Here is a 263,786-nt window from a genome sequence, read left to right as displayed (position 1 = left end):
TGAGGAGGAACAGTTCATTTCTATGGCAGGAGTTTATTACATTTATTACATTGTTTGTGGAACATCAGCCACAGTTGGGCCAGGCTCTGCATAGGTGCAAAAATAAAGATATCAGCATTCCTGGAACACAGAAGTGATGTCTGCAAATGTTTGGTGGGTTTGCTGATGATGTTTGGGCTTACAAAATATGGCTTGGCCACGAGGGAGAAGGGACATTGGTGTCCCCTCAGTCACTGTGGTAAAAGGTTCCAGTGCCATGGCTTGGGGCTGAATAATAGATTAAAAAATGGGTTCCCCTCATTAGCAACGAACTCAAACAGGTGGAGATAAATGAGGGTGTGAAAAACCTCAGCTGATGGTAGTCAAAGTAAGGCAAATAAAAGGTGCAGTGAGTCAACAGGCTCCTTTCCCAATGAGGAGCTTTAAGGAACGAGTTGCCTGGATTTTGAAGAGGATCGTCCTCGTTTTCCATGACTGACTGTGACTGATGCAGGTAGGCCTCATCATTCTCTGGTTTTATCTCATCTTTGACTGTGTTTCCCAGTAAAACTGGGGTTTTGGTGTGAATTTTTGCTGTTAGTTTGCTGCTGGAAGTGTCTTCATCCACCCTACTCTTCAAAGTTAAAATGAGAAAAGCTGATATGCACAGCCTTGCTGACTTGTTGCTATTCCCTGTTTGCTGAGTTACAGTGGTCTTGCTTTAATTAAGCTCAATGTTAAGGTCAAACAGTTCCAAGAGTGGCCTGATGATCTTGGAGGTCTCTCCTAACCTTTAGGATTCTAACAGTGACTATGTGGCTGCTCCAAGGCTTTTTGCAGGAGAAGGGATGCAGAAGGCCAGGCAGTGATGATGGGATGTGTCCTGTGTTTTCTGGATGTTTAGAGGAGTCAGCTGTGATGAGCCCTTGGGTAGAGCCTAAATTTTGCAGAATGCCTGTTGTAGAACTGTCACTCCCATTTTATTTTGTGGCACCAGCCACAATCACCTGGTGACTTGGGATCTGCTACTTTTCCCCTTTGGGTTTCCTCTTCCAGACAACAAAAGAAGCACCAGTTTTGTGCTAAATTTTACGCTGGCACCAGATGGGACCATGTGTGATGCTGAGCCCCTCACTGAGAAGGTGCTGAGCTGTTTAAGCCCTCCAGGTCCTCAGCACCCTGGAGAACTGATCCCTGTGATGCTCAGCTTTCCCCAGAGTGTGGACAGCAGCTCGCAGGGAGCAGGGACAGCCTCAAACTCGAGTCAAAAGCAACTCTTTGTTGTGCTGAATCGGGGCAGTGAATGTTTGTGCATCCCAGAGAGCCTGGCCAGGCCTGTTGACTCCTAAGGACCACTCATGTGCCTTAATTGGGGCTGTGCATGAATGCTCAGCTGGGTGGGAGCAGCACAAACATCCCTGAATGTCAAGCTCTCTTCTGTGCTATTTTGTAAAGCTAATGACCAGCAGGCATTAAAAACCCCTGTTCTGCTCTTTGGAGATGCTGAGGCATCTTGTTTCATATTTGTAAAGGTGAATGCCTTCACCTTAAGAGAAAATGTCTTTATTTTGGAGATGTTGGAGCATAGAAAAACGCAGCGCTGTAAACTTAATGCCCCTGGAAGCTTTAAGATGTTTTAATATGTCCATAACTTTAGAAAAAGGAAAATTAAAAGAGATAATGCTGCTTAGAAACATTTAAAAACAAAAAATCATGCTCAGCAGACAGTTCTTATGACAAGGCTCTGCCCAGAGTGAATTTTTATGCTTGAGTTATAAACCCTTGAAAAATGGGGATCCTAATACAAAAGCTGACACAGCTTTAACCAAAGCAGCTCTAGTAAGTGCTGCTGTAATTATTTGCTCATTAATTACAAATTTTGCAAGACATGAGAGTAACACAAATTGGAAAATAGGAATAATTATCAGTAATAATGCCACAGAAGCTGGACACACTGGAAGTATCTTCCTCTTTAAATTTAATAATAGCAAGAGAGCTAGAAAACTAATAAGAAATACATAATTGAAAATTAACCTTGCAAATCTGCTGCTAATAAACCACGGTCCTCTTGTGCTGCAATAATTTTACACAGCCCTTAATTTGCATTTCAAGTGTTATTCCAGGTAATACTTTGTGCCTTCACAACAATTAATATGTCTTTGAATTCCAACAAGAATGCAACGGTTGGATTTAGCCCAGCTGAGGAGTAGGGAGTGGGATAGACTGGAGTTTTTAGCAGCTCAGGGCTGGAATGGCTGGAACCCCAGTGTACAATGGTGATTTTTGTGCTGGCTGTGGTGCCTCAATGCTGTTTTGTTGCTGTTGAATTCGGGTATTGTAGTGTTTCATCCTTCCCTTGTGCACAGACACCACTTGGGCTGTTGGATCACTTGCACTTTCTCGTCCTCAGAGATGCAAGACTCGGTTACTTGGGGATGATTTAAACGTCCATGTGTTGGTAGCAGGGGGTGGGTGGTCCTTGAATACCCTGCTCCAGCTTTTCCTGTGGTGTTTGAGTGGTTTTCATGGATCTCATGGAGGCAGGGCTGGATACCCTGCCCAGCAGATCCCAGTGTAAGTCAGTCTAGCCTTAATGGAAAAGTGCTGCTTCACCTCATGCCTGAGGTTTTTCTCCATTCAAAAGCAAGTGGCACTTCCTTATGGGTGTTTTATATCTGTTGCCAATTGACAAAAGTCTTAAATCAACCAATTTGCAAGTAAGGATGAAGAGAATTGTTTACTCACAACGCAGATTGAGTCAACTGCTCTTGCTAAATATCTCCCACTCATAAAATAAACCTGATATATATCTCTGCCTGCACAGAAAAATCACAGCCAAGAAGTGTTTCATAATTTTGGAGCTCGTATCTAGTGAGCTCTGAGTGCTCAGCCGAGGAAAAAAAAAAGGATCCTAACAAAGAGAATCATCCCTGACTGCAGGCTTGTATTATATTGCAATAATAGTGGCAGTGAAGGTATATGCAGGGATTCAAAGTTGTGCATGACCAAGAAGCTTAAAAAAAAAAAACAAACAACAAAATAAAAATAGAAAATAACCCAGAAACCCACAGTGTTTGGCATCAGAGAGGAGGAACATCGTACGCAAACAACTGGGTTAAGAGTGTGCACTCCAAGCAGTGTTTCTGCACAATTCCAGACTCCATCGAGGGCTGCATGTAAAATGTTGGCTTCTTTGTGCAAACCCACAAATCCCAGGGAAAAGGCCATGTGGGGTCAGTGTTTCAGCTGTTTGTGTGCTCACTTTATGTAAGAGGTTAGCAGCAGTGTGCTTTTTGTCCAAAGCCAGCAATAGCAGGAACAGCTTGTTTCTGAAAGGGTTGTGGCTCCCCTAGTAATGTTAGAAGGGGTCCTGAAATAAACCTCGAATGGGGATAGTCTTTGATTTGACCTTTTCTGCATTTATTTGGCTGTAAGTGTGTGCTCAGTGCAGTGTTTGACTCCTGTCACTACCTTCAGCCTGTGCAGCTCCAGCACCGGCAGCACAGATATTTTCCCTCCATCTCAGTATGTTTCAGGGAATTTAAAAAGCATGGCACTGTGGGACAATAAGGCATTTTGGTTGCCCAAGGTCCTCCTGCAGAGGAGCTCAGGGGGTTGGATTGAAGAGCAAACCTGGGTGAAGTCCCAGCAGCATCACAGCTCTCCGTGGCTTCAGCCCGTGGAGGGAGAGGGTGGTGTTGTCTCCCTCCAAATGCCTTTGAAATCAGATAAATATTAAAAAAGAGAAAAATGAAAAATTATTTTCCAATCTCTTCTGCCTTTGGGGTAAATCATGGAAAACTGTTGGAGCAGTGGAGTAGAGCTTATTTTGGGGGTGGGGAGGCCCTGGTACAGGTTGGCCAGAGAAGTTGTGGCTGCTCTGTCCCTGGGAGTGTCCAAGGACAGCTTGGACAGGGCTTGGAGCAGCCTGGGCTAGTGGAAGGTGTTCCTGCCCAACTCAAACCTTTCCATGATTCTGTGATTTGTGTGAACTCAGTGTGACCATCCCTGACTTCAACCTTGTGGATGTGAGGAAAATTTCACTTGACCCGTGAAGATTTGGAAATGGAGGGGAGGAAGGCTGGGTGTTCCTCAGCTTAACCCTGGTCAGGATTTAACCACTGCATTTATAAATGTAAGAACTGATGAGACACAGAAAAGAGATGACCCAGTGAAGGGCTCTGGAAGACCCCTTGATGCAGCTTCCATTCCACACATGTCTGTAGGTCCTGTTGGAAGTTCCCTGCAAGACCAGAGTGAGTGCTGGGGCTGTGCTGGGTTTTCCATGAGAATTCAGAAGCTTGTCCAGCCTCCCAACCCAAGAGGCACCAAACAGAGACATATCTTGGGTAGAGAAAGCTTTGGGAGCCAAATGGATGAATACCAGCGGGGAATTTGCAGTCACAGCTCCAACCTTAAGAAAAAGGAGATGGAAAATACCCTCTCCTTCTGAAAACTGGGAGGCTGTGGGAGAAATGTGCCTCTTAATGATGCTCCTGAGGCAGCCCCTGTCAGTGAATCCCAATCAGTATTCTGTTCATCCCTGCTTTCTCAAGGAAAGACATGAAGGAGCAGTGTAGCCAAAAGGAAGCTATTTTTAGAAGATGGAGAGATGGTTTTTCCCCCCCCCCAACCCATTCTGCTGTTATTTATGTTGTGTGGTTCTTGAGTTATTTATTTCAGTGGGAGCTGATGCAAAGTGGGATGGGTTTTAATGTGTGGAGGGATGGTGAAATCCATCCTACAGCTGTCCTTGTTATTCAGGGCTGGCTTTGAAAGTCTTTCCAACCTGCAAATGGGATGGGGCTTTTTGGACACTCTCAAGGTGTTGCTGATGGCCAGGACAACATGTTTGTTGTCCCAGTCCCTCCAGTTTCCAACACACTGACCATTCTCCCGTGGTTGTCACTGCAGATGTATTCCAACCTGCCACTAAACTTGCCCATATGCATTTTTAAAACACTGAAAAGGAACCGATAATTCCAAGTGCGCTCCAAGGTAAAAATAAAAAACGTTAACACTTTGCATCAATCAAAGCTAATTTATGCAAACTGGGCTCTGCTGGCAACTGCAGCAAGGTAGAAATGGTGACATCATCGAGCTTGAGCTCTGCCAACCTGGGTTAGTGGTGCAGTGACAGTGGAGTGATTTAGATATTATGATCTCACTTAATATTTCATACTTAAAACGCAGCCTAACCTGTAATTCAGGGTTATATGAAGTGCACACTGTGGAGTTGTTCCAGAACAGATTTTGACACAAACTTTGCAGTGAAAGGAAATGTTTGAGTGACACACATATTGCATATGCTGTTACTCTGGAAGGCTGCTGAAAATCCTCTCAGAAGGGAAAACTTACTGTGGAATGTTTTCTATTTTATATATAAGTGTGCGTGTACATAGACACATGCACAGCAAAGGGTGGAAAATCTGGAATGCTGGCTTAAGCTTTCGGCTATGAAATCATCACAGGAGAAGAAAATCACTTGGATCAAGCAAATATAGCTGCAGGTTTTAAATCCCAAACCCTGCCCCTCTCACAACAACGACAACAAAACACTGGAGATGCGGTGGGTCAGGAGTTTGAACTTTTAACACCAATTTTAGAGTCCAGCCTCTCTTAGAGAAACAGTGCTGAAGTGACCTCCCATTCAGTGAGGGAGGGATTGCAGCTGGTCTGAGAAAACATCAAGTAAAGCACCAGGAAAAGAAAAGCTTCTTGTACTTGATGCTTTGGCTCCCCAGGTGTGCAGCTGATGGCAGAGGATGTGCTTCTCCCCAAGCCTCAGTGGCAGCCCCTGCACTGAGCTGGGAGCCTTACGTTGTTTTACTCATCTCACTCTTATTTATTTTACTATTAATTGTAAGAGAATTGGAAGAACAATGGGAATAACCAAGTTTTCCTAGTTTAGCTTGGCTGAGTGTGCTGGTGAGGAACAATATCCAAGATAATTGGTTCTAGGCTATAGGGCAGGCTCACAAAGGGCTTCCACTCAAAACCAAAGGCATGATACTTATAAATATTTAGGATAAAACACTGCGGATGTAGGAGGGATAGCCTTGGCCACTGCAGTAGGAATTTGGACAGATGAACCATGAAAATATTTTCCTATTTGTGTGGGTTTAGTCAGAGCTGAGACCCTTTAAAGGATAGGAAGGAATGGTTTGGGGCAAGTTTTTCTCCAGGACTATGGTGGTGTTGGCACTTGCAGTTTAGTTAAGTCTAAGATCTGCAATAATTCATTCTTGAACACCTTAAGGATCATTGTTGTAGCCCTTTTTTGGAGAGAACAAGGACAATGAGTATCCCAGAAAGAACATGGTCAAGCCTTGAACCTGTGAACTGCCTCATTGTCTGGGAAAATGGCCTTTTTCTTTCTCCAAGACTGTCATGTTCATGTCCTGAAGCCAGGTCTGATTGCTCATTGTTGGCCACCAGCAGCCTGTGTTTGAAAGCACATTTTGGGGGTTACTCAGCATGTCTGAGGCTGAGACATTTCATACTTAGGGAGGGTGGATTTCATTGGTAAAGTTGTTTGCAGCCACATTTGAGAACGTTTTGTGTTGACGTTTTCTAAACCGGGGGAATGACCTTGTCACTGCTATAAACACTTATCAAAACCAATCAATATTAGTTCAAATGCTTAAAATACAGTGACATAAGAATTATTCAACAATATACGATTCTTTAAGTTGAGTTAGGATGAGGGGAGTGCCAATCCAGAATTCTAGGATTTTTGGTTTACTTAAATGCTACTTTGGGAGTTTTTTCAGTCCACAATGAATTTCCACTGTTCCTTACAGCTAATAGGAAATTTTATGGGTTTTCGATCAGAATTAGTTTAAGCCACTAGAAAACATCCTTTGTTCCTATATTGATAGAAACCCAGTATTCTCCTTTCTTCCTGTTTGGCCTCCTCTGCCCTGGATGCAACGGGAGTAAACACAGTGGAAGGATTTGTATTACCAGCAAAGAAGAACAATTGCAGCAGTGTTTAAATTCACAAGGTTTGAGGATTGTAATTGGAGTTTATTTGAGGGTGGGGGGAGGAAATGTTTATCCCACTTCATTTTTAGAGGTTCTCTATTTGTGTTCCCCGTGCTTATCACACAGGGACAAACGTTTTCCCATCTAACGGAAATAATTCTGATTCTATTCCAAAAAAAACAGCCTGGAAGCCATGAGATCCCAGGAATAGGTTTCTCCCTCTAGTGGCAGCAGAAAGGGAGATACAGAGCTCTTGGACCAGGTAGACTCATTCTTTTTTTAATTTTTTTTTTTTTTGAGAAAATCACATGAGGTAAAAGCTGCTGGTTTTTTACAGCTTCAAAGAAATATTCATATGGCACAAAATATCTGCAGCTGCCTTGTGGTTCTCCTTAGTCATGGAAATACTTGTAAAACCAGATACTGAAACAAGGGTGTTTAATTTTTTAAAAGGCCTCCAGGCTTGAAGTGCAACAGAGAGAACCTGATAAACACCAGTTCTGATGAGTTTGGTGTCCTGCTCTGTCCTGTTGGCAGAACTATGGAGCAGACACTGTACTTGGGAATAACTGCTGGAACTAGCTCAGCACCCCTCCCTGCAAATAATGCCTGACACTGGGTAACCTGTGGAGGGGGAGGGATGGGGATATTCAGAGAATTGTCTTCGTGGGCATTTGAATCATATGTGAGGCCACTCTGCTCCTCTGACATATAAAATGCAACCCCACACGTGTTCTCAATGACTAAACCACCCTGGAAGTGTCCAAGGCCAGGTTGGACAGGGCTTGGAGCAACATGGGATAGTGGAGAGTGTCCCTGCCCATGGCAGGGGGTGGAACTGGGTGATCTTTAAGGTCCCTTCCAACCCAAACAATTCTGATCCTATGGAATCCACCTCTTCTCTTTCTGCTTCCCATGTTCTGGTTCTGCTTTAACTACCCGAGAAAAGCATAAAACCACTGATACTTGTTTCTGGTGGGCAGAAAGGTTGCTCTGTGGAGGGAGCCTGGCTGAAACACTTGGTTCCTGGTTGGCTTCTGAACCTCTGTTGTTGATGGTTTAGTCCTCATGACTCAGTCACTGCTTCTTGTGAGCCTATTTCAGTGTAAAGTCTTAGTTCAGTAGAAGAAATTACATGAAGGAGAGGTTGAAACAGCACCTTAAATTCAGGGATAATGTGTCCTTCAAACTCGAAAATACTGTTCAGCAAAGGATGTTCAGCTATTATCAACAGAAAATCCAGTAAGATACCCTCAACCCCCGTATAACTGGGGTGCAGCTCAGGTTTCCTTTGATGTGCAGTGATAACACAAGCCCATGTGTTTAAGTTTGTCCGTGTCCTTGGGTAGCTCCACCTGGGCTCTGGGAGTGAAGAGCTCTGCCTTGGGAAAGCCCAAAGAGTAAAATATGGCCAGAGTCTGTAGGGCACCTTATTCCATGCATGGAGTGCCCTGGGACACAGGAAACATCCCCTGACCTGTGAGGTCATGTGCATTAGTCCATGAATTGGAAAGTCTTCCACCAGGGAGGAACTTGGTGACTTCAGAGTGAAATGCAAACCCTGTTTCTTCCAGCTGGGGTTGAGAATTACCAAGGCAGCCTAATTCCAGCTTCTTTCTGTAAAAACTACCAATATTTCCTGTGCCCTTTCTGCAGGCTGTTCCTCTGGGACCTGTTTCGTGTTAGAAGTTGGAGGAGAGGACTTACCATGAGAAGTCTGGATTCTGGCAGGGCTGTGTGTGCCTGATGGATGGTGGTGGCTGTCTGAGCTCACTGAGGTTGGGAGACCTCCTGGCAAAGGGTTGTGTTTTCCTGTCAGCTGGTCCTCAGGACCAGCTCAGCTTATTTCAGAGTTTCCCCAGGAGCCACCATTGTGCTGGAAGGTTCCTAAGGGCACTGATCACCAGCAGTACAGAAAACTCATTAGGACTTGTTTCTTCCACGTCATCTTCTACGAGATGGCTTAAATATTAGTTACTTTCCAAATCATAAATCAATATTTTAGGCTTTTAACACTGTCTCTCCTTTGGATAACACCTCACCCTTACTGTGGCAGATACCTGGGCTGCTATTCCACCCTCTTCTTTCTGTACTGTACCTGAAAACAACTCTAATTTTATTTTACCTCCCAGTAAAGTTTCTTTTCATTCAGTGCCTTTGCTTTTCTTATCGCTTTTTATGCTCTCAACTTCATTATGCAATTGTTCCAACCCTGCTCTGTACTTGATGTTTTATAACTCGTGGCTGCCTTTTCTTCCACTGTTGATTATTTTACATTATGATGTTCCTTCACACTGGCTTTATGGAAAAAAGAAAATAGCAAAACCAACTTGAACATTCCCTGTGCAATTACTGGGAGGTGGCCCACGTAACCCTCGGGCATACATTCATTTATCTTTGAACACTTGCTGTTTCCTCTGGGTCCTTTCTCTCCCCAGCTTTATCATGCCAAATGTCACCCTGCACTTGGGCTCCCAACTTTGCTAAAATCTAATCTACTTGTTTACTAACTTCTGGTTGAACATTAATCCCAGTGAAATCCTTCAAGGCTGCAGCCCCGAGTCTCCCCCACGCTCCCATCCCACTTTAATTGCTGCTGGAGGAATTACTGCTTACAGAAACCCATCCTCTTCCCAGCCATACTTCAGATGATGGAAATAACATTTGCAGTTGGAACCCCCTGCACGTCAAAGAAAGAGTTTTTCCCGACATCCACAAGTGTTGCTCACATCTTCTCCCCCTCTCCAAATTTCAGCCTTTCCCTCTGACGTGGTTTAAGCTTCTGCCTAAAATTTTAAGCAACTGGGATGTGGGTCTCAACACAAGTACTGCAGTTCTGGCACTTCCTTAAAAAAGAACCAACTTGGGTTGATAAGCACAAACTCTTCATGTTAATAAATATGTTAAGCAACAAAAGTCTTGAAACAGACTCCAGATGTGCTCTGGACTTTTCTAGACCTGCAAAACTACCTTTTGGGAACTCTCAGTGGCCACTTCCAGTAAAAGTATTTCTTTATACCCACGTAAAATCAATTCCCAATGCACATAAAATGCTTTCAGCATTGAAACTTTCTAAATGTGTTTGTCTCGTTCTTCCAAATCTTTGTCTAATACTGAAGTTATATGCAATTAACACATTTAATACTGACTTTATTGACCTCATCAATGTCACGGCTTGTTAAGTTTTTTATCACGTAATCCTTCCTTTTCCTCTCTGTTGAATGATCACATACATTTGTTTATCATAAATTCTGAGTACATATATTTTGGAAAATAAAACTGAAATGCCAAGTGCTGTTGAAAAAAAACATTTTCAAGAGCAGTAAAAAGATGTGTCTGGGTGTAGTTAAATTTTTATAAAGTGCAACATGAAAACATGTCTTTACCTTCATTGCTTTTTCTATCTCCCACCTACTGCTTTTTCCCACTGAAAGGCAGCAGACAAAAATAAGAAGGAATATTTCTTGTGTTAAATGAAAACAACTTAAACATCTTTTTATTTATTTGGCATTTAATCTCAAGTGAAAACTTGCATTCAGAACACGTGCTTTCCATTCAAATTGGAAAAGTATCCTCACAAATAAGTATTTGTTTGGAGGGGGAGCAATGTAAATGTTGCATTTCACAATAAATATTTCTGTAGTGAATTTGAATTGATTCACCTGTCACTTTTTTTTTTTTTTTCAGTAAAATGCAAAATCAGATCAGCCCAGATCTTGCTTATTTACACGGTCAGCTTTCATTTATCATTAGTTCTATTGAGTACTAAGGCTTTTAGTGCAGGAGATACCTCTTCCACTTAATGGATAATCATTTAGTGGAATATAATTTAAAAGGATTTATCTGGTATCTCTGCCATGCTCTAACCTCACCCCAGCATGATGAACTAGCTCCAGGAAAAGGATTAGCACTTTCTGGGGGCTTTTGCCTGGGTATTTGTTCAGTCATTAGTTCAACATCCAGCTTGGCCAAAGCACTTTGTGATCCACAATCAGGGACTTGACACAGCATAAGTATTTCTGGGTTTGGCTGCACTTTCCATCAGGCCACTTTGTGTCAGGTAATTCAATAGGATTTCAATCCAAACCACTGCCTCTTTTTAATTAGAAGATAAGAGCAAGCAATTGAAGGCAGACCTGGAGAGGCAGCGTGTGAGACGAGGGGCTGGGAGCTGCACCTGGAGAAGAGACAAAAGAGTGAAGGAAAACAAGGTCTTGAGTAAGTTATGGGAAGAGACTGGACAGATCAGGAGAAGAATTTTATTTTGAAATACAGCCAAGGGCCAAGAGGGGAAGAGGTTATTTTTCTCAGGAGAAAAATCTTTTGCTTTTCTGGGCACCAGAGCTGTATCTCAGAGAAGAACTCTTAATTAGGACTGCAAGCTTGCTGTAGCTTCTTTTTGCACTCACAGAATCTCAAATGATGAAGAAATCTGACTTCAACCTGCTTTCCTTCTTCCCAGTGCCCTCCCAGCGCAGCCCTACAAGGTGTCAACAGTGGCACAGCAATGTTACAAACCATCTCCAATGCCTTTCCAGCACGGGGTGGGTGGTGTGACAGGCTGAGTTTGTATTAAAGGGGTGAAAGTTCCCGCAGAAAATTCTGCAGGAGGAACAGAGAGGACTGTTGTGCAGGTCCAAGTATGTATTTTTTTTTTCAAGGAATGTCTGAGGATATTTTCAGAGGTGTTTGGACTGAGGTGCTGGGACAGTGACAGCTGCTCAGTGAGCTGGAAGCTGGACCTGGACTCCCCAAACTAAAGTTTAAGGGCAAAAACTTTGAATTAATACATCTTTAATAACTGAACAAGTGCAAGACTCTGCAGCAGCATGGCTTGACTCTGCTTTTTGTGCTAAATACGGAAAACCCAGGCTTCCTATGGCTTTAATTGGGTTTTGCTTCAGCCAGCCCATGTCCACCTGGGCTTCTGAGCTGTCACTGCTGGGGAGGAGGATCTTGTCCCCAGCTCCTGCTGAAGCTCAGTGTCAGCAGGGCATGGCCAGGGTTGCAACTGGAGGTGACAAGAGGGCTTTGATTTTATTTTTTTTTTTTTTTTTAACCTGCTGCTTTCCTCTGATTTTTCTATTCCTGTTGTTGCTAAAAGAGAAGTCCTAAACCCCAAAATAACAAAAACCACCCACAACACCCCCTCCAAAACTACACGTGGCAATTTTTGTGATCTCTTATGTTCGTGTAATAATCCAAGGCAACATTTAGAAGCTTCATTTTTGGAAGGGATTAAGAAAGACTGTTTTAATCTTTCCTGTAGCATAGAAAGTGCTGCAGAGCCAGCCAGCAATCCAGAGGCTGTTATGTTTTCCCTGATGCCTGGAATTGAAATGCTGTTTGATTTTTATTTTATTTTTTTGGCAACTTTTCTTCTTGAGGAAAGAACTTGAGTGCAATCAATTAAAGAAAGGATCTGATTTGCTTTGTAATTGTTTTTCTGTCTGTATGAATGATGTAAGGGCATATTGGAAGAATTTACTTCACTACTCTGTCTTTTCCAAAATAACAGGTTTACTGGTTGATTTATGGGTTGTTTGTTTCGTTTTTGTTGTTCTGTCTGTAGGTGAGAAAAAGGTTAATTTGCTTGAGAAATCATGTCTATGCCAGAGAAGGTCAACTTGTTCCATCATCGTGTTCTGCCATTGGAGGCTGACCTGGACCTAAACACGAGGTTTAAGGGAAGGATTAGACATCCTGTTTTTCTGCATGCTTTTCCCACCATTTGTTTCCTCCTGATTTTTGGTAGTTTTTCAGAAAAGGTAGGAGAACATGACTCCCAGGAATGATTTCTGCTCCCCCTGAAGTCGTACTTTTGACACAAAACCTCCCAGCATTGCAGTGGCTGTGTCAGCTGTGACTGACCAAAAGTCAAAATACCGAGAAGTCAGTTTGTGAGTTGTGTTTAGAGCAGTGAAGGGCTGTGCAAGAATAATGATTGGGGAAGACAGGGAATATTAAATTAGTCCAAGAGCTGTCCATGAGCATAAGAACAGAGTGGCCATGTGGCTCCTGGGGATGTCCAACTCTTCTTCCTTGGCTCCTTCACTGCACTATTCCTATGACTCATAGGATGTTCATCACAAATGCTGAAGGACCAAGGCATTGTTGGAGCTTAAACCTTTTGCAGTGCCATAAAAGTACTACAAAATGAAGGATTTTCATATTTTATTGTTTGGGTTTTTTTCTAGTAAAAGTTTAATATTAATATACCAGACCTGAGTGTCTGATTCCCACTTTGTGCTTTTGTGGATGTGACATTGGTGTCGAGGTACAAGAGATGCTGCAGGGGGGACTAGAAAGAAAATAAGCATATTTTTCCCCCTTCCTTTTACTGGAGAAGTATGTAAAATGTGATTGGAGTCTGTCAGGGTGGAAACAAATGTCTTACTTTGCATGCAAGACTTCAGGATCTTTTCCAGGTGTAACATCCCCAGTACTAAAGGGGATAAAAACATTATTTTACATAATTTACAATTTTTGATGAAAAATAGCATCAAAGTGACACCTGAGGCACCACATCCATTTCCTTTGATAAGAGATGGAAGTTGGTCAGTCCTGGTTTTGTCATTTATTTGTGCTGATTCACAGGGTGGAGGAATGGCAGGAAGGGTTTGTTATCCAGTAACTTCTGAGCTGTAGGAGCAGAGCTGGTATTAAAGACTTCTGGATTTGCTTCTGGCTTCCTGTACATCAATATAAAGCTGTGGTGGGCTCCAAGTCAAAAACACATAATATTTCTTTATTTTTGGTAGTTTTATTTTTTAAAATTATTTTTCTTGAAGTAGCTGTTAAAGCATTTTCAGTGTAAGCGGTGAATTTAAATACTTGCATTTGTGCATTCACTTCATATTTTAGGAATACACAGCACAACACACAACAGTTCCTATCACAGCTTTTAAAAACCTGCAGAATTGCTCTTTGCTTTCCCCTCCTCTGGGCAGATCATATATCGAGCCCTGTTTAACTCCGAGAAACACATGCAGAAATCTCCCCTAAACAGAGGCAATCAGGCCTCCCCCTGCCCTTGAGCCTTCACAGAAAGGATGTATGAGTTGGATTTTTCAAGTGCATATTATGGAGTTTATTGCCAGCGGAGTCTGCATAGATCAATATTCAATATAGCTGCAAACACACGTCCTTCACACACGTGCTGGATGCCCTTTGCTGGGGCAGCCTGGCCAGCAGCTCCTGCAACACCATTTACAGCAGCCCAGGAATAATAAACCATCATCTCTCTGCTTGCCCCAGCTCAGGGTTTGTTCAAACAGATGCTCAGAGGTGAGATTTTTGCACTTCTGAGCCACCTCCTATTTGATTATTATTTTTTTTTTTTTAATGTGAAATATTTAGGGTAGGGGAGAGTTTTCTCCTCTATACTTTATAGAGTTTTTTCATTGCTGGCATTTATTGGGAATTGGTGTTTTCAGTTTGTTGGAGAAAAAAGCCAAATAAAGTGCTACTTGTAGATCATTTTGCTTTGTTGATTGAGACAGCCTATGGATAACTACAGTGCAAGGTCAGCTGGGGCCAGAGTATCAGTCTGTTAATTGGCATCTTCCAAGAAAGTTATCCAAAGTCTGAATATTCCCACTCAATAAACTGCAATGATGCCAAATCTTTGGGAGGAGAGTTCTCCCAACCCCAAAAAAGGTCTTTATTTTGCCTCTGTGTTGATTACAAATCCCTTTCATATATAACTTAAGGGGAAAATTTGTGTTTGGTTATTAAAATTAGGGTTAAAGTGCTGTGTATGGGAATTTTTGTCTATGTTGCTGTCTCTGGTTCAGTTCCTTGGACTGAACAGGGAGTTTGTAGGGATCTGAGGGCTGTCAGTGCTGAGAAACGGGGTTTTCATAGTGCAGAAGAGTCTTTATCCGATTGCTTATGATGTGTTGGAAGGGCTGTGCACGAGGAATAATTGTCAGGGAATAAAACTGCTGGCAGTTCCCTCTTAACCCGCTTCCACAGCACATACTTGAAGTGCCATGAAAGCCTAAACAACCCTCAGAATAAACCAGGGATTTGTTTCCTTCTGTGTGAATTTCCTGGTTTGAGATGTCAGGCAGGCAGGAATAATTATTACTGGGAGAAGATGGGAATTCTTCCCTCCAAGATCCTCGTTCGTTCATTCAGCAGGAGAACAATTAACGACAACTCACTAATGGCTGCAAGACTTGATTTTCTCTTTCCAGTGGCTTGTGCAGCCCCAGGTTTCCCATTGCCTGGGTACTCCCTGGCCCAAATTCCTTTGGCAGGGAGGCTTGGGATGCTGCAGGGACAGGAGCTTCCCCAGCAGCAGATTCCCAGCCAAGAATAGGTTGGAGCTCTTGGCACTGAAGTGATGCCTATGAGTAGCAGAAATCACAGCCTGACTCCAACAAAGGAAGAGCAGTTGTGTTTTTAATTGTGTAACTAATTACCACAGGTTTGGAGGGGGACAGAGGAGACTATTTGGGTTTCAGGGCTGAGGAGAAGGATGGGAGACTCCTAACTGAGCAAATATTTGCTGCAAGATGAAACCAAGATGAAAGAGGGAAACAGAAAGATCTTAAAAACAAATAAGCCCTAAAATGAAAATAAAACTGCAATTGCTCTGTCTAGTCTCCTTGTCAAGGTTTTTGCCCTGCCTGTGGGTAGAGCATTGATTATTAGAGGGTCAGTCTCTCAGAATTTAGCTTTTACCGTTTTTGGAGTGATTTACCCAGCTGTAAACGTGCACATGAGATGTTTGGTGGAGCAGAGGGGTGTTGTCTGAGGTGGGGTGAAACAGGTCTGTGCTGTGATAAACTTTAATACAGGTTCCATGAGTTAAGGTTGGCAGTGACCAACATTCCTTGCTCTGTTTTACTGACATGGTGGCCCAAAGATGCATCTTCCAACCCCATCACCAGGGTAGGGGGATTAAACAACATAAATCAGAGCCTCCTGTACTGCTGGTGTGGTGCAGTGGTGACAAGCACAGTGACTTGGTTGGGACAGCACTAAATGTGTCCCAAACCTGTTGGATAAATTCAGTATCTTAATATCAGGGATACCAATGAAGGCCAGGAGCTGAAGCCTTTCACATCCACTGAAAATGGTACTTTTAATGCATTACCCCCTCAGGCTTGAAAGGAGAAAAACCCAACACTAGCTAATAATTAAGTGATTAACTGTAATAATATGCTGCACATTTTGAAGGGAGCACTATAGGTGCAGATGAATCAGGAGTGAATTTATACATTAATACATACACAAAAGTATTTTGATTTCATTCTAAGAGAACCAACCCAGGGAAGGAACAGAATACCCCGATGTTTGCACTCCTCTTGCACAAGAAAACATCCAAAGTTTGCCTATAACCTACATTAATTAATGGAATATGTGTAATTTATTTGTGTATGCACTGCCTTTTCCACTGTGCTGCTATGGCTGATCTTGGGAAGTGGAGGAGAGACTGAGTTCAGGAAGGAATTGCTCCTCATCCCAAAAGTGCTGCCGTAGCAGAAAGAGCCTTTGATCCCAGAGAGCTGGTTGTGAGATTTAGGACTCACAGCGTTCCCATTGCTGAATATGTAATTTAGGTCACTGAACTATGTTTTGGTGGAAGATACTTATCTATTCCACTTCTTGCTGATGTCATGTGCTGGGAAATCAGATGTTAGAGTGCAAAAATACATGAGAGGCCAGGCTTAAAATGGTATAAAACATAAATGTCTCAGTGAGTGACTGCAGTTCATAAGGTGGTTTTAGGGTGAGGGTCACATCCTTTCTTTTGTACTTTGTTGTCCTTCTCTATCCAGATTCTGATAAATTGGATTTTTTTATTTTTATTTTTATCTGTGCCTTTGACTTTGGTGAGCAGAAGGTCCAGAGGAAATACAGTCTCCTCCTTGCTCATCCCTGTTGCAACACCCCTGTTCAATTTAGAGAAGCTGAGAGGGTGTGAAATTCAGGTGTTTCCTTATATCTCCAACAGAGGTATTCACTACCAGGGAGAAAGGCTAATTCAACCCAAAATATCCCTTCTGAAGGGAATGAGGGATTTAAAACATGTGTGGATACTTTATTTTGGAAAGAATTAATTAAATCATGTCGTTTAACGTGGTCATTAGCTCCTCTCCCAAGCTTTGCTGTGTCACTGGGCCGGCTACAAAAGAACTGTTAGACCTGTCACAAAAACTCTCCCTGCATTTCTGTATTTTTCTGAACAATTTTTTCCCCTTTTCCCTTTGGAATCTGTTAAGTTTTCACTTAAGGGAAATTGTTAACAGGGAGCAGACTTGTAGGAAGATATGGAGGGGCTTATCTCAGCTTTAAAAGTACTCAGAAATTCAACTGATAATAGCAATCCAAATTTAAATAAGGAATTAAAAAAAAAAACCACAACCAAACCTCACCCTTGGGTGACAAAAGGAAAATCTGCCCCTGAGATAATTCATCAGACAGTGCTCAGCAAACAGCAAGAGAAAAATACATTTTTTTCCCCCTAAATCTCTCATGATACAAGAAAAAAAAAAGCAATTTCTCTCCCCCCTACAAAATTTCAACAACCAGTGATTAGCAGTGCAGCTCTGAGAAACAGCAGCTACGTTTTCTAGTCAGTGTTTGAAAATCCCTAATTTACAGCAGCAGCCAAGCCAAGATAGGAATCTGGATTTTACAGATCAATCTCCTGTAGTTGGTGAGATCTGAAGTATCAGACCCACTAAATTCACATTTTCTGTATTTTTCTTTATCAGATTCCAGCCTGACTGGAATCTATAAAAGTAACCAGCTTTCTAACACTGTGCCTATTGAACAATATAATCCAGTGAACCTACAAATCATTAGTAGTTCACCTTTACAGTGAAACCTGGAGATTTGAACAAGTCAGGTGAAGGATTTTCCTCACTTATGACCTTCCCTCTGTTCCTCAAAGATGTGCACACAAGAATATTTCTACAAATAATGTCTATATAATCACTATATACAAATATATACTTATTTATATTTATTATTACTTGAATGTACTTATTTGTGCTTCCTAATGGTAAATTAATTTGGGAAAACTCACAAAGGTAATGATGAATATTGCATTAAACTCCACACTAAATCAAAGATATCACCCTAGAATTTGCTGAGAGGTGGTAATTGCTGAGATTACCAAGTAGAAGGTATCTGCAGCTTGGCATAATTTGTCATTTATAAGAACTCTACTCTTACTAAAAGTTCCAGGATTTACAGATGAGTTGATCCAGATCACCTTTGTACAGCAGTTAATTATTAGCTCCTGCACTCCCAGCTTTCACTTGGAAATTACCTCCTTGCTGCTTCAGTCTTGCTTTTAAAAACAGCTTAAGGTTATGGAATATATTTGCCATGAGGCTGCTGAATTTATCTCGGGCACTGTTGACTCAAACTCCACGTTCAACTCTTTTAAGACACCTCAGACTGAAGCTGTGGCTCTGATTAAAGTGATAATTCTTTAGCAGTTTGGGGCATAAACACTGCTGGTGATTTCCCTTACGGACAAAAAGACACAAATAATCACTGATTTCAAATAAACTTGCAGACTTCCACCCTTTTTCATTAGCTTGCCCTTCTGAAATAAAAAGTCCTGCCCAAAATAATCAGTGACTCTCAGGGAGATTTCCCGGGTCGGTGCAAAACGCTGTGGAATCCAAACAGCAATTCCAAATATTCCTGAGCCTCTTCAAACACCCTCTGACTGCACAAACACCAGTACAGTGAGGTGGAAAACAAGCACTTGAGATTATTCACCAAACAGAAATTTAAGCTCATATTTAAGGAGGTGAGGGTGTCATTTTGCTGCCGGGGAGGGAGATCCGGTGCATCCAGAGACTTTCTGTTGAGCACTGCCACTCTATTTCTAAGGTGAATATCCACAAATTTTCTGTTCAGCACTGCAACCCTATTTCTAAAGTGAATATCCACAAATTTTCTGTTCAGCACTGCAACCCTATTTCTAAGGTGAATATCCACAAATTTTCTGTTCAGCACTGCAACCCGATTTCTCTATTGGATATATGTTATCTTGCAAAGAAAACGTATTTTGCAATGCCTTATCTCTCCATCATTTTTTGTTACTTTTCCTGGATTATAGTAACTTTTTGTTTGCTGGTAGTTAGTTGCTTTAGCAAGTGAGATAAATTGAGACATAATTCAAAATGACAGGACAGGAGTAACCAATCCACGGGGCACAAATGAGTGCCTGTTAACATGTCACGTATTACATCCTTTATTAAAACCAGCCCCTGCTCCGTGTTGGCAAACAACATTTCCAGCCTTCCCCCAGCTCAGCTTTGTGATGGATTGTCTTGAAGCTTAGTAGTACGTGGAGTAAAATATTCTTAAATTCAAATTTTTATTTTTTGTCTTTGTAGGGATTTCCATTCAAACAACCTTGTTAATCACAGCTAGTTTTAAATAGGCTTCCCAAGGCAGCCCAGATTCCAAACCTTGGAGGTATCTCAGCATCTGTCTCCTGCACAATCAATTAATTTGAGGGCATACCTGACCAACTGCTCTCTGTCTGCCTCGGGTCTGCAGCTCCCTTTCATCCCTCCCAGTATCCTGAATTTTTGTACAGCTTTCCTCGTACCTGAGGTGGTAACTTTTCAAAGAATATCTTTCCTTTTTTAGTGTTTGTTTCTTTTGCATAATTTATCACTTGAATTTTCATTTAAAATAAAAATAGAGCTGTGCATGAACCCCAAACTAATCTATAAAGGATTCAGAACTCCCACGTGCCCTGCTCAGCTTTACCCTCTGTGCCCAACTCAGTTTTCTTTTGTGCTGGAGCTGGAAAATCCCGACTCTTTATTCCAGTGTCAGAGCAACAGATGTTTGAGCCCATCCTCGGCAGACTTTCCTGAAGCAGCCAGTGAGCAGAGACGCTGTTGCTGCTGGATAAGGCAGGACTAAGTAATACAGGGCTTTCCAAAGCCCGAGTGTGGATTTGAGGTGTTGTGTTTACACTCAGCATTGTTCAAAAGCTGTTCCTAAAACTAAGTGGATGTCCTCTCATTTATTGAGAATGCCCCTGATGCATCACAAAAGCTTTTATCAGGAAAAAAAAAAATTGTAGGGCATAATCTTTACAAATATATATATAAAAACAAGCCCTGAGGGGTCTGTGAGTGTGGGGAAGAGGGTGGGAGGACAAGCAGAGGCAGCAGGTCTGGATTCCACGGGAATCCCACCCTCGGGTCTGTCCCTGGCAATTCTCCATCCCATGGCACTGGAAAAATGCCCCGTTCCCTTGGTGAGAAAGGTGCTGGTATGTTTATCACGCAGCCAAGAAACAAATGGGAGCCATTACAAAGGTGTATAATTCAGCAATTACAGTTATTTGTTTTTTTCTGACACCCCCTGCAAACAGTTATCGCTTCAGTCAAACATAATCAAATTATCTTTTTTTTTTTTTTCCCCTCTTTCCTGGTACTGGATATTAACAGGGCAAATAAAAGGGAAAATAGTGCAGTCCCTTGTAATAAAGAAAACAGCAGCAAACTATTAATGCTCTTTGAAAAGAGTAGTTTTAACAAAGTAAGCAAGAATCATTTTCTTTGGTTGAGTGTTGATTCCCCAGTGTGCTCTCAGTAAGTAATTAGAATGGCCCAGTGAATGTCAGCATCAGCTTGTTTATTCTCATTATTTTATCATTTTAAAAACCCTCTAGGTGATGAGACATGCAGTATAGAACATAATTACCATTATTAGCATACTAATTGGACACAAAAATAGGCCAACTACAAGGTAGCCAACTGAATAATTTCACATTAATCAAACACCATAGTGAATAAGCCCATTGTTAAATTGACAGCTACAATAATTGGCAATATTTCGCTGTGCAATATAAGAAATTCCTTGTAATGTCTCTGCCACGTTATATAATTTAGTAATTTCCCATATTTCCAGCCTTAACTTTGTACACCTAGTTCAAGTTCAAGAAAACATCATGATAAGATTATTAGTCTATTATCAAGTGGACAAAGTATATAAAGACCTGCTTGTCAGCATTCAGGAGTAGATTTGCTCGATAAGGAAATAAAAAGGCTCCCAATTTAGTTACTTGTTGCTTCAGCATTGAATATGTATAAAGGTTCTTGATAAGATTTTTTTTAACTGCATATTGAAGTCCAACCTGCCTCTTCAAGAAGCAGAGAAAATGGTAAAGAAATTAAAAAAGGCAAGTGCTAAAATAAAATAAAATAAAATAGAACCCAGTGGGAACTGTGGCTTTGATCCTCCGGGATAATTTTCTGGTTGGGAATTTTCTGGTGCCGTCCCCGTCTTGTTGAAGGGCGAGCTGGGAAGTTGCAAAAGCCACCACCAGAAGTGAGGATTCCTGAAATGCTCAATTAAGGAGCAGGCAGGAAGGGAAAGCTGGCCCTGGCTGTGCTTCCCTTTGAAAACCTTGGGGGAAATAAGGCAGGAAAGGCGAGGAGAAACAGAGATGGGGAAGGTGCGAGAGGGGGGAAAATGAGGGTTGTGTCCGAGGGAAGGGGAGCGATAAGGAGAACAGAACCAGATGGTGAAACAGGAGCAGCAGAGCTCGGAGAAGACGAGGGGAAAGAAAAACAGTGAGGAAGAAAGAAAATAGTCATCAAGAAGAGGGAGGAAGAGAAGGTAAGGTGAGAGTCGGGGAAGGGAGAGCAGAGTTGGAAGAGTATGAAACAATATTCTTCTTTTAAGAATTCAAAGGCGCGAGGGGGGAACAGGCATCGCGCTGAAAGAAACGTTTCCTTCCCACTCCCCAGGCTTCGGGAGCTGTGGAGGCTGGGAAGGAAGGCAGAAAAGAGGCACTGAAGTTTCTGTTTATTTCAATAAGGAAAACATTTTGGAGAAAGCTCTCACAGAAATGGTATTTCTCAGCCGCTCCCGCGGGCGTTGGGCGGCCGTCAAGGATGGGGCACGCGGCGATGGGGCAGCTTTGGAACCCCCAAATCCCCCTGGGTGGATTCCTGGTTACAAGTGCCTTGATGAAAGTCAAAGCCAAGTGGTTAAGCTCGATGGCATGTAATTTTAAAGGAATTAATAGGAGGGTCAGAAAAAGAAATAAAATATTGGCGTGGTTGGTACAAAGCGCCGGTTCTCCTCACAGATCCGGGTCTGGACACTCTGGCAGCACTTGGAGAAGGGAGTTTGCATTGAACAGGGGCCAGCAACTGCCTGAGATACTGTTATTTCAATGAAATAATTGAATTATTTTAATTTCAGTTGCCAAAGAGGCAACTTTTGCCAATGACTGGTTCTGGTAGGGGTGGCTCTTGAGAATCTGCTGATTTAATTAAAGGCAGAAGAAGCTTTCTGGAAGAAGTGACCTCTAAGTTTGTGTTGAAATTTGGCTGCTTGTTTTGAATTGAGCTGTAAGGGGGAAAAAGCACTGCTTTACAAGCAACAGCAACGTATTTTTTCCAGCTGGTCTTTGCTTATTAATCTGATAATGGGTAATTCTCTGCTAATGGTTGGGGATGCCTGTTAATATATCACAATCTCAGTGTATTGATTATCTGTTTTATTCCCCTTTGTACGGCCAGCCTGTTGAGTGGCAAAGTCATGGTAAAAGAGAATAGGTAAGACTTTGCTTCAAGTATCTTCTGGTACAGAAAGGAGCCACCATGGGACATATCAGGGGGGAGTAAAATCAACTAAAATATGCAGTATGGGCTCAGACTTTTCTTTAAGCACAAGCTACAGCTTTGATTTACTCACTGAACTCCAGAAATACATCTCTGGGCACTCATTGCTGGGAAGTCTCTCCTTTACCTATAAATGACCATAATACCTGAGTCAGGGGGTCCTGAAAGTTCTCTCCAATATAAGTGATATCATCCACTTTTTAGAGAGGAAACCTTGGAGCAGGAAGAGGGAAGTGTCCCGTGCCAGGTTTACAGCAGAGTTAAGGATAACAGCCAAGGCCATATTTTTTGCTAATACATTAGGATGGCTCCGAAATGTGCCAACTCCAGGGCCTGGGATAAAGAAAACGACAAAACTGAAAATATCCTTGACAAGATGTCTCTCTTAACACATTAGGAGGCTGTCCAAACTGCGAAAAAAATCCTCAGCAGTTCCTCTCCTTCTGTCACAGAGTCTGTGCCTCGGTGGTGGTGGAAGTTGCAGGGCTCCACTGGGATGCTGCACAGCAGGTGATCCAGGAGGAACAGCTCAGGGGCAGCTCTTTGAATGTGCAGTGTCTCACCTGCTCCTTGAGATGCCAGACACAGGGCACTGCAAAATCCCCAAAACACTCCCAACACCCCAGCGAGATCTGGGCAGGGGGGTTTGCCATGGGCACTCACATCCACTGTACTTCAGAACTGAGCCTATGATCAAGACACCACAAATCTGCTGTTTTCCCATCCCTTAAATACACCTGGGTGATTAATGAAAACAATCCCCCACCTCCTACCCCCTAAAACTCCCAGACCCAACCCCACAGCTGAAAGCAAAAGGAAAGAAGGGCATTAAGCACATTCAGGCACAATAAACACGGTAGAAAAACACTGCAAAGAATAGTTGTTGAATACATTTGAATAACAAATACATTTGAGGAAATCCCAATCTGCTTGGGGACAGAGGAAAGGAAAATAAATTCATCACATTACTCATTGGAAATTATTTGTTCAGCTCTGCTCCTTAAAGTGTCAGCTAAAGATGATTTCTACGAGCGAAGATTTTCTTTTCTTGCTTCAAATGACTCCAAAAGAAATGAATATTCCAGCCACCAAGTGAGGTTAATATATGAGTTTCAGAGCCATTTACTCACCACTGCTGTTCCCTGCAGAGTAATGGCACTGAGGTGCATTCTGGGACTGCCAGGGGTGAAACCACAGTAGCTGCTCCTGAATAATTTAGAGATGTATGAAAGCTTATTTCATCATCATCAACACAGTAATACCTTGCACCAATGGAGTGCTTTCCATCTCTGGGCTCCAAAGCTGTGCAAGTAGTCACATTCCCATTTTCAGTTGGGGAACCTTGGGATTAGAAAGAAAAGAAATCATTTTCCAAAGGGAGCAAAGGCTGGGATAAAGATTCAGGTCTCTGCAAAGAAGTACCTGTAGTGTCTGAGTTGTGTGGGTGAAGATGCTGCAGTTGAGACCTGTTTATACTTAGTGAAAGATCTAAAGAAAAATATTTTTCTCTTTTCCTTTTGTGCTAAAATAAGAATTAAATGAAGCATTAAATTTCCAGGATCAATTAAATTTAAATATATTGCTATTTTCTGTGCCCTGCTTACTCTAAAGTGGCAGAGCAGGTTCACATGCAATTCTTGGGATGGCAGAGCAGGTTCACGTGCAATTTTTGGAATGGTAGGAGGCTCCACTCCCATCACACAGTGATTATTTCCATTAGTCTGAAGGGGTAGAGAGACCCTTGTCCTCTCTTTGGGCTATTTACACATGTGTGTAGCTGGGAACTTTTTTTGTGTTTAAAGAGTCTAGCAGCTCATCAATCTTATTCTTCCCTGAATGTAGATTGGCCTTTAATGAGATCAATGAATAGTGCTGGTACTTTGCTGGCCAAAATTGTAAATGTGCTGTTCCATTTCCTATTTCCCCTGTAGCACAGGGATCTCGGCGTGTTACTGCTAATGTGCTTTGCATTCTATTGCTCTCCTACAAAATTTATGGCCAGAGAGAGACTGCAAGAACAGTGTGGGCAGCCAGTTGTATTCTCTGTACTGCACTCAGATTTTTTAAAAATATAGGGGTTGGGAACAGTTGAAGGGCAAGGAAATACAGAGCAAAGAGGCAACTGGGGAAGGATGTCAGATTAGTTGCATTAAAACAAAGCTTTGGGGTTTGAGATGTGTCAGAGACAGAGAAAAAGTGGCTTAGAAGAGCTTTAATAAAGTAATTTTAACAGTGGGATGCAATGGAAGTGCCTTTGGTCAGCCTGGAAAAAGGCAGGAGGAGAGAAGAGGGTGTTGGGCAGGGCCATGAGCAGTGGGACAGTGCACGGTGTCAATTAGAGCCCTGGAGTGCTCTTAGTGCCCTTCCAGCCCAGTCCCTTCTCCTCACTGTCCTTGTTAGCACCATGTTGGGTCCTGTTCCAGCTGGGCATTAACCTCCACAACCACCCCCCCAAATACTGCAGGTTTTGTTTCTCTGAGGTGGCTCCTACAGCGAGAGCTGCACAAACAGCCCAGAGGTCTGACCCGGGGAGTTCTCTCTTTGTGCAGAGGGGGCAGGTTGGTGCTGAAGAACATGTGGATCTGATTCTATGCCTGTAAAGTGGTGATTCTTGTGGTTTATTTTCTGCTTTGGAGCTTTTACCCATGACCTCTCATCCTCCAGCAGCTCCCAAGGAAGTTGTGTCCCACAGGGATACACCTAGAAAGTCTCACTGAGCCAGGGAAAGGGCTTACTGGGCAGCCTTTATATATTGATCTTTTTTCTGGTGCATGGTGGTCCAAAGCCAGATAAAAGCTGTAGTTCAAGGCTCTGACTTGAGACTGTGTTATATGGAAGTGCAGAGAGTTGAGGCAAGCTTTGACAGGCTTCTCTTGGTGCATTTGGGACAAGCTGTATGCTGAAGGACATTTCCCACTGACCAACAGCTTCACCCCTGTGTCTGTGCAGGAGTGATAATCAGAGGGGAAAACATAAAGGATTGAATTCAAGCAGAGGAGTTGGACTCTTTAGAGGGAATCTAAATGGTGTGCAACCTAAAGTGAGTTGTGAGTAAGATCCCAAAACCCTGAAGGAAACAGATCTGTGGCAAAACCTTAGAAAGGTGAGAGATGTGCAACAAATGAGGACTTGAATGTGTCAAAGACTAGCTGGAGATCCTGCTTGCACACTGTTGTTTCTGCCACCATGGGATGTTCTCCTGAGCTTGCCCTTGGGGTGAGTAGTTCATCCCCCTGGATCTCTGGCATTTTCCAGCTCTTTGCCATTTCTAAACATCATTCCCCTCCCTATTATTGTACCATTCTCAGTGCTGCTGCCTGTGAAATAGTATCCAAGAGATGGTGGTAAGGCTGGAAAGGCTGGTTGATTAACTCAGGGAAATGATTTCTGGAGCTCCTGCCTCCCAGCTGAAACGCAGTGTGGCCCTTCAGGGACTCTGCAAATACACAGGTAGCAAACGTGGTATTGCTCTCCCACGGCATATTGTGCATGTTAAAGCTGAAAGATGGGGAGAACCCTCTCTTTGGAAGGCAGGGAAATGCTCAGCCACATAAAAACTGGCGTGGGAAACTTGAGAGAACGTTCTTGTGCGTGGTATCTGTCAGAAAAAAGTGATATTGCTCTGAAAAGGGCAAAACTGCCGAGGAGAAATGACTCTGCACATCCCAGAGCCTGGGTTGGTTACAGACAAAAGTAGCCCTAAAAATGAAGAGCCTCTTAAAATCCTTCCACGGGGCTTGAAGGTGCCAAGCCTCTGTAAAGCCAGTAGAGGTGATTTTCTGAGATATCCCTCAGAAGCAAAGAGCAGCCTGGTTTTCTCTTGGCTTTTCCAAGGGTGGGTAGCTTGGATGTAAAGGATAAAGCACAAAGCTGGGGCATAAAAGGAGGTTCTGCATCTTCCTGCTGACTGGAAGGGGTTCAGTGGCAAGAAGAGGTTCCTCCATTTATGGGAACTTCAACACCTTCCCTGATACTGGGGTTAAACTGTGGCCTGAGCTCAGGATTTCCTTTCCCAAGCCAGCAAAGTCGGGCTCCAGACCATGTCATTTCAGGAGGTGAGTGGAACAACGTGGGTGGTGACAGCAGAGAGAAGAAAGATAAAAATATAAATAGATTTTTGGGGAGGTGGCCCAAATTCTGCTCCTTTTTACTGTGACATAAATAGGGAATAACTCCATTTGGTTCAAAGGTTTCCTCAGATTTCATATTAATCTTAACTGATTCTAATATTTAACCTTTATGCTCTGGACAATATGGTTTTCCATAACTTCTTCCATGTTAGACATCTGTTATATCTTCTGCTCTTACCCAGATTTCCTCTGCAAAGAACAATTTTTCTCTCTGCTGCTTTATGCAGGATTTAAGTGCCCATCCTCCTTCAATTCTGCACACTTCTTTTTTTAAGTCTGTCTTTCCATCCTTAAGTACCAGTGAGTTGCCAGATAACACAGTTATTGTTCATATTACTAGGAGATTGTAATGGATTTATATAAAACTCAGACAGTGCCATTGTTCTTGAAGTCCATTTTATTGTAATGAAGTTTCACTCTTAATATTCCATGATCTTCAATGTCCTTTACAAGTAACTTTTTATAAATTAATCTATAATAATCTAATTCAAGTCAGTTAAAGTGGATAACTATACTCCAATTATGATATTGGGAAGAGTTTTTACATAATGAGGGCTTTTATATAGATGGTTAACGCTAATACTGTAGTTTACAACATACTGTATGAATCACTAATTAAATGCCTAAGTAGCAATAATGGAAGTGGAACTATCAATACAGAGACGATATCAATGATGTAAGGCATTAATAAAACTTTATGGTCCCATTTAATCTTTTTTTATAGGTACTCCATTATGTCAGGGAAAAGAAAAGGCAGAAAAACAAGAAAGTGAGAAAGTGGAACTTAAAGGGACCAGGAAACGGAAACTGGAATGTCCTTTCTCTTGAATCTTGCCCAAATATGGGCTGGATTGAAGGGTGAGGAGAAAACTGCCCAGTAGAAATAAATTTATCACGTTTCTATAAAAATATGGCTGTTCACTGCAGTGGGGTGGTTTAAATGTTACTGAAATAACCCCTATTCTATGACTTAAATGAAGGGCAGCCTAAATAATGTCCTCAAAGAGGGACACGAGCTTAGCAGAGCGCTGGCCCAAAAGGAACAGCTCAACACTTGTGCTCCTGCTATTGGCCAGCAGAGATGACTAGAAGGGTAAATACACAAACATTTACATTGGAAGGAGAAACTATTAACAAAGGTATTTTATTTTTAAGCCAAAGCCCAGGCCTGGCTCTCGGGGCTGCCCAAGGAGCATTCCCTGCTCTCCTGACAGGACATCTCCTCTGTGTTCCTTGGCCCCCAGCCAGTGTCCCCTGCAGGAAAGCAAGCTGCCCATTTGCATATCAAAGCAGAGGAATAAGCCAACCCCAGTAGACCTCGAAAGGGAAGTGAGAGTATATGGGAATTTTTAGTTTTAACAACTCTCAATAAGAAGAAAAAAAAAAAAAGACCACCTCCATTCCTTTCAGCAGCCCCTTCAAATGCCTTTGCAACACATTTGAGCAGAAATAACTGTTTAACCCCTCAAATCCCCTTATGGGTTGTTTCAGCCCTGGCTGGGTTTTAGCAGAGAAAGGGAAGAGATTGTTTTTTTCCTGAATATCAGCCCCTGGAAAATCGTTGCACTGAGACCTCCTACACACCTTGACATGTATTAGAAGTGTGCAGTGGTCAGGCTGGTGTCTCATGCTCGCTGCTGTTGGGATCACGGGTTTATTTAGCACAAGATTTCCAGCCTGGTGCCTTATTGTGCCTCACAGGAGGTATTTGGCAGCACCTGCTTGGGGTATCACTGCTGAGGCTCAGCTCTGAACTCCACCTTTCCTGGATGTCCATCGCCGGGCAAACCGGAGCTGACAACCTGCCTGCTCCCAACTTCTCCTAAAAATAAATCTTCCTGCATTATTTTAAGACCAGGACTTCAGCTGAGTAGATGAAGAGGCTGTGAAAATTCCTTGCCAATATCAGGGAAGATTAGATCCGAGAAATAACGTTTCTGTGTGATAAGAAATTCATTACTCCCCTTGCCCATCAAATGCAGCTGTTGGCAACTCTCTGCCTCGAGTGCAGGGAGTGAGGACATCAATAATCCTGCAAATTTGCAAGTGAGACCAAACCTTTGTGCAGCCCCCCCTTCCTCCCGTGTGTTGCTCCATTTCACAGCCACTCCTCTCTTCAAATACCTCTGAAGAACTGCCCGAGTTTAACTTAACTATTACATTTCTGGTGTTTTCAGATAGCCCTACTGCCACTGAATGGGGATGGATGTGTTTTGTTGAGTGCAGATTTAGCTGAAATGCAGGAGAAAATGCACCTCTGACTCTTTGTATAGCCTACCAAATCCTAGGCTTGTCATTAGTAATACAATCAAACCTAAACTGTAATTAAAAAGTACCTAAAACAGGATGTGGGGCTTTGTGGAAGTACAACCTTGCCCTGCATCGTGGTGATTAAATGAGCAGAACTCTTCCATGGTCACTGGCTTTTCTTCGTGGGGTGGTTTGGGTTGGAAGGGACCTTAAAAATCATCTAGTTCTGGTTTATCAGCAGTTACTTCAGAGCAGTCATTCCCTACTGGCTGCCACTGACAATCAACCATGGAATAAACTCCTTATTGGAGAAAAAACCACCATTCAGATGCTTTGGAGTTGATCACACCTTTTCCTAGACTTACACAGGAGGCTGTGATTGTCCTTCTTGGTTTGGAGTTCAATGAAAGAACTTCTGCCATGAAGCTTCAAGTCCTTCAACATTTTTTAGTCTCTTGATAGCTCTTATTTTTTTTCCAGAGAACTCTTGGCAGATCATAACAAATATAAGATAAAAAGATCAGTGGAGCTTTCCTCAGTTTAATGATTTTAGCCGTGCAGTGCTCTCCCTTTCCCTGCTCTTGTCCCTCGGGACAGCTGAGCTCTGGAAGGTGCCATAAACCTGGGGCCTCTCGTGGCTTGTGTCAGAAATCTAGAAATGGCACTAATGGGCTATAAAAAATAATCAATGAGAGGCATCAGATCTCAGCTGTGTCAGCAGGAAGGGCTGGAGACCCTGAGCTGAGCAGAGGGAGCATGGCAGGACCCAACCCCACGTCCCTCTGCAGGAATTGCTGTAAATAAAACCAGGGTGTGCAGCCACATCGGGGACAACAGGCTGATACCTGAGCAAAATGAGGCTGGGACCTCGCTTTTACCTACAATTCTCACATTAACTTATTTTTTTGGTGTTTCATGGGGACTATCACGCTTCTGTCTGCATGGGAAGATCTGCAGGCTCCACACAGGGTGAAAAGTTACTGCAGGAACTGGGTTCAACAGCGTCAGAAACTTTTGTGCTTCCTTTAAAGGGTGTTTGGAGATATATTGAGACTTTAATGCTGCTTGTTCTGCTGCATCCCTGCTCCCTTTGAACACACCTACACATTCAGTGTCACCTCCAGCTGGTTTATCATGCAATAAGATGTCATGTTTAATTTTATTTATGGGCTTAATATTCAAGTTTTTCACAAGTTATTTTTCCCATATGGGCCTTTAGAAATATGTTAGAAAAACCATCATGTACTGCTGTTAGGAGCAATGCATTAATAAGTAGATGAGCCTCCTGCTGATGGGCAAAAATCTGCTCTTAGCATCACGTGAAGGCACTTGGTCCAAAATGAGCCATGAACCAAAGAGTTTAGGGGTTATGGATGACTGGAGCATTGTAATAGTTTGTGCACTAGCAAGTGCAGAGCTCCCTCCTGTTTTAAAATGAAAATATCCTCTTAATGTGCATTTTTGAGTCTCCCTGCCTCTGCTAATGGGTGTCTCAGCCTGATTTCTCCCTCTGGAGTGATCCTGTGCTCTTTGGGAGCCCTGTTTGGCTTGGGCAGTGCCAGGGAGGTGCCTCTGTGGTCGAAGGACTCATTGAGTTCAGCCTGTGGGTCGAAGCAGGAGCCTTCTGGGCTCTGAGCATTTGTGCAAGAATGAATGAATGAAGTTTGCCTGATACTGTATTTTTTTTTTATATATATATATATAATTCATCAAGAAGCCAATCTGGCACAAGCACCTCAAGTGATGACACAGATCAGTGCTCTGTTCTGGTCCCTTCCCTGGCAGGCTGTGATATCTCTGCTGGAGCTGGTTGTGTCCCTGAAGGGTGGCTCTTCAGCTTCTCACCTCGTGGCTGCACGTGCAGAAAACACCACTTTTGGGGCACTTTTGGCCTTTCCTAAATGAAACCTGTTGCGAGTTTGAGCCTGGGATTGACAGGGGAAGGGGAACAGCTGTGATGTTCCTCTAGAGCTAAATGTTGCCGCTTTTGCATAATCTGCAAAAATATGTTGTCAGGAGGAGCGATCCAGCTGGCTCCCTGCCACCTCCCCTCCGCAGCACGAGCGGGTGGAGCAGCTGGAGAGTGGAAGGTTTATCCCTGACACCGAGATGTCAACCTAATATAGTAAAAAAAAAAAAAAAAGAGAGAGATATAGATGTATATTTTAGGAACTCGCATTTCTTTTTGTTGCTTGGTATGGCTGCTAAAATGGAATCGGAGATGCAGTTCCCAGCTCTGGAGGGTTGGATGGAGATGGGATGGGAGTGGGGGGCTGTCTGCTCACTGTGTGCCACTGGGTTGGCATATGCACACCACAGCATCCCTAATACCCATGGTAAATCCTGCTGTCTGCTACAAGCTCTGTTTGGAACGTTGGGCTTGTTTGCTGTTTGTTTTTTAAGCTCATAAACACTTCGGGGCTGAAATTCCCCCAGAAGGTAACAAGAGCTACATTAACCCTCTGCAATGAGCTGTTTAAAGGAGATTATCTGGGACAAGTGGGGCAAAAGGATGGAGAGAGCAGGCTGGTGGCTGAGGAAAGGGTCAGATTTGGGACTGTGGTTACTCCAGATTCACATTTCCAGCACAGCTGCACTGGACTCACTGGGGATTTATGGAAAACACAGGAGTAAAAGCTGACAACAATTTTGAGTGATTGAGAGATTGATGCTGCTCATCTACTTAGACCCAATGGTCAAGAACTGTTGTTTAAACCTGAGTTCTTACTTTAAGCATCTTGCTGCTATTGCTCGTGGGGACTGACAGGGGGGTTCAGTGAGTTTTCCAGGGTTTGGGGATGTTATAAAACATTCCTGTGCAAAGGTCTGATGGAGATGGCAACCAAGCAGATGATCTGGTGTTCTTTGGTCCTGGCTCCCTGTGCCAGAAATCTTCTGACTGTGATGGAATTAATAAGAAATAAAAAAACTCCACTTTGAAGCCTTGCCACAGCTTTTAAAGTCTGTGTGAAGGCAACATTGGTTATTTTTTAAATTAGCATAAAAAGACAGATATTCACATTTAATTTACATCTTAGACCAAAATACTGTTGGCTTCAAAAGATGGTAAACTTGAATAAAAACTGAGAAAAGGATGAGAGAGCAGGTGAGCTGATCCAGGTAGGGCGTGAAGGAGGCAGGTCTGGCTTTTGTGGTGAGAATCATAGAGAATAATGAGTGTTAGTCCTATAGGAAGGACTCAGAAGGGGTTAAGATCAATAAAAGATTGGTCTAGAATTTGCTTTACTGCTGCTAGTCTCTCTCAATAAAATTCCTGAGATTGGGTAAGTTTGGGGAGGGGTGGGTAGAAGCTGTGGTTTTCTCCTTGACGTGTGTGTGTGTGTGTGTGTGTGTGCAAATACAGGCTTGAAAAAGAGGATGAGTGCAGGGAACAGGCTGTTTCCTGACTTTTGGCCAGAAAATCCCTTTCCCTGGTCTGTGAGACCCCCAAGTGAGGTGTTCCCAGCTTTTGTCTTCCCAGTTCACCCCCTTGGATACATCCCTGGGCTTCACAGCCCTGCACACCTGCAAGAGCAGCAGTGCTGAGAAAAGTTGTTGAGTGATAAAATTCTACGAGACAATATAAACACCAAAGGTGGGCTCTGCTTTATCTCATCTGAAATAACAGCAAACCCCTTCTTTTCTTTTATTTATAGCCCTTTATATATAAAATGTGCACATATATATCCTGATGTCTAGTGAGGAGGCTGCTGAGATGCTGCTTTCCCTGCGTTGTGAGCAGACTAATAGACAAATCTCCCCCAAATTTGTGCATTTGTCTTCTGGCAATTCTTACAATCTGTTATATTTGTTACCAAAATATATCCTTAGTCTGATGGAAACCTGCATGGCCTTTTTTTTTTTTTCATCTGACTGATTTCCCTCCTTTGGGTTGTTTATCCTTCAAATGTGTGTTAAAGGGATGAGGAAAATATTTACTGAGCTCTTAAAGAATGGGCCATAATCAGGAAAAAGTAAATTCCCCATCCTCCCTTGGCAAGTGCATTTCAGTAGATCTTTTAATAAATCACCTCTATGAATTGAAGGTGTGAATAACACCTGCTTCTCTACTACAGGATGATAAAAAGTAATGCTGCCAGAAGTGGGAATTTTGGGATAACTGGGCTTTTAGCTGTGCAGGGAGGGTTTGCAGTGTGATGCTTTGACAAGGTTTTTTCAGTGCAGGCATTTTAGTTTGGAGTTATTGTATTATTACACAGGTATATAATCTTAATATATTTTTATCATTATATAGTATTATTATAGCATTGTTATAATGCTATAACACTGTTATAATTATCTTGTAATAATTATATTGTTACACCCAACAATGCACCAATGCTTGATTTAGAGATTTCTTTTAAATCCAAGTGCAAATGAATCTACCTGAGTTAGAGAGGGAAGAAGGTGCCTGAGTTGTGTTGGAGGGCAGCCACCACCTCATGGAAGAGAAAAAAATAAGGTTCAGTTTGGACATCAGGAAGAGTTTCTTCCTGGAAAGGGTGGTCAGGGACTGGAAGGAGCTTCCCAGAGAGGTGGTGGAGTCCCCATCCCTGGAGGTGTCCAAGGAAGGACTGACTATGGTACTCAGTGCTCTGGGCTGGGGGACAAGGTGGGGATTGGGCACAGATTGAACTCGATGATCTTGGGAGGCTTTTCCACCCTCAGTGATTCCATAATTCAGAACCACTGCAGGTCTGGATCCACACTAAAAAATCAGACCTGACTTTATGTACCTTTTGGCCAAAATTTTAAGCTCAGCTATCTTATGTTTCAGATAGTTTTTGGTGGTTTTCTTTTTATTTTCAGCAAGAAATTTAATTGCATACCTCTGCTGGGCAATTCCTGTTCAGATTGGCAATTTCTGCTCTGCCTGCTCTACAGTCTCTGGAAGATGATTCTCATTTGCAAATGATTCCAGCATTTCTTCCTCTCTGTGAGGCTGCAAAGGGTGGATCAAAACAAAATGTGCTTTCAAACAGATGTGTCTGAAACAATCGGCTCGTAAACAAAATGACTCAGAAAATGGTGCTTTAAAAACCTCTTGTTATTGGTACTCCTTGCTAAATGTTTATTAGAAACTGATAAGGTAACACCTTAAATGTGAAATCCAGCAGAATCTCAGAACACTTGTGGGATACCCCCCAGTGCTTTAGTATGATCTGAAACAAAAGATTTTGAAAACATCCTGTGTCATGTCTCAGCAAAATGGTACTTTTTCATTTAGTTTTTTACCTTTTGTTGCCTAAGAACTGCATTGCCCACAAAGTTGCTATTAAATTAAATAATGAGGGATTGAAATGTTAGAGGAAGAAAAGGCTACAGCCACTATTGTTCCTTCCAGTGTTCTGAGCTTAAGTAACTTCAGCTTTCTTATTTCTTTAAGATATCTCAGATTGGCATCTGCTTAAGTCAGAGCAGCTTCCCCCTGCCACCAGGAAAAGGCAGGAATGCTTCATACAGCCTTCATTTTTTCTGGGATCCCATCTTTTGTCCCTGGGAACCTGCTCTCTCAGCAGGGTGAGCCCATAAATGGGTTGGGACCGTGCTGTGGGTCCCGCAGTGCCCAGTCCTGTCCTCCCTCCAATGCTCCCCCGAAATGGGGCAAGAAAGGGTTAAACCAGCCTTTAGGTCCCACATCATTATTCCTGCCCGACTGTCTCCAACTGGAAACTCCCAATTTGTTCCCACTTAGTTGGTTTTGGTGAATGAAGAGGATTCATTGCTTTTTGCCGCTGTTCGGATCTTTTGTTCCCAGTTTGGAGAAAATTGCAATCTTTTCTTGCTACTGTTCCAGCTTTAGCCATGCTTGGTTAAGCCAATGCTCAGGTTTCTCTGGATTCATTCACATCCACTAATCTGGGAGCATGCAGGGTTGGTTTTTTTTTTCCTTTTACTGCTTTTCCTGGAGTATTTTGTTTCCAAACTGACACCAGTAGAACATTTATTTTTACAATCTTAATATTGTTATGGTGAGTCCACTTTCTAAAATTTCCTTCTCTATGGGGTGGACATTTATCTGAATCATATGTTAATGTTTTCTGAGCTTCACGAGAGACTAGAGAAATAAAAAAGGAACCACTGGTACAGATAGAAGTAATAAAAATGATGTAGCAACATTATATAAACCAGCATCCTTGTGCTTGTTCATAGGTGAGGTAACTTCTGTGAGTGCTGTCAGGAGCTCCCATGGGATAAGCATGACTTGCATCTTCATGGAAAAGATCCCAGAAAGTTTAGGAACTGAGGGGTTATTTTTTAATAAAAAGTGAACGAGTTGTAGCACACGGATCCTGATTAACCAACTGTGACAGATGGTAATTCTTCCCTTTAAACGTGGCTTAGAGAAATTAAATTCAAGGTGATTTAAGAACTCTTTAAGAACTGCTGAACCCAACTTATAGAAAAAAACCAAAAAGTAGAGCAGAACACCTTGAGATTTGCTTTGTTTGCTCTTGTATGGGTGTCTCCCAAGATGCAGAGTCATTCCCAGGGAATCACAGGGACCTTTCCACTCCAGTGTAGTTTCCAGGGTCTGTGGTCTTGGCCCAGGAAATGTGCCCAGTCTTGCAACCCTCTTTCAACCTAAAGAATAGCAATTTATAACTATCTCAGGAAATCCTGCTGCTCAAGATAAATGTTTTGAGGTCAGAAGAGTGAATTATTATACATTTTCTAGGAGGCTGTTTAGCTGAGTTCTGCAAAACTTGTGCCATGTGTCTTTTGAAGGATACTTGTGGGGCTTGGATCGATGGAGGAGGGCTGAGACCTCCCCACTGTATTCTCAAAGCATTGATTGGTACTGAGATTTCAAGGGATCTCAATTTGCCAAGGCCAAACCTGTTGTATTAATGTGGTTTCATACCAAGAGTCCATGAACAGAAATAGATTCTCCTTCATTGAATTGCATCATCATAAAGTGCAAATACAGTCTCTCAGACTGGACTGTTTCACCCTAAAGAGTTGGAATGTGACTGTACAGCCTGATCAAGTGGCTCAAAGCAGGGTAGGAAACCCCAGACTGAGCAAAGCTTGCAGTTCTTTTTCTGCCTGCAAGATTTGCACACAGAATCAAATCCCAAACCCTCAGGGCATTTTTGCTAATCATGTTTCTAGAAACAGCACACAAAGACAAATAACAGGCCTTATAACTCCCATTTTTAAAATTGTGAGGAAGCAAACTTGTAAGAGGTGTGGGAGTTCTCTGGGGGTAGCTGGGGAACAGCATTCCCTTGGCTGTTCCTAAGAGATCAAACACGGGATTATACCTGGGCAGGGACAAGACTGAGCCTTGATATCAAGTCTTGTACGAGGGGATGCATCCAGTGGGAGCAGAGCAACACATCCCTGTGCTGGATTAGAGTCTGAATTCCTGCCTGTCCTCCTGTCCCAGTGCTTTAGTTGATATGCAGGTGAAGAAGAAAGTGAACCAGCTGCAAGTGTGATGTTCAAATCCTTAAGGGTTTCCCAGCTTTCCAGGATGGCTCCCTTCAGCTCTTACTCCTTATGTAGCTGAGTTATTGTAGTGCAAACATAAATCTCTTTATTTACAAAACACGGCGTTTCAGCTGTTTTGTGTTATCTTGGTGTCAGTGGTTTCAATGTGATCTCTTGAAATTGCTCCTGTCAGCTGTGGAGTAACTGTGAGTCTGAACTATATTTATGTGTATACCTTTTTATTTCATTCTATACATGTGTATGTGCACATCTCCATATCAGATACTATTTTCAATTAAGTTATAGTTAAAATCTTGCACTGATTTTATTAATTAATTCAAAATTATGCAGACTTTTTCATGGCACAGTTTTCAAGGAGGATTTTTGGCCTCAGTGTGAGCTATGGAGTTTGAAATGCAGGTTGCTTTGCTTGGACACAAATGATATATTCATTTTTACTTGTCTGGTTGGATGAGTTCAGCCCTCTGGAGGACTTTCTAAGGTGCATGTTCAAGAGGAATTAGTTGAAAATATTAATTTCTGTAGGTATTCCCTACTATGAACATACACTGCTGGTTGTCCAGCTCATCTCTACAAGTCCAAGGCCAGGTTGGACAGGGCTTGGACCAATCTGGTCTAGTGGACGGTGTCCCTGCCCATGGAGGGGGGTGGAACTGGATGATTTTTAAGGTCCCTTCCAACCCTAACAATTCCATGATTGTTTAAATAATCCTGTCATTAAGGTAGAGCCTTATGGGAAAAGAAGGAATTCTCTTTGTTTTCTGATAATTATTTTATTTCCTGTAACACTTGTGTCAGTGCAGTCTCAGACTAACCCCAAACTGCCTTTTTTTGGACATACTCATCTAGGATACTTCACTTGAGAGATGTGACCCCTCTGATTCTGCATAAATAAAACAGATTTAAAGTCTGAACAACTGAAGCAATGCCATTAAAAATGTAAAGAAGCATTCCCAGGTTGTTGGCAGGTGTTATTTAATGCTGCTGCCTGTTAGCTCTGCTTCATGTTTTGGGTTGTACCTCATGTTCAGGAATGGAATCCCTGGCAGGTATTGATTCAACCTCATTGTTTCTCGGGGTAAATGGTGAAAATTATCACCCAAAGAAGAGTGTTACAACTGTTATCAGGTGGATCAAACTTAAAGTAGAACAGCACAAAGGAATGGTTGGATTAAGGGCAAGTGATGGTATTTGTAGTCTGAGATTTAAATACGTGGAGACTTCCATGAAATCATCATGTTCTGCATCTTGAGGGTTTTAGGAAGAAATGACAGACTTCAATTAATGCTTGGGCATTATTCTTCTATCATGTGCTCTCATTGCTTCCTGAGGATTAGTGAGCTGGTCATCATACATCTGTATTTCTGGGTGCCAAAACATCATCATCAGTATTTACTCTGGTTCCCCTGGTGGAGAAAATACTTCACATCATCACAAAATGATCTTAAGTGGGAAGATTTTGCAACAAAGCCCAGTAGTGCCAATCTGATGAGATGATGTGAAGTGTTCATATGTTAAGTAATCAATATTTAATAAGAATTATGGAAATAGCTCTTCCTCGTGAAGGGTATTTAGTGATTGTATTTGATTTTGATGATTGTTTGTGAAGCGTGGCGGGTTATTTGTTTTCTTTTCTGCCCGGAGTTCAGTTTCCAGGGGAAAACCTCAAATCTTGATGAGCAATCCTTCAAATGAAAATTAACAGCTTTCATTCTGCGCTACGACAGCTCCGATAGGCTTCTTCTACACTTCAAAAACATTTTTTATTCTTGTACTTTTCCCAGTTTTTAATTTGCTGCAGAGAAAAGATGTTTGAAGTCATGTTTCCCCCCTTATGAGTGGCACTCATTGGCGGTGAGAGACTGAAGGAGGTGGCTGCATAACAAAGTTCAGCTTTATTTGTCTTCTACCTGCAAAGCGAGTGAGAAGTGCTACCAAAAGACAGAAAAGTTCATTTTCTCTAGCAAGGTTACTCTTCTTGATGAGCATTAAAAGATAGCTTTGAGCCATTCACAATTATGACCTTGACTAGGAAAATGTAAGTTAATAAGGCTTCAACAAATTATGGTCTTTTTGGTCGATTTGCCTAGTGAACTGTTAATTGTAAAACTGAAAGACATTATGTTCAGCTTTCTCTCTCACATCTTTTGTGTTTTAACAGTGACACTTCATTGAGTGCAATTAACAAAGCCTAGGAGATTTATTAACACACTTCTTCATGGCCAATGATCCATTCCACTTAAGACATAACACTGTAAAATGCACATTATCTCCTTTTGGCACTTACAATAATGCTTCATGAACTAGGAAGGCATATGTTAAAGCAGATAAAATAGCATTATTAGCTGACAAATCTTACAATTTATTAGACAGTTAATTTATCAGCTTAAAAGACACTTAAAACAGCTGTGCATTTAATGTCTTTTTAATGTATCCAGTAAAACTTGCATAATTGCCTGTAGTGCAATTTATTTTTAGCTATGTTGCAAAATGTCTGCATTTACTGTTTACATCTTCTTTAATTTTTCCTGCAAGGCTCATCACATCTCTCGGCACAAGCTCTAAGGATGAGGGCAGATAATCAGATAAAAGGGCTTTCTTGTCCAAATGGCTGCCCATGAATGAACCATTCAGAAGTCCACGCTGAGCTGGACCAAAGAGTTCTTGCATTTTGTCTCCACCCCAAGGGCAGGAGGGAGGGGAGAGGAGCCGGGGAGGGTCACGGGCTGCCGAGCGCGGCACCTCCGAGCCCTCGGAGCCTTGGTGGAATTAGCATTTGGAGCCACATGGCTGGGGTGGAAACTACCGAGGCTCCAGGACTGCATTAGCAGAGGTGTTTCATTTTATAATTAAGGTAACTGCTCCCTGCAGATCAATCCCACCAGCCCTAAGTACTGTCTGTGAGGGAAGTGTTGGAGAGGATACACGTTTAATGACTCCGCTGCATAAATTGGCTGTGTTTGTTTATTGCTCTCTAATTTAATGGAACCTTTTGTTAAATCTTTCTGCCTTTTTATTTTATTTTCTTTTTAACATCCTGCTAGTAATGATTTCTGTGGGAACAAAGGGTGTTGCTTATTAAAATAAAAAGTCAAACATCGCCGTTTCCATTAATTAAATGTCAGATTAGCTTAATCTTTTTATAAATATTGGATATCATCTATTTACAGAGCGAAATCAGATCTGCAGATGCTGGTGTGGGGAGTAGGAGAGTGGAGGTGGAATTCTGCTTGTTTGGCAGGAATCAGGTGGGGTGGGAGCTGGGGTGGGTCAGACCTGTGTCTGCAGCTGGGCTCTCAAAACAAGGCAGGTGGGAGACTTACAGAATACAAGGAGCACAGGGATGGAGGAAACTCTTCTGCAGGAATAGGTGAGCCCTGTGAAAGGGGAAAAAAAGCCCTTCTGGGGAGTTTCCACACTGAGGAATCTGAGAGTAGTCAGATCTCCAAGTGCCCAGAGACTGGAAATGCGTGGAACCCGTCAGCACGGGTTGTGCACCAAAAATAAGTGAATAAAAGGAACAAAGCACAGTCTTATGAAATCACAGAATTGTTTAGGAAAAGCCCTCTAAGTCAGTGAGTTTAACCCTTCTCCCTGCGCTGCCAAGGCCACCTCTAACCCATGTCCCCAAGTGCCACATCCACACATCTTTTAAATCTTGGTGAGGTTGTTGAATTTGCAGCTTCCTGTGCTGCAGATCCCAACTTTTAGTTCAGGTGTGAGCTACTCTTTGTCCCAGGCCAGGAAAAGTTGTGTTTTGGGAAGAAGCAAAAGAAAAGAAACAGGGTTTTCATCATGCACAGCAATTTTGATGTGAGAATTGGAGAATTCAAGCTTAAATCCTTCTAAAATACTTTCATTGTGACAGGATTGTCTCGTTTTTCCGTATCAATTTAATTATCCATCAGAATTACTGTGTTCAGTGCAAGTTTACAGGAGTGTTGAACATCTCCAGTGACTGTGATATTCCTACTTAGCCTGTAAATTACTGTAAAAACTTCTCATAATTGACTTACATTAGTTGTCTGACAATACGATAAATTGTCCAAATGAGGGGATGTGAGGAAAATGGATGAATTCTTGAAGCCAAGTATGATAGAGATGTATGGACATCTATAGCTATTACAAGAAAATGTTCTCTATTACATTTAATTAAACCTAAACAGGTAATAGTGCATTATTCCTGCAGAGATAGTCATCTAATGAGAACTGCTGTTCACTTTGGTTAGTGCAGCATTGTTGACTGTTTCCTTGGTGCACAGGGAATTGTTGGGGAATTGTCTCTGTCCCAGTTACAGCTGAATTTTGACATCATGTGAGGAGTAACCCAGTTGGCATCTGGTGTTTCTTAAGTCACAAATCCTTTACAAGAGATTTTAAAGGCTGCCCACTGCAGAAGTGAGGAGCTCTCAAAGTTCTCCCTCAGGACATCATCCTCCATTTCATGTTCTCCCAAGTTCTCATTGTGAATTTAATTTCAGGTAATTCAGAGGTAAAACATTTTGGGCAGGAAATTGTTAGAATTATCTGTTCTTGTTTAGGCCAGCACCAAAGTTTGGGCAATGCTGCAGCTGAAGAACAGCTTCAGATTTAAAGCAGTATTTCCTGAGGAGGAGTCAAATCTAACCTTTGAAATCTTTCTTAACCATAATCCACCTCATTGCAGCAATAATTATTTTACAGGCTAGTGGAGTTCTCTCATTTTGTGAGCAGCTTAAAAATAAGCTCATCTGTAACCACAAACACTCAAGAACCTTTTCATATTCCATGTTTGGAACCTTTCAGATGTGGAAAGAGCAAAATCCATCATTGCAAAATGATGGGTTGAAAGTACAATTTTTTTCATCTGGATTTTTTTCTTGTTGTTTAATGAACAGCAGTTTCATTAAAAATTATGAAAAAGTTACAAAAGCAGGGATCTAAAGAAGTGATTCTTTTTTTTTTTTTTGGTCAAACTTTGAGAGCCCTTCTCTCTAAACCTGGTGGGTCCTCAGGAAGGTGGTTTATAAATAAGTTTGTGGGGTCCCTGACACAGAGTGTGTGGCTGGAGATGTCACCTCTCTTCAAAGGCTTATTTCTACCTCACAAACTAGGAACGTGTGTGGAAAAAGCACACATTGACTCTGAAATTAAAAATTTTTTTGTGCAACTCCTGTCATTTGAGAGGAAAAAAGTAAAAAAAGTAAGGTTTAGCAAGCTCATCTTGATATGAGAGAGCAGAAAAACTCGATAACGAGCTTCTGGCCAGTTGGGCAAGGGAAGGAGATGAGGAGCAGGAGACAATAGGCCTGTTCTCTTTAATTCCACTGGATTACTCTTTCCTGTCTTTCCTACTTGAGACCATGGAACTTGGAGAGTCTAAGAAATGATAAAAATCTGGAAACAGGTTAATAGTTCCTCCCTGGGGTTGTTGGTATATTAAACAACCAAACCTTAGTTCTGTTTCCGTGGGGCAGTTCATTGCCTCGTGGAGGAGCCTGAAAATAGTTGGGTTTGCTGTGTTTTAATAACATTCCATTTGAGACTATTTGTAGGAAAATCCTGCTTAATTTCAAGGCTATTGTGCCACTAGGTGGGATTTGCCTTCCCTGATGTGTGAAATATCTCTGCCTAAGACAGTAATCTTGACAAAAGTCTGGTTTTAAAAACCTACATCGGTGCAGGCTTCGCTGGTTTTATAAGAAACACATTTGGTGTCGTGGGGAAAGGGTCCAAGGGAAGCAGGAATGTGTGGGAGTCCCTATCAGGGCTGGAGTCTTTCACTGGGGAGCAGGGATGCTCTGAGCCCCCAGCCTGGGATTCTCCACAGCGTTAGTTACTTGTACAGCTCTGCCTGTGCTAAACACCCGAGGAAAGGAAAAGAAGCAGCTCTTCCCGTGGGTTTTGCAGGCAGCAATTAAAAAATCATATCCAGTGAGCTCCCCTTACACAAAAATCCCCTTAAAATTTATACCTTGTTCCGTCCTCTCCAACGGCGAATAAACTTCTGGCTTTTTTTTCCTCCTTGGTTGTGAATTTACCCTGCCCTGGTAGAAGATGAACCTGTAGTTAAAACTAGTTTTGGATCATGTTGTTTTTCCCCCCTGAGCATCAGAAGCCAGATGTTTTCGGTGCAAAGGAAATTAATGGCCTAAATAATGAATATATTGAAGCGCTGCAGCCACAGTCCATCTGCTGCTTTAGGCACTGCTATTAATGAAGCAGGATCAGCCCCTCTTGGAATTTTGGAGAATATTTATTATGTATTTTTTAAATGTGAGTGAAGGAAAGAATAATCTGGTCTGTGAGTAGCTTTTAGCTTCCATCTTGAGCAGGAGTAGAAGGGGCTGTGCCAGCTGGGAATAGCTGGAGGAGTCACATGGATCCCATCCCTCCAGGGCAGCTCCTTGGAGCCCTGACCCACCCCTCCAGCTGAGGGAGGACCCTCATGAGCCCATGTTCCAATAATGTCCACCCAGGGGATGCTGTGAGCCTCAGCCTTTATTTCTAGGAATGTTTTTGTTACAACCCAACAGGAAGCTGTAATGACCATCTCAGAGTGTCCCCACAGCCATATTTTATATAAAAAGCTGTGTGGGCAGAGCCCGAGGGAGGGAGAGGCACTAGAATAGAAAATGACCACAAAGTTCGAATTTGTTTTCCTGGCAGCTCTTTCTTAAAGTTGGTGGTTTTTTTTTTCTTCATTATTATACATGGAAATTCCCACAGAAGGGAAGGACATTTCCAAGTTGAAAGGTGGTGATGCCTTGACAAGTGCTGGTCTTTGCAGCTGGTTTTTGTATTCCACAGCTCGGATGCTTGACTGAAGTCTGGTTCTTTGGGATGTGCCACATCCATGACTTGATTCGACCACTTGGATTTCAAGTCCAGTGAAAATTTGCTCTTTAAACTTTGGAATTCACCCCTTCACAGTTCCTCTTCTGTCCTGAATTTTATGGAATTCCCAAATCCTTGCCACCAAAACAGCCAGTCTAGTAGAGCTCTAGTTCTCCACCAGCCTTTTATCATAACCAGACTTACCTGGACCACCCAGCTCTATGTTAAACTACAGTCCTAAATATATATAATGATGTAAAAGCTATCCCTAAGTCCAGGTCAGAGCAGTTGGAAATTCCAACTTCCTGCTATTCTGTGACAAATCTAGAAATGAACCTTTATTTGCTAAAAGTGTGTGGGAACTTCACACAGATCCAATATTAAAGGAACAGCAGAAGGATAAAAATATTTTTGGCCATTTTAATCCTGTGAATTAAGAGATTGTTGCTTATAAAGGTTGGCAAAAATAAATGGTTTTAGTGGGCTGGGAGAGAAATCTGTAAAGCACACACAGGTATAAATGCAAATGGAGAATTTGAATGCATATAGTGTTTATTTATGTTTGGAAAACATCAGGAGGTCTGCCTGGGTAAGGAACTGGGTGCTCTAGAGAGTGGGAAGAGATGTACAGTAAATTCTTCAAAGTTCTGGTGGTTTGAAAGTCACAGGAAGGGAAGAGGTCTGCCTCCTACGGAGGGAAAATATTTTCTTGCACCAGGTCAGTGATCTTCAAATGAAGAAAAAAAAAAATTTGGAAGTAGGTTTAGAGATATTGGAGAGCAACATCTCCTAAGAAATCGTTTCAGAGGATTGGCCCAGTGGGCTGAGTCAACAACACACTTTTATAGCCCTGTGGTGATGTGCTGCTGAATAATCCTGTCGTTGTGGAAATACTCAACTGCAGGCCTGTAACTGGGAATTTTTGCCCGATCTGCACAAGACAGACATGAACTCAAGGTGCTCCACTGCCATCAGCCAGTGGTGTGTTGTAAAAGGTGGGAATTTCAGCTGGATAATTTAAGCTCTTGTTCGTGCTCTTGTCCCTTCCCCCTACCCCAGTTTTGTTCCATCGGTCCCGGGGTGTCAGCCTGGATTTTCAGCCCATTTAATCATCTGCCTCCATCTCTGCCCGTGTTTGCTTCTATCCCCACACTAAAGAGGCTGCTCCTAACGGGTTATTGGCTGAGGCAGCTCTCTGGGTGCAGCACAGCACTTTCCCTTAGTGCTGATAAAATGGTGATCAAAACCAAAAGTGACACTTCAAACGCCAGCCCTGCTTTGGAGCCTCAGTGTGTGCTGCTTTTTCTCCCCCAAACACAACTCTGGATTTTTATCTCTCGACAACTGATGGTTTTGAAAGAGAATAAGGATGCACATATGGCACAGTAAAGCTTCCCAATATCTGTGGGGTGAGCTGCAAAAGTGAGGTGACCCAGCAACATATTTGAGCCTTCGCTATTGCAGAAGCTGCTGATGTTTAGGGGGAGTATTTTCTCTGCTTAGAAAGGCTTCCATCTCTGTTGTTTCTCTGGGTTGGACTCCCCCATGTCCTGCAGCTGCCTGTGGGGATGCAGAGCAATATTAGAATTGTTTGGAGTTACTTCTTCATTGGGTTTGCAGCAGTTTTGTATCACCAGAAAGCTCCATTTCAGGTGCATGTGCCCCCTGCTTCCCCTCCCACCCTCCCTCTGATGGCCTAAACCAGAATAAGAGTTGCTGCATTAATTATGCTCTCCTTTTAATTAATTAGAGAGGCTCAGAACGTGGCTGTGCTGAAGTGTGGCTGCAGGGACAATTGGGAGAAAAAAAACCCAGGCTGAGAGAATCTCCCTTGGGAGATTCCCTGGAGCTGCCCTGACCCCACTGGTGGGACCCCAGTCTTCACACCCACTTGGTTGAATTTTCTGCACAGAGCTTCTCCAAACTCCAATTCTTACCTCTCTCATTTTTTCTTTCCTTCCCTCTTCATATTAAGCTTTTTGATAATCTAATGGTTTGTGTCTAAAAGGAGAAAACCACTTTTTTGCTGCCCTTTCTCTGCCCTCTGCTCCTAAAACTGGGGGTCTTCACAAAGCAGTGCTGGGAGGGGATGGAAAAAACACTGTCCCCTGTAATTTATCTTGAAACTTTTCTTCATATTCGTTTCTGTTTGTGCTTCAAACGTTTTTTCCAAGCTGCCTGTGCTGTTTTTCTGAAGCCTGGGGGCAGGGTAGGCTCTGGGTGCTGCAGCATCCTTGCTTAAACAGGGATCTTTAAGGATGCTGTGCAGGAATCAGAGCCCTGAAAAGGACCAAAACTGATGAAAGATTCAGAAATGGTGGTTTGGAGACAGGGCTGAACGAGCTGGATTTGCTGGCAGAAAAGTCAATATCTCTTTCTCTCTGTTGGGTTTAGGAAAAGAAGGAATTAGCTTCCTTAGCAGCAAAGATTTTGGATAAAAAGGGTGGTTAAACATGAAGGCAGCCCTGTTAGAAAAGAGGGCTTCTCTCCTCAGTGAGTTTTTGTCAACAGGTTTGTCAAAGTGCTGCTGGAAATAATGTAGGTAAACTGCTTCCCCTTGGTTAGCAGGGAAATAAACTCAAATTTCCTACCACCTTTCTCTGTTTCTAATGCCTGTGTAAATATGGGAGCAGAAAAATCTTGCCTTTTTCCACACAGGGCTGTGGAAAAATAAAGTCTGATATGGTTAATATTTTATAACTGCTCTGAGCTATAAAAAAATTGGCACTGCTTTCCAAGTTGCTGCAGAAAGGATGGATAATTTATAAGAAAAATGTGGGGAGCATCTCATCTCCTGTTTTCAAAACCCATCAGGTTGAGATTATGATCCAGGGGGTAAAAAAGTGCCTATTTTTATTTAGGGGGGTGAAGTTGATAAGTCCATGTACAATTGTCACAACAACCTTGCAGAAAACTTCATTAATGTGTAAATCCCAGAGAAATGGCCAAAGATTTCCTTTTTGTGTATGGGGCACCTAATGCAACAGCAGCCCATGGCAGGTAAAAATGTAAATAATTCTTTAGAGTGCTGAGTGAGGGGCTTTAGGGGTGGTTGACATCTGATGATGTGGAGGTCTTAAAAGAGCATCTGTGCATTAATTGTAAAATTAAACCTTTAGACTGCTGTGTTTGCCATGGTTTATTGTGCTTGGCCAGGCTGGATGGGGATTGGAGAAACCTGGGCTAGTGGAAGGTGTCCCTGCCCGTGGCAAGGGTTGGAATGAGATGAGCTTCAAGGTTCCTTCCAACCCAAACCATTCCATGGTCCTACAATTCTGCCACCTCCGTGCACATCCCTTCCTCAGCCCTTTTAATACCCACAGCTCACCCCTCTGAACATCCCAGCAGCTCCAAGGGAGGAAAGAAAGAGCAATTTATTAATTTTTTTCTTTAGTTCTGTCACAACCTTAACGCAGATTTCAAACTGGAGTTTGCATTTCATGATTTGCTCTTCCCACACACACGCACATATTCCCACTCCCCCTCAATGAGGTAATTGCATGACAACTAGATTAATATCTTTTACATACTTATTAAACTCAATAAGTGGTCCTGAGCAAACAATTGATATTTAATTAGCGTATTATCATCCTACTAAATTTTAATTACTATTCATTTAAAATACCTCGTATGTTATCATTCATGTTAATGCAGATTTGTTTCTCTGTAAATGTTTCTCTGGAAATCCGAACTTAAAAGTTGAACTAACCTGCAAAATAATCTGGATTTCTCGAGGGTCAAAGTGTTGCAATACAATATAGAGAGGGAAATTCAACCATTAGTCCCATTAAAGAGCATGTTTTTAACCAGAATTCAGAAAAGGTTGAATGACTTTACTTTTCAAACCACCTTTCAATGTCATTTCAGCTTAGAAGATGTGAAACCAAGAGAAATTAATAATTAGCAGCTGACAATAGCTGATTGTTACGAACCAGAACAGTTCCAAACTAGGTAAGGAACATGAGAAAAGACTAAAATCCCAATTCTATGGTAAACTTACCTTTTGCACTGATCATTGTTTTTACCTCTGACAACTATCAATTTTCTAGAGCTCATCCATGAGTCACTTAATCACTTCTCAGAGAAAGGAAAATACGTGAGAATTTTTGTAGTGGAAAAAACAACCCCCTCGGATGAGGCAAAATCCTCACACCCGCAGCGGGAGGCAGAGCTGGGGTCTCGGGGTTGGATTTGCTTAAATCTCTTTGGGTTTGGAATCGATTGATCAAGGTTTTAAACTGAGAGGGGGTTTCTTTTCTATGTTTCTGTGTATAAGACCTGGAGCAGTCATTGATGACTCTCCTGAGAGGGGTCAGAGGCTCTGAATCAGAGCCCTCTGCTCAGCTCCTTCTCACTCTTACGTTCATTGAATTGAAATCTCTTTGGAGAGCTCTTTGAACCCATTGAGCATTTCACAACCAGGCACGTGAAACTATTAATATCTGTACTCTGGCAGCAAGATTGCCCAAATTTCTGCAGAAACTTGCTTTTTTTCCTCATTTTTGCAGTTTCTACAGGGGGTTCTCGATCCCACCTATTTCTTTTCATTGTGAAAACCAGATTCAGCTTGGTCCTTATAGAATTCATAAATTCATAAGGTCTTTTTTTTTCCCACCTAAAATATATATCGTGAGAAGGAAGTTTCAGTAACAGCTTGGAAAAAGCTTCTTCCACATGGTTTGGTAATTTGAGGGGATTCAGTTTTGCGGGATTATTTTTGTTGTTGCTTAGTTATCTTCCAGGAAAAGTTCATCGAAAGTACCAGCCTTGTATCAATATGTTCAAAATATACTTTTTTTACTGCAACCTTGAGATTTTTCTTCAGCAATTAATTGTGTGACTCAGTCCCATAAGCTCCTGTAATGACTTTATAGCCTGCCAGTGATATATAACCTATTGACTTTCCTTTGGTTATAGGATTATTACTTTCCTGATTGATTTAATCATTCCATGCTGCCTTTATCTATCTCCCTGCTCTTATGAAACTCGATTGACTACCTGATCCTTAAAGGACTGATCCAAGGGCAAGAGAAACCAAGGGGAAGACATGGGAGCCCTCAGAAGTCTCTTGGTTTTGCTGCTGCCTGAGGTGGACTTTACTCCTGGATAAATTCCAGAACAGACCTCTCAGTATGATAAAATAATAATTACGTGTTTCTTATTGGTGTATTTGTCACAATGGAGAACAGGCAATTTTCCCTCTTCACACAACACCAGGATTGAGTCCCTGGGGGAATTATTGCTTTGCTAATTACACCAGGTTTTATTCATTTTTTATTGAGACAAACAATCCCATTCCCTTCAGGTGAGTTGATTTGCATGAATTGTGAAATCTCTGGATTGGCATTTCTATAAATCAGGGAGAAAACCAGAATTGTTCCTGCCCTGTGCATAACAGGCATAATAGAGCCTTAATTTTCCTGGAAACATTTAGAATGCAAACACTTCCCCGAGACCAATTTACTTATTGGAAAGAAATTTGTCCAATGTATTAGTGGTGGGAACCATCGAACTTAAAACACTTAAAGCAGTGCTGGACTTTGGAGGCAATTTAATTATGTGGCAATGAAGATTTTTTGCTGGGCACGTGGAGGGAGGGGGACACAGGAGAACCCAAAATGTGGCCCCATGGTGGTTTTTTTGGGCCGAGTGACAGAAAACACAAATTTACTGACACGGGCTCTGCTCCAGACCTCACCTATTGTAATTTTTATAACACATATCCACTGTAACACTTTAACTAAGAGAGTTTGTGTATTAAATGATGTTAGATTAGGATATTTAATGGCTTATAGGATAGAGTGAGTACCCGGGAGGCTAATTTGTTTGCATTAGTTGGACGGGTCAACTGCTTCAAACATGCAGATTATAGAACTACTGGTAGATTGCATTACACAATTTAAATAAATAGTAGCAATTTGTCAATGTCATCTTAGCTTCAACATTTTCCTTTTAAACCCCAGGAAATAGTAGTTCCAATTAAATTGACCTTTTCTTTTCTGCATCTTCATGTTATTAGTAGATAATGCTTAGTCTTTTAGCAAGTTAAAAAAAAAAAAAAACAAAACAAAACAAAAAACCCAAGGAATAAAAATGCTTCTAAAGCAATGATGCTCTTGTAGGGAACTTTCCAGATAAAATGATGTTCTTTATAAACAAATAAATCACATTTAGTAAATTTTACAAGTCATATATATATATATATTTATTTATATACACACACACTCCAGGAATAAATGAAGACACATGAACTGCTGTAGCTGAATGATCAGGTCTTTAGTTTCAGGGCACAACTGCAGGTTCTTGTCACTGCAAACTTTAAGTTGTATTATTCATTTTGGAGGCAAAGCAGAAAAAATATGCATATAATGGCTGAATCACCCGTATGTGAACCTCTCTCAGCAAATCCAGGATGTCTGGAGTGGGACTTTGGGGAGTCAAGCAGGATCTACTTCCTTGGGCTTGGAGCACTAAATGAGCTGGATTTGAAAACCTGGATGTCTTACAGTAAAATGAAATGGTGAAATGCTTAATTTGTCAGGTTTGGCTACAGCATCTCCCACACTGGAATATTGTGCAGGGCACGTTTCCCAATGTCTGTGTGCATTAAAAGTGCTTTACTGCTTTGTTGTCCTCCTGACAAACAGCAGTGAAATCAGAATTTGCTCTGATTTTGGTAATGCAGGTTATTTGGAAGGTGTGGCAGCCTGAGGTTTATGGACAAAATTTGGCCAGAGGAAGATCCCTAAACTGCCTCAGTGCCCAGGTAAAATCCTGGGACAGGAACTCTGCTATAGCTGTGACCTGGTGCTCTTTGGCTGTGCAAGGGAATAGTTCCCTAAATTACAGCATCTTAGAACTTCAGGATTTGCTGAATAAGGTTGGATTATTTTCAGTTGTTCAAACTGAAAACTGTTTCTGAGTTACTTTTTTTTGCGTGAGTAGTTTGGGACTAAAGGAAGAACAACTGAAATGTGAAATCATGCAAAAAATACTATTTTTTTAAGGAAGATGTCAATCATCTCTGCTGGAATCCTAGGCAAAAAAAAAAAACCTAAAAAACCAGAAACCAACCAACCAACAAACATACAAACAGAACCCAACCAGCCACAAAAAGCCCTTAGTGCTGTTCACCCATCTTCAGTGCCATGGGCTGAGTGGGAATTCTCATGAGGAAATCCAGATTCAGATTGATTTCAATTACCAATTTTTTTAGTCATCTTCTTTATTGGAAAATCTGTTTTCCAGAACTTTCCTTTTGGCCATTGTACATTTTACTTCCAGGTGCATCAGTCAGCTTTGCACAGTCTCAGTGTTTGAGTTGACAGGTTTCCATCCATTTCTTGTGCCACATAACAGTAAATCCTAGAAACAAAAAAAGGCCCAATTTCTTGTGCTCCCCTTCATCACACCTTCTGTTTATGTGATTCTTTCAATGTTTGGAGAACCCAGAAAAGCTTCTTCTTGCATATCAGCAGCTTTTTAAAGTTTACAATAGCATTGTTGATTCATCTATTAATTAAAAGGAGTTTTTCGTCTTCTGAGAATGTAGAATTAGCACATTCCAAGGCTCAATGTTACCAGAACAGAGCACAGGATATTTAAAGTTTTACTTTATTTAGCATTCAGATCAGATCATTCAGCAGCCACCATTTGAAAAGAGGCCAGAAAGCAATTTTTAACAATATCACATGTGAGAAGATGATTCAAAGTTTTGGAGAGGGATAATCCTGTAATCTCTGTGATCTAAAACCAACCTGAGGACGTGGCATAACATATCAAACACAAAACCACATTCCTGTTGCTTTCATTTCTGACTGCCTGGAAAGACGTGGATCTATCTCATCGGATTTTTAACTCTACTAAACTGAATAACTGAAACTCAGCAATCCCAAAAAGCCCAGGAAGGGGGTTCAAGGAAAGGTACTGAATTCCCCTTTCCCACTTTTGGCTCCAGGGATGCCCCTTTGGCTGCTCCCTAATTACAAGACAGCGAGAGGGCTCTTCAGGCTTCTGGCACGTTCCTGCAGCTCCAAGATGTCCAAAGGGCATTTGGCTTCTGCTGGGAATAAAAATAAAAGGGAGAGGTGAAGGACAATCACTTCTGGATTATGTTTGCTCCATCAAGGCAATTAAAGCCAATTAGAAAAACACAAGTTTGTAATTTGGGAAGATAATTGCTAAGAAATATTTTAAGGTTATTTGGAGAATTTTTGCTTGCATTTATTTAATATGCTATTTAATATTGAATATGCTACTGTATCTCTTCTTAGCATCCTTACATGTGCTGTGGCATCAAGTGCACTCTTTTTATTTGAATCCAGATACTAAAATGCAGCAGTAACTTTTATGGGTTTGTTTGCTTTTGCATATTTTCGTGGATTTCACACGTTTCTCCTTTAAAATCAATCAATGCTTTTTTAATTCCTTTCAAAGTAGTAGCCCCATGTTCTTTCCAAAGGAAAAAAGAGGGTAATAAGTTTTAGGAGGCCGATCCTGACTGTGTCTGGGTATTGTCAGCCTTTGGCTGGCGAGTGTTTCGTAGGAAGACTCAAGGACTCCACAAACACAAGGTGGCAAAAATGGGCTTCATTGAAGGGTCATTATCCTTTCTCTTTTCTATTTTGTATTTTTTTTAACACGTTGGCTGCTTCAGAGGAAGAGTTTGCTCATTTCTGATGCATCAGGGCAAACTCTGTGGGTCCAGCAGAGCCAGATGTGAGTGGAATTAGCAGAGAACCAGGTCCTGCCTCTCCAACGAGGGTTTCCCACTGTTCCAGTGCTGCCACTACTCACTGCCAAGGAATTATATTCTCTTATTATGGTCTGGCAACAGCACAAGAGGGATGCATTCTGTGGAGTAAAGTAAGGCAGAACCAATTAACATTTGCAGCGTGTGCTGTTCTCCAAGAATCGCTTAAGGATCATTCTGGAAAGCCCAGGATTGCAGGATATCTCTGGTGTTTTCTCCCTTGTCAACCATAGGTAGCTGAGAGCGGAGCAGAGCTGTAGCCACAGCGAAGCAGCAAATGCACAATCATTAGTCAGCAGATTAAATAAATATGCAATAATTACTCGTTTTCCTTAAGTGACTCCATATTGGAACACTTGGATAAAGAAATTCTCTTCCCCATTTCTGTATTTTCTGCATGTTCAGATAAAACAACATCATGTTTGTTGGTTACAGAGGCTGAATCCACATAAACCAGAGTTTTTGATCTCTCTGAATCTGTTTGAAAAGGAATTATTTTGGTGCCTTTCTGAGCTTGCATGAATGTAACTATTATCATTTCCTTTGAAAGTTCAACCCTGTTGCCGAAGGGAAAGTTTCTCAGTGGAGGGAATGAGTAAACAGCAGCTTTTGGTTGCTACATCATTCCACATAAATGAACTGCTTTAATTGATTCTAAATGCAATTAAAGAAAATTATCTATAAATTGGTAAACATATCCATGGCTGCAAATGAAAATGAAGCTGCTTAAACAGGCTTTTTTCCCCTCTGATAAACATCATGATGCCACAGATTTTGGGACTGGTGTAGGAAGCAGCTCCTTCAGATCAAGACAGATCTTCACTCAGGAGCTTTTCCACCTTCTGTTTCAGTGGACAGGGATCATGGACAGGAATATGTGTAAGGATCTTTATGAAACACTCCTGAGAAAATGTATGTGTCCATGGGCACATATGGAAACACAGGACATATTTTATGTGTTTGGGTAAAGGATGGATCAAATTGTGCAGGCAATTGGGGGGTGGGGGGAAAGCAGAATTTGATGGTTTTTGATGAGTAAAATCAAGCAAAAATGATGCCAGCACTCTGTGCCTGCTGGGTCGAGCTCTCCATCCCAACACCCCCCGTGCTGCCAGGGAAGAGAGTTGGAGAAAGCGTGTTGGAAAACCTAGGAAAGAGGCTCCTGTTAATCAGATGAGAGACTCTAGGCATGTTTATACAAAGAAAAAGGTCCCTCTTTGAAGTTTTGCTCTGTAGAATTTTTAAATGCTGTACTAAGGAGTGACTCCTGGGGGTGGTGTGTGTTTCCATATCCTGGATGAGCATGGGGATGTCTCTGGGTGAGAAGGACCTGGAGGAAGAAAGCAGAGGAGGGAAGAGCTGAGCTCAGGGAGGCTGATGCTGACATGGGTTTAGACTTGAACTCAGGGGACAAGAAGGCTGAATATAAATTTGCTCTGCTCACAGAGCTCACTGGGCACTGCAGTTGTACAACTCACGCTTTTCCTCAGCCCAATAGTCGTTGCCAAGGCTTGAGTTTGGATCTCCTGTTTATGTAGGGTTTTGTTACTGTCCTGTCTCTGAATTAAGATGCCCTGTAGGGAATTTTTGTTGTTATTATTTAAAGTTTATATTGATTTTTTTTGAAGAATGTCTTTAAAAGAATTGCTCCTCATCAGCCATGCTGATATAAAAGCACAGTTACCATAATAATGGCCTTTGAATACTGTCCATTAAACTTTGACATTTAAAGTGTTTACTGTGAATACATATTAAGTTTCTCATTAAAGATGAGGTCTGGCTTTCTTGATGTGACTCTTAGATTAAATCAGGCTAATCCAAAATAAATACAAAGATGGAGAATTCATAACAAGCCTCCTTGTAGATTCCCTGTGTGTAAAACAGCAACTGCTTTTGTGGCAGAGAGATTTCATTTTAGTGTCTCCTCTTTGGCCCTCAAGAAAAAAAAAAAATCTGTTCATTGTGTACAAAACCTTTTGCACTTTGACATAAGTCCTTCCAGCAGAATCCTTTTTTTTTTTATTGAAACAAACTTAAACCATATTCCATTTCACAAAAGTGAAATGTGCTGAACATGTGCTTTTTAAAATAGAAGCATGTGCATCAACCCTTCTACAAGAAGATACTTTCTGAGAGGAGTCTCCTGGGAAGGTCCATTACCCAAAATCCAGCGAGCACAGGAAAAGGGTGAAATGGTATTAGATCAAGCTTTACTAGGCTGGATGGCCCAGGCTGTGGAATAAGTGATATTTAATCCAGGCACTTTGAGGCTCCTGTTGAGTGCCCTGTTTGGTAACCCGGATCAGGATGCTTGTTTAGTGGATAAAAGTGTAACTTTAGAAATTGGCAGGAACTTTCTGTGCTTGGCCACCTGTACTCTCAGCCAGATACGGTGGAAGGAGACTCAGACAAGCACACTTTTCAAAGTTTGCTCTGTTTCACTTCCTTACAACTGCCAGGTTCAAAGAACCATTTATTTAAAAAAAAAAAAAAAGCCTCTCTCAGTTCAAAGATGCATTTATAAAGCTCACTAGTCTTTATGATCAAGCTCATACTTTGTCTTCCCGTTACTAAAATAATACTTTTATCCTGCCCTCTTTTTTCCCCTCTCATATGTTTTGTTAGGAAAACAGAGCCATAATGAAGGTCCTGGGCATTGTATATTCCAGACGGTACCATAAGTAATATAAAATGGGATTTTTCTTTTTTTTTGGGGGGGGGGGGGGCAGTTTTTGCTGCCAATAATAATTGTATCAAAAATAATGTGAACTCCCACGGCTGCCTGCATAGTCAATCAGCATAAAGTATTAGCACTTCAGGGACACAAAGGCTCTGAGCCTGATAAAAGAGATTGGACTGAGAATTTTGACCTAAGAATATAATAATGTCTTCCAAGATCTCATTATGCCCGTGCCCATTGGAAACCATCTGGGGCCCGGAATAATAAAAGGAGTGGTGTGAATTTATGAACCCACAGATCTGGCCATGCCCCCTTGGATATTGTGTTGGATTAGTAGATTTACTGCTAATCCAAACACTGTGGGCAAAGTGATGTCTTTACATCTGCACTGCGGCTCTCGGGGAGCTGCAGTGAGTTCCAGGCAGGGAGGGGTGACAGCGGCTCCCCTGCTCCAGGCACAATCTGCTGGCTCCCTGCCACCTTCCCAAAAGTGCAGCTCCTCGGATGCACGTCCTCCACGTCCTGCCGTGGCGCTGCTCCAAGGGGAGCTGCTGCCTCGGGAATGAAAGGGGCTGGTGAGCGAAAAACTCCTCTAACAGGTGGGAGCAGCCTCAGCTCGGTGCAAACGAGGCACAGTTGGCAGAGGGAAGATTGATCCGTCCTCCTCGAGCTGCCTCAGGTGCAGAGCCCGAAGAGAAGAGTCTACATTTAATTGGGGGTGTCTTCAGCTAAATAAAATAGTCATATGCAAATCCTGTTCCTAAGGGGCAGCCATGTGGACTCGTGACCTTTCTTTGAATGGTTTGGAGCCCAGAAATCAATGATTACACTAAATCCATAATTATATTCTTTTCATGTGTGGCAGGGTACTGATAGTGTGGCAGATGTGAGACCTTGAAAGCATGGGAACTTCAAAGACCACTGAGATGTGTGAGACACCATGGATGTGTGGAGCAGTGAAAAATGAAATTAAAAATAGAAAGAGGCTGCTCTACCAGTGCTTTGGGTGATCTTGCTCCTTCACACGTGTGTGCACACACATGTACACATGCACGTGACCTGAGTGCCCAGGGAAGAGAAATAAATCAGTAAGGTTTGGCCAACTAGAAGAATTAAATATTTTCATGGCTCTCTCATTTTGGCTCAAGAGGCTTCCCAGGGAAAGAAGGGGATGGGCTGCACCAGGGGACACTGCCTAGAGTTAAGGGACATGAATGTGTACCAGCACCTCTTAGGCTGCTGTTGGGTGACATGGCCAAGCTGATTTGGTCTTTTAGATGCTGCTCAAAATTATATTTTTGCCTTTAAAGAGGCAGAACTGCACATCAGGGTTATTTTTGTGCCTAAAAAATAACACGTATTAGGCACAACATGCACAACAACATATTACAGATGTTGCAAGAAGAAATAGTGGGTCAGCATGAGCAGGGTTTGCAGAGGGGTGTAAGGGAAGCTCAGCCCTCACACTGTGGTCCACAGGGGAAATGATGCAGGTCCCCACCTGGGACAGATGATGTTTGGTGCTCCACAACTCCAGAGATGCTCCCAAGGCTGATGTGAAAGGTGGGGTGAACCACAGAGCTGTGACAGGTAGTAACTTTTCATTTTATTTCACTTAAAACATGAGGAAACAGGAAAGGTTCTGGTCTGCTTGGGTAGCACAGGAGAGGGAAAGAGAGTGGGGAGAAGCAGAAAAGAGACAACAACTTGTCTCCAACTGCAATAGAAAACCAGGTGCTTGGGCACGTGTAGGTTCTTCACGTCTTCATAACATGTTCCTATAGTTGGTGTGTTTTTGGCTGCCAGAATATGATGTGGGATTTGTTGGCTGGGGAGGATGGTGTTATTTGCAGAGGAAAGCAACAAAGAATGAACACAGTTCACTTCAAAAAAGCCTTAAACCTTTTTTTATGTTGTTTCTTAAGTTTAAATACATCTGAGGGGAAGAACTGCGCGTGAAGGGGTTGGGGAATTTGGGAGTGAATGGATCAGTGACACATTCCCTATCTGCCAGGGGTGAATCTGGTCTGTGGGTCCAGGTAACTAAGAGGGAGTAAAAGTCATCATGGGTAGAAATTTGTAAAATAGAAACAGAGTTTCCCATCTGCCCCAAATTTTTAATGTTTTCGTGTTCAGTCAGTGCCTCACTCAGTCTTTGGAGTGGAGAACAAATGCATTATCAGGGAAAGGGAAATGATGTTCCCAACAATTCTTTGGCTTTTGCAGTGAAAGTAAACAAGTATTCTTACCACTCATGACACTGGAAGAGTTTAAGGGCACGATATGGGTAGTTGTTATTGATGGTAACATCAATAAATAACAAAACTATTTAATATTAATCCATATTATTTATTAATAATGTTTACTTCTTGAAAAATTCTGTGTGAATTAAAATATCGAGGTGTAACATCAGAAATTAATTTGCCTAAACCTGCATGGTAATGTGTCAAAGTCACACAGTAAATGCAGTTATTTATATGTTCCTGGCATTATATATTCCACGGGTACTGTAAGTCTAAATGGATCAGGAAATGATTGTATGAAGTACATAGAGAAGATAAACTGAAGATTTTTGGTGGCTACCATCAATACAAGAAACTTTATAACTGTATAATTCAATCTTATCTGCAATTTCTTAACATTAATAATGTGGAAATGTAAGTTGAAAATTACTGGGGAGTTGGTTTTTTCTGTAAAATTTGGAACTTAATATTAAGACACTTTTTGAGGCCCAGTACTGACATCTCAGAAACAAAAATAGCACATAAAAATTCAAAATCTTCCCAATATTACAAGAATTATTTAGTTTATCAGGCAAGATCAGGAGATTTATCTCTTTAGCTTGATCCTGAGATCACAAAATACTGGTCTGTCACTGATCTGAGAGCCTGAAATGCCTGAATGATAAGTTGAGCTGGTGCTTTCTTGGATAAAAAGCCAGGTTTGGAGGGAACCTCCCTTAAGAGGATGATTTTTTTAAATAAATATTTGTTGTTTGAAGCTGGTGGGGCATCTCTGAGATTGGAATTGTCTCACCAGGGACACATTAACAGGCAGAGAGTTGCACAAGTAGCCAAGTGCAAGTGGAGTTTCCCTCATACCTGTGCAATTAATTTATGGATAACCAGTGAGGCTTTGAAAAACAGCCAAATTCCCCCACACCAGTGAGCCCAGCAGTTTCTCTCTGTTCTCCCTGTGCAATCCCCATCCTGAGGGAAGCCCTTCCCATCATCTTTCTCCTTTGCCATTTCATTTTCCAAAGTATCTGCATTGCTTTCTCCCCTCATTTCTTTCTTTTGGTTCTCCTTTTCCTCCTGCTCCTCCAGTGGCACTGCTTGGCAGGCACACCCAGTGTTCCTTCTCCTGGAGCATCTTCTGGAAGGCCACTCATGTGAAGTCACCCAAATGCTTGCAGAGGATTCTGAGATCCCTGGGCAGAGCCAGTCCCTTGTATCTCTTAGGTCTGTTCTTCAAGGCAGATTAATTGTTGAAGTGATGCACCAGTTGCATGTATATTATACAGTCATTTTATCACTTATGTAGACTCCTGTGAAAGGAGCATCATCCCCATTCCTCAAAATAGTCAAATCCTACCTTTTCTGACTAACACAGGGGGGCACCAAGCTGAACAAACTAGTTATACATGCATGGGAAGTAGCAAGCTGAAAGTAATTGTGTATTCAGTTTTAATGGAGCTGAATCTCCTGCTGAGATTTCAATATCTGACAGCATTGCTTTCATTGCCCCAAATGCCCAACCTTTCTCTAATGTTTGACCTTGGGTATGATTATATTTCTGGATGTATCTCAAATGATGCAAAATCATTTGCCTATATCAGTCATCTCTCGCTGACAGTCCTGTTCCAGCTCATGGCAGAAGAGAACAAGTCTGGTGGCATTAACAATAGCTGAAATGAGCTTTGATAGATGTTTCTACCCTTTCAATAAATACATAAAGCATCTCTATAATGTCATTTTGTTAACTGATAAACAACAAAAGGATGAAGGCATTCACTTTTAACTACATTGCATGTCATTATTTTCTCATTGTCTCACTTAGGGTACAGAAGGAACGTGACCTGCAGAGCAGAGGGACAGGCCTGCTGCTTTCAGGGCTGGTTATTTATATGCTTTGATATCCTGAGGCCCACCTGCTAAATGAGGGCTGTGCAGGTGTGTGACAGGCTCTACCACAGTGTTTTTGCCCCAAGATGTTGACCCACAAACCTGGGTCTGTTCTTGATGAGTGCTCAACATGATTTCACATAACCCACAGCACCAGCTTTGCACCTCTCTGTGCCTGAAGTGCAGCGACAGCTCCTCACAAAAAATCCAGTTCTTGGTTCTTATCTCTTGGGTTTTTCCTCTCTCTGGTCTAACCCTGTCCCATTATTGGTCTTGTAGTTCTTGCTCTAAGAAGCTCTTGCTCTGTGCTGGGCTGGCAGAGGTGGGTACAGGAGCAGCCCAGTGAAGGCAGTTACAGATGTGCACAGTGGTTTGGAGATGATGCAGCACTAAATTACTGCAGCCAGGAGAGAAGGAAAAGCTGCATTCCCATTCCCTGCATCCCCACAGTGAAACATGAACTGGGAAGGAACTGGGAGGTGGCAGAGCTGGAAGTTGGTGGCTGTGAGGAAGAGGAGCTTCCAGACAAACGGGGACAAAGGGCCTGTTTTTCAAGAGTGACTCCACCAGGGCTCCGTGTGATTAATGTTCCTGTGCTGGTAACAAGAACGTTTCCCTAAGGAGGGAAAACTTGATAGGAGCCTCTTTTTTCAGGTCTGTGTAAGCTGGGCACATTATTTTAATAGTACACCATTAAGGTATTTATCTTAATTTAAAAAAATAATATTTCCCTTGTTGTTTGCAATTGCCCACTAGAAATGAAATCCCTTTCCTGGCCGGGTATCCCTTGCAATCCTGAGCTGGTTGTTATTGCAGGTTGCCTCGGGAATACCGAGTTACTGACATCCAGACTTTCTTCAGAAATACTGAGGGGAGTTTAACAGCATTTGAAAACATAGATAAAGAAATACATGGACCATGCAAACAAAAGTAAGTGGGATAAAAAGGGATGTGTTTACTAGAGTGGTGCATGGAAAAGAAAGGTCCACAAAGAAGCCCCTTGGTCTGACTACGAGACTTGTTAGGGATGCAGAGCACTGCCCAAGCTCACTGGAGTTTGAAATCCCCAGGGCAGGTTTGGGTTTCTTGCTGTGGACTGTAGAAGGTGATTTAATAATTCATTTGAAACTTTGCAAAACTTTCTGTTGACTTAATCTGCTCCCTCTTTGAGCAGATTTTTGGTCTTGCTCAGAGATTTTAACCCAGCGTTAAGGAACTACAAATAGATGGAGATCTAAAACCCTGGACTAAAGAGCTTCACACGTGCCTGAGTTGAACACGGACAATCTGACAATTGGTTTGTCTGAATTTGCAAAGAAAAGAGGGCCCAGGAAGGCTTACAGGTGATAAATTTGCACAGGCCTGGCTTAAAGCAGCCTGTCTGCTTCCCAAGAACAAGGGCAAAGAAAAAATAAGGTAAAGAGAGGTACTGATGTGTGGAAGAGGGTAGAGATTTTGTTTGGGTTTTAATGGTGAAATAGGATTTAAAATAAAAAAGGCTTCCATGAAGAATTCATTAATTTATGCATTTTACACAAATGCAAGACACTGCCTTCAACACCTTTCTGCTTCTACTGCTAATAAGCCTTCCTGGTAAATTTATATTTACTTCTCACCAATGTTTCAATGCTTCATTAGTGATTGTTGCCTTGGTTTTTTATGTCAACAGTCTCTCCTCCTGAGTGGCTTTTATTGTGGCACGTATTCCAAATAATTTGTGGAAAATATGCCATTTCCAAAGAGATCAAAATGCTTATTGGCCACTTTATTCTGGTGCCTTCCTCTGAGGTGGCACCTTGTCTTTTAAGATAACATATTAAAACCATGCAACTATTAATCATTAAGGTACTATGAACACCCACATTCTGCTTTAAACACATTTTTATGTGATTTTTCTCAATTTTATTCTCCCCAGGATGTGAACTTGGTTTGCAGTAGGCAACCAAGGTTCCTCAAATTTCTGCAAAACAGGTCAAGGAATGAATCCATTCATAGCTCCATCTTGGAAATAGACTTTAAAGCAGAAAGAAGTCTTTCCCAAAGATAAGAGGCTTTTGTTTTAGGGAGGGAAGATCTGTCTATAGGTCATAAAAACATTAACACAGTCTGAGTAGGCATCCCAAAATGAAACACATGGTGATTTTTTCATTGCAGGCACGCGGGGTTGTTGTGAAAAATGGATGTTCCAACTCAGAAAGTCAGAACAACGCGTACAAGTGGCCCAAATTGGTTTTGATTAACAAGGTTTTCTGCCTGGAAGTCACTTTATCTTCATCCCATTAGCTCCACTCCACAAAACAAATGAATCCAATGCATTAGGCTGAAACACATTCTTGCAGGGGGAACGCAAAGAAAAATCCTCTCTCAAGAGCCACACGACCATTTTGTGTTTATAATGTGGATTTTCAGCTCAGTATTCCCCTTGGAGTTTATGCAGAGGGAATGCAGAGTTTTCTGCCTCCTTCCATTGTCAGCCCTTGTGTTGCTCGTGCCTGTCATTCCCAGCTGTGGATCGTGGAATCTTGGGATGGATTGGCCGGTGTGATGTAATGTTGGCCACGGACATACCCATTCCATAGAGGTTTTGTAGCTCTCATCCTTTTAAAAATACGTTTCCTGGGTTCTGTTTTTCGGTAGAGCTCACATAAAGGTGATGTTTTTGTCCCGGGACCAACAGGTGAAAAACTGTTGTGTAAAAAACTTTGTGCCACCAGAGCCCCGTTCCACCTCGTGTGCCAACCAAAGCACAGAATTCACTTCCACCTCTCAGTCTGCTTTTCCTCCTCTTCATTTCTCCATGAGGAAGTTTAGTTTTCCTCAATCATTTCAAACTGTGTGCTTAGAAAGTCAGGTAAAATGTAGTTTTCATTGTTCACACAAAAACATGAATTTTGGTGCTTGTTCCATGACTGTTCAGAGGTTATTCTAAATATTCAATTTCCACATTGATAATTGTTTTGTCTTCACAACTGTTCCAAATAATCTCTTTTCCAGACTATTAATGGATAGCTGAAATGTGTTTTTGCTTCAAGGCATCTCTTCCTCTCATTCCACTCTATCCTCAGTATCTCTACCACAGAAAATATATTTAGTTTCAAAGTTATCTTGGGAACTATTAGTAGGTGCAGTCAAATTCATTTGGTGTCTGCATAAGTAAATATGAATATCTAGACAGAGGCTATGATTGTGTACCCTAAATAAGATCTATTTTTCATTATTTAAGCCCCAAAGATGACTGAATTTTCATATTTTATTTTTTGTTTCTCTAAGCAATGTAATACATGACTTTGTTTTATTCTCAGGAACAATTATCACTAAAAAGTAGCAGTTAGAGAGGACTCTTCCAAATTCTGCTGAGCAAGAGGGTGATATCAGCAATTATAATTATTATCAGCAATAGGAAAAAATACGTGTTTTACCAAAGTCCAGTGTCTTCACTGGAAAACCAATGGCAGTGCCAGTGCTGCTTCTGATTATACCCCCGTATAATATCCAAGCCCAAGAGCCAAGAAAATAAATTTCCACGTAATATCTTATTTTATTATGTTATATTATTATATATTTCCACACAATTCATTATCTTATTACTTAAAAATTGCCTGTGAAAACATTCATGGGAACATGACTAAAATATTCACAATAGAAAATACATAAAAACAAAATGTTATTCAAATAAAATAATATATACAATCACAACAGACTGTTCAGCTCCAGCAGACACACTGGATTGTCTGCTTTTTTTTCCAAATGGATAGTTTATTTAATTAACCAAGATGCAGGGAATTTGAAATTGTTTATGAGAACGGCAAAATTAGATGGTTAGGAAAAAAAAGGATGTGGTTTAAGTTCTTATTCACTGCTAGGAAAATTTTATTGCAGAATTAAAAATTGCAGTTGGCACTTTTTTAACATTAATTTTGTCCACAAAAAGTGTTTTCCCTGACTGCAGAATAATTGACTGTGGAATTCCTTGACCTGCTGTAATAATTTTTTTGAATCTTTTTAAAATTCAAATGAACACACTTGAAAAAAAATTATTTTTGCTCCCGTGTAACTGAAGATTTTTTTTTGTGTGTCATTTTTTGTCGTCCGGAAACACACCGAGTGCTTAACAACAAGAAATCTAAACGTGCTTTTTGTGCATTCAGTCTTTTACAGTTTAAACAGAACAGGCGTGTACAAAGTCCCTTTTTTTATAGATAATTTGATGCAAACTTTATTTTTCAGCTTCTATCAGGAATTGTACTTTGCTGCATTACACCTCTTGATCCCACTTATCTGCATAATTCAAATGCAACCCTGAAAGATATAAACAGAGTGACAGTTCTTAAACATATTTTCTGATAATCAGCACAAACTATTACTTGAACCTATTCAATAACATCACCCTGACAGACGGGATTCAATGACCCTCAATAACAAACAGATACAATCTCATTGTGAGAAACTCTCTGCTGACATGATTGTTGCTGAGTTCTGCCTGGGCTTGACTGCAATATGGCACACGTTGGCTCCAGGAGAAGATGATGCTCGGGGACATCGAGATAATGCAGCACCCAAATGGGGCAGCCCAAGTTTCTGTCATGAAAAAAAAAAAAGTCCAAATCCCCAAATAGTAAAAAAGACGCGCGAGTACAACCAGGAGACAAATAAATCGTCGGGTCTGGTGGTTTATTAGCAAGGATGTAACTGTTAGTTTGTGGAAATTTCTTTGCTGGGGCAGATTCTTTGGTGGCTCTTGGGAGGCTCAGTTTAATGTCCAGTTCTGGCAGGAGAGTGGACCATGGTCGAGGTGACTGGCACCCAAAATCTCTGCGAGTGGCTCTCAGGGAGAGTTCTGCTTCCAAAGGATCTGGCAAACCAAGCTGATTCCTAAACTAAGACAGTGGCATGTTGTCCATATGGATATTTAGTGGCCAAAAATCCAAAGTGACTTAAGAATATTGGATTCCCTGAGCTGTTGGGGCAACGTGTGTTGATCACAAGATGATAACAGTTCCTGGCCAGGAAGGTTGATGTTCCCACCTTCTGTCCTTCCTCTCTTGGTCTGAGCTCTGAATTCCAGAGAATGTGGAACATTGTGAAATTATTGGGTGTCTGGTGGGGCAAAACTACTGGAAGGTAGAATAACACAAATGATGTTTAACACTCCTGTTGCATCATCGTCAGCCTTTGGTGATGCTGATGATTATTGGCCAGATTTGACCCAGACTGTGCTCTTGGTGTCCTGGAGATTTGGGGGTAGACATGTGATCCTTTTATGTGTGTTTCTCCTCCAAAGAAAAACACACCAAAACAATGAAAATAGAATAAAATGCAATTTTTTTGTATCTTTTGGAAAGGTGTTTCTATTTACAGCGAGAAACTTCCCAATGTCTTCAATCAGATTGAATGAGGTAAATTAACCATTTAAAAAGTGCCCAGAAGGACAATGCTCTTGTACTTGGAAAGCAATAAAGATTTTTGTCCAAGATCCAATGCTTCTTAACATTGATATTCCCAGTGCATTCAGATGTCGAGGGGTTTGGGTTTGTTTGCCCACATCATGCAGCAGAGCCCAGGATTGTATAAAACTTCATTATTACAAGCAGGTTAGAAACACAGAGCTTGTTTATGAATAAATAATTCTGAATCTATTCTGCAAGGTAGGAAGGACACCCAGGACATTCAACGTCTCTGAGGATGCCGTGAGCAGGAAGTGGATGTGGCAGGAAAACAGATTTATGGTCAGGTAAATATAGGAAGAAAATGACATGCACAATAAATGGCATTACTGGGGTTTACATCCAAGGCAAAGCCAGAGCCATTGAGGGCATCCACAGGTTAAAATTCAGCATGGATAGAGAAGTGCAATATCTTGAGTTATTTCCATTACTGGTGAGATAAAAATCAATATCCAAATACTTCCTTACTGGCAAAAAGCCACTGAAAATACTAATCTGCTGTATAATATAAAATCCAGTGTCATTAATTTGAGAGAGGATACAAAACTACATTCTGCCTTCAAAGAGCTGCTTCTGTTGTTTCCTGAAACGCGGTTTCCACAAAAATATTTCATGGAGAGATGAATCCATTGGCTGTTTGCTTTGCTGGCCTGGAAGGGGCCACTCTGTCTGTCGTGGTCCCCCATCAATTCAGGGGCCCCAGGGGGATGTTTGGATCTCATTATCAGGGAGGGATTGCTGGGAAAAGGATGTTAAATCCATAAATGCCGCAGTCTAGAACCACCTGCCCTGGGTGATGTGTGAATAACCCAATTAATACAAGTTTTCTGGAGTTGGTGCAGGCACGTGGGATGGTGGGAAAGCCCTGCCCACCCTCTCTGCTCTCACAGAAATAGTCTCTCTTACCTCTGAAGTTTCCCCCTCTCCTGCAGCAGAGCCAGGGGTCAGGCACACAAAGGTGCTGTCCCCTGATTGCAGCAAACACCGCCATGTGTTGTATGTTTGATGAATTAAAAGGATGCTGCCAACTTAATTACACTGTAACCCTTCAATAAAGGAAGGGCAGAGCTGATTAACTAGTGAATAATTGGGGGCTGATTGATGGCTTTCTCCCTCACTGCTAAAGGCTGTATATATAATTATTTTGCCTGTGGGCCTAATTTTGCCACTGTTAGCTTCCACTTTTGTCATCAGCTGTAATTTATGGATGGGGCCTGAAGCCTTAAAAAAGGCTGGAAAATGAAATAGCCCCAAATCCCCAGATATGTCACCTGGAAATGGCCAGCAGGCAGCCTTTAACGTCAACATTTGCAGCCATTTAGCAGCATTAACACCTCGTGCTTAGCTGGAAAATAATATTATCATTTGTCAACAACTATCATAATATAGATTTTTTTCCTGACACGTAATAAAGTTGCATCACTCACACCAATGATTTAATATATGTTTTAAATGCAAGATCAATTTGTTGCAACTGAATAGCAAATTCTTCTAGTAATGCACCAAAAGATAATATGAGAGAGCTGGAGGAGGAAGACCCACATCCTCTCATTGCGTTGGAGGGTTGGTTACAGAATTTGTATCTAAGTCTCTAACAAACTCCCAAAATCACAGAAACTCAGATGATTTGTGAAACTTGTTTTTAAAAAATGTCAAAAGATATTTTTTCTTTGAACTTTGAAAGATGCAGTAGCAGCTGCAAAGAAAGTATAGTTAATAAAGCACTAAACTTCTCTCCACTGTAGTTAAAAAACGTTGTGGGACAATTTTCTGTCCCAGGCAGACAGTTTTCTGTGACTGTCAGTCAGCAGAGCTGCACATGAGCCTGTGGAGCACTGCTGGTTTGCATGGGATGGAGATCTGGCCGTTTGTATTTTAAATTGAAATAAGATTTCTTACGTTTTTTTTTTTCAGCGAGACAAACCCTAATCATTAATGCCACAAAGTAACAGCAGAAGCCAACGTGTTCTGAAGGATTGAATTGCTTCAGTGGCAAAGAGGAGAGACACCCCCCCCCTCCCAAAATTCAGCCTGGTTGGGGAAAACACAAGATGCTGATTAGAGCTGCTCCAGTGACTGCCTGGTTTATATTCCACAAAGATTTATTTCAATAAAGTAATAACAACTTAGATTCACTTTTCTTTTTTTTTTTTCTTAATTCCGTTTTTTTTCCTAACCCATATTTAAACGTCGTGGAGAGGAGGCTTCTAATTTCTGAAGCCAAGATATACAAATCCTCTGTCTCAAATTTCCTTTGTTGTTTTGTCCTCGTGGAGCCCTCCCTTGCCTGTGAATCACAGAAAGATTTGAAGAACCTTTCAGTCAAAGCTCAGTTTTGTGCCAGTGGGCACTGGCCAGGAAAAAAAAAAAAAGGAAAAAAAAAAAAAAAGATTGATATTTGCCCTCTCTTCTTATCTGCACTTGATTTATAAGTCAGTGCGAGTATGCAAGAGAAATAAAGGCAAAGACCTTGATGCCTCCCTGTGGAGAATATGCACCATTTGGATTGAAGGCATGAAAGAGGAGAAATTAATGGTAAGCTGTTCATCTGTCACTACTGCCAGGCTGATGGTTTTGCAGAGAAGGAGAGGACTGGATGACATGCCCTCCAGTCAAGGGCATGACTGCCCGCTGTTCTCATATTATAAACACAGTGCTTTGGGTTTCCGAGGGATTTAAATTTAAATTATACTGTACTTTGGATGGGCAAATCTTTACACAAGTTTATTTTCTTGAAGTATTAACATGCAGGATTTCGCTGGCTTTATGTGGAAGAAAAATAAAAATTAAGTCCCTCTATTTGATAAAAATGTGTAGCAGACTCTTAAAATGTCTCCGTGTTTTTAAAGCAGTGTGTTAGAGTGTAATGAGATTTAAATTTATATATGCATTGAAGATTTAGGCACGGGCATAAATAGATAAGCTTTAGTTATTCTACTTTCTGGCACACAGGGAAAGATTAAAAAGTTCAAAATAGGAGTTGGATATTTTTTTTCCTATTAAAATGATATAATACCAAGGGCTGCTATCGATGACAACATTAGGGACACATCTGGAGGATAAAAACTGACACAAAACTTTCATGTTGTGCTAAAAGACACAAAAAAATGTACTTATTGCTAAATGGCTCCTTGTCAGGGCTGAGCATTTGTGCGTTTCTTGCTGCTTTTGGAATGTTTTGGTTTGCTCAGCTCCTCAAGATGCTCCTGCAACTCTGACGTGTGTCACAAACGAGATTGGGGTTAATTGGAGCGGTTTTGGGGGGCTGGCACGGTTTGGGTGAGTGCACATTCCCTGAGAACTGGTTGGCACTGCATCCAGGTTCAGAGTTCAGATTTGGTGATGTTACTCCCACCCACACCAGCTATTTAAAACCCTCTTTGCTGAGCTCCAGCAGTGGGCTGGGAATTCCTGTTTGCCTTTAAGAAAAAAGGAAAAGTTGAGTTGCTTGTCCACTGGTTTCAAGTTACCTTGGGTTTTATAAACCAGAAGCCAAAATAAGAGACTCTCCCACTTACTTCTGTTAAAATCTCTGAATTTGGAGCTAAGTTTATTACTTTCTGGGGCTTGAATCATGATTCCTGAAATCCTGGTTTAGGCAGCAGATTCCAGTGATAACTGTGCTCAAGTAAAGGGATGTTTGCTCTTCCTACAGAAAAATCAATGACTTGCATGTCAATTCTGAAAGATCCGTGAATCCTCCACAAACCTGATGAAGATAAACCAGTCAGAGAAGAGGAGATGGAGTTTGCTCAGGTATGAGATGGTCCTCCGGGATCTTCAGGAAGGATGGGACATCCTTCCCTCCAGCATGACTGGAATCTCTCAGAGCCATGCAAACCTCAAGGGGCTCAACAAGGCCAAGTGCAAAGTGCTGCACCTGGGTCAGGGCAATCCCAAACACAGACCCAGGCTGGGTGGAGAAGGGATTGGAGGTGTCCGTGGGTGAGAGGCTGGAGATGCCTCAGCCCAACCCCCCCCCATGCTCTGGGCTCATCCCCAGTGTGGGCAGCAGGGCAGGGGGGAATTCTGCCCCTCTGCCCCCTCGGGTGAGAGCCCCCTGCAGAGCTGCCTCCAGCCCCAGGGAACAACATCAGAAGGACATGGAGATGCTGGAGCGAGTCCAGAGGAGGCCCCAGAGATGCTCCAAGGGCTGGAGCCCCTCTGCTCTGGAGCCAGGTTGGGAGAGCTGGGGGGTCACCTGGAGAAGAGAAGGCTTCAAGGAGAGCTGAGAGCCCATTCCAGGGCCTAAAGGGGCTCCAGGAGTGCTGGAGAGGGACTTGGGACAAGAGATGGAGGGATACGACAAAGGGAATGGCTTCCCACTGCCAGAGGGCAGGGATAGATGGGATATTGTGAAAAAAATCCTTCCCTGTGAGGGTGGTGAGGCCCTGGCACAGGTTGCCCAGAGAAGCTGTGGCTGCCTCATCCCTGGAAGTGTTCTAGGCCAGGCTGGACAAGGCTTGGAGCAGCCTGGGATAGTGGATGGGGCTTTAATGTCCCTTCCAAGCCAAATCATTCCAGGATTCTATGCTTTTTTTAACCTTTTCTCTCTCCCCACACTGTAGCCAGAGGTCTAACCCTGCCTCTCACTGCAGGGTTGTGGCACAGAGGCTTTGCTTTCCTGGGCTCCTTGTCCTCTGAGCTGATTCACCTCCTGCCTGAAGGCTTTGCTTCCTTGGGCACCTTAATCAACCTTCTCCATCACCAGGATAACCCTCAGCAGGGTGATTTCCAACCCTGAGTGAGGAGGAGCCAGGTGTTCACAGTCCTGTGAAAATTAGTTGACCAAAGATATCCTGCAGTCACCAGGGCTGAGAACAATCCACCCTCATGAATTTACAGCTGCTCTTATCTCCCTGCTGCTGAAGCATCTCCTCTGCAGCAGTGACAGGCTCTGTGCTTTCACTCCCTGCTTGAATCTGCCTGGAGTTTTGGCAGACTTCAAATGTTGCAGGGTATATTTTCTGTGCCAGCTGTGAGTTAAGCTAAGCAATTTTTTAGAAGCTTTTGCTAAAATGAGTCAGATTTTTTTTCTTTTTTTTTTCTTTTTTTTTTTTCCCCTTTAAGAGATTGTAAAAAAACGTGTTCTTTCACAGTCTTCCTCCAGGCTCCAGAGCAGGTAGTTCGTTACTTTGACGGGTTGTGGGGATTTTTTTTTTTTTTCCTTTTTTTTTTTTTTTTTTGTTCTTGTCAAAAAATCCTCCTGTGCCCCAGTTTATCTGCATGTTAAAAATCTGTTTGCACTTGCTGAGTCCATCTGCACTGAGGCTGAGCCGTCTCCTGGCAGCTCCACACCACCAGAGTGTGGCAGTTCCACACCCACACGGAGCAGATCCCGGGTGTCCAGGTCCCTCCGAGGGGGTGAGGAAGGGGCACCACCCCCTCTGCTCTCAGGTCACCCCTTGCTGCTTCAGGGACAGCTCAAAACCCACTGAACTGAGCATGATTTTCCTCTGCACTGAATATTTGTGCGAATTCCGTGTTTTCCGTGGCGATGGGGGATGTACAAAAAGCTGTTCACTGTCACAAAGCACGTGGTGGGCTCGGGCACAGGAGGTAGCAGAACAGGTCTGGAGGTCCCAGTTTTGCTGATGAAGTGAAAGGGAGGCCCTGTGGTCCTGCAGGCTGAACGTTTTTCAGCCTTGACTTGTTGGTTGGTTGGGAAATTGAACGTGATAGAGAGTAAAAGAATACAAAGGGTGTGAAGTTAAGGACTGAAAAGCGGGAAAATGCTAATACAGTCATACATAGGTATATTTATATGACTTTTGCTATTTGCTGTGCACTAAAATGTGTTCTGGGGTTGTTCAGTCTGGACAAAAGGAGGCTCAGGGGGGACCTTATCGCTCTCTACAAATATCTGACAGGAGGGGGGAGCCAGGGGGAGGTCAGGCTCTGCTCCCAGGGAACAAGGAACAGAATGAGAGGAAACGGCCTCAAGTTGTACCAGAGGAGGTTCAGTTTGGATATTAGGAAAAATTTCTTCATGCAAAGGGTTGTAAAGCCTTGGAAGAGGCTGCCCAGGGCAGTGGTAGAGTCCCCATCCCTGGAAGTGTTCAAAAAGCTGGTGGATGTGGCACTTGAGGACATGGTGTAGTGGTGACCATGGGGATGGTGCTGGTTGGTGGTTGGATTGGTGATCTTAAAGGTCTTTTCCAACCTTAGTGATTCCAGCTGTGGCTGCCCCATCCCCAGGAGTGTCCAAGGCCGGGTTGGATGGGGCTTGGAGCAACCTGGTCCAGCAGAAGGTGTCCCTCCCCATGGCAGGGGGGTAGAATGGGATGGGCTTTAAGGTCCCTTCCAACCCAAACCATCCTGTGATCCCATAATTTACGGTGTGTTCACCAACTGCAGACAGCAACAAAACAAAAGTCCTGCTTTATTTCCATGCACAGTCATTCCCAGGCTCTTACAAGCCTGAGTTTCTCTGGGAAAAAAAAAAAAAAAAAAACAAAAGAAAAGCTGTCTGTGAGCAAGTAATTAACAACCCCATCATGGTAAAGACAGGCAAGGGCCAAATTAAAGTTGCAGAGGGACCTTTAGTTCCAGCATTTCCCAGCTATTGAGCACTGCAGAGTGTGGTATTAGGAGCCTTTTAGCCCAGTTTTGGAGATAAGGAGGTACCAATATGAGCTGAGACACTGAATGCAAAGGCACCAGGGCAGGGAAAGCACAGGAAAAGAGGGAAACTGTGGAGGTGTTGATGTACCACAGTGGGAAACTGGTTCTGCTCCACATTAATTGGGAGATGGGTCCAAAATGGAGCAGCACAGCCAGCATGTGGACCAAACCCAGGCTGGTTCAAGGGTGGCTTACCAGCATCCTTAAAAACAGGTGGGTTTGGATTTTTCCACTATGTTTTAACTTCTTATTTTCCGTTCTCTCTTTACCACCAAATTCTCGATGTTATCTTTAAAAAACACCCCGACCCTATCAACATTAATGGAATATCAATACCAAAAAAAAGTAAAAAGTGAATTCATTTCCTGTTCAGCTTCAGAGCAAAATCTTGAAGTTTCTGTGCCTGGGGTGGCCTAGTTATGAAAATATTTTGGAATTTTTGGGGAAAAGTTTTTGTTCTTCTGGAATGAAAAATACATTTCATTGGAAATAACTTTTCTTTCTGTGAGGAGGAATGAGTTTAGTAAGAAAGCTTTAAACCAAGTTGAATATTTTGTTGAAGATTGTCAGAAAATTCCTCTAAAAAAACCCACCAAAGTTCTCTCTCAGTTTCTTAAAGAGGGGAATATTCTCATATATAACTAATAATGAAAAGACACTTCTTATCCTTGCAGGAGACCCTCTGTCACCATCATTGCCTCGTTATGTAGCAGAACTCAGGGATTTGCTGTTATTTTTTGTGGCCACAAAACCACCCAAAACTCACCGTGAGATGTAACTATAAGTCTAAATTACAGCAAAATTATACCCAAAAATTCAGTTCTGGATTTGAAAATACATGAGGCCGCTAATACTTTCTGTAAATATTTTAATGTGTCTGGACTACATTTGTTCAGCTGCTCATTTTAGTTTTTTGGGTTTGGTTTTTTCGGGTTTTTTTTTCCTGGGCACTTGATTAAAACTTCGGAAATAAATGCAATTTTTATTTTTATTTCATCTCTGAAATATGATTATAAATGACCTTTGATAAAGAGTTAACAGAGAATACGTCAGGAAACAGCTCAGAAGGGAAAGATTAAAAGCAGGCAGTCTGGAGAGGTGTTTAATTTCAATTTTCTTTGTGGTCTAAGAAATCTGGAGATTTTAAAGCCATCGTGCCATAGTTACTTTTATCAGTGGGGCTCTTTTGTTTTGTTCTGCCACCTAATTCTTTTGATGACAATGAGTCGCCAGTTTTCCAATGACTGATTTCGATTTGCATGTTATTGTCAGCCTTTTCTATTTTATCATATCTCCACTTTGGTTTTTATGCAGATCCTCACATCAGAAGGCAAGGGCAGCCCGAGCTAAACAGCTGGCTGGATTTGCATGAAAATGGGCTGCCCTTTTTCATTTGTTTGTTCTTGGGAAATTACAGTAGGTGAGTATCTGCCTCAAATTTCCCAAACAAATAAAGATAAAACTTCACAGATATTAAACTGTGGAGCATTAAACTGTATCATTTTACATATAAAAAGAAAAGGATTAAATAGAATTAGGCTGTTGAGCTGACTGAGGAGAAACAATGTGAGTGACGGCCTGAAAACTAAAGATACAAAAGAACTGGGGTGTCTTCAAGAGATTTTTCTCTCCAAATATTTTCCTTTCCCGTGTTTAAAGGATAAACACCAATAGAAATATTTCCCTTATGAATTCAAGATATTTTTGCTAGGGAAGAGAAAACCATAATCTGTCCTAAGCCATTATATATTTGATAGCATTCATGGATTTTATGTATATATTTTCTCTACAGAGCACTTGCAGAAGCCCCTTAGCAGTGGATGTTCTTCACAACCTGGGCTGTAAACCAGCCAAGGTCTAAATGTGAGCAGGGACAGGTGACATTTAGGAGCCCACATTGTTCCCAAGAGGCCAAAGGTGTAGGGTGGGCTAAGATCCTTTATTAGAGTGACCGACAGAGCTGGAAAAATGGAACCAACTTTGGAGCACAGAGAACTTGAGAGCTGACAGATCCAAGCTTTATGGGTTCCAACAGGAAGGTATCAGAAGAACACCTGGCACGACTCAGAGTTGTCAACAGCCCCATAAATTATTTAGTGTGTGAGCCCCTGGGTGCTGTGAGCACGTCCAGCTCCTTCCACCAGGCTGCTCCAGCTTGGAGAAGTCAGAACCACTCCCTGCAAACCTCAGACCATCACAGAAAGAAGAGTGTGACTATAACTCACTTTAAATAAAGGTTTGGAAAGAGAGGGCATCCAGCTGTAATCTGGGATTTAATTATTTTATGGGTAAGACTCTCCCATGTTCATCTTATGTGGGAGCTTGGATTCAAAGTGATGCTCTGCACTTCCTAGAGTTAAACATCTGGGGCAAGGAGCTGTCAGCTCTGATTTTCCCAGAAAAGTGGTAACTGTTAGTATTGCATGAGATAATATAAGTTGATCCTTTCCTATGATAAAGTGGGAACTGGGTATGTAGAGTCAAAGCCATGCAGTGCTGGGAGAGGATTGTTTAGGGAGTAGCACAGACCAGGCAGCAGCCAGGAGCCCAGGCAAAAAACTGCAGGGTAAAATATATTCTCACCTCCATTTATTGATCTATTTATTTTATTATTTCTTTCCTAAGTACACACAGGAAAGTCTGGAGAACACTTTAAATCCATTTTCTTCTAAATGCAGAAAATCACACTGAACTTTCATTATGATTATACATTAAAACTTACTAGTGGAAAGTGTTCCAAATAATTCCTAAAGCTTGGTGACTTGTCCAGGCTTTGCTTTGGTGGTGGTGGTGTGGAGCCTCACCAGCAGGAGACAACCAGTCCCAGGTGAGTGCAGAAGGTCCTAATCCACCTCCTGGGAAGCTGAAATGATTGTTTTGGGAATGCTGGGGCTCAGCAGGTGATAAAATTGTAAATAGTTAAAAGGAGACCTAGTTTTGCAAGACTAGAGATATTCAGCAGGGTGTTCCCTCAGATGGGCAGGAGCCTTCCTGGAAGGCAACAGGCTGCTGGGAACCTGGAATCTGGGAGAACTGAGGGCATGGCCAGTTTTGGGAAACTTTGTGATGGACATTGTGCCTGGAACACTGGGCATGGCTTACATGTCCTTCTGTTGTTTTCAGCTATTTAAAAAACTAACAAATATAATTTTTTTTTTAGGAATTCCACATAGAGAATTGCTCCTGCTTTCCTCATCTCCCAGCAGTGATATAAGGTTGGGTTTCCCATGGGCTCAGCAGGAATATCTCTAATCTACAATTCAAGCCTCTGTTTGAAGGTAAGAAAATAGTGTGGGTTTGTTCTGAGGATCAGGGTCCAGCAGTGGAGAAGGGATGTTCTTGGATAAAATGGATAATTTTGCTGGAGTGTGTCAAGGGAAGGGAAGGGTCTGGAGCACCAGGAGAGGCTGAGGGAGCTGGGGAGGCTCAGCCTGGAGAAAAGGAGGCTCAGGGGGGACCTTCTGGCTCTGCAACTCCCTGACAGGAGGGGGGAGCCAAGGGGGGGTCAGGCTCTGCTGCCAGGGAACAAGGGACAGGAGGAGAGGAAACGGCCTCAAGCTGTGCCAGAGGAGGGTCAGGTTGGACATCAGGAGGAATTCCTTCCTGGAAAGGGTTGTCCAGCCCTGGCAAAGACTGCCCAGGGCAGTGGTGTTGTGCTCAGGGCTGTAGTTTAGTGGTGTATCTGCAGTGTTGGGTTCATGGTTGCATTCAATGATCCAAGAGGGCTTTTCCAACCTTTATGATTCTGTGGATTAACACTCGACACGTCTTTTGAGCAAAGAATATCAGGGGCAAGTGTTTGCTGTCACTGCACTTCCCAAGAGCTCTAAGGAGTGTCACACACTATGTGCATCTACGGTTCCATGTCTAGAGCTCCTCAAAATTCCTGCAAAACTCCTTCAGAAAGCACCATTATAAATCCCTGCCTGTCACAGTCACTGAACCTGCAGAAATTTGCTGTACAAAACCCAGAGGCTCTGCACAAACTTCTTCCCCTTCAGTATTTACAGAGTTGTCATGGCAGTAAAAATAATTTCTGGCTTATTATTTATCTCCCATGGATTTGATTTTTTTATATTTAATTTCTGGACTTTTTCTCTAAATATTTTGCTTTTCCACATATCACAAATAGATATGAAAAAGCAGGCATTTTTGAGAGCTTTCCAAGGTTTTGCTGTTATAACAGTTGCAGAAAGCACAGCCCTGGTGTTGCTGTGAATGACTGGAATCACAGGCACCCAGCCTGGCAACTCATTTAAATTACTTTGATGTTACAATACCTAAAAATAATGCAGGAAACAAGACATTTTGGCTTTGGGAGCTAACCTGGAAATGGATTGGTGAAGGAAGTGGAGTATTTGACTTGCTTTTCTTTTAATGGAAAGGAACAAACTGTCTCAGATTTGGCTGAGTTGAGCACTTGGATTTTTATGTTGTTGTTGGGTTTTAATCTGGGCTCGTATGAGATTTCCTTCGGTGCTTGGATCTGATTGAATGAACTCTTCCTGCTATTGCTGTTTTAATCAAACTGGGCTGGCCTGGCCACACAAAAATCAGCAGCACTGGGAGAAAGAGCCAGTGCTTCGAGGGCCAGCTCTTGTTATCAAGCTGTGATTTTCCTTTGGACCTCTTGAGTTTGGCAAAGCCTTGGTGGATTTCTGTTCTGGCTCCAGTGTGATAAAAAGAAATTAGAGAAATGGGGGGGGGGGGTGTGTTAAGAGTTAAATCTTCATGTGATATCAAACAGCTGCTTGAACCACATGAATTTACTCCTGGGGAGGATCGAGTGCAATATGTGGGTCTACATTTTGCAGAAAATATTCTCATTCTGTTTGAAAAACACATTTTTACATTGGATTTGCAATGTAACTTCTTGCATAAATGCATGGCTATAATAACAGTGGGGTACCACTGCCATACTTATGAAAATCTGGTGTAATTTGGGAGATCAGCACTTTTTTCAGTGCAAAACAAGCTAAACCTCCTTGTCCTGCCACCAAAACACCTGTGGCAAAGCCTGTGCACCCCCAGCAGTGGCTGCTTTTGTTGCAGGAGGCAGGTGGAGCTCAGCTCAAGTCCCTGTTCCTGTAGGACAACCTCAATTCAAAGATATTTTGTCCTTTTTCTGATGTTTTATTGGTGCAACTAATTGTGTCCCGTGGCTCTGTTGACCTAAGGGTAGTGCCAGGACTTCTCTGAGCTCGACACCTTCAGATTATCCATCTTTTCCCCAAAAATCCAGTGGCTGTTTGGGCTGCTGGTGCAGGTGAACAACGTGGGTGGGGGGTTGCACTGCAGGTGAGAAAGGGAATATGTAAAATGCAGATGAATTTGGATTATTCTGGGGGGGAAAAAAGGCTATATTGGAGTTTGTTATGGTCTGATCACTTCCAATTTCCACCTGAATTATGGGCACACAAACAGAGCCTGCACAAGCCAGTTTTTCTCAGTTTTCCCCAAAATAATAGGAAAACAAGGATCTCCATAACCCTGGGCCTCTAAGAAGCTGGATTATTTTGTTTGTGAAAGAGTGTTTTGTTTTCCAAGCCTTTCACAATCCTGAAAGGACACTGGAAATGTTTCTTAAATTTCAATCAGGAAAAAACAAATGTGGCTCTTTCATGTCAATATTTTGTGTCTCCGTGGGTTTTGTGTTAAACTCCTGTACAGAGTGACTGTGTGTTATTGATAACGTGGGACTGGACTTGGTGGATTTTAATGTCTTTTTTCATGTTTATATGGAACATTTTTGAAGCAGCAATTAAAATAATTAAGGAGGGTGAAGAAATCTTTAGCATGCAACAAAGATTTCTGCAAAATGTTAATTTCTGTCAAATAAGTGAATATATGCACAGATGCCTCCTGACAGAGGCTGTGATTTCTGAGTGCTTTGCATGCCAAATAACTTGTTTACCCCCTCAATGTTTGCCAAGTTTACTGTCAATTTACAAATAATTTCCATTTTGCTGTTTATTCTGCTGCCTTTTGATGGATATGTCTTCCAGACTTTTATCTTGCATGTAGACAAACTAATTAATATTTTCCCTTCAGGCAAATATTTTTTTCTTAGATCTAAATGTGGGTTAGATTCTTCTTCGTTTCCATATGCTTTGTTCTGTCAATCATTTCTCTTCTATGTTACTAAAAATGTACCTTTGTGGATGTCATTTCTCATGTTTTACAGATTTATTTCACCTACATCTATATGGGAGTGTGTGTATGTGGAGAGACATATTTGTTATATATGTGTTCATGTATGTTTAAGGAGAAAGAGTGAAAATACCAACTCTGTGGTATGATTTGGGTTATAAGGCTGAATGAAAATGCGTTTTTGTCTCGCCTGTTGCTGCCATTTCCCAGGCTTGACCTCACAGTTTGTGGTTCCTGCTGCCCATATGCCTCCTGCAACACTGAGTGAGTCTCTTCTGCAGTGTCAGCCCTGATTCCTGCATGTCTTTTTGACCTAGTCCAGCCCTTTTAGCCACAGATAAAATATTTGGGATATCCCATTTCCATCCTTCTATTGCCAGCACAGCCCACAGCGGGCTGACCCTTCTGAGAGGAGCAGGATGATGCACAAGTGGTTCTTTGGCCTTTGTGATCCTGCAGGAGGGATCATAGAATCGATCACTGCATGGCTTGGGTTGGAAGGGACCTTTAAAGGGATCTTTAAAAGTCATCTGGTTCATCTGGTCCAACCCTTTGCCATGAGCAGGGACATCTTCAAACAGATCAAGTCGCTTCGAGTCCCGTCCAACCCGACCTTCAATGTTTCCAAGGGTGGGCATCCACCACTGTGCCAGTGTTTTACCATCTTCACCCAGACTGGTCTGGCCAAGCTTTGCCAACCTTATCCCCCAAAACTCAGCCCCAGACACCCCTCCCACAATGCCCTTCGTCAACATCTACCTGCGTTTAAAGGTCTCCCACAGCCCAATATTGTCACGTCCAAGGAACACAATTTCCGCGTGGCCTCCGCAGGTCCCACAAAGCTTTTAGGGGGCTACTGGAAGACACAGCATGGGATTAAAAAACCTGTTATGGGAAGGCTGCCTGTTAGCCACGTTCTGCTGAGAGAAACCCAGGTGGTCACCGGGAGCGCAGATACCGCGAACAGATTCTCGCGACTTAACCAGTCATAAAAATATCTCGGCAAAAAAAAAAACACTCCCAAGGCCTGTGTTTACAGAATGCCTGGTATTTCCTATATCTGGAAGTATTCTCGTGGTAGCTCCATATGTCGCAGCTAGTCTGACAAGCTCTCTTTTTGAACTGTTTGCAGGTTGCAGTCTGTCTGGAGGGCTGGGTGCTGATGCCTTCAGGTTTTTAGGCCCCGCATTATGGGCATGATTATCTTGTTCACTTTGCAGGCATCGAAAAACGGGAGCTGGGATTCAGCGGGATTTGAAGAAACTTCCTAATTATGCCAAGTGCAGAGCTGCCTGAGTGAAATCTCAGCCAGAAGCCCAGGTTTTTTATTACCGGCTCTGTTTTAAGTGTATCTCTGTAATTTTCTGTGTTTCTGCTTTTTGTTTATATCATCGTAGTCAGCAGGACTGGGAGATTAAAAACCGAAATATATTATCTTTGCACATCCTCAAAACCTGTCGAGAAAGGAGGAGAAATTAAACAAGGACAAAAACTCGCAGTGAAGTGAAGCTGTTTCCTTTGAGCTGCCTTATTAACCAGTCAAGTACTTGACTGCCACTGTCAGCGAGATTTCTTTAGAGAAAGAGTGGCATTTTGAAAAATACAAATCCACCGCCTGCACAAGTTAATGAGGCCCTTCAGCAATGTTCATTGATAGTGTAAATTCATCATAATACAGTGCTGCAAACCATAAATGGGATCTGCATACAGGAAATCAGCCACTATTAGAAATTTGCCAGACATGGAAAGAAAAAGAAGCCATTGATAAGCAGAAAACTCATCTCAGCTCTGTGCTGAGGGTGTGCAGCACATCAGCAGTGCCAGAGTGCCACGAGGAGAACTTAGTAAGGTGAATTGAGGTGGCTCATCAAGTGTATTTTGCTCCTCTTTGTTCGTGTTTTATGGGCTCTCAGCTGCCTCCCTCACGTTCACCAGTGTGGGGTGAGATGAAGTTTGCTGTGTAAGGACTATCGGTGACATAAAGGCACAAATGTCTCCAAACAGGGCCCTTTTCTGGGCACCACAGATGTGCTTCTGCTTTTAATTGATTTTCACTTGCATTTGCAAGGAATAGCTTTGCAGACACCAAATTATCTGAAGGGCTGTCCAGGACACCAGGAGTGGACAGTAACAAAAATTGGCAACACCCCAGAAATAATAAACCAAGGTGACTTCCTGATCTTTGAAATAATTATCGAGCGGTGCTATTTTGCTCTCCATATCAATCAAGAAATCTCTCTACATGCAATACATTCATTATTCCTACCCTTGTTGGGTAGTGTCAGTTTAAAAATCTCTGGGACCATTAGGTCAATATTTTAGTGTGATTTGTCTGTTGGCCGGTTTCCACCATCCTGCTCAGGAAGTGAATAGAAAATGAATACCTCGCATCATGGTCATAAAACAGGCGGCTTCTTGAGGAGAAGAGGTGACCAAACTTCTTAAAATCTTGAAGTCTGCCTCCCCTGACGTGCAGGATACCACCAAATTATGTGAATGAACTCTAAGAAATAAAGCAGACTGGAATGAAAAGGCTTTGAAACATCTGTATCCGTCTCCTGTGGTCTTGATTCCAAATATATGGAGATCTGAGGGAAGACTACATGGGTTAGTCACTGAGAAGTGTCTGCAAAAAAGGGAATTGCTACCCTCAGCTCGCCACTGTCCTGACTCCCCACTTTTTAGTGGATCTGCTTGTTGGGGACCAACTGAGGACAATCAACAGAGGAACTGGAGAGGATGCAAATTCTTTTTTCCTTCTTCTCACAATGTCTTTGTTTCCACATGTGAACACAAGGCCATGAACTCTGGTCTTCTCTCCCAGGGGATTTGCTTTCAGGTATCTGTTGGTTCTTCCCACGGGGTGTGGTTCAGAACTCCTTCCACAGACACCACGAAGCACAAGTGCCCTTCCCTCGGTGTGCCCTGTGTGTGTCACCAGCTGCAGCAGCCACTGGGCAGAGGAGCAGCAGCCTCAGCAAACATGTCATTCTTTTGTAAACAGGAATAATTATGTTGACTGGAAGGCAACTGAGCAGAAACTGCTTTCTCTTCCCTCTGCCTTTCAAACCCCGTTGGTAGCTCCTTTGTGCTGCTCCTGTTCCCTCTCCCGGAGGCAAATCCCTGTGAGCACTCTTTGGGAGCCCCTCCAGTGTCTTTTTTTTGTGCCTCTTCTATCTTTCCTATGTTGCAAAAGTATTTCAAAGCTCCTTGGCCTTCTCTGGCCTCCTGTATTCCTCCTCCCCTCTTCTCTACTCCAGCTATTCTTCTTTTCTTTCCCCATCACCCCATCAGACTTGGGGCTGGCTTTGGTTGCCCCACTCTTCTGAAACCAGTTTTTCCTCTCAACTCCTGCCAAAGTCCATAGGATGATCTCCAAAGGGATCTCAGAGCTTGGCTTCTGAAGGGGTGGTTTTCAAACAGATCTGGAGTGGAGGCTGTTTCATGCACTGTGGGCTGGAAGAGATGAAACAGAGTGAGATGCTTTTGTTCCTTTTGCCCGCTACTCAAATCCCCAGCTGATAATTAGGAACAATGGATGAAAATGTGTTTGGGATATATCATAAGAAGAGATCTTATGGAAACATTAGGCAGCCTATTATTGTAAGGCTCTTGTAAATACTGTTTTGTAAGAAGAACCTATCTAAGATGATGTAAAACTTAATATTCCTATTAACAAGATGTACTATACTATTTCCAATTCATATCAGTGAAAATGCATTTTAAATTACAAAGTACTCGTATTTTATCTGAGCCAATGTTCTGATTCTTATGTCTCCTCTTTAATCCTATTCTCATTCAAAGTTTCACAATCCACATCTTTTTCCTATTTTCTATAATACTTTCTCTGTTTTCAAAATGTAATCAAAGCTTGTTAGCTTCTACCCAGCCATGTTTGGGTGAATGGGAATATTAATAATACCAGCTATTGATGTCTTTATGTTAAAATTTGATTTATTGAGCAAGTGGCACATAATCTGTGGGGAAAATACCTAGAGATAACACCTTGAGATGATTAATTGTGTTTACAGTGCATTTCTGTAATAATTGTTTACAAGGAAATTTATGCATGAGTTGTTGCCCCAGTTCAAAAGAATAACTCATCAGATTGTCAAGCTCTCTGCTCTTGAGTATTCCAGCTAATTGCTATCTTTGCTAGTTGAGCATCATAAATCCTTCTTCCACAGAGCTGAGAGCAGGATTTTTGGATCCTGCTTTTTCATGCCACCTTTTCATCCCTGGGAACATCAGTTTTCTCCTGCAGGAAAAGCAAAACAATATGCAAGGGGCTGATATCTCCAGAAGATTGTGACAAGTTGCCCGGTGGCATTGGGTACAGCTTCTGAAATGAGCTTATACAATCGTGTGTTAAAATCTGTGTTGGGCAAATTTGCCAGCAATGTTGCTGATAATGAATAACATGAGGATGAGACTTTAGTCTTCTAAATCTGAACCCATTAAATTCCCAGTTCCGCTGCTCCCTGCTCCTGTATTTCGCTCTCCTTCGAGTGCTGCAGGGTAGGGATGGCAGGATGGGTTGGAGAATGGCTCCTTTGCAGCCATCTGGGCTTATTACTGGTCTACTAACAACTGCACAATTCTGCTTTTTGGAATTAAATCCGTCCTTATAAATTTACAGAGATAAACCTCCTTTGCTTTTGCACAGCTTCATGTGTTTCCAGTTTGGGTTTTTTTGTTCCATTTCCAATTTTTGGGCTTAATTATTTCATAACTAACTCTCCTGTAGTTACAGGAGTGTTATCCCAGCAGTGTGTTGCCAGGAAGTAGTTGATAATGTTTAATAATTCCTGATTACATTCCTGTTCCAGTCCATGATCATGATTATACAAATGTTTCTGGTGCTATTTTTCAGTACAAATCCTCCTTTTCAGTTTTTTTCCCCCTCCTTGTTGACAGTGTGTTGGTCAGAATACAAGAGACACCGACCTATTTGCTGGTTTAATTAAAGATGTCAGTGAAATCCTTAAGGTTTGCCTGGGAAGGAGCAGATTTACTTGCTGCTTTTATGCACACTGTGGGATTTAAACATTTTGAGAATTGCTTTGGTGATTTTTCCCAGGAGATAAAGGAATGGATTAAGTGAAGTAGTTTCTGACTATAATTGGTCTGGTTTAAACACTTAAAAATAACTTTAAGAAATAAGAAAACACAAAACAGGTTTTCAAGTAGGGATTTAACCTTTTTTTTTTTTTTTTTCCCCTTCCCCTCTGTGTTTATTTGAGCTTTGGTGCCTCATTGTGAACTATCAAAGTGGGCTGTACCTGAGGTGGGATATCTGTCCTTTCGCTGCTCGGAACAGCAGCCCAGGCAGAGGACAGATGTCTGAGGGAGAAGAAACAAAAGGACTAAATCTGAAGGAACAGCAGGGGAAGAGAAAAAGAGAAACCAGGGGAAAAAAAAATGCAGAGGCTTTCAGGCTTTGGATCAGCTCTTTGCTGTGTTCAAACAGAGTGGGCTGGGAGTGCTTTCAACCCAGGGTTTGCCGGCAAAGCGGCTCCATCAAAGCCAGATCCCAGCACCTGTTGCTCAGGTGTTCCTGGCACTGCTGCTGCTCCTCCCTGCCCGTGGATTCCATCAGGGATTCACACGGGGCAGCAGGGAAAAGCTGTTCTGTCTGGTTTTCCAGTCAAACACATGGGCTCTGCTCTGTGCCTCCCTTTGTCTCAGGTAGGTGAGCGGCCAACGCCGAGGGATTGCTGCCAAATGATTCATGTTGTGGTCGTTTAGAGAGACAGAGGGAGCGTTGGCATAAATCAAAATATTCACATGACTAAACCAAGCCTAACACTGTCACCCCCCAATACCATCAGCTCTCACAGTACCAGCTGCACCGGGTGAAGGCAATAAAACGCGCTGCTGAGCAGTCAGAAAATATCAATTTAACAGCTAAACTTAAGCTTGTGGTCCAAATAAATGAGGATTGCTATTGTGCATGTAGTCATATAGTTCCTATCAAAAGTTAGCAATATGAGAATTCTTGGGAGGAGAGTTAAAAAAAAGCCCCCAAGACTTTACAAGCAGGTTTTGATCAAAGTAGACGAAATAACACAACACATGAAGCAGATTCTGGCGGAAATATTAGACTAATCTTACAAAATATTCCAACCATGCCTATCAAGGAACATTAATAACAGTGTTATTGACAGAGTATTCATTTAAAGTCATTCTGTTGGATACAATTAACATTTAGATGAGAGACAGTTATAGGTACTCGGCTGATATATAGGAAGGAAACAATGACTCATTCCTCCGACAGCATCGGCACCAAAGCTCACAGCAGGGAAACTGCATTTCTTCCAGCTGCAAAAAAAGAAATTCCATGGGCTTCACGGAAGAAATCAGCTTGTTCCTCTGGGAAGGATTGCTGTGTTCCATTTCCTTAGTCAAAGAGGAGGTTTCTGGGTGGTTTGGAGATGAATGTGTCTGTGGCAAGGGTAGGTGGTGCAGCAGAAAGGGTTGGGATGGACAAGCTCTGGGCTCAGGAGGAGTCTGCTGTGCTTTTTTTTTTTGTGCTTTTCTACCAGGCTTTTCTTCTCCAAGTTGTTTATGCAATTAGATTAATTATAACATCACCCACATGAGCATCAGCAAATGCTGACCAAGGTGAGGGCGGTGCTGGTGTCCACATCTCCTGCTCCTCTGTCTGTGCTTAAAGGCATAAACCAGAAGTCCTTTCTTACCAACACTGTGTCTCCCCAGCATCAAACCAGACCACTTAGACCTGGGTGGATGGTGAAAAGGATGCTGGAAGGATACACTGAGACAAGGATTTGAGCTTCACAATGCCTCCAACCAAACAACAAATAAACCTTGGGGCTTGAAATGGTCTCACTTGCTTAGTTCTACAAATTTAGTCTAGGCTTGGTGTTCGACAGAGAGAAGTTTGGCCTGAAAGCCCTTCATCCTGGATGGATTCAGATCCCTTATTTTTAGAGGGTTGAGGTGTTGTCTGAATGCAACATAACAAAAGCATCCATGGCAGTGTCTTGTCTAAGCCCCTTTGATATCCCCATGGTGAGCTGGCTCAGGAGCCTTTGCAGTAGTGAGTTGTTACATTTTTCTCTGCATCTGGACCTGCCTGGAGGTTTCTCCACCCTACTGGATCTTGTGCAGCTTTAGAAGATGCTTGGTCAGACAGAAACTTGCAAAAAACCATGAGCACAATCAACCGAAAATCTGGAACTATGACAAAAATTTCCAATGTAAACACTCTCTGCACCAGCAGTCGCTGTGTTAGTAACTAAGACTATCATAATTTCATTTAGAGAAAGAGGTTGGATAGTAATTAATTTGGAAAAAATGCCTTATATTCCAAACAAAAATTTTAGATGACATGTTGCCACAATAAGAAGTCTTAAAATGGAGTTCTCTCCAACCCTGCTGCCTCAAATCTGATCTGTAATAGCCTGGTAGTAGTTTATTTCTATTAATTCTGTACTGTATATTTTGCATTTTGTAGGAATGCCTCGAGCATGCATATTAAGCAGTTAAGAAAATTGATCTGCTTGAGCAGTGATAACATTTGTAGAATGAAATCCTCACAATTAGAAAGACGTTTGAAGAAACCATGTTAAAAGGTGCTGAAATGTTCTTGAAGAAATGCCACGTGTTGCTGGGGGCAGTAATGAAACATTTCCATATAAAGTACTACATAAACACATAGAAAATGTAGACATATGTTAGCAGATTATGGAGTGTGAGAGTGATAGTGATGATTATTTGCAAGTGTTAATGTTACCAGTGCTTAAGGTTATCTCCTGGTCTTGGACCCTGTGTGTAAATAATTATATCTGAAAATATGTGTCTTCAAAGCTATCAAAAGTAATATACATTGAGCACTTCAGAAATCCTGTAGGATTACTGATCTGCAGTATAGAACAGTAAATTTCACTGGATTTATGCTCAGATATCAGGGAACATATGGCTTAAGACGTGCAAGTTTGAAATCAAGTTATTCACATTACGTTCACTTCCACATGGTGAAGGATCTGCAACTCAGAGGGTGATCAATATGCAAAAGGTGAAGTCAAATATACATTATCTAAAGGGAGGCATTTTCTATGCACAGCACACAGCAAAGCAGAGAAATTTGATCTCTGCATCCATCTATCAAGTGTTTCCTCTGAATATGTCCATCTACTATGTAAATAGATCTGTTCTAAAGATCTGTTTGTGTAAGTGAAGATAATACATATTTTCATAGCCTACTGCACCCAAATAATATCAAAAAAAAAAAGAACATAATACAGCAATTTGAGAACCAGCTGTAATGACTTCAGCTTTGGGAACATGGTCTTAGTGGGCTTTTGATTGTGGGTTTATTACAAACGTACCCCAAATCCTTTAAAACCTCATTTTTCCATCAGTGACTTTTACAGTTATCCTTAAATTAAAAAAAATAAATAAATTACATTGCTGCTGCTCCAAGATCTAAAAGCACAAAAATCAAATAAGTTGGTTGAATATTCCTGTGGAGATTCCTGGTGTTGTTTTCCTAATGAGTATTTTCTCACATCCTTGTTTTGTATTTTTTCAAAATGTTTGCTTGAATTAGAAAACAATCTCTGCACTCCAAAGTGGCAAATCACCTGAGACTCCTTTCTGAATAGTGTTGAGAAATCCCTCTTTGCATATCTTTAAAGATGTTGCTCCAAGAAAAACAGGAATTTGTAGCTCTAAAACCTTCATCAGCCTTGTAACTTTGAAATAAATAGTTCTTGAAAGAATTCAGTGCTTGCCAGGCCTTCTAGTTGTGTGCACTGAAGCTGTGGAAATTCAAGCAGATCAGACTTGATGATCTTAATCTATGTAATAGATTAATCTGTGTAGTAGAGGGTGTTTGTCTACATCCCAGAGTTATGTCACCATTTTCCATGCTGGAAAGACCAGAAATAGAAAAATCAGAGAAATTAATAATACAATTTAGTGTAGAAAACTTTCTATCATGTCTAGGTGGTTTTATCTATATCTCTATGTATACATTTTATATATTTATATGTATTTACATTTATATTTCCTAAAGACCACCACTGTAAATATTGGTCAAAAAGAGCCTCTACTCATTTCCTTTGATTCTGTGTCAGGTCTGTTCTCACACAAACAGGAAGAAAATGTAGGCTAATACAGGGTAGATTAATTATAAATTATAAAAGGCATGCTGGTATTACTTTGCATTTCGTTATCAATTCCATGAGTCTCGTTGATTTTATACTGCTAATATCCCGTATTTACAATGGGTTGTGTTGAAGGCACACAGACCTTAAAAGCAAAGTGGTGTTTCCACTGTCAAAACCCACGTCCCACACGTGCAGAGCACAGCCCATGTCCAAGGCTGGGGAGGAAGGAGCTGATGACAGCATTGTCTGACCTGAATTTCAAAGAATTGAACCCAGATTTGGGCTGCAAAGAGGTTCTGCAAACACAATAAATGACCCAGGCCATCCCACTCTCCTCCAGACCTGAATCCTGCCAGGTGGGATGAGCCCAGCACTGACCCACTGAGCGAGTTATCCCATGCCAGGGCTGCAGGAAATCCTGGGATGGGCTCCTGATCCCACAGCCCCCTCACCCCCCAGAGCAGTGAGGTCAGTGCCAGGTCCCCACTTCACACAGAGGGAAAGGGTATTTCTTTTTTTGATACATAACTTGCTGATTATTGATGATAGCACATCAGCAACAGGTTAAATTGTTAAAATTTAAATAAATTACATTAAAATTTGGCTCAGTTTCATGACTAGAAGCTCTTTTGCCAAGTCCTGCACACAGTGCATCAGCAAAGGTTGAAAGGGGATGCATTAAAATTTGGAAGCAAGTACTCAGACAAGTGTATTTTCCAGGTATATCTGTTTTCAGAAACCCATCTATCTCCTTTACAGAAAAGAATTAACTTTCAGGATGAGTCTTTCCTTCTTCATTAGCTCTTTATTAGCATTGGGCTAATCAGGTCAGGTAGAATAAAAACTCATCAGAATCTCCAGCTAAAGATCAGAGGGAGCCATTTTTCCTTTTGAAAGTTACATTTCCTTTCTTTTCTGCCTTTTTTTTTTTTTTAATCATTTCTGTTCCTCCTGTTGTGATACAGGAACAGATGTGAATGAATTCCCCAAAGAAAATTTGTTCTTACAGCATTCTGGTTCTATTTCTTTGTCCATACCCAGCCCCAAAGATAGTAAACAGTTATTATTTATAGAAAGAATTTACGATCTGTTTACTTCAGATCCTTCTTGTATTTAGAAAAAAATAGGAAGAAACCAAACTAAGTGATAAAACAGCAGCTAGAGTTGCCTTTTCAATTTGAGCATTCAGTAAATATTGCACTACTGGTAAGAAAAGTCAAATTGAAAGCTATTAAAATCCTTCTCATAAGAGCCTAATAGGGGATATAATATTAGAAGTTACCATAAAAGCTGTTTGAAGGAATATTTCTAATAACAAATATAAACCATATAATATCAGCATGACTCTTTTCCGTGTCCATATAGGGCTCTGTAGTGGTTTAAAACACTGATTTGGGGCTTATGGGTTTGGATTCTTGTGGGATCCTTGACTGGGTCCTTGAAGGTCATACTTCTAAATGCCACTTTGGGGCTGCTCTGTCAGTACCCTGTCAGATGCCTAAAAAGTGGGATGTATTTTTGGTAGGGTTTGCTCCATTTTTGGCAGAAAATGACCAATCAGTAAGTTGATGGAGTTTAGGTGCAGTTAGTTCTAATCTTAGTCTCAGACTGAAAAATGGTTTAGGCCTAATGGAAGTATCTATACCAATGAATAATAATTAATAGTGAATATTTCTTTTATTCATGTTAATTGGGCATTCCATCACTCACTTACTGAGGATGTGTTGTGGGAAAAGAGGTGTCTCTTCCTGGGGTAAGGAAGGTTGTCTTAATCTCAAGGAAGGAATCTCAAAGCTTGGGAGGCATCAAGGGGAGAGTCACTGGCCTTCAGCCCAGTTGCAGTTTAAGGAGAACTCAAATTGGACTCATCCAAAGAGCTGTCCCAGCCCCAGGGTGATCCCCACCCTGCAGCCACACTGCTCAGAGAAGGCTCACTCAGGCTGGAACATCTGTGGGATAAAGGGGTTGTCTCGTGTCAGATTCCATGTGATGGGAAGGGTGTGATGGGACTCCTTGTACCCACCAATGTCTTTGTTCCTGGATGAAGGGGAGTTGGAAAAGCCACCTGCTGCTCATGATTAATCCTGTGGCTGGTGTTCCACAGCTGTGTGAACTGGTGGTCCCTTGGTCACTGCTCCTTTGGGGGGTTTCTAGAGGAGGTTTGGTCCAGCTTTGGCCTCTCCCTGCTTTGAAGGCTGTACCAAAACACTGCTGGTTTGGGTAAGGGGTCAAACAAGTCCACCACACACCCCAAAACCAGAGCCCGGTACTGAGGACACTGTAAGTGCTTTTTTTAGGAGGAAAAAAAAAAGATTTTCATGAGTGCTTATTGACCTTTTAGAAGCTCCATTTTGGTCCTTTCCAGGGTGCTTTGATGTGCAGCACTTTGGGTATTTGGACATCTCCTGGTGGGGTTTCCATGCTCAGCACTCAGTGGAGCAGGAGACCCAGACCCCAGAGCTGCCTCCTCCAGTACATCACTTTAAACCATCTCCACCATCTGTTTCAACCTCTAATTACAAATGCAAAATAACACAATTCGCAATTGCATCATAAAAAAGTAAAATATAAGTGATTTAAATGCATGTGTGTGTTCCTTGTGCAAGGCAACATTCATCTGTTATGTTTTACTGTCTTTTAGAAACAACTCCAGGGTGAAATCCCTCTTTGTGGAAAGAAGAAAAATTATTTCATTGTAAGAAGACAGTTTTTTAAAGGTATTTTTCCCAGATTATATTGCACTGTCTCTGTTTCTCTCTTTGCTAATTCTCTTTCTCTCTTTGCTAATTCTCTTTTTTCTGCCAAAACAGCAGCACTGATGGGATAGATGGTTTGTCCAGAGCAGTTTGCTGTCCTCAAACACACGAACTGGGGACATCTTTGGCTGACTGTGCCTGGTTTCCCCAAGCATCAGCCACGTGCCACTGCTGCTTTCCCTTTCCTCTTACAGGTCTGTATTTATTTCTGTCATTGTGTTTACAGAGGCTTTTTTTAACCTATAGATGGAAAACCGAAATAATCCAGCCAGTTCATCTCCTTCACAGGGCAAAGGCACTAGTTTTAAAAGCAACCTTTGGTTATTCCCTCATGGAGCTTATTCTCAGATTTGCCATCCTGGGAGATGACCTCACCTGGCTGTTTGACATGTACCCAGCTAAAACTCAGCTTTCTAAAAAACTACATGAATTGTGAGGGGTTTTGTCTAAAGGAATTATAAAATTCCGTTATCACTAACATATGTGTGCTTGACTTTCCATTTCCATCAGAATTTCTTGTTTCAGTTCCCCAGCCACATTTCTTGGTCTCGAATAAGCCTCTTGTGAATTCTCAATATTTTTTCTTGTAGTAGCCCAAACCAAAGCTCACATGCTGTCTAGACTTTTCTCCATCTGCACTTCTGCCTTGAGCAGAGATGATACCTCGATGTGGGAGAACAGCAAACTAAAAAATGAGCTTCCTGCAGAGAAATTCTTCCCAGTGAGCAGCGACTGGGGAGCTTTGGAGTGGCTTTCTGAGCTCGGGTCTGCTGGTGAGCAACGAGCACCTTAAATGCACCTTAAATGTGAATTTGTGAATGCTCTGTGAATTTGGAGAACCCTTTGTGAACTTGGAGCCTTTCTGGATAGTAAAATCCGAGCCCTGTGATGTGTTCCTGTGGGTTGTATAACATCCATACTTCCAACCTATGCACAGCCCTGTCCTGGGCTTTGTCCTTCCCTTCCCCTCCTCTCCTCATCAGCCTACTTAAAATAAGGGTCCAATATATCAAGGGATTGAACTTCATGGGTTTCCAATGAAAGCTGAAGAATTTGTTTTCACTCTAATGTGAAAGGAACAATTAGCAAGGGCTCACCCTCCTCCCCATCAATGGGAGACTTTTCAATGGCCTTGAAAGGCTTTGGATCAGGATCTAAAAGAGCAAAGACTTACTCCTAACAAAGATGCTTGAATAGGGATGGAAAACTGTTAATCAGACACTCCTGGCACACTGGATGGTAAAACAAAACCATCAACACACTCAGAGCCTTCCCTTCAACCACTGCAGAGGCAAAGGGATGGTGGGACAACTGAGGAATCCTGGATAAGTTGTATTATGTTTCTCACTTCTAATGGAGGTTAGAGGGTTACAAATGCAACTTGTTTATTCAATCTCATGGAAAACACCTGGGAGAGTCCTTGTTTTGCCTGCAATCAACTGTGGGAAGGGGGAGAGGGGAGTGTTTGCTGCTGAGAGCAAGAGGAGAAGGTGCTGGGCACAGTGGGTGAGTGTGGGGCTACTGGGCTGTACTGGTCCTTACCTGGGGTTTGGGAGGACAGTGAGGCTGAGCTAAGGATTCTCCCATCATCCCTGTTCCTCATCTTGGTTGGGTGGGGATGGCATTGAAACGCTTTTGGTGTTGGATTACAACCACAATTTGAATCATGTTGAAGCCAGGAGACAGCAAGAGGGGGAGCAGGAGTTACTTTTCAGGGAATATTTTAGTTTTCATGTTTCCAGTTTCCAGTGTTTGGCAATCTGGGCATTCAAAAACATTTTGGAATTGTCTACTTCTCTTTTTTTTTTCCTTTCAGTCAGCTGCACTTTGATTTTCTTACCAGTTCAGTCCTCTTATGGCTCTGTGAATTTCTTAAAAAGCTTTGTAACTGAATGTTGGGTTTGTTTTTTTCTTTCTATATGTAATTTGCTTTTGAAGTTGTCAGGGAACAATTTTGTTCAGAAAATCAACAAACCCACTCGTATTATGAGTTAGTTTTATTTGAAGAGAATATAGTTCCAGATGCACAAAGATTAAGCTATTTGGCAACTAGAAATTTTGGGTCCATTCCCTCTGGAATGACAGGGTCCTGATGGAACAATTGCTAAAAGGAATTTATTTTAAAATAACCTGACCTGTGCTCAGAAGAACTTGGCCTCAGGTAGCCCAGCAAGTTGCTTTTTCCCAAGCTTGCTTATTGTTTTATTTAAAAGCTTGTTCAGAACAGACCCATTAACTGGTCATATTCACTAATTGTGAGCTTGTCTTTCTTTGGCTCAGAGAGGCTTTGGATCGAGGTCAAAAAGCAAAGGAATGTAGTAGGCAATCTGAAATTGCCAATTTTTCTCATTTTAATATCAATTTTGTGTTGTGCAGATGGAGCTGTGGCACCAGAGCCTAAACCCTGGAGGTGTCCAAACTCTGCTTTGGGCCCAGGGGTTCCTCTTGTGGGGTGAGGGAAAGACCTTGAAGTTTGTTCTTTATAATTTCACTCCTTTTCTGCTTCTCTGCTTTCCAGGTTGGTGATGCTGCTTTATTTTGTGCCATAGAAAATATCTTCAGTGTTTTCTTACTTTTCATCAATATAATACTGAGCAAGAGTTGGTTCTGGAGAGTCCCCTTCCAGTTGGGTACTTTTGTAGCCTTTTTTTTTTCCTTAGACTTAAAAAAAACTCTAAAAAATAGTTATTTTTCTAAAGGAGCACATCTGGAACCTGTGAGGAGCTTTATTGCCATTGCTCTTTCAGATTTGCTTGCGAGGAAATGCAACAAAATAATTGTCAACATCTTTCAATTATAAACATCAATCTTGACTCTCCAAAGTGTTCTGTATCTTAAATTAAGCCGGAATTTGGACTCTCCTTGGTTGTGTTTATCTCCACATATTTATAGTAGTGTGGTTGGGCCTTACAAGTGTCATTTTAATACACAATGAATGTTAAAAAGTGGTGCTTTACCAGGCAGATTTCCATCCAAATACTCTGCACACCTTTGGCTCGGGTAAACCCCCATTATTTTAATTTTTGAGAAGTGTACTGAAAATAATTTATTGTCCAGAAATCCCTATAATTTTAGACCAGTCAGTATGTGAAATATTTTCTAGCATTACTTTTTTTTTTTTCCCCTAAAAGCACCGTTGGAGAATTCTGCTGCCTACCAGAATGTGAAAATAGGTTTCATTCAATTAATGGTGTGGAAACAGGAAGACATTACATAGTAAATGAGGTTTACATATGATAATGTTGGATTTGTCATGTAAACGATTGCTTCCTTTCAGCTCCCTGAAAGGACTAAATTTTGCTTTTGTACAGATTGTACAATGCTAATAAAAAGAGAAGGCTCTGTGGAAAGTATAACAATAAACTATATCTATAATTCTAATGTGCAGGAAGAAAAAGACGGTGATATTTTAATACACAAGTGGATCAGAGTTGGGAGAAGTGTCAGAAACTAAAGGCTCAATCAGAGCTTTGTAAGAGACTCCGAAGGGAGGGCAGCGCAGGAGGAATGGCTTTGAGCTGAAGGAGGGAGCATTTGGATTGGATATTGGGAAGAATCCTTCCCTGTGAGGGTGGGGAGGCCCTGGCACAGGTTGCCCAGAGAAGCTGGGGCTGCCCCATCCCTGGAAGTGTCCAAGGCCAGGTTGGATGGGGCTTGGAGCAACCTGGGCTAGTGAAAGGTGTCCCTGCCCATGGCAGGGAGTGGAACTACAAGATCTTTAAGCTCCCCTACCACCCAAATCATTCCACGATCTTATTCCCATGAATCTTGACCTGACCATTCCTGCTGTTCTCAGCTGGACTTTGTTAAATCCTTTCCAGCTTCTTTGCACCTTTTTAAAAATATGAGCTCAGGAAGGGGCGAAGAATTCCAACTGAGCCCCATCTTAACGAGGGTGGGATAATTCCCACAGTAAGACCACGGAATATGCCAAGTTAGAAGGGACTCACAAGGATCATCAGGTTCAGCTCCTGGCCCTGCACAGGACCCTCCCCAGGAGTCACACCACGTGCCTGAGAGTATTGTCTAAATGTTTCTTAACAAATCCTTGAAATCACCTTTTCTGGAGCAGTTTTACTCCTTTGTTTGATGCAGAGCTCACAGGCCACTGTAACTTTGAAGCTGTAATAGAGCTCCTTTACTGGCAATTTCTCATTTGCATCTGATTTCTCCTCTCTAAGTGCAACACTTTACACTTGGCTTTATTGAATTTCATCTTAATTTCAGACCATCACTCCAAACTGTTAATATCTTCTTGGATTTTGATCCAGACGTCCCAAGGGTTCCCACCATCCCAGCTCCTCAACATTGCAAATTTTATAAATGTAATCTCTTTTCCCTTTAACTGAGTCATTATGAAAATATTGAACAGAGCAGGAGCAAGGACAGATCCCTGAGGAATCTCACCTGAAATTTCCTCCCAGTTTGACAGTGAACCATTGATAGCTACTTCTTGAGAGCAGTTTTTCAGCCAATTGTTCTCTCCACCTTATGGTAATTTTATCTGGTTCTAGACCATATTTTCTTAGTTTTATTAAAAGAATGGCACGTGAAACAGTATCAGAAAGCTTCCTAATAACAAGATGTATCACATTGACTGCATCTCCTTTCTCCATAAGGCCAGTTATCCTGTCAAAGAGGGAAATTAAATTGGAGAGCTCTGTGCATGAGACTTTTTTTTTTCAATCAAGCCATTTGAGTTATGACCCCTGCAGTATTAGATAAATTTTTCAGGAATAACAAACATGCTGGGGTTTTTTTCTAGGCTACCACTGTAAGACAGTTTGCTTGTTTGTTGTTGTTTTTTAAATAATCTGGTGACGTGAGATTAACAACAATGCTTTGAAAGCTAAAAGCCATTATCTGACTGTTACCAAAGGCAAAAATTAGGGTGAGAGCAACAAGCCTTCCTTCATAATAGTGTTTCCTTCATTTCAAGCTGATCAGTAGGAAGTGGATTTAGAAGTGCTTTAAATCATTTCACATCATTTACTGGTAATCTAACCAGCATGAACTGCATGTACCCTAAGTGCTGATTTTTTAAAAAGCACAAGAGGAAGAGCAAAAGAACTTTTTATTCTAAGTCATTCTGTAATTTACACATTTTTGTATCAGCCCACTTACTAGTGCCATACATAAGTGTTTCCTCTGAACAGATTTAATTTTTAATTTTCCTGAATCAGTGTTAACCAGGAAAAAGGTAATTGTTGTCAAGAGTATTCAAACTGTCAGAATATCATTCAATCTAAAAGCTGTTAGAATCTGTGCAAAAGTAATTACTGAAACTCTATTCAACTGTAATAATAACCTGCCACTGATGACAGCAATTACTGGGGAAAGTGTAATAGAAATCAAAGGCGCATTTTTCTCTGACAAGTACATTTCTAACTAAGGTTTACATTGGTTGAATAGTGTTGACAATGATGATGTGCTGTATCACTCTTAATCACGGCTGGCATGATGTTACGGTTTGAGCTGCTCCCTGCTCAAGGGGGACTAATTGCCTGTTTCATTTGACACTGGCCATGCTTTCTGTGCACGGCAGTGGAGATTAGAGATGAGCAGAGTTTAAGTGTTGTGCCTCGCTGCCTGACTTGCAGCCTTTCTAAGTGTAGGTTAGAAGTACTTTTGTGTTTAACATAAAGGCTCCAATTAGGGTGGACCAGTTTAGGTCAGCGTGGAGTATGTACAAAACACAGAGGGGTGGGAAGGAGAAGGGTGGCAGAGTCTGCCCACTTTCTGCCTCCTGGCTAATGAAGGCCAGGCAGAGTCCTGCTCCTGGATTTACCTCCCAGGAGCTGCCTGATCAAACATGGTTCTTAACTTGGTGAGAAGTCACTGAAGCAGAGTCTGTTGTTATTGTTGGATCTAAGTGTCAGTGCTGCCCTTCAACTCAAAACCCCTCCATGACTCTACATTGTCACACACAGGGAGACAGCAGGAATAACTGCCCTGGCTCTGGTGGACTTGTGCTGGGAGAAGATGTGGCTGTATCCATTATTTGGAGAGGGAGAAAGAAAGGATGTTCTTCTTGACATAATTTATTCCTCCGTTGGTGAATTTTGCCCACTTTTTCAGCAGCTGTTGGGAAGTTTCCTCCAGAACATTTCCCCTTCGTAAGAATTCCTTAGGAACAGCTCAGTTTCAGAACAATCCATCCAGAAATCTGTTTCATCATCCCTCATGTGTTATCCCTGCAAGAATCCCTGTTTCTGAGAATGAGCTCAGGAGAAGTGTCCTTTGGGAGCAATCTCAGGGGAGGGGTCCAGAGTGAAATTGTGTTGGTCCTGCTCAGTCATCCTCAAAATAATTCCAAAACCAAGTTAAAGCATCACAGGAGGAGTTAATTTTAGCTCTTCTTCTTGCTTCTTCGGGTCCATCAGAGTAACTTTAAGGAATGAGCACACGCAGGAGGTGATGTGCAGGTCTGAAGCAAAGATAATGAGAGTGCTTTCAGAACACACTGATGGTCAGGTTTTCGTGCAGGAAATTGGGTCCATTGATTTTTATAGAGTGGAAGAAAGGAAGGTAACTGGGTGACATTGTGTAGTTAATCACATTTCTATTGTGAGGGCTGTTCTGTCCTTCATTCACTTCCACAGTCCATAAGCTCACACTCACCACAAAGACCTAAACTTGTCATTATTTCATGACAGAACCAGCTATTTCCACCACTGAGTCTCCACAGGAAAACACAGAGTAGAATTTGGGTGTGGAATGGGGAGGCAGAGAAGTAACCAGACTTTCCAAGGCCACCAAATAGAATACATCCATTAAAGTTAATCCAAACTGTGTGCAGAACGTTTTCAACACTTCCAGGAGAGTTTTTGAAATGGCTTTTAGGTGGTGCCACATCACAACACAATCTTTGACAGTCCCTGCAATCCAGTTTCCCTGAAATATTTCTGGGCTTTTACAAACCACTCATATGCACTTTAATGTGTGAGCAGTCCCAGCAGACTCCCAGAATGATCTTGTGGACTTAGATACATGCCTAATTTTTCATGGAGCTGGGGCCTTGCTTGGCTCCAGAGAGGAGGCTGCCAGGAGGAGTTTGTTCTCTCATTCTACTTATTGCACTAATTGCCTGTTTGTGTTTTCTGACAGCCAACACTACCCAATAATTTTTATAAACAGAAGCTTTCACAAAATCTACTAAATAAAAGTCACAGCTCTTGAAAACCAAACTGATTTTAAAGGAAAAACTTGATGTTTCCCCTCTGATTTTCCTATTGATGTTTAACAGTTGCATCAGCTTGGGTCCCTGGTGCTCTGTTGCCATGTGGCTCTCTTTTATTATAACATAACAATAATGCAATTCAGCTGCAAACATGTGTTAAAACACTCTTAGATTTGGTGCACACCTTATTAATTATACTAACTGCAAAATGATGGGGTCTTTGACAATCATTTCTGTAAACTCTTCGGGTTTCTGAAATGATGGACTCCCTGAATGAAGGCAGAGCTTTCCTGCTTTAGTGAGCAGCATTTGTGGAACTGGGTGATACCTGTATTTATGTGCCTCGTGCTGATACAGCTCTTGCATTTCATCCCTTGGCTGAAATAGAACATGTGAGAATAAAAACAAAACCATGCCAGGACCTCCTCCCTGAGCAGAGTTTTCTACCTAATGGAAGAAAAACGTGAGCTCGGTCTGAACAATGCGAGGGAAGAGCTTGTTCAAATTCTGTGCTCAGCTTTGCTCTGTGCTAATTACAGGTCCTGGGTTTTTCCTTGGAGGGTTGCAGACACATCAGGGTGTCACAGGCACTCTGCCATGCACGGGGTTTCCATAGGGTTCTTCCCATAGGATGAAAGCCCCTGGGGCAGAGCGATGCCTCCAGGACAGTTGCTCTGGGGGTGACGTCGCTGGTGTGACCATCAGTCCCCCTTTTTATGGGGTAAGAGGGGGCAAGAGAGAGTTTGAAAGCCTTTATTTGTGTGTTTGTGCCATTTGCACTTCCGTGGTCAGAGGTGGAAAGGTTAGGCAGGGATCTGTGTGGGTTGCAGGTGCAAAGGTGTGCATTCTGTATATAGTGAATTATGGGAGAGGCCACAAAAGGGTCACCTCTCCCATGTTACTCATGCGAATTTGTTTGGGAATTTAGGCATTACTACTGATGGCTTTCCCCTTGCCCATATGCCTTTCCAGTGTTACACCTGTAAGAATTCCCCATCACCAAGTGCTTAGAAATGATTAGTCAGACCTTCCCCACATTAGGACTTGGGCTTGAAAATAAAAAGCCAATTACTTTCTTTTTTACAACGTCCTTAAAAGTCCATATTTTAGATATTTTCTCTGAAAACGTGGGAGACATATGTTTATTTTTTTAAAATCATATAGATAACATAAATAAGCAGCAGTACCTGACTTACAGATGCAACATTACCTTCTTATCCTGGTGTGACCACCTCAAATGGACAATTGGAGAGATGATGGTGACCAGGTCAGTGATGAGACTCCAAGGAGTGGCAGTAAGGACAACATCTGCCTGGCATATTTCTGCCTGCCTGCATAATCACACCCAGCTTTCTATTGTTCCAGGACTTACTCAAGCATATAATAGAGTTTCAATGAGTTCAAACCTCCTGTTTTAGATGGTGTTTTAGTGAGTTGTTTTTCTGCCTCAGCATGGATTGGAATTTTTTCTCCCCCAGCTCTGTCAGATGCAGGGAAGTAAATGGAGAGAGTGTGAAGGAAATCCTGGGTTGTAAATGCTGACTACACAGCTGTATCATGGATTTTAAAATGCAGGAAACAAAAATATTACCTAAGTGATATTACTTGTGATACTTGGTTACTTGTGACATTACCTGGGCTACCTGCTCAGTAGCCTCTGTCTGTGGTCAGAAATAACCTCAGACCCCAGACACCTCTTGCCATGCACAGATCCTGCATCCACAGGTGAAATTCCAACCTGGTGCAAAGGAACTCGTGTGGCAGAGCCAGGGATTCACCCAGGGAACGTGGTAATGCCAGGCAGGTTTTGTACCCTGGAGTGTTGTCTGATAATTTGGTTGCAAATTCACAGTGTTAGTTCAAGGAATGTGTTCAGTTTTGCTGGGATCACATAAGGAGTCATAGGCAGTGATGCTGGACCTAAAGGATCTTGTCTCCTGAGCCCTGGGCTGTGTCCTCTGAGTCATGTGCAATTCAAAAATGGAGAAATCCGTAATTCAAGGGGAAAAAAAAATAGAAATCCCTACTAATTAATGAGGGAAAATATTTAAAATAATGTATTAAGTGTTTCTGGACCTATTTGGTAATAAGCACTTGTATTTAAGTACACAAATGATTGACTCATGTAGGACAGGAATGGGAACAGGATTTGGGTGCCAGCTGAGCCAGGTCTGTGTGCCCCTGCTCCTACCTCCTCTCAGCCAGGCTGGTTTAAACTGTTTGAATGACTGGTCCCAGCTACCCCAGCTGATTTTTATTTTTTCCCATTATTTTTTTCCTGCCTGAAGAGAATTAAAGTGCTCATTTGAACTGCTTTGCCAACAGATCTGTTCAGAACCTCCAGCAAGAGGGTTTTAATGAGCAGCTGGGGGAGCAACTTCTTCCTGGCACAGGCTGCTCCTAGAGAGGTTATCCATGCATATCCTTAAGACATTTTAAGAGACTGCACATTTTTCCATCTTTAAATCATATGAAAAGTGACTTCAGGTGTTGCAGAGCTGTAAGTCATTTGATTCCTGGTGCCCACACCTGTCATTAGCACATCCCTTTAATGATCAAGGCTGGACTGTTCAAACGAGGGATCCCTTGGGCAGCCAGCAGGACAGAGCTGAGCACATCAATCCTGCTTCTTAATTAGATCCCAAAATCTCCAAGTAAAAATCCAGTGATGTTTTAACCAATTCTTGCATAATTGCTATCTTGGTTGATTTATTTAATTTTTTTTTCCAGAGGATTTCCAGCCTGGATTTAGGAAATCACACTTAACCTTAAGCATGTAAATAACCTCATCTCTGCACAGCAATAATTCAAGCAGCTGTTCAGTCACAGGAACACCTTTGGAAGTTATGGGAGTGCATAAAAGTTTGGCTCAATAGATATCTAACATTAAACAGATATCTCTGTACTTTGCTCCACCCAGACCTTAAATATGTAATTTAAGCAGATGGGTGTCTTTTCCCAATGATTTTAATGAGAGATCAGTGAGGGAATGTGGTGTGTCAGATGCAGTGGAGGCTCTGGAGAGTGCAGGGATGGATTAAAAAAATTCCCATCTCTCTTACTTTCCTTTTTCAAGCCTATAAAAAAAGAATCTCATCCTTTTTTTTTTCAGGTGAACAAATGAAAGGGCTGCCCTCCAAACAGCTGCACCTAAATGTCCAATTTCTTTCTGAGCATTTGGTCATTTGAATTAAAAAAAACTGTCTGGTGGGCAGATGTGCTTTGAGAGACTTCTCTGAGCTTTCTCAGAGGGAAAATATTTAAATATAAACTCACTAAGGGCAATACCATGCATGGTGGATTATTAGCCATTGTTCTGGGTGTATGACCCGTCATTCTGCCTTAAAATACACACAGCAGCAAGTTCCTGTGGCTTAGGAGTCCCAAACCTGTGCTGTTTGTCTTGTTTTCTCTGGTGGACAGCATCCCATTATTTTCACACTCCCTGGATATATTTAATGCAAGCAGGATACAAGTCCTTTAAAAAAAAAAAAAAGTCACTTCAGTGGTGCTCTATGCATTTTTATTCCTGAATATTAAGTCCCAATTTTTATAGCCTTAGCTCAATCTGGGGCTTCATAAAACATCATAAATTGGAGCTTAGCTTTACAGGCAAGCAAGATGATTTGATAAGCACAGGATTGCCCCTACTACATCAAATAATGTTTCCTCCCTGAGTATCCAGCAGCTCTGAGTTATGGCTCTGTTCAGTAGCCAGCCAAGACATATAAGAGGTCCCTGCAATTAACTCCTTGCATCTTGTCTCTTTTTTTTTTTTTTTTTTCCCCACGGGGAAAGAATGAGAAAAGTTCTTCAAACCAGGTATTTTCTTCCAATTTTACCTTGTAGCAAAGTCAGCCAAGTGCAACCTCTTGTCAGCACAACCATTATCTATAATTTACATGCAAGAAGCAGCGAAGTTTTCGGGTGAAATGGATGCAAACCCAGGAACCTCTGCCTGTTCCATCAGCCAGCCCTGCCAGTGCAGGAGCTGCGTCAGTGGCAGTATTAAGGGCTATTAAGCTGCCTTTGATGTATTGCTGGGTTTTGGGATGATTTTCTAGTTTTTATTATTCCTCTGCCTATCATTTGCTATTTTTAAATGGGATCTGCTATTATGGGATACAAGCAGCCTGTCCTTCAGAGGAGACTCTGCACCAATAGCCCTTGCGCTCGTCGGTGGCGTGTCCAGGGGGATGCTGCTGCTCCCCTGGTATTTCGGTGTCCTAGGCACCACTTAGACAATTTATCATCAAAGCAGGTTGTGATATCCAAGGTTGTGAGCAGGCACAGGAGCTGCATACGGAATGTTTCTGCTGTTTGGAGCCCCCGTGGGTTTAACTCAGTGCAGATCCCTGTGGGTGCTGCCAAACCCGCTGCTCCCTCTGGCTCTGCCCTGCTGGGCAACTGGGGCTGCTCTCCCCAGATTCTTCTCCTTGGTTCAGTATTATTCTCCTTAGATAATCCACCTTTAGGAGGGCAGTGAGGATGGTGAAGAGCCTTGAGAGGAACCTGTGTGAGGACACTGAGGGCACTCGGTGTGTTCAGCTGGAGGAGACTGAGGGGAGACCTCACTGCAGTTACAACTTCCTTGGGAGGGGTAGAGGAGAGGCAGGACTGAGCTCTGCTCTGGGGGACCAGGGACAGGACCCAGGGAATGGCTGGAGTTGTGTCAGAGCAGGGTTAGGTTGGATCTCAGGAAAAGGTTCTTCCCCCAGAGGCTGGTTGGGCACTGCTCAGGCTCCCCAGGGCAGTGGGCACAGCCCCAAGGCTGCCAGAGCTCCAGGAGGGTTTGGATGATCCTCTGGGGCACAGGGAGTGACTCTTAAGGATGGGCCTGTGCAGGGCTGAGGGATGGACTCGATGATCCCTGTGAGTCCCTTCCAACTCAGCACAGTCTGGGATTCTGTGACCTTTCTCCATCCATGGTCAGGTAGCACTCACTCAGCCACAGCTGTTTCAAGGGGTTTTCATGGAATCATAGGCTCACAGGCTGCTTTGGGTTGGAAGGGACCTTAAAACTCATCTAGTTTTTTGTGATGTTTTTCTCCAAAGCCCTGCACAGTTTTAGAATCACAGAATCAAAGTACAGTCTGAGTTGGAAGGACCCACAGGGACCATCGAGTCCAACGCGGGGCTGATTTTAAGGCTAATTCAATACCTGGGTGACATGTAGAGGTGAGAAAAACAACGAGATTGTTGAGAAAAGAATAGCATTTAATGAACACTGAAATGTATTATTCCCTTTTTAACAGAGCTGCCTAAAAACTATTGATTTCGCTGCCCACAGATTTCTAATAATAAAAAATTTAAAGCCTTCCAATCATTCCCCCAAATCAGGTTTATTTCCAGCATGAGTGAGCTCAGAAATTCTCCAGTTAGAACTGTGGGGATTGGATCCTCCAAATTAACAAATTCCTCTTCAAATCTAACAAAATGCTGTGTTCATGTGCACCCTCACCCTGGGAGTTGGCATTGCTTGGTAAGAAAACCCAAAATGTGGTTGGTGTTCGTCTGCTCTTCCTCTTCCCTCTGGCTCAGCCACCTTAATGAACCCTCCCCACACAGACTTATTCTATTTACAAATATTCTTTGACCAAAATTAGTTTGTTTTGTCCTTGCCTGTCACTCCCACTAAACCTTTAACCTCCCATTAAACTTTTTAGGCCAGATCTGGGATGACAAGGCTTTAGATGCAACATCAAGGCACCTCACCTTGCCTTTGAGTGCTGTTGCAGCTACATCTGTGTTCGTTTTTACTATTAATTTGACTTCTTTTTTTCTTCATTTCATTGTTGATAAGGTGCCCCAACTTTTGGCCAAGCTGCTGGTTTTCCTTGCAGTGGGGTTATCCAGAGCATTGCTGGCAGTGCCTTTAGGGGGAAATACATACGTTGGAAATCAAGCTTCCAAAAAAAACCCAACAGCACTCCTGATTAGGATCTCATATTGTTATCCTTCCTGCTTCATTTGTTTTCCAGATGGGCGAAATAAAGGTCAACAACCCCAGGGCAACGATCTGATTGGAAAGAAATGTGATTTCTGAAAGGGAAATTTGCAAAAAATAGCCATAACCAAGAAATGAGAAACATTTTAAGGAATTGGCAGTTCAGGCTAATCTTCCATGTAGTTTATCTTTGTGAATTGGTGATATTTTATTGTCCGTGCAAATATACTGAGCGTCCAGTCCCGCTCTTTTTGTGGTGTTCTTGAGTTATTCTTCTTTATTCAAATTTGTGCATCGTGTACAAGGAAGATAAAGAGGACCATCATGCATTTAGTTTAAAAAGCGGCACACTGTAGTTACTACGGCCGTAATTTCCCCGGAGGGAGAAGCCGGAGCTGCCACCTCCCCAGGCTGGCTGGGAGCTGCTCTTCCCACGTCCCTCCCCTCCCATTCCCTCACGTGCCTCCCCATGTGCTTGCTCTGGCACATCGTGGGATGCGCTATCCCTGGATCCTCCGTGGCTACTCGTGGATCAGGTCAGTGCTTCCCGTGGTTCCTCCAGGAGGTCAATCAACTCCCTCGCACCCATCGCAGGGCGAGGCTGTGACCGGAGCATCCCTTTTCCACGTCTCACCCCGGCCCGGGAGCCGGGATGTGGAGCCGCTGCTGCCTCCCGAGCGTGCCTCCTCCCAAAATCGGGGTCATGTCTCCCTCTAGGGGCTCGCGACGAGGATGAAACCCCCCCCCCCCCCTTTCCCTGCCAGAAGAGGCTTCAAACTTGCTGCGAGCCCGTGTCAGAGAAAAAAAAGGTGTCTCACCGTGTAGGGGCTGTAACGTGACCCCGAGCGAGTGCCCGCGGAAAATGCAGTTTAAAAGCTATATGTTAATAAGGTTTTCTGGCAGAAATTAAATTCCTGCCTCCTCCCTGGGCTAGAAGGAGGCTGGACTATGAGCTGATGTGTTTTTGCTGGATGGATGAAGGTCCAAGGGTTTTGTCCTTGCTCTGTGACATGTCTCCAGCCTGGGCAGAGGTGACACTGCTCCTGCACCCCCAGACCCTCGCTGCGTGTCCATCACCCTCCTCCAGAGCATCCTTAGGCATTTTGGAGGTGGATGCTGCTGTCTGCTCTTCCAGAGGGTGCTTTGCTGATCGCTGATGCATCTTAGTGTAAGGTCAGGGATGGGGACATGGATATACTCCCCAGAGCAGAGAGCAAAGAAGAAAACTGGATGTAAAATCAGGCTTTTATTTCAATGTTTGTTGAAATGGAAATGTTTAATTGCCGTGATACAGTATTTAAACATAATTCATTGACACGAATTTCGAGTTTTCAGTTTAATTTGACACCGTTGTGGACTTTCAGGGGAGTTTATGTTTTTTGGTTTTTGCAGTAACAAGAGCAGTGGGAATTTCCCCCTGTTTAGTGGCCAGGCAGCCATGAGAATCACTCTGTGCCACTGTTGACCCGGTATTGATCTGAAAGTCTGGGAAGACAAGAGGTCTAATAAATAAATATAAATCAATAAATTCAATCAAAATATAAAGGACAGTCTTCCAAGAGGCACAAGTGGGAATTGCAGAAATTGAAAGGCAGCCCATGGAATTTGAGTGCCTCGGCTGGTTTGGTGGGAGAAGTCAAGCAGAGCTCTCAAAGATCTCGCTTTTACTTCGGGGACACAGAGATTCATTTCGCCAATTTTAATAATCTAAAATTTAGGCTGAGGCTTCCTCCCAGTCAGCTGAGAGCTGGGATGAGTCATGTTCTGGAGGAGGGTGCTCATTAGCTGCAGTTCATCATCGGATGGGACGTCAGTGCCTAATTTTTGAATGGCCCAAGTTCGGTGCAGTTTATCTCATCCCTCTTGACAATCCCTTCGTGGGCTGTTGCAGCCTTTCCCCAGGGGGTAACAGAGAGTCCTGTTTACCACAGCAGTTATTTCCATTGCCCAAAAGCTATTCATCTTTTTTGAAATTCAGGTTCTTCACTCAGCAGAGCTGGAGGATCTCTAGAAAGATGTAAGGGGGAGTGTTGCTGATAAATAAACTAATGAATTTTTGAAAGAGCCCAAACCAATTTGGCTGATTATTTTTTTCTTCCACTGCACTGTAAATCAGGAATAGCTCCTGAACAGCCAGCTTGGTGTGCAGTTTGTGTAATGCTGATGAGCTTTTGGGTCTTGCAGGATGAGTTCACTGCTGAAACCAGGATACATCAGATAGGGGCAACCCCTACGTAATAATTACCAGTTGTTTGTTTATATTAACCCTAATTGGGGCTTGGGATGAGATGATCTTTAGCGTCCCTTCCAACTCAAACCATTTTGGGATTCTAAATGAAGGCTTTAGTTATGCTCAAACTGGAACTGGAGGATTTGGGGGTTTGAGGATGTTCTGTACGTGTTTGTGCCACAGAATTAAAGACTTTGCTCAATACAAGCTCTCACAGCCCAGTGGAAAAGACATACAACTGACTATAAAAGCTTTGAATTGGGCTAGAATATGGAAAAAGTACTCAGTGATTACCAGGAAAACAATCCTTATTTGGTATTTTGGCTGAATTTGTGTTATTCCTACGAAAGCCGTTTTCTAAACATGGATGTGCTGCAGGATCTGGGAGAGTTGTTCTCATCCCACCCCACCTTCAGCAGATCCACACCAGGGAAGCAGAGCATTGATACAGGAGATGTTTCACCTGCCTGCTTGTCTCTCTCCTGCCAGTCACCAAGGGTGAGATTGGCTCTTAAAACTTCCTTTCTTTCTTTTTGACTCTTCTGTGTGGGGGTGCTTTGGCTCAGGGCCCTCTCGGGGGGGGTGAGATCAGCCCTGGTGGTGAGGTCCCAACCTGGGGGTGTCCCAGGCTCCTCACTGTGCCCTGACCATTGAAGTATTAGAAATATTAGGGCCAGGAAGAGCCTGTGTGTGTCTCTAGGAACAGGAGCAGGAAGGAGCCAACATTCACATGGTCAGACTGGGGGATGTGTAAATAAGGAGTAACCAGGACAAGCCAGAGAGAAGGATGCTGACATTGCATTAAGGATGGGAATTGACCTTTTAATTTTTTTTATTTATTTATTTTTAGATACAGAAATTCAGGGCCAGATCTAATAAAAGGCTTAGGATCTAAAGTGGGTTTAGGATCTAAAGTGGGTTTAGGATCTAAACTGGGCTGTCCCACTGACATTTGCATTCAGGCCACACAAGGGCAACATTGGGACTCAGCACAATAAGTGGACCCTTGTGGCCACTCAGACCTACTGGGACCAAAATAAGCTCCTGATTTCAATGGGAACAGAGTCCCTGGGACTTCAGGAAGGTGGCCCGAGTTCTGCTGTCGGTGGTGGTGTTTTGTGGCTGCTGTGGGTGCTTTCTCAGATTTTCTGCTGATTATGCTGGAGCAATATTGCAAGGAATTTATGCATAATGGACATAAATCTCGCTATATGAGCCACCTGAGAGGCAAGAAAAATGGGCTCTGTCAAGGATCTACATACAGAGATACATTAAACAGGAGCCTCCGTAGAGCAGGAGCTTCGCTTTCCAGTGGAGGTTTGGGGGAATAATGAAGAATAAAATTAGCACTTTGGTAATGCATTAAGCCTTTTGGGGGGGTTTCACTGGCAGCTTTTTATAGCCTGAAAGGATAAATGGTGCTGCTAATAAATTTTTCTAACTTTTAAAGCCATCTTCCAAAGGAAGCTGCAGAAAGCTTTTGCTGCCCGGTTGTGGAGCGGGAAGAGCGGCTCAGCTGGGACTGCAGGCCACTGTTGGAAATTCCAATTAGCCAAACAGACAGGGAAAGCAGCTGCCTGCCAGGACAGGAGGGTTTCTGCTGGATGTGACGGAGGCTGTGCACCCCATGTCATCCCTCACAATCCTGCCCAGGGGCCGAGCGGGGCTCGTTCTGTGTCCTCACAAATTGGCCGAGCCCCAACTGTCCATCAGAGTAGGGTTGGTTAAGGATGGTTTATCCCTCTGCCTCTTCTCTTCTACCAGGATATTTTTTCAGTGATTGAGACCTGCCAACTGGTGTTGATAAAAGGGGTTTAAAGACAAAAGCAGAGAATGAAGCTGTGCCTATTTCTTTTGGTGTGCTGGTTGTGCCGAAGGGGAGCGGGATGTCGCTGAGGAGCGTACGAGCCCCTTCCCGGCACAGCTCTGTGGCTCTGGCTTTGTTACACGTATTCTCCTAAATTATTTTGTTGCTATAGCAATACTTTTCTGTGGGCCTAATCCTTTCTCATTTACAGTGAAGCCCTTTACTTTGCTCTCTCAGTGCAACGGGGTCTTTACTTTGGCAAATTACCTTTCAAATTACACCTCGAGGTTACGTTTGCTTTTCAGTGCTAATCTGGATCAGGGAATTCTTAATTTGGGTTAAAATGGATTTGGAAATTCTTAGTAAAATAAGTGCCAAGGGATCACATCTGTTAAACTATAATATATATTGTGTGCATTTATATACATGTGTGTGTGTATATCTTTGCAATCAAAATAGATCTTCTCACCCTCTTACATCCCCTGTATGGAGAGGTAAATGTGGAGGAAAGAGAAATATATAAGAAACTCTGTATGCTCCACATTTACAATTTCTGAATTACGTTATCACTATAACCCTCCTCAGAATTTAAAAAACTCCTCTCAGTCAAAGTTTTTATTCCCAACCCTGTGGCAGGAGGAGAGGAGGGAACGTTGAGGGGTGGCACAAGGCAAAGCAGTGAGCTCTGATGGTTCCCAGCATTGGTGGCTTTGTTCCAGTCCATAATTTTTCTTCTTTCCTGTTTTTTCCATCAGTTTTCCTTTTTTCTGTATGTGTGTGCATGTGTATCTATGTGTGTGTGCATGATTTTTGCAGTGCTCTTGGGCCAAGTCTCTGCTGTCTCTCACTGGGTCATTGCAACTCTCAGCAATCCTTCACTGTGTGGTTTGTGGACCAGCAACAGGGCTCAGAGGTTTAAATGACAAAATTTAAATGACAAAATAGTTCCTTTGGATTGTACATGTGTATGAAAGTCAGGTTCAAGGTGAAAGAATCAACTTGTTTGCTTTGTACTAGTAATAGTTATTGATCAGCATTCTCTTATATTAATTTGGAATGGCAACTTTAGGAACGAGACCAGATTTTGGATGATCTTTTCATTATATCCTAAAAGAGTAATCATAACCCCAGCTATGCCACAAGCTTGCAAAATTAGTAATCAGAAAAGGTTAATAAACAAATATATATATATAAAGGTTAATAAATATAACTCAGGTTGTTGAGCAGCAGAAAGCAGCTTTTGAAGGGCAAAACCAGGCTGGATTCTGATATTATCATCTAAAATAAAAGCATTTAAAGTCCAGCACTGAATTCATTGCACTGAATTCAGCCAGCAGGTCTTGGTCTGGTGGCAAGGGCTGAATTTGGACCACAGTGACCTTGTTAGGCTCACAGAGCTTGGCACACCTTGGAATTCAGCCCAATTTATTCAGGGATGCCCCTATAGGCAAATCTATTCAGATGCATCAAGTCTTTCAACTATTCCCACTTGGGTAAGAGCTTCCAGCTCCTCCAGCCTTCCCAGCTGACAGATGGGGATGTTTCAGCTTCCACTGCTCTGCTTTAACACCCTCGTGTCCTTTCCTTGTGGATAAGGTCCTTCCTGCCCAGAAATGAAGCCCTGGTATCTCCCTCTTGGATGCTGCTGGTGGTGGGATGGGCGAGGTGGGCACAGTAGGGTTGAGTGAGAGCCATAGGCACAGAGGAGAATAATTAATTTCTCAGTTTAAGAAAGAGAAAATATAGAGGGGATTCATGATTTACAGGGGATTTTCCCCTGAAATCTGTTGTTTCTAAATTCCTGTGACATTTAAAGACTGATGTCATAATTTACAGATCAGGAAATGAGTCCACACCAGTCTGTCCCAGCAGAGCTGGGTCTCAGAGATTCCCTGTCATTGATGTTTTTCTGTCTTTAATTGCAGTTATCAATGTACCTGAACATTTCATAGATTTTTTGATTTTTTTTTTTCAGGGTCTAGCATTTCTTTTTCTTGCCTTTTCAAGAGACCCAGCAGGAATTATCCTGTCCTTATTTTCTGTGCCTTTGTTTCTGTTCACATTCCATAACAACTATTGCTGGATTATAACATCTACTTCAGGCTAATACAGAATTTTCCATCATTTTTCCCTGAGATCCTTTTTTTGTAAGTCACTTCCCTGTGCTACTCTTCCAAAACTGAGCTATTCCTGTGCTGGTCCCACATGGAATGTCCTTGAGTCCTTTTGTAAGGCACGAACTCCTCTGGAGCCACCATGGCTTTCTCTGGAGATCTTCAATTTTCTTGACTTCAAAAGTCTATTTGTTATTTAAGGGCATGGGATGTTCCTCCTCTGTACACAGAACACATTTTAACATCCTCTCTTAAGTGTAATTGGAGGGAGCTGTCTTTGATGTCTATTGTAATAATTTCCCCTAAGGGCTGCAGGATTGGTCAAAATCTATGCCAGTCTCTGGATATTTGCCTTTTTTATTTTTTCCTTCAAAAAATGATTTTTATTTCATAAAATCCTAAAATGGGAATATTTTATGTAAGATTTAAATATTAGTTTAGTTTGAGGGGGAGAAACTGTAAGTGGGTATATTAATATTCTACAGTAATATTTCAGAGGAATTATTGTATTTGCCTTAATTTCCCTCATTTTATCATGGTTTGTCTGGCTTTTTCTTCTTCTGGATGTTTTATATATATATATTTATATTTATATATATACTGAGTGGGGGAGTTGCAGGAACCAAATTGCTTCTGGGGGTTGGGAACAGAAGGGAGGAGGAGTTTGTGCCATGTTCTGAAATATCCTAATGACCCAAAGCCCCTTCTGAGGTGGTAGAAACAGGTTAAGCAAAAAACGAAGTGTTTTCTGCTCATACTTAAAGTCCTCTTGCTAAATTTCTGCCCAGTGTTTGTGGACCTCTCTCCATCTCCATCGTGAACCTTAATGATACTTTAGAGAACTTGGTGCTGTGAATTGCCTTTCTAGACTAAGATTTCCATTTTTGGGTGATATTTTAGCCATCTTTTCTTTTTCATACTAAGTGTTCCGTGCTCTGAATACTAATTTTTGGTGACCAATTAATTTTTATCATGGCCATATAACAGAACTAAGATAAGCATCATTTTTTGTTGTTTATTCCCCAACGCAACAAATCAATTTTACATTTTGAGTGGGAGGAAAACTAACTGGAGCTGGGAGAAATATAGATAACTGTGTGTCTTTGTTAGGCCACAAAAAATAAAGAGATCTCACAGCTTTTTAATCATGGATTCTCAAGGTCTATATTTAATATCTGGGGTTTAGCATAATTAATTTCATAGTTGAATTTATCATCAAATTCATTAAGTTTCATCTGAATGCAAGTGATAAATTGTTCTGGATAAATAATCATCCACCTCTGCCATTGCTGGGAGAAGAGTTCTAAGTTGGACTTTGAGGCTTGGGAATCTTGTGTCCAGGGAAGGGAACGGAGCTGGGGAAGGGTCTGGGGCAGCAGGAGCAGCTGAGGGAGCTGGGGGGGCTCAGCCTGGAGAAAAGGAGGCTCAGGGGGGACCTTCTGGCTCTGCAACCCCCTGACAGGAGGGGGGAGCCGGGGTGGGGTCGGGCTCTGCTCCCAGGGAACAAGGGACAGGAGGAGAGGGAACAGCCTCAGGCTGTGCCAGGGGAGGGTCAGGTTGGATACTGGGAAAACTTTCTTCACTGAAGGGTGGTCAGGCATTGGAATGGGCTGCACAGGGCAGTAGTGGAATCCCTGTCCCTGGAAACATAGACAAGTAGACACTTGATTGTGGCCCAAGTGGCCCCTCTCAATATGTTTTAGTAGTCTTGGTGGTATTTGGTTGAAGGTTGGACTTGGTGACCCTGGAGGTCTTTTCAGCCTTAATGATTCTGTGATCTTCCTGCATCCACATGTTGGTGGTGTTGGTTCCCAGCAACCATTCCTCTGCCACCTGACACATCCCTGGCTGCTCCAGGTGCTCTCACACCTGGCTGGACACTGGGATGTCTTCCACCAAACCAGAGGAAAACCCACTGATGTATCTGCAGCCATCCCAGAAGGAGGTATCTGGATGTGATCTGCTGTTACCTCCGAGCAGGGAATACATATGCATGTTGCATTATTTACCCTCAATCAGCAAAATATAGGCCAGCTTTGAAATGCAAATAAGCTGCTTCATGTACCAGGCAAAGCCTGCAGTAAGCTGAGCCTAGAGACCTTCCAAAGGAGGGCACGAGGATGGGGAAGGGCGTGGAGGGGAAGCCTTAGGAGGAGCAGCTGAGGGCACTTGGAGAGGAGGAGGCTGAGGGCAGAACTCACTGGGGTCTTTAACATCCTCCCCAGGGGCAGTGGAGGGACAGCTCCGATCTCTGCTCTGTGTGACAGTGACAGGACCCCAGGGAACTGCTGGAGCTGTGCCAGGGAGGTTTAGGTTGGATCTCAGGCAAAGGTTCTTCTCCCAGAGCCTGGTTGGGCACTGCCCAGGCTCCCCAGGGCAGTGGGCACAGCCCCAAGGCTGCCAGAGCTCCAGGAGGGTTTGGACAACACTCTCAGGGACAGGGGGGGATTGTTGGGGTGTATGTGCAGGGCCAGGGATTGGATGGATGACCCTTGTGGGTCCCTTCCAGCTCAGGAGATTCTGTGATTCTACCAAAACACAGCATTTTGTTGTTCAGACAGTCCTGTGGTCGCTGGCAGGCCGAGCTCACAGAGGTACAGCCCTTTTCTCCGGGGCTTCCAGTGGAAAACAAGCTCTGCTTTTCATTTGTTCTCCTGGTTCTGAAGGTCCAGGTTCCCTCCAGGTCCCCATTTGCAGGACATTCCCAGGCATGTGCTGCATCTGCTCCCTGGAGTCTCCCAGCACCCCGTGCTCCCCGGGCACTAACAGCTTGCAGGTGCTGGGCCCATGTGTGCTGCACATGGGCTAAATTGGGGCTTTTCACACAGCCATCACATTTGCTTAGGAAGAAAGTTCCTTCCCAGGGCAGAAACACAACGTGGGCCTTTCTAGTGCCATCTGGTAAGAATAAACGGGGCAGCAGAGGAATTCTGTTGTCTCCAAGATTCCAGGCAGAAGTTCCCGACTTACTGCACCTGAAAACGTGTCTCCTGCAGTGGCCATCAAACCCAGTTCCAACACGTGCAGACAAGCCCATAAGTGCTATTTTGATTCCACAGTAACCTGAGCAAAGAGTGAGGGAATCCCACAAAGAGGGGAGATTGTCTTGTTAACAACATGAGCGTTGGAAAAGAGGGAAAATACACCCAGTAGAGCAGATGGAGAGAGATTATGGAAATACCAGGCTCGGATCTCTATGCACAGTTTTCCAGCCTCCTGACTCAGTGGTAGAAGAAAAAACTTGGCTCCTTCCACAGAACTTTTTACACTCTAAATAAAATTATTACTCGGTATTATCACATCAAAAATAATACTGTCATATACCCATCCCCTAATGGTTATCACTCCAGTCCCAATTTTTTCGTTTTTAAATACCATTTGAGTAATATATATTATAAATTTAAATATTATATATGTTTATATAAATCAATAGTATATCTAAATAGATATATACTTTATATATATATATATAAATACTTATATATATATAAGTACTACTTTTCTAAAATAAATTATAGTCAGCCTCCTCAAGAAAAATAATTTTTATAGCTCTCTTTCCTTACCATCCTTCATCCCGGGTGATATTCTGGGCTGAAATTTCCAAGGAGTGTCCAAATTTAATTGTATTTACATTTGTATGTCCCAACCTTCAGTCCATAAGAGTCTGGCTCTGATATTGGATCCTCCACGTGTTGGTGCTACTGAGTGTGCCCAATACCTGCACAATTCCAAGAAACACATCCTTTCTTCATGAGTGACATGTAGGAAAAATGGGATGAGGAGAAGCAAAGTGGGTAACGTTGCACCACTTTTCTGCACAGCACTTCCATACTAGAAATGCAAAATGCTTGGCACCAAGAGCTAGAGGAGGAATTAGAGAATGAAGATTTATTAATCCCAGTTGTTCAAATTCCAGCTCACATAACATCTCTTTTCCCAGGAGCGTAGATTTTTATGCTAAAACTCCTCTTTTGGAAGTGTCTGGAATATTTTTCTATTACTTCGTTGTTCATGCTGAGCCATTGATTTTTTTTCTTGGCTCTAATCAGATGTTATTGCTTTCTCTTAATTTAGTTTTATAGCTGTTTAATGGAGGCTGTTCCTAAATGGTAGGGGGGGAAAAAAAATTCCAGAGGATTTAAGGAGCTAGAAAAACTCTTGGAATCTGATTTGTGGTGGATTTCAGGTAGGAAGGGGCAACTCCTACTCTCCATCCTCACCCAGGCTGCACAGCACTGCAGATGAGATCATTTAGTCAGTTAAAAGTCATCCTGAAGCAAAAACAACTTCCAGATGTTCCTCTAATTTTGCAGGACACTGAACTGTGAACAGTCGTTAAACTTTATCCCTTTTGCTTCCTGAGTTTGCCGAGAGAGAAACAGATAAAAGAATGGGGAGGGAAAAAAAAAAAACCCAACCCACTGCTGGGAGATAATTGTGTGAGGGAAAACTCTGGAGTAAATACATTTGTTGTGGGGAAAGGGAAAAGGGGAGAAGTGCAAGAGGGAGGCCTGGGAGCTCATCCCTGCCCTGAAGAGTGAGATCAACCCCAGGTCTGCCAAAGCTCAGTCTTGGTAAAGTCAAGTGTTGGAAACCTTCCTGCAGAGAGAGATTTGTTTGACAGTTATCACTTCCCCTATAATTGAGAACACGAGCCTGAGATCTGTCAGGAGAAAGGGGTTTTCTTTTAAAATTAATTTTCACTTGCTGAAGAACAAGCTCCTGCCTCCCCGTCCTCCCCAACCCTGCATTACCACAGTGGGAATCAAGGATATTTTCTCCTAAAATGCTGTTTCCAGGACTATGAATTAAATCTTCCATAAAATTTTCATCAAGATCTTGCAGCTTCAACTTTAAAAAGCATGTACTTATTAAAACTCTTCTGACTAGGTGTTTAATACAATATTGACATCCAGTAATTAGTTTATCCATGATATCCTTCAATTCTTTTCTGCCAATTAACGCTGCAGTTTTCACTTTTGCCTGTCATGGAAATAACCAGAGAAGATGCCATTAGATTTTGTTTTGTTCCTTTTTTTTTAGGTGTTTTTTCCCATTTCTTTTTCATCCTTTTAATGCTGGAAGCTGTTCTGAGACAGGGAGATTTGCCAATCACCCCAACATCCAGCCTGCAGTGCCTCTTTTTTCAGGAGAAACAACTCAGCTCTAATCCACCCAGACAATTCTGTCCATAAATTAGCACATGCTCAGTGTGGGTGACTCGCTGTTGTTGCTGCTTTAATTCCTCACGTGACAGTTGAATGGAAAACCAAGTGGATTTCAAACAGCTCTAATTTGTATTTACCAGCTACGAGCCAGTAAGATCATTTCATGTGGTTGCAACACTGTTTGGAAAAGACCCAATGCAGCCTTTTTCTCTATTTTCCCTGTAAATGGTGTCACTTTCCATTAATATCGTCTCTGGTTTTGTTGAAGCAGCTCCTGTGTTTTTTTTGTTGGTTCTCTGGATTAGTCTGGCTGTTCTGCATTTGACAACAGTTATCAAATCTCCCCTGCAGCGGCCTGACTGTCAAGGATATGATGGTCAAATGTTTCACATATTGCAATCAAACCATTTGTGTTTGGTTTGAAGAATTCCAAAAGAAAGCTGTCAGCTAAGAAATGAAGCTGAAGTAGCCTGAAGCTTTTGGAGCATGTTGATCCAATTATGATGATCCACTCATATCCTTCAGCCTTTTTTTTTTTTTTTTTTTTTTTCAAAATCAATTTTCATTTTAGCTCAGGGGACGGGTTTTTTCGGTAATGCAGAGAAACATCTGTAAGGGTATTTCAGATGTGTTGTTTCAGGAAATTTCTTTTTTTGTGTGTGTGCTAGAGAGCATTGAACTCTCCGTGGATTTTGCAAGTGGCTTTTGTCTCCAGCACACACACATTTCTATGCTACATTGTCTGTACATACATGGACACACATAAAAACAATACATACCAACCTGAATATGAAATGGAAATCAGTTTGCGTGTGTTTAATCTGGTGACTTGAACCTGAGGGGGAAAAAAACTACAGCAAAACTCCAAGGGGTTAAATTGCCAGCACAGAAGGATGAATAAACCTAAACCAAGAGCATTGTGGACCAGATTCCCAGCTGGTGTTTAACAGGGAAGCTGTTTGTCACCAGCAGGGCTCCATCCTGGAGAGACACTGCCGCCTGTGACATGTTGACATGACAAGTCAGTGGGCAGATAGCTCCTTTCACTGCTTTAGCTGAAAAATAACAGTTGAAACCACTTAATATTTGTTATTCTGCTGCCAGGGTGTTGTTGCTGGTGAGTCTCAATGTCTTTGTCCCCAGGGCAGACTGTGAGCGATGCCTGGTGTGAAGGGTGTGGTGATGAGGACCAAACCATGTCCACCCACATTGCCCCCCTGCCATGGGGACATAACATTTGCAAGTGGGACATCAGAGCTGATCCAAGAGTGCTGTGCCATCCTCATCCCAGATAATGGGCTGCCACTGTGCTGTTTTCATGTCACATGGCAAGAATTTAACCAGTGTAATTAATTCAGGAGATATTCCAAGTAGTAAGAATTAGGGCTGGGTATTATCTTTGGGATGACATTACCTTTGGAACTATGGACTCTCCATGTCCAACAGAGACATGAGGTCCCTGATGCTGGGAGCAAAGTGAGACCCAAATCAGGCCCTCAGCCCTTTGGTCAGTGTTCCTGTTAGATCCAGTCCTGCTGGTGATTCCCTAAGCCCTGTCCTACCATCATCCCCCACCTTGGGCAGGAGCTCTATAAACTCTTCAAACTGGCACTTTTTTCCCAGTCCACACTCCCAGCAAACTGCGAGTCCAGTGACCTTTTGGAGATCCAGAAACACTGTTCAGAAACCATCTGTGTAAAATCTCCCCCATTTAACCCCCCAGGAAGAATTGTGTGAGTCCTCCAAACCTCCAGGAAGGGAAATCTGACCTTTACCTCACAGTTCATCTTTGAGCTCCATTTAATGATACTTCTGCTCTGAGAATACACTGCTCTGAGATAAGGAGGGGCAACCTGGCTTTAGCAGCAAGAAATACTTCCAACTTTTTGTGTTGGAACACACATTTGTGTTCTGAGAGTGGAAAAACCACCTCGATTTTAGTAAAGACCTGGTAGGACCAAAGGTTTTTTCATGGGAACAGGTGCCCAACCACCATGAACATGCTGTGATCAGCAAAATCCTTTAAAAAAATATCCCAGCACAACAGATTTAGGGGGAAATAGCAGATATTGCAGTTCTTACCTGGCACTCAACTCCTTGAATCACCTCACTGTGGTGGCAGAATGTCCTTTACACTGTTTGTCATCGATGCCATGGGACATCCTGCTCATTCACTCAGCACAGGGAGCTTGGGAGCCTTTCCTTTGACTGTTCTGGCTCCTGATTTACTGAAGGCCACAGAAAACTATTCAATATTGTCAGCTTTATTAAGGGTTTTAAGATCTTAAATGAGATGTTTATAGAGAAGTTAATCTTCTTGATTTTTATGCCAACATACCCAAAGCTGTGGGACAAATTTAACCACTCTTTCAACAGTATATTTTGTTAGATGAAGATATTAATATCAGTTGGATTGCTTATGTTTCTTGTGGTATAATGTAAGTCAAGGCAGAGTTGATGGTGTTCAAATATCTTTACACCTTGCAATACTGGATTTTAAGAATTATTTTGACAAATGCTGGCTTTCAGCAGAAATCAGGTTTATTTTCTTTTGGTTCTGAAGTCCTGGCATTTCTCAAGGAAATTAAGGGTTTATTTGATAAACCCCAAATACCCAGGAACAGACTCCAAATGCTGATTTAACAGAATGATTTGCACCGGGTGAAACTTTCAGCCCTTTCTCTCTCAAAATTTGCAGTAAAGCAGCACCAAATTCCCTTATGATTTTAGTAGGAACTGGATCAGCCCCATAAAAGTTCTCTGGAAAGGAACAGACCAATAGATACTGAACCAACAGACACTGAACACCTTGCCAAGTATTTTAATGAACTGATGATGGACAACTGTGCTAAGATCAGACATCACCTTTCAAACCTTTTGGCCTAAATGTACTTTATCTTGGACTTAGAGTACATCCATCAAACTTTGAAGTTAAAAAATGAACCAGAGAGGGTTTCTTGAGTCCTTTCACGCTGTACAGTAGCACTGTTGTTCAAAAGAATCATTCAAAAATCATTTAAGGTTTTATTTAACTGTAAATATTTATTTTTCATCAAAGGAAGGGATTCCCAGAGGTGGGCTGAGCATCCAGCTGGCAGCTTTTCAGTGATATATTAATTTTTTTACACTCTATTCCAAGCTGTGCAGTCAGCAGGAGTCAGGAGCTGGCGAAGACAGGGTCTCCTGCAAAGGGCAAGTTCCTCATGGATAAACACGATCAGGCATATTCTGCTCTAGAAGGGATTTATCCTGCTTTTTTTCTCCAAAACCAAAGCTTTGATTTCATTATAAAGCAAAGCAAAACATTTGTTTCCAGTAAATAAAGCATTCTGTAGGCTTCTGAATATTTCATTAGAAAACCTTTCCCCAATTTAGGTAAATTTTTCAAACTATTCTCTTTTTTACCATAGGATAGGAATTGAAGCTTGAGTTTGAGGCTCCTCCAGGAGACACTAAACCTCTGTGTTTGCCAACACGATAACAACCCTGCACAGATGTTCCAGACAAACATGGACCTGCATAAACATGGGAAAAAAAACCCCTGACAATCTCTCTAGATACTGAACTGTACAAGGAGGAAAGCACACAAAATTAATCCAGCTCATGATACTGAAATAAGGAAAATGCCAAGCAGAGTCTCCAACTGCTGATGTGAAGTGTCCCAGAAACTCAGGATTTGGATGAAAACCTGTGTCAGTAGCTAATGCCTCGCTTGCAAAAGGGGGTGAATCATTATTTTTCAGTAGGACCACCCCTGGGTGCTTTAGCAGTGGCCTGGGATGGATCTGTGTTAGTGCTGCAGGAAAGCAAACTTCAGGCTGGGGTGAAAAACAGGGATTTAACTGGTAATAGTGAGGAAAATATTAATTGCCTGCATGTCATAAATCTGAACTGTGACATTCAGTCTTCAGCTGAGCCAAGGAAGGAAAATTTTGCAGATGGGTTTGAAGGATAATCCAGTTGTTCTTCCCACCCATGTGGAGTTGTTTGGATGAATGTAAAAAACAGGGGTTTTTTGAAATATTGGCTTCCCAACATTGAATTGGGTGAGGGGGAGAAATTCAGAGTTTGAACAGTTCCTCAGGAGCCTGCTCTGGCTGGACCTGCTGCAGCAGCAGGCTGGCAGGGGGGCTTCTGGAGGTCCTGTGAAGACACAAAATGCTACTGGTTTGCTGATGGATGAACAGAAAAAGCCATGTTTTAGTCGTATCATAGAGGGGAAAAAAAAAAATCTGAGACTTCAGCAGAGCCTGGAGGCACAAACACAAGGAGATTTACCAGTGAATATAAAGTCAGTATTACATAAATACAAGCTAAAGGCTGAAAAGGCAGATAATGTGGTGGTGTTTCCCACAATATTTAAGTACTCACATAGTCAGGCTTGGGAAGAAAGATGAATAATTCTGTTTAAATCATATTGAGCCAGCATAGGTGGCTCAAGAGCTACACCAGGACTGGAAAGACCAGGAGAGAAGCAAGATGGGCAGAAGGATGGTGTGAGGTTTGGGCAAACCCACCTGATCCACACTGGCTGAAGGTCAGCCTCGAGGGACCTGCTTTGCTCCAGGGCACAGAGTGTCCCAGCAAATATTTTGGGACTCTTCATTGGTGTTTTCTCCTCAAGGAGAGGAGGAAGATCCTTGACCCTTCCTGCTTTCTGCTTTAAGCATAAACCCCTTATCAAATCCACGCCTAAACAACTTCCAGAGTTGTGTTCAGCTGCTTAAATTTCCCATCTGAGCATTTGGAACAATGGTATTTGTTTATTTCTCCCTCTGCTCGGGGGCAAATCCATAAAGATGGTGCATTTTCCAATGGAAGCTTCTGACTCCAGGTTGAGGGGAGTCATTAGTCACGTCACACATGCCAAGGCTGGTGGAATTTGGCAGAGCTGCTTAAACTTTAACAAGGCTGAATTAAATGAACCTTTACCTGAGCTGCACTGCCGGGGACAGAACGATGGTTACGACGTGGATGTTTAATTTATCAAGAGCTGTGGAGTGCTAAGCTTCCTATTAAAATCCCACTCTCAGCCAGGATCAATCCCTACAAATCTGCCAAGAAAGATACAACTTGGATCAAACAATAACATTTTTGCTCAGGCTGCACAGACAGGGCTTGGCTCTGATGTGTTTTCCTGGGTGAATTACAAAAGCAGGATTTGGAGATTCTTCCGTCTCGGGAATTAAATGCTCAGAACCATTGGCTGTCAACTTGAAAAATGTTAGATCTGCATCTCTCCACAATTGTCTTAAGTTTCTTGGCACTGAGCCCAGCTATTAGCAGGGGGTAAATAAGGCAAAAATTGACAACAATGTGCATTATAGGGTGAAGCGAGGAAGGATGATGTGAACAGTTAATGGATTTCTTAGAACTGTGGTATTTGATTTGAGCTTACCATGGGGTTGAAGCAGGTTCACCTCAGTTGCTCTCTGGAAATTTGAAAAAAGAAAAAAAGTGTCTTTTATTCTGTTTGAAGTAGTGCAAAAATATGGGGTGGTGTTTATTAACAGGGTGTGATTTTTGGGGTTGTCCTGTGCAGAGACAGCAGATGGACTCAATGATCCTTGTGTGTGCTTTTCAACTCAACATAGTCTTTGACACTATGATTGTTAAAAATATGTTTTAAAAGTGCAGTTTGAGTCAGCCAGATTCAATTTGATTGTTGGGGTGGACCAACACAGTAAAATGAAAATCGCTCATGAAATAGGGGTTAAGGATCTGTTATTTCCAAGTTTATTTATGTTTTTCCAAATTCCTCCCTCTGTTTTTATAATATCAGTGGGGTACAAGATTGTCAGGTCAGACTGGGAGTGAATCTGCCTTTTCAGATAAATGCTTTTTTGCTTTATTTTTTCTGCTGACTTACACGTTTGGACAGTAAGAATCCTCCTCCTCTGTGTGCTGAGCTGTGCTTTCTATCCCACATCATCTTCACTAATGCTGACAAGCCAAAAGAAATGAATGATAATTTTACCACAGAGCCAACCAGTGAACAGCAGAGTTAAAATATCCAAACTTGTAAAACATCCCATTTCAACAAGTTTGAGCACAAGTTTATTTAGTTGTGTGTGATGAGCACAAATACAAATACCTCGACACAAGCCCCAAGCAGCACAAAAAACCTGAATACACAGGAAAAAGCCTAAATACACATTAAAGCTCAGTTCAGCAAGCTACCTGAGCCTGAGGTCACGTAGCCCTGTTAAATCCACAGGTTTATTTACATCCACCCCCAGATTCGTGTGTACAAACCCCTTGCCAAGCTGAGGGCTGGTGAGCAAAGCCTTTATTCCCTTCACTTTATTTCACTGCTGAAGCAAATGAGTGATTTTCTCACCTCTCTCTGGACTTCCTTTCTCAGGAAAATTTGTTCAGTGGTATATTTCTTTAGGTTCTGGATGTGTTTCTGGAATGGCAGCAAGTTCTCCACCCTCCTCTGTGGCAGTGCTGCCTGAGCCTCTCTCCAAGCAGCTGATGGAGGATTTGGAGAGAGCTTGGCTGCATTTCACCACCTTCAGTTCCTTCCCAGTGACAGCACCAAGTTTCACTTGGGTTTCTACCCAGAACACAGATAAATCTGCAGCCAATAATGTTGAATTTGGGCACACAGACTCTAAAAACACTGTGCACATAATGCCTTTAAAAATTGACTTTATTCAGTTGGGAAATATCACCCCCTGCCCTGTCCTGCCTTTAGTAACTGTTATGTCCCAGGATTCATATTTTATGTCTGGAGGCCACTGTTGATTTGTTTTTGTTTTGTTTTTTTTTTTTATTATTTATACAAACAACTCTTGTTTTTATATTTTCTAAAGAAGGAAAAGAGGAACTTTTAAACATTGTATTCCCATGTTTGCAGGTGTGTATTATGGTACTTGAAAGGAAACAATTTCCACACATATATATATATGGTTGATGGAGACCCTTTGGGGTCATGATGTGCAATGAGAAACTCCCAAACAGTTTGTCAAGGCACGACTTTAGTCAGAAACTTATGCCTGAGCCTGAAAATAATCATCTGGTTTTTTACTTTTGGTGAGACCATACAGTCAACAAAAGTTGGGCTGAACCAGAGTGACTTTGTGCGTGTTTTTACCAAAATATCACCCACTTGGGACTAAGACCCTGTAGCAATATAAACTAATAGCTTATATTCAGTAGCTGCATTAGTAAAAATGAGAGAAGATATTAAATGGCAACTATTTGGAGTACACCAGGAAGTCCCAGGAAAGCAGGGGAACAGACGGGTTTGGTGCAGCTTCTCCAGGGCTCCTGTAACCGAGGAGTTTCCAGGTCCCCATTGATCATTCCTCTTCACACCATGTGTATAAAATAGCAATTGGAGGCTTCAGGAGTGTCATGTCTGCATGATGAGTCCATCAATTTTCCTTTGGCTGCAGGTTTCCCTTCGGTGGCTGGGAAGTAAATGATGAGAAGCTGAAGGAGAAAGCCGTAAATTACTGGGCTCTGCCAACTCCAATATCCGCAGCCTGACGGCTCCTGGGTTTGACAACAATCTGCTTGTCAGTCTCTCTTGCAAAATATTAACATGCTCAATTATCAGAGGTGTTAGTCAACTGTTAAATCTGAGGATTGAGCAGCCCAAAGGCCAGGGATGGGCAGGCCCATCTTCCCTTCCTGCTGCAAAGCCTCTGCTAAGGCTCAGGAGCTGCTCCTTCTCTGCCCGTGGTAAGAGTTTCTTCAGGGTTAACAGTACTTTTTGGGAAATTCCGTCTCCTTCTATGAGAAAAATGGAAAGCAGGGCACAAGTGTTGTTGCTGGATTCCCCTGGGTGCAGCCTGAATGTCTGGTCGTGGGAATGGGCTGTGCCCAGTGCTCCCCAAATCAGTCTCTTTGAGCAGGCAGAAAACAAATCCTGTACTTTAACAAAGCCCCCAGGTCTGGGAGGAAAAGCCAGATCACCTCCACTGAAGAGCATTTTAATAGCTAGTAACTCAGGTGTCTCCTAATAGACAGCCCAAAAACTCATCTTCCTCTGAAAGACCCTTTGGGAAAACCATCCCATTTGAGCTTGATTTTCTCTGTCTTCCTGTGCTTTTTCCCCTCAGATCTGTGACCTGGTGCTGGGATTTGGACCTGTTGCATCCATCAGACAGGGAACAGTCTCTAAAGTTGGAGAGAAATTCCCAATGCAGTAAAGGTGGGTTGTTCATTCTCCCACCTCACCCCAAAAATATGAATTTTAAGATCGTTTTACTGGCAATAATGGAGGGAATCAATTTAATTTAAGTTACAAGGCCTCTCAAAAATTCCTATGAATTCCTGTGGCTATAATAAGTCCTCCTGTAATAACATCTCTGGTTAAATAAGCACTGACCACTGGTTTAGAAAACTCTGAGACACCTCCCATCCACTCATGTTGGCAAGTTTTTTATAGAGGAGGCATTGATCAATTATTACATTTAATTTTATGTGTGGAATTTAAAAAGAAAGGTGTATTTTTAAGCTCACTACTTTGCCTCAGGCGATGATGATGAGCATTAGTCTGTCTCCTCATGCTGTAAATTAGGATGGGCTACTGCAGATAAGGGTGTTGTGCTAAATATTAGAAACAGTCACCTGGAAACAAATAAAAGGGTGAGCAATAAGCACATGCAAATTTATCCCCCATTTCAAGTGTGCTAGTAAATGCTGACTTTCATAGAGGGAATGTGGTGCAGGAGGAGGATGTTGGGCTTTGCAATTACAGTCCCAATCCATTCTCCAAAGATTAAAGTTTTACACAGTGGTTGTTCTGGGGAAATTCGCTGAATCCTAATATTTAAGATGAAAGCATAATGAAGGATGATTTTTTTTTTTTTTTTTTAAGAATTGTCTGATAGGCTTGATTTGCTGGTTCTCACTGAAGCAAAACTTCCCTCTGACTTCAATTATCAGTAAATTGTGTTGACCTCAATAAGGGTTTTTGCAGAACTGGACCCGTAGCATGAATAGGCTGTTCTGTGCAAAAAAAAGTGACTGCATGGAAATGGCATCTTCTTACTCATCAGTTCTGCCTCCCGAGGGCACACGAGCTGCTGCCTCTGCCTTTAATGACAAAAATGAGCTTTTGCTGCTCTTTCCCCCTGTGAGACCTTCAGAGCTGCTGGGACTGGGCTGAGAATTTGTGCAACAACGTGAGAGTCTGGGTGAGAACCACCCTGTAGGGCAGTGGTGTCCCCCTGGTGCTCCACACCCAGAGGGGTGTGAGTCCCAAGGTTGTCCCCAAAAAGGCTGTGAGCCCCAAGGTTGTCCCCAAACCCCTTTCCCCCCACATCACAATAAATCAACCATCATTTTCCCAGTGGGCTACTCCAGACTGAGAGCTTTAAACTCTCTCTGTTTGACATCCTCCTGATTTATTGCATTTGTAAAGGTGACCTTAAATATTTTAATGGTAATAATTCTTTCAAGGGCTTGAATCAGTAAATGTGCTGTGTTCATATTTTGGCATTATATACTGGAGGCAATTTAATCCATATAAGCAGTTTCAGTGATATTAACACTGTAGGCAAACTGATACTAAAGTTTAAATGTCAGAGAGAGTTTTCATATTACATCTAGTGCAAACAAAGCATTTTTTCTCCAACTACTGACGCATAAAATACCAGGAGATAGTAAAGACAGAGAGTGCCAATGAATCTGAAACAAACAGGAGGTGAAATTTATAGTATTTTCAAATATGTGCCCTATCCAAGGACTGCTGCAGCTGCACAGATCTATAAAATTAGAGATAAGAGGAAAACCTTGTAGTGCTCCACAATAAGTGCACCTCCGCCAGGGTATCTATCTGGATTTCTGTAACTCCTTGGAGATTTACTGTTTCCCCTTGGATTTATTACCCACTGTGCATACCATGGATGGTATCTTACATTCCCTCCACTGGCCTGTTCATTATTTAATGACAGGTCCCAGTTATAAACCCTGTGCAGGGAGGGGCCATCACGTGGCCACCCCTCGTAGGAGCAGAGAAGCGCTGGGAGGATCCCACCAATATTTATCCAGTGATGCCCTGGGAGCTGTGGATTCAGGCAGGTTCCCATCCTCTAGCCCCAAAGCTCTGGGTGGCTTCTCACACTCCATGGCCAGCCAAGACTTTGCCTTATTGGGGAAAAAAGAGCAAGGATTGGGTAAAAGGATGCGTCTTTTATGGTTTCCAGCTTGCAGTGTTGGATAAATGATGGGATGATGGTGGACTGGGTGGGATAAATGATGCCTGAGGCTCTCCAGGCACCTGAGCCCACCAGGAGCTCAGTGGCACCAGCTCATAAAACCTGTGCCATAGGGTCAGAAGGTTTATTGCCCATGTGCTGCTGCTGCAACCCCATAAAGCACCAGGGATAACGCGTGTGGAAACACGGGCTGCTTGTTTGGGTGTTTTCCTGTTAAGTAACCTGAGCTGCTCTGAAATGTCCTGCTGGCATCACTGGGCAAGAAAGGGGGGCAGTTGTAGGGAGCAACTCACTAAAAATAAATAAAGCAAGCCATGAGTGACGTGTAGGAAATCACAGGAGGAGGAAGCACAGGTGCTGTCACGGGGGAAGGGAATGAGCACCGAGAAACAAAATTTATGAGCTAATGATGCTCCTTTTTCTAAAGATTTTTTCCTTGTTTTAAACCCTCTGAAGCTGTGGTGACCATGGCTCCTGGGTATGTCCATCACTGTCACTTAAGTACATGGGATGGGGTAGTGGAATTGGCAGTGCCCCTTTATCCCAAGGAATTTTGGAGGTGCCTCAGACAATTTTAGGCAAACCCTGCTCCTGGGGTAGTAAAAGAGGTCCTCAGCCTTCATCCTTCCCTGGCTCCCAGAGCTCCCAAACTAAGCCCTGCTAGACCTTGATGAGATGTCCCAGACCAAACCAAGAAGAGCTCAAGATCCCGTGGGAGGAAGGGACAGCCTCTATCAGGAGCAGTTTCTTTAATTATTCACAGAACTCCCCCACAAATAACATCTTCCCAGCAGTGTCTTTGCAGCAAGGTGAACTTCTTGCATTCCAGGCTGGAGGAATCAGCTGGACTGGTGCTTCTTCCGTCGCCTTTTTGGCCACGACCCGAGCACAACCTGCAGACTCCAAAACCTCTAAAACTGAAGAGAACAGGAACGCGCTCAAAAGCTTGTTGTGAATTTGTATCTTCTGCTGAAACAGAGCCAAGATCATTAATTCATATTCAGGTCTCTAATCAATATTTCGAGAAAATCAAAGTGTAAAGCTCAACCTGTATAATGGTGTTTCTGTCTTCATCCTGATTGCACTTAATTTCATCAGGGTCACACTGAAGAGCTCAGCCTTGTTTAATTCTAAACTCCAATGACAGTCAGAGGAACGTTTTTAGCTGTGGCTCTGCAGGGTTTTTTTTTTTAGTCAAAAGCAATTAAAAGGCTTTCTTTGGCCTCCTTAATTTGGCAAACTAAATAAGGTGTTCTCGTGGCTTGTTTCTCCACAGAAGATTCTATCACTGTGTTTAAGACCATTTATAGAATGACTTGTGAGAACTGCTGCCACCTCGATAGATGATACACCAATAAATTAAAGGCACATAAAATGATGGATTCTGATAGAATTAAGAGGATATAAATTAATTGGAGACTTTATTGCTGTTTCTGTTTTGAGCAGGGTACTATGGCAGTACATTCTGGCAACAGGCTGGAAAGGTAAATTAATCTTTATGCATCATCATCAAGCAGTGTAAACATGGCCAAGCTTAATTAGGACATAATAGGTTGGTAAGTGTCTGCCCCTCAGAGGTGAGATTGCTCTCTGGCAGGTGATCACAGCCCAGAGGACTATCAGGCAAGGTCTTCTTTCAAAGACTGGTAGTATCTTTACAAGCCTCTGACAACAAATCCTACGGAAAAACCACACCAGAGGCAGCTTTCCACAGTCCCAGGGACAAACACAAATGAAACGTGGCCTGAGATTGCACTACTTTGGCAGTAGAAGCTCTTGTTTTACTGCAAAACCAGAATAGGAGTCATTCAAACCTCCACCTGGGAGCAGGATGGAGGTGCTGGGCACCCCCAGTTCATCTTCCCACACCTATGGGCACCCTTGGGTGGGCTGGGAGGGAAACCCATGGAGAGGGGAACTGGGCTGAAGTACTCGTGTAAAAAGAGCAAATATCTTACTTGACAAATTGTCCTTTAGAAATTATAGCACATGAAGGAGAGAAATGCAATACAGCATCTCCTTTCCACTTCTATTTCTGATACTAATTTTTGTCATTAGCAGCTCCATTCCCGTGGGTTTATCAACCCACTGAAACCTTACCTCTCTTTTCATGGCAGCATTTGAACTTATACTTACATATACAAGCATATATTTATCCTTACTAGACACGATCTTGCTTCTTTAATGGCCAAAGTTCACTAAAGGAACACAAGACAATAATTTCTATTTTAAAAAACAGCTGCAAAATGTAGTTCAGGAACCTCAGGTTATGGGGGGGAGGGAGGGGTTGTGAGAAATTTTGGGGAACTGATTCTGAGAAGAAAATGTGTTTTGTTGAATAGTTTCAGCCAGTCTAGATTTGATGTCTGGGCAGAAGAAAATTCAGGCCAGAAAGTAAGTTTTAGTTTTGGGGCAATTTTAGTTTAGTCTGCTTTAAAACTCATATTGTAGTGTATGTTTGGTGTCAACACCACGATGGTGACACGGGTATGAACTGGTCAGATGTGGAGTGGCAGATCTTTTTCAAACTGTCAAGCACCAAAAGGTGTCTTAATAACTGGCAATCAAACAGCAGCATGATCTTGAAACCCTTGCTACTTCAAGGCACCTTTTGGAGTTCAACTTACTTGTCTTTATTTCCTGATGATTGTGCTCAGAGTTTGCTGCTGCTCAGTTGCCTCAGGAATTAGGGTATGCTTTGAGAGCAGGGGGAGGACTCCTCTGCCAGCACAACTCTGCAGAGCAGAAAACATCTCTCATTGTGGAAATTATCATAGATGTTGTATGAAAAGGGGGGAAAAAATCATTCTAGAGCCATGGCAAAAGTCCACTGCAGAGCACCAAGGAGGCCACTTGAACCCATCTTGATAATCAGAATAAAACAGAAGGGAACACACAAAATGTTAAGTTTTCAACTTTATTTGGTCACTAGCATCCTTGCAGAGGGGTTCTATGTGCTTTAATTTCTATTTCAGTTCTTCAGTTGACTTTTTAATTCCCGCTTTGCTCATTTATTACATGTTTTGCTCATTGTTTCCACCACCTAAAACTAAACCAGTTTAATCCACCTATACCTCAAAGTCAGATTCCATCCCTGCATCTTGCTTTTGCATTTCCACTCTTTGATAATAGCTTTTGCTACCAGCCCAGTTTAAATTCTTAATTTTGTCTAATTCCTCTAAATGCACAATGATTCTTCAACTGGAAAGGAAAGAGAGGAGCTCGGAATGATCCATATGTTGAAGTACTGTATTTTCATCATTTAAATGATGAACTTCCCATCAAATATCCACAAATGTACATTCATGACTCCCATCCAATGATCTATTGGCCAGAGGCACATACATTGTTTTAATTTATTTTGGAGGAAAGGTGCTTTCCTGCCGAGTTTGGATAAGCTTTCTCTGTACCAAACAGATGTTCAATAAAAGAGACTTTACTGAATATGACATATAAACACAGGGAAAGAGAAGGAAGGAAGGAAGGAAAACTACAGGCTGTGTGGATTCCTGATTCATCAAACAACAGGCCACAGTTTTAATCAGGGCCCTGATGTCTTGGAAGAAGGGAATGTTGGCACATTTTTTGTGGTGGAATTCGCTTTGGTGAACCCACTGAGAGATCACGAAGCCTCCCAGTCCTCTGATGGATGTAAACAGTTCCTCCCATCACGGAAAAAACACCTGGAAAATTTTAATCGCGTGGTCTGGGAGAATTACAGGGGTTGGTTTGAAGGTGGCACGTGAGGGTTTCTTCCCCACCACCCGGTTTTGCTTTAGGAAGAAAAAAGGGTTTCTTTAAACACCCAAGTCTTGCATCTATTCAGGCTCTTCCTATTTGGAGAGAGGTGCTATTTAAGGAGGCATTGAGGAGCACAAAGCCAGCCTGATTCATCGGGAGATCAAAGAGGGAATGCTGCCTTTGAGATAAAGATGGCTCTGCTTTGAAAGGCTTCTCCTTTGTTCAGGAGCTGCCACGGGATGTCCACCCACCCTGAGTGGGAACCTCCTCCTGAGGGACACACAGGGGGAAAAAAGCACCTCCTCTGCCTGCTCCAGGTGAGCTGAACCTCGGGGGCGAAGTGGAAATTTTGGTTGTTTCCATCAAAGTGAGACTTCTTGCCCGACCTTCTCCAGACCTTCCCGGCTTCCCGGCCAGATCCCAGCAGGGCAGCACGACGGGGTCCATGATGTGCTCCCACCTCTTGGCAGATAATCACACTCAAAGCTGCATCTTTTCAATTTTAAGACCCCACTGAAAACCTTCTTATTTGCAAGATGTGAATCCCAGTGGTGATTTTCTAAGGAAGGCGAATTAACCTTTTCCACCCACTGTGCTTGCCCAGGGACAGCTCCTCGCCAGTTTTTCCTCACTCTGCCTTCCAGTACTGATGTGTCAACGTGGGGAAAACTTGGAGTATTTCAATACTTCTGGGATCATTTTGGTAAAATCTGATGATATTGAAGGCAATGGGGAAGCAATAATGTCCCTGTCATAATAAATTATTTTATATCCCAGTCCTCAGCATGAGCCACCAACTACTCAGAACCAAGTGTGAATAAACAGGAATCTCCAATATGACCCTGTGTAGATTTACTGAATAGTTACTACACGTAAGTATCTACAAGCAGGAGCACCAACTCTCCAACACCAGCTGATGAATTCAAACATGAACTGAAGTTTTAAAAACACTGAAGCCTGGGCAGTGTTTTTAACAAGATGGATTGGCAGTTTTAATAATTCCCAGATCCCAAACACATATGAAAAGAGCCCTTGATGAGAAAGGTCTGATTACAAATAACCTGCAGAGAGATGAAAGTTCGTTTTTAATATCTGGTTTTTTAAGTCTGCTTTAGGCTTTCAAGAGGCTTCAAAAGAAGGCAAAGACTAGAAAACAGTTTGATTTAATACTGTTAGATGTGTGAAATAAAATGCTGGACAATAAGAGATGTAAAACAAGCAACAAGTGCAAGTGACTTAAATCAAATTAAAGAGCTAATTGAAAATAATGGAATTAAAACCTTTTTTGGTTGTTTTTATTCATCTGGTTTTCAGCACTGTTTGCAACAGCATTTTTTTTTTTTATCTTCTTTACTTTGAAGAACAAACTTTCTCTGCCATGAAAGACAATGATTTTAATCAGGATCTGAAATGTCATTCCATGGGCTGGAGATGGTAAATGCCAGGCAGGAAGAGAAGCACCATCAACACAAACCAGCAGGGCAACCCCAGAGCTGTGTGGCCTTTGTCTGTGGAGCTTTCTGATACAACACCATGATACTGAGGTGCTTTAGCTCCCTTTATACTGATCCTCAGCAACACATCTTTGCTTTCATTCTCTATATAAAGGAGTTCTCTTGTTCTCTGCTGTGGCACACTCACAGCTCCCACTGAGCCAGTCTCTGACTCCAGGGAGTAGCCACGAGGTATCCACTAGTATCATGTTGTTCTGAGGACAGTTTTTGTCTAGATCACCCAACATGGAGCCAGCTTTTTGTTTTGTTTCATTTTTTAAATGGACTTCAGGGCGTGTTTAAGCGACTGAAGAGAAATGGGCTTGGCATTGGATTACTTAGGTGGGGTTTTTTACCTGATGTCAAAGGAGTGACTCCTGTGCAGTGGGATTGGTGTGACTGCAGACCTGCCTGTGGGAGACCAGGTGTCCCAGCAGAAACATGAGTGTCCCTATGGCTCTTCACTGTCCCACTTCTGTCCCCCTGCCCAGTGCCATTGCAGTGCCCCGTTTTCTCCTGGCCATTCTCTGTGCATTCCCAAGCCTTGTCCTCATCCTCCAGCTGGTTTTGAGCTCCAGGGCAGGGATGGCTCAGCATTTCCCCACAGGGGTTGTGAATGCCAGAAGCCTTCATTGCTCAGAAAAACCCTGTTGAGTAGAATTGATGATTTAAAGGGTCTTGGCCAAATGAAAGGATAATTCTCTGACTGCAAAGTGCACCTGCAGGGGGATGTTACCTACAGACCTTGGATGAGGCTTGGCTTTGCAGGGCAAAATTCAACCTGAGCCCACCAACCTGTTAAAAGCATTTTGTACAGAAAATTCCAGCATAAATCCCTGTCATCAGTGGTCAGAAAATTCCCTCCTTTTTTTTTTTGACTGGAAGTTCACAGAAATAGCTTCCCTATGGGCTTCAAAGAATGGGCAGCATGGCGGGTTCAGCTGCTTTAGAGGTTATTTTTGCTTTATTCCATCCTGCACACAAGCAAACCAGGCTGGAAGCAACCTGGTCTAGTGGAAGGTGTCCCTGCTCATGGCATCATGAGATGATATTTAAGGTCCCTTCCAACCCAAACCACTGCAGGATTCTGTGATTAACTGTGCTGCCTTTCTCATGGGCAGCTTAATTTTAAGTCTTCCTGAAGAACAAGGGAAAAACCAACTGAGACAACATGAGGACAATTCCTCTGCTTGTGGGAATGGTATTTTTAAATGGAATTATTCCCCCTATCTGCTGCTATGCTGCCTCCTCATTAGAGGGAGAGGAGAAGTGGGTGTGCTCAGTCCTGAGCTCTGATGGTATGTGTGAAGAAATCACTCCTGGTGCTAAAAACCAAACTGACACTGCCCCTCAAGTTTGGTGAAATATCCAATCAGTCTCAGTGAGCTTTTGAGGGAAAAGGAATAAATAAAATAACACACACACACACACACATACACACACACAAAAAAAAAAAAAAAAAAAAAAAGAGGGAAAAAAAGAAGAGAGAAAACCCACCAACCCCAGTGTGTTCCCATAATGAAGGGTCTAAAAATGCCCCACTCATTGATGCAAAATTACAGTTATTGTTTATCCTCCTTCTACTTCACACAGCTTTATACAATACACACCACGAAAATACAAGCAAACAACCGACACATTAGTTAAGAGACCTTCCATTTTACTTTGGCAGTTCATGATAATGGAATTTAATTGTGGAAAAAGCTGAATAATTTTAGCTGAATGTCATTTGGTTCATTCAAACTGGGAATCAGGGACATTTTTAACAAAGGTTTTCAAACTTCTTTTGAAATCAGGAAGCTGCTGTGCACAGATAAGGGGAGAGGTTTGAGGATTCTCTATCAGAAATTTCAAGGTTTTTTCCATCTGCTTTTTCACATTAACTGGTAATTATCCAGAAAGGCACATAATAGTGCAGAAATGACAGAAGCTGACAAAGGTTTTCCTAAGATATGTAAATTGTCAGTGATAGGCAAGGTGCAACAGAAAGCCTTTCTACAGCACAATTATTTATGCCAGTTCCATTTGCTTTTAGGTAGCGCTGATGGTTCTCCGGCACCGCCGCCTTTATCACAGGCCCTGCACATTCCTCACCACCAGCACGCAGGGAAGTGGCAAAATCCGGCCTTGGAGCTTGGTGGTCTCCTCCAATGCCTCTATTTTCCATTAAATGCACACACGGGGGCCTGTGGAGACATTTCTGAGGAGCCTCATGTTTGTTATAACCTCCCCCTGCTTCAGTAAATAGGTGGGACCCTTCTCACTGGAACAGCTTCCATGTATTAGTTCTGGGTGGTTTAGGAGTCCACCTTCCCCACAGCAGTGCTATTTGAGGGAGGAGGTGTTAAAACACTCTGAGGTTCATTAGCCCTCTCTGCTAATTGCCTAATTTCAGCAAAGAGGTGAACCCGTTGAAGATGCTCAGACAAATTCCCTTCCCCCAGCTCTCACTGCCCAGTGTGTCTCTTCCTGGGGGTGGGAAGGGTGGGTGCTGGGACAACCACTCCATCTGCTTTTAAAAACTCAGTCTGGGAACACAGAGCCATGGCATAGTTTGAGTTGGAAGGGACTTTTTAAAGGTCATCTTGTCCAACTCCCCTGCAATGAGCAGGGATGGCCAAATTGGGGTATTCTTACTTTACATTCCTTGAGAGAGAGAAGATCCTCTCTCCCTAAATTGCCCAGGCAATTTTAGGACTTATTACCCATAGGAGTGCATGACATGTCCCTGCAGGTCACCAGGGTGGGCTCCAGTTCTCCAGTTCTTGAACAGGGTTTTACACAGATATTTTCAGTCTCTGCTGTACAGGCAGACAGATTGAGGTTGATAAATGCCTCCCTTCCATAGGAGAGGTCGGGTTTGCCTTCTGAGTCCTTCTGGGAAGTTAATTCATGTTTAAGTAAAGAGAGAGGGGCTGTGCAAGGGAGAAATTCCTGCCTGACCTCCCCCCCCCCCCAATTCAGCTCATACAGGAATCACAGGTTTTAATTAACCTTTTCTGAGAATAGGACTTCATATGTAACTACATATGCAATGAGAGGTTGCAAGATCTTTAATGGATGGAAGGACTTTACCTATCAGTCCCTGATGGAGTGGCACCAGAGGTATTATGGTGGGATAATTACTTTCCATCCCCACGTGAGTGATGTTAAGTTACCCTGATGGGAGGTGTTTCCATGTGTGTGTGGGGGGGTGTGGAATTAATTTCCTTTATGGTAATATTAACTTAATGGGTGCTGAGAGAAAGTAAACAAGATGCAACACAGCAGAGTTATATAGGAAAAAAAACCAAGATTGCATTTGAAAGTCAATGGGCTTTGCTATTTTCTGTAAGGACCTTGTCTTCTATCTGGAGCTTTGTTTTCCCAAATCAGGGAGGTCAAACCCCTGTGAAAGGCTTTGGGGTGGATGAAGGGGAAGGATTTGCCCCACCAGATCCATTGAGGCTGCAGTTGCTGCCTGAGGAGGGTCTGTCCCTGCAGGAACCAGCCCGGGGGGGGGGGGTGTCACTTGTTCTATTGATTTTATTTTATCTCATTTTTTTAAGATAGATTTTCTTTTGGGTGCTTTTACACCATAAAGAATCAACGAAGACTTTCAAGAACTGCTTTACTTGGTCAGAGTTTAACCTCATCAGGAGGTGAAGCTCAGGGGCTTTGGATGGAACATCCCAACAGCTGATTTATGGAATCTTCAGCCCAAAAATGGCCCCTGTGCTTGTGTCCCTTTTGTCCCCATTCCTGTTAACTCCCAGGACTCCTTCCTTTCTCTGAGCAGCCCCTGGTAAGTGCTGGAGGGACAAAACCAGCAGCTCCAGCTGCTGACACTGGACTGTAGCTCCACTGACACTGGAAAAGCGAAAACTTTGGAATACGTTTGTTTTTTTAAACAGAAGTTGATATATTATTAATTGCAAGAGGAGACACCAACTAAGCCCCGGGGGAGACTCCAGGACAAGCTGAGGTGGGGGACCAGAACCCAAGCCCAGCTGGAAATGCATTTTGGGGATATGCAGGTTAAATTAGGTGCCTGGGCCACCAAAGTCATGCTGGTATTTATACAGAGTATTCAGAACATTAAAAAATTGCCTGAGTGTTAATTATGTCCTTAAACTTTCTGGATTTGCTTTGGGTTTACATTTTTAGGGGTTTTTTTTCCTAAATAAAGTTAAAATTAAATCAAAGCTTACCAGGCCTGTGAAGATGGTCCTAAGTGGTGTGTGCACAGCAGAGCTGAGGACTTTGGAACTGTCATGCATAGACACTGTTAGAGCTGGCAAAAGGACTTTGGAAAGGCACTTAAGGACAGAAACCCTGAGGATGCTCAATAAATAATCCCAGGAATGATGCTGTGAATGTGACTTTGCCATTGTTACACATTTCTGCTCCTCCTTGTAGTGACATTTTGGCCACTGTGGCACTAGCAGGGACACTCCTGAGCAGAGAAGGTGCTGCCAGCCCCCAGCCCTGTGTCCTGCCCTGGAAACAAGCCCTGAAAGAAATTTCTAAGCCTCAAACTACCAGAAAAAGCCTGAAAATAAACCATAGAGGAGCATCTGCCTGAGTTTACTGCCGGTCCAGAGCCTGGTCCCCCCTCCATGAGCCTCCCATGAACGGGGAAAAACATCATCACAACTCCTGTGAGCAGTTGTACTTCCCCAGCAGAGCTTAAATTTTGGCCATTAAATCATTCCAGCAAGATACTCACCACCCATCTCCAGCCAGAGAATTATTTACTAAAGCTATTCAGCAAATAATTGGGAATAATGAATCCATCAAAGGAAACTGCAGTGAAAAAAAGAGGTGAAATGCACTGGAGGAATTATTCACTTCAACTGATTCACTCAGCCCTGTGAGCAAAGAGTTGAAACAATGGAAGGAGAGAAGGAAAGAGAAAATAGTGATGATGCTTTAAAATGTGATGTTTTGATTGTCCAAAACCTTCCAGCTTCTGTGATGCCAGAGCTCCCCAGTGTCCCACCCCGTGTTTGGGGGGGCAAAGGGGTGGAAATCAGAGCAGGGAAATGCGAGAATCTAAAACCACAGAAATTACCAGAAAGAATCATCTTGGTTATCTGTTATTGTTGTTTTGGGTTTTGTTTTTCTGTAGCCTCTTGTTAGACTTTGAAAGAAGAAAAGGGGGAAAAAAAATATTAAACGTATTTCAGACTGGTTGAACTGTTGTTCACATTAACTTACGCTAAAATTATTTTTAATTAAATGAACTTCCCCTGTTTGTAGCTGGAAGGTACTTGTGTGAGATAAAAAACTCCATTCTAGTAACGCTGAGACTCACCACCACTTAATTAGCATCACAACTCAAGGCAGGAGGATGAGCAGGGAGGTGGGTCTGTGCTGCTGGGTGGGATTTTGGGGAGGGAAGGTCCCTCCTCCAGCTGCCCCATCCCAGACCCACCCGGCGCCCCCAGGGACACCGGGAGGGGAAATCACGCCTCGTATTTGACACAGTTTGTGGCAAAAGCAATTATAATTAACATTATATTAAATATTAAGTCAAGATCATAAAATGTTGATTGGTACTGATTAGCTGTGTAATCCATAATTAGAAATCACTGCACCCTTCAGCAGGTACTGTAGTGCCTCACTCATGATTTCACTGCTAAATTAAGCCGGTGATTCAGCTTTTGCCCTGAGTTTTACTTTTGCATTTAATTTAGGGCAGAAGCACATTCAGGCAAAGAAAGGCACAAGATCTGTTCCTGCTGAGGCTGTTCCCAAACTCTCCATCCTGAGGGCTCCCCATCCTTTATACACCCACGGGAAGGCAGTGGCCAAATTGCCCTCGACCATCCCCAGCCCTGCTTTGGTTGTGTCTAAAAGACAAAGGAAGAAGCACTGGAACAAACTGCCTGGGGAGGTGGTGGAGTCAGCGTTCCTGGAGGGGTTTAAACGATGTGTAGAGGAACAGACTGTGCCAGGGGAAGTGGTGGAGTCCCCATCCCTGGAGGGATTTAACAGCTGTGTGGATGTGGCACGTGGGGACACGGGTTAGTGGTGGCCTTGCAGTGCTGGGGGGTGGTTGTCCTCGATCTCAGAAGGTTTTTCCAACCTTTATGATTCCATGACTGCATGATCCCATGAAAAATTCCTTGTCTATTTGCTCACAAAAGCTTGAGGTGAGTCTATCTGTGCCCAAACCAAGCAGACAAACCACCCTTAGGCAGCTCCAAGATAAGGATTTATTTCCAGCACAAACTAGGACACCTCAGCAAGGAGGGATCAGGAGAAGATTCTTTATTCTGAATTGATTTTAGAAGACCAAACCCACCTGTATATTGTTCATTATTGGGGTGGAAACACCGACCCTTTGGTCAGACAGCTCTGAGAGGTCGGTGGCTCTGGGCTGGAGAGCTGCTTCAGGAGGGGGGATTATTATAGGATGACTATATATTGAATATGTGAAATCATTAAGGTTTGCTGCAGCAGCCCTGCTTTCCCCTAATTTTATGAGTCCATTTATCATGGATATCCATTTGTAATGGATAATGTCATCATTGCACACTGGGAGACACTCAAGTTTTGTTAAAGTAAAGAACTGAATCCCCTCACCATGAGGTTTTATGTCTTTGCTGCTAATTTCGGTCGCTGAGACCCAGCTGTGATTTTCCACAGTATATCTGGATAAAAATAATAAAGTCTGGGGGATGAAATTCCAAGCCTGTGGCAGCCTGGCTGTACCTCCTGGAACTCCAGCAGCCTCCTTGCAGCACTGCAGATGAGCTGGTCCAGAGGGACCTTCAGAGGCTGCGCTGGGCACCCGCTGGCAAACCCTGGGCTAGAGACAGAAAGCACAGGCAGAATTTCTTCTTTTCCAAAGGCACTTTGGAGTCCTAGGGAAGAAATCTTTTCATCCCTGCTGCAACTGGAGCAGGCTGTGTTATCTTTTGCTCTGATTACCATTGCCTGGGAGAGGGGATGAGGTGCTGGGCAGAGCCCGACGATCCCAATCAATTAAATCAATGAGGCCGTGACGCTCTGCAGATTCCCCCTAACCAAAGGTTTGGCCTAAAAGGCAGCACACACAGCGTTGGGAGGGCACATGGAATCACAGATAACGTGGCTGCTGGGCAGGCTGAGGAAAACAGGGCAGCTGTGCTGAGAGGATCCACATTTCCCTGCGATGGGCGCCGTGGGATGCGGCCCTGGAGCAGGTCAGGGAAGCACTGCACCCTGTGATGCTCACACACTTTTAATTATTCTTATAATTATATTAAAGGCTATATTTTTATGGAAATGATGGGTTTAAGATTGCATAGCTCATCTTCTTTTAAGAGCTGCTTTTGGCTGTTCCAGGGAAACCACTATGTTCTCCCCTACCTGAGCTCCTTGAGCAGAGATCTTTACCTGTCCCACTACAAGGCATCTAAACCCCTCTCACTTCCTTCCCCTGGGCATCCAACAACCTGAAAACACAAGAAAGCACCAGAAAAATGCTCCCAAACCTTGTGTGTTCTTTGCTGTTGATAGTCGAGGGACTACCTCTGAGCAAGCAGCTAAATAAATACATTTAAAAATTCAAGCAGATTCCCATGCCATGACCAGTAAAAACAAGGCATTTCTACTCTTTCAGCACATTGATTTGAAAAACAAATAGCAAAAAAATAAGAGCGGAATGTCCTGCCTGTATCTCACCCTTCCCTGGGCAGCAGGGAGTTGTTTCTCTGGGCACAGGGCATAAAACTGCATTTGCATCAGCCCTCATCTCCTGCCTGTGATGTACAGCAAATCCCTCCATCCAGCAGCCAGCCTTTGGCTCCTGGAATACTAAAAATGTCGATTTTTTTTTTTTTTTGCCTGCAGAACCAATGCATTAACTCAGAGAAGGGGCAGCAGAAGGAAAGCCTGGAGCCACTGCCCACCCTGCAACTGGAACAGGGTTTGAGCAGCAGAGATGCAAGAGAAAGAAAAAACACCTCTCTCAGATGGCTCCAAAGAGAAGGTCTCTGCAGTCACTTCTCAAACACTGAAGATATTCTCATTTAAAAATATCCACTTAAAGGCAGGTTTAATCTCCAAATGGCATTTTCCACTTGAAAAAAAAAAAAATCACATACACACACAAAAAAAAAAAAACCTTCAAAAAAACCCGTCTCCAGTTATTTCTCCTTCATTTTTTTTCCCCCCAATTAAATTAATTTAAAATGAGTGGAAAATGCTTTATGCCCTAAGAGCCTGAAACCTCTGGTGTCAGCTGAAACTGGCACTTCTGCTCTCAGCTCCAGCCCTCGCTGCAGGCACCTCTGCTTTGAAGCCTTTGAAGTGTTTGTGGCACAGGAAGAGTCTCTCCTCAGAGAACACCCCTCATTTTATATATATTTAATGTGCAAAGTGTGTGTGAGTGTGTTTGTGTTCCTACAACGTGGATTTTCACCCGGCAGATGGGAAAATGGAGAAGAAATCTTGACTTGCAGAACGAAATTCAAGTAAAAATCACTGGCTTGTTGAGCAATCTTTGAGATCTTCCAGCCTTCATCCATGAGGTTATTTCAGCATCCTCCTGAGGATGCAGTTGAAATGATCTGCTGGCCTTCAGAGGGACCAAAACAGTTCTTTTAGTGCCTGTAGGACCTGCTCTCACCTCTCCCAGCATCAGGATTCCCTTTTAAAGGAATTTCCTTAGAAAAATGCCATCAAAGAACACCATGGAAATGCCACCATGGAAACACCAGGAGCAAAGTAGCTGAGGGTGCCTGTTCCTGCTGGGAGCTGCAGGGCAGCTGGAATAACCCCCCTGAGCTTATTTTGGGGATGTGATGCAAGAGAAATACAATAAATTTGATTAATGGTTGGATTTGGGGGTTAATTATTTGACTCAGGACGTAAGGACCTCGCTTGTGGAAACGAGGTGTGATGTGGGAGGCAGCACCTGAGGTGGGCTGATGCAAAGTCTCCACCTCAACACCCAGCAGGACCAATTTTGAGGGTGATTTGTCTAAATTGTTACATTTCCCTTCTTTTTTTGGCAGGGAAATACTTAGAATTGATGCCCCTATTTCAGAACGTATTTATTCACCGTGCCCTGCAATTATTGCAGCCTGTAACCAGTGAAGTTTATTCAGTAATAAAATCTTAAATCAGCCAGTTCAGCCAATGTTCTTTGAGCCCTGAATGCTTTGGTGAACATCTTCTCCCCCTGACTGGTTTTTAAATAGAGGAAAACCCCAAAAGTTTCTTACAACATCTCAAATGGAAAAACAATCATGTTCTGTGACTCTGCAAAACTGTTTCTGAGGACATGTGATATGTTTTGCCAGGGAAATGTCCCTGTCCCTGTTCTAGGGGTGGCTCTTTCTGCTCAGAATTTGTTGCTTCTTTTAGTGTAAACACAGGGAAACACTGGATAATGGATAGGGAAAGTAAATAGACAGGGAATATAGAATTAACCCTGTGTTTTTCACATGCTTGCCCTTCATGCCACTTTATTTTTAATTTTTCTGGCTTTTCTGAACCCATCCTTGAGTCAGCCAAGGCCAGGTGAGACTTTTTCCTTCTCTGCTGATCCTGAACCTTATAAAGCTTCAATTTACTCTTCCATAACCAAATGTTTAGTACCTACCAGGTGGGTTAATTAAAGTGCATTTTTTACAGCTCTGATAATAATCACTGCTACAGCACCACAGCAGTGGCTGTAGAGTGTTTTTTCATTTGATATTTCTTTTTAACAGTGTTCACACTGTTTAACCCACTGGTTCTTTCGGGTCGAGCCAAAGGTTCTGATCCTACCTGGAAATATCAAGTTCCAAGAGATGAGAGCATCACATGCACTCATGACAATTCCCAAACTAAATGCAGCAGAGAATTTTGGATATAACTAAAGAATGGGTGATTTTTAATTTTTTTTTTTTTTTTAAGAGGAGGAGAAAATCTTAGTAGGAAAAAAAAAATATGAGAAGAAAGAGAGAAGATCAGTGAATGTCCAGCATTGATTTAGGAACAGGCTCTGCCAAGCAGGGGAAAAAGGAGCCCTCTCCAGCCCATTTAGTGTATGGTTATTAGTATTGATATAGTATTTCCCTTGGCTCCCAAGAGAAAAATTGGGGAATGAATTAGGAAAAAAATAATACATTTCTGTGAATAATTTTTTTCCAATTCAGACGGGGTTTTTTTTTAGGAAACGGGAGGGGAAAAAAAGAAAATCTGCTTCTCAAATGTCAAGGACTTGAAAGACTAAAAATACATCACCGGAATAAATAAATTAACCCAGCCGACAGGACTGATGCTCTGCAGGCATCAGGGATTAAATAAATTCACTAAATTCAAAGTGGTATTGCAGATAAGAGCTCTTTGTGCTGCAGCATGTACAGCTTATTGATTGTAGGATTGAGGTGCTGTGCACTCTTGTAAAAGGGGCTGGGGCTGATAGGGCTTAATCCTGCCCTAATGCAGAGCCCGGTGCTCAGAGCGTGGGGCCAGCCCGGATTTCCTCATTTAGTTTAATTTGGTTTGGGTCTTGGTTTGCTGCACCCCACCTGTGCCTCTCCCTGGGCAGTGCCTGAGGGACAAGAGGCACTGCAGAAGGTGCTGACTTAGCAGGATGAGGGCTGGGGCAGGAACGCTCCTGGGAATCTGCCTGGGTTGTCTTCCATAGGGATGTGAAGCCTCGGCACCTCTCGTGTTGCATGGGGGGGCTGCAACCCCGAGCTCAGGGGATGGAGGGACCTTTTGGGGGGAGATCCTTGTTCTGCAGACCCACCTTTTGTTACAGGAGCCCACCAAGGCAGCAGGAGTGTGTGTGACCAAGGTGAAAACACTGTTCCTGTCCAGAGAAGACGGATTTCTCCGGACAAAAAGAAAAAGTGGAAAGGTTTAAGTGCTGCTGGGTCAAAGCAATCCCAGAAGGGATTATACACGTGGCTGGAATGAAGGTTGGTAAATTCCTGGCAACCTGTTTTCCATGGCAGAGGGAGTTTTCACCCTCCTGGTCAGATCTGAACTGCCAAATTCACTCCACACTAATACAGAAGGACATTTGTTTCCTCCTCTGGAAGCTCTCCTGCCTCTGGTTTTTAGCTCAGGTCTGTGCAGGTTTCTCTGAAGAGCCAGCAGAGCTCTCCAAACACAGAATTTTATAATTTACCAAGAAAGGGAAAACCCTCCAGGCCTCTGGGAGTGTGAGAAAGCAGCTGGGCATGGCAGTGATGCTCTCATGGAGTGCTGGTCTCCCGGTCCAGGTCTCCTTGAGTCAGGTGGTCCCAGGTATCAGCACCTTCCCAGCCTCAGGGAGTCCTTGGGAGTCAGTTTTCTGGTAAAAGAGATGATCTGACCAACAGAAAAAACTTTTATTATCAATTATTGTCTACCAGGTATGAGGGAAAATCTCCCTGCTATGAAAGAAGGAGCTACAGGGACTTGACTTTTGGGTAACCTCCTCAAATCCCTGTATCTCTCCCTCAGGTTTGGCAAATCTCCCAATTTCCAACTTCACCAAAATCCAGCCTCTTAATCTCAAGACACATCATCTCTCCTACGTAACTCTGCCTCCTGAGCACGATCACAGGGCCTGCATTTCAACACCCAAGATTCATTAATATTTCCTGCAGAGTGTTCAGTAAGTAGCAAATAAAGCAGGAAGTGTCCCAGATGTTGGAAAGAAAAAATGGAATTATTCATTGCTTACTAACATCAAATGCTAATCTGAGAAAAGCATCCTTGAAGAAATCCTTGACTAAAATTCATCAGAGTGATGTGAAATCACTGTTTTAATTATGCATCTTTGAATGTATTTATTAGTCCCGGTTCTGATCTGACTTACAGATGTTTAACAGTGATAAGGGTCTGCTGCATCTTCGGAATTACTCGTGATTTATAATGACAAAACTTGGATCAGAATTAGGTCCTTGTCACTACTCTATAATATCCTTTCATCAAACTTCCTCACATGCAACAGATGAAAGCAAAAACGTGGTTTCTGCAATTTCAGACCTCACCGCTGAGCTCGTTAGGTTGGGGTTTGAAATTTCTCCTCCAGAAATGATGATTCTCGCACAAAATGTTGTCTGCCTGAGCTCTGCTCGTCACGGGAAACTTGAGAGCAAAGGGGGCTCTTTATTCCACCAAAAAGGTGTGTTTGGTTAACCTTGTGCTGGCTGTAAACGTGGAGTTTTAATAGAGGAGCCAGTTCTTCAGTTATGCAGCTCTATAATATCATTCTCTCTTTTTGTTGTGACTATTAGATGTATATCTATACCTAACACTGGGAGATTTGCCCAACCTATGGGAAATAGGGGAATTTGATGGGGTTACCCAAAAGCTCAATACCAGATGACTACTGGAGAGACTGTGCTCAATACCAAAGATATTTAAAACAAAACACTCTCTATTCAAGACTGATTCAAAGCCACCTGTGTTTCCAAAGAATGATGGAGTTTTAAACTACTGCTTGTTCTAGAGCTGATCCAGAAAGAGCAGGTCTCCAGGGATGGTTTACTCCCTAAGGCATGACTGCATGATTCAGCTCAATGTATTCCATAAATGCCTTGATGACATTAAACTAAATTTTTTAAAGAACAGATGGAGAAAGTTAATAAATATTTCATTCTATAATATAAAACTCACTTCTATATTCACAACTTCAGGGATGCTCAGCTTCACAGATACCAATAAGTCTGATGGATTTCTTGCTGCATTCTCATTCTTCTGCCCTGGTGTCTCTTATGGGATCATCATTCCTGCATGCTTGGTTTGTTTTATGGGATCAAGGAAAGGCAAGTGACTGTAAATCTTGACCTCCTCTGCTCCTGGATTATATACTTTTATTCTTTGTGACCATAAGTGTTCGTCTCCACACTGAATAGATAATTAAATGACAAAAATTATTCAAAGGGAATTTATAGTGAGAAATTATCCCTTGAAGAACTGATAGGGCACAGGCATAACCCAAGGAGATACCAGGAAAAAAACCAGTTTAGAATGGCCAAATAAAACACTGAAATATCTGTGTATTTATAAACGTCATGAAAGCATCCATTTCCTGGGAAAAAACACGATTTTTACCTGCATATCCCAATTCTGTTCAAATAAAATTTCTATGAAGGGAAAACAGTGTGAATATTGCTTAAGAACTGGAGACCAAGCCAGTTATTCATATGAAAGAACTAATCTTTCCATGTGGGAATTACAATTTCTCACTCTATGTATGCCATGAATCTTGTAAAAGAATAATTAGAACTTGCTCCAGAAGGAAAGAAACACCAGACTTGAATAATGTTTTAGGAAGAGCATTAACAAACAGTTTTATACTGCCAACAATCTTCTAGAAGAGATTTACATTCCATTATTAATTAACTGTACTGAGTCAATAGCATGACATAAAGCTCAGGAGATGTATGTTTAGCACAAACTCTGACATTCAGGAGAACTGCACACATTTGGAGGAAGTTTGATTTAAAATTTATGCAAACGAGCTCAGCAAGCAAAGACCCCACAAACTACTTCAAAGCATCCCCATCCAGCCCGAAAAACATGACAAGATCAAATCTTTGTCATCTCTCAAGTGTCTTTCCAAAGCTCCGCATATTCAGTGTAAATTATATTCCCCCCCCCCAGCACCTGGGTGGTTTGGTGTAGAATTAGGGATGCTTTGCTCTTCTGACACTGCCATGTCAGACAAGGGACACCTGAGTGATTGGAAGAATTTGAATATATCTAAATGATATGGAAATTGTCCTTGTGGAGCTGACTCCTGTGCAGAGTCCGTAGAATACGAGGTCCCACGCTGAGCTGGCTCACAGGGTCGACCACAACCAAGCAAAGAAAAAATACCAGGGCTATTGTCCCCTTTCCCCCCAACTCTGACCACCATCCTTCTGGCTTTAGGGTTGAGAAACCTCACAAAACTGTGTCCAGGGAAAATATTAAATTCAGAGTAACGACAAAAACTATTCCAAGGGAATTTATAGTGACAAATTATCACTTGAAGAAGTGATGGGGCACAGATAACCCAAGGAGATACCATGATATCATGCTATTGTTTCCACCTCCTTTTCCCTCAGCTCTGGCCATCTTTCTGGTTTTGGGTTGAGAAACCTCACAAAACTGTCTGCAGAAAAATATTAAATCCAGAGTAATGACAAACATTATTCAAAGGGATTTTGTAGTGAGAATTTATAAGAACTGATGGGGCACAGGCATAAGCCATGGTTTCATTGTCCCCCCTCCTTTTCCCTCGACCCTGACCATCTTTCAGTTTTTGGGATGTGGATCCCCACAACACTGTGTCCAGGGAGAATATTAAATGTGGAGTAACACATTGCTGTAAAGAAATACTAATTAATTCAGGTTAAGTTTCATGCCGCAGAAATTGGTTTATTCCCTTATTGAAAGTTAGGTTAGGTCCAGGTAAATTTGTATCTTCAGAATCAGGGCTTTTAAGGAAAAAAAAAAGTTTCTCGTGTTTCCCGACATCCCATTAAAAAGGTTGTCCTTTGACGTCAATTAGAGCCAGCTAAGGAAAAAAAATCATCCTTAATTGCTTTTCAGAAACAGACATTAGAATGTCCCCCTTGCAGCCAGATTCGATTACCTTTTACAAGAAACAAGGATGCTGGGAATGCCATAAAACTCCGACTCTGCTGAATATGGATGTGGGGCTCTGCTGACAATCCATGGAGCTGCTTTTCCTTGGGCTGCAGAGAAAGCTCATGCAAAGCCCACAGACACCCCTAAACTTCTCCAAAGTGTAAAAATGCTGAAGCTGGGTTTGCATCTGGTTGGTTTTGGGACAGCTCTGCAACGGAGCGAGGCTGGGAGAGCTGGGGATGTTCACCTGGAGAGAAGGATCCACAGAGACCTGAGAGCTCCTTCCAGGGCCTAAAGGGGCCCCAGGAGAGCTGGAGAGGGATCTTGGACAAGGGTGTGGAGGAACAGGACAAAGGGGACTGGTTTCCCACTGCCAGAGGGCAGGGTTAGATGGGATATTGGGAAGGAATTCCTGGCTGTGAGGGTGGGGAGGCCCTGGCACAGGTTGCCCAGAGAAGTTGTGGCTGCCCCTGGATCCCTGGAAGTGTCCAGGCCAGGTTGGACGGGGCTTGGAGCAACCTGGGCTAGTGGAAGGTGTCCCTGTCCATGGCAGGGGGTGGAATGAGATGGATTTAAGGTCGCTCCCCACCCAAACCATTCTGTGGATGCTCAGTGCTCCAGCCCTGCCTCCACGTAAGAGTGAGTGCAATTTACCCTGACAATCATAACTACAAAAATGATCTCAAAAACTTGTGCCTGTTTCTTTACATCACCAAAGCCTTCTCCAAACTTGTCTTACTCCAGGGACTCCATAATGTCTCTGCCCACCAGGAAGAAGAGGAGTCCAGCCAGCAGGACCAGGGGCACCCCGGCTGCAGCGAACATGAACGACCACCCGTAGTAGACGTGCACGGGGACGTCGTCCAGGCACCTCTCGCTCCTCTCCAGCAGGATGTACTTCTGGAAGTCAGCAGCAAACTCCTTCCACATCACGAAGAGAAACACCAGCAGGAGAAATAAACCTCCTGGAGAGGGAGACAGAGATGAGTTATTGTCTGCACAGGGAATACGGGAGTAAAAGTAAGAAGAGATCTCAACAGATCTCCAGTTGTCCCTGCAGGTCCTTCAGCCAAAGCTTACTGTTGCAGCATTGGTACCCATGATGTTGCTCTGCAGGTTCCTGTGGAAGCCAAGCCCTCTTGTCCTGGAGGAGGCCACACTGTGACAAGTTCCTGCCCACTGACACCTCGTGCTTTAACAATCAGGCTCTGCTACACCTGGACATGGGCACAAGGAGCCATCGTGAACACCACTCGTGTTCTCAGCAGGGACCTGAATTCCTCTCCCAGCGGTGCTTTTTTGCCTTTTGAATTTCTCTGAGATGAATGAGGAGACACTCAGACTCGCTTTTTCCTTTTTCATATCTACCCTTCCAAGCAGTGTTAGATCCAACTTCCAATTTAGAAATGCAAGGATATGGGAATCAGTCCTGCCGATGGCAACTGAACCTGCCACCCCCAGCAGGTGCAGATGATCCTATTTTGCAAGGAAATAACACATAATAGGGTGGGAAAGGCATGTAGCCCCGAGATACCAATCTTAGATGGGCTACAAAATAACAGAGTAATAAAAAAGAAAATAATAAGCAGCTTTTACCAGGAGGCTACAAAGATTTCACATGGGCGAGTGAGACCTCCTGGCCCTCCTGGAGCCAGACAGAGGAAAGCTGAGGCCACACAAAGCCTGAGCAGTGAGTGCAAGGTCAGCATCTCTCCTGGAGGGGTCTGCTCTCCTTGGAGCCTCTCTGGCCTCGCAGGATGCCCATGACCCAAACAGGTCTCCCAGGAGACCTCCCCATCTCGTATTTCCAGCTGCATTCCCGTCGAAGGTCAGCGGGAAGAGCTTGGTCACATCTGAAAAGCACATGGTGAACAGGCACCTCCTGGACCTGGGGCCTTCAGTGCCTTAATAGGAACCTCCTTTCCCCATAATCCAAGTGCTGGAGGTTTAGTTTCCCCCGTATGAAGCAGATGACAAAAACTAGAGTGGCCCAAATACTATTTACTGCATGTAATTAAAAATATATATTAGTTGTAATATATGTTGAATTTAAACTGCACTCAGCAGTGATGGTGTGATGACAGGTCTGAAAGCACTTCAGTAATATCTGATCTTGGTACTTCACAGCCAGAAGCTACTATTTTTAAAAGGTGCTGTATAACATATAGATACACACACACACATATGAAAGAAATACATCACAGCTTATAATCTTTTTGTGGTAGAAGTGAACAGCTCAAAATTAATTCAGTTGACAAGTTACCACACAGCTCCGTGGATGTGTTGTGGCTTCTGCAGGATTTAATTTCTCCCCTTGCCATTCTTAAATCAAAGGTAGTTGTAGTGTATTTCATTATTCTCCCTGGCAGCTTATGCACTCCAAAATCCAGCTCTTTTGCTAAGGAAAGGAAGGGGGTAAAGCCTGATGTTGATTTATCTGCTTAGTGATTACTGAGTCCTCAGTCAGAGAAAACATGCCAGTGTTTTACTGTGATTCTGTTTATAATGGATATAAACAGCCAAAAATGAGACTTACAGGAAGGTAAGAGGGTTCAAAGTGCTCATTGCGAGTTATACAGAAGTTGAAGCTCCCCATCCTAAACTGTCACATCCATTGCACTGCCTCCCACCCATCCCTAAAAAATGGAAACTTATCAACAAAAAAATCAGCGTAACCATATGAATATCCTTTACCTCACCCTACACTATCATTTCAAGTGGTTTTCCCTGATGTGGAGAAGTCCTTGTGTTCGCTGGAGAGGCAGGCGAGGAGTTAAACAGCAGCTGCTGGAACATTTGCATGTTCATTGAGGTTTTGATACCACTTGAAATTAAGTGCACAAATAAATATTTTACACTTACCATGATAGTTGTATGCTTAAAATACCAATTATTCTACTGTAAGAAAACCATCGTGTGTTTAAATAGTCGCATGTCCTTTACAAAATACAATGTATTGATAAGAAGGCAATTAAGTCTTTATTACCGATGTAATTTAAAATTAAATTAATTAGATAGCAACTGAACCTTGAAAAGTGCTCTTTTAAAGATCAATTTCTATTTCATTAACTTATAATACCTATGGTAAGAGACACAAATGAAACCGTAGCCCCAGTGGGAGAGAGAACGTGGCCTGGTGAAGTGCTTTGGAATTCTCCTGTTTTTCTTTAAATAACCAGGAATTCTGTGCTGATTTGTCCCAGGACAATTTAGATGGTGCGAGTCTCCTTTTTTTGAAGTAATCAGATCAAAACCTTCCAGTTCTTACTGAGGAGGGTGTGAAAAGTCCCACGAGTGGTGGTCCCATCCCCAACCTCGCCAGGAGCTAAGGATTGGGATTGATCCCTCCCCTTGCCCCAGGAGAAGCGCCAGGCCTTGGTAGGGAAGGATTTATTATTAAACAGGTACTGGAGGTGATGGCACAGCCATGGCATCTAAATTAAGAATGTTTTCACACTCTGGGAAAATGACAAGAAACTGTAAAGTAAGCAGCCTTCTTCCCCGGAATAATTACAGCTGAGTGACAGAGAGTCCCTGGGATTTGCACCATGTCCTCAGCGAGAAGAGAAAATCAGAAGGGCAGGTGCAGCCAAAGGACGATGGGAGCGCAGAGAAAGGGCAGCTCAACAAAAATTGCTCAGCTAAAAATGCCAGTTTGGAGCACTCACAAGTATTCATGAAAGTGCCTAAAATTTGTCACCCTCACAGCCATCAGCAGACACTTCATAACGACAAAACCAGGAGCATTCACCTCCATGTTACCAAAGTGTTTGGCATTTTTGTTTCAAAACGCGGTTTTATTTTGGATTTTTCATCTTTTGAACAGGTCTCACTTTACCACCTCCTTTCTTGGATGCTCTGGAAAGTCATCTTCGTTTCCTGCCGGCTTTTGGTGTGCAGAGACAGATTCCCTCCTGCCTTGAGCAGCAAAATGAAAAACTGAAGAAAACGCAATTTTTCTGCCCTAAAAATGAGACTGGCATCGGCACCCACACCTGTGAGACAGGATGCATGTTGGGTTTGGGGAAGGGGAAGTGAAGACCTCATCAAACTAAACCATCCTTACAATGCTCTCAGCATCCCTGTGGTTTCTACCGCTGGAAAATTACCCAGGTGATCTCTCTCCTTCTCTGCCTCTGTTCATCAGGATGGTACAGGAAAAAATTAACTGTGAAACTCCATCTCGGTGCTGATGAGGTCAATGGCATCTTCTGGGGAGGGGCTAATTGCAAGCAAATTGAAGTGGGGTATTAAATCTGTCTCCTTTGAACGCTGCAGAACAAGGGACCCCGGTGGTCCATCCCCCCCTCCCAGAGCTGCATCTTCCCTGTGGGTAAATTGGAGTCGAGCTTTTCCTTTCTCTCTCTTGATTTCCTTGTGACACCTTTATAGCTGCTAATTGTAGGGACAGGTGAGTGAACTCAATCTTTAACTCTTATTCTGTGGAAGCTACTGAACTTTTGTGCAATCTGCTAATTATGACAATAATGAACTTTGACTCCTTCTCCTCTTTCACCAGTTGCCTCTTAAGGATGTTAATAATGAGGAAATGGAGGGGTGACCTTCAGCTGCCCTTCCAGAAGTGTCAGCCTTTACTGCACGTGGGGAGCCTCAGACTGCCAAAGTGCTGCCGGATTTGGGATAATCTGAGCAAAAAATTCAGCACTTTAACTCACAGGACTGGGAAATCTGCCTCTTTTTTTCATGCTGTTGGGTCACGTTGAAGAACAGGTTAGTCCCACCACGGGCAGGGATGCCACCCACTAGACCAGGTTGCTGCAAGACCTGGCCAACCTGACCTTGAACACTTCCAGGGATAGGGCAGTCACAGCTTCTCTGGGCACCCTGTGCCAGGGCCTCACTTCTAATGTCCAAAAGGAATCAAAACTGAGGAGCACAAGGTAGAGAAAATGAAGAAGTACAAGCAAAGTTGTCTCAGCATTTCAAAGAGTTTCCAAAAGCTGCAGCACAGAGTTCACCCACCCCTCTCACTGACACTGTAGTGATAATTAATCATGTTGTCATCTGACTTTTGAAACAAGGGGACAATTAGTCACCAGGCAGGATCTGCCACCCCCTCGGAAGCACCGAAGCTCAGGCCGGGATGGTAAATGCTGGAAGGGAAGCAGCACACTGGCTATTTACTTGTGTATTCCAGGTTTTGGGAGCAAGCTGGCAGGGAGAGCTGCCCAGCTGGGGCAGTGGACACGCAAATGCAGCAGCAGCAAATGCCAGATGGGCTCTGGCTGCCTTTCCCAAGTCACCCAGCAGAGGAAATCAAGGGACGTGGCTCTGGCCCTTTGAAAGGGCTCCCAGAAACACCTGCCATGGAGCAGTCCATTGGTGACAGTGCTGGCACAGAGTCACATTTGTCCCCTTGAAAGGACAAAAAAAAAAGGCTTCTCAGAGAGGAAACCCAAAGGGTTTATTGAACAGTAACAACCTTCACCCTTTAGCACTGAATTCCCCTGGCACAGAGGGACACATGTGACTCCTCAAGACCATGTGAGGCTGGTTATCCATGAATGCTTGGGAGTGAGTTTTCAGCACTTTTAGAGCCTTTTTGGTGGCCAAAGTTACATCATTTTGCAGTGATTAACCACGGCTGTGCCGTCACAACCTCCACCAAAAGGAAGGGGCTCGTGGGCAGAATGGAGTTGCCTACGAAGGATTCCCTGAGAGGTCAGCGTGGTGCCCCATCTCGCCACCCGACTGCCAGCCCACCTTCCCACTCTACAGATTGCCAGCATTTTCACACTTCCTCGAGGAGAGATCATTTCTGCAAGGGAGGTTAATTAACACTGACCCCCAGGCCATGATTAGAAGACAAGAAGCGCTTTCTCCTGCGTCATCCCTCCCTCCACATCCCGCTGTCCCAGGGAAAGGGGTGGTTGGGGAGCTGAAGCTGTGGTGAATCTATTGTTCCTGCTGCTTAGCACAATTATGCAGAAGATTTTTAGAAAGGATAACAAGAAAATAGCCACAGAGGGATGGAAGCTGAATCCATCAGGAAGCCAAGGCCAAGCAGGGTCCAGAGGCCTGAGTTCAGGATAAGCCCCCCCAAAATAAAAGGAACAGCTGGAACACTAAGGAAACTTTGCTGAAAAACATCTTGCATCCTCCTGTTCTCATTTGGATTGAAAATACAGCAGGAAGTGTCTTCCAGCTGAACTCATTCCCCTAACGACTGTTAATAACAATGATTGCTGTTCACATTGAAGCTGCATTAATACAAACTTCAGTTTTAACAGCAGCATCTTTGTCTAATGCCAAGAGGTTTATGTGATGCATAATCAGCTCTCTTAAAAAGTGTCACATTCTACGCCCCAGCCCTTTAATCAAGAAGTAGTCAAATAAAGTGCAAAAACAATGAAAAAAAAAGAAAAAGAAAGAAGATTTTCAGTCTCACTCGACACCCTTTTCTGTGATATCTCTGCAAAACGTGCAGAGTGGACACATTCCCTGGGGACATCTGCTGCCTCCCTGGGGCCTGGGTTATGGATGGGAAGAGAAAGTTTTCTGCCCTGGTGCAACCCTTGGATTTTTATCCATTATGGGGTCACAACAGCCCCATGGAAAGCTACAGGTTTGGGGCAGACTGGCTGGAAATCTGCTCGGGGGAAAAGCACCTGGGGGTGCTTGACAGTGGCTGAACACAAGCCCAGGTGGGTGAGAGGCCAAGGGCACCTGGCTTGGATCAGGAACAGTGTCACAGGCCCCGTGCCCATCCCTGTGCTGGCACTGCTGGGGCACCTCCAGTGCTGGGGGCACTTCTGGGACCCTCAGGACAAGAGAGACAGTGAGGGGCTGGAGCGTGTCCAGGGAAGGGAACGGAGCTGGGGAAGGGGCTGAAGCACCAGGAGCAGCTGAGGGAGCTGGGGAGGCTCATCCTGGAGAAAAGGAGGCTCAGGGGGGACTTCTGGCTCTGCAACTCCCTGACAGGAGGGGGGAGCCGGGGGGGGGTCAGGCTCTGCTCCCAGGGAACAAGGGATAGGATAAGGGGAAACAGCCTCAAGCTGTGCCACAGGAGGTTCAGGTTGGACATCAGGAGGAATTTCTTCCTGGAAAGGGCTGTCCAGCCCAGGCACAGCTGCCCAGGGCAGTGGTGGAGTCCCCATCCCTGAAGGGCTCTAGAAGACCGGTAGATGTGGCATCTGGGGACACAGATCAATGTTGGGACCTTTCTTATTAAACATTTTCATTAATGGTTTCAGCTCTCCCCAAATTCAGGCACACTTAGAGCCCAAACTGAGAGCAAAGACACTGCCTCGTGGTTGATTTATGCCAGATATGAGGAAGCAGGACTGGGTGGAGGACCTGTAATTAAGCTGTGGTTTTTCAGAGAAAGGCCTGATTTCATTACCAAGTTCTTCACTTGGCACAGCTCAGCTGAGATCCAGCCTGGAGCTGCTTGAGTGGCAAAAGAGCTTTTTTCTGAGTTTGAGTTCCCGGTAGTGAAGCCAGTTATTCCTCTCAAATACAGAAAAGGAAAAAGCCCAAGTGATAATTCAATGGAATCATTTGTAACTGCAGTGGGAGTAATGAATAAATGCCTATTTTTAATTCATTTTCCTGCTGTGCCACCGCTTCATCTTTTCAGGTCTCCTTAAGCCAGCCCTCCCATTTTGGATGGCAGGGTTTGCCTTTCATCCCTCTGTGGGTTTGCAGATGTTAACAACAGAGGCAGGAGCAGCCTAAATGCAAAGCCTGACTTCAGGGAACAGAGTGGGGCTGATGCTGCACAGGCTTAACACAGCTTTACTCAAATAAAAGGCTCTGCCTGTCTGGGTTGCATAGAAGAGTAGGGAGAAAAAAAAAAAAAAGCAGTTCTCAAAAATCTCAGCTTTGATAGGATTAAGTTCAGGCTGGAGAAGAGAAGACAGAGGGGAGACCCCATTGCAGTTACAACTTCCTCGGGAGGGGCAGAGGAGGGGCAGGCACTGAGCTCTGCTCTGGGGGGACCAGGGACAGCAGCCAGGGAATGGCTGGAGCTGTGTCAGGGCAGGGTCAGGTTGGATCTCAGGAAAAGGTTCTTCCCCCAGAGGCTGGTTGGGCACTGCCCAGGCTCCCCAGGGCAGTGGGCACAGCCCCAAGGCTGCCAGAGCTGCAGGAGGGTTTGGATGATCCCTCAGGCACAGGGTGTGACTCCTGGGGATGGGCATGTGCAGGGCCAGGAGTTGGACTTGATGATCCTTGTGGGTCCCTTCCACCTTGGCATATTCTGGGATTCTGTGAAGGACTATCTTGCTAAAGCCTGACTGAGCACAGAATAATGGAATTCCAGAATGGTTTGGGTTGAAAGGGACCTTAAAGGCCATCTCTTTCCAGGGACACCTTCCACTCATGTGGCTCAGAGCTCACAGGGGTTTAATTCCAGGGAGGGGGAAGAGGGAAATCATTTACTCCAAGCAGTGCAGCTCCCACCAGAGCCCCCGGCAGCACCTCATCCCCCTCTGCCTCCCCTGCATTCCATGCCCTTACCTGAGAGCAGGAGGAATCCACCTCCCACTTTGTAGGAGCGGGGGCTGACGAAGGGAATTCCACAGACCAGCAGGAGCCCCCCCACCAGCGCGGCAGCCACGGCCAGCAGGATGAACGCCGTCCAGAACCCTCTGTACACTGCACAACAGGAGGGGAGTCAGGCAAAGGACAGCAAAAGAGGCTTTCTTCAGTCCATCCTTGAAGATCTTGGACTTCTTTTCCAACCTTAATGACTCTGTGTTTAACCAACAGCAAAAACAAGCACCTGCAACGGTGTCGTGTCAGGCAGAGCTGAGGCTCCTGCTTTGCCTGGAGCTGGTGCAAGTTCAGGGTGAATGTCATGCCCTACATAATGGGATTGGAATGAGTACAAGGGGTTGGGAGGGTTTGCCAGGGAAGCAGGCCACAAAAGGGGGGAGAGGAAAGGCCACTGCGCTTATCTGGGCCTGGAGGAGGATGGAAAAGCTTGGTAAGAAAGGAAAGAAAACAGCAAAATTTGGAGAGGTGGAATCAGCCCTGAGCTTTGTTCTGTTTTAATTAATGTTTAGGGAAGGTGCCAGGTTCCTGGTTTAAAATAAGGGCAGTGTTTGTTGGCAGGACTGCAGGGAAAATGGGAGCTCCTGATTTCCCCCATTAATGGCCTTTGTGACTGGGCAGAACAGGAGAGGGGAACAGCTGCCTCTTCATCCACTGAGCTTGGGGGTTTTGCTGTGACTTCAGGCAACCACCCCACCCAGGGCTGAGCAAGCTTGTGTCCATCACACCCCACAAGATGGGACAGGGTGGGATTTAGTCCACTTATTTCAGCCTCCATGCAGCCAAGTCTCTTCCAGTCACTGCTATAAACCTTAGCCAAAGGCGGTGTCTTCCAGCAGAGACTCCCCAATGCCCCACTCGCTGCTCCCCTGATTTATCTGATCCCCTCAGACCAGCACATCTCACTCCACCTGTTGTTTTTCAGAAGCTCTGGTCTGAGAGATTTAAGCCGAGCACGAGCAAGTGGGTAATGCTGAAATGATTCACACTTGAAAGAGAAATGATACCGAGGAGATGCGTTTTCCTCATTTGAAACCATTTTGTCAGGAGAGCCACTTAGGCAGAGATAAGTATCTTGAACTCTCCAAAACCACTGAATTCATTTTCATGTTTAACCTCCCGTCACCCGCTTCTCTCAGGGAGCCTCAGAGGATGCAGATAAGGCAGAATTATCTCTGGAGCAGGTAATAGCTGGAGGACCCTTCTTCTTGGACAGCCTCCTGGTCTGTCAGCACTTGCAAATGAGGATGGACTGGTTAAAAATGAATGGAGTGTTAACTGCTCTCTGCAGCCCCCGTGGGGGCTTTGCAGGGAGTTGGGGCAGTGGAGGATCCCGGTGCTCCCACTGTCCTAAATGTGGGGGCTGAGACACCCCCCTCATCTCCCCAGGGATCACAGGGGTGGGTGGCAGGCAGAGCTCCCTCCCCAGCACCTCTATAGAATCATTCAGGTTGGAAAAGATCTCTATGAACATCGGGATCTCCCTGGGACCTGTCCCAAGAGAGGCAGCTGGGCAGGGTTCATAGCAGGGGCTGACAGACAAGGGCAGATGCCTCCAGCCCTTTATTTAGGACGGGAAAAAAAAGTGTGTTTATCAGCAAGACCATTCAGAAACATCATTCCTGCCTCTCCTAAGCAGGAAAAATCCCACTGCTTAATCCATGTGTTTGCTGCACATCCTGCACCCAGCTCCTCCACCTCCTCCCATCCATAGGTCCCTCGTATCCATTTGACACCGCGGCGTGTTCCCCGGGGCAGGAATTCTGCACAGTGCAGCAAGAGAAACTGGCTGCTCTCCCTCACATTCTCCTACTGACAATGTTGGGGGGTTTTTTCCAATTAATTTCTCATAACCAAAAAAAAAAAAAAAAAATTAAAAATAAAAAAAGGTACTGCTAAAGGCTAAGGAAAAGGTCAAGATGTTTGTTTGTGCAGAACGTCTGCCCTGCATCCCCGGAGGCAGTGCAGACTGATGCACACTATTTAAAGAAATCAATTCATTTCAAAAAAGATCATTGAATTAATTCTAGCTGCTGCCACCAATTTAGCAAATTAAAATTCCTAACAGCAGCTGATTCATTAAAGAACTCGGAAAATATAGAGAAACATAAATAAAAAGGGAGCTGGTTGAAAGGCAGCTCTCCAACCACGCCGTGTTCAGGGTATTAAACATAAGCCAGTCACTTATGGGGATCTTCTGACAATTTGGTCTTTAACTGATTTTCCAGTGTTTGTTTATTTTGTCTTGCAATAAATCAACACCAGAGCTCTCCTAAGAAGCCTGACTCTAGGAATGAGTCAGCACTGGGATGGGTTTGGGTTTTCTGGATGAAGCCCTTTGTCTCCAGCTCCTCCCAGTGAGCGAGGAGGTGGGACAGAGTGGATTTAATCTCCTGCCTGGCTCATGGGAGTAGGTGCTGAGCACACAGTGGGAGGGTGCACAGCTCATGGCCAGGAATGGCAGGTCTGGAGCAAAGAAGATGTGGGAGAACATCTTGATGTGCCCACGGTTTGTGGCAGTTAACTAAGCAAGGCCAGTGTATAAAGGAGTCTTCCAAAAACCCATGCTTGGCCACAGGCATTTACAAGGGACTGACACACATCCCAAATCTCTATCCAATCCCTTGGGAAAGGAGCTGCTGGGGGAGGAGGACAGAAACCCACCTGCAGTTGTGTCATAGGAGGGGTGGGGAAAAGGTCCAAGAGCAATGGGCATGGGGAACAGGTATCCATGCATGCAGAACTTGGGGTGTGCTTGGCTGGCTGAAAAAGAGTAAAAAAAATTCATTAAATCCCTGTTTGCTTCTGTTTTCTGCAGAATCACCATTACAGCACTCACATGGGCACGTGCTGTCGTGTAAAACCTGCAAAACCCTCACTGAAATCAGAAGGCTGAGGAGGAAAGAAGGAGGGTAAGTCTTGGTTAGATAAATAAAATAAATAAAAACAGTGAGAGAGGGGGGATATCAGAGGATCTGGGTCTGCTACTGGTACATCTTCTCATTTTCATAATCTGAGTCTTAGGTGGATGTAAATCATGAAAGATGGAACAACTGAAACCAGTGTAAATATTCCCGTTGTTGTTTTCCTCCAGGGAATGTACCAGAACACCTGGAAGTGGCAAAGGTGTTTGGGTACCAGAACAAGGCTCCTTACAAGATCTCCAGTTGGTGAGAAGGAAAAGCACAATTAGAACAGAAGTGCCCCATCAATATTAATACCACTGAGGCTTATCATGATTAACAGTAATAGAATGAATGTTAAATGAATTAATTAATGGTTGGCCACTTATTTAAATATGTTCCCCAGCTCAAAGGAACACTTTATAATAGGTGGACATTAGTTCATGCTAAATTGACTATGGAATACCTATTGAATTAATTATTACATCCACGAGAGCAGCAAATTAATTTGCCATGATCAATCCTATTATAATAAATACATAAAGAAGCAGCACAAATTTGCCAGTTATCAGAGTGAGTCATTTCACTTCAGGTGACATTACACTACGTATTTTTATACAATGTAATTTGATAGCAAACTCCCTCTCTCCAGCCTGTCCTTTCCTTATCAAAAACTTTGTGTGAAAAAACCTCACGCGGCTCAGTTGAATGGTGGCAGTGACTATTCCTGCAAGATTTTACAGGGAACAGGTCAGGGGCTGGGGGAGACAGCAAAGTCATTTGAAATTTTAATCAATGCAGAGTAGATTTATTGTGGGAACCTGCATTATTTGCAGCCCTACGAGGCCACTGTGCTGCTCCACAACCATGTGAGCACCTCCGAGAGGATCGAAGCCCCAGCGGGCAGAGGGTCAAGGTTTTAGTGGTGTTTAAATCCAACACCCTTCACTGCACAAGGGCCACCAGTCAGCAGCAGCTGGGGTCTCAGAACAGGTTTCACCTTCTTCTTCAGGTTTTTTTGGGGTTTTTTTTGAAGAGTAAATGTGCTTTCAGAAAAAAACAATAATTATTTCATATCCCTCTCTGTTTATTCTCACGTGTAATTTGAATGACCTTAAAAAAACAAAGCAGGCAAGATCTTAAAATAAAGAGCATAAATACGAGTGTTTATGGCCCTCCATGGTCCACCACTGGTCCTGAGCATGCAGATACCACACATGTGCATGTCCTGAAATCAGTGGGAGATACGAATGCTCAGCACCCTGATGGTGGAAAATAGGGTGGAAAACAGAAGACCAGGAAGGGCATGGGCTCAAGTTTAGCAAATTTAGCTGAACACAAACATCAAGAGGTATGTGAGGAAGGGTTGTGGAGGTATGTGAAGTGGGTTATGAAGCCACCACTTCATAAGACTTTGAAAATGATTCATTAAATGGCACAAAAATGTTTCTACATTTCTGTGAACAGCCCTCTGAGAGCAAAATCCAAGTTTAAAAAAGAGCACAGAAAGGACACAGAAAGGGTGAGCCAAGTTTGCTTTTGGGAGGGAGACAATGAGAATGAAAACCATGAAATAAAACCATCTCAGCATCCCTGGGAGCCCTCCTTGTGATCGTTTCCCACTCAAACCATGAGCAAATGCTGTGGGTACGGGGTGGTGGCATCGTACTCACTGTACCAGAAGGTCCAGATGGTCTCTGGGTGGCCCTCACCAAAGAACCAGCACCTCCAGAAGAAGCCCTCGTGGTGGAAAGTGAGGATCTCCTTCCTGGTCTCCGTCGGTGTTTCAGCCTGTGGAGGAACGAAAGTCCAGCTGACACAGGGAAGATCAGGGTACAAAGTGTGTATTTTCTTGCTTGGACAGGTGTTGCTTTCATTTTCTGACGGAGTTTTCACTTGTTGTTTCAGTTGGTTTTGGGGAACGAGGAGGCAGCTGCTGTTCTTGGCTTTCTGTATCACAGCTCCAAAAGGTTCTGATAACAAATTATCCAAAATCCAGACCTGCACAAACCAGCTTCTTCTTTAATATCCTTAAACCACTGATGGCCAGAGCTGGATGGGTATGGCAGGGAGCTGAGCATCTGGGTGTGTTCTACTTCTTAAACCCCTTCCTTCAACCCCCCGACCAGACCTGTGAGCACAAGGTTTCAGTCTTTCCAGAAGGAAAGATACTGTAAAGTTTAGCCAAGGATTATTTGTCAAAAAAATTGTTAAAACTACAGCCAAAATCAATTTTATCTTTATCACACACAGTGTGGTAAAGGAAAGAGGATTGCAACAGAACTATATTTTCTGGAGTGTGGGGAATGTCCACATGGGAATGGATCCTGTGAACTAGAGAAAGGAGAGAGGACTCAACAGGGAGGTGCTGGAAGGAACTTATCATATCATAGAATGGTTTGGCTTGGAAAGGACCTTAAAGACCAATCCCTTCCATGGGCAGGGACACCTTCCACTAGCCCAGGTTGCTCCAAGCCCCGTCCAACCAGGCCTTGGACACTCCCAGGGATGGGGCAGCCACAGCTTCTCTGGGCAACCTGTGCCAGGGCCTCCCCACCCTCCCAGCCAAGAATTCCTTCCCAATATCCCATCTAACCCTGCCCTCTGGCAGTGGGAAGCCATTCTCCTTTGTCCTGTCCCTCCAGACCCTTGTCCAAGATCCCTCTCCAGCTCTGCTGGAGCCCCTTTAGGCACCAGAAGGGGCTCTAAGATCTCCCTGGAGACTTCATACTCCCCTCACCTCAATGTTTTCATACATTATGACAGATTCCAGAGCTCTGACCTGATTCTCCTTTTCCTTTCAGGATAAAACACTGACTGTGACAAGGGTAACATTCAGTCCTGAAACCCCCTCAGCTGGGTGGCTGCTGGCTTGGTGCATCCACAGCAATTCCACTGTTTGCCAGCCACTCAGCCCACCCTTATCTGTGAGGAACAGCATTCGACGGCTTAAGAAAGGACAGAGAAGGTAAAAACACAGCAACAAAAATAGAAATAATAGAAACAGTGTCTGAAATAGAAATAAAATAGCTCAGAGGGAAGAGTAAGAGCAGCTCCTGTTTCTGCCTGGTGCCTTTGAAGTGGCTCTGCCTCGGTGACAGGCACGGCAGCACTCGGCCAAGAGCGTATCTGAAATGTCTGAGATGCTTATTCATGGTGTGCAGTGAATCTCTGCTCTCTCCACTTTAAAGGACAACAAAAATGGGAAACAATTAACATTGTCACTTCCCAAGTGCTCAAAAACAGCAGCACTTCTCTGTCCACAACTCTGCCATGGCCAGGGCTTTACTGTGCTGCCTGAAATGGTAAAGATCCCCTCCCTGTTTCACTTCTTCAGGCAGTTTTTCCATCATAATGGTTTTTTTCTCAACAGAGAAAGTCATTTGGAACCATGACTCAAGCAAACAGTGCCCCACGTTTGATTGTGGGATTCTGAAATGAAAGGAAAATATTTCTTGCTGGCATCATGATGCTCACCCAGGGTGAGTCACCACACGAGGGAAAAAAAAAATCAAACCTAATTGGATTGAACTTTGAAGTAACAAAAAGTCTGCACACAACAAGGATCTTCCTGTCATTTTGTAATTGAAGCCACACATTGATCAGCAGAAAAACATTTTGGAGGAGTGGGTGGCTCAAGGAACTGAGCTAGTTGTTATTTCATTGAGGAGTCAGACAACAGCAAGTGCAGCAAAAATCTGCCTTTAGAAAGGATCTGTGAACGAGTGACACCAGTCCTTGGCACTAAAACACCAAACTGTCCTTCAGAAATTACATTTTTCACTAACTAAAATCCTCAATAAACCTTAATTTGAAAATATACAGGTCTCCTCTACTTAGATGGGCAGGAACTTGTCAACACTGCTGTGCATTTGATGTTCACTTTTGTTTTCTGTCTCTGCTGCAGTTGTATCACTTCAAACGTAAGTGATTGCCAAGCCCCACACTTTTAAATATGAACTAGTTTTAAATGAAGAAACTACAGAGGGAGAAATCTTTTAATGGCAAATATCAGCAGATATCTTTTGTCTTTAGAAGGAAATGCTGTCAACAACTAAAGCTCTTACATTCTTGCCTTTCATTCCCTAATGTTCATATCTGCCAGATTACAGAGGTGCTGTCTTAATGTTTCCTAGACACACTTTACTTCAGTCAAAATGCTCAATACCGTGGAAAAGCCTGTTTGCATTTTAAAAAATGGAAAGTTCTAGCTTGGGCTGACGTTTCACATTAACAGGTCACTTTGAGCAAAAATATTGTCACGGACCTAAAAATTTTAAATTATTTACAGAAGTTAATTGTTCCAGAGCAAGACAAGATTCCAGAGCTCACCTCCCCGGTGCTCAGAGTGCTGTTCTCATGCTCGAAGGCGCCGCAGGTCTCCGTAGCCAGGAGCCAATAATCTGTCCCAAAGGCGACGAGGAAGAGCAAGACGCCGGTGCCGCCGAGGATCCCGGCTGCCAGGGCAGCTATGCCAGCCTTCATGGGGCACCACGAGGGAATGGGGGATCAGAAAAGAAGAAAAACCCTAATTTTTCCTGGGTGGCTGGAAGAGAGGGGCGAGAGGAGTGCTATTTTTGGCCATGGGGGATGATCTCCTGGCTGGTATGAGTTTCAGTGGGTGGTGGAATGGGACTAAGAAAAGCAGATGACCTGGTGGAACCAAACAGCTGTGGCATTAAGGATCATGACAAATCACTCTGGAGGCAGAGCAGGAAGGGTTCCAAGTGAACACATGGCTGCTCGTGTCAGAGGAGAGGAGCAGGGAGCCCTCAGTCACGGTGCACAACTCCCCGGACACCAGGGAGTTTTTAACAGCCTTTCTGCACAGATTAACAGAAGATGAGCCTGGTGTGAGCAGAGATGAACTAAAATATCTGCACCACACCCTGGAGCCCTCAGTGTCCTCGGCCTTTGCTGTGAGACACCTCCAGCTGTGTCCTCACAAGTGCAGTAGAAGTGGCACTTCTGGAACGTGCTTCTCCTTCTTCCTCTGAACAAAACACACCTTACACACAGAGTAACCCCAGAGATCCAAGAGTAACCCTGAAATACTGGTGATATCCTAAATATCCCGGCCCTCTTGAAAGAGATGCACTCAACCAATGCAAACACCTCTACACCAGGCAGGTCCACATCAAGCCACACCAAGCAGGTGGACACACCAACACACCTGGGGTGTCTTGCTGTGCAGCTGTAGGATGATGTTCCCTCTCCTGCCATGGAAGAGTGGCCTATACAGCACCCATTCCACTGCCACCAGCCCAGCCTGCTGTGGGAGAAGTGTCTCCTGGGGACGAGGACATTCCTGAATGGAATTTCATTGCCATTTGGTTCCCGACGTTTTTGGCTCCTGCTGGAGCATCTGCTGTAGATCACTGCCAGGAATGGGATGCCAGACTAGGAAAATTATAATTTCTGTAGGGCAATAACTATATTCCTGTGACATGCCAGGAGGCTGGGGGAGGAAATTCAAATGACAGTGAAAATCAAGTTCTGATTTTCTAATCTCAGCCTAAGTCACGACCTGTTCTAAACAGGGGGAGGGATGAAGATGTTGACTTCCCTATCCTATGGGAATTTGTATTGCCAAATTAACTTCCAAATCAACTTAATATTTAAAGTTACCTGTGATCCTATGGGTATCTTAGAGCAACTGCACACTGGTTATGGAACCTGGAGAGGGTTGGGTATAATTTTGACTACACTGGTAGCCAACTGTTGAGGCCTATGGAGTGATGGATATACTCAGTCTTCTTCTATAGGCACAACAGACAAATTATAATAATTTCTTCTATCCTCTGCATTGTTTTTACTTAAATATTGCAGAGGTAGCTGTTAAAGAGCACGTCATACCTCTCTTCCTCAGAGTCACAGGGGCAGAGCTGCTGTTTGTTCGAGCTGAACGTGAGCACGAGGCATCCCATAGGATCCAGGAGTGAGATCCCTGCCCAGAGAAGTCCCCAAACTGATACAGGGAGAAAGGAAAGGTGGGAGAGGTCACAACTCAGCCACAGTCCTGTGATTCTGCAGGAATAAACACACACTGCCCCTCCATGGGCACTGAACTCACCCTTCCATGGTGTGCTGCCACCTCCACTGGAAGCACTCCCAGATCCTGCGATGGGTTCCCATGCAGGTGCTTGTGGTCAACTCTCCCTACACCTCCACTCATCCCATTCCTACACATATTAACCCTCTCCCAGCCCAACCCCTCCCAGCACATCCACTCTTTTTCCATAACATACCCACCTCAGTTATCCAGTACTTCACAGCTGCAGTGAGATGAGCTCCTTGTATTGAGCATAAAAGGGTTAATGAAATACAAATCACAACGTATCTATCACCTAAATCATCAATTAGTGTAATTTCAGTCACCATGTAAGTAACATGGAGTTCTGGTTAAACCTGTCTGAAGTGACAAGGAGAATCCTCATGATCTCCACCTCAAAGCTGGACACGACTGACGGGGGAGCTTTGGCAACTCTTGAAGGAGCTCAGCAAAGACAAGGCTTTGCATTTTTGTAGATCACCCTGCAACTGCACGAAATTAAAATGCAAAGTGGGCACTTGTGCATTTAAAATTTAAAAAAAAAAAAAAAAAGAGGGATTAATGCACACTTCCACATTTCTGGGTGTGTTTTGAGTCAGCTGTGTTTGGCATTGCTCTATTTATGCTAATGAACGTTCCCAGTTAGTGCTGTTTGCCATTTGGAAGGTGTCCTCAGCAATTCTGGGTCCCATTGGCAGAGAAACCCCTGCATGGCTGAGGCAGAGCATTGCTGGTGCCCAGCCTTGGCTCCTCACGGGCTGCCTTGTGCCCAGTCAAACATCTTCCAAATTCCTGGGCTGTGGAAGAGGAATTGAGTTCACAAGGTCAAAACGTCTCTCTGTGCAATGACCATCCCACTCCTGATGGGTGTTCCTTTTCAAGGACAGGCTGGATGGAGCTCTGAGCAACCTGGGACAGTGGAAGGTGTCCCTGCCCATGGCAGGGGGTTGGAACTGGATGATCTTTAAGGTCCCTTCCAACCCAGACCGCTCTGTGATGATTCCATGATTCCTTGGCGCAGCCTCAAGCACGTGCTCATCACCTTCAGGGTCTGAAAAATTCCTGGACACGATGGACAATGAGACCATGTGGTCTCTCCCACAGCCTGTAGAAACTGGTAATGATGTTGGCTGTCCTTTGCAGACTGTGTTGGGATCTCTGGAATGCTACACCAAAGCTAGGGAGGTGTATTAACTGAGCACCACCATGATCCGTGCAAACTCAGACACAAATACCCTTTAATTCCCAAGGAAAACAACCCACCCTTTCCTCCCTTACCTCCTGCACTGCCAGCAGGGACCTGCCTTCAGCATCCTGTTATCCACAGAGGTCAAACTCTGGTGCCACCAAGAACAGCCCTAGGACTTAGGTGGAAGGAAGGTAAAGTTATAACCCTGAGCATTTTATTGCTTCCTGTTTGATCCTGATGATTTTTTCCCACTTATTTCAACTGAAATTGTGAATCTCCAAAACAAACACGTTCTAGCAAGAAGCTGGGGCAAGTCAGCTCAGATTTTTCCCAGAATTGGTGTTTTACCTTCTGACTGATCAAAGGCTCCATCAGCACAGTCTGTGTTGTCATTATTTCTCGTGGTTTGATCCGTGCTCACAGGAAAATTTACATTTTATGTAGTTAGAGCAACATATTTTCACTTTTTCCTGCTGAAAGCAGAAATTTCTTGGAATTTGATGAACAGATGAGATTTCAGGGCTGCTTGTGGAGACTCCCCCAAGTCCCTTTGGAGATGTCCAGAACTTTCTGCACTGGAACTCAGCCTGATGATCATGTGTGGTCAAACCCTGGAATAGGCTGTTCAGGGCACTGGTGGAATCACCATCCCTGGAGGGATTTAACAGCCATGTGGATGTGGCACTTGGGGACATGGGTTAGTGGTAGACTTGGCAGTGCTGGGGGAACAGTTGGACTCAATCTTAGAGGTCTTTTCCAACCTCAATTATTCTGCCATTCCATGAGCTATCACACTCTGAAGGATGTTCCACGCAGTGTTTCCACAGGTAGGTGAGGTGAACGCCTCTCATGAGTCTCTTCCTCTACTGTTGTCTCCACAAACCTCAGAAAAAGGAGAAACCAAAGACAGCAAACCATGACAAAACCAGACCATGACAAGTGCTACCCAAGCACTTCCAACTTTGCCTTGGAAAAGCCACCAAAATCCTCAGATGGTCACAAAGAGCAATCCCCCAGTCTGACCTGTGCTGGAAGGGAGAGGAACAGATACCCATGTTGACATTTGCACCTTTAATTCTGCATTACAATTATAATCTCCAGTTCATCTCCATCACATGCTCCTTTTTCATGTCTCCCGTCTCCACGTCTCTGGGAAGAAGCACATAAGCCTGGATGTTGAAAGATCCTTAATGTTTCCTAGGAGGTTGAATCCCCTGCAGGACTTGATGTCAAAAGAGAAAAAAGCTCAAATTTGCCTCACCTGCTTCTTAAGCACTGCTGGGCCTTTCCAGGATTAAGCCATTATAATCTCCTTAAGCAGTTGTGAAATTAAATAAACACAAGAGTGATTTTCTGCTCAAAACACCAATATTAAAACAAGTCCACGTGCTGAAATGCCTTTTGGAATTGTGAGTGCTAAGGAGATTTTGCCTGATTTTTGAAGGGGCTGCTTGATCTTTGTGCCTGGAGTTTTCTGAGGTGGCTTTTGGGCTCTCACTTTGCCATCAGGAACAACTTCTGCCCACTTTAACCTGAACTTTCCAAAGACTCCTGTAAACTTCCAGAGTAAACACAGAGCAATAACTCTCTGAACTCCTGAAGGAATCAAACTGATGCAATTTATTTCCACAGAACCATGCAATATTCAATGATACACTGAATCCGTGTTTTCAACACTTTTTAAAGGACTAAAACCCTGGAAAGAATTAATTAGGCACGCTCTGAAGCCTGAGCATTTAACAGTTTTCCACTCAGTTGTAGAATTTTAAGACCACCAACACTGGATACTGGCAAAGATTATCAAAGGTATTCTGGGCTGAAATACAAACTAGTCAGAGGGCTTGGCCACTGAGCAGCTGGAAAATGCTTCATGAAAGCTTTAGCTGGGCTTTTATATTTTGTGAAGAAATTTTAAGAAAAACTCCAAAGTATCCAGAAGGTTAAATTTGGGGCAGAGTGACTCATTGGAAAAGTATGTGCTGCAGGGAATATTGTCTTCTCTGCAGATCAAGCAAATGGTTAATGCAGCAGAGGGGTACTTATGGACTGCAAAGTGGGGCTGGAAGGGAATGATGGGCTGGGATGTGTGCAGGATGCAGCCAGTGAATGGGAATGTGGGGCTGGATGGAGCAACTTCCACAGCTACGAGCCACAACACCTGGAATTGCCAGAACCTGGGAGATCCTACCATTGAAATGTCTTCTGTTGTGCTGAAGTGAGATGAAAATGTATAATTCTGAAAAAATGCAAGGAACTTTTTTTCCTTTTTTCCACACCAGATAACATTTCAGTTCCATTTTCTGGCTGCATCCTCATTTTTCCCAACTGTTGCCTACAACAGTATTACAAAATTCCAAAACAGCCACTGTTTGATAAGGTCCTCACTAGCCCATAATGATATTGCAGAAAGCTGATTTTACATGATGGGAAACTCAGTTGGGAAAAGCTCATTATTTAAGAACCTGATGCCCAGGATTATGACAGATGCTTTACAAGACAAAGATGGTTCAGACATCCAGGTATTCCAGACAAAAACAACACAGTTGAGATGCAAAACCACAAAACCAAAATGAAACAACCAAAAAAAACCACCAAACAAAACCCAAGCAAGAATTAGCCATGGGACTCACACTTTCTGTCCCTGATTGAAGATTCCCAGACAAGCAACTTGATTTATTTTCCTTTTAGCTCTCAACCTACAGCATAAAAACAACCCCCCTGAGTAAATCCTTCTCTAGGTATTTACTGCGCAGAATTTAAGGAGACACTTTAACCACTGAGGACGTGGAACTGCAGGTGAACAGGGACATTTCAACCCCAGAGAGCTGAGGACCTTCAGACTCAGTACTTTGTTTCCTTTGCCAATGAACAGCCCATTTTTCTCCCTCATCCCAATCCCTTTCCTCCCTCGTCCCCTTGTGATCACTGGCCAAGGGTTGAACGAGGCAGAGCTGAATGAGCCCCAGTGACACCCTCATGAGCATGTTGGGGGTACAAGGAGGTGATAACTCTGAGATGAGCTCATAACACAACACATTTAATTGAAATAAAACCATAGTACACCTCGACATATTCATATCTGCTATATATTATGTCATACATATCATATATTACAACTTATTGAAGATGGGCAGTTTTCTAGACAAAGCACAGCCAAATCCACATGGTTCCCATTCAAGAAGAGGGAAACAAACCCAAATTTTAATAAAGTAAATGAAGATGATAATGAAGTTACACTAAAATCAATAAATATGTACATCTATGTATATACACACATGAAATGCAATACAAGCCTAAAAGGGCCAATTTTCCTTTGCAGTGAGGTGAATTTCCAGGGATGGGGCAGTGAGGAGTGGCCTTCAAGTCACCAGGAACTCCCTCAGTTTATGGCAGGACACTGTAAAGGAGCTTGTTCAGGTGACAATGAGAACTCTGCTCATTGCAAAGCAAATACACACAATTTTGTGTCTCTAATTTAAAATGAAAGCCCAGGTGTACCAGGCAGTGGTCTTCTCATGGAGCATTTCTGCACACCTTCAGGAGGAAACCCAAAAATATCATGAAGTATGTGAATTCCTACAGTTCCTTTTAATTTCGTTTCAAATTAAAATTTGTTTCGTATTAAATACTCTTGGATCTTTCAATGCAGAGGAAGGAGAAGAGAAAGAAAAATGTTGATTCAAATCTGCCCTGCCGGGTTCAGCTGAGGACAAGAATTCAAAGGCTTGAACTTACCTGGAATTTCAAAGAAAATTACCCAAAGGTGGGGATTTCTGTCTTCCTGGGGAGCTCCCTGTGTGTGCTGTGCAGAGGGGTCACACCTCTCCTGGCAGAAGTGCCTCCAGAGCAGGGAGGTTTTGGGTCCCTCTCTGCTGCACCTTTTAGGAAGCTACTTTCAAACCCCCTCTGAGCCCCCAGCTCCCAGCTGGGGCAGCAAAGATCATCCTAGAGCACCTTTACAGCCTTGCTGCCACCAACCAACAGTGTCAGAAGACTCTCCCATCTGTTTAAGGGCTGGCACACTCATCTCCTGGTACCACCACTGGATTTGGAGCTTCTTCATTTTACTTTTTGAGGTGAACCCCTCTTACATAAATTTTTGAAAATCAGCAAGAATACATTTCTCCCATTTAATGCAGCTGTGGTAAGTTTTCATCAGAAGAACTGTGTCTAGGTGTGGGATGGCCCCTCTGATAAGACACAACACCTTATTTAATTGTCATTTACCTTTGGGCTTCACATGATGAATGTTCCTAGCCAGGATCCATCAGTTCCTGAGGAGCAGAAGAGATCCTTTGCTGTTTCTGCTCTCTTTCCTTCACCCCCTAATAAAACCTCCTTTGAGATTATCAAGTTTTTCCCAACCTATGACCTAAATTCTCCCTGCTGTTTAGTCTATCCCTGCCACCTAATGAGAAGATCTGATATCCCACCTCATTAAAACACCCTCCTTGCAGTTTTAGGCAGTTTCAGCAGTTTTCCCAGTCTGAACAGGCTGGTTTTTCCTAGAAATTCCTTAGAAATTGTCTCTCAGCCACTCCCTTGCATTGCTAATGCTCAGCTTGGCATCTTTTCCCTGGGAAAAACCCAGTGTTGGGCAACAAGACCAAGTTTCTGTGCAAGCCACTCCGGATATTCCGCCCCGTCCATGCTGTCCCTTCCAATATGCACCTTATTTACATTATCTACACGTAGAGCAGCTGCCCAAGGAGGAGCCAGACCCTCGTGGGAAGGCAGAGCATCACTGGTGCCTGTATATCTCCACACTCAGCCCCTTCCTCAGGTCCTTCCCCTCTCCCCAGGTCCCGCCGGGCTGTGCTGGGGGGATGACGCACACGGATTTCGACCGGTTCTCCTTCACTTCCCGGACCTTTTCCGTGTTCCCCACTGTGGGAAGAGAAAAACCAGCAACTGGGATGAGAAACATTCATCTTAGTGGGTCAACAGGAATGAGGAACTCCTAGGAGCTACTAAAGTGGCCATGTGCTCACTGGGGATGAGCTGTTCCACCCCAAGGATCGCTTCTCAGTTATAAAACCAAAGATCAGTGTTTCAACAGAAGAAAAACCCAAAAAAAAGACAATTTAACCCCTGGTTTATACTTTGAAATACATTATGTATCTGGATCAATATCATCATTCTTTGTCAGTCCCCACCTGCAACTTTACAAAACAAAAATTCCCATCAGCGACCACCTTAGAAGAGTTTTGGAAGGTGCAGGAGCACCTGGAACATCACCTTGCCACATTAAGTGATTTGGGGGGGAGGGATGTACATGCAACCACCCTGGAAGGGTTACAGTCTCCTTCAGTCCTGTCACCAGGCTGTCTCAGGGGCCACTGTGCTCACGTTTTCCCTGGGGTGATAAAAAGCCTACCCAGAAACACTGTTTTTGATCACTTTGCTCTTCAGAAAGAACATCGTTTAAATATTCATAGTAAGCTGTGGATTAAAACAGCTGGATGAGGCAACCTGATCTAGTGGGAGATGTCCCTGTTCATGGCAGAGGGGTTGGACTAGACAGCCTTGAAAGATCCCTTCCCACCCAAACTATTCCCACTGATCTCGGGCTGGGCTGAGAAGGGGCCCCAGGGATGGGAAGGCTCTTCTTGCTCATTCATGATGCTCATCTACAGAGCCCCACTTTGTCCACACATCCTCCCTGAACCTGTTGAGTCATCCCACATGGAGGAGGGGGCAGGGAGGGCAGGGAATCACCCCCAGCCCCCCCCCAACTTACCAGTGAAGGAGCGGCAGAGCTTGAGCTGGGGGGTGGGATCACCTTGTGCCGAGCAGGAATCATCCTTCTGGGACTGAGGGAGAGAAGGACTTTAGTGCATTTATGGAGATGGCTACAAGTCTGGGAGCCACACTCCTGCCTCATAAACAAGCATTTCCAACCTCCAAGGATTCCACTCCCATTTCTTTAACTTCTGCCATGAAAAAAAAAAAAACAACAAACCAAACCAAAGCAAACCAACCAACCAAACAAACAAAAAGAAGTATTGCTAAAAATAGACCGAATGGATGGCAGGAAACATTTACAGACACTGATTTCAGTTGATGGAAGAGGTCTGGGCTCTCCAGGAGTGGTTGGAAGGATGGGAAGGAGCAGCCCCAGAGCTGGGAGGATGGGGCAGGGAAAGCAAAGCTGTCCCCAGGATGTGGCTGTTTCTCACACCTTGGCTGTTCCCCACCTTGGCTGCAGGCCAAGAAGGCAGGTAACGAGCTGCACTAACGAGCTCCCTGTCCTTTCACTCCAGTGCTAATCTCCACCCTCCAGGACAAAACAAATAGAACTAAAAAAAAATCCAAATCAGGTAGCACAATGCTGCCTGGATTGTTCGGTGCCGCCGTAAACTGGGAATAAGTCTCTCACGCAGCTGTGATTTGGCACCTCGGTCCAGCAGCCCAGACTGCCAAAATAACTCTGGACACCTCCCAGCCTGGTTTGCTGTTTTGTTTCGGTTCGTTCTCCTCCCTCCCCTAACGAGGACCGCTGCCCTCCAGCCCTTGTTCTCCCTTTTATGGACCATTTTAATAACAATGCCTTCCCGGCTCCCTGGAAAGCCATTCCCAGGGGCATTTAACATTCTCGGAGCCTGCTCCATGAAAGGGCTCGGGCATAATTACCAGAGGCGGTGTGTCATTTACGCACACGGCTCACGGGCAGCTCCACGTCGGCTCCTTCTGGGGGAGCGCACCCGTGTTTTGGCAGAAGAAAAGAGGCCGAAGTTGCCTGGCTACAGGTGCAGGGATTTGCTGGTGCTCAGCGGGAAATAAAGGCTATCCCGGGTCTCAGCCCCCGCCCTGCCAGCCTAGGCTGTGCTGGAGCCCTGCCTAAAATAAGGCGAGCCCCAAAGGCGGGCGGCGCTGGGAGCCAGCGGGATGCGCGGCTCCAGGAAGCGGCAGCCTTCGGCAGGAATTTTGTCCCGAGGCGGAGGAAGGCGAACTTTCTGCTGGAAATAGATAGTCTTGGAGTTAATCCTCTGGGCTACAGTTCAGCTCTGAAGTCACCCCGAACTCCTGCCAAGGTTTTTCTGCCTGGTGTAAATCATTTAACCTGCGCCGCTGGCTCCGGGGGGATGAGGACTGTTCTTTTCTTGCTGCTTCTCTCTGCTTTTTCCCGGTTTGCTCTCCAACCTCTCCTTGGCAGGGGCTCCAAAGGCAGCCTAAGAACCCCCTCTCGCTACTGCCAAAGCCCAGGTAGACACCTAAAGTGCAGGAGACCCCTAAAGGCACCCAGGAGAGGTGATTCATAGTCACAGAATGCTTTGGGTTGGAAGGGACCCTTAAGATCATCCAGTTCCAATCCCAGTCCATCCTGGCTGAAGCCTGGTGTTCATCCTGGCCTGGGCACTGGTTTCTCCTGTGGAAGGAGATGGATTGTCCATGAGCCAAGAGGAATTTGGCTCCTCCCCAGCCCGGTGAAGCCACAGACCTACAGAAGGAAGCTGTTCCACCCATCCCTTATTTTGTGGTGACTGACACGAGGGGGGGGGAAAGACCAACCAGCACCTGATAAATTATGAGATGAATCCAAGCTGCACCACCTTCATCTTTAATAGCAAAGCACTAACCAGCTTCATTAAGAAAGAAAAATATATATGTAAACACACAGCAAGCAAAAAAAAACGGGGTTTCTACTGAACCGAAGGGATTCTTTAATTATTCCCTCAGCTCCCAACACTTAACCGACTGGATGCATCACCAAAGCTTTTTCCAACAGGCTGGCAACAGAACTGCAGGAGTTTCACCAGCCCCAGAGGGGTTTCAGTGGCCCTTTGCTGGAAGTTCCTTCCCCATCCCTGCATTTCCAGCTGGATGTGCAAACACAGTTGTAATGCTTCCATCTCGTGGTGAGATGTAGAATAGAAACACGTGTGGAGTGACAGCAGCCAGTTTTTTCTTGCTGACTCAAAACCTGGAAGGCCAAGGCCTTCCCCTTTGGGAATGTCTGACAATCAGAAAAATCTCAAACATTAACTACCTTCATTTTTCATTCATCTCTGTTTTTTTTTTTAATCAGGAAAATGCCATTTTCTTGTCAAATTGGCATGAAACTAAATAGCAGCTTTTTTGCCCAAAAATTTAAAGTATGGGGCTGCTTATAATGGGCTAAAATCTACTTTTTAGTACAGTGTTCCTTCTTTCTGCTGATAAATTCTGCAATCTGTCCTCCTACAGCAGGAAGTAGCAGTGTTCACCCATCCTCCTTAATATTATATAATATTATATATATAAAATTAATACCATGTTAATATTCCAGGGCTCTGTTAGAACATTTTCTCATCACTTTGGGGCATTGCCTTATTTCTGTTCACAGCAAAGCAAGGCAGATATTCCTAAAAATTACCAGATAAGCTGCTGATGTCACAAAACAGGCCTGGCATATTTTGGGCACAGCTGGATGGTTCTTGGCTTAGAGTCACCCTTGCAGGTGTCTCTGGGATCAGCTCCCAACATTTAGTATCCCTCTCTTCAAGGTCAGGTTGGACAGGGCTTGGAGCAACCTGGTCTAGTGGAAGGTGCCCCCATCCATGGCAAGGGATTAGAACTGGATGGTCCTTAAGGTCCCTTTCAGTCAAATTGGCATTTTCTACAACCCACAGGGCATTTTCCACCCTCACAGGGCATCAAACACCATCCATGAGTCAGAGGCAGTGAGTTCTACTGCCTTTGCAATTCCCCAAAAATATTCTCCTCCCCCAAAGCCCAGCTGTAAGAACACAAAGGAACAGGAGTAACAGCCTTCCCAAAGCTCCTAAATTTGCCACCTCATGCAGCAGCAAAGGGGAAAGCAGGAGCACAAGGGTTAACAATCAAATATCCTTAAAGCAGGAACGTCGTGCTGAAAAATCAGCCGGAGTTTGATGTTGCTCTTTTGAAGTTTAATTATACCAAATGTTCTACAGGAACATGCCATGTTCTTGCCTATCTATTTTGAATTGTAAGTACCAATCAGCATGTAAATGATCAAATTAAAGCTTTTAAGTTGTTTGCAAGAGCTGGAGCACCTTTCTGTGAATGAAGGGCTGAGAAGCAGCAGCTTTTGGGGCGTTGCTGCTGTCCTGGGTGGGCTCCTCCATGATTGGCATTTCCACAAGGAAAATGGAGTGGAAGGAAGCCCATGACAGCCCCAAGTTCTTGTGCTGTCGTGAAAAAATACTACCTAAAGAAAGGTTATCTATTTCTTTTTCAAGGGTCATTTTGTTCTCCTTAATGATGGAGCCTTGCTGCCCAGGTTAGAGATCACAGTTCACACTTGGACAGTGCTCAAGCCATCAGAACCTAAAATCTGGAGAAGTGGGTGAAATTTAGGGATGGCTCAGCAATTACTGCAAGCACCAAGCCTGACAGGGCTCAAGGACAGCCTTGGACAACACTCTCAGGTACATGGTGGGATTCTTGGGGCTGTCCTGTGAAGGGCCAGGAGCTGGACTTTGATGGTCCCTGTGGGTCCCTTCTAACTCAGAATATTCCATGATTCTACCGTGCTGCTGACCTGGAGGTTTGGGAACAGAATCTGGCAGGGGTTAAATGCTTTTCCTCTAGAACAGGAGTTACAGAGGATGGGAGGAACTGAAAAGACCAAACCTGCTCCTCATGCACCATCCCTGGACTATTTTGCCTTTCCATGAGGAAACTGGCCCAGCTTCTCTCACTGATTTCCAAAGAAATCAGGAAAAGTCTTCAGCACAGACATTGTATTCACCTTGTTTCTCCTCTGATGCAGAACATGAACCAACTGTTCCAGCAGTAAACTGGAAAAAGTTTTGATTCTCCCAGGAATCCAGTGAGCAAAACTTCTATTTTCTCTCCAGAACTGTAGCTGCTTTTAAAAACAAAAACCCCACCTCCAGAATAAATAAGAAAGCTCCCAAAAATGCTGGAGTCCTTTTGAAAGAGTTGGTGGGGTGGGGAACCACCAAACAGTTTCAAATATTTACAGTCCACCTGGACCACTGACAATGGGGGAACCAAATCCCTGTCTTTGATCATATCACCCAGAAAACATGGGAAAAACAGACCTTGGAATGTACAGAGTGAAGCCCAATTAATAACATTTGCTCAGTAAATAACCTTCCTAGCATGGAAGTGGATGGGGCTCAGGATGTCTCCCTGGTTTGGCATGAGTTGGGTTGGGTTCTTTTGCTTCAGTACTTCCTACTCACTGGAACGTGATTTGGGATTAAGATACCCTTTATTTTTTTAGTTTAAGGTACCAGGATTTGTCTTTTAAAGGGAATACCCTCAGCGATAAAGAGGCTGTAGTTACATCCGCCCAGGGAAAGCAGCCTGTTCATGATCCCTGCTTGTTCCTGCTCCCTCTTACCTCCTTCCTGGAGCTGCCCGCGTCGCTCCCGCTCACTTCCACGAGGAGGCTCTTGTGCCGGAGGATCAGGATCTCCTTGGCATGTTCCGAGGGCTCGGACTCGCCGGGCAGGGTGTGCCTGTTGTACGCCGGGCCCTGCACGAGGCACCAGAGAGGAGTTGGATGTGGGACCGTCCCAGCCTTCACTTCACTGCCTTCACCCCTGTAACCGTCCCGCCTATTTATGGGGATAAACTGATCCATGAGAGGTGGGGAGGGAGGGAAAGCCACAGAGGGGAGAAGGGGCTCCAAACTCTGCTTTTTTCAGGTGAGATCACCCAAGAAATCACCGAATGACAAGACTGAGATACAGCTCTGATAGTCCAGGTAACACATGGAATGAGTGCCACGACTCTGCTCGAGGCACCTTCAGCCCCAGTCCCTCTGTCCAGCCCTACAACATCTTATATCAGCCCCACCTTCCTGAACAGATCATGCAAACAACAACAGGTACCATAAATCCCAAAGTGAAATCTCCCACTAACATCCATGGAAGTTGGGATAACTCTGTCACTACAAGGGGTGAGGCTGGATTTGGGCAGGAGTAAGTGCAAACAGGAGCTGTGCCTTTATCCTCATCCCCTTCACCACGTCTATAGCTTTCCTCCCAGCCTTATTTCCTTGCTTCCCTTGGCTCAGCAGAGGGACAGGAGGGGGTGGCTGATCCCCTGTGCTGAGTGCCTGCACCAGCCCCATCCCCAAGGACTCCTCATTCCGTGTGTAATCCGTAAAACAAAGGCTTAGGTGGATTTTAGGGATAAGGCTCCATGTGAACAGCAATTACCATGCACAGCCCTGGTGCTGTGCAAAACCCCAGCCGTGATCCCCGAGTGGCTCTGCAAACAGAGAGCAGGGTTTGTGCTCTTTCACCAGCTGTACCAGTTCCATGGCAAACCTGCCGGGCGGCTTTGGAACCTCTGCACATCAATCCTCACTCACAGCTCACCCACCGCGTCCCCTTCCATGGGAAAAAGTGCAGTGTGAGGATAACCCACCCCTGCTCTGCCCTGTAACCAGGAGCTGCTGCTGGATGTGCCTGAAGTTCCATGTGCTCCTCCTTTCTCCTTTCTGCTGCCGGGTACTGATGCCGAAAATACTCCGGGAAATTATAGGCTGACTGGGTGAACCTTTCAAAAGCTGTCATGTGCAAACAGAAATGTGCCACTGACTTGGAAACTGGATCTGGCTCCACACAGCCAACTATTCTCTGCTCACAAAGAGACATCATGGGTAATTATGGAAACATTCATAACATCTGCTCAGGCTGCTCAGATAACTGAGGTAACTTGTGCTGTTGGACAGTTAAAATACAGATGGAGGGAGAAGTTATACCGTTCTCCTGATCCGGTACAGGTTCCTCGCCAAAATTTCCTGCATATTGTCCAGGACATCAGGATTCTGAGTATCCTCCAGTTTTTGGTCTGTTCTGACAGTCCTGTCGTTGCTGCTGCAAAGAAAACCAGACCCCCCCCATTTTAGAAGGGACACAACCAGTGCATCCCCAAATCCCAGCACCCCCAGCAGCCCTTCAGCCAACATGACCAACAGCTCATCCTTGCAGAGGGGGAATTCATTCAGTATTTGCATCAGAGCTGTGCTGACGTTGTGCTCCTGGGTGGAGAGAAGAGCTGTGGCAGAGCAGAACCACCTGTGAGGGGCGAAGTGCCCATTCTGGCACTCAAACACTCATCCCTGCTGCCTCACTGGTGGTCCCTCCAGGACACCTCATGGTGCAAAACCCTCAAAAATTGGCCAAGAGCCTCTTCCTCAGAGCATTGTTTCCACGTCACTCAGGTGAGGCTCCATGTCATCGGTGCCAGCAGATGCCCATCCAGCCCTTCATTTGTAACACCCACCCGCTGACCTTCAAGAGATTTGGGAGGTCTAAGAGGGTTTACTCACAGCAGGGAGGGGTGGGCAGGCCCGTGGCCCAGCTGCCCAGCCTCTGCCAGCTCGATGGCGTGTTTCCTCTCCAGCTTCTCGTAGAGCAGCACGATGCTGGACTTGGGCTGGTCATACTCCCTGAGCAGGATCTTCTGCAGGTATTTGCTGTTGAAATATTCTAATCTGGTTGAGGACAAAGCAAGGTGGGCTTAGTCTGCTCCAGGACTCCCCAGCACCAAACCAGACCTGAGCAAGGCAGCAGGTTCATAGCCCACAGCTGTCCCATATTCCATTATATTACATTATATCCCATCACCTTCTATCCAGAAATTGATGGTCCAAGAAGTCTATCCCTAATTATTTCTGCACTCCAGTACATGAACCAAAATATTAAAACCTTCCCAAATACAATAAAGACTCCCCAAAATGCCAAATTTAGCATGAACTCCACTGTAAGTCCTGCAAGTACATGCAGCAGCCCCAGATTTAAACACTTCCAGATTCCCTTTTGAGCCATTTTTCTTGCTTTCAGCTCAAATCATAGGATCATTTAGGTTGAAAAAGACCTCTAAAATTGGTACCTCTAAAGGAGCCAGGATGCTCCTCAGTAGCAGTGATTCCCATACCCTCTAGTGGCACTTCCAAGCATGGGCATTCCAAAAAAAAAAAAAAAAAAAAATATCTACCAGCTGCGTCTGTGTCTGCACAGTCAAGGAATTAAATCTGGTAGATTGCTATTAGTATATTTTATGTTATTTGTGTTTGGGGTTTTTTTAAATGTCACTGTGGTTTTCTAAAATTTTAAAATGCTCAAACTATGGGAATTTTATGAAAATTGAGCACTTGGCTACAGAAATCTGTAGAGATCCTCTGTAATTTCAGTCCACAACAAGCAGTGCTGCAAACTCATAGTTTTAATGTTAATTTTTAATGTTTTAATGTTAATTGCTGAGCCTGGGTTGGGGAGCTCAGCTCCCAGCTGCCCAGACAGGCAGGAGGGCACAGGCAGGGATGGGCTGTGTGTCGTGGCCATTCCACTGCCAGCAGATTCCTTTGGATGAGAAGGGACAAACAACACAGGAGAGGAGAAAGGATCTTTTTAGGGTGATGTACCAGAGGTGTCTGCAAGCAGGGAAGTGCTCCAAGAACCTGGAGCCACCTTGGACAAGGAAAAGCTGCCCCTGTGTCATCTCTCTTGTGCCACAAGGATGAACAAGGCTCAGCTGCCCACAGCAGAAACTCTGGGAATAGAAACCAGCCTCCTTTTTTTTCTACACATGTCCACAGTTTCTTTTGGCACATTCTTACTTGTCTTTCCAGTAATACTGTCCCCAGTGTCCAGATATATCTTCAATGCCAGCCAGCAGATGATCCAAGAACTAAAGAGAAGAGAGGATTTGGCTGTACCCCGGGGATGAACCCAGCCAGCAAACAGCAAGAGCCACACACAGCACAGGGGATGCTTCCAGCTCAGAATATGGAGCTGGGAAACAAGGAGAGGGGATTTGGGTTATTTCCCTATCCAGTCATCCACGTGGATTTGTTGGTTCTGGAGTACAATAAGTGGTTTGCTTTCAGATCTGGGCAAGCAGAGAATAAATGCTGGGGGACATGAACCTGCACCTGATTGTGCAGGATGGCTGAGGGCTCACATGTCCTGCCCACTGGGCCTTGAGAAGAAGGAAATGCTCCTATTGGGGTTTTTGAGGACAATCTGACTCAGGGAATCAGGATATCACTGCAGATAACTCATAAATGATGTTTTGTCTTGAATACTTAATACTGCCTCCCCCCAGACACTTCCCACTAATCACTGGCCATACTGTGCCTCATACAGAGGTTTTTATTATTGTTTAGAATATAAAAATTATATTTAAAATCCCAGACAGGTTGATTTTTTTCACCTAGAAGTTAAATCTTTGTAGTTTCCCAAATTGTTTTCCCTCCTACTGGCATCTCTAAATGGGGAGAGGGCTCTGCTCTGCTGCCCCTCCCCACTCGGGTACCAATGACCCTGGAGCTTCCTCCAGCTCTAATTGTTTTTTTAATTATTTTTTCTTGGGTCAGAGACAGAAAATTTCAGAGTGGCTCCCTCAGCCCTGCAGCCTGGTGGGGTTTTAGTGTGCTCACATTGGCAGCTGCATGTTCTGAGGACCCCCAAAACCACTGGAGTGCCCCATCCCTGGAAGTGTCCAAGGTCAGGTTGGACAGGGCTTGGAGCAACCTGGGATAGAGGAAGGTGTCCCTGCCCATGGAAGGGGGTGGGATGAGATGACCTTTAAGGTCCCTTCCCATCTGCCCCATTCTACGATTCTAAGAAATTAAACCCACCCACGCTGATCATCATTCCTGTGAGGAACAGTGTCCCGACCATCCAGATGGAGAAATAAATTTGAGAAGGAAAGCTATCCTGGCTTCTGCATCCCTGATTTCCAGCTATCTGCATTATTACCTTCTCAACTTAATTGGTACACAGTCATTTTCAGCTCCCATCTCCTAATAAACACATTCCCAGAGATGATTTACTATTCACACAGCAACAAAAGAAGAAACTCTTCTCTGTTCACGGTAGGAAAAGACTCTTCAGCCTCTCGAGCTGTTCTGTTCACCTCAGACAAAGCCCTGCAGAACAACCTCATTGTGAGGGTGCCAAACAGGTTTTGTAAATGTCCTCAGCCCTAATGGCTTTATTTCTAAAGAAGACAATGACAATAATATTCCTGAAGGAGCCAAACCCACAGAAATGTGACTGGGATTGAACAATTGGATTCAGAAATATCCTAACTGTGCATGGGATGCAGATGCAAACGCAAAGCATCACCTGGATGGGTGGGATCCCTTGACCTCCTGGAGCTGAGCTTCCCTCTGAAGTCCTCTATGACTAGAAATACCAATGTCTGGATGGTGAGAACAAAGTGACTGAAATCCTGAAATCCCACCTTTGGGTTATAGATTTGGAATCATGGAATGGTTTGGGTTGAATGGGACATTAAAGATCACTTCATTCCACCCCATGACATGGGCAGGGACACCTTCCCCTAGACCAGGTTGCTCCAAACCCCATCCAACCTGGCCTGGAACAACCTCAGGGATGGGGCACTTCAGAGGTTTCCTCTACCCCAACCTCATCCTCCCTTTTCTGATTTTTTTGCAAAAATATCCAGACCATTGGTGGTGATGGGACTGGAGAACACACGGAAGGATCGCGACTCTGAAACCAACCAAGTCTCATTTTCTTTCTATCTCTCTTTCCAGAGAAGCAGAAAAATTGGAGTTAAGTCAAAGTTTAAAGTTTTGGGTAAGGGATCATCTTTTTCTATCATGTTTGTGCATTACCTGATGGAACATCAGCCTGATTGGTGGCTGCTCTTCCAAAACAAACAACATGGTTAGGAAGCTGCACAGGACTTCCAACCTGCAAAGGGACTGACCTGAGGAGGATTTGGGTCAAATTGCAGGTCTGTAGGGTCCCTGGAGACACCCCCATTTTAGAAGGCCCATCCTATCAGCAAAGATATCAGAAAGCTTTGGCCCTGTGTTGATCCTTACCCGGATGTGGATCTGCTCTCCCACTGTGGGAGCACTCTCCCTTTTCCTCTTGACAGCCAACAGGTCAACGAGAGGCCGGATGGTCATTCCCTGCAAAACAACCACAAACACAAAAATCAGCCTTTTTTCCCATCAAATGTTCCCGGTGGGACAAAACCACCACCAGCACGGGGATGAGCCATGTTCTGCTGTCTGAGCCAGCACCTCTCACCTGCCCTGCTTTAGTGGCAAGATATGACCTGCAAAGCTTCAACAAGACTAGAACCTGCTCTCCCAACTGCAAACCAAACCCCGGGTTTGCTCGTGGGAGCAGCCTGTCAGCGGGAGCTCACGTGGAGAATTCGGGATGGGGGAGGCACAGAGGGAACGCTCCACTCGCCCCCTCTGGCAGCTCAGAGCCCACAGAGAGCCAACCAATAATTCCAAGGTCAAGCCTGTGGTTTGACGTTGCTTGTGGCCTCCCAAATGGAGAGGGGCTTGGAATGATCAAAGTTCAAATGCCTGAAACGATGATAATCCCTGAGATTTCTCAGCGTGGAGCCTCTGCCAGCAACTGTCTGCTCACTTCTGGAGCTTTATGTGTCACAGCCCATTACTCCAACGATCTCTGACGGCCAGCCAGTGGCTAAGTTTGCTAATCAAAGCATGCACCTGGTGGGAAGGGTCAAGGAAAAAGTTTTAATGTCCTTTAAGCCTCGTGAGAGAACTTCTAAAACACTGCCATGGTGTGTTTCTTAGTCTGGCTTCAGTATGAAATGACTTTTCCAGGACATGTTTACAGCAAAAATGATGGAGTAGTTGATGTTTATGACTTCTGAATGTCACAAATGCAGGCACAGAGGAGAGTTGAACACATTTTTAATTGCAGAAACAATTAATGTGTCATTTTAATAGCTAATAGCAATAAAAAATGCATTGCTATTCAGGGTCAACAACACAGAACTCACAAATTCAGAAATAACAGATATTACAAAAATTAGGTGGAGACTATGCTGCTTGTCCTCTTGGATAATCAGCTGCAGTTGTTTGCATTTATAAAGCAGCATTTGGGACCGTTGTGGGGATCCCATGTCATCTCCCAGCACACCTGGAAGTCCCTGGTGATGCTCCTTCACTCACCAGGGACAGCTCAACCAAGGGCATCACCTGAGGCTCTGTCACAGCCCACACAACGTTTTCCACCTCCAGCCATCCAAAGGGGCAACGTGGGCAGCAAACAAACCCACCCACCTCTTCACAACTCTTATATTTGCTAAGAATTCCATGGAAGAGGTCACAGGTCACTGAGTTGGGAGAGTGAACCTCAAACGGAGAGCACAGCATTTCATTTCAAACCACAGCGAGAGGCAGAACAATGAGGGCTTTTTGTGACATTCCAGCCAAGCCCACAGCTCCTTGGAGGGCTTCCTGGTCTACATGGCTCATCTCCAGCCTGCTTGGAAGCGCTGAGGATTTGACAATTGCTCAGTCAACCTTCTCAAAATTATTAACCAGGCTTTTTGTGGGAAGAGCCTTGTGCAACTGGGTTAGAGAGGCCAAGAGAGAGGAGTTTCCTGGGTTGTGCAGTGCTGTGACAGACCCATGGATGGACAAGCCCAGCTATTTTACAGGATTGTCCTTCCTCTGCAGCAGCATGCTCAGCATTGCTGAGGGAATCATAGAAGGAAGTGGGTTTGTACTCTTACAAGATGCTTTGCTGGTCCAAACCAGCCTAGAAGGGCCCAAATCATCTCTCCCTTAATTCCTGTCCTATTTTAACACAGACACCACCCACCAAATCTGTGTTGAGATCACTGTGAATGTAAAGAAAGCTCATTGCACAAAATAACAACAAGAACGTCCACTATGCACAGAAGTTGTTTCATACCCAGTGTTTCTCTTGTCTTTTCCACCCCCAGTGATGTGCACCCTGAAAAACACTGTGATATGGAAGATTTTCACTCCTCAATCCTGCATCCATCGATGTGTCTGGCAGCAGTGCCATAGGCTTTAACCCAGGTTTCTGAAGGTTCATCTGAATTCCTGCCCCTATTACATTTCCCCACCTTTCCTGTGCTGAGCTGCAGCAATATCTTTCCTCCTCAGCTTTTGAGCAACTTTCCTGGTTTTTTCCTCCCCTGTTCTGGTGGTGGCCTCAGCTCCCCTTGGCACTGCAGGTACCTGGAGCCTGGCAAAGCCTGGTTTACAGACACCACATCCCCTCTGAATGGCTGAGGGTCAAGGGGTCGCCCCATCCACACGTACCCGGGGGGACCCTGTTTAACTCTCACCCTTTTGCAAGGAGGTGACATCACCAGTTGAGCTCTGAGCTCACACAAAAGCCCTTTTCCCAGTCCTGGGAAGGATTTCCCGAAGCCTCAGCAGAAAGGAGCTGCTGCCTTAGAACAACCTTTGTGTGAGGCTCAAGAGCGTCTCTGCGTGAGCGGACGTGCCTGGTGACCAGGGCTTTTCAATTCCTGACCCACATTTGCATCTTAAAACTTGTCAACCTCTATCTAAGGCTGCTCCCCCCCAGCCCTGGCCCCTGTTCTCTCAGGCTGAGGCTGTGCCCAGTCCCACTGCCCTGTGGGTCCCAGTTCCAAACCCATCAGCACGTCCCCCTCCTCGACCACTTTTTCAGCTCAGGATGAGCTCAGGTGGATGTGGGGAAGCAGAGGGTCAACCCCAACCCTCCACATTGCCCCAGGGCCCAGCACATCCACTGAGGGCTTCAGTGAGCCCAAGCAGAAGGAATTTGCTCTCAGGGTGATGCTGAGCAACAGAACCACTCGTTAGTTGTCACCACGAGCCCCCATCTCCCAAAGCCCCAGGAACTCCTCTGTTCCCTCCATCCCAGGGCAGGACAAGGGCAGACTCGGGTCAGCAGCTCCACATGGACCTCATGTCCTTGACCAGGAGCCCCCAGGGAGTTTTTCTGCACAGCAACTTTTCCAGCCCCCCATTATCTCACTTGCTTCAGCCCTATGGAGACCCACACTTAATTTTTGGGATAAACGTCAGCCTTGTTCACTTCAGGATGAGAGGACCCCAATTTTTCCACCACATCCTCCTTTAAATGTGGTGGAAACCATTTCCCCCCCTTTGCCAGGTGTATTTCAGAGAAGCCCTTGGAGACTCTGCTGGGCAGAGAAGAGACATCCAAGATCCTCATCCCACAAAGGCTGCAGGAATGGTTTTACCACTAGATGTCACAGCAATGCCGAGGCGGCTGCTGCTGCTCCTCCCGAGCCCTGGAGCACCAGAATTCCTTCCAGACTCAGCCCTGGAGCCCCGGAACTCCTTACAACCCCAACCTGAGGGAGAGGAACCTCCTCCATGATCCACCTGGAGGGGTCCCAAGTCGGAATTCATTCAAAGTGTTAGTTTTACCTGCACAAACACAGTGAAGAGGATGACAACGGTGGTTGCTGCAATGAAGAGCTTCTTTCTGTGAAATTCAGGGAGCAAGAAAACCAAAGAGAAGCAAATGGCCCCCCGGAGCCCCCCGTAGGCGATGATGAACTGGTCCTTGCTGGTGATGGTGTTCACGTGGAATCTGTTCACAAAGAAAGTCAGCACCAGAACCCCTGGAAGGCAGGAGAGACGACTGAGGCACAGCAAACAAACAGAGCAACTGGAGAAAACTCATCATCATCTTCTATTTCACAGTAAAATATCCTGGGATGGGTAAACACCGACCAGGAGGAACTGCCCAGGGCCCCAGTGGGGGTGTTACCAACACGCCACTGGAGAATTTTAATTCCAGCCTGGTCCAACAGGTTGAAATTTGATTTGTCCAAATAAAAATTAATCCCCAACATATTTCTGGTTTAGGGGATTACAAATACTGACTGGTCACAGTCCAGAAATATTGATTTATTCTAATTAGTGACAGCAAGTGACTGAATTGCTTGGGTTATAAATGCTCTCGAGGAAAACCATCAGCAACAATTTAGCTGCAAGTTACCCTCCTCCTTCCAAAAGTTTCCAAGCAGTAGCTTGGATAAGTAGCTACATTCCACCTGTGTTAATATTATTTCTTCCCCTCAAAGATTTATACAGGATGAATTTAAGGCTGTGTGAGGTGACACAGCAATTGCTGTGATTTAAAGCCATTTGCAAATACACAAACAGATGCAGAAAGGTACAAAAAGTCAGGCCTTAAATCAGGCAGCCGTGATTTCCATACCAATGGATGCGATAAACATCTTATTTCCCAAAGATTAATGGCCATTTTGAGAAGTGATGGCACAGCCTGACACTGAATTTTGTCAGGAATTAGCTGTATCAACAGCACTGCTGCTTTTTTCTAGAGGAGGTTTGTAAGAGAAATAAAAACATTGCACTTGTACATATCAAACATCTTCCCACACACCTACAGCTAAAAATATCTGAACTTTGAGTGCACATCAGACCAGTTTGAAGAAAACAAAAGCTGGGGATGTTTGGGAATAACTCAATTAACTGAACCTTTGAACACCTCCCCCATGTCCAGAGCTCCACAGAGCTGGTGTCCAGACCAGTTCTTCAGTATCAAGGTTCTTTGAAACTTAAAAAAACACCAAATAAATAAAATAAAGCATTCCTTGCATCACATCTGCACCTACTGCAGAGCTCAGGCAGTGCTGATGATTTAAAGGAACAAAATTTACTTGAACTGGTATCCTGGCCTTTGTCTTAATTTAATCTTTCCTCATAAATTATTATTAGCATACCCTAAACTAATTCAAGGCCAGTTTGCTGCAAGAGATGACATACAATTAATCACTCTGAGCAGAGTGGATTTTCTTCTGGAGATACACCTTGGGAAGGAGCAGGCAGAAATCTCCCCAGGGCTTGGGTAATACTGGTGCTGTCCTGCAATGGCTGTATTTTCCTCTTTAGATGATCTTTCTCCTATCAAAGTAACTCCCTAAACTTCAGCAGAATCATTTGTCAAATATTTAGGAGCACTGGGAGGGTCCTGTGAAGGACTGAGGTACCACCTGCTCACTAATCCCAGCCCTGCCCACCCAAAAGCCCCCAGTTCCTGCAAGTACAATTCCAGTGGCACCTCCTATTTTTGGATCAGTGCCTCCAGCACCTCCAGAATCACAGAATTCTAGAATTGTTAAGGCTGGAAAAGCCCTCAGAGATCATCAGGTCCAACCACTCCCCCAGCACTGCCAAGGCCACCACTAACTCATGTCCCCAAGTGCCACATCCACACGTATTTTGAGCACTTCCAGGGATGATAATTCCACACTTCCTTGGGCAGCCTGTTCCAATGCCTGACCAGCTCTCAATGAAGAAATTTTGTCCTAAATATCCAAACATTAATTAATTATTAATTCATCCAGAGCTGCTGGATGGCTCTGAGAAGGTCAAGGTCTGATCTCCACCACCATCCCCAAGGCAGGAGTTTCCCAGCTCAGCTTGGAGCAGCTCCTGCCCAGTTCTCACCCTCCCAGCTCCCCAACAGCTCCCCAGGAACGTGCTGCAGGACAGGGACCATTCAGACCATGTCCAGCCATGGTTTGTGTGTTCTTATTTAATTCCCAGTGGCATTTTGACCAGAGGGTTTTCTCTCCTGGCTGCAGCCTGAACCCTCCCTGATAATGTTCCACGTAATTTGAGCTGCACTCAGAAAGGCTTAGAGAAAAATTTTGGGGTGCTTTTGTAGCATTATTATGTTCCTTATGTCTTGCAATGAAGAATTTTTGAGCTAAAAAAGTCAAACTCGTTCAGAACTCCTTTTATCTGAGCAAATAATTCAGGAGAAAACCACTCAATTGTAATAAAACACTTGAATGTACAAATAACTAATGAGCACATTTCCAAGGATGGTGCAGTTATTAAAACAAACCTTGGCATGGATTAACAGCTAATAAACCCCATTCTGCCCTGTCTTGCTAATCATGGCACATCCTATTTATACAATTTCCTGAAGTGTCTGTCAAATTCGAGTTCACTGTTTGACTCAGTGGTTTGTAAACAAAATCCTGTTGAATGTCTTTTAGCTCTCAAATTCTCTGCCAAAAGTGGGTGCTGTTATATTCACAAATACAGTTAATATATAAAAATATCCATAAATGAGGAGACAGGCACTGTGCACTCATTAGGTGACAGCACACTGTGACAGGAAGGGAGGCTCAGCCTCTCCAAACACCAAATCAGCTCAAAATACAACTGGGGATGACAGAAACACAGAGTATCCATTTTTCTGCTGATTTAGAATGCATGAAAATGGGATCTCAGGGAATTCTGGGACCTGGATTTGTGTTTTCATTATAATTGGGGCTAAAGAAACCCTTGAGAGAGTCATCAGGAGACTATTTTCATGCCTTTCTTCTTGTTATCACCAAGTCTTGGTGGTTCTATTGCTCTGAGGTTGGTCAAACTCTCCAGCAGGTTTCCAAGGGAGGCTCTGGAGTCTCCATCCATGGAGATATTCAAAATCCATCTGGACACAGTCCCTGCCACAGGCAGGGGTTGTTGGACCAGATGATCTCCAGAGGTCCCTGCCAACCTCAGCAGTTCCCCAATTCTGCCATTCTCAGCCCTGACCTGAAGCTCTTGAGTAGGAGCAGAAGCATCCTCACATTTTAGGTCCCAGATCTCATCTCTCCAGCAGTGACCTGGGTAGATGCTGTTCTGTAAAGCAGATCAGCATCTCCAGGGACAGCTGCTGGAAGGTTCCTGCAGTTTCTCATGGAAAGATGCTGCTGTACATGAGCTTGTTGTTAATTAAATCCCTTCAATCTCTGCCTTGCAGAATACGACACGTATCTCTGATCCCAAAGTACCTGCAATTTCCCTCCTGGTGTGAGGATAACAAGGGACCAAGAGGCACTGAAATGGAAGAGGAGATCAGGGCAATGGAAGAGGGATCAAAGACAGAGATATTGATAAAATGTCACGAGCACTTCTATTTAACACCAGTGAGTGCCCAGAGCAGGAAACTGCAGTACAATGAAAGACCTGGAATTGAGCAGGATGGATGAGGGAAGCATTGGCTGAGATGTCCCAGTTCAGGCCTTGCATTTCCATCTGGGATAGTTATCTGGGATAGTCACGCATGCACAGCAAACAGGAAAGGATGACGGAGGGGCAGGAGCATTCTCTAATGAAACCACATTTTTCACTCCCATAAACAATAACACACATTAAAAAATAAAATGCTTAATTAGCCCTACCTAGAGCTCTCCAAACGAGGCAGAAAATGACAGTGAAGCAGATGTAGGGCCAGTTCCACTCATGGTTTTCTCCAATGGTGGAAACTCCGAGGAAGATGAAGATGAGGGTGTCACTGACGCTGCTCCACATCTTCATGAAGTATTTCACTGTGGTGTGGGACTTCAGGGAGATGTTGGCCTCCACATAACGCTTCATGCCCATGGCACAGGCAATGATGCTGAGAAAGTTAAAACAAACAATAACTTTTTCTCCTTAAGCACTGAAAATCGACTCATTGTCATTTATAAAAAAATACGTTTCATCAAGTCCTGGATGGTTGCAGACATCTCCCTTCCTATGTGAAGGACATCAAGAGGGCCACCGGGACAATAAAATTCAGACAGGTTGCCCCAACTGCCTGAATCTGGTTTTGAACAGCTAAAAACCTCATCACCTTCTGCATTTGATCAGAGCACACACCAACACCTAAAAGTAACAACACCCAACCCTTCCCATCACCACACACTGGTCTCGGTTCTTTCACTTTGCCAAACTCTGACCTTGCAATTGCCTCGTAATTTTTCATGGATAATTGGCTCTTCAAGTTCCAGGGAACATGTGGTTAGTCTAATTCATCAGCTTTCCAAATCAATACATTTTCAGGCCAGCAATCCTAGAAGGTCAAAACAATCGAGTGCTCGAAGCATCGAAGCTCCATTTTATTATATTTTAACCTGGACTAAAATATTTCATTCTAAACATTGTAGCAGCAATAACAAAATGGCTCTAAATTCCAAGATCTGATTTCCATGGCTATTTTGTAAGGCATCCACATTTTTATTGCATTTAAAATGGTAAAGTTGTGATGGCTCTTGCTGTGGAAAGAGATCCTAAGCATGAGACAAGGATTCAAATCCCTTTTTCACCATATGTTGTTTGAATTCACATCTTTCACCTCCTAAGAGAATGTACAAATACTTAAAGATATTCCAAAACTGGTCTGTTTTGATTTATCCTATTTAGACTGACCCTCTTTGACAGAAAGAGCAGCAGGGATTGAACCACAGTCTAAAAAAACCCAATAAATTCTTCAGTTTCTGTATCTGCCTCAATAAATAGTGGGTAAAACAGTTCCAGCCAGAAGCTAAGAAATCCAACAAGTATTTATGGGCAAATGACTTCCAGAGCTGTGGTTTGGGAATGCCTACTGGAGAATGGATATGGGGTCACAGCAGGGACACAGAGAGGGAATAAACCTGATCTGTCAGGGCCTCAAAGATGGACATTGCCACCAGGGCAAGGGAAAAAAAAGGGAAAAAGAAAGGAAAAAACCCAAAATCAAACTAAAACCCATTTGCACAGCTGTTTCCCAGACTGGGTTGCATTCACAGTTTTCATATTTTTGGGGCTATGCAGAACTGATTATTTTTGGCAATCAAATTATTTTCCAGTGAAACAAAGTGCCAAAAGCTGGTTTTTATAATCCAGTATTCCCTGGGCATGACGGGACAAATTGTTTGAACTCCAGATATGTAAGAGAGGCATTTCTAATTTGGCAATTAGAAGGGCACAGGGCAGGAATCAGCTGCCTTTGCCATTGTTTGGCTTTAGAAAAAAATGCATTATTCAAAAGAACAGCAAATGGGTTCCATAATGGGTACAGCAGATTGTGATTGATGGAAGGAGACACCATTAAGATTGAATGTTTTCTGCTCCACGATGATTATGCAGCATATTTATTTCACTGTTCTGCCTTGCACTCCTATAAATAGGCTTTTCCTACCTATTCCCAGAGCTAGAATTGTTTGCAGGAACACTCGAATATTGCTCCTATTAACCAGCTGAGGAAACAAAATCTGCAAGACACGGGAATGGTTTATATCCAAAGCAACATCATTAGTTTTAAAATAGATCTCCCAGATCCTCCTGTGCCGAGCTCAGAACCCACTTCATTTTATTATTTTCTTTTCATCTTCATTATTCTCAGCTGCACAGTTGTTTACACTGCAGCTACTGATGCAGGCTCAGAGTCTTTGGGGGAATATTAGGTGGTTGTGATCCTCAGCACCAGCTGACTCAGTTTTGGTGGGAGAACCAAACACAACAGATTTCAGCCCACAGAAACCAGGAGGGCTGGATCACTCTGGTTTTCATCTCTCTCTGCTTCCCAAGGTGAGATTTTGGTGAACATCGGAATCATTATATCTAATTTTTATCTCAGCACCTGCCCTACCAGGGAAACGCATGAGAAGATAAGCACAAAGTTAGTTTCTTAAAACTGAAGGATCTGGCCCCAAATCCATCATTTTATGGAAAGATCTACCCAGTAAAAAGAAAAATAAATTAATTGAGTGATCTCTGACAACTTTGACTGAAATTGGTCAGATTTCCAACGTTACTGGAGACAGGGAGGTGCTAGATGAGACCCTCAGGAGCCCAGACAGATCCATGAGCTGTGTCTGAACTTCTGGTGCCAAGTCAGAAGTTTCCATTAGAGCCCTCTTCTCCCAAAGAGCAGGAATATTTCAGGCTTCAGCTCCATAGGGAATGCACAGCTCCCACCCCATCCCTCTCTGCTCTGTGCCTGCAGGGGCTGTGCACCCTCTGGGAGCACCACCCAGGGTGGGCTGATGGCAGGACGTGCAGATGGGGAGGGGGATGTGAGAGCAGAATTGCTGTAAAGCAGGACCAAACCTTTCCAAGGATCTGACTAAACCCTTGTAACCCTTCCCATGTTGGTTTTGACTGGGCCACACGGAAAATAACTAAAGAAGCCAAGAAAGCCTCTTCTGGCTCTGCCAAACCTACTCAAACTCTCACTGCTTGAACCTCCAGGCTTTCCAGACAAAAACCATGGAGCTCAAACAAACATTCCTCAATAACCTGCATAAATCCACCAGCAGGATTGTTGGTGTCTTGCAATTTGATGTGTAATTTGGGAAATGGAGCTGCACTCGGAGAGGGCTCTGCCACGGGCTTTGATGGCTGGCACACACAGATTTCCAACTCAGCAGAGTTGAAAACTTTGTCTGATATTTTTTTTCAGCCAGGGAAAGGACATTTTCAGACAGGACAGATTTTTTTTTCCTGGACAGGAACTCACGCCACAATCCCTGAGAGGTGGAACATCTCTGCGGTGAGGTAGGACAGGTAGCTGTAGAGGAAGACAAAGAGCGGCTCGATGACGCGGATGTCCTTGGTGAAGCGCGTGGTGAAGGCGGCCGTGAACCCAAAACTCAGCCCCACCAACACCCCTCCCAGCCCAACCACAAAGAACTTCCCAACTCCTGCGAAAACGTCCACGCTTTTGATGGTTGGCATCTCACAGAAAGACCGGAAGAGCTTGTAGAGCACCTTTGGGGGGAAAAAATGAAAGAGAGAAATGGGTGTTAGTGAGACATTCACCAGATGTGGCCACACGTGGTCATGACACCAAACACCCTGCTGGGATTTCTGACAGTGCAGGGTCACCATCCTTTCCTGAGGTCTGGGTCCTACCAGAAGCCTGCTGTGGCACTCCTGGGTGTTCCTGTCCCCAGACATACAAAGAGCTCTTCACCTGAAAGCTTCTGTGTTCACCTGAAAGCTGCTCAGCACCTCAGGACAGAGAATTGGACAGGGAGCCCTCTGCTAGAAGAGGCTGTTGATGCCTTTTCCCTCAGCAAATCAGAGAATCCTTAAGGTTGGAAAAGACCTCCAAGATCACCAAGTCCAACCATCAACCAGCACCACCACCATGTTCACCACTAAACTATTTAATCAAGTGCCACATCCACACATTTTTGGAACGCTGTCAGGGATGGTGACTGCAGCACTGCCCGGAACAGCCTGTTCCTATGCTTGACCACTCTTTCCATGAAGAAATTTTCCCTGATATCCAATCTAAACCTCTCCTGGCACAGCTCGAGGCTGTTTCCTCTTGTCCTGGCCCTTGTTCCCTGGGAGTAGAGCCCGACCTCCCTCCTGTCAGGGAGTTGCAGAGAGACAGAAGGTCCCCCCGAGTCTCCTTTTCTCCCGGCTGAGATCTCACACCCCAGCCCACCCTTCCTTTAAACATTAAAGGACCGCTGAACACCCCAAACCAGGCTGGTCCTCACCACTGTCACGGCGTCGTTGAGGAGGGACTCCCCAAAGACCAGGATGTGCAGCTTCTCGTTGACGTGGATCTCCTCGAACACGGCCAGCACGGCCACGGGGTCCACGGCGGCGATGAGGCTCCCGAAGAGCAGGTTGTGGAGCAGCGACACGTCCTGCAGCCGGAAGGCCCTCACCTGGCAGATGCCGTAGAGGGAGAAGCCGATCCCAAACACGTTCCATATCGTGCCCACCACGGCGTAGAGCAGGATGGTGCCGATGTTCTCGAAGAAGGGGCGGCTGGGCATGAAGTAACCGGCGTCCAGCACGATGGGGGGCAGCAGGTAGAGGAAGAAGATGTCGCTGTCCATCACCGGGGGGGACCTGTCGTTCAGGCCGTAGATGATCCCCCCCATGATGAGCCCTACGAAGATCAACAGGCAGCTCTCGGGAACCACAGAAGGCAGCTTGTTGTAGAGATGGAACCCTGGGAGGGGATGGAGAGGGATAAATTTGGGTTGTCTCACCTCGTTGGGTCAGGAAACTCCCCGTTCTCCCACCATCAGCAAATTACAGCTTTGAGCAGCAGAAATAAATGCACCCAGTGAAGGTGAAGTAGATCAGAAATATATATTAAAAACAAAATATATGTGTCTATGGAGAATATATAATATATATATTACATATATATATAAATATATATGTGCATATATATAAATATATATATTGCATATATATAAATATATATGCATATATATAAATATATATGCATATATATAAATATATATATTGCATATATATAAATATATATGCAAATATATAAATATATATGCATATATATAAATATATATATTGCATATATATAAATATATATGCATATATATAAATATATATGCATATATATATTACATATATATTGCATATACATTGCATATATATATTACATATATATAAAAATATATATATTGCATATATATTGCATATATATATTACATATATATAAATATATATGTATATATATAAATATATGTGTGTATATATAAATATATAAATATATATACATATATACACATATATATGTAACTATATGAATATATAAAAATATATAACAAATTTATAATAGATAATATATAATAGTATACATTTTATATTATATATTGTAATATTAGTAATATTATTTCTATGTATCATTTTATTGATATTGTTGCATTATAGTAATATTATAATATATAATTTATATTATATTATTGTATAATTAATAATTAATTACAGTAAATATAAGTACAGCAATGTACACACCAGTATACATAACACATATTGAATTATTTTGGTAAATATAAAATATTATATAATGGCTTATATATTATATAAAATATTATAGATAGAATTATATAATATATAATAACATATAATATATAAAATTATATAGAGTGTTATAGATAGAATTATACATACAAAACACAATATTAATACTTCCCATTAATGGGCTGGGCACATTATCTCAGGCTCCAAGATTGGAGAGGATCTGAAGCCAAGGCCACCCCTTCCCATCCCTGCTTCCCCTGTCCAGCCCTCACCTATCTTGGCCAGGGATGCCAACATGATCCAGAGGGTGATCTCGAAGGGCACCTGGACGTGCTGATAATCCAGGGAGAAGAACGTGTGCTCCGAGGACTCGTTCCCCGGGGCCTCCTCGGCTGCCCAGCTGATGTTCTCCAGGGTCACGTCCTCCAGCAGCGGCTCCTGCAGGGCTCCCACCCCGGGGGCCTGGAGAAGGCAGGAGAGCAAGGACCCAGCCAGGACAGCGGCTGCTCCCTGCTCCTCCATCTCCCTGGGAGCCTCTGGCTGCTCCCAGTTGGAGGCTCCGGCGGGTGTGTAGTTGGGAATGCCGCTGGACACACACGCGTCGTGTGGGTGGCTGCAAAGGGAGGAGCAAATGCTCCACCTCCCAGACTCCCCTCCCTGGTCCATCAGCTTCCAGCTGGGAGATCCCACTGGAGATTCACACCCTTTGGAACGACATGGCCAAATAGAGGCTCCTCCCGGGAGTGCTTCCTTGAAGGAAAGCCTCGTGAGCCCTCAGACCAACTGCACAAGGGGCATGATAGTCCTAACTCTGGGCATTTTTGGCTCCCAGTCTCTCAAAAACCCTTCTTGGAGGGGAACAAAATTAATCTTCACTGTCAGAGCAGCCAGACCTGGCAGAACGGGTCCCATAAAAAAGCCCCATCCAGAAACAGCTCCATCTCACCGTGGGCTTCCCTGGATTTCTGCAGAGGAAACGCGGCAGCAACGTTTCAGATAATCAGTTTTCATCAGTAAATCATGCAATCCACCCAGTTTGTTGTGCTAAACACAGTGCTGCAGGGATGGAGGTCACCTGTGCAGGTGGAAGTCACCTGCGTGAGACAAATAAGATTCAACAATTGCTTAAAGCTTCTTCCTATAAGAAGGATTTACAAGAAAAGTTCTCTTCATCTCTCTTCACCACTTGAAAATGGCATCAAAAACTGAGCTGCTTAGAATAGTTGGAGAGATGGAGAAATAAAATTAGTTGCAACAGCGTTTAACAGATTTTAATAACACAGAGGAAAAAAAAAACCCAACATATGGGGTCAAATTCCTCTGCTGTGAAGCTCCTTTTAGGTTGATGATGTTTCAAGAGGGATAAATTTAGTGCAGAGAATACATGCAATTAAAACAGGCGCCTGGGGCTGTGTCCAGACGGATCAATGGCCTATTTGTTCCCTTCAGCCACCCAAATGACACCAAAATTGAGCTGCCAGAGACAGGCTGGTGACCCAATTCCGTGTGGGAGTCACAGCCCAGCATCACCCCGACACAGCTCCTGGGCCTCAGCAGCACAGGACCTCCCTGTTCCTGATGCCAGTTGTGAAGCAAGAGGAGGATAAATTTTGGAAGACAGGGATATACCCTCCAGGAGCAACTTCTTTCTACTTTATCGTGGTTAATTTGAATTCACAGAATCACAGAATGGTTTGGGTGGGAAGGGACCTTAAAGCCCATCCAGTCCCACCCCTGCCATGGGCAGGGACACCTTCCACTAGCCCAGGTTGCTCCAAGCCCTGTCCAACCTGGCCTTGGACACTTCCAGGGATCCAGGGGCAGCCACAGCTTCTCTGGGCAACCTGTGCCAGGGCCTCACCACCCTCACAGGGCAGAATCTCTTCCCAGTATCTCAGAAGGGATAACTCATTACTCTAAAGGAGTGAGAACACAGTGCTCTTAACAGCAATTAAGAAGTAATTAAGACATTACTCAGCCAGAGTGAAGAGCAGCGGAAGCTCTGAGCCTGGGCTCACATCCCAAGCCATCATATTTCCTCTTTCTGCTGAAATATTTGGTGCTAAATTTAAGAGTTTGAGGACTTGTTCCATTTGGTGGCATGGAAAAAGTTCTGAGAACCTCCCACTCCCCTCCACCCCCAAACAAGCATTTTTTTTTTGCTGTTCTTGGGAAAAAAAGTCAAGAAAATTAATATTCACCTACATTTACCTTAAGCCAAAAATTAAACCTTTGGATCTTGGAGGGAAAAAAACCCACAGAGGGGAGCTTGACAAGGCTCTGGAAAATGGTTTTGTGTGTAGAATCAATATTTGTTTGATAATGGAACCAGAAAAAACAACAGAGTTGGGACAGTACCTGAGGAAGGTCAGCAGAGAGGATAATATTAAAATATGCTCATTTTATTCCCTTTTGTATCATTTTACCCTGAAGTTCTATCTAAATAACCTTGTTGATTCTCTTAAATCCTTATTTTTGCCCCTGTCCATTACACATACTAGCTATGAATAAACCAAAAGCCAAGGACAAAATGTTTTCCCAAAGTTCTATGATAACAAAATACAAATGTTGTTCCTCTTGTAGTGGTTATTGACATTATTGAACCACTTTTTCATGTGAGCACCATTTGATCCAGTGTTTATGGACAGGCTTTCATTTTTTCCCTAATGTAATGCTCTTTGTCACGTTTTAGGGTTTCCAAGCTGGATTCTGATCCCACAACTGTACTGACAGGCACCTGGTGAAATGAGGAGGACTGGGAAGAGAATAGAGTGATATGGGATCAGTGACCAAATTCAGGCTGCTGCAATAAAAATGTTACATTTCTGCATCTTTTTCCCCCAGGGAATACTCATTCCTGACCACAGGCAGCCCCACAGGTAACACTGTGGATTATCCCTGTGGAAGCTCTTGGCTTTCCCTGGGAAACCATTCAGTGGCCCTTGCTGAACTCTATTAATTAGAGATCCACCAGATGATATTTGGGAGCACCCAGATGATGTTTCAGTGTTACCATTTTTTTTTTTCCCTATTTTACAAGTAAACCTTTTTTCCAGTTTACCCGAAAAGCCTCCACGCCCCTCAGCCCACTTCCCTTTCTGGGCAGGATCACAACCACAGCTATTCTGGGCAGCAGCAATGGAAAACCCCTGAAAATCCAAAGCTGCAACAGGGGGGTTTCTCAGCACCTCCCAGGCCGTGAAGACACTGAGAAGTAACTTTGTGCTGCAGTGAGGGGGGTGAACCTCCCAGAGCCCAGGCAGGATGGGGGTTTAATGTAACATCAGTGACTTCTCTCAAAAATCTGGGTTTAGTGAGAATTTCAACGAAATTACATTGAGTAAATGCAACATCAATAAGAATAAATCAAAAGAATAAGGCTTTCTCTTTGCACACACTCTCTCCTCAGAGGAGCAACCACTTCACGCCTCCTTCTAGTGAAACCATGGATATTTAATCCATGGATTTCAGCTCAGTGGGGAGATCAGTCTCCACTTATGAGCTGCTCTCTGGACACCCACTCTGGTCCCACACACACCTCTGGATGTCTGTGCTTTCCTTGAAGCCCTGCTGGATGCAGGCTTTGGTTTCTCCTTGTGGAATAAACATGAGCAGGTGGCCATTTCCTGGGGTGTGTTTGTTATATAAGAATATTCAATAAATCTGCCCCAAAGCCCTTTCAGTGCCATGGCTTTGCCTGTGAGCAGTGACCTGTCCCTGATGTTTAATGGCTGGGCTGGAGCAGTGCCTGGGTAGCAAAGGAAAGGGAGCTCTGCCCGTTTCCATTCCAAGCACCACCAGCACAAGTGTCCACACGGAATATTTTACAGCCCAATTTGCACCAGTGTTGCATATGCAACAGGAACGTTTTCACTTTCTATTCCAAGAAAGTTTTGGGGGTTTTTTTTATGATTCAACTAACAGAAAAGAGGAACGAAATTTGTTAATTTAAAATATCAAGCTGAGATTTTCAGGAAATTGCTTTGCAGTCCTGTTCCCTGTTCCGTTACATTCACAAATTCATTCATTTGAAACAAAGCACTAATACAGTTTATGTACACAAAGCAAAAATGAGAGTCTGGATTCTCTCTCGCTCTTCTTTGTTAACTTTTGTTACCTCTCAAATTAGTAATTAATTATTGAAACACCAACTTTACACAGTTGAGCAACAGACAGAGCAAGTGAATAAATGGTTCGTGTGCCTCACAAATTTGGCACTGCAAAGCAGAAGTGTGTGAGCACAGATGGGAATGAGAACAAAAAATAGCAACACAGCAGATTAAGAAACTGAATTATTGCACAAAATTAGAAATTTTTTGAGGAAGATCAAGGATCCCTAAATAGTCAGTCAGAGCCCAGGGAAGCAAAGCCTTGGTGCTCCAACACAGGGATGAGAGGTAGGGAAACACTTCCAGGGATGGGGTAGCCACAGCTTCTCTGGGCAATCTGTGCTGGGGTCTCACCACCCTCACAGCCAAGAATTCCTTCCCTGTATCCCATCTAACCCTGCCCTCTGGCAGTGGGAAGCCATTCCCCCTTGTCCTGTCCCAAAGCCCCTCTCCAGCTCTCCTGGAGCCCCTTTAGGCCCTGGAAGGGGCTCTCAGGTCTCCCTGGACCCTTCTCTTCTCCAGGTGAACCCCCCTCAGATCTTCGAGCCTGAGTCCATCCCAGAGTTAACATTCCCACTGAGAGTTCCACAGAGTCCAGAGCCCACATTTCAATGTCACACACCTGGGGCTGTGTTTAGGAAAAATGCTGTTTGCACTTACCCTGGGGGAGGAACAGCAGTGGTGAGACACGGGAACCCCCTGCAAGTCTCAGTCTTCTGGGGCTGGTTTTAAAGTCCCAGTTCCTCAGGCCCCTTGAAGTCACCCTTCCCCAAGGGAAGCTCCTCAACCCTTTGCTCACCTTCTCTGAGCACTTAAACAGCGGCAAAAAAAGCCCCAGGAAAAGTTGGTGAGATGCCAGATTGTTTCCAAGGATTGCAATTTAAATATTGTAACAACAACTACAAATGTTTTCCCTAAAGAGAGCCCCAAACAAGCATCCTAAGGAAAATAAAGCCCTGATGGACATACACAGGATTTCTAACAAACTCCAGTAATTCAGCTTCAGAGACAAATCCCCCCAGTTTGCTCCACAGCATCAAATATTCCTCCAGACTTTTTGCCTTCCCTCAAGTGAAAGGGAATATCCACAACCCCCACGTGGAACAGGAGGGAAGAAGGAAGGAGTTTGGCCCTCTTGGGATTCACAGGAGGCAGCCAGGATGTCACATGTGGGAGTGGGATGGTTTGCTGCCACCTGGGCACTCATTTACCAAGCAACCACTGCCCCTCACAAGTGATTTATATTCCCAGCAGATTGATGGAGTTACCACAAATGAATTAATGCAAAGGAAAAGCAGGCAGGGATGAAATTGTGAGGATCTTCTCCTAAAGAGGAAGAAAATTAGGTTAATTACAATCAAATAGCTGAATTTTGGAAACCTTTATGTAAAGCAGGAGCAAAACAGAGAGGAGAAAATCAGTATTGCAATGTCATGTATGAACTTGTGGAGAGAGAGAAGGAACGCTGCTAAAGAGTAGATTTCAGCCCATTAAAAGCAGCTCAGTATTTTAAATTTTGGGTGAAAAAATAAGCCACTCACACTTAGTTTCATGCCAAGTTGACAAGCAAATGGTATTTTCCTCTTTAAAAGAGGAATGAATGAAAAATACAGGTATTTAGTGTTTGAGATTTTTCTGATTATCTGATATTCCATCTTTTATAGTCCCAAAGGGAAGGGTTTGGCCTTCCAGGTTTTGAGTCCTTCTAGATTTTAACCTGCAGAATAGAAGAACATCAACTGATGGAAACTGTTGTTCTGCAAACCTGGCATCCCTTCTGTGGGAATTAATTCTTCCTTCAAAAAAAAAGGTGGATTTTGAGACTTAGTTGCAAAATGATTGTAAAGCTCTGGAAATCCTGACCTGAAAGGTACTAAAGGAAACCACCACTAGATATCACCATTTGACTATTCAATAAATCTCAGAAAAATTGTTAATGTTGATCTGGAGTGTAAAAATCCCAATTATCCTCCAGGCAGATGAAGTTACCTCCTACAGGGGCTTAAATCCCACAGCCTGGAGCAGACTGGGAACAATATCCTGACTACAGGACTCAGTTAACTGGGGAGATTAAGCCCAGCTTATTCCAAGGTCTGTGTCCCAGCACCTGGTGAACATTCCTCTGTGGGAACACAGAATGAGAACTGGATATAAAGGTAAAAATTCCCTGCCAGCATTTCCCTTTCAATATCAGATTTTCTGGCACATGGATAAAAATCAGCACCAGGCAGAATCTGGCCTGTAAAATATGGCCCTGCTTTCCTTTGGAATGAAATCCAGCTGCTGCCCTTCAGAGGGCTGGAAAAGCACCTTTTCAGGGATTTTCTCTAAGCAATTTTAGTTCACTGAGGCATTTTTCCTGCTAGTGAAAACAGCCACAGCTCTAGTGCAGTTGATGGAGTTTTACTGGAGTTAAACTCAGAACAGGGCTCAGCATCTTTCAAATATAAATAAATCCAAGGCATATAACGGATTGCAACATGTCAATTAAAATAAAATGTAAATAAAAATAGTATTTGAGTGAGTAATAAATGGATTTGTCTCATCTTTCCTGAAATGATCAGATTTTGCTCCTAAAATGTACTCTGCAGTGACATCTCAGATATCTTTCTTTCTGTGAGGAGAAGTTAATTTGGAGAAGTTAAATTTTGGATTAAACCAGAGTCACAAATGTTGGGTGGAAAGAGCACATGGATGACATTTTCCCATGGACAAATCTACATAAAATCAGTACAAAAATACAGTCTGTGGTGCTTTACATTAACCAAGTGTATTTCTCTACACCTTCACTGCGCTGTGAAAACACAGATCATTGTGCTAAACGGCCACAAAAATTACTTAATTTTCCTGAAAACGCTGCTGTTGTGTTGTTTCCTTTTCATTCCAGCTAAAATTGTCCACATATTTGACAAAACTAATTAAAAAACAAGCTCTGAACCCGACCCTGAGAAGGGACAGGATGGACGGAGCTCCCCAGTAACCTCGGGTTGTGCCAAACACTCATTTTTGATGTCCATGTTCTTCTCTGCTGCTCCATTTCTGCCACGGCAATGGAGCAGCAGATCCGTCAGGGATTCTCCCACTGAAACAGCTGATGATGACCTGTTGACTTTAACACCAAGGGCTGGCTCTGAGGGAACCAGCAGAGCGAAGTGGGGCTTCTCCAACGCATTTCTCAGCCCCGGGATGGACAGAAAACAACCGCAGCCTGGGTGGGCCTCAGGATTAACCTCCGACTTTCTCATTTCCTGAGGAAGAACCTCATGCAATTAACGTCTTTCCAGACTTTGGTTTGAACTATAAACGGATCCCAGGGGGAACCAAAGGCAGCTCAAATGCCAAGGAGCACTTTTTTCTCCAGTTAGCTGCAAACCCTTGGGTTACTGGTGCCCTTCGGAATGTTTTCCCCCTCACCCTCAGTTAATTTATTCTCTCTCCCAAGGAAAACTTAGGAGTTCTGCCCACCCTGGACTGCTCTGGAGTTTAATGAAGTCATCTGGCCTCTTCCTAAGGACTCCTGACTTGATTTGGAATGCTGAGAAGGGCATTCATGAGGCACATGTGGAATGAGGGCAAGCCACAGTGAAGCAAGTCATCCTTTTCCTTGTCATCCTCTTGGAAAAAAAGGACTAGATATAGTATTAGAGTTAGTAGAAAATGGGAATTGTTCATCAGGCAATGATCAGTTAGGTCTTGGATGTGTATGAGTCTGATTTTATGGAATTATTTTCTCAGTGGGAATTGTCTTTGCCTGTCATTTTACTCACGAGAGAGAAGTTCTTACTTTGGCCACCCAGATCACTCTTCCCTCAGGAGCAGCTTCTTCTCAATCCTGCCACCCAAACTCCAGCCAAACTCTTTTCTTTCCTCCATCTGAAAATGCCCATCCTACCACAGTGACACCAAGGCAAAGTCTGCCTCAGGGTGAAGGCTGTTTAAAAAATAACATGAAAAATTGGAAGTTGGGGTTTCAAGATGAGAGCAAGAGCAGGAATCAGATTTGAGAAGGCAGCTGAGGGAAATTAATTATTAAGGGTCCATATTCCTTTAATCTGCAAATTCCCATCCCTGTACAGACCAAAACAGGCCCAATTTTAACTCTAAGCCCCATCACACAGCTTCTATTACAGTAAATGCCACTAATTAATAAGTTATATTATTTGAATTAGGAGCTTCAAGGTGAATCCCTTGTGAATTCAGATCTTCTCAATGTTCTTTCAAGCCTATTGGTATTTTCTTTCAGCTCAGAGATGATTTTAAGAAACTCCCAACAAATAAAGATGCTGGATTAAAACAAACAAACAAAACCACAGGGAAAAAAAACCAAAACACAACAACAAAAAACGTTCTTTACTAGAAAAAAACTTCTGCAGGGCAGGTAACAATCCAATTCATTTCTCATTTTACAATGGTGACACAATGATTCATTTCCATACTTACTGAGAAGTAAGAGAAAGGGAAGAAAATGAGTTTGAAAGTAACAGGATTTCCATATCAAAATCTGCATTTAAATTACCAAAGATGCAGGAACCTTGCACTGCTGTTTCAGGGATGCTGCAGTCATTTTTGCTTGCTGATTTTGACAAAAATTAAACAGTTTTATATGTTGATGAGGCACTCAAGGACATGGTGGTGCTGGGTTGATGGTTGGACTTGATCTTAGTGGTTGTTTCCAACCTTGATGAATTTATGATTCTATAGACACTATAAAAACATGATTAACTAGCATTTTAGAGAGAAATTAATTTCAAATTCTGTATTAGAAAAAAGAAACCAGTGACTTTTACTTCCCCTACAGTTTAAGCCTTAAAACAGTGATTTGAAAAAGTGTAGTGTGTAAATGTTCCAACTTCCCAAGCTCATCCCTGGAGCGAAATATTCCTACCCTAATGCCATCCATCCCTTCAGCCCAGCTCAGTCAGGATGGGAACTGCACCCTGCAGCTCCGTTTCACCCCCTCTGGGTTGGAGATTTGCAGGTTTGGGGTGCTGAACTCTGAGCTGTTCCTGTTGGGAGCGTTTCGCCAACTCAACAAAGCCAGCGAGTGCAGGAGGGCTCCTCTGGCCTTGGAGGCTTCTATGTTCTGCTCCTGGGAGATCTGGAAGCTTATCTGCTCCAGGCTGTTCCTCAGCCAGCTGCAGGTCAGGAGATTTGTTACAGAGCCACACCTGGCCAGGCTTTCTTCAAAAAACTGCTTGTAGAGCTCTGCCACCTTGGCTTCCATGTACTTGTTGAGCGTGGAGCTGGAAAGAGGCTCCTCAGAGAGCACGATGCTCCTCTCTGCAGCTTCAGCTTCATGCCCAGACAGGGATGTCACACTGGGCTTTTCAGGATGCTCCCAGGGAGGGGACTGGCCCAGGGGAATATCTATGGACAGCAGGACAGGGCCATCAGGAAGTTCATCCCACACGTGGTCCAGGACACAGCCCGAGTCACACGTGTGTTCCCCCACATGGTCCCCCCCGATCTGCAGGTCGGGATAGTTCTGGTAAATGCTGTTGCATGGCCAGGATCTGTACAAATCCAGCTGGTCTAGGCTTTGGCCTCTCCTGGGGATGTGTAAAGCTGGGGATACAGGCCCTTTAACCTGCATTTCCTGATCTTTTGCAGGTTCCCTTTCTCTGGATCCCCAGCCAGGGCCGCTCCTGGGTTCTGTTTTGCTGCTTCGAGCAGAGATCTCATCCCTCTTCTCGCATCCATCAGCAAAGCCTTTGATTTTTGGGATGTCTACAAGTTTCTGTCTCCAGATTCCCTCTTTAGCCTTTTGGGATGCAGGGGATTTCCGAGGCTTATCTTGATGACAGCTTTCTTTATAGATGAGCCTCATTAAGATGCCTTCTGCCAACATGAGGACAAGTGGGAGTAACAGTCTGATCACCAGAGTTCCATGGAGCCCTGGGACTGAAAGACAGGCAGAGAATAATAATAATAATAATAACAACATATTTAATAAATATTGTGATTTTTTTCTCTTTATTTTTTCTCGAGAGTATTTATTTTTAGCAAACATGCTTTTCCTCTTTTCACTTCTTTACCATGCCCACAAAAATCATTCTGAAGATAAAGGGAGGGCATTAAACAGCTTTTCATCTCTAACATCCATTCTGTTTCCAGGTCTCTCCTGCATCATGGCTACTTGAGACACTTAGTACTTACAAGCTGTAAAAATCAGCAAATTCATCTTACTTGTCTGAGTCACCATCATCAGTTGCAAATCAGTGTTTTCCATTGAAAAACAAAAATTTCTAAGAGCTAAAGAAGTGACACAGGAAGGATATAAAGAGCAAATTCAGATTTGGAGGTTGTTTCTGACTTGAGCCCTCCTGTGAGGTACCAAGGAGCTTCAAAAGATGCTGAGAGGTCTGCAAGTATAATAAAAATGCACCCAAAATGCAGCTCACAGAGCTGCTGGACAGAGGTGCTTAGAGTCCCTCTTACTGATGAATTTAAAAGACACAGTTAATTTGTCCTCCCCGATAGTGAAGTGATAAGTAGTGAAAAGTGTCTCAAAATAATCTACATTTAATGATTCCTTATCATTCCTTTTCAATTCACTTACTGTTAAAATCAATGGGAACCTTCACTTTTAAAGTCAGACCCGAACTCACCAAGGAGAAGATCATCACCACTCCCCTTGTGGAGGGATGGGAAAGATGAACACAAGAAAATCATTCTATCCTTCAAATATCTTTTGAATCTCTGCATAATTCAAGTACATTCACATCCCCACAGTGTGCTCATGGCTTGAAATGGTGGTTTTTTTCTTTTGGGGGGTTGTTTTAGCTTGACTGGCATGAGTCCCTCCCTGGAGCTGAAGGGAACCCTGGAATTTTGAGGCCAAAGCACACTTGGCTACATCAGCATCACTGGTTATCTACTGTATCATTTACATATGCAAAAAGCTGGACAACACATTCTGAAGCACTTCAGCCAGAAAACCATTTTCCCAAAAGAGGAGAATACTCGGCAATTTAAATCTTGCTGAAGGTCCCTGGAATTTGGAATGCTGTGTTCCTCCTAGGACGTGTAACCAGGTCCTTACCCTGGTCTGTAAGACCTCAAGGCACCCAGCTCCTTCCCTGCTAATAAATTTTGGTTTATTGCTTTGAAAATGTTCACGTAGAGCTGAAATAGGGTAATTTTAACAAAACTGCTCTGTTTCAAATGAAATAAGTGGCTCCTGCCCTCTGGGATAAAGCATAAGGGAAAAAGCAAGGCACAAAAAGCCCAACTTACCAAGCCCAGCAGGGTCTGAGGTGATTTCCCCGAGCCCAGAGCTGTCCCACTCCAGCTGCTGGGGGAGGACAGACTCTTACATACTCCTCCTTCACTGCTCTCTGTGAGCAAAGAGCCCGACACACACATGATGTGCTTCCCCATTTTTTGTTCCCTGTGAAAACAGAAGCGATCCCAGCGGGAAAGGGCGCGGGGTTTGAACACAAAGGGAGGCCCAGCCTCAAAGAGGATGTTGGAAACTGGGCTGAGAGATTTCCGACCGCGGTGTGATGCCAGCGAGCTGGGACTGCCATAATAGGGCACAGGGAGGGATCAGAGGGGCTGTGCTGCTCGAAACTGGAACCAAATTCCACCAGACGTGTCCATTGACACGTTGAGTTGAGCGTTGCTCCACCACCCAGCTGACTTACTGTGCTATTCACACCACTTCTCCTTCGGAGACGCAGCTAAATTTAGACTCTTGTGACGTCCTGCTGATGGGAAAGAATTTGACGACTTCATGTCATCAAGATTTTGATGAAACACGCCGTGTTTATAACACACAAATATGAGGATCTGTGAAAGCAACAGCCATGGGACAGCTGTGGACAATCATGTCGCTCTTCGACCAAACTCACTTTTTCTGGGCTCAAAAATTGCCGCTGGCTCAGTGGCACGTCTGAGGTTCCTCCAAGGGGGTTTTAGTGTGTCCTTTTCAAGCTGAAGCTGAGGTCAAGCACTGAGCCATCCCACTGATCAGCACAACATCCAGTCCATACACAGTCTGCACAGTTTTCTGTTGATGCCTTTTCTAAATTTCCTTTTACTCAGAAGACAAAAAAACCCCCCAATAAATCAGAAGCTGAATCTCATCCAAGTACTAGACAAAAGATCCTAAAATGACACTGCTTAATGGTAAGGACAATATAGAATAAAACTGGAGTGTCAAGATAACCTTACAGCAGCATATTGACTGCAACCCATCACACAATATGTTTTGGTAGTAAAATAATGTTCATACAGGATGGCTGGGGATGTAAGGACCTCAAAGATCATCCAGTCCTACTCCCTGCCATGGGCAGGGACACCTTCCACTAGACCAGGTTGCTCCAAGCCCCATCCAACTGGGCCTTGGACACTTCCAGGGATCCAGGGGCAGCCACAGCTTCTCTGGCCAACCTGTGCCAGGGCCTCCCCCCCCTCCCAGCCAAGAATTCCTTCCCAGTATTCCGCCTAACCTTGCCCTCTGGCAGTGGGAAGCCATGTTGTGCCTTAGAAATTAATTAATGTAAGGCCTGAAGTAACTCTGGCCATTTAGGTCTAAGGGAGTCTCTAAAATTACTCCTGTTCCTTCCTTTTCACCTCTATTTCAAAAAAGACCCCACTTTTTGTGGAGGCAGAATTACAGCTATTTTTATTCCCACTGAATTTATATAAGAGCCCATTTAAAAGCTGTTTAAAATTACTTCATATTTAATCATTTTACATTACTAATTTCTGCACAGAAGGTGTGGTTGGGACTTCAGCAGAGCCACTGCTCAGAGTCTTGGGGGGCAGGAACCAGGGTGGTTCAAATTCCAAGTAGTTTAAAACCTTGCTGAGCTTGTAATGAGTGCCAGCTGCAGCTGGAATTTTCGTGCAGCTGTTTCAACAAAACACAAAAGTAACAGAGACAAAGAAACCAAGTCAGATAATTCACCTTGTGTGATTAAAACCAAATCACCTCCCATTCCAGTTGCAGTGTCAGCAACCTGGTCTAGTGAAGGTGTCCCTGCCATGGCAGGGGGTAGAATAAGATGGGCTTTAAAGGTCCCTTCCAACTCAAAGTATTCTAGGATTCAGGTGTTAAACGCACCAACATCCAAGAAAATCAATGCATTTCTATCAATTCCATCAAAAAGAAATGCCCTTTTATTGACAAAAAATAAAACCAGAACCAAAGTTATTTCAGAAGCTGAGCATAGTTGGAAGAAACAGCAAGGCAAGGATGTCAGAATACAGAGGTAAAAAAACTACTGTAGCATTCACCAGCTGTGGAATATATGAAAAAGACATATATATATATATATATATATATATATATATATATATATATACACATATGCCCAAGATAAATACTACAGCATGGTATGTTACCACACATACTTATATTACACAACTATAGCTGCATGTAAGCAAAGTCCTCTTTTTCAGCACAGCCTGTGTATTTCACATGCATAAAAACATGAAACAGACACTGACTGTTTTAGTTGTTTTGTGGGGTTTGTTTGTTTGTTTGTTTTTCCGAGCACAGCTGCCGCAAGTCCTTTAGTTTGGATTTAAACCCCCAGCACTTCCCCCGAGTAGCCCAACCGAGCCCTCGAACACCCGCCGCAGAGCAGCCCCTGCCCGCCCTCAGGTGAGCTCAGCCCCGCGCTGCTGACACAGGGCAGGGCTTTATTAATGGAAAACCGCCCATTTTCCCCACACACCAGCGAGCGGAGGGCATAGGGAAGCCCGGGGGGCACAGGCAGCGGCGGCTGCAATGGAGACCTCCAGAACTACTGCCGACCGCCAACCCCCACATAACACCACCCTCAGCCACCGCCACCTCCGAGGCTTAAGTACCTGGGGGGGAGGGAATTCGCGCTGACGGACGGCGACCTCGCCCAATGGGAAGGCAGGGCAGGCCCGGCCCGGCCGCTGAGTGGCTGCCGGTTGCCGCAGCAACGGCGCGCGGCGGCGGCGCTGAGGGGCCGCGGGCGCCATTGCGGCCCCTCCCGGCGGGGCCGGGCAGGACCCAGAGCTCAGGGATTCCGCGGATAAACTCATGGATTCCATGGATGCTCCCGGTCATAAAACGTGTGTCCGATAACTTCGGGTTGTATAAACACAAAATAACCTGTCCTGCTTGCTGGGGAAAGGGTTCAGAAAAGAACTGGGAGTTCTAGTGCTGCTCACGTTGTATTAATGATGTGCCAGTTTCCTTTTATTTAGGGATTTTGAAACACCAAGCGACTTAAAATGAAGACATCGCCAGGTTCCTGATGATATCTTCAATAAGCCAACTTGTGAGAGAGGGATTACTATAAAGAAATATTATATATTGCTATATCGTGTGTGTATATATATTATATATAATTAACATATATAAGGAATTACTGTATATTGCTATATGGTGTGTATATTATATATAAAATTAACATATATAAGGAATTACTATATATTGCTAGTACAGTATATACACGACCAATTTTGATATGTCATGAATACAACGCACTAAATAAATGTATTTTGTACTAAATACCTGGATTTTGGATACTCAGTACTCACAGCAGCACTGTGCTCACCTCCTGTAGTAACACAGCAATTTCTACTTCATCACTTGGACTTTCAGAATCCTTTTGCACTTCCAAAAGTTTACCCACTCAGTCCAAATTTTTAACGATAAACTTCAAAATTTTCATAGCGAACTTTTCCATCTAAAACATTCTACCAAGATCACGTAATATGGATAAATCACAGAGTATTTCTGCAGGGGAAAACAATAAAAGATATGATTTATTTGTGGAGTGGATTATTATGTGTAGGTACAGAGCAGGCAGAACACAAACCCTCCCATGAAATGGGTACAACGTGAGCTGAGGGATATAATCAGACATTCCAGAACTTTCCATGGCATAGAGACTGAGGATATGAGAAATTAATAAAATCCCACAGGAATTGGTAGAAAAGTTTATTATTGCAGCACACACCACTGGAACCTGAACAGCAAGGGAAGGGCACATTGTATGCACACACAGAGCTGGGTTTCCAAACAGATTCTGGAAAACTATTTGTATTGAGCTTTACATTAATGAGCAACAATTGTGGGTTTAAGATGTTTTATAAACAAAGAAGAAAACCAGTGATTTTTTTTTTTTTTGTGGGTTGTACAAGACAAGTGGATACACAGGGGAAGGAAATGGGATTCATTGCAATTTAGAAATGGCATCCAAAGCCCTTTTCCCATCTTATGGACCATTTTTAAGACACTGAAGAAGAGCAAGTGTGAGAGACAAGCAATAATCACCTTGAAAAGGCATCAGTGTGACTGAGAGTTCCTGGTTGGGCTGTTGTTGTTCACACAGAAAGAAGCTGATCCTGTAAAACTCACAAAAGTCCTTAAAAAATCAGGTTATTGGTTTCCTCCACAGAGGATGTGAATTGAAGTCTGGGATTTGGGCAAATCCCAGGGCTGTTTAGAGCTGAGAATGGGATTCCTGTAGCTCTGCAGATCTTCCAGGTGGTGCAAAGCCGAGGGGGTACCTGCTGATGTACCAGGCAAACAGGGAAAGGTTAAAATAACAGTTTTAGTTTAAAATCTTTCCTGCACTGCTCTGTGGCAACACAAATATTAAATACCACAGTTCCCTGCTGTGAGCAGCATAAAGCTAATTAATTATGGTTTGTAAAAGAGCAGGGAGAGGGTTGGGAGAGCTCTCTGGGCTTGGGATGCAGCTGCTGCCTCGGCTGCTTCCAACTTGTGCCTGCCTTGGGGAACGAGCGGGAAATGAGTTAATAAGGGAAAAACCTCAAACCTTACAGACAGTTTTGGGGAGATGTATCTGAAATTAAATCCCATTTAGTAATTAAGACCCATTAGTGGCAACAGGTGAGAGATCCAAGCCAGCAGATTCGCCCACAGCAGCGGTGGATTAGTGATGTTCACCTCGTATGAATCCTGAACTTTTCAAAAGCACGATTTCCATCTGAAAACTCTTCTTCTTCCAACCTAAAACTTCAAACCGTGAACAAAACATGCAAACAGGCCGATGGTGTGAGAAAGCTTTCTAAAACAATTTTATTGGAATGATACAGGAACGGTTAATATACAGCTTAAATCCTCAATGCCTGCCCTCTACAGAGGAAAAAATAAGAAAGAAAGGAACAAATTCAGTTCTTGCACCCATAGAAACAGAAATACAGCACAGAGGTAACAGATTCCTGGCACTCCTAAAGTCATGCAAGAGATCTGCATCAAAAAACTCAAGTTTTACACACACCACAAAGAGATTTTCGGTATTTTCAGTTTGTGTTGGTGCCTTGTTCCCCAGACAAAGGAATAATTCAGCCTGGCTCCCAGAGCTGGCTTAGGAATGCTGATACAGTTTGAACGCTCCCATATGGCAGGGGGGGGACAGACGAGGGGAGTGACTTTGCTTTCTTAAACTTGGCAATTTTCTTGACCGTTGAGACAGAGATTGACCTCGTTTCTGAATGTTTTGGGTCGCTGAACTGACAGAATTTGGCAGCGAGTTTTAATTACAGCTTCTCCAAAATAATGGCTGTAATTCACCAAACTTGCACAGGAAAACACAGCAAGCTGGTGTGGGTGCAGAGACTTGTGTGTCAAATCCCACTTACTTAGTATTCCATAGGTCCCAAAAAACCTGACCAGGAGTTTAGTCACGGAGAAAGTTTAAGCCAATATTAAGAAAGAAAAATCACCTCGTTCAGAAAGATGAAATCATAGTAAACAAGAAAAATCTGATGCTGGATTTAAAACGTAACCAAACTTCTATTTCCAAGAGATCTTAAATTTCACAGGATTTCAGTAATTCCTGATAAAGCCTGTTAATAAAAAAAGGACAATTGTGTGTGTTTTCTTTAAGGTAAGGCAAAATCCATCCATCCCTCTGCCTTGTGATACTGGGGTGCTTTTGTAAGCACAAGCTTCAAACTGCCTCCCAGGCTCCCCAAAACATAAATCAGGAATTAAAATATGGCCAGGAATAACAGGCTCCCTCCTGAGCACTGGGAGAACACACAGGTTAATATTGCACGTGGTAAATTCACCAGTACAAGACACTTTGATAGATCTGCAGCTCCTGTATTAGCTTTGTGATATGGCAATAACAATGGAGAAAAGAAGTTTTTAAACCTTAAAAAAAGAAGTCCTCTTGCTTAATTATAATAGTTTTTCCTATTCGAACATTTATTTCCTCGTTTGAAAAAATACTATATGAACCAAATGGCTACTTGAACATGCAGTGAGATGTTTAATGCTCTAAGCAGTGTGAACTGGAATTTTTGTAGAGGAATACATTAAAGGCTTTCACCCTTACACAGGTAAGGAAATGCCATTTCTGGCCGTTTTGGCTTGTTTGCAACATTGAGTCTTGCCCCCAGATGTGTCATCACTCGTGCTTAGGCAGCTGTGAGGGACTTCTGTCCAGGGCCCACATCCCTTTTTGTTAAAGGAGCCCACACGGATCGTTTCAGTGAGAAATACACGGGTTCGCTGGGGTTTTATCATCTGTACAGTGTGTAACAATACAAACCTTAAATAGCCATTCTACAAAAGAACAAACACAACTTTCCAAAGCAACTACAATGGTTATACTACACAGTACCACCTAAAGTTCCATCTGAAACCAGGAAAGACACGGAAAAATTACTATGTAATTCAGTAACATTTTTGAGGCAACTCAGGCACTGAACCTAAAACCTCTGACGAGGTTTTAGATGCTGTTTAAATAGCTGGATCTCTGGGTAAAACCCACCTGCATTTTTAGTACTAAAATAGTTTCTTTTTAAGTTCCCACAAAATGCACGAATTGCCAGGACAGTTTAAACTAAGTGAAATCATTCATGTCTGATTGCTTGGGCTTCCTCAGCCTCCAACCCATCCCAACCCACTCCTGCTCCCCACCTCGAGTTCCCATCTCCACTTGTGTTCAGTTTGGGTTACGTACAGTGAATGCTGCAAGCACCAATCAATGTTAGAAATCACATCTACATTTCTTGAAGCAGAGACAGTTGGACTATTTTATAAAAAGCTGTGGAAATTCCCTTTACAGACAAATTTAAGGCAGTTGAAATTCACGCTTGCTGCTTGGCCAGTGCTTCAGCTTCCTGAAACAGCAAAAGAGAATTACATAGATTATTAGGACTTTCTCAGTATGTTCAGAAGGAACATTATAAAACAATAACCTGCATTTTTCAGGTGTCTTTCAGCCTTTTTAAGGTGATCACAAATGGGAACAGAACGACAACAGGAGAAATACAAAAGGAATTTCCTTATGGATGGTTTCTCCAAGTGTACTTTTGACTGCAGATTAATTTAATGACCTCTTAGCAGCAACAGGGCCTACAAAGAGAATTCCAGTCCCAGTGCCCTCAGTGGGGACAGCCCGGTTTATTTGCAAGGACAAAGTTCAACATCTGCCAAACTCAACCTTTATGTAATGGAGCTGTTTGCTTTTGTGACTGCATTGAACTAACAGACTCAACAATACCATTGTTACCAGGAGCCAGCACTGCTGAACCATTTCCAAGAAGTCTGTAAGATTTTCAAGAGAGGGGACCCAGTGGGTGAGCCCAGCCTGCAGGAAGTCCCACGCAGCTCTCCCTTATCCTGGGGGTGGTGGATCACTGTGGTTTTCCTGGCTGTCTGCCCTCATCCTGCCTTTGAACTGGGGCCGTGGGAGCGCTCCAGGAGCGTGCTCTGCTCCGCTGGCCGTGCGTGGGGATGGCATCGGGCACCCCCTGCTCCTGCAGGGACACCCTGTGCCTCTGGGGCACAAAAGGCAGGTGAAGAATATGGGGAAGGTCAAAAAGAACTACACAGCCTGGAAAAAAGCAGGGTGTTTGATACTTTCTGAAAGACAAGTGGTTCTTTGAATGGTAAGAAGGAGGATCAGTTCCCTTGGCTTTGTAATAACTCCATTACCCAGTCCTGGGCACTGCAATAGTGACACCTCACTTTTTTTTTTTTTTTTTGCAAGACAAAGGACTTCTCTTCAGAACAGGCAGTGGAGAGCTGGAGAGGATTCCTGGAGAAGTATTTCCCTCATCCCCAGGAACTTGGGTACAATTAACTTGAAGAACCTGCTGACCTATTTTTCTTGAAGGTCAAACTCCATTTCCTTGGGTGTGGTCCTGCAAGTTACCTGGGAGAGGCTCAGCTTTCCAGCTTTGACACTGTCCCTCTCTCCCACTTTTCCTTATTTCTCTCTCTAGGCCCCTCACTGAGCATCTTCTCAGTCCTTAAATCCTTAATAAGGAAATAATTAAACACAGCCTTTGATTCACAAATTCCTCTCCCTATAAAATCAAAAAAGGGATATTTATGATCAGTTCAATGACAGCCTTTCCCAGGGTTTGTAGATCCAATTGGACTCTCAGTGCCCAAAGCACAAACCAAATCACCAGGGCTCAGAAAATAGTTACTTGGATTTTCCATGCTCACTTCTGAGCCATTCCTGTTTAGCATTTATATGAAACCTTTGCATTCAGAGTCAACTAACTTCTGAAATATCTCACAATGGCATTGAATGGAGGTTTCCTGCCAAGACCCTCCTTCCAATCACACACAGGCTGATCCCAGACTCCTTCCATTTTATGCAGATGCAATGCCATTCCCTACAGTGTTGTATCCAAGCTTCGCCCAGCTACACTGTAAATTCCAATTTCAGCACCTGCACATCCTTGTCTCCTCCTCAGCAGCAGGAAATTGGTTTGGTTGTACATCCTAATTGTGGGAGGGATTCCCAAAGTCAGCCCAAGAACAGGATGCAGGGGGGTAAAGGTCACTTCTGCAAAGGTTATTTATCATCCTCAGCCCAACGCAACATGGAAATTCAGCAGAGCACAAGTGTGTTCTATTCCTCCTGTTTTAAATTCACCTTTTCCTTAGGTGAGGGCGGAATTGGAGCATCCCTTAGGACAGAGTCAGAGCACTGCCACCCTGCTGTGTGCTCTGCCAGCCAGCAGGGCCGGGGAGCAGCGATGCTCACGCACCTTACGGAGACAGGTGACCTGATTTGTTATGGCAGCAGCTGCTCTCCGGTACCACTGCACTTCCCAGGGGTAGGGAACGAGCTTCCCTGCATCCCACAGTCTGCTTCCTCCCTCCTTGGCTCCATCCTGCAGGCTCTGCTGTGCAGCTGTTCCAAGGAACTTCCCTGAGATTCCCAGGACTGTGTGCCGAGGGCAGCGTGTGACGCTGGGGCACAGATCCCAGGCTTTGCTCTCTGCACGAGGCAGCACCGTTCCCATCAGTGGAGCTATTGCTGGAAATTAGTTTGGCTCCCTAAACTGCTTCAGTCTGGCCCACAACCTGCAGGTCTCACTGCTGATGGGTCACCATCCACCCTTAAAATTAGGTCTCTTGGTGATGTGCACAGCACGACCTTCGACTCGTACTTGAGTAAAGCTGAAAGGAAGCGCCGTGTTTATCCACTGGAACAAGAACGCTGGAAGTGACCTGGAGGATCCTGCTGCTGTCAAGTGAAACGTATAAAGCAGGCTTGTCCTATCCTATCAAAATCAAAAGGAGAATTCCAGCCCATTGCATCTGCAAAGCAGCAGCCCAGTTTGTAATTGGCAAAGGAAAACAAGCCTTGGATAACAAGCTGGAGGAAAAAAATAACTCTGAAGCAAGACCACGTTATTTCAGAAACAGTGACTCTGGTTTCAAGGGATTTTCTAGTACAAAAATCTCATCAAAATTCCACATGAATTAAATTTTTTCACTGAACTGAAAACATTCTTTGGTTTTGTGACACTTTTTTTCATCTAGATTTCTTATGCATTCCTCGGTGCAAATATTAACTCGTCTTTTGAAGCTGAAGCCTGAAAGCCTCTGGAGACTGAGTATCTCACAGGTTGATTGGGGCAACCACGGCACAGGTAACACACCCTACTATGAGCAGAGAAGAACAAGACCTAGGACACAGACTGGGGTTCACTCTGAGGTTCACCTACCTTTGAACCAGGGGGTGCAGTCAAGCCTAAAAACGCGTAAACCGCGTTGTTCTCCCGCGCCTCGAAGAAAGCCTCGTAGTCCTGCACCGGGGGAGTCAGGGAGGGGGACAAAGACACAAGAATGAATTGTCAGAAATGACCTCAGATCAGCTTGGGGTGTCACCCAACTCTCACCAGGCCAACTGCCTCGTGTGGCCGAATGCCAAACGCGGTGTCACCTCAGGTATGTGTCACTGGCACCAACGCCACACCCACTGCTCCGCTGGAAAGGGACAAGCTGAGAATTTCCCTCTCTGTCCCCACAAGATGTTGCTGTGAGGTGCTCCAGCCTTTCCCAGAGGCACAGACTCCATACCAAGGCAGTTGTGACTGGGTCTGGTGTGGATGTCCCTCCTGCAGGAGAGGCTGAGCCTGGACCTTGTCATCACAACCACTGCTGTCCCCAGATGTCACTGCTAATTCCTGATCAGCGATGGCAACAGTGCAACTGGGAACTCCAGCTCCTTAAACCTGTCAGAAGTTCAACTGAAACCTTTACACTCAGAGTGCACCTTTCCCACCGTGTTTCCCACTCAGGATTGGTCTGTGCAAATGAAGGCAAAGGGGTGGCACTGTTCCTTGTGCTCACAGGGCACTACAGGTGCCCCGAACACACGCACAGGGAAATTATGGTAAAAACAATTAAATAAAAGAAGGAATACCAAACTCCAACCAAGGGAACCCAGGAGGTTTGTGCAAGCCCACTGCTGTCTGAGTTACCACGGAATTCCCTCACTCTTGACTCCTGCACTCAGCACACATCTGCCCTGTGACCTTCCTGCTCTCCCTTTTAACTGTGGCACAGCACCAGCCTCCTCCAGCTTTCCTGAGGAATGTCTGGATGCAGGAGTCCTGGCTGGGGAGCCCACGGCAAGGCAGCAGTCTCAGGCTGGAGTCTGGGAGAGCTGCTGTTTAGCACACACTGCTCTGGATTCCTGGCTGGCTGGTGGGGAATAGCCTAAGGAACAGTAACTGCTGTTTGCAGACTGCAGAGAGGGGCAGCTCCGAGGAGAGGCTGCTGCAGCTGGAACAGAACAAAGTACAGGGAGCAGAGAATTCCAGCTGCCTGGAGACCAGGGATGGCAAATTATTGCTGCATTTGCACACGCAGCATTTGGGTACCAGTTTGATAAAAATGTGGATGATTATGGTAAATCCTCCCTGAAGTCCTTCCGTTGACAGGACTGGGGCTGCTTGATAACAAAGGGCTTGTTTATCTTGCTGGTGCACAGTCCTTCAGCCTGTTCCACTGCATCTCCCAGGAAAGGAATTCCTGGGAGTGAGGAGCAGGGCTCCTGCCAACCTGCACAGCATCCCCAGTTCCAGCCTCTCTGCTGTGCACGGGCCAGGAAAGTCAATTTGCTCTTTCCTCTGCCAGTTGTGCTGCATCAGATGGAACAAAGAGGGAAGTTCATGCTTGAGAGGCATCAGATAAAGACAGAAAGAGGTTCAAATTCTGGGCACAGAATTAACTTTTACCTTCCTGGAAGCTGAACTGGAGCAACTTGAATCCAGCAGCACAGACTGACTGAACTTCAAACATTCAAAGTGACATCAAGCAAAATTTTGTGGATGAAATAAGAAGAACTGCAAGAACTGGTGTGAAGTACCCATACCCCTCCCCAAAATTCCTGTATTCAGAACTCTCTTGGGGTGCAGTGGGGGTGCATGAGAAGCATCTGTGCTAACATTTGTCCTCACATTTGTCATTCCAAACCAACCTTTTTCCATGTCATAACCACAGTCAGTAAATTCTGAGAGCTGAGGGGTACAATAGCTCTCTGTGAATATTGTTTCAAGTTCTGCTTCTATTACAAGCAAGAAAAATTCCTGGCACAATTGCGAGTAATTGCTTTTAGTAGCCACAGAATCTCCTCACAAAGGTCCAGCACTGGCAAGTTCTGACTTTACAGACTTTGCAGGTCAGAACCAGACTTCAAAAGGACCAGAGGAATGCACACTGTGAGCTCTGTTCAGAGCATATTAAGTTTTAAAAATAAATCTAACAGTTAATCTAATAATCATTCAAGCATGGCCTGCTGAGTACAAGTACTGCAGGGCAACTTACTTTTGATCAAGCATTAAAATAATTACCAGTAGGATTTGTGTTTGCAACATGAGTTTTAATCTGTGCAAGGCACTGCAGTAAGTGGACCACAGCAGCCTTCCTTTTGCCAGCAGCACAAAGAGCTGATCCCAAGAAGAAAACTGATTTATTATCATGGCAGAACATGACTTTATATGATTTGGAATCCACACCTGGGCAGAACAGATCTCTGAACTTGCTACAGAACACAAGGCTGGTGCAACAGGGCCGGTTTCTGTGAGGTGTTAGTTCACAATCATGAGAATTAAAAAAACCTCTGAACTGTAGGAGGGGGGAAAAAACCACAAGGAAAAAAAATTACATATACACTGCAAGGTGGGATCTGAATAGGGGGTCCAAATTTTAACCTCTCTTATGGTGGAACTGGAATATTCAAGAATCAATTATTATTAAAAGCCTGAGAGGAGGGGCAATGTCTGACACCTTCCACACCCTTCACAAGGGTACAGCTGGCCAAGCCCTGCCTTGCTGGTCACAGCAGCAAAGCACAGGCTGTGGCAGTGAGGAAGAGGAGTGGGATGGGGACAGGGAGACAGTGAGGAAGAGGGGTGGGATGGGGCAGGGAGACAGTGAGAAAGAGGGGTGGGATGGGGCAGGGAGACAGTGAGAAAGAGGGGTGGGATGGGGCAGGGAGGCAGTGAGGAGGAGGGGTGGGATGGGGCAGGGAGGCAGCGAGGAAGAGGGGTGGGATGGGGACAAGGGAGACAGTGAGGAAGAGGGGTGGGATGGGGACAAGGGAGACAGTGAGGAAGAGGGGTGGGATGGGGCAGGGAGCCAGTGAGGAGGAGGGGTGGGATAGGGACAGGGAGCCAGTGAGGAGGAGGGGTGGGATGGGGCAGGGAGGCAGTGAGGAGGAGGGGTGGGATGGGGCAGGGAGGTAGTGAGGAGGAGGGGTGGGATGGGGCAGGGAGCCTCACCCCGAGGTAGCGGCTGTCGTTGAAGAGCCGGGGGGGCAGGGGGTTCCCGCTCGCGGGCCGACTGTCCTCGGGGACGTTCTCGCGCATCCATTTCCGATTCTCCTCGTTGGCGGCGATATCCTTTTCCTCAAATTCGATTTTGTTGGCCTCCAAGAAGCCTAACACATCTTGCTGCTGCTTTTTAATCTGTCACAAAAGAGGGAGGGGAGGAGAGAAGGCAAACAAAATCAGTCAGACCATCTTTCCTGCAGTTGCGGGGTTCGACACAGGAACCAGGGAGTGCGAAACAGGCTGAGAATGGAAGCGGTAAGAGAGTTCTTAGAATCCAAAAGTATCTCTGAAGAGTCAGATCTGAGCTTTGACTTGGCTCCTACATAACTGAACAGGCTGAAGCCTATGACACTGTCCCTTTGTGAACCTTGAAGGTGCCCCCTGAAAGCAGAGGGGTGAGCAGGGCCCTGCAGAGGCTGTGCTGGCCGGGCTTTACAGTTATCTCGGGGCAATGTTGTTCTTACAGGTGCAGTGGAGTTTGCTGAGGCACATTTGAGGCATAACCTCTTTCCTTCAGCATAGGCCGAATCCCCCTTCTCAGAGTCCACATTTTTGTCCACCTTGGTGCCAGGACAGAGATCTCACAGAGTCCATTAACTGTAAGATCCCAAGGCAATTCTGGCTCATGTTTCTTTGCAAAAAAAAAAAATCCCTCTTCTGCTGTGTTCTGGGTGTCAACAGAGGCAGGTACAGTCTCTGGAGAGCTGTGATCCCTCATCCCCCATTCCCACTGGTGTCAGGGAGGCTGGCTGAGGTCCCACACCTGATGCTGCCTGTCCTTGTGCACTCACACAGAATCCAAAGGAAAAGCATGATCTGCGCAGCAAACACTGCACTGGCTTTGCACAGGGAAGGTGGTTTTTGTTACTGTCATTCTGAATTACTGACTTCCTCACTCAGAGATGTTCTGCTTATGCTCTGCTCTCCCTCTGCATGACTTTACCACCATAAAGGAAATTATAACCACGCACATCCTGCCAAACAATAAAAAAAACGGGATTTCATGGGAAATTCGTTCTCTTCGAATTACTCCCTTCACTCCAAAGCCAGTCCAAGGCCTGGCTTTAACCTAAGGAGCTCAGAGCCGCAAGAGCAGCCCTTTCATACAGATGTTGCACTGGTGCTAACTCAGGTCAGCCCCTGCTCCCGGAGCAGCCGCTCCATATACGGCCACGGGAAAACACGGAGCAGCGCCGGGGTCAGGGCACAGCCAGCTCCAAATATGGAGCCTGAGCCCCGGCTCCACAGCCCCGCACCCACGGCACCCATCCGGACCCACGGCACCCATCCCGACCCACGGCACCCATCCCGACCCACGGCACCCATCCTGACCCACGGCACCCATCCGGACCCACGGCACCCATCCGGACCCACAGCACCCATCCGGACCCACAGCACCCATCCGGACCGGGAACAGCAGGGGGCTGAGGTGGGAGAGGGGGGAAAGCGCTGCCCTGGAAGGGGGTGGGTTGGGGAGCAGCGCCCGGCAAATCCAAAGAGGGAATCCTCACGCATACCCTGAAGTCTTTAGCTGCTCTATCCGTGGCCAGGCTCAACCAAACCTTGGTGTAGCACAGAGGGACCAGTCCTGCTCTCTCACGTACCCCCGACTGCCTGCCCGGGGCTGCAAAGCCAACATAATTCCTCCTCCTCCCGTGTGGGCACAGCAGCCGCTGGACTCCATGTGCGAGCACCCTCGAACACGAGGATGTTGCTAATTTTCATTGTGGCTAAAAATAAATAAAGCTGGAAGAGTTAATACCGCCCCAGGAAATAATTCATGGAGAGGCTGCAGAGAAAAACGTTTCTGAGCAGACTCAGCCCGGAGGGTAAGAGGTTTCTCCCCCTGCCTTTAACAGCAGCAGGAAGGAGGAGCAGGGGAACCTTTTCTCCCGCAGCTCGCAGGGAAAAAAAGAGTGAGCACTTCCTTCAGGAACTGTTCTGCAGGGCTAAAATAAGGGAAAGGTCTTCGGAATTGCAAACTCCTCTGCCAGTGTGACCTGGCAGCAAATGGTATTTTTTTTTCCTTGAACCCATCAGATTTTAATTAAGCATTTCCTACAATGTCTAAATTACAAATCCAATTAATTTTCTATAGTTTTCAGTCCCTTAACTTGTCCAAAATCTGATGCTTTAATGAGAACACATTTTGAGATGTCCTGGGATTAATAAGAAATTAAAGAAAACCAACTTTTTACCTAATTTGCCATTAAACTATACAATCTGCAACGAAAAACAAGAGCTCTAAGTTGGACAGTAATCAGCATTTTGATCTCCTGAGAAGTGCCTTTATTTTTTTAATCATTTTGACTCTTGGATCGTCTCCCAGCCACCCACACCTCCTCACACAGCATCTCACACTGGGACAGACATTGTTTTTTCAGCTCCAAGTAGCAGCACCACATCCCAGATTCAGGACTGTGGCTCCAAAGGGCCACCACAACCCCCTTCTGCTTGTTTTTGAAAAGCTGGCAAGGCTGGAAATGTATTTTTTCCGCTAGAAGAGGCACCACTGGAAGGCAAACATGGAAGTTTGGTCTCTGTGTCACCCTCAGGCCATCTGTGGGCAAGGGAGGTAATTCCCCAAAGAGCTCTACAGGAAACCAAGGAGCTGGTGTTGATGCATGAGGGGTATTAGTCTGAATCTTAGTTTCTGGCCAGAGGGGAAAAAAAAGCTGGGATATTAAGCAGCGATGTCCTCCCAGTTCCTCAGACAAGGTGACAAGAGCTTACACAAGAGCTCCAACTGCTCCAGAGAAACACGGCCCCAACCGCTGGGCAGAGCGGACACCAAGCTGCCAGATCCGGTTATTTTATGGGATTTTATTTAGACAACTTCCATTAATCCCAGGCAGTGGAATACCACGGGGAGGGAAAGGCTGAAAATAGAGCAAGAGACGTCTGCTGCTGCTTCAGGGTGTTTTGTCTTACTGGAAAGGGCACACGTTCTCCTCAGGACAGCCTGGAGGATGGTTCCTGCTGCCCATGTTTGGGAAGGAGCGAGGAGCCTTCCTTCAGGATGCGCCTGTCAACACACAGCCCTCGCTTCCCAGAAATCCTCTCTCGGTTGCCTGACCAGGCCTGGACACGGGCCAGCGCCTCTCCAGATCCCACACCTCGTCCTACGTAAACAACTGTCATGTCTGAAGGGATGTTGGCCTTTCAACTGCAGCTCCCTGCAGTTGGCAAACACAAAAATCCCTGTTTATTCCGAGTGCTCCTGACACGTCGTGCGGGGCCCAGAGCACCAGAGGAGAGCTGGGAATGTGCACAGAGTCAGCCCAGGAACTGTGGAGCCCGGCAAGGTTTGGAGGGTTGGGACCAACACTTGGGGGGGGCAGGAGGACTCTGGAGACACAAGAGCACCAGAACAGAGAAAACAAGGATAGGGATGGGCACAGAGCTGTAAGGAAGGGAAGAGCCTGCAGGAATGAGCAAAGTGGATGGATGGAGATGGGGGGAATCCCAGGGTGGAGCTGGGATGGAGACGGAGGGATGGAAGGAGATGGGGTGGGAGAAGAAGTCAGTCCTGCTGTGCTGGAGCTCCCCACTGCCTTGCCTGGGAAACAAGGATACCCTTGGGAAAGCCAGTTTTGCTCACAGGTGCCTTTACCCCCATCCCAGGAACAGAAACACACTCCTGGATTCTGGGCCTGAACACACTTGGGAGAAAAACAGCTACAATGGCTCCACCAATGGAAACCTTACACTTTTTGCTGCTGTTCCCAAGGTAATATTGAAAGAAGCATTTAACCAAATAAATCTATTTTCTCTTTCTTTGGGCTTTCATTGTCTATTCCAGAGACAGAAATAGTTTTATGATAAGTTACTGTGGTTAAGTGAAGTCTCAGCACCACACTGTGATCTTCTGTACAAGACCCATTGGGTATCAAGGTCCTCTTCCTTTCCAGTTAGAAGCCAAACAAGAAACATTAAGCTTTCAACAGAGCATGGGCACGAAGAACATTCTAAAAATGAGCATAAAATTATGAACAAGTTCTGTCCCTCACTTGAATACACATCAAAAATGTAATTTGTTGTTCTTAGATCTAAATCCCGTCAGTGACGTCAGGAACACAAGAGGAACCACGTCAGAGCTGCCAAGAGTACAAACAGGTGATATTTTCCAACAAATCAGTCCATCAAAGAGGGAGTTTTAACCCCAAAGTGGGAATAAGATAACAAAAAAGGAGGCAGGAATGATGCTGCAGGACACTCCATCCTCAGCTCCAGCCAGGATTGTGCTGCCTGTCCAACAACCAGCCTCTCCTACCACCAGCCAACTGCAGGGAAACACTTATTTTAAACACTTTATTGAACTGAACTTCACTTCTGTTTCCATCTCCTTGCTGTACACAGGCACACACACACAGAGCAGTCTTGTCTGCACAGCTGGCCAAGAAGGGGTTTGGGTTGTTTTTTTAAAGTCTTGTTATTTTTTCAGTTTATAAATAAATCCCTTGTTGGACAATAGACATGTTTTGGAAATCTATTTAAGGACTACTGGAACCCGAAGCGAGTTTACAGTCTGAGTGCTGCTGTTTTGGTCACAAAACAAACTTGCTGGCTGTGGCTCTGCTGTCCTGGCACCAGGGGAGGTTTAGATTGGATATTGGGAAAAATTTATGCATGGAAGGGGTTGCAAAGCATTGGAACAGGCTGCCCAGGGAAGTGATGGAGTCACCATCCCTGGAAATGTTCAAAAAATGTGTGGATGTGGCACCTGGGACATGGGTTAGTGGTGAACACGGTGGGGCTGGGCTGATGGTTGGACTTGATGATCTCAAAGGTCTTTTCCAACCTTAACAATTCCATGATTCTCTCCAGCTCCTGCTGAAGGTGTGTCCTGAGCTGCCTCTCCCAACCTCACAGCTGGGATCCAGCACCAGGACAGCAGCAAAGCCACACCCTCCAGCACATCTGCATCTCACACACTTCTCAATTCAGTTTCAAGACAAAAACAGCTTTAAAAGGGGGTTTTTTTTTGCCATTTCCAATTCCAGCTTTTTGAGTTCTAGATTAGGAAAAGCAACTACAGCTTTAAAACAGTTTTATTTTATGCCACTGATGATTTTAAAGAAGCTGCTTCATCATTTGTGCAAGAGGTAAAGTCTGAACTCCAGGTGATGTTACTGTTTGTGGCCAGACTTGTGTCCATCCGTTCTTTGAACACTTCAGAGCCTTTGCAAGATTGATAAGGTGCAATTTAACAGCAAATGGAAGAAGTGCAGCATAAAAAATGTTCAGCAAACTCCATGGGCAGCCAGGAGCAAGGGGAGAACCCCCAGGAAGTGGTTTTCTTTGGAAGGATGGGGCAGCACGAGGAATGTGGAGCTGCTGCCAAGACAAGTAAGTTGGGCTGAGCTCTGGCCTTGCCTTTGGGACTTGCCTGCCTGTGCTGCTGGGCCTGGCCAGCACTGCTGCCACCCACTGCCACTGCTTGGAATGAGGAGGGAAAAATACTGGGGGATTTCGTTTGGTTTTTACATTTTTCATCTGATTTCTACAATGATCTTGCCTTCCCCACCTGGGTTGGTAATGCAGCAGCTCAGACTTGCAAATGAGCTGCAAAACGCTTAGAGTTTCACCTCCCAGTACAACATAATTTGTAGGAGTTAGAGCCTGGCAGCTCAGCCATGGATTTAAATGTCAGGGAATCCTGACAGCCCCCTAAGCTTATTCTCCACCCCAGCACTGCAGGAGGCCCCCCCTTCCAAGTCAAAACACCCCTGAGCAGCCTCAGCCCTGGCTTCCATCAGAGGTTTCCCTGGTTTTTCAGAAGCTATTTTGTTGTCTAAGTGGTTTTGTTGGTTTTATTTGTATGAACAAGCCGGATTTCCCCCCCTCCCCCTCATATTAGCTTAAAATTCCAATGTGCCAGTTCTGTGAATGGTGATCAGAGGGTGGGAAACCCCGAGGTGCCTCCAGCAATGACCTGCCTGCTCAGAGCTTTGCCAGGTGTCTCCCAGCAATTCCTGTCTCACTGTTACTTCTCCCTGCCTGGTAGAACATCTGCCTATTTTTAGGCCTGGGTAATTATCATCACAGAACTCAAAGCACTTCTTTGTTCTGGCTATTTTAAGCATAGCAGTGCCATCATTGTCCCTCTTGATGTTTGGCTTCTGGTCTGCAGGGAATGAGACTGAGGACAAACACAGCAAAACCACCACAAACTTCCGTGACCTAAATCACACACGAGAGGCTGCAAAAAGTTCACGCTGGACTTGTGCTGCTCTTTTTTTTTTTTTAATTCCAGAAATTAGGCAATGTCCAGATGGGCTCCATATGTACTGACTCCCTGCCTCCCTTTGGGAAAGCCCATGGCATATCCACATGTATCCTGCAGAGCAGCCCTGGTTTGATGTGGTTACACCCCAACAGCTTAAAATTTGTTTATTTGGGGATGGTTTTTACCACTGACCCCAAGCTGCATCAGCATCACCAGCCCAAGAGCTGGGGCAGGAGGGAACAGGCTCCAGCTCACACAGAGAGCAACAACCACGTTCCTGTTGCTCACATGTGGTTCTGGGGACACTTTTTAAAAGCAGGAAAGAGTCTTGGTGTGCAAGGATGCAAAGGGACCACCACTCAAGGGAGAGACTGGGGGGAAAATCCAGGCCACCAAAAGGTTTTTGCAATTTAACCCAGAGGTTGCATCACGTCTGGAAACACGTGGTCTGTCTGCAGAGGGGCTTTAGCCAGGCCTAAGGTACCACCCCACTGACCAGATTTTGGAGCACAAGCCAGGAATATAACTGGAACAAAGGACAAAGTCTGCACTTCCCAAAACAAGACCACGACTTGCTCCAGAAAGCATAGAAAGTTACATAAATGAAAAAGCTGATTCATGAGAACAAAAAGAAAAGCTTCTCTCATGGATTACAATGCCATTGTAAGTGCACTCATTCAATAATCCAAGGCCTGAAAACTTGCTAAATCCCACACCAACAAAACCCAAGTCTGAAGATCCTTCTGTATTCAACAAGTTTTTTCCTACCAGAAGAACCAAACAGGAAAGTTTATGTCACCTCCATGCATTAAAGTCCTGGGGGATCAGAATTCTCAATGCAGCCAAGGGTCCTTCCAGAGATATGTGTCCAGGGAAGAGAATGGAGCTGGGGAAGGGGCTGGAGCAGCAGGAGCAGCTGAGGGAGCTGGGAGGGGCTCATCCTGGAGAAAAGGAGGCTCAGGGGGGACCTTCTGGCTCTGCAACTCCCTGACAGGAGGGGGGAGCCAGAGGGGGTCGGGCTCTGCTCCCAGAGAGCAAGGGACAGGATGAGAGGAAATGGCCTCAAGCTGTGCCAGGGGAGGGTCAGGTTGGACAGCAGGAGGAATTTCTTCCTGGAAAAGGTTGCCCAGCCCTGGCACAGCTGCCCAGGGAGGTGGTGGAGTCCCCATCCCTGGAGGTGTCCAAGGAACAACTGGACGTGGCACTCAGTGCTCTGGGCTGGGTGACAAGGTGGGGATTGGGAACACGTTGGACTGGATGATCCTGGAGGTCTTTTCCAACCCCAGTGATCCTGTGACTCTGTGATTTCCACCCAGGTGAGCACTGTCACATCCCTGCAGGCAGAGCTCTGTATGCACAGAGTCCGTCAGGAGAGTGGTGAGGAGGGAAAGCAACTGCTCAGGAACATGATTCCAAAGGCTCTTTGCAGTCACACCACACAAAGGTTTGGGATATATGTCATTTGGACCTACAAAAGCAGACAGACATCTGCTGCCAAAGCTCAAGGCTTTAATGATGTTGTGGGCATGGTCACAGGAGAAGCTGACAAAAGCAAATCGCCTCTGTTAGTGCTACATGATTTGAATATTCAGACTCAAATGGTATTGATTTTTTCATTTAAATGTACACAGGGTCTGAGTTAATGTTGGAGCTGGGGTTTTGAGTGTCACTAATTTGGTGCCAGACACACAGTACAGCCAATTCCACCACAGCTCCACTACAGTCAAATTCTAACAAGATACTAAAAGGCCATAAATAGGTCAGAACTGACTTGCTGCATCCTCTTGAGTGTCTGTTTAGCTACTTTCCTCCCACAGTGGCCAAAAGCAGATTCCTTTACCCATTAGTCAAGTAGGAGGACAAGTAACATTTCCTTATTTATATCTCCCCAGCTTCTGGCAAACAGCAGCAGCATCACTGCCTAACAAAGCCCTGATGACTTTTTAATGCGTTTTAGGTTTACTTTCTATGAAGGCACCTTAAGAATCGACGTATTATCACAGCTTCAGTCAAATTCTGCTCTTAACAAACAATACCCAAGTGCTGGGGGAGTGTGTGGGGGTGAATCCATTCATCCTTTAACACCTGCTTGTTGAGGACTATTGTGGTGCCACCAGGATTCTAGCACAGAACATCTTATCATCGGCAACACCTGAAGACTGGGTGTAAAAGCACCATTTAATAAACTTCACATTTTGTTCCAGTGCATGAAAATGGTTCTGTGTCAGCTGAAACCACACCTCTTTTCCTACTGAAGCACCAAATTCAGAAGAAAATCTTTCTCTCTTTTGGCTGCAGGGAAGAGGTGGTTGGGCACTGAACAGGCTCCCCAGGGCAGTGGTCATGGCCCCACAGCTGCCGGAGCTCAAGGAGCGTTTGGACAAGGTGGGATTGTTGGGGTGTCCTGAGCAGGACCAGGAGTTGGACTGGATGATCCCTGTGGGTCCCTCCCAACTCAGAATATTCCATGATTCTATGAGAAGGAGGGTGACACAGAGCATTCCCCTTTAACTCTCCTTCCTGGCTGCTCCCTGACACTTTTTCAGTTGCTCACTCCCCATTCCCTGGCCTGCCCAGGCTCCTGGACCACACTGGCAGCATCCAGTTGCTTTGCCCAAGAGCCCAGCTCAGCCTCAAGCACAAACTCCCCAGAGCTCTGGGGGGCTGTGCAGATCAGATGCCCCCTGCCTTCAGTCAGGACACGTGTCCTCAGCCCAACCAGAGCTGAACCATCCCTCCACTCTGCTGCAGATGCTTCTGTCAAGTGCTTCAGGAGGGTCACCACTGCCGAGTCAACGCTCTTCCCCACAGTCATGGCCTGTTCAAAGGCCACTTCCCCAAACACAGACCCTCTGCACATCCAGAGACTGGTTTTTTCTTTCTTTGGGATCTTCCCTTCCTTTTCTCCTTTTTTTTTTTAAAGTTCTGAGAAAAGTGACAGCAATGCCCAGTGGGATTATTTGCCTGGATTTCAAATCAAACAATCCCCACACAGCCAAAACTTCCATCTGCAGGGATTTTAATGCAAGATTCTAACATCTAAAATTTCATTCCATCATGAGCCAAAAAACCAGAGATGTTTGCTTATGGGTTGGCTGTGAGCCTTTTTTACACTGCACTTCCATGCACATGGAACACAAGATTCCCAGCAGGAAAAGGAGGAGTTAAAACCCAAAAGCCCCAGGAAGGGGCTGGCAGAACCAGAGCTGTCACTGGTAGAGGCACCAGATCTCCCTACCTACTTTTTGTGCATAACCCAAGAGCCTGAACACAATAAAACAGTGAATGAACATGAAGCTTCCAAGTGCTGAACACTGGGAGAAGTATTCCAGACCTGGAGAGGTGTCAGGCTGACACACCTGTCCCCTCGCCCAAGGAAGGCTTGATTGGAAACACGGGGGATGTCCTGACTCCTGCTTCACTCTGTTCCCACTGGGCTCCAGGCCCTGCAGCTCCGAGAGCAAGGACAGCAGCCCTAGGAGCAGGGACAGCAGCCCTGGGAGCAGGGACAGCAGCCCTGGGAGCAGGGACAGCAGCCCTGGGAGCAGGGACAGCAGCCCTAGGAGCAGGGACAGCAGCCCTAGGAGCAGGGACAGCAGCCTCGGGAGCAGGAGCAGCAGCAGAAGTCTCCCCTCCCTCCATGTGATCCCTGCAAACAGCCCCACCAGGAGCTGTGTTTGATTAAGGATGAACTTTGCACTGGAAGCAGCCTGAGTCTCTGGGGAGTCTCTGGGCACTGTCTGGCAGCAGCTCCAAACTCCTCCACCCAGAGCTCTCCAGCATCCAAAGCCTGCCCATCCTCCTGCAGGGGCTCTGCCCAGGCTTCCCCCAAACCTCACCTGCTCCAGCGCCAGGTCCGGGCAGGAGAGGCCGTGGGGGAAGCACAGCTCGGCCCTGGGACCGTACACATTCAACCTGCATAACTCAGGGTTATGGACAGAGACCTTTTCCATGAACTCCAAAGGCCCGTCCCTGAGCATGGATTCACCTCTTCTTAGAATCACAGAAGCACAGAATCTCCTGAGCTGGAAGGGACTCGCAAGGATCATCCAGTCCAACTCCTGGCCCTGCCCAGGACACCCCAACAATCCCCCCTTGTCCCTGAGAGCGCTGTCCAAACCCTCCTGGAGCTCTGGCAGCCTTGGGGCCATGGCCACTGCCCTGGGGAGCCTGGGCAGTGCCCAACCACCCTCTGGGGGAAGAACCTTTTCCTGAGATCCACCCTAACCCTGCCCTGACACAACTTGAGGCCATTCCCTGGGTCCTGTCCCTGGTCACAGAGAGCAGAGGTCGGTGCCAGCCCTGGCAGGGCTCCGTGGAGGTCAGAGCTGGGGAAGCTCCCCAGTCACACAGCAGTGCTGTTCTGGGGGTCCCAACCCCCTCACTGTGCTGACACGAGGATTCTTGTCCCATCTCAAGGAAAGGGAAGAAAGAGCCAGAGGAGTCACTGCCTCTCCCAGCAGCAATAAGGACTGAAATCATGGATCAAACCATGGCCTCAGGCCATTCCTGCCTCAGGCCTTTGCTTCACTCAGCAGCAGGAAGGACCTGTGTGCAAATATTCCCAGATCTGGAATATTTTTAGACTTTTTTGGGACTACTGAAGTTATCCAGAATAAGTGCATCTTGCAAAATGAAGCTTCCAGACCTAAGCTTCCCCTTCTCTTCCCTTAGATGAGGATGTAAAGAAACAACTGATGTATAGCAAACCACAGCTTTAACCACGTGCACTGACCCCGTCCACAAACCATCACGGCACCCGGAATTGGCACCATCCAAAGGAAAACACCACCATTACAACACTAAATAAACTGACCCCTGGCAATATTCTAAGTCAGTCGTGTGGCATTTGCCTTTCACAAGCCTGAAAACTGCTTGTCTGCTCCAAAACCAACCCAGAGTGAGCTTCCTCCTGCGGAATACAGGCTCCATTATCCCGGTTATCCGCTAACAAAGCGCAGGCAGCAGCAGAATAGCAGCTCTTCATTTATTACACACGGTTGTTTTCTGCAGCAGACGTGGAGCTTGGTGGGCTGAGTTTCCCTGGAAGTCTCACAGCATCCAAACTCTGTGCTTGGTTAAATAAAAACCAACAGATCTGCTCCTCCCAAAGTCCAGTATGGAACTAACAACTCCTGATCAGTACAGAGGTGAGAGTGGCAGGACCTGGGAGCATTCCCACCCTTCAGCCTGCACTTGGGCTCTCCTGGACCACTCCATGTCCCCTTTTCCAGGCAGTGCTGGCCAGGATAGCCCTGATGGAAGGGGAAGTTGTGCTCACCCTCTCTTTTCAGGCCTGGGATGCTCAGTGGGCACCCCTAAGAGGAGCTGAGCAGAGGGAGCTCCAGCAACAGCCCCTTCTCCTGGCACAACTGTTCAGTGCATTCCTGGGGTCTCCACAGCCTCAGCATCTCCCTGTACTCTCTTACCTGAGACACAAGTCAGGGAAAGAGGAGCTTTTGCTATGTGGAAATAAACAAAAAAAGTCCTTAAGTCCAAGCTAATTCTGTCACAGACTCCTTGAACAATTTTCCCTTCACCTCTCAGAGCTTCCTTTCCTAAGCTGTTAGTCAGCAGGAATAACTATTTTTTCAAACCATTGCTTGTTTACTTTCAGGGGTCATTTCTGGCTGTTTCTACAAACCCCACAGCCCAGCCCCACAGCCAGGCTTTACACACCAACTATAAAGCAATTCACCCCACAGAAGACTGATCTCCAGCAAGATAATCAGGCTCAGTATCACGAGTACAGAAAACTCTGGACCATGACATATTCCTAAATACTCGGAAGTTTCCAATGCGGCTGAGAAAAACAGGGGGAAAGACACCGAGGGTGCCACTGACCACCTGACTGCTTGTTCTAGAAGCTTTGAAAACTGAAAGTCTGGATCTCATCCCTGTTGTCAGGTTGCAAATCTGTTTTTTTCAGGCAGCCTCTTTCTGAGAGCCAGAAGAATTATTCCTCCTTTATCTTCAGCCTCATGGAAACTCCAGGACAGGTCCACACAACTCCACCCTGTGAAAACTGGCACAAACTGCACAGGTCCCACCTTGGTGCCCCCTCAGACTTCACCCTCCACGTCTGCCCAGCACTGGGATAACATTTCCTGGAGAAACCAGCCTGAGATAACACCCCCAGGGCTGCAGTTTGGGCTGTTTATTGAAACAGCTGCTCCTGTAATTATTTTCCAGAGCCTGTGGATTTCTGCTGGCCCTGCACGGCACAGAGAGAGCAGAGGGAAAACAGGTTTGGTTTTGTTTGTGTGATGAGGTGAACTCTGGTTAGAAAAGGAGTTAAAAGCACAGACAGTGTTGCAGGAGGCCCCTGTGGTTTGCAATAAAAGGAAGGTTTATTTCCTGTATGGTTTAGCACGCAGAGCTAAATTAACCAACAAGACTAAAAGTTTACAGCATTAATTGCTGTTTCACTGCCTTTATACTGCCAGGCATTTATTCTTTAAATAAAAAACTACTTAAAAAAGAAATATAACATGACCTCAGGGATCCAGGTGCTTCTGATGTGTGCTGCTTTTTATCTTTGAGGAACTCCTATACCACAGGTATTACTTAACAAAGGAGTCTTTTTGCTGACTGCTATTCTAGAACTAAACCAATGAATTTTTTGAAGAGAACAAAGCCTTTTTCCTGAACTAAAATGCATACATGTCGTAATACAAAAGAAGAGAAAAAGCTATGGATTTAATACAAGTTTTCCTGCTCTTTCCAGGAAAAGTCAGGCTGTACTGAAATAGCACCAAAATCATCCTGGAGAGTAGAGAGGAAAGGTTCAGCAGAGCACAGTGTGTATGGGCAGGAGTTTTCTGACCAGCCAGGTAACTGCCCTGGGTAACACTTCAAGTGCAAATCACCCTGGAGGCCCGAGATCCTTCTTTATTTTACTTGGACAAAATATTGTAACTCCAGAAACTGTGTCTTCAAGAGGAGGAGATAAATTCTTCTCACAGGAGCTGGCCACACTGCAGTTTCTGATCCTCTGGGCAGCTGAAGCAATACAGGAGTTGGCCAATTTTTTGTCGTAGCCAGGAAGGCCAGTGCCTGGGGGTTTGCTCTCAGGACTTCTCAGGAGGCATCTTAAAGTCACTCGTTACAGGAATTAACAAAATGGAGCATTTTCCAACTCATTAAGGTCATTCCCATCAACCAGCTGTTCTCACCCACTGCATCCCAAAGGGAAGTGCCACCTTCACCCCAGCCCAAGAGCACTAATTCCAGATGCTGCCCATGCCTTGGAGCCACAACCTCGAGCCACTCTGCAACTTCCCCCCCCATCTTTTCTAACTTTTATAGATCCCTCCTGTCACCATGGTATCTGCCTGGGGTTTTTGTGTAAACCACAAGCTTCCTTCTGCCTCAGTGCAAGCCAGCATCTGCACACCCCAGTCAGAAACTAAGAGAAATACCCTCTGAACTGCAGGTCAGTTTTTAAAAGTATAAGTCCCCCAGCTGTTTATCTGCTGTAGGATGGGGTTCTCCAGGCCTGGGCAGGCAGCCAAAATAGCTTCATTCCCCTGATGTTCTTCAGTCTCAGCCTAATGCTCAGTGGCTGGCACTGTGAGGTGATGGGTCTCCTAACACCTTCCAAGCCTAATTTTGGTCCCAGATCATTCTGTGGAAGATGCAGATGTCTGTCCAGCTTCTCCTCAGTTTACACAGGTATAAATTCCTGGGCAGAACATTGCCCAAGTTAGCTTTATGGCTTTCCTTTGATCTCTCCACAGCATGCACAGCAAACCTCAGCCCTCTGTGGGTGAAGGGAGGCTCTCCCAGCGACCTCCTGGTACATTTTAATGTGATGGAAGGGAACAGAAGTTCAGAGCAAGAGTGCTCAAGCACAAAGTTCCACAGACTGAGCCACCAGAACCGTGGGACTTGTTTCTCTGCATCACAGGGTGGAATTTCCAGTTCTTAATCAGGATTATCAGGTCACTAACAAGGAAATTTGCAAACCTGACCCTCTGTATTTCTATTCACATATATTGTATTTCCTGCCTAGGGAAAAACCCCAAACATCTCTTGTCCATAAATCAGCTCCACTTGAACTACATTTCTATCCACGTCCAGTGAGAATGTTTTGGGATGTATTTTTAATCCATTCACGGGGTTATTCTGCTCCTCTCTCACTCTGCCAGTTGTTCTGCAGCTGCTGCTCTGGCCAAATACATTTACAACATGTGCACAGGAATGTCTTGGATAAGCAGCATTAAGTATTTCCTAAGGAATAAAGTCTTGTCCTGCTGTAGTCCATGGCAAAACTCCCAGTGACATAAGCACAGCCAGAGATTGATCCCATGAGGTGGATACAGATGTGCTGCTTAAACCTGCCTGGAAACCACTATTCTCAAAAAACGTGGCTTTATGTGAAAACTACGATTCTTTTTCCCAGAGGCTTCCTTTTTGCTGTTTCCACCAGGCTTTTCCAGTTGATTCTGATTTATGCCTGAGGCAGGAGGGGTGTCTGATACACCTCCCTGAACATTTAGGGAGACACCCCCGAAATGTGATGTTTGCCAGCATCTGCAAAATCCTGTTGGTCTTGGAATCACCTGCTGTTTCTCTCCCCAAATGCTTGTTTTGTAGGTGAGAACTGCTGAGACACACGAAGAACAGCCATGTTTGCTCCTGTGTGCTCTCATTCCCATCTCCCTGTCTGCCCAGGAGCCCAGGACAACAGTGACATTTCAGCTTTGATTAATGGAAACCTTTTCCCAGTCACACCCGACCCAAACAAGATGCTGGCTGTGACCTGGCAGAGCTTGTTCCATGCCCACTGTCCCAGTCACTAATATCCCAATCCTACAGTGCACTTCATTCCATGTAAAATAGAGGACCTAATGGCAAGGTTTCCCTGGGCAAAGTCTTACTCAGTCTCCAAACCTTGAGATTTCACTGTTTATCTGCCAACAGAAAGTTCTGAGCAGCTATTGAATGACAAATGGCTTCACACAACATTTCTCACAGCCACATCCTCAGCTCCTGCAGTGGTTCACAGGAAACCAAGAGAACTGGCATTAACTCCTGCTTTCCCCCAGGCTCTGGTTTTATCAGGAAAAGGTCCTTCCCCCAGAGGGTGGCTGGGCACTGACCAGGCTCCCCAGGGCAGTGGGCACAGCCCCAAGGCTGCCAGAGCTCCAGGAGGGTTTGGACAACGCTCTCAGGGACAGGGGGGGATTGTTGGGGTGTCTGTGCAGGGCCAGGGGTTGGACTGGTGATCCTTGGGGGTCCCTTCCAGCTCAGGATAAGAGACAGGACCACAGCTAAAAGTTCCTCTCATATCTACAGTCTCTCACAGCCCCTCCACAGTTTGCAAAGCAGAGAGGGAAGATTTCGGTCACATTGAATATAAAACAGAGACAGAACCTGTTTGCATTTCAGAAGAACTTTCTGGTTACACCAAAACCAGAGCCTTCTAATACCTCTACAATTGCAGGTATCTATAATCACCCCCAAATTAAAACCAAACCAGCACATCCCAAACACACACATACATTCCTTTACACCAAACATTTTTCCTGGACAACATGGAATTAATTTTTTAAATGCAAATTATTAACATAATTTTGGGAGCAGAGCCAATTTCATCCAAGAACAGAAGAAAGCTCTGCTGGGTTGGATCCAACACTCGTATCCTGTCTCCCCTGGTCACAGATCCCAGGGAAGAGCACACCAACAGACTGAGCACAGAGAGCTACACCACATCATGCTTTCTTCCCAGGCTCCAATAATACACAGTTTTGAGTCAGAGGTGTAGTAATTATGTTTAATAGCCCTTAATAGACTTTCCTCTTAATTTGTCTCACTGCTTCTCCAGCCTGTGCACTGTCTGCTCCACACCATGTCCTCGGGCAGGGAGTTTCTCCATTAAATCCCTGTTGGCAAACAAAGTATTTCATTTATTCTGAACCTGCCACCTGCCACTCTCACTTGTTCTACCCCAGTTGTTCCACTGGGGAAATTTATGAATAATCCCTTCCTGTTTGTTCTCCCATGCTTCATTTGCTGTTATCACGTTTCAGACTTTTTCAGTTCTTTCTTTATCAACTGCAGAATTAACAGAATCATGGACTAGTTGGAAGGGACCTTAAAACTCATCTGGTTCCACCCCCTGCCATGGGCAGAGGCACCTTCCACTATCCCAGGTTACTCCAAGCCCTATCCAGCCTGGCCTTGAACACTTCCAGGGATGGGGCAGCCACAGCTTCTAATTATCATCCCCAAATTCTACCTTATTGGGTTGTTCCTCCCACAGTAATCACCTCACCCTGCTTTCTTCCCTTTTCTCACTTTTATAGATCATTTAAAAGCAAAAATTCCAGCCTTCTAAAGATACAGACTCACCACACTTTTATACAGTGGTTTGGTTTTTGGTTTTTTTTTTCTTTTGTCCTTTCCAATCCTAAGAGTTCCTGACATTTTGTTTGCTTTTTATGGCCACAAATATGGTATTTTTGTAGAATTACCTCGTGCAGCTCCAAGACCTCTCTGCTAAACAGTATTTTAGCAGTTTAAATCTGATTACACAGGACAATGACTGTTTCTTACTAGTTTCCCAACTGGAACAGCTACAGCAGGCTCCTCTGGCACTGGGATTGCTTAGAGTTCTGTGGGAACCTCCTTGTATCTTCTGCATATTGCAAAAGCAGCTGATACATTCCCAAATCTTGACTGCTATTTGTTTTATGCAACTGATGTGTAATTAATTATATAAGTCAAAAAAGAAAATAAATAATCCTTTCCTCTTATCCCACAGCAGTTTTGTTACGAAAAAAAGATTTTTAACCTGGCCAAAGCTTGTCTGAAACTTTCTAGAAGTCCAGGGATTCACTCTTAAGGGATCACCCTCATTCCTATGCTCCAGGCAGCTCAGGTGTGAGGCTCAGCTTTCTCCTCTGACAGTGCATTGATTCTCCTCCCTGCTCTGTCTCTGTCCAAGCATCCGCTGGGAAAAAGCCTAGCAAAGAATAACATCCATTTGTCCTGGAAAGGCAGCTCGCAGCTCCCACATTTCCCTGAGATCCTTGGTTAAGCACAGCTGCCTCTGGCTCCTCTCCTCACTCCAACCCCCCCAGCAATCAAACAACAGGTAACAGTTACCATTTCACACCCCAGCGCCTTTAGAACTTCCAGAGGCTGATTGGTGCACAGCAACAGCCCCAGTAAAGCTGCACTTCAGAGAGTTAATTAAAGAAATAAATCATCCCATCCACGTCTCACAGGGGAAATAAGTCCAGGAAGGAGTTGTAAGTCAGGATGTAAAGACAACTTGAGCTGTATCCGGCCAGCACTAACTCAGTCAGGCCAGTTGGATGCTGACCCTTCACATTGTCTTCTGGTGCCTTAAAGCTCAGTCCCCTCCTGCCTCCTGAATGTCAGAAAACAGCGAGCTGGAGGTGCTGTCCTGGGGAGGACGTGCTCCTGGACTGAGGCTTTTCTTCTGGGACAAATAACAGTAGATAAACGTTACAATTAAAACTCTTTCAGGCTCGATTAAATATCTGACCAACAAAAGCACGTTAAATTTAATCATAAACCAAAGGTCTCCCCTGAATACAGCTGAGGTTAAACAAATGGCATTAACACCAAATGTTCAGGTTTGAGCAGAAACATTCTTGAATAGCAGAGTATTGATATGAGTTGGGGATTTGGTTCAGGTTTCCAGCCCTCTGATCAGTGCCAGGAACTGAGATCAGGCTGGGGAGCACAAAGCCCAGGGACATAAGGCAGAGCTCACCTCCCTTGGCTACAGCAACAACACATCCTTAGTCCTTTTTGAACATACAGGGGAATATTTTAGTTCTGTTTTGAGCCTGAACAGCTGAATTCTATCAATGTTTGTGTAGCTCCATTTGTCTCCTGTTTCCCCAGTTCCTTCTTTTCTGGGAGGAGTAAGAATAACCTTGCAGAGACTCTTGGTTTTGGCACCCTCTGCTCGTTACACACATGCCAATTTACTGACTTCTGTAGGAATTTTCTGAGTGTAACTTTATTGCCTCAGGACAAGCAAAGTTCCTTGCTCAACTTTATAAATATTTATTTCAAGCCCCCAAGTGCTCAGCCCTGACATGACACTTTGTGGAAGATCTCTCAGAACACGCTGCAGATCAGAGCTCAAGGAAAGCCAGCCCAGGCTGACAACATCCACCTTCTTCCCAAAATCTGCCTTTTCTCCTCAAGCAGAGACATAATCCTGATGCACCACCTCAGAATAAACACTGCCCAACCTGCATATACAATGTATAGAAATTTGCAGCCAAAAGCCTTTCCCAGCCTTAACTGTGGAAGTGTAATTTTCCATCTTTCTCCTGCTGTCAGAAAACTGGTTTTATTTAAGCACAGTAGAGCATTTTCTATTTTGATATACTGAAACTATTGCAACAACTGCAGCCAATTTAATCTCTGGCTCCGTTAAAAATTTGAATGCAATATATCAAGAAAAATATTTGACTTATCTAGAGTTTGGAACAATGACTTGAGCAAAAAACAACCCAGGAGGCAGATGGAACACATCTGAGCTCAACCCGTGTTATGGATTTTGTCTTCCACCCCGAGAACTCTAATTGAGAACAATTCCTACCATTTGATTGAGAGAAATCCAGTTTGGTGAACACTGGGCGTCCAAAAAAGTCCTTCTCACATATTATGTTTCCACAACAGAGGGGCTTAAAATCAATACCAAGTCAAGTCTTCACCCCCAGTTTATTACCGGCATGAGCTGAGTATCACCAAAACAAATAAACGGGGAGAGACTGCTTTGAGAACTACAGATGCAGCTTATTTTCCCCACGATATGTGGGTTTACCTAAACTTGCATCCCATTACAAGACTGTTTACCAGAGATTCCTCTGGGTGTTCTCTTCCCAGAGGAGCTGCCCTGCCCGGCAGCCGAAGGCAGTTCCGGAGCCGCTCGGGCCCTGCGCGGTGAGCGCCGTGACCACACGCGTCCGGCCGGGACGGCGCCGGGGAACGCTGCACGTGGCAGCGGAGCAGAGACACTGGTGATGCACACTGGTCACGGCTCCGTGCACAGAGACACCCTGAGACGCCCTCAGAGCCACCTCCTGCCACGGCCCAGCACCCTTCGAGGTCTGTCCCGACCTGAGCGCTTCTCTGATCCCACGAAACCTCACAGCAGCAGACAGGCAACACAAACACGAACCACACAGGCTCTGCTCATTCTGTCTTAGGGTGGCAAGATGTGCATTTCTTGTGATAAGCTGAGGAAAAAGGCCCTTGAGGGATTTCAATGCAAGATAGAATTTTTTTCATACAATCTCCGTCTCTCCATGTATTACTTCCCTGGGATTCACACTCCAGCAGGATGAAGTGGCTTCGCCGGCCCTCCCAAAGCCCTCCCAAAGCCCTGAGTCGTTGAGCAGGGACAAGAGCTGGTGGTTACACACTGCTTGTTTCCAGCTGCTCTTCTCCAGAGCTGTTCTCCCCTGGAATGCCATAGGAAGCTCTTGCCACTGGCTGTATATCCCCAGCAGCACCAGCAAGTCCACCAGTGCCTTACTGGGTTATGAGGGAAAAGAGGAGATTAATTGTGAGCAAATGTTCACTCCCCTGACCACAGGCCACTTTCCTCTTCACTTCCTGGTGGGTGGGGAGAAGACCTAAACCCTTTCCCAAGCAAGAAAACAATACAAGAAAAACATGAACCCCCCCCCCATCTTTAACTGTGTGAATGAAAACGTAAACTAAAATTTCCTCTCCTCTCTAAAACCAGCCCTAAAGAGCAGCAAGTCTGTGTAACACGGCACTCTGACTCCGAAGATCATCTCTTCTCCTTGCCTTGTCTGCAGCCGCAGCAGGAGGCGAGGAAGGAAAACCACCCACGCAGCCATCAAAACAAGGGAGGGGGGAGAGCCTGGAGACCTGGAAACATCACAAAGATCACCAAGATGAAGTGCCTGGCTCTGAGGAGTGTCTGGACACCAGAGGTTTGATGTGGCATTTTCCACAGCCCACAGCACTGGCAGTGGCACAGGGGAGAGCTCAGCCCACCATCTGTAGTGCTGGCACTTTGCTTCCAGCCTCCAGTTTCCCCATCCACACTCCTGGAGCTTGCAAGGGGACGGGGGATGAACGAACACAATTCTCTCGGACAAAGTCCGTAGTCAAGACCCGGTGCAGTTGCTGGCAACAAATGCACACTCGTAAAACTGAGAAGAATTCAAACAGCTGGCTCCATTCCATGGCAGATCAATAAACCTGGCAGTCCAGCTGCCTCCAGGAAGAAAGGGATTCTGGTGCTGCAGGAAAGCCGGGCAATGTCTTACCCAAAAACCAACAAAATACCGAAATCCTATGGAGAAAATCACAGACTGGACTTGTGCCATTCAGCTTCTTCTCTCCTTGGATCCTTTTCTTCCCAAATCAAGAGTGTAATGACTCTTAGGCCTCTCCTCCTTTTGCCTCTTGAAGGATTTGAATAGCCTGGACGGTCCCTGCTCCTACAACACTTGGGGCATTTGCTTCTGTCATTTATGTCCAGAGCCTCCAACACTGTCTAAGGAACACTGTTCACTCCCACTGTAGGTCCCCCAGGAAGATGCCTGGGCAGGAGCTCCACATGCATATTCCCACACTGGGTGTTCTCACCTCATCTTCAGTGCCCAGGTGCCACTGCCCAGCCCACAACTCACCAGTGCAACACCCACACTGAGAAAGATTAAAGAGAAGAGGCAACTTCCCATGTAAGACTTCCAAACAGCAGGAAACTGGTGCTGTAACCATCATACTGTGGGCTGAAATTCAAATGGAAGGCCAGACAACACACACTTCACCAGAAATCCCTTGAAACACACTCATAAAATGCCTTTGCTTAGACATGGGCTTCACACAGTATTTTTTCCTCACTGATACACCCTACTGAACATAAACATTATGGAGAACAGTTCCTTGGGGCAACATTTTATATACTGTGGCAGATTATACCACATAACAAAGCAGGACTTTGCCAATAACAGACCACAAAATTTGGGCACCTTCCAAGACTCAGAGCCCCAGGGTGTGAGGTGTGAAGCAGTCCCAACCCTTTTCCCTTCAGTGGGAGACGATGCTTTCCAGTCTCACAAAAGCTTCTCTAGCTTGCAGAAACAGGGCAGGAAGGAGGAGATTTGATACTTACTTCTGGTTTGCTTCTACTCAGCCAAATTAGCCTTTTAAACCCCAAATTAACACTTTGCCGGGCTTCCTGACAGTACAAAGCTGACTTAGCAGGAGAGAGAGCCCTTCCAGGGCTGACGTTACCCAGTTCAGTCCCTTTGCTGCAAACAGCCTTGTCTCTGTTCCATCTCTCAGTAGCAGCCTCCTCTGATGTGGATTTTCCATTCCTGGAATGAGTTATTTCAAATTCAGCACAGGAAAGGCTCCTCTGGCCCTCCAAGCAAAGCCGGTCTCACCAACACTTTAAGACCCATAAAACCAACTCGTTCCCATGGAGCACATTTCCCTTCAAAGAGGTGCCTCTCTGTCTTCCTTTAGGTTGAAACATCGATTAAAATTCTTATACTGGAAAGAAAACATCACCCTGTGAGGTGCTGGCTGGTCCCTGCCAACAGAAACACCCTCAGTGCACAGAGGAAACCAAGAAATGTGCAAGTCCTGCTCATTACCACAACATCACTTGAGCTGTTCCAGCTTTAGACGCAGGCATGAGTATATGAAAAAATATATATACACGTCATAAAACTGGCAATTATGTGCACGTTACACTCAAATTCCCCCAAAACAGACTACACCAACGCTACATTCAAATTCCACAGTCAGGGATGCACAAAGGAGCCTAAAAAGCAGCAGTTAGTCAGACTGGAGCCTTGTAACATGTACAACCCACACAAGGACAAGGCAGCACCACAGAAATAGCTCAGCTAATAATTAAAAACTTCATTTAAAACCGTGAAAACACAGTCAGGATTGAGATCAGTGAGTGCACCCCCGAAGCTCAGTATCACCACACAGACAGAAATCAATAGGTGCCATGAAGAGAGCACCGATAAAAATCTATAGCAACTGAAGCAGTCAACTTGAAACCTATTAACAGCTGCACTAGAAAGAAAGAATTACTTTTTCAATCTGCTAATGACTGCTTCTTTTCTTCCAGATGATCATTCTGTATGAATCCCGCAGAAATCCCTCTGGATCCCTTTTATGAATGAACTACTCGGGATTTCAAGACCCTCTCCAGAGCAGCATCAGACAGGTATCTGCTTTTCAACAGCAGCACCAGCACGGCACTGACATCAAGATTAACAAAGATGACCCGGGAAGGGAGGGACAGCAGGGACACTTGAGGCACAGCCCTCTTTGCCATCTGTGCCCCATGGCCACAAGCTACCAACTGGTATTTGATCCGCTGAAGACCACTGATCAGTGGCTGCGCTCAGGCAGAGAAGGAGAATTCAGTGACAGTTTGTTTCTATCTTCTGCACATCACAATCCCAAAGTTTGGGGACCTGCACCTGAAGCAGAGAGTCTGTGACAGGGAACGGTCATCACACAGACACAGCTCGGTCTCTTTATCTCCTCCCAGTAAAAGTCACTGATCATTAACTGCAATAGCTGGCATTTCCCGAGTCTCTGGCATTTTGTAGTGCTCCAGCACATCCATACCAAGTGCGACCAAATCCCCTGGATTTCAGCCTTGGAGCATCTCTCACAGATCAAACAGAAAGCAGACGATCCTGAGGACACTGAGCTACACCTGAACGTAGGCAACTCCCCCAATATTTCTGTCTATTTGCTTATTTTTCTTTTGAAAAACACAGCCCGAGGTCTGCCTACAAGACATTGGAGGCACGAGAAGCGAAGCCCGGTGTTCCCACACGGCAAGAACCGGCAGCTCCCGGGACAGCGGCCACACGCCCGCCACCACCCACGAGGAATAAACTCATCCAAACCCAACGACGGGCGACACATTTAGAATCGAACTTTAAGAACAACAACAACAAAAAAGCCCCAAATACTGCAGGCTGTGCCTTCCCAGCGCAGGGTGAGGGCTGCGAATCACGGAGGAAACGCCGCTTTCCCTCGGCGGCAGCCGCAGCTCCGCCCGCGCCGCGCCGGGAGCCGTGAGGGGACCGCGGCTGCCCCGGCCTCCCCCAGCGCCCCCCGCCCGGCACCGGCTCCCCGGGGGCGCCGCTTACCGCCGTGGAGCCGGAGGAGGAGGCGATGTAGACCTTGATGACCATGCTGGGAGCGGCGGGATGCGGAGCCGGGCGGGCGGTGGGTGTGTGCGGGCGGCTCGGGCGCGGGCTGGGGCTGAGGCGGGAGGGCGGGCGCGGGGAGGCGGCGGGAGCGCTCGCCCCGCCTCGCCCCGCGGCGGCCGCCGCCGCCCGAGCCCGGAAGGGCGGAAAATGGTTTTTTTTAAAAAAAAATAAATAAATAAATAAGGTGGAAGGGGGGGAGAAAAAGAAAGAGAGGGGAGACGAGGCGCGTTCTCGACGATCCGCGCGAGACGTGCGGGGGAGGGGGCGGGAGAGCCATGGCGGCGGAGCCGCGCTGAAGGGACGGGGGGGACCGGGCGGGGCGGCGAGGAGAACCGGAGCGCACTAGAGACAACCGGGGCGGGAGAGAAGGAGCCAGCGGAGCGGGGCCGCCATGGCAGCGGCCGCTCCCCTCAGGTCCCCGTCCCCTCACGGCCGCTCCCCTCATGGTTGCCCCTCTCAGGTCCCGATCCCCTCATGGCTGCTCCCCTCACGATCCCCTCATGGCTGCTCCTCTCCCGGTCCCCTCACGGCCAGTTCCCCGGGACCGACCGACCCGTCCTGGGCTCCGCCGGTACCTCTCCCCCTCCGCCCCGTTCCCCCGCCATGGCCGTGCCCGCGGTGTGAGGGCACAGGCGGCAAAAGGAGTCAGGGATAATGGGGAGATGTTTCTGGGAAGTTATATTTTGAATTAAGAATTTCTTTTAAAAATTTATTCCAGTGTGGAGAGAACTGCCCGAGTGATGTGCCGGCCCCTGTCAAAAGACACACGGCATCCAGTGAGTTCTTCGCATTCTCATCATTATTGTAAAGTATCATCCCCACAAAGCATCAACCCCCCCACATTTTTAATAGTTATGGTCATGGTGACACGTTATTTAGGGAAATTATTATCCAGCACCTATCTCCCATTTGCCTCTGGTATTCCAAGTATTACCTCATATATATTGTATTATATATTCTGATAACAGCTTCGCAGAAAATGGAAAATACTTAGGTTGATAAGCACAAGAAGCTGCAATTTTACCACCTACAAGCTAAGATGAAAGAAAGATATTTGTTCTGCTCTTGGCAAAAAATAAGGAGCTATTTCTGAAATGAGTTTTCCAAACAAGCACAAGCCTTCCTCTGTCAAATTATAAGGTGGTTTTCCTAACCAAAGAAATGATTTTTTAAAAAAACCCATCGAATTAAAAAGTACTGAATTGTCACCCATATTTGTTTTATTAATTTGCCAACAAAAGAAAAAACAGGAAAAGCACTATTTTGAGAATAACATGCCTAAACTTGATATTAATTTTGATACTTATATAGTGTTCGAGCCTGTAATGAGTTTTGTGTTTGAGAAAGCAATAAGCCAACATTTATTTAGGATGATGGTACACAATAAGGAATTTCAAAATTTTATAAAACAAATAATGTAGTTTTTAATCTCTTTAAAACAAACCGAGTTAAGTCCAGGAGATTAAAATTCTTCAAGGAATGTTTCTTCAGATGTGTTTGTGAACCCCTTCCCAGCTGTTTGAGAAACACACTGGGAATTCCTGTTGCCTCCAGTGTGTAACCTGATTCATGGCGAGGAATGAGGGAGGGAGAAACCACAGCTTATCAGAAAGATGGAAAAAATGCAGGTGGAGAACGGGAAAGGGAGGATCACTTGGACTTTGGGCTCCCCTGTCACACTGGCAGCTCTCCTTTCCTTGGAGAGTTGCAATCAGGAGGTGAGATTCACCTGGAGCGAGCTGCACCTCATCTTTCAGCCTCCTAAAAACCCTGGGACAATCGTTACTCTCAAACGTGCACTTCAGGAGGCATTTTGTCTTCATGAAATGAGAGTTATTAAGTTAAAAGCAATATACACATCAGGTATCATTGAAGCAACTTGGTTTTCTTGACTCATAAGAGTAAATTTTCTACTTTATTGGTGGAAAAGCACAATGTTTTCTATTCCCAGGCTACTCCTGTAAAATCTATGGTGTTGTTTTTGTTTTCACTGTTAAACGCTTGTGAAGTTGTGAATTATCCTTCTCAAGGTAGAGCAAAACCTCAAATGAAATGAATAAATTTTAGGTGCTCCCCAAAGCAGAGCCCAAGGGATCGGCCACCCTGGAATCATCCAGGGACTTCAGCTACAATTGTTGCCAGTAATGGCAAAGATCCACTCACTTTTCTTTAGAGCACAGGCAAGGACGGAGCCTTCCAAGTGCGGGCAAAGTAAGCTGCTTTAGAAAAAGAAATGTGGGGGAAACTCACAGTGAAAGATATTCCAGTAATCAACTGCAAAATCCCACTTGTCCAAAAGGTCAGGAAGCACGTGCTCCACGTGCCCCAGGGCTGCTTTGTAACCACAGAGAGAAATACACCCAGAATCCACCTGCAAGTAACCCGAGGCTGTGCCAGGGGCAGCTCTTGGATCCTGCCTGTGCCAGAGCAGATGATCTGGATCTGTATGACATGGAGAAGGTGTGATGGGTAAGGGACATCAGCTCAGCACTCTCAGTAGGAAATAAGGAACCCATCCTTCATTCCCAATCCCAGCCCGGCAGTAATTGGAGCCAGAAGGCAAATCCTGACTCAGAGCGTGTCTCCTGGCTTTGCCATGCTCTGAGAGCTGTGTCCTGCTGCATCCAGGGGGGTGGAAACTCTGCTCCCCTGCTCCAAAGGGTTTGTGCACAGGGGTTGGGAAGCTTAAGAGATCTGCTGCTTCTCATCTGGAACCTGAGCAAGGCCGGGTTTCCTTGATTATGTGTGGCTGTGAAAGGCACAGGGCACTGGGTGGCACGAGGAAGTCACAGACAGGGCACACAGCAGGGACTCTGTGACTGCTGCTCCTTACCTGTGCCATGGAACTACTGAGTTCAGGTGCAGGGCAGAGGGCCCGGCTCAGCACCCCCAGACCTGCTGGTCCTGGCTCAGCTGCCCCAAACCCGGCTCAGCTGCCTCATACTGGGCTCAGCTACCCCAAGGCCAGCTCAGCCCCCCCAGTCCCAGCTCATCTCCCCCAGCCCCAGCTCATCTCCCCCAGTCCCAGCTCAGCCCCCCAGTCCCGGCTCATCTCCCCCAGCCCCAGCTCATCTCCCCCAGTCCCAGCTCAGCCCCCCCAGTCCCAGCTCATCTCCCCCAGTCCCAGCTCATCTCCCCCAGTCCCAGCTCAGCCCCCCCAGTCCCAGCTCATCTCCCCCAGTCCCGGCTCATCTCCCCCAGTCCCAGCTCATCTCCCCCAGTCTGGCTCATCTCCCCCAGTCCCAGCTCATCTCCCCCAGTCCCAGCTCATCTCCCCCAGTCCCAGCTCAGCCCCCCCAGTCCCAGCTCAGCCCCCCCAGTCCCAGCTCATCTCCCCCAGTCCCGGCTCATCTCCCCCAGCCCCAGCTCATCTCCCCCCAGTCCCAGCTCAGCCCCCCCAGTCCCAGCTCATCTCCCCCAGTCCCAGCTCATCTCCCCCAGTCCCAGCTCAGCTCCCCCAGTCCCAGCTCATCTCCCCCAGTCCCGGCTCATCTCCCCCAGTCCCAGCTCATCTCCCCCAGTCTGGCTCATCTCCCCCAGTCCCAGCTCATCTCCCCCAGTCCCGGCTCATCTCCCCCAGTCCCAGCTCAGCCCCCCAGTCCCAGCTCAGCCCCCCCAGTCCCAGCTCATCTCCCCCAGTCCCGGCTCATCTCCCCCAGTCCCAGCTCAGCCCCCCCAGTCCCAGCTCATCTCCCCCAGTCCCGGCTCATCTCCCCCAGTCCCAGCTCAGCCCCCCCAGTCCCAGCTCATCTCCCCCCGGCCCCGCGTTGTTGCCGGAGGGCGCCCCCTGCTGGCCCTCGGCGGGACGGCGGGCAGGGCCCGGCCCGGGAGGAGGAGGAGGAAAAGGGGGGGACAAGGAACTTTCCTGGGGCTCTGGGACACTTTGGGGCACACGTTGCCCAGAGCAGCTGTGGCTGCCCCATCCCAGGAAGTGTCCAAGGCCAGGCTGGACAGGGCTTGGAGCAAGCTGGTCCCATGGAAGGTGTCCCTGCCCATGGCAGGAGGGGATGGAGATGAGCTTTAAGGACCTTTCCAACCCAAACCTTCCTGGAACTCTATGAGATACCAGGATTTCAGCCCAAGTAATAGGAATAGTGATTCTGTTAATGCTGTTTTAGGCCACTTACTTCAACTGGGCCTTCACTGAGGGCTGCTGCCCTGAAAGGCAGAAGGCACAATCCCAAAATCTGACAACACCCTCACCTGGTCTCTGGCTCCCTGTGACTCAAGACCTGGAATGGACAGAACAGAGTTTGTGCTCTGAACACTAGATCCAGCCTTCCCCGAGCCCATCCAGTGAGAAACCTGCAGTTCCTGCTAGCTGTGAGCTCAGAGCAAGCTGGAAGGAGGGAAGTGGAGCTGCAAAGCAGGATGTGCTGCCTGCCATGAAGGTATTGGAAGTTTTAACATACATGGAGATGGCTTGTGCATTCAGTTTTGAGTTTGTAGAGGCCTTGGGGTCTCCTAGGACCAAGTCAGTGTTGGTCAAAGGGTCTGCTCGTAGGCTTCTGTCCCCAGATTCTCTGGGAATCTTCAAATAGCTGTTGGAAAGACTTTCAATCAAATAAGTTTAAAATAGGTGCTAAAGGCAGTGTGATTTGTAAAACTTTGCTGTGCTTTCTTAGTCACAATTGTCCCAGTTGCCAAGTCTCCTTGGGAATGGATTTGAGAAGCTGGGAGCACCATCCATCTCCTGAGGCTGTGTGGGAGCAGTTCTGCCCCCCCTGGGGGTGCAGAGAGGACCATCTGGCAGTGCTCAGGTTGTTACAGTTTGCTGTGTCCGTCGGTTCTAACCCAGCCCGGTGCTTTGCAATGGGACAGATCCTCAGGTGAGCTCCTGAGTTCCTGTCTGGGAACTTCCCAGCCTCCTCACTTAAACTCACTTGTTTTTTCTGCCCTGATTTTGTCTTTTCTGCATGTCCCTTACCCCTCCATAGCAGACTGGTTCTAGAGATCATCTCTCGGGCCTCCTGCTCCTGCCAAGACAGAAAAATGACTTACTATGGTTTTAAATTGTTTGTAAGTCATGTAAGTCCTGTTTGTAAGTCAAGCTCTGCTTTTACCCAACTATTTTTATGTTTCATTTCATAGAATCACAGAGTGATTTGGGTGGGAAGGGACCTTAAAGCTCATCCAGTGCCACCCCCTGCCATGGGCAGGGACAGCTTCCACTAGCCCACGTTGCTCCAAGGCCCATCCAGCCTGGCCTTGGACACTCCCAGGGATCTAGGGACAGCTACAGCTTCTCTGGGCAACCTGTACCAGTGTGTTGTAAGCAGAAATAGACATTTCCACTTATTTTTTATGTTGAGAATTCACCAAACCAGTGAATAATCTCAATAATACAAGCCTGGTGTGTGCAGTCACCCCCTTCACTGTCAGGGACTGGGTAGAAAACTGGGGCTAAGTCAAAGGTGTGACTGAAGTGAGGATGAACAGACTCAGTGAGAATCCTTAATTCCTCATCCTCATATTCCCAAATTAATAAGCTCTAAACGTTTTGTTGCAATCAATACTGAATTTGACACATAAATCAATTTTTATCCAGGACAAACCACAAAATCACACAGAATAAAGTATAAAATTAGCAAGCACAAACATCTCCTATAGATCAATAATCTGCTCATCCCGAAAGTTCTATAAAATAAGGCTGAAGGACACTTTGTACACCAGGTACAGAACACAAAAATGTGTTTTGTGGTATTTTGTCCCAAAAATATGTATTAATGTTATACTTGTTATATGTGCCATGACTCTGAGCACACACAGAATCCTAATTTCCCTTGCCTCTGAACTCTGATTGTGGGGCTGTTGCACATCTAGATGAACCAGGCTGAGAGTGGAATGCGTGGAAAAGGATCTGCTAATGTTCCTCCCTCCTATGGATTTTAGCACAAAGGGATGGGAAAGCAACATATATCTAACTGCCTGTTTAGGGAAGGTGAGAAGCCAGTCACCCAAGAGTGACCTTGATGTGGTTTACCTTTATTCAGGAAGGTCTTGATCTGCTTCAGTTCAAAAATGTGGTCCAGGAAAGCATTCCTCAAGAACTACAGATCTCTGACATCAGGAACAGGCTCTCCTCCCCTGCAGGACATTCCTGCCTTGGACAACAGCAGAAATTTAAATTTTAGCACGAAATTTTCTCATGGAAACAGTGGCACAAACAAAAGATGAACACTTGTTTTGTTGCTTTGATCTATTCCCAAGGTAGTCTGGTGAGGCAGTATCATAAATTCAGTTTTAGGTGGTTTTGTACTGAATAAAAAATGCCAGTTGTGGCAAAAGCACCAAAAAAGTAACATGGTATAAAATAATGCTCCAGAATAAACTTATTCTCCTGGCTTCAGCCAGGTCTGTAATTTCCTGCATAGTTACAGCCATTTTCCCTTGCAGCACAACAGCATCTCACAACAGCTTATCCCATTTCTTCAGAGGGAAACAATCTTCTCACTAATGGTTATTTAGGCCAGTCTGTGTTTTAATGATGGCATTTTAAGAAAAAGTCAAAGTGCTTGAGAAAATATAAAGATGAAACAGAAGGCAGAGCAAATCTAACGCAAAAATTAGTTGTGAATTTTCAATCTGTGCTTCACTTGCACATTTTGATCCAAACTGTTGGTTGTGCAAGTTGTTCAGGAGGTGTTGATAGACCCTCCAACAAATTACTGTTTCTCCTCCACAAAGACTTCTCACAGAACAGAGAAAGGATAAAGCAATAACTATGGGGAGAGGGGAGAAACTTCTCGAGGCCACTGGAGCACAAACCTTTTGGTGATGGAGAATTTGGAGACCAAGCGCTCTTGAAATGTGTTTCAGGCCATTTATAGTTCAGAAGATGGAGAAAACTATTGGCAAGACTATTTAAAATCCTGATTACCACTGGAGAACTTGAAAGGGGAGCGATTGTGTTTGGTTATGTGGTTACACTGGGGCCGGCAGTGCCTGGAAAATGCAGTCCTCAGGATGCAGGAGGCCAGTCAGGGACATCCTTAAATAATTGGTGTGTTTTAACCAAATAATCATGGCATTTGATGGATCAACATTGACCGGAGGAAGGGGGAGAAAGGTGGATCCGTGGACGGAAAATTGCTGAGCTTAGCTGCAAAGTGCAGGAAGATAATAAAGTATTGACATCCCGGCCCTTGGAGAGGGGGGTGACGTAAGGAGTGACAAATCAAAAAGTCACCATGAATTTGTCAAGAACGGGGGAACAGCTGTTCAGGGAGCAGCACTGAAAGGGATCCAGGGATTACAGGGGATCAGGAAGAGTCTGAACCAACGTGGTGATGCTGTTGCTGAGTCTGCAAATACCACGCTGAGAGCCGTTACCTAATTAACCTGATTATTGGACACAGACCTGAGCAAGAATGCAAAGTTGAGAGGAGTCTAGAGCAGCCCAGCAATGGCAAAAGGTTTACAAAATATGGCCTATGAGATCATGAGGCCTCGGAGAATTTGTTTAGTCTAGAAAAATAAAGTTTTAGGGAGAAAATGATAATATTATGTGAAATGACACAGTATCTAAAATGTTAGTGGAACTTGATGCTTGTTAATCGTTCTTTGTATCTGCTGGGCACTGCACAAAGAAACAGCAGTTCACAACCAAAGCACAGTTTAGATGCTGGGGAAAACTTTGGGGTTTTTAAGGGCAGTTGGGTACTGGAATAGGCTGCCTAGGAAGACTGCAGAATCCACTTTATTGTAGGTTTTAGAAAGGGTTGGACTGGCTTTGGGCAGGAACAGTCACACCTCCTGCTTCACCTCTTCAGTGGCAAAGTGCTTTGGCCCTGAAAGTGGGATTAACACACCTTGTGCTTTCCCTATGGAAATACACCAGATGCATGGTGGAAACGCTGTCAGACATTGCCGTTATGAGGGAGACAAAGCTCATCTCCCTTAATCCGTGCCCGAGTCCGAGCCTTCACCTTCTGAACCACCTCAGGCTCGCAGGCCCTGCTCCGGGGACACCCTCCCAGGCTTCAGCCCTGCACCACCCCAGCGGCCGGTTGGGAGCCCGCGCTGCTCCAACAGCCGCGGGGGCGGTTACACCGCCGCTCCCCGCGCGGGGCCGGGCCGCACAAAGGCCGCAGCCCCCGCGCTCCGCGGCCGCGCAACGGCACTTCCCGGCAGGTACGGCCGGGCCGGGCGGCCGCGCTCCCGCAGGCCGCGAGTACCGGGGGCGGCCATGTTTGTGTCCCCGCGGCCTGCGGGAACTTTCGGGGGAAGTTTGCGGGGCGGCGGGCGGGGGGGTCGGGGCGGGGGGCGCGGGGGTCGGGGCGGGGGGCGCGCGGGGGGGGGGCGGCGGGGCCGCGCTCCGGGCCGCGCACACGCGGAAAGCGCGCGGCGCTCGCGCTCCGGCGGCCCCGCCCCCGCGCCGCCCCCGCGCCGCTCCCCGCGCGCCCATTGGCCCGCGCGGCCGTCAGTCAGCGGCCGGGCCCATCTCGCGCTCCCCATTCATGCAGTTTGGTTGCGTGTTGGTGTATTTTACTGTTTGCAATAAAGAGGGGGGGATTTTTTTTTTTTGGTTCAGTTTCTGCCGCAATTAACTCTTGGTCCCTTAAACATCTTCCTTTTTTAATTTTTTGAGGGGGGGTTCGGTGCTTTTTCGGTTTTCGTTTTTTTTTTTCCTGTCAAATTTTTTTTTTTTTTTTTTTTTGCAGGACGGTCGGAACAGTTTTTTTTTTTCGCCGCTTCCATTTATTTTCGATATCTTATCTCTATTAGGTTTTGCAATCAACTATTAAGGTGCAACTATGCCCAAAAGAAAGGTAAGTACGGGGAAAAAAACCCAATTAAAAAACGAGGGAAGGCAGATGGGGAGCGAAGGGGGAAGAAATTAAAGCGGCAATCGCGGAAATTTAGCTTAAAAAAAAAAAATTTTAGCGCGCGCGCGCCTATGTGTGTGTGTGTGGAGTTTTTTGGGTTGGTGTGTGCTCTGTGTGTGTGTGTGGGTTTTTTTTTTTTCCCCCCTTTGCATTTTTAATTTTTTGGTGGATGTCCTAGAGCGGAGCGCGGAGCGGAAGGGGGGAAGAGGAGGGCTCGGGCGGCGCGGCGAGTTCACTTTTTGGGCTGTTTTGTTTGGGAAAGGAGGAGGAGGAGGAGGAGGAGAAGGCTGGAGCAGCAGTGTCTCCATGCTGGATTACAAACAGCCATAGCGCTTGTGCTGCCCCTGTGGAGAAACGCGGGGCAGCCAAAAAAAAAAAAACCCCAAAAACCCCGCGCCGCGACCCTCACACACCCCCCCAGCCACCTCCGCCAGCCTTTTAATCCCCATCGCGCCATCCCCGCCACGATCCGCCTTTAAACGTCGCCTCTTTCCCCGGGGTTTTGCCTTTGTTCCCCTTTTTTTTTTTTTTTTTTTTTTTTTTTTTTTTTTTTTTTTTCTGCCTCCCACTTCTTGTCATACCAGATGGTTGTGCAATGGTAATTTGGGGCCATTAGGCGGCGCAGAATTTGAAATACTGGCCTTTAAGGAGAGACAAAAAAAAAAAAAAAGGGGGGGGAATTTATCGCCGTGATCGGGAACTTTGGGGGCAGCGGGAAGACGAGGCGGCGGCGTCCCCCCCCCCACCACCACTTCCCCTCACAACGCGGGCTGAGCGGGGAGGGGGGCGGCGGGGACGCGGTCGCCCCTCACCGAGGCGCCCGCCCGAGAGGTTTCAGGGACGGGGCCGTGGGGCGCCGTGACCGAGCCGAAACCCCTCGGGCGGGCGCGATCGCCGCGCTCCCGGTTGTCCCTCATTGTCCTTGCGGGGCCCTCGGCGACCTTGTTGTGTGGAGGGAGGGGGGGGGAAATTGGCGGGAACTTTTCGAACCCGGCGCGGTGACGGCGGCCGTGGGGCATTGTGGGAGTTGTAGTCCGCGAGGCGGCGGGGAAGGGGGGGCCGCCATTGCTGTATTGGGGAGGGGAGGGGGGGTGTTATTGTGACACCCCCTCAGGGCTCTGGTGGGGGTTAAATGTTGCTTTCTCTCACGTGTCGCTTTCCTTGCAGGCTCCAGCTGAAGGCGAGGTAAAGGAGGAGGTAGGAGCTGATTGTGGTCGCCACTTCAAAGGGCTCCACAAAAATTAGGGAGCCCGCGCAGCTTGGGGAGGGGGGGGTGCGGTTCAGATCGAGGGAGTGGCCTTGCCTCTGGTTTTGGGGTGTTCAGGGCCGTCTCTGTCACCTGAGGTGATGGGTGACCCACCTGAGGTGGGTGCTGGGGGGTCCAGCAGCTCCACAAGGCTGAGGTCAGGGATCATCAGTTCCAGTGGGAACGTGGCTGGAGCCAGGGACAATCAGTTCCAATGGGAACGTAGCAGAAGCCAGAGGCCACTGGGAATATGTCCTTTTCCAATGGGAACATGTCCTTTTCCAGTGGGAACATGTCCCCTTCCAATGGGAACAGGTCCTTTTCCTGTAGGAACACATCCATGTCTAATGGGAACATTTCCCCTTCCAATGGGAACATGTCCCTTTCCAGTGGGAACACTTCCTCTTTCCAATAGGAACATGTCCCTTTCCAGTGGGATTATGTCCCTTTTCAGCTCCTGGAAGAACAGAAACTTTATCCTTCCCACCTCAGTGGGGTGAAGTGGCAGCAGCAGAGGAAAAGCTGAGCTGAGCAAAGCTGCACTTCTAGGGAGTCATAGAATATCCTGGGCTGGACCCACAGGGATCATGGGATCCCAGGATGGTTTGGGTTGAAAGGGGCCTTAAACATCATCTCATTCCACCCCCCAGGGGACACCTTCCACTATCCCACGTTGCTCCAAGCCCCATCCAAGCTGGCCTTGGACATTCCCAGGGATGGGGAGTCATCAAATCCACCACCATAATGCCCATAATTTCATAAAACTTAGGATTTCTGTGAGGCTTCACAACAGCATGTTATTTTGGGTGGCAGTTCTGAGAAAGCTGTGCTTTATGTGCTCTCTGAATTTTAGTGACACATCTTTCTTTGTACAGCCAAAGAGAAGGTCAGCCAGACTATCCGCTGTGAGTATCCTTATTTATTCCTTTGATATCACATCCCATGGGATGGGGGCAGTTCAAGACAAACTGTTGGGGTTTTTCCACCAGAACTGAGTATTCAGTATTTAAAATTCCCACTCCATGTTTCCATGTATTCACACATTACAGGCTTCTCACATGAGGTACATCTGTGTTAGTGAACAGTCAGTCTGGACTTATGAGTATCCAGAGTCAAGGAATATTGATCTGAGGATGGATTTGTTCATACAAATGCTCGTGGCTCTATATAAATTACCTGCTCTCTCCTTAGCCTGATAATTTGCCCACTGATTTTTGCAGGGCCAACTGTTGGGTAAATAGTTTTCAAAAGTTGCCAGCATTAAAACACAAATATTTATTTTTAAGTATAAATATTTATTTCTGGCTTTCACCTGACTCTGTTTCCTTGTGTGTGTTTTGTACAGAAACCTGCTCCTCCCAAACCGGAGCCAAAGCCCAAAAAGGCAGCACCTAAGGTAAGTCTTGGAGATCTCTTGGAGTTATATTTTCCTTCTCAAAGTGTTTACAGGGGTAAAAAACCACCACAGCTAACAACTTTGGGGGTTTTCATAATTATCTTTAAAGGTTTAAGGTGGAATTATGTGAATTAAAAGATAGAATTTTATCCAATTTCTGGCCAAGGAATGTGGTAAACTGAGCAGATTTTAAATCCCTTGTGGTGAAGCTTTGCAAGGCCATTCTGAAGTTTCATATAGTGTATTGTTGGGAAAATGATGCTTGGAATAGAGATCAGAGACTCAATTAGAGAAGGCATTTAAAATCATGCTTTTAATTACAGTTCCTTACTATATTTCCCTTCCAAGGCCCTCTCTGCAGTTAGTTATCAATTTATCATTTTTTAATCACTGAAAGCTCTGCAGACCCCTTTCCTTAAGCTGGATGTTTTTTGGAAATGTCAAAAATATTGGCATGTCTGACAGTATAGTTAAAAAAAAAAACCTATTTAGAGCTCCTTTTTGCTTTGGAGCAACAGTTTGAATTTCAAGGGGGACAGTTCTGCAATCCATGATGGATTCTTTGCGTCCCCTTTCCTGTCACAGCCTTCCCAGCAGTCAGTTTGCAGTGCTTTTTTTTTTTTTTTTCCCCAGATTTTTCTGTAAATATTTAGGATTTTGCAGCTCAAAAAAAAAAAAAAAAAACAAAAAACAAAAACAAACACCCCAGCAACAAAACTTTAGTGATTTGTTTTTAACCTGGTTTTAGTGCTTTCTTTTTAACCTGTTCCCATCACACGTTTTCCTCGTGGGTTTGGATGATGAGGTGGGCAAAGCACAGGAGTGAGAGATGCTTTGGTCACAGAAGGGGAGGATTAGTGGGAACCAGGAGCTCTTTCCTTTTCCATGTAAAATGCCTTGGAATTTCCTGTGGCACAGCAGACTTCCAGGTGAGGGAACTGTTTCCAAGTCCCGTTGTGTGGAGCAGCGGAGATGCCGTGAGAGATGGAGAAGAGGGAGGACCCCACGTGTCCTTTTGGGGATCCCTCAGCTCTGTAACCTCAGTGCTGCACAGAGCAAGATGTTCACATTCCAGCCTGCTGGTGCAGCTGGAATTCTAGGTCCATTCCAGAGCATGGGGAACTCCACAGCTCCACATTCCTGGGTGGATGGAGCACTGGACACTCTGGATTGCACTCCCCTCTAGTGGCTGGTGCCCCAGGAATAGCTCTGCCAGCCCAGAGCTGGCCTGGGCTGTGACAGCCCCTGCTCAGGGTCACACACAGGGCAGGGTGATTGTGTATCATCCACATGGTTGGTGTTTGCTTCTTTTTTCAAGTTTGCTTCATGGAAATATTTGGGGTTTAAACACAAAAGCTGCTGTAACTGATTTGAAAAGTTGTAGGAACAGGGATGCGGGAGTTTAGGGCTGTAAGGGGCTGTCAAACCTAGTTTGGGCCCTCACTGCACAACTGGATAGTGTGGTATCCCTTTGGGATAACTCCTGGGAGCAGTGCCTTGGGAATTGCCCCCAGCTTGACTTGGAAGCATTGGTCCTATTGCTCCTAAGGTGCTGTTTGAAGCCAGAGTACCAGAGCTGCATTTTTGGCTCTCTGCAGCTCCTCATACTGCACCAATACCTCTGAAAAACGGGACTTAATAACAACTGTGGAGGCATTTTTAATTCCCATCTCCCCCAAATGCTTGTCAGCCTTCAGGTTCTTAGAGTGGCTTTGTGTGTGTCAGAACAGATTTCACCTGTTAAACTTTGCCAATGTTGAAAACCAGAGCTGGGAAAGGAGTTTTGTCACTTTTAAAACATGTGACCTCAGTACAGAATTGTTGTTGCCATCTCTTCTCTATAGCAGAATTATTGAGGAACATGAATACAATGCTGTGTCCTGGGAGACACTTTCTCTCCAGCCATGGAACCCAGTTTCCCTGGATTCTCCTCAAATGCTTTCTGAGGAGGGCCTTTACCAGCACGGGGGGGGCTACAGGGAATTAGTTTTAGTTCTGTAAATACTTTGTTGTCTCTTTTTAATGGGGTGAAGGAAAAGGTAACCACTGCCATAGTAGAACTGTAATTCTAAATCTTGCTGCCAAACAGCACCAGAGCACTTGGGTATTCCCAGTACAGGGAGTTCCTGACACCACATTGTGGTGGAGTTTCCCAGGTGGGCTGAAATCCCTGAGACTTGAATGTGGGAAGTTAAGAGAGGAAAGAGACCTTCACCCATTTGAGTGCTACTGACTCACTGTCTTAAATGTTCTGCACCATTGTAGGATTTGCTGTTAATTTTGGTGACTTTTTAATCATCAGTGTCATTGAAGGATCAGGTGCCTTCACCCTTTATTTCATGAGTTTGCCCTTAACCAGCAGCTCATTTTTAAGGTGAATTAGTTTTGTGCACTAATCAGCGAGGGGTTGGAATAATAAAGTAAACTTTTTGTAACCTTTTAGTAACTTCTAGTGGCTGAAACAAATGTTTTGAGTATATGTATATATTTCAGTAATTTTCTGGTTTTCTTCACTTCCCTGTGAATAGATTCTGCAGGTTTCATGGTTCCTTTGTTGGAAGTAGGTTAATCAAGCAGGAGCTGAGCTAGTTCAGTTACTTACTGGCAGCAAGAGAGAGATCCTTGGAAGTGAAACTAATGAGAGTCAGTTATTTGGGTCGGGATCTGACCTTGCCTGTGGAAAATTATTACTACAGAAGCATCAACTTTTGGTGTTTGTTTTGATTTAGCCTGATCCACGTATAAGAAACTGCACTTAAATAATAAATGCAAAGCTCTTGTTGTTAGCAGAGTGATGCTGTTGAGCCCCCAGTTTTTCTGTCACACATATGGTTTATTATAATAAGGAATATTTTTGGCAGGGAAGAGGGAAAGTCCTTGGACTACAGCTTTGTTACAGTTTTACAGTTTTCTAAATAGGCATTAACAGCACATCTGAAGGATTCTGGTATTTCCACTAGTTGTACATGTTGGTTTTGTTCTGTGTCTGCCTTTCAGCAGCAGGGTACAAATAAAGGCCAGTTCAACATTTTTTAGCTAATTTAATTGAATGCCTATTTAAAATAGGAATTCTTTTAACCCCAGCCATGGCTGCTTTTTTTATTTTGCACTTCCCAGTAGCATGTTCAGGAGAGCATAGAAGGAAAACACTCCTTCAAAACTTTGATCTCATCTTTGTCAATGGGAAGTTTGGGGTGTGGAAGGAGGTTGTGTGGAGGGCTTGGGAGTTTATAAACATGCAGATGTACAAGGTGGGAAATAAGAATTTAATACACCGTGGTCTGTTTTCTTAACAGAAAGAAAAAGCAGCAAATGATAAAAAGGAGGACAAAAAGGCAGCAACAAAAGGGAAGAAAGGAGCCAAAGGCAAAGAGGAAACTAAACAGGAGGATGCTAAAGAAGAAAACCACTCTGAAAACGGAGATACCAAAACTAACGAGGTACTTTAGCTGCACTAACCATGGGAATACAGCCTGGTGTGCTGGGAATCCAGCTGCAGGAGCTCCCCTGGCTCCTCACGGGGTGGGGGGTCTCACTGCCACCCTGGAAGGACAGCCCAGCTGGGGATCTGCACCAGGAGAGCCTGGAGGAACAGCATTGTCCTTCCAGCTCCTTCCTGCCCTGTGCTGGAGCCCTTCCACAGGTGGGCTGTGCTGTGCTGGGGTCCCTCCAGGGCTGGCTCAGGCACCGCCGGGTGTTTGGGAACAATGGAGCTCAGGGAGAGCTCTCCAGCCCTGAGCTGACTCTGCACACCCTCTCTGGGCTGCTGGCTTCCCTCTGCTGCTCAGCACGGGCTGGTGCTGGGCCAGAAATCTGGTTTTCAGTTTTACACAATTCCTTCAAACAATCCTTTCCCTCAGAACAATTCAAGAGATCTGCAGAGTCAGCTCGGTCCTGTCTCTTCATCTGCAGCCTCTTCTCACAGGTCCTTGCTGTGGCAGCTCCTACCTCAGAGCTGCCTCTTGCTGGGACCAGCTGCAGGCTCCATCCTGGTAGGATCTTCCCAGCAGATCCCTTGCTGGCAGTAGGAACACAGAGTTTTCCAAGGGCTCCCTTTGCCCTTGTGTTCTGTGACTGACACTGGTCTCTCCTCACGGGTTCAGTGTCACCATCAGTCAACCGGTTGTTTATTCTTTCATTTCTAAAATGAGATCAGGAGCTGCTTTGCTAAAGCAATACGTGGCTGATGTGCCTCAGAGGGTCTTTGAGAGGAGCTTTGCAGGTTTGATGTGTTACCTTCAATAGTAAAAGCACATTTTCGTAGAGAACAGGTGGGAACTGATTCCCCAAAGCCTGGACAACAGACCAGTACCACAGGTTGATGTGTAACTCTTGACACTTCCTTGTACAATGAGGGCTTGAACTTCCCCTGGCTTATCATTGGTCCTAATCTAAAATACATTCCCAACTTGTGCCTCTCTGTAGGCACTTATTCCAAAATTACCTCTGGCTGTTTGAATTTTTACAATTATCAGCCTTGTTGCTGTGTCCGTCCTTTCTGTGCCTTCCTGCCTATCCACACAGAGTGTCCATGTTTCTGCTAACAAAACTGCTCTCTCTCTTTGATGCTTGTTAGATTGGAATCCAATTAGCATTTCCAATAATATTTCTATTCTTCCCAAACACTTTTATAGGCACCAGCTGCTGAAGCATCTGATGATAAGGAAGCCAAGTCCGAGTAATGTTAACCCTGCCCTATATCTCCATCATTTGGTCTCCGTACCTCCATGCTGTATTGTTAACAGAGAGGAATATTTTTATCAACTATTTTATAAATGCAGGTTTTTTTAGCATGAATTTAATTATGGAACATCTTCATCTCGGTTACTTGGGAATTAAATCCCTAACAAACAAAACAAAACAAAAAAAAGTCATTGTTTTTAAATTTTGTGATTGTAATAGTTTGTATGGTACATGGAAAGAATAAGTGGTGGTAGCTTTTGACTTCTGTCAGTGTGTCCCTTTTTGTGTAAGTCATGCTTACAGACTTCAGATTTTAATTTTTCCCTTGTATGTGTTGTATGGTTTCTTAAAGTGGGGAGGTCTCAAAACAAATAACTGTGTGAAACATTCCAGTGGTTCTGTGGGTTGCTTTTATAAAGAAGGTGAGCTATTTTCATGAAAAAAAAAAACCTTAAGAGCTGGAAATCTGTTGTTTCCCAAATGTAATTTTATTTTGTCAGTTTTGAAAAAAAAAAAAAAAAAAAAAAAAATAAATAAATAAAAGTGTAATCCTGTTTTTAAATGAAATACAAACATTTCTTTTCAAAAAGGGCAGGTTGGTTGTATGTACCCACTGTTAGGAATTTTGCTGGATTTATCTTAATAAAAAAGACTCCTCAAAAGCTGATTGTGGTTTGTTGCTTGTGCTGCTGGAAAGCTCCCAAATTCCAGGAGAACTGCAGTGGGACAGGGAGAGAGCGAAGAGCTTTGGGGCTTGAACCCCTCTCTGCTTCAGTTGTGTGATTTCCCATTAATCCAAACTTCTTTCCTCTGGGAATAACAGCTGGACCAGAGCAGTGGACTGGGGGTTTAGTCTCAGTTTTGTTGCTACAGCTTTTCTGTGCAGCTTTGTCAAGGACACTTCCAATTCTCCTGCTCAGCCCTCCTTTTATAGGAAGTCTCGTCCCATCAGTGACCAACTACACCATGTATTTAATAAGAAGAAAAATGTCTGCAATGCAGAAACTTTATCTCTGCCTTTAAATTGTTCTGCAGCCCAGCCTGGAAATTCCAGGGGCTTGAATATTTTATCTCATATCCAAACCCCAGCTCAGCATCTCAGGGCAGAGTGTCTTGGATTAAATGTGGGATTCAGGATCAGTCCCCCAGGGCACAGGCTACTAGAGGATGTTTAATGTGGATTTAATTTTCCAGGCCTGAAGTGCTGGGAATTCTTATTCCTGCTGCTTTTGTTCTGTAGAACTGCTCAGGGGTAACTGGGCTCCAGCTTCCTCAGCAGCAAAGGTGAGAGAGTTCTGAGGGGCCTTTTCCTTGGCAGTGTATTCCCTTAATCCAGCAGACATTTTGGGACGTACTCTGGTCTCTCGTCCAGTTAAAACTGGACATAAATAAGTGGATCCCCTTTGCTTGGTTGGAAGAGTGGTGAGATGTGATTAAAACCAGGGGAATTCTGACTGTTCCAGTTTGAAAATGATCCAACAATAGTTCAAATCTCATCCCGAACCTTTTACATCTAAAAATGATTCACTGAATTTTTTCTCCTACAGAGGACGGGCTGGGAGACCTGTGGCTGCCCCATTCCTGGAAGTGTCCAAGGCCAGGTTGGATGGGGCTTGGAGCAACCTGGGTTAGTGGAAGGTGTCCCTGCCCATGGCAGGGGGTGGAACTGGCTGGGCTTTAAGGTCCCTTCCCACCCAAACCATCCCATGATTCCATGAGTTTAGCCTGCAGTTGATGAGAAATCCCAACAGGCCTGAACTCCAGGGAGAAAACATTGGAATGAAATGTCTTATACATTTCCCCCAGCCTGTTGTTTCTCTAAAAGGGCTTCAAATAGAAACCCAGTTCTGCAGGAAGGGGAGTTCCTTCTCCAGCTCCTGATGCTGTTGAACCTTCTCTCTTCTCCTTCAGCCTCCTTGAGTGTCTCAAGCATTGTTATTTAAGCAGCAGACACTGAATATAGTCGATATTTCCTTCCTAGCACAGGCCCATCCCTCTGCCACGGTGCAACCAGCCCATCCCACACTAACTGAGGTCACTGGTGCTGAGCTGTGTCCCTCAAACATTGGAGTCCCGAAATTGTTACCCAGAACATACAACTGAGTGTTTGGTTCTGGTTATTTCTTCCTCCTCTGGTGCCAGGGTGGGAGTTGTTCTTAATTCTATAACTATTGTTATGATCAAATTCCTCTTTCAAATAAGTACAGAAAATTGCCCAAGAACTTCTCAGACAAACTTCCTCGCTCACATTCAGAACTTTTCGCAGCCATGGGGGACTGAGGGAGTTGCACAACTCAGTGGATTGTGTGGCTTCTGCCAAACCCTCCTCATGGGCTGGTCTTGGTGTGTAGACACCGAACCAAAGCCCAGCTCCATGGTGCATCCCAAGCTTGGCTTAGTTTGTCTGAAAAGTAGAGGGTTTGAAGGGAAAAAAAACCTGTCGAGTCAACCTACTTTCAGGTTTACTTGGAATTTGTGGAGAAACCACCTTCCCTGAGGTCCTTGGCTGGCTCTGGGTGCAGGCAGCGTGTGTTACCTGTTCTGATACTGGCTATGAAAGATCCGTGGAATTGCTGTGAATCTGACTGTCATTATTAATCAGAACAATTAGAGACCTTGATGCAACGAGGTGAAGAGATTAATGGTTCTGGGGTGGAATGAGATGAGCTCCTTCCAACCCAAACCATCCTGCGAGTCTATGAAAATCCGACAGGTCTGATTTTCAGATCCTGAGCATCTCCCTGGCAGTTAATGGAGTTACACTGGCGTTAATCTGATGAAGGAGAAAGCAAATTGAATCCCTGGAATGGCAAGGATGGCTCCTCCCTCTGCCTGTCCCCACTGCTGCTCCTTCCCCTGCAGCTGCCGGAGCCCCTGCTCTGAAACCTGATGCCCTGGACGGGCTCCAGAGAGCCCAGAACACCCCCAGGCCCTGCTGGGGCTGTCGAGGAGCCTCCCTGGTTTGGAGGGAACAATGTCAACGTGGGTTCCAGCCAGAGCCTGTCCCATGCCTGGAGGAGCTGGAGCTGGTCACCAGTGAGGGTGGAGGTGGGGATGGAATCACAGGTGACTCGAGGGCACCGTGCCCGGCTTTGGAAGGAGCGTGATGAGGTTGGGATTGGGTGAGTCCAGGAGAGGACGGGGAGAGCATTGGAATGCTGCTCCCATCCCCTTCATCCCACACCTTTCAACTGCTCCCAGAGAAGCTGTGGCTGCCCCATCCCTGGAAGTGTTCAAGGCCAGCTTGGACAGGGCTTGGAGCAACCTGGGTTAGTGGAAGGTGTCCCTGCCCGTGGAATGAGATGATCTTTAAGGTCCCTCCCAACCCCAACAACCCTGTGATTCCATGATTCTGTGATCTGCTCTGATTTATCCACCTCTGCTGGGAGAGGACAGAGGGACCAGTGGGAGGGGATCCCCCAGGAATGACTCCCTGCCTTCCTCCTGCAGCACCATCCAGGGAGTCGCTGGAAATGTGTCACATGGGAATGTGTACGTGATGTCCAAGGATTAGGGTGAACTTCAGGCTGAGGTAACACCTGAAAGGACTGAAAGGAAGTTGGTGCTTATGTGATAGAAAAGGGGAAAAACGGCAAATTAGAAAACTTCTTTCCTAAGAGTTGGAATCCAATTGACACCATAAAGCTCTCAAAGGAATCTTAATACAATTGGACACATCTTAAACAATTCCAGACGTTCTCAAAAAAGGGGGAAGGGAGGAAGCATGAATAACACAGGGAAAAATGCTGGATTGAAACCTAAACACAGAGTGGTCAAGACCACTACCCCCTCCCAGCCTCGGCATTCCCGGCATGGGGGGTCCCAGGACCCCCTTTGGAAGTGCCTCCCTCCCAGGAGCGAGGTGAGCTGCTCCCGTTAGCAATGAAAGAAGCACAAGCCTGGAACTCACAGTCAAAGCTGCTCCAAAGTTACCCCAGAGCCAAAACCTCGCAAACTCGCCGGGGTTTTATTTGTTTAACAGGAACAATTCGGGGAGGGGGTGGAAGTGCATTTCTTGGAGCTCAAACCAGATGTGCGACATCCCGGCCACAAAGCCTCGGCTCCTGCGCTGTTTGTTTTCCCCCCAGGAAGATAAAAGGAGCTGCGGGGAAGGTTTGGATTGGGGCTGCTCTCGGGTTTCACCCTGGCTCCGAGGGCGCTGGCAGGGGCTGCTCCACAGACCACAAACAGCTTTTTTGTTTGACGGGGCCGGGGCCGCTCCCTCGGAACGCGGCCGGGATAGAGGTGGGCTGTGCCTGAGCCTCGGGCTGAGCCTCGGCTTTCCAGCGGGCTGGAAGTTTGCTTGGCTTGATTCCTTCCCTCATATAAACCCACCATCCCAGAGGTGCTGCCCAGAACTGCTTGGCCAAGTCGTGGTTCCATTTTGCAGCAGGGAAAGGCCGGAGTCGCCTCCCCCAGTGCCCCATCCGAGGGAAATCCTGCAGGATCTGCCTTCTCCTCCTATAAATCTTTCCTTGCTGCAAGCAGACAGTTCCAAATCCAGGCCAAGCCTTCCCTGCTCTGTTTCACCCATGTGGTTACAGACCTGTTACCAATGGAGATCTTGGAGCAAACTCTGACTTCCCTGCTCCATGTTTATTCCCACGTGTGCAGCCCAGTGGGCTCCTCTACACCTACAGCATCACCCTGGGAATAATTAAAATAATTAACAAGTGTAATTAACTGTTGGAGGGGAAAGGAGGGTTTTAGCACATTGTATCAGCAACAATTAAATAAATCACCCTTTTTGTCTTGCAAAGAATTGACAGACAGGAGGAACAAGGAGGTGGGAGTTGTATTCCCTGAGTTGTATTCCCTGGTGCAGCGGCACCAGGACAGTGAATAGGGGCCGGTGGCTCTTGTGTGGGGACACAAAGCAAACAAAGAGGCCCCAAGTGGAATTACTGAGCAGCAGATGCAAAGCCAACATATTTCACACAATGTGTAATTAAGCCACGGAACTCACTGCACAAATGGAGCCCAAAAATCATGATGGGTTGGTAAGAAATTGGACAGATTCTTGGAAGACGACCCGGCGGGGCTGTGGGACACAAAGACTTGTCCCCAGTGCAGGGCCAGCAACCTGCTGGGGGTGGGACAGCATCTGGAGTTGTCCCCTGGCTCTGCCCTTCCCTGTCACCTCTGGCTGGAGCTGGGGGTGAAGGGACACAGGTTTGGACCCACCTTCGGTCTGAGCCCCTCTGGCCACACTCCAGGCACCTCCAAAGGCAGAAAATTTGCCTCCTGTCCCCTGCACGTGGCTGTTGGTGGGGACAGACTCTGTGGACACACCCTGTGCTGCCCACCTGGGCTGTGCACATCCCCTGGGCAAGTGTGTGCCCAGGAATATTCTCCACTGGAGTTGAAGGATGGGCTCCTCCTGACCCCCTCCAGAAGGAGAAGGTGCCCAGGAGGAAAAGGGCACCACGTCCTTCTGCTCTTGGCAAAACTCCCTCCCTAAGAGCCACCTTGGGGCCCAGGTTTGCTGGGGGCTCCAGGCTGAAGGTCAGGTGAAGGCCAAGTGAGCTGGAGAAGGGGGTCCAGACTCCCAGCTCCCAGTGTTGCTTGATCTGAGCTTGGGAAATATTTCCAATGCCCTTTTTGACCCATCTTGGCTATAAATCTTTCCGGCTTCACTTAGTGCTGTAGCCTCTAGGTGGTGGTCATGGCTGGGGATTCCTGTGCTCTGCACACCCAGCGAGGGCAGCAGGAGCTCCCGGGAGTTTGGGGGGATCCAGCTGCCTGGGGTGAGGCACTGGGACCCACAGGAGGTACAGCAGGAGCAGGGATGGCAGGAGCAGGGATGGCAGGAGCAGGTACAGCAGGGGCAGGTACAGCAGGGGCAGGTACTGCAGGAGCAGGGATGGCAGGAGCAGGAATGGCAGGAGCAGGGATGGCAGGAGCAGGTACAGCAGGGGCAGGGATGGCAGGAGCAGGGATGGCAGGAGCAGGGATGGCAGGAGCAGAGCCTGGAGCTCCCAGGGCATTGCTGGATGTGGCACCGTGGCACTGGAACGGCTGCTCCTCAGGGCTGGGGGATGTGGTGGCAGCAGCTCTGTCCCAGCTACCTCAGCAGAAGCCCCCTGTGAGGCTGCACAAGGCAGCCTGGACCACGGGGCAGCCAAGGGAAAATGTATCCATGGATTTCCACCATCGCTCAGGAGCGCGATGTCCCCGCGAGGGCCGGAACGCTCTGGAGTGCCGGGTGCTCCTCCTGCCTGCCCTGCAGCCTCTTCTGCACAGGAATTCAGGGGCTGTGTGTCCCTACCCTCCAGTCCCACCATCAGGGACCAGAGGGTGAGTTCTGGGCAGCCAGCCTGCTCTCCCTTGGGATGCAGCACTAAAACCACTTTATGACTTGATTTGGTGCCTCGCCCGGGTTTTGACCCCGGAGAAGTGTCCACATGCTGTGTGATGACTTGGGAGGGATGTGCTCAGTCCCAGGGGTGTCATTCCCAGCCCTGTCCCCAACGTCCCTCTGTGACTTGCCAGGTGTGGCACTGTTCCCTGTGGCTGGAACTATCCCCTCCCCAGCAAAGTTCCCCGGCCTCGCATTCAGGGACATCCTTGGGAGAGCAATGATGTGCCCATTGGTGCAGCAGGAATTGGTGATATTTGGCAATAGTTGGTGTATAGTTTATATATTTATGTTTATACATATCATAGAATATCACTAAATCCCAGAAAGGTCTGGGTGGGAAGGGACCTCAAAGCCCATCCAGTGCCACCCCCTGCCATGGGCAGGGACACCTCCCACTAGCCCAGGTTGCTCCAAGCCCCATCCAACCTGGCCTTGGACACTTCCAGGGATGGGGCAGCCACAGCTTCTCTGGGCAACAATATCACATTACATATAATATTAAATATAAGCATACACAGATCTGTAAGGTGTGGTTGCAGGTCCTCTTTTTAGATCAGGAGTGACTCTGTGGTGGATGCTGAAGCCAGGGTTGATATTCCAGCACCAGGGCTGTGCACTCCACAAGAATGTGCCCCCAGATGCCCCGTGCCAGGTCCCCTTTCCCTCAGCAGGGACAAACCCAGCAGTTTTGGTTATCCCCTGGTTGGAGTCCTGACTCCCAGATCTGCGTGACAAAACCACCGGCTCCAGCCCATTTTGGCGACCACTTGCTCCAGGAACCTCAGGAGTTTCATCAAAAGCCTGGATGGATTTCGGGTCTGGGGTTTTATTCATTCCAGCATTGGCTGACAAAGCCCATTACATCATCCATTTGGAAGAGAAATTCTCTGCAGCTGCCTGTGTGGCGCGGGGAGGGGGGGGGGTGTGTTAAAAAATCAGGCAGATTTTTGTTTCTTTCTTTCAGGGCAATTTTCCTCCCAAATTACTGGAAAACTGAATGCTCAAAAGCTGCAAGAGCGGGAAGGGAAAGGGCAGCACTCAGCAGCTCCAGCCATTCTCGGGTTTATTATTATTATTATTATTTCCTTTCCAAAGACCAAAGTGTGTGTGTGTGGGGGGGGGGGGAATAGTTCCCCCGGTGCATCCAGAGTACCCAGCCAGGCGTGAAAGCAGAGTCAGTGTCATGGCAATGGCAGATGGCACAGGGAGGGAGGGGAGGGAGGGCTCCGGCCCCGACCCCGCCGGACCGCGCTCCTAATTAGCTCTGGAGTAGGGACTAATTAACCCCGAGGTAAGGCAGTGATTCCTCTTCCTGGGCGGGCGCAGGGATGGGGCAGGAGCGGGTGGATGGAGCCGGAGCTGCTGTTGGAGTTGTCCCCGCATCCACGCTGGGAATCATTTCCATCTCGGCTCGTCCCTCTCGCGCTCCGGGAGCAGAACCGCAGCTATTCCTTGTTCTCCACATGCATAAAACGTGGGATTGCAGGGAAACACCGACGGGAAGGGGAGAGGCAGTGTCTGGATGCTGTGCCGGCGACGTTAAGACGTGACATTCCCAATTATCACCGTTATCTGGCACCCAAATATTCCATGCACCCACCTGAACTCTCCCAGTGCCGGAGCCAAACCTTCTCTTCCCTCCTCCTCAGTTTTGGGAGTTGTTTTGAAGCATTTTTTTGTGCTCCATAACCTCATTCCTTTTAATCCACTTTCTCTGATTTCCTATGAAAAAGCAGCTGGAAGGACATTATTTTTGTTGCTGGCAAACTGGGTGCAAAGCTCTCAGAGAGTGGGATATACAGAGGGGAAATTATAATATAATATGATATAATATAATATAATAATCATAATCACATATTATAAATTATATCATAATTAGTCTATTATATAAAATAATAGTATAATTATGACAGAAATATAGTCATTTTTGCACTGCAAGAACTACAAGTGCAGAGTTGCTCACACAGCCACGTGTGCCGGCGATTCCTGCTGGGATGTGCTGGGCTTTCCACGGCTTCTTTGAACCGGCTGAACTTTGCCAAAAAAAAGAGGAAAATCCCATGGCTCTCCAGAGCCTTTGGCACTTGGTTTCCCATTTCCAGGCAGATGCTGTGTCTGGCCCCAGCACACACCCCCTGACAGGACAACCTCTCTTTGCTGCCAGGGTTTGATCCCTGAGGAGCTGCCGGTGCTGCTCCAGCTCAGCACTTCCCATCTCACTTCCCTGACATAGAGATGGTCAAAGTTACTCACTCCAGCCTAAAAAAGCATTCAGGATTGTGAGTAAACTTGGGAACATCTCACCAGCAGCGCTGTGACTGAACCATCACGGTCCCAACTCTGCTGGGATGCTCGTGGGATGAAAAGAGCACTTGGCATTCCCAGAGAAACATCTGAATTTCCACCTGTTGTTCTTATTTAATGCAGAAACAATGGGAAAACAAACCTGGCTGGAAGGAACAAACATGGAAATGGTGTTTGGGACTGTTGGAAAGAAATGGACTATGTCCATGAAAAATATTAGCAATAATTAGTCCCTGCTCATTGCCCTGAGCAGCAGATCTGGATACTCTGGATCCCACATCCATCAGAAGAACTTTTGATTATCAGCAGCTCCAGGGTTTTCCTGCCCCACAGCAAACACATTTTACCTTGTTCAGGAGGTTTGGTCATGTTCAGTTTCATTTCTTGCTGAGAGAAATTAAAATATTTTTTAATATCTGCATCAGCCTCTGGTGATAGGGAAGGAATTCAGGAAGCCAAAAAAAATTTAAAAATATTACAAATATATTAAAATATATATAAAGATATATATATAAAAACTAGGAGCTTCCCCTCTCCCTGCTCCCCAAGCACGTGAGGCTGCTCCCAAGGCACATTTTATTGGAAGGTGAGTTATTTTGTTGCCATAGTGACATCACTCAGGTTTCCAACCGCTGCTGGCTTGGTTTTCTCCCAGGCAACACAAGCAGTCATATCCCAAGGTCCTTCCCGGACAGCAGCTCCCCAGGGTGCTGCAGGATCCCTCGGAATTCCAGCTCCAACCTGCAGGATGAGGTGTCACTGCTCCCTGCCAAGGCACAACGGGGGGGACACGGGATCCTGGGGAGCCACAGGGGAGAGCCAACCACAGGGATATTCCTTTGCTCATCCCTTATCCTTCCTCCCCATCCCTTGCAATGAGCTGGGAGAAGGTCAAAGATAATCTGATAACTTTATTAATTAGCACTGATTAACAACACTCAGCTGGCTGTGGTGCCGTCCATCCTACCCCAGGTTCCAGCATGGGCAAAGATAAACTGGGGGTGTTTGCCCCAAAAATCTTTGTAAATCCTATTTGTTGCTGCACAG

General features: G+C 44.7%; 5 protein-coding genes and 3 long non-coding RNA genes across 16 annotated transcripts; 3 read left to right on the top strand and 5 right to left on the bottom strand.

Annotated features, from left to right (window-relative positions):
* Positions 1–120,943: 120,943 nt before the first annotated feature.
* On the top strand, positions 120,944–136,830 carry LOC116793825. Of its 3 annotated transcripts, XR_004359597.1 has the most exons (5): positions 120,944–121,060; positions 121,441–121,532; positions 124,990–125,027; positions 127,511–127,601; positions 136,599–136,830. It is a non-coding gene; the product is annotated as an uncharacterized LOC116793825 (long non-coding RNA). The 3 variants fall into 3 exon arrangements; XR_004359598.1 differs by lacking the exon at positions 127,511–127,601; XR_004359596.1 differs by lacking the exon at positions 136,599–136,830 and having other exon boundaries at positions 127,511–128,549.
* Positions 136,831–143,903: 7,073 nt separating this feature from the next.
* On the bottom strand, positions 143,904–159,336 carry LOC116793824 (transmembrane protein 182-like). 2 transcript variants are annotated; one of them, XM_032701974.1, is made up of 5 exons: positions 159,068–159,330; positions 156,409–156,526; positions 154,497–154,595; positions 151,797–151,934; positions 143,904–144,280 (listed from the first exon to the last, which is right to left on the bottom strand). In XM_032701974.1, exons 1-5 carry the CDS (start codon positions 159,218–159,220, stop codon positions 144,051–144,053), a joined length of 738 nt encoding a protein of 245 aa, XP_032557865.1. In that variant the 5' UTR covers positions 159,221–159,330; the 3' UTR covers positions 143,904–144,050. The 2 variants fall into 2 exon arrangements, with proteins under 2 accessions (XP_032557865.1, XP_032557866.1); XM_032701975.1 differs by lacking the exon at positions 143,904–144,280 and adding an exon at positions 145,413–145,713 and having other exon boundaries at positions 159,068–159,336.
* Positions 159,337–165,020: 5,684 nt separating this feature from the next.
* LOC116794032 (sodium/hydrogen exchanger 2-like) lies at positions 165,021–190,819 on the bottom strand. Its single transcript, XM_032702348.1, has 12 exons — positions 190,570–190,819; positions 189,016–189,479; positions 188,022–188,272; positions 184,939–185,156; positions 181,154–181,350; positions 177,785–177,874; positions 175,544–175,614; positions 174,254–174,418; positions 173,684–173,798; positions 172,313–172,447; positions 167,717–167,783; positions 165,021–166,863 (listed from the first exon to the last, which is right to left on the bottom strand). Exons 1-12 carry the CDS (start codon positions 190,817–190,819, stop codon positions 166,718–166,720), a joined length of 2,169 nt encoding a protein of 722 aa, XP_032558239.1. The 3' UTR covers positions 165,021–166,717.
* Positions 190,820–198,723: 7,904 nt separating this feature from the next.
* On the bottom strand, positions 198,724–202,629 carry LOC116793843 (protein CXorf21-like). Of its 2 annotated transcripts, none has more exons than XM_032702009.1 (2): positions 201,643–202,629; positions 198,724–200,307 (listed from the first exon to the last, which is right to left on the bottom strand). In XM_032702009.1, the coding sequence occupies exon 2, from the start codon at positions 200,252–200,254 to the stop codon at positions 199,325–199,327; it is 930 nt and encodes a 309-aa protein (XP_032557900.1). In that variant the 5' UTR covers positions 200,255–200,307; positions 201,643–202,629; the 3' UTR covers positions 198,724–199,324. The 2 variants fall into 2 exon arrangements, with proteins under 2 accessions (XP_032557900.1, XP_032557901.1); XM_032702010.1 differs by having other exon boundaries at positions 198,724–200,301; positions 201,643–201,700.
* A 1,719-nt stretch (positions 202,630–204,348) lies between these two features.
* On the top strand, positions 204,349–204,712 carry LOC116794126. Its single transcript, XR_004359695.1, has 2 exons — positions 204,349–204,462; positions 204,598–204,712. It is a non-coding gene; the product is annotated as an uncharacterized LOC116794126 (long non-coding RNA).
* Positions 204,713–206,415: 1,703 nt separating this feature from the next.
* Positions 206,416–237,993, bottom strand: SH3BGRL (SH3 domain binding glutamate rich protein like). The gene is made up of 4 exons (XM_032701805.1): positions 237,859–237,993; positions 214,414–214,599; positions 211,351–211,431; positions 206,416–208,497 (listed from the first exon to the last, which is right to left on the bottom strand). The coding sequence occupies exons 1-4, from the start codon at positions 237,901–237,903 to the stop codon at positions 208,465–208,467; spliced, it is 345 nt and encodes a 114-aa protein (XP_032557696.1). The 5' UTR covers positions 237,904–237,993; the 3' UTR covers positions 206,416–208,464.
* Positions 237,994–242,515: 4,522 nt separating this feature from the next.
* Positions 242,516–245,963, bottom strand: LOC116793747. Its single transcript, XR_004359580.1, has 2 exons — positions 243,905–245,963; positions 242,516–242,897 (listed from the first exon to the last, which is right to left on the bottom strand). It is a non-coding gene; the product is annotated as an uncharacterized LOC116793747 (long non-coding RNA).
* A 22-nt stretch (positions 245,964–245,985) lies between these two features.
* On the top strand, positions 245,986–254,736 carry HMGN5 (high mobility group nucleosome binding domain 5). 5 transcript variants are annotated; one of them, XM_032701808.1, is made up of 7 exons: positions 245,986–246,054; positions 246,585–246,692; positions 247,917–247,946; positions 248,871–248,900; positions 249,341–249,391; positions 252,688–252,831; positions 254,026–254,736. In XM_032701808.1, the coding sequence occupies exons 2-7, from the start codon at positions 246,678–246,680 to the stop codon at positions 254,071–254,073; spliced, it is 318 nt and encodes a 105-aa protein (XP_032557699.1). In that variant the 5' UTR covers positions 245,986–246,054; positions 246,585–246,677; the 3' UTR covers positions 254,074–254,736. The 5 variants fall into 5 exon arrangements, with proteins under 5 accessions (XP_032557699.1, XP_032557701.1, XP_032557702.1 ...); XM_032701810.1 differs by having other exon boundaries at positions 246,007–246,054; positions 246,649–246,692; XM_032701811.1 differs by lacking the exon at positions 245,986–246,054 and adding an exon at positions 246,127–246,145 and having other exon boundaries at positions 246,649–246,692.
* Positions 254,737–263,786: the final 9,050 nt, after the last annotated feature.

The sequence above is a fragment of the Chiroxiphia lanceolata genome, chromosome 14, assembly GCF_009829145.1.
Source record: "Chiroxiphia lanceolata isolate bChiLan1 chromosome 14, bChiLan1.pri, whole genome shotgun sequence".
Classification (NCBI taxonomy): Eukaryota; Metazoa; Chordata; class Aves; order Passeriformes; family Pipridae; genus Chiroxiphia; species Chiroxiphia lanceolata.
The sequence above is the reverse complement of the archived record's forward strand: the minus strand, read 5'-3'. Positions and strand labels throughout refer to the sequence as shown.

Excerpts from the sequence above, each read along its gene's own strand:
- LOC116793824 (XM_032701974.1), bottom strand. The coding sequence starts at position 159,220 with ATGAAGGCTGGCATAGCTGCCCTGGCAGCCGGGATCCTCGGCGGCACC. Across the intron at positions 154,596-156,408 it reads CATCTGGACCTTCTGGTACA|CCAGCCAAGCACACCCCAAG; the intron begins GTGAGTACGATG and ends ACTCTTTTTCAG. Across the intron at positions 144,281-151,796 it reads TGGATTCCTCCTGCTCTCAG|GAGGTTTATTTCTCCTGCTG; the intron begins GTAAGGGCATGG and ends CTCCCTCTCCAG.
- LOC116794032 (XM_032702348.1), bottom strand. The coding sequence starts at position 190,819 with ATGGAGGAGCAGGGAGCAGCCGCTGTCCTGGCTGGGTCCTTGCTCTCC. Across the intron at positions 175,615-177,784 it reads GAGAGCAGATCCACATCCGG|TTCTTGGATCATCTGCTGGC; the intron begins GTAAGGATCAAC and ends TCTTCTCTTTAG. Across the intron at positions 174,419-175,543 it reads CAGTATTACTGGAAAGACAA|ATTAGAATATTTCAACAGCA; the intron begins GTAAGAATGTGC and ends GTCCTCAACCAG.
- LOC116793843 (XM_032702009.1), bottom strand. The coding sequence starts at position 200,254 with ATGTTGGCAGAAGGCATCTTAATGAGGCTCATCTATAAAGAAAGCTGT.
- SH3BGRL (XM_032701805.1), bottom strand. The coding sequence starts at position 237,903 with ATGGTCATCAAGGTCTACATCGCCTCCTCCTCCGGCTCCACGGCG. Across the intron at positions 214,600-237,858 it reads CCTCCTCCGGCTCCACGGCG|ATTAAAAAGCAGCAGCAAGA; the intron begins GTAAGCGGCGCC and ends CTTTTGTGACAG. Across the intron at positions 211,432-214,413 it reads ACGACAGCCGCTACCTCGGG|GACTACGAGGCTTTCTTCGA; the intron begins GTGAGGCTCCCT and ends CCCCCGGTGCAG.
- HMGN5 (XM_032701808.1), top strand. Across the intron at positions 248,901-249,340 it reads GGTCAGCCAGACTATCCGCT|AAACCTGCTCCTCCCAAACC; the intron begins GTGAGTATCCTT and ends TGTTTTGTACAG. Across the intron at positions 252,832-254,025 it reads GAGATACCAAAACTAACGAG|GCACCAGCTGCTGAAGCATC; the intron begins GTACTTTAGCTG and ends ACACTTTTATAG.